This window comes from Colius striatus, chromosome 3 (assembly GCF_028858725.1).
Source record: "Colius striatus isolate bColStr4 chromosome 3, bColStr4.1.hap1, whole genome shotgun sequence".
In the NCBI taxonomy this organism is placed as follows: domain Eukaryota; kingdom Metazoa; phylum Chordata; class Aves; order Coliiformes; family Coliidae; genus Colius; species Colius striatus.
The window spans coordinates 20221569-20480460 of record NC_084761.1 but is presented as its reverse complement, the minus strand read 5'-3'; the positions used below and the strand labels follow the sequence as shown (position 1 = coordinate 20480460).

The following is a 258892-nucleotide window of genomic DNA, read 5'->3' as shown; positions in this document are numbered from 1 at the left end:
TTCATGAGGTTTCTTTCATAGATGCACTTTTTGATGCCTTTAAATCTGCCTGCAGGCAGTGACTTGGGACAGGCTGTACTGTATTACTAGCTCCATACATTTTGAAAGGTTTTTTTCAATTTTCAACCATATGCAGTGAAGAGAAAAAAGTAGATAAACTGAAAAAGCAAGTTGTGATGCAAGTGAGATGCAAAAGGAAGAGGAGAGGAGACACTCATTTAGGGAGTCAAAAAGTCCCCTTGGACATTTTTGATGTTCATCTGCTCACACAAATTATCTCAATTCCATTAAAACAATAAGTCTACAAAAATTTACAAGATCAAGGGATCTGACTCCATCCCCCTGTTTCTGAGTTGCAAACATGTACAATATACCATACCCATAATAGTTTTTTTTGACTTAAAGACTTGATCTGCTTTTCTGTAGAACTATTCCAACAGTATTAATCCCCAAACTGACTTTGTCATATGCCTCTTAATTGCTACCATTTTTCAGAAGACATGGGTGAGTCAAACTGGAGTTCTAAAAATCTCATCTTCACATTGAGTTAAATTCCAAGCAGAAAGGAAAAAAGAAATATATCCAGTAAAATCTTCCTTCCAAGGTAACTCATACCATTGGCAGAACTAGACACCATTTCAATGCAGATGGTTGGAGCAGGGAGGAAGCTGGGTTTCGCTCATCAAACACCAAATTTGGCATAGCTCTGTCAAATTAAATGCTTTTTTTTTCTGTCCTGAAAGAGTGACGGGAAAGAAAACTAAGATTACATACAGAGTGGAAGTCAGAGGATGCTGGTTTTTACACTTTTGTTCTGATGTCTCACTATAGTTTTTTTTTCCATAAAATGTTAGAGATCACAGCCAAATAAAATATAGAAATGCCCTATTTCAACATTTTTATTTCTACCTTTCAGGCATAAAAAGTATGCTGTATTTCATCACTGTATTTTAGTCTAATTTTAATAGAACAATTTTCATTATATACCCAACCTTGATAGTTATTCAATCCTTTGCCATTTTACTTCAAAGTAACAGCTATTTAGTACTTAGCTATTTTACTATTTAGCCACTTATGGAGCACCAGAAATGCCTAATGAGAACTGAACTAGAAACAAACAGAAACAAGAGCATCTCCCACACACTGCAATCATCTAAGACAGAATCAACAAGCAAAATATGAGTAAAAAATTCTTCCTCTCATAAGACACGATTCAGGTCCTTTTGAACTCTGTCTGGTTGGTGACAGAGACAGGCTACAAGAAGCACAGTCCAAGCAGTTTTCCTTCCTTCTGCAGAGACTATTAAATCAGGGAGTTTCCACATCATATTGAAGCAAGGGAACGAAAGCACTTTTCTCAGTGAAACTGATGATGAAACATCTCTTCACAAGCAACTCAATTCAATAAATAACCTCGACTTTTGTGTTTGAGCCTTTTCTGTCTGAACCACTCAAGAACACGAGTCTGAGAAAGAAAATACGAGCAACCCTCTATGACGGAATGCACCAACATATATTATAGGAAAAAGTCATGAAGAGAAATACCTCAACAGCACAACAAAGAAAGGTTTCAATGTGCTTCAGAAAACAGAAATATGCTCCTAACTTGCCAATCCACACCAGTTCTGTTCTGCCAAATACATCTGATGGGTGCAGATAAGGCAAATGTTCATTTATACAGCTTCCTGCAGTATAAGTGCTGTATAACCACATGGATGCCATTCCTGGACAGCCCCTTAAAGTACTATTAAAATGCAAAATTATAATAACCTTTCCTGATAGAAAATTAGAGTTTCACATTTAGCTTTTCAGAAATCTTGGACAAATTTAACAACATCACTTTCATCTAGCAGCCACGGGCTACATGTGTCTATACAGACCAGCTGATAACAAGGAGGATAACTGAAGGAAATGCATCTAAACATGGCTAGTTATTTGCATTGATTTCCTAAAGATTTCTCTACAGTGGAATGCTCTTCACACTTTTCTCCTTGTTGGTTGGTTCACTACCGGATTGTGATTAAATTACCTGTCACACTGAAGTAGTTCTTTGCTTCTCTCAAAAGAGAATGGCATTAAGGCCTGTGAACAAAGGAGAAAATGATTAATTAAAACAAGGACAGTGATCATTTGAGATTATTCAACATCGTATGTTTTCAAAGTTCACATAATTAATGGAACTGGACAAGAAACACATTCATGCTTTCCTCTCATACCAACATAGAGCAATCTGGAAAAAAACAACACCTATTCATTATCATTCTCTAACTCTCTCCTCATATCTCACCTAATATTACGCATAATGTGCTAAGGCACTCTATCTGACTTGCTGTTACATTTTTGCCTCACCACCTGTTTCCCATCTTGTGCTGGTTGCATCTAATAACATAAAGGACTGAGATTTTTAGCAGAGACCCTTGGAAGCTACCACAGCTTTCTTTTAGAGAAAAAAAAAAAACCACAACCAAACAACTAGCTACACTCCTGTCTCCAGAATCAGTTGAAGCACAGCACAGAGAGAAAGATAAAAGCTGTGAACACACGGTGAGCAGTTTCGGAGGTCAGTGAGAACGTGAAACAAGATTATTTGCTTTGCTGATTCATAATTAAGCCTTAAATGTAAATATCAAATTAAAAAACAGCAACAAAAGGAACAACTGTGGGAAGAGGAAGCAGTTGGTAAGCAGAACACTTTCATCCTTACCTGCTCACCTTCAGTGTTTAAGGAGTTGTCCCAGTTCCAGCCTCCTGTACAGCACTGAGGAGACACATGAACCAGGCCTAAAGCACCCTTTCTGACAGCTTTTGTTCACTGAAATTTGCAGGAGCACAGTTTCTCTCCACACACAGAAAAATAGTCATGTTTAATCATTGTTAAGTTCTCACTTATTTATAACACTCTCACTATTTCTTTTAATCTGCTGCTTCTTGTGAAGTATGTCAACTACAGACTCATTTGTCAAGTTGCAGGCTAGTCAAGTGAAACAGTCATTTCTTCTCTTTTTCTTCTTACTAGAGGCCATCATCTGGTACTTTGCCAGTTAGTCACCTAAAAAATGCCTCACTCTACACCTAAATGCCTTAGTGCTTTACAAAAGCAGCAGCTTCTTCCTGTCGTATTCAACAGAACTGATGTTACAGTAAATGTACAGTTATGTAATGGAAATCTTACACAGATCCCCTCTGTGCATACATTAATCTTCCAGTAACTAGGAAGGGCTGTTTAATCCCATTTTTTTTACCAGAACAAAATAAATGGAAAGCAGAGTTGGCAAAGGAATTGTTTGGAGTAATTGACATAGTCGGGAAGCAGATAATTTTATTACCTACAAAAATCATCACACAAATGACTGAAATTGACATTATTGGGCTGCAAGACAAACATGTCCACAGCAGGACATTGCAAGAGTTGAACATAGGACTTTAGAAATAGCTTCTGGAACTTGGAAGAGTGAAATCTTATTAGGTTATGGAGGCATGTGACATGATTTTGGAACAAGGCTTTGCTGACTGGAGAGGATTCGTGCATCAGCTAACAAGTCCTGCTCAGGCAGCAAGTGAATTTGTTTATCAATAGCAGAAGTGGGATTTTCCACCTCTAAATATTAGAGGACTGAAGTTTAAGTTAACCACTGAGGTCCTGCATTGACACCACCCTGTGGCCTCCATCCACCAGTGAAGATTCTCTACCCAACCTTTTATCAAATCTGACAGATGCCCACCTGCCTACCACTGAAGAACGAGACACCAGCAGTAGCAAAGAGCAGACAGTACTGGACAAGTGCTCTGGAAACAAAATCCAAGCAGCAAGCACTCTGTTTGGCATAGGTATACTTGTATCTTAGTCAAGGCTATTTTCTTGATTTGCCTTCTTGGAGTCAAACTTTTCTGGTAAGGGAATTGGTAAAAAAGTACACAGAACAGGAAAACAACATTTGGAACAGATCCTCCAAAGGAATTAAAACTATAGAAAACCTTACTTCCACACTTAGAAAACATAAGGTTTTCTTCCACATAAGGAAGGACCTGGAAGATGCGTTATGTGTGATTATTTGGAGTCACAAGCAACTGAGGTTAAGACTGTAAACAAAAGGCAGTAAAGAGCTTCAGTTGCTTGTCATGCTGGCCACTGTGGCAAGTGGTGCTTTCCTGGAATTTCAGATCAAGTATGGCTCTTTCAAACTAAACAGGTGAACGAACAAGTATGTAGTTCAAGATAGATTTTCTTTGTACTTCAAATAGAACAGACTCAATGGTATGAATTGGAATTAAAGAGTAGATGTAAAAACTGTCTTCCTGCCTGCTGCTTTCTGCACATTGTCCTTCACACAGGATGCATGTACTCTTCACCAGAGCTGGGAAAGCTGCCTCACAATTCATTACAAAACCTATGTTGAGACAAGGAAACCAGGGTCTAGCAGCAATTGATCTTGTTTGTGTTTACATGTGTTTTATTACTTTGTTTTGCAGGTTCTTTTATGCCAGGCTTCTTTCTATTTTTTTTTTTTAAACTTGAAAAAAACATTCTAGCAAAGCTGAGTTTGTGTTAACCATAACCCATATCTAAAGAAACAGAAATGATCCTAAACCATTCCGTGTTTAACACAAATTAGGTCTGATCTGTGGAAAAGCCTAAACGGGGTAACTTCAATAAGACTTGCAGTTTGCAACAGGACTTTCATGTCAGAGGTGTTAAATAAAATATTTGCTAACATTTTAAGTGTGACTCATGAAAGCAAAGCTGCTTCTCAAGTTGAGGGGAAAGAAGTTAGCTCCTCAGTAATTTGTTCAGAAAGAACAATATGACTCCATTACAAAGTTGACTGTTGATCCACACAGGGTCTGCAGAAGAATATGAAGGCTAAGCAACTTCAAAACAAACAGAAAACATTTTGACCACCAAAAGGTCAGTCTGCTTCCCTTGTTTCATTTCAGACTACAGAGTTCCTCAACAAGCTCTCAGAAATGAAGCGTGAAAAGAATGTAAGAAATCATACCATGCCAACCAACTAAAACAGTCCAGATTTGTTTCTCACCTCTGAAAGATGTAGAGTTCACAGGCAAGGGGGAAGTAGCAGTGACCAGCAGTCAGACCATACTTGTAGAGATGAAGAGCAAACATTTTGTTCATCTCAAGTGTAGCCAACAGGTAACTGAAACCAGCATAAGAGATGCTAAGAGTTGGAGACACTGCAGACTCCCCTAAGGCCTCAGGGGGGCCACAAAGTACCAGAAGAATACACAGGCAGGTAGGAATGAACAAACTTCTGAGCCATCCATGGAGTGACAGCAACCCAGGAATCCCATAACCACTGAGGAGTAGACTGGACGAGCAAGGATATAATCTGAAAATCCTGTTTCAGCCTGTGCTCCTTATGAGGTTCACTATACATGGTTACTAACGTTAACTTGAAAAGCTGCCTTGCTTTATAGGATGGACTCTGGTTCACATTTTAAGTCCTAACATTAAAGGAATATAGAATCACTTTAACCAACAGGGCAAAAAAACAGGCAATAGTGCCATTTATTCAGATGTACATGCCCACATTTTGGGATGACAATTGTTTCAAAGATCAAGAATTTCTGATTGTCTGGTGCTTCTGAAGTTACTGGTTAATACCAAATTACTCCTCTGAAGCCAAAGCTCATGTACCATTTATTAGTAAACAGCTGTTATAAACATTGATATTCTGCACATTGAGCCCCAGAGCCATCCTGACTTGATAACTGTGGAGGACAGGAGATGTGCTTAGTTATAAGCATGTGCTGGATGCAAAACTTAATTAAAATTCAACAATCTGAGAGGCAAGGAAGGCTTTTCAACACTGCTTAGCAATGACAGTAATTTATTTTATGCAATATGAGGTAGAGTCAGAGGATGTGTTTGAAAGCACACTTCATCTAGCAGCTATACTCTCAGAACATTAGGTTACATACCTACCTATTTCACCTGTCTCCACAGTGGTTGAAATAGCACCAGGTATGTCAAAACTCAACACTTAAACTCTCCAGAAAAGTTTTCTCCCTGAATTCATTTTTTTAAGTTATTCCTTCCTCCTCCAAACATCCAGTACAAGCCCATGGGAACTGTCACTGCCTCTGTCACAAGCTGACCCAGGCTGGGAGTTATACTCATTTGGTGATGAGAGGAGGAGTTGAAACAGCAGGCATAGCACTGCAGCAGAAGCTCTGTATAGCTCCAGGCCTTCAGTCAGCTTGACTCAGCCAGCAAGCTTGAGCTAGCCTGTGCCTGTTGAATTTGCATGGTTGTACAACTCAGACTAGGCCTTCTGCTAGAGAAGTGGCTGTACTCCCTGGGTCAGCCAGTAAGTTCACAAGAACATTGTTTCTGTTCTTGTCCTTATTCTATCATCTTTGCTTCTTCCCATGCCTCTCCATGTCAGGAGAAAAGCTTTCTTCATGTTAATGCCTGCAACATTTCCTCTCAGCCAAGCCTAACTATAGTTGCATCTTTTTATACTGCTGTATATCAGACTGTCATTCAGCAAGTACTAATGCTGAAGATTTCACTCCACTGGTGCCTCTGAAAGGATAAAGCATCTAATGGGAAAGGAACAAGCTCTTACCCTTATCCAAATGAGATGAAGTCATCCTGTAAATATTAAGCCCCCTTAAATGTAAATATTAACATTTCCAAGAAAACAGCCTTGTACCAGCAACTTGCACAGCATGACTGTGACTAGGAAAACAGCACACAGCTATCAACTGCTTGTTCAGGGCAGTGTTTATGCTGGTCACCAGAGTGTCACCAGGATTACCCTGCGATACTAGTGAGCCTGGGCAAGCCAGGGATCCCACACATTAGGTACCTGCAGTGCAAGCTGCCAACTTTATCCCTAATCCAAACAAATCCTGGGACAACTAAATAAATAGTTATACAGAAGTTACTTCCCACTCTTTTATTCACCATTAAGTTTATCCTTCAACTAGTCCTCTGGATTCTGGTGTCTTTGACTGGGAAACACGTTATCTGAAGTTATCAGTCTTCTTTGCCAAAAATGTAGGTAACATCTTCTCTCAGTGCACTTTGGGCTATCTGCATCTATTTACACCATGGCTTGCTCCCCAATTAGCTTCCAGCCCACAATATGCAAAAACACATAGTGAAGTGTGACAGGTTTGATGTTTTTTTCCTGGTTCTTTTTAAAACCCCTGAAGTTGTTCTGCCCAGCTCCCAGACTTTCATTTCCTTGACCTAGAGTTGTTTAGAACCCCAGGGATTCTAATGTTACCCTGTGCCCCTTCCTTTATCAGCTTCCCCTCTGCCCTAAGCCATTGTAGGCTAGAGAGGCAGGTTGCCACCTGCCTAAACCTTTAACACTAATATCAACTTTTTCTACCCATCACACACATCTACCCACAGCAAGGACATCCTGAACTAAAGGAACATTTTTCCTACTCTCCAGACAATAAGACTCCCTCACTTCAGCATCCAGTTCAGCTAATACAGACTTAGTTCTGGCCTATGAAACAAAAGACAGACAAGAAACACCTGCAAACTATCACTGTCTCAGACGTGTTCAGCCCCAGGAGAAAGCACTTGCCTCTGCTTCCATTTTTTCACAGGTTCATCTCAAGCAGCATTTCATTTCTGTCCAGTACAGACATCTAGTGGTCATGCTGGCTATGGCAACTGAAAAACAGTAGTGCTGTCATGGAAGACATCACCGGTAGTGCTCAGTGCCCACTTGAACAATAGCTAGTGCAGTTTGTCAGCTTATCTCAGCAGCGATGCAAAGTCTGTTCCCCTCTCAGTGGCACCCAGCACTATAAGACGATGAGGCAACAGATAATTACTGCCAAAAGCTTTCCCACACTACCTCACTTCCTCTCCTCCTCAAACTTCAGGGACTTGCTTCATTCAGTAGATTAAAAGTTGAGTGGGTGGCATAATCAGACTGAGTTCATCCTTTAAATGCACATCAAACCCAGGAAAAAAGAGGCTGGGATTTTATCTGTATAACAAACAGCACATGGTCAAGCAACATAAGCTTCCTAGATACTCTGTGTTGCAATTAACAGCCTTAGTCAATCCTGCATGGTAAAGTGGGAATTTTTTTCCCCTTTCTTCTATGAGAGGAAAATGAACTGACACCAAGTAGTGTTTCCAGCTGACCTAGCCTTCATGGACAGCTGCAGTTCTTAAAAGGGTAACATATAATTCTGTACTCTATTACTGCAAGCTACTACAAGCCCTATGGTACTAGGATTTAAGAACTACATTCAGGTCAGCAAAAAGGTCTCTATCTGGTACAGTTCACTGAATGAACTGATAGATCCTGATAGATGTTTCCAAGCACATAGAAACTTTCAGTGGCCCATAACACTTCTAGTGTATACAGCAATCACCTGATGTCTCATGAAACAGTCTACTGGGTGACATCTAGTTAACAACCTACTGCACACAGACAAGCACAGAAAGCTCTAACACCCTGGCATTGCATTTGCATTAACCTTAGTATTTAAGGACATAACTAAGGGAATATAGATAGCAGAAAAACATACAAAATCACACCATTTATCTTGCTAAGTGGTTTTTGAGTGGTACATAAAGAACTTCATTGTAATCTTGAAAGCTTCACAGAAAAGAACTGTTACACTACCAATAAAGCTGTCACTTTTACTGCACTTCTGCTACCTCTCAAGCAGGTTTTCTGTGGAACTCTTAAATACTGGTGCATTTCAGAAACCACACACTTCCAAAATGGTCACTTAGGGAGATGGAACTTATGATATGCATTGGTCTGTTGACTCGTACTTTCAAGCCATTGTACAAGATTTGAAAGTGAAAGGTTACTTGGTAAGAGAGCAATGTTATATCAGGAACACCAAAACAACCTCCAGAAAACATTCACTAGGGGCTACTCATCCCCATCACACTACCACCTGTGGCATCCTTAAGATACTGACTTTTGTATCAAGGATTTCCATCTGAACATGTGCTGTTCCTTTGCTGTTACGAGAAGCAAATCACCAAGTTGATTTCTACAACCTTCAGGTAGGTCAGACCTACAAAGGACAGCTGCTTTAATAGGACAAAAAAAATTAATAGCATTATCAGACATTTTCATTGGCAAACTTCTTCTGCAACTTCTGGAGGCCACTGCGACTTGTAAATGCCATGAAGCTGGCAGGCTGCTAGACAGCCCCACTTAGACAGTTAAGCCATCTTGTCCTAAGATAAGGCCTGTTCCCTAAAAATCACCCTACCTCATTTCATCACAGCATTACACCTCATAGGTACTTGTAGTGCTTTTGCCTGGGACAGGTTTTTTGGTAGCAGGGGGAACTACAGGGGTGGCTTCTTTAAACAAAGAACTGCCATAAGCTTCTCCTGTAGCTGATAGGGCTAATTCCAGTCAATTCTAATTGGCCTGGCCAATTAGTGATAGAGGTAACGCCTCTGTGAATAATGTATTGGAGAAGGGGAAGAAATTGCTGGGCAGTTGCTAAACTGCAGCAGCAACAGGGAGTGAGAATGTGAAAGCATCTCCCCTGACACCAAGGTCAGTGGTGAAGGAGGGGGAGGAGGTGCTTAGGCCCTGGATGAAAGATTGCTCTGTGATCTGTGGTGGGACCACGGTGAGGCAGTTGTCCCTGCAGCCCATGGAGGCCACTGAGGAGCAGAGGCCCACTCGCAGCCCATGGAGGACCCCTAAAGGATCAGGGGAGGATGACTGAAGGAGGCTGTGACTCTGTGGGAAGCTCACCCTGGAGCAAGTTCCTGGCAGGATCTGGGAACCTGTAGAGAGAGAGGAGTCCCCACCAGAGAGCAGATTTGCTGTCAGGACGTGTGATCCTGTGAGGGACTCAGGCTGGAGCAGGCAGTGCCTGAAGGGCTCTTCTCCTGGTGGGTGACCCACATTGGGGCAGGGCATGAGGAGCTGCCCCCATGGGAAGCCCCATGCTGGAGCAGTTCATGAGGAACTGTAGCCCATGGGAAGGACCCACACTGGAGAAGTTCATGAGGGACTGTCTCCCATGGGGAGGGACCCCACAGTGTAGCAGTGGGAAGTGTGAGGAGGCCTCCCCCATGAGAAGAAGCAGCACCAAAGTCCATCTGCAATTAACTGACTGCAACCCCCAACCCCCATCCCCTGCGCCACTTGGGGGGAGGGAAGGAGGGTCCCAGGAAGAGGGAAGGGTGGGGAAGATGTTTTAAGATTTGGTTTTATTTCTCATCTCCGTGTTCTTATTGTTCCTTTAATAAATCAAACCTTTTTCTCCCCAAGCTGAGTCTGTTTTGCCTGTGATGCTAATGGCTAGGTGATCTCCCTGTCCCTATCTCAACTCACAACCCTCTCGTATTTCTCTCTCTCTCATCCAGTTTAGGAGGGGGAGTGATTTTATGAGTTGGTGGACACCTGGTTAAACCACCACAGTACTGCACAACCTGCACCAGGGAATTAAACAAGAAGTGTTTTGGAAACACTCTGCCCTGAAAATGGTTCCAAAGAATCTTCATTGTTACGCAGCTCACTTTAAAAAAAGTTCACAGATACACTTCGCAGAAGGGTGATCACATTTCTTAAGACAGCATATTTTCCAACATTTATATCTTCTGTATTTTTGTAAATTAACATTTGAACAGCTTTAACACAAGGCAAAAATTGTGCTTCCCTGTTGTGCTACCAAACCTAAAGAACAGCTTGGATATTATCATCGTTGGTAAGACATCTCCCATTTATATAATCATTACTATAGATGAACAAAGATAAATAGTGGCTGGAATTAACACAAGATAATCTCACTGCCTCCCCCTAACTACTAAAAACACCCTAATTCTTTATCCTAAGGAGGAGTCCTGCTTTTAAGAATGAAAGCTTGAGAACTCAGTCTGATCACAGTTTACATTAAAGTTATCAAGAAAATTCTTCCCCCTCACAACAGCAACTACATTCAGCATACAGGCATACCAGAAAAAATACTACAAATAACACCAGATGTTTGAAACACCACACAAAACCTCCTATGCCTAACTATGACTATATACTGACACGAGGAAAAAGGCCTTAATTAACCCCTAAAAAATGCAAAAAAAAGAAAAAAGATAATACAGTCTTGACTTCACAAGCCTGTCTACTGAAATCCTGTCAGCTAAAAAGGGAAATCCTTCCCAGTGAAGAAGCCCAGAGAGCAAACCTCCCCCTCAGCCCAGACGCAGCTTCACCCAGCATTACCTGGTACCTGGCACATTATTCATTTTAATGCAATAATCACTAACCTTTTTTTTAAAACTACATTAAAACTATTATTATCCTTCAAAAACTCAAGAGCTTCAGAGGGGTGGGGCAGGGGGAATCACTTCCCCTGCACTGCTTGAGGCCACAAGGCTGAGACCAGAACTCCTGCAGCAGTTCTTCAGGTTGCCTGAACTAGAACAGCCCTTCTGCAGGAGTCCTGATGAGATGAAGGGTATAATTAAATCCTTTTTTGTTTCCTTTCAGTTAGTGCAGTTTATGAGCTGATGTGTTTAAGCAGCTGTTTAGCAGAGCCCTGTGTGTGCTTGCTAGCCACGGGTTACAGGTGAGATGTAAATGTTAAAATTTAAGGTTAAAACCTTTGCCTTGGCCTAGCAGTCATGTATTTGCGTGTTAACTTTTCAGCACACTTTTCTTCCACAGAAAAGGGAGTGTTTTACTGCCCTCATCCCTCACAGAGCCTGTCCCTTCAGTCCCTCGGGTTTTGTCCAGCAGCCCATGAGTGGCCAGAGTCAGTGCTGTTTGGTGGGTGTGCTGTTTCCTGGCTGCAGGAGATGTGAGGCTCTGCTGCGTGGCTGCCTAAGGGCCACTTGCTTGCAGAGCAGCCATGGCCCAAGGCAGCCACGGCACAGGGGGCTCTGCTGATGCTGCAGCTGCTCCCACCACTGGCCAGCGGGAACTGTGGTGGATGCCAGGCGGTGACTTGGCTTGGGGTGTGGAGCTGCTGGGGGGTCTGGGGCTACTGCAGATCACTCAGCCAACGTCCCAGAAACTGATAGCTTTCCATGACAATGACATCTGTCAGAATTTATCATAATAACTTTGTTGCTCTGTAGTTTCCATCCACAGTGCTGTGTGATACAGTGGTGGAGTTGTACAGGAGATGGGGTAGCGCTCACATGGAGGTGAAAGGAACTAAGGGCCCCGAGTGGGCTCATTGAAACTGCTCATCTTGGCTCAACAGCTTGTCTCCAGCTGATCTGCTGTCTTGATTTAGCTGTAACTACAGCTCATTTTCATCTCCACTTCCTTGAAACCCTGGAGAAGCTAGAGCCATCTTTCCCTCTACCCACAATCCAACGCCCTCATGACACCCCCCAACCCTGCAGCAGCTGCTGCCAACATGGCCCCGGGCTTTGACCCCAGAAACATCCAAGCGGGTCTCTGCTTCTGAACCCAATGGTGCAGGACTCAGCCTCTGCTCTGGCTCCGGGAGCCCCTTTCCCGGCCCCAGAAAAAGCCACGGGGCTCCACTCTCACGCCTGGGGAAGGCCCGTCTCGGGCCGTGCTGCTGAGCCCAAAACCAGCCCTAGGCTTCCAGTCCCCCAAGCACACGCTGAGCCCCAGCCCCGCGTGTGGTGTCGGGCCGGGCCTGGGAGCCCCGACGGTGTCGGCAACGAGTGGCCGCGGGTGGCTCGGGAGCGGACGGTGGGCGGCAGGCTCCAGCCTTCTGGGCTTTCTACCCCGCGGCGCCTGGAGCCCAGCGGCCGCGCCGGCTCCTCGGCACTAGCCCTCGCCACTGGCCCGCCCACCCCGGGCCTCGCCCAGGAACGTTGCCGCCCGGCCTGGCCCGGGAAGGGGAATGCCGCCGGAGGGGCCAGTGGCGGCTGCCGGGGCTCAAATGGCCTCGGCCCCGCGCCCCGCGGCTCCCGTTCCGCCGGCAGAAGCGCGCCGCAGTACCTGAGCAAACGGCGCTGCAGGGTTCGGGTTGCAACGGTGCAGCATCTGTGCGGCTCGGGGACTTCCCCAGAATCTGGGCCCAGGCGAGTCGTCCCCAGGCCGGTTCCCAGAGCCCACTCTGAGCCTCGACGCAGCTGCAGGGCATTGAATGACTGAAGGGTGCCTGGCCCAGGTCATGCCCCAGGTGGTGCTGCCCCAGGTGAAGGGGCTGGTCTGACACAAACGAGGCTGGCGGTGAAACCAGGGCAGTGAGCACAGGCAGCACAGCTGATGATGGAATGTGTGGGAAGTGGGACAGCCCCTGCCCCCCTCCGGCACACGGGGTCTTGGCATCCGGGAAAGATGCCGTTCATATTAAAAATACCAACTTAACCCTACCCCAGGCAGTTCAGCTGCAGCAGGGCAGAGAATGTGGCTGTGGAGAAAAGCACACTAGTGTACCTGGCCTGCCTGGTCCCTGCCCCCCAGCTACCCCTATCCCAGGGGAGAAGCCAGGTCATGATGGATCTGGCTGCAGCCCTGGGATCCAGGCAGGTCCCGGGATCTCCACTTGAGTGGAGAGGATGCAGGGGGACAGTGAGGTTGTTGGGACACACAGCCAGTGATGAAGGTACAGGTGGTACTGATGCTGAGGCTTCATCCTCCAGAGACCCACCAGGCCCCAGGGATGACCCAGGATGAGTTCCCAAACCAGGGGACTGGGCTGTCCCAGCCATCAGTGTCCTGCTCCCAGAGCTGTGTGCCCCTGGGGCAAGGGTTTGGGGCCTAGCACCACACTCATGGGCACACAAGAATATTTGTTATAGTCCAAGACACTTCCTGTACAATGTATTCTGCATCCCACTTGCCACTTGCTGCCTGGGGATGAATGTGTATAAATGCTCTTTGGAGCAGAGCAGAAGCCCAAGGTGTAGAGGATGTGGCATCTCCAGGGAACGGGCTGTGAGTCCCGCTAGCCTTGTGGCAGGCTGTCCCCCCAGGGGCATGAGCCTGTGTCTAACCGCTGCCACCACTACCTGCTGCTGCCTGGAACACCTGCAGGAAGGATCTAGTCTCTAATCAAAGGAATCAAAGTACAGAAAGAGAGTGAGGTGGAAGAAAAAACAGTCTTCACCCTCATTCATCCTTATTCTGTGTTCAGATTCCAGAAGGAAGCAGTTTTCACACCTTTGTGTCCTTCCACATCTCCTCAAATCAAGAGCAGCTATTGCAGCAGTGTCAGTCACACACATTCTGGAGGAACTGTCCAAGTCCTTGAAGTTGGAGGAAGGTCATAGGAAGATATTGAGACATAGCTGTACATATTTTTTTTCAGCAACTCAAAAGACTGAGACTCCTGTAAAGATGCTTTTGGCCTTTCATGGATACTTCTTAGTTCAGGTGAGAGAGAGCTCCGCATTTGTGTTTGCCTGTGGAGTTCTGGTTGACCTACCTAGGTGTTTCTCATAAGGGAATTTGAATAACTGCTTTTAGCTGCTCTGCACTGATGACTCATTCACCTTGCCAAGCATGTCAAGGCACTTTGGAAACACCTGAGTGATTCTAGTCCCCTGCAAATGGCATGGGAGATTAAGCAAGCCACTCAATACTTTCCACATGCATTTACTGAGGCTCAGAAAGCACTCTGTAGTTTTAAACAGATTTCCCATGCTATTGTCAGAGATTTATTGTAGTACCTCTTTGCCAAATTGCAGGAACTTGGAAGCATATTAAATGTAAGTAGTTGCCAGAGAAGGATGGGGTGAAAGCAGTTGCTTTTCCTCAGAAGCATAAACCTGGCACTGAAATACCTGAAGCTGCCTGTGTTGATGTGAAATCTGAGTATGAGATGTAAAACCACCAAGGAAAGAACTTTGGTTCTGCATTTTCAGACTTGTTAATTCTAACTAATCAGAACTTTTGTGAAGAAGGTTCCCAGCGAACAGGCAGCCATCCTGTGCGTGCCCTGCCCAGATACTCTTTCTTAAATTGTCCACTACTGACTACAGGCAGAAAGGGGATCCATGGTTGGTGTGTTCCAGGCATACCTGTCCCTGTGTGCAAGGTTTCCTAGGAAATAAAAGGACAACTTTGAGTTGCCACTTCAGGTTTTTTTCTTTATTAAAATGTGTTGGTTGGAGTTTCTGTGTGAAGAGTCTGGCCTCCCAGAGCAGCTCTCACAGAGAGGTGTGTGCTCTCCCATCTCTTGCAGCAGCATAGCAATGGCTGGGGAATACTTGAGCATAGGAAGGACTCTATGTCATTTGCCTTAGGTTCTGTAGAGGTAATTTGGGATGGCTACTAGAATCTGAGAGATTCTCATGCACCCTATGGAGGGTGATCATAGTGTATGAGATTTGGTATTTGGGTCCAGCACCTGCATACCATAAACACATAACACATTTAAATGTAGTGTTACAATTTTGATTTCATGAACACACATGCAGTCTGCATGTTCATCTGTGACTCTTCCCTACACGTGTTCCTTTACACGTGATTGCTCAGTCTTTGAGTTTCAAAGGGGTTTTGCACCTTTCTTTCAATGTAGAACAAGGATAAAAGGAACAGGCTAAAACATTATGCAATGTACCCAAAAGAAATGGCATAACCTCCTGTAAAATTAATACCAAGTGGCAAACTGGAAAGGCTTTCCCTGGTCTGGAACTCCTGCATCTGACCGTGGATGCTCCCCTCCATGGGGTGCCAGGTGTGTGCTGGCAGGGAACACCCAAGGCTCCTGCTCTGCTCAGCCTTTCCTCCCTTGGCTGTGCTTGCTCAGGGAGGGGACAGCAGGAATGCAACAGACAAGACTACTCAACTTGGGGAAGAAAACAAAAATTAATTAAATCTACCACCAAACATAAACATAACAAACAAAAAATATCCAACTGAAACAATACAGAATAGGGTGAATGATGACAAGTACAACCAGCTGCTTTTAAGATCTCCTTCCCCCTACCCCTCCCCTCTTCCTGGCCTCAAGCACCTGATCCTGATGTTTTTATCTCCTCCCCCAGTGAGTGGTGCAGGACAAGGAATGGGGTTTCAGTCAGTCCTATTCTGATGGCTCCTGCCACTTGTCTGGCCTCCAAGGAGGAAGACTCCTTGCCAGCCCTCCCTGTTCCAGTGCAGGGTCCCTCACATGCCAGGCAGCTCCAATGTATGTTTCTACTGGGGGCTGCAGCTCCTCTCCACTTCCTTTGGGTTGGGGTCCAAAACACTCATTGCCTCTGGCACAGGGTCCTGTCAGAGCTGCTGGCAATTTATTCTGCCATTGCCCTTTGTGGGTCACAGGGGAACAGCTGCTCTCTTGCCACGGGCTGATAGGGCATCTGTGGTCTGGCGCTGCTCCTCCTCCCTTCCTCCTTCTCTGACTGCAGGGTCTGCATGGTCACCTCCATCTTGCCCGACCCTTCCATCTCCTCCTGTGCACTACAAATTTCCCTTCTTAAAGAGTGATGGCAGAGTTACCAGACTGACCCAGCCAGGCTGGAGGTGAGTCCAAACTCAGCTCCAGGAGAAGTTTGGGGAACTGTTTATGGGGGCAGCACTGCAGCCTCCTTCCCCTGTTACTGAGAGCAGCTCCACACAAACCCATTACAACTCTGAAGGACTCGGTCCTTGCAGGATCCTGAGAATCCCCACCCTGGGGGTTGCACAGCATCTGTGTGGGATGAAAACAAAAAAAAAAAGACAAAAAATAACAGGCTTATTGCCTTCCCTTTTATTTAAGAAAGTTTTATCTATTCTGTAAGTAAAAGGAAAGAAATCTCTTTCAGAGCAGCCTGGAAATCTTCCATCTATACAAAAGAAAAGAACGTGCTCCATGAATAGGGATAGGGATTTCTCTTCCACAATATCAGTTACCTAAAGTGAAATCATTCTGACACAGACTCAATGCCTGCAGACTGAAACACAATAAATAAAGAAGAAGAGTTGTTTCTGTGGGTTGGCAGATGGTGATTTATTTGTCTGAATAATAAAATGTGGTTTTCCTGATTGATCCTTGTAAAGCACTCTCTTCCCGTGCAGAGTCTCTCACCCACCTCTGATTTCCCACTCATGAAAACCTGAGATTGCTCCTCTCTCTGTCTGGCTGTGAGAGCTGCCACTTCACAGGCTGCTGCTCCAAAACCAAACAGGGCCCGTGGGTTCCAGTGCTGCTTTTAGCATTCTCTTGTCCTAATGGTTTTGAATTGTGATCCTTTCATTGCTGTGTATGTGCTGGATCATAAACGCTGGCATCTGTTTCCTCCCTGTTCATACTTGTCCTGTGCCTACATACAGCCATTGGATCTCTCATTCAGCCTTTCTTCTGCTGCGTTAAAACAAAGTTTCTCCAGACTCAGTTAAAATCCCAAAGTTTATCTAGACTTCACCTCTGAAATTAACACCTCCTTGTTTTCCTACCAGATGAGCTTTTCTCTGTAAGTTCCAGTCTGGATCCACTGTTCTTAAGAACAGGCAACCAGAATTGCAGAATTCTCTGCTTTTTGAAGCACTGCCTCAGCAGTGGCACTGGCTACTTTCTCCCCTGAAGTGTCCGTGGGGCTCGGGGGTCTGTGTGCCTGCCCACACATACACCTGCCCATCACGTCTCCCTCTTTGATTCCATGTCTTGTGTGACAGGGAAGGTGTCTGTGATGGACTTCAGCTAAACACCAGCAACAGCCACTACTGGCCTGTATTTGTCAAATGAGAAACCTCACCGTTACATCACAGGATGCATTTCAGAGGGGATAGACTCAAAACTTACCAAAGACAGACCAGGCAGCCAAAACACATACTGGTACTAAAATGACATAGGTGAGGTGTGGTATTTTATTTTTAGTGTCCAATGCAGACCTGAAGTCTTCTCATCACCTCAGAAAACATTTCTAGGTGAAGGAGAAGAAAACAGCTGCCTCCTGTTTGACCAGCACAGAATCCCTTAGGTACCCTTTCTCAAAAAACCAAGCCCCAGATGTTACATACCCTTGATAAAGGGCTGGAGCTGCTACCTGGATGCTTCCATGTATACCTGGGAGTCTCTGGGTCCCTGGAAATGCACTCCTGCCCTTTCCTTAATTTCCCTGCTAAGGTAAAAGGCAGGACCTCTAGTTTTAAAAAACAGGTTCAGTACTTAATTTAAAAGAAATTTTTTCCCAACATGGTAAAGGTCACACTTGGGATGTACGTGGCCCTTAAAAAGATAAAAACCAGGCCCTTCAACACCAATCAAAGCAGATAAAGGCTTCTTATGTTGAAGATTTTATTGTTACGTGCTCCCCAATACAACAAACAGTATCAGTAGTGTACACTTTACAGAAAGAGAAATTAGCTTGGTAGAAAATAAACCAAAAAGGTACAAGGATTATCTACACCCACATTGTGTATGTGTAAAAGAGAGAGAGAAAAGAGAATTTGACTTTTGGGGAATTTGAAAGAAACAAACACACCCTATTTGTCTGTTTGAGGCTCAGGGATTGTCTGTTCCATCTGTTTAATGCTAATTTCTTGGACCTTCAAAAGCCCTGCAGAAAGGTAGCAGCAATTCTTTAGAGGTGTCAATGCTTGAGTGGGCTGGATTACAGACATGGTGATGCAGGATGCATCTTGCATAGTGTGACCCTCTTCTTCCCTCAGCAGGATGAACCTACCTTCATTCTCTTTTACTTTAAAACAAGAATTTGCATCCTTATTTCTTCCTAGTGATTCCTCATAGTCACTACAGATGTTCTGAGAGTCGAATGTTTGGGGCTCTAATCTACTTTACAGCATTTTAGAGGTACATAGTCATTGCTCTTTATAATGGGGCCATCATGAGGACTTTTCACAGGGAAGCAAAAATTGCACATGAGACTTTAATAATCTATTTAGAAATTAAAAAGCTGTCATAAGACTTTTTCTTCTGAAGAATAAGATCAACAATTTCTCTACAGTAGTTTAGTTAGCTTAAATTTCTGTTCTATCCATATGACATAGCAACATAGCATGTACAGGTATCTAATTACATCTCTCTATTTTATCTTGGCAAAAAGAATAGTCAACTGCCCTTAGTGTAAATACTTAGTACATAAAATACTATCAAGAAATCAACTTTTAATAAATATCTTTAGTTCTCAATCCTATATACAAGTACTTTACAGCAACACACTGGAGAGAGTGCGATTGGGTGGAGTGTGAACAAGATGGTCATTGACATAAATTACTCATACATTATTGCAGTCAGATGCATTGTGGTTGTGGAGATTTAGAGGTGAACCATGCTGAAAAATAAATATCTCTCTCACCTTTAAAAATCATTGCTTCCAGTAGGAAAAAAACCCTCAAACCTATTTTAAGTCTTGCCACAGCTACATCTTGTGAGTGCCTACCCTACCTCGGTGATGCTTTTCCAGCTTCAGGAATAACCAAGAGTCCATCTGGAAGCCAGGCCTCCTTTTTGCTTGGTGAACATTGCAGTACTTACGCTGTCTATGGGAGTTTCCACGCTGGGCCCACCGCTGCAGCAAGGAGACTGAAGGGTCAGCACTGCTCCTCCTGAGCGGCAGCTGTGCCTGCCCAGTGTGGGCTGCAGCCAGCATCTCTGGGCAGGTAGGAACCTCATGAGGTTCCACAAGGGCAGGTGCAGAGTCCTGCACCTGGGGAGGAACAACCCCATGCACTAATACAGACCGGGGCTGACCGTCTCTGAGGAGAGGAACCTGGGAGTCCCGGTGGACAGCAAACTAAACATGAGCCAGCAATATGCCCTTGTGGCCAAGGCTGATGGCGTTCTCAGGTGCATCAAGAAGAGTGTGGCCAGCAGGTTGAGGGAGGTTCTCCTCCCACTCTGCTCTGCCCAAGTAAGGCCTTATCTGGAGTACTGTGTCCAGTTCTGGGCTTCTTGGAAGCTCAAGAGAGACAGGGAACTACTGGAGACAGTCCAATGAGGGCTACCAAGATGATGACAGGACTGGAACATCTCTCTTATAAGGAAAGGCTGTGGTACCTGGGGCTGTTTAGCCTGGGGAAGAGAAGGTTGAGAGAGGACCTTATCAATGCTCATAAATACTTAAAGGATGGGTGTTGAGAGGATAGGGCTGGTCTTTTTTCTGGGGTTGCCAGTGACAGGACGAGGGTAATGGGCACAAATTGGAACACAGGGAGTTCCACTTGAACATGAGGAGAAATGTCTTTGCTGTTCAAATGAGAGAGCCCTGGCACAGGCTGCCCAGAGAGGGTGTAGAGTCTCCCTCTCTGGAGGTTTCCAAATCTGCCTAGACATGTTCCTGTGCAACCTGATTGAGGTGAACCTGCTTTAGCAGGGGGCTGGACTGGATGATCTGTAGAGGTCCCTTCCAACCTCCACCATTCTGGGATTCTGTTATTTCACAGGCAGGGAAAACCATTTTGCACCTGTGACTGGAATTACACTCACCTTTCTTTAAACCTGCTGTTAACAGGCGGGTGGCTCTACGTAGACTTATACCTTCAGGTTGACACCTTTTTTTCCTCTGTTTCAGAAGACAGCATCATGTTGGTGATACTCAAATAAACCCCTTCTTTCCTAGTGTCAGCAAATGTAATTGATATTAAAACAGAACTCCTCCTTTTATGATAATGCTGCTTTAAAAATGAACTCTTGGAATGTCAGTAAGGCAGTACTCAGCGGCAGGCACCTAGCAATTGTCCGGAATGCAACATAGGTAAACAGTCATCTGACAGCACAGAACTCTTAAAAATAATACTGGTTTTCTGCAATATACAGTATTTACACAACAGCTGCAAATTTGCTCATACAATATCTGTTTACATAGATAAATTAGCAAAACAAGTCTTACGGATTCAGTTGTTCCATTGCAAAAGTATTTTGTGTAGTGTAAACATTTGGTTACCTCTTGTAGTGGGGCATTTTCTACATACAGGTGTTTAAAAACAAAAATCACAAGGTGAGTGCTGAGGTCACGGCCACTTTTCTGTACTGGAGCTTGACTGATGCCCTCAGCGACTTCTGCTCACTGTCGGGAATATTCTTTGGTTCTTTCCTCCAACATATTTAAGCTAGCCAGGTAACGTGGTACGGGAGGAGGACGGGAGCAACTAGAAAGTGAACCAGCACTTCTTGTTCTTCGTATTTACAAGGAAAATAAGTTGATGACCTGCAGTGTCCTGCTTTTGTGGGAAGCAGCATGCACCATAGCATCCAGAAGCCAGGACATTAGACCCAAAGTGTCAAAGCCTCTTTCGATGGCTGTCCTCGAGGCACTCACACTCATCTCTCCACAGCGGAGGACCTTGAAGGCCATCTCTTCTCGATGTGCTTCCCACTCTTCCTTGAGATTCTGGATGAAGAAGGAGCACCGGCTGCGGTGTTATCAGCTGGCACTGCAGGGACAGCCGCTGCTGGCGCAGGGCTGCGACGAAGAGCGAGGCTGCTGCTGTTGGCAGGTGACTGGTGCAGCAGAGCAAACAACCTAGAAGTCTTCCTTGCCTGAGGAGTTCTCCACTGTGGAAATTCAGCACCTTCGGGCTTGGTGTTTGACAGGGAGACGTCAGTATCTGCGTCCTCTTCTGCCCAAGAGAGACCACCCAGAGTACTTCTCCCAGGCAGGAACTGTGCGTGGTGGGGCACTGCAGGTGTTGGCATCGTCAGAGCCCGAGGCAGGTCGCTCTGACCAAACATCACCTCCTCCTCAGCCTGAGCAGCCTCGGTAAGGAGTGGCGGCGGGAGGGTGCTGCTGCGCTTGCTGCAGGACTCGCAGCACAGCTTGTTGTAGCCAGGGATGGAACAGTAACGGGCAAGCACTTCCATCTGACAGAAGATGGATTTGTCTCCCATACAGGGCTCATCTGCAAAACAAATGCAACGTTGACTGTAAACTGAGTGATGAGCACTGACATGCCTGGGAGGCATTTAGATGGGTACTGATAAAGTTCTGCCTATGTTTCATAAACGATGGGCTACTCTGAATGGGCAACCTGAGATGCTTCATCCTCTGACAGAACCCATTGACACCCTAAAAAAGAGCCCGAGCTGGGAACCAAGGACATTGGGAGTCAATCACTTTGCACTTCTGCGCACACCAGGAGTGGGGGGTTGTGGAAAGGCTTGTTATGTTTGTGGGGTGCCACAGACAGCCATGTCCATTGCTGGCTTACAAGACCTCCCACACACCAGGCCAAGATGCAGGTCCACTCTCCCCAGACAACCGTCACTTCTAGCCTGAGGATACTATCTACCAACAGCATCAAAAGCAATGAAGTCTTCCATTAAAGAAACTACATCCCAAGCAATACTTCTCAAAGACACCTTTTAAGTAGTGTCTTGAAAGAAAATGTTATAGTTGGATAAAGTTTTCTTTGGATAAGGTCTTTTTCAGTGACCTCATAACTGGAGAACCAGTGGAAAGCTTTTAACAGATGGGTCAGACGTAAGATGCGTTGAAGGGAAGTGTATAGCATTCCTTTCAGTCAGGGAAAAGATCTTGAAGAGGTCAAAGAGAGATCCAAAAAATGTCAGTGTTTCTTTGAGCATTTGCTGGATGTTTGTTCCATAAATAGAGATGCAGTGGTCACGTTGGACAAAATGGGGAGAAGAAAGCAGTACTGCAAGAAGTCAGAAGAAAAACAAGGTTTGGGTATTGAGCTAAGAGCACACTGGTACTGAGGCTCCTTTAGACTATCAGATGAGCTCAAATGTAAAGCCCTTGGTTTTACTGCTACCAGGACTGGGACAAACACTGACAGTTCACACTGTTCTTATGTGGGTTGAGAGTCCTGTTCCTCATCTTGCAGTCTGTTGTAGTGACTGCATCAAGGTATCAGCTTCCTGGTAGTTTGGTATTTTAATGTGAGTTTAAATTAAAACTTTACACTTCACGGAAGTTGTCCAATGCTCAGCATCTGAGCAGAGCTGTGTAAAGACACAGAAGAGGGGATGTTTGCTCCAGGCATTTGAACTGAGCTGCACTATATTCAGATTTTAAAATGAGATTTATTACTTGCTTATTGTTCTCCTCCCTGTCTCTAACATCCTACTCATCTAACTCATCCTCACTCATCATATATACTGTGACTTATCCGTCCAACTTGGAATATCACATGCCTTGACAGCATGAATACCCAACAGAGTAAAGCAAGGTCAAGGTTCTTCATAAGAGCATCTTGCTATTTTATCTGCATCTGTAAGTAGAGAGGGATAATTACCCCCCCCTGCAGACATCTACAGAGACCCTCAGAACAATTTGTGCATTTCAGTGGTGTGTTTCAGCCAAACAGATCTCTCTCTGGGCTTGGCAGTGTTAGGTTAGCGGTTGGACCTGATGATCATAGAATCATGGAATGGTAGAGGTTGGAAGGGACCTTTAGAGATCATCTAGTTCAAACCCCCTGCAGAAGCAGGGTCACCTAGATCAGATCTTAAAGTTCTTTTCTAACCAAAATGTTCCTATGATTCTTCCACGGAGGACTTGGCCTAATGACAGGGACTCTTGAGAAACATGGGCCATCTGTGTCTCCTCTCAGCCTCCTAAATTGGGTGCCAAGGCTCTGGCAGCACTCCTAACTCAGACCAGGAACCTACAAACACCTAACACCTCACAGGATGTAAAACCAGCAATGGGGACAAATGAGTAGCTTGGTGCATCCAGGAACTATTTAAACACTGTGGGGAGAAAGTTTCCATTAGCAGATTTTTCCTAAGATATCACAGCTGGCTTCAAGGAGTATTGATGAGGCTTACTTGAAATAGCAGTAAGCAAAATTATAACATGAAAAGCCAAAAGTTAACCCTGGCTACTGAGATCTGTTCCATGTCTAGTCCAGCATTCAGTTAGGAATTACGTAGTCAACACTTTAATGAGCAACAGATGGCATCTGACACCACTTATTAAGCTCTGACATTAAATGAGCTTTCTGTGCCGTGGTATTTTTTCACCTGTGTACAGATGCTGCTTCACCACATGTCAACAGTATGTGAGGCAACCAAGTCTTCCTATTTTAAAATATTAACAGTAGCCCAACCTCTTCATCAGTGTAGATCAGCCCAATTCCACTCAACTCAGTAAAATTACACACATGTACATCAGTGGGGTTGTGGGCTGTTGTTTATAAATAGCAAATTATATGACTGTGGTGTGCAATATAAGAATTTTCCTTGCTCCTAATCCTAACAAAATAATTGTTTGTTAGCTCATGAAAAGCCTACCATTAAATTTGCAGCTCTGTATGGGTATAACCATACCCCATGATGGCACCAGGAGACTATTTTCAGCAGGAATTTAGCACAGGAGATTCAAGGGCTGTACTTATAATTCATCTAAACTGGAAAAGCTAATATTGAACTACAAATCTTTGCACCATATATAGAACAACCTTTACGCTTCTATGTCAGGAGGCACCTGATCTGGAAAATTATGGCCCTCATTAACACACTGTGTTTTATGTCAGTGTAGAAGTCAAAACAAATAGTTAACACCTAAAGTGACCAACTGAAAAACAAAGTACTCAGCAATTATTTTTGCCTTTCCACAGTGACAACGTATCTCATTTCTCTCATGCTTCATCTTTGTGATTGTTTTAAATTTCGTGCCTCAGCTGCTGGTGCAAAAATTTGGTTTTGTACTTCACTACTTTCAGTAGAGTCCCTAAGGACGACCTTGGAGCTGTTTACTCACATAGTGCCTGTTTTAAAATTTCTTTAAGGTTAATTCTGCACAACCTAGTCAACCATTTTCTATTCAGTGTGTAAGTGCTTGTATCCTTCTGCTGATGAAGGATGAGTTCTGAGACTCAGCTCCAATAAGGCATATTGTGGGAGAGCTGGTGGCCCTTCTTTTTTCATGAAATGGAAGAGAAATGCTAATATGCCATGTGGCACAAGAGAAACCATACTAACTGCAGCAAATGTTTGTGACAACTCCATCAAGATTCAGCTCTCAGCAATCCTGCGTGTAGGTAGGAAAACATTTGTCAAAACCACCTGATATAGGTTAATGTTTTGCTAAGTCTGAAGCCCTGAAAATCAAAATAGTAATAAAGGCTACACAGACTTAAAAGTAAAGGAATGCCATGCATAAAGAGTTTACCTGCATCAATATTACAGAATACTGTTGATATTTTAGCTGTATTCCCCCAAAACACAGAGTGCAGTAGAAACTACATCAGAAAATGTTGCAAAAAAGAGAGTGATGTTTGGCCTGAAAGAATAGTGTCGGCTATTTACTGCTTGGTGAAAGTTATGGCCTAAATCCCTGAGCAGAATAGTGACAGTTGAGCTCAAAGAAAGATGGTGGGTAGAGTGTGGCTGAGAAGCAGAAGGGCTCTGAATTTTAAAAGGCAGGAACAGTGGCTATTCAGTAAAATCCCAACTGATGCTTAAATTTTCTTTAAGGTGATGCTTAAAGCACAACATGAAAACTATCGAAACAGTTTGGCAAAGATGTGGCCCTTAATTCTTTTCAGTTCTGGAAATATTTTTATCACCAGGGAAAAAACAGGATTTTAAATCTTGTACTTGTTTGTAGAGTCACAGACAATGATTTGCTCCCACCTGGTGGATACTGAGTTTTCTAAGTTTGCATTGCTCCCAGAATTGGTTTCTGCTCTGAGGTCTTTCACTGGCCCAAGACAAGTACGAGCAAAAGCAGACACTTTTCCCAGACCTGTGGGAAGCAGTCAGATTCCCTCTGTGGGAAAACACACTTTGCCTTCCAAGAACTCTTAATTTTCCTGTTGGCTAGTGATCGGTGTTAGGACTACAATGAAGGACTTAAAAAACAAAGAAACCTCAAATCTTATAGAGTCAGGAACCCAAAGGAAGAAAGGCTTTTGTTGTCATAAAAACCTTCAAAATGGGTTTGAAACGTGTGATGAGAACAACATAATGAAATTCCCGGGAACCTTATTAATGCTTCATGGCTTCATTTTTATCTACACATTTTTAATAATTGCCTCAATTGTCAGGCTTGTAAAATTTATCCTGGGATTTAGAGGTTGAGCAGGATTGACTGTAGCACAAAGTTTTGCCAATGCAACTTAGGCTAACATGTTCAAACTCCCTATTTCATCACGTTTCCAAGAGAGAGCCTAGCAGGCAAGAAGCACTGACCACCTGGAGCTGTGCCATCAGTAACCTGCTGGACTGTACAACAGGGCCCTTTCTCTGTGAAAAGGGGGAGAATCTCCAGGGAAGGGTGTATTTTCCAGCATGCAAGTTCTAGCAATGGTGTTGTGTGGTTGTCACCTGACAATCTAATATCTTTAAAACAGAATATGGGACAAGTTTGGTGTGCATACTCCCTGCTTACAAGCATAGGCTCTGCCTTGTCTTAGAAACCGGCACATCTTAGTACAGGAAGTTTATCTTTTCTTTACACCTAAATATAAACCTTTTATTTTTCACTAGAGTTCAGTTGTGGATGAAATCTGTCTGACACTTCTGCTCAGTGCTGTGCTGTCTAGACAGGCTGCACCGAGACAGGAATTGTTACCCTCATCTACTGCAGTTGTCTTGGGATGTTCTCTTACCATTACAGGGAGGGAGCTTACACACCCTCACTGATTCTGGCTTTTCTCCATCACACCGGTCACCAGCACGGCACGAGATCTGCCGGGTCTCTGTTCCCTCCCCGCAGGTCACAGAGCACTGAGGATCAGACACAGGACAATTCAGGACATGCAGCTTTCACATCAATGCACAACAATTCAGGTGTTTACAATAGCCTCAGGATGGCTTTCAAGCCAGGCTGCATATTCCAGCAATTGGTTTTGAAAGTAGACTGTAGTGTTCTGGAGGAATATGCAGAAGAGGAGGATGGTATTTCCTTGGTCTATGCTTTCGGTTATGTTAAGCTTATTATTAGAGCATATTATAAACTTTGCTACTTACTATTCCTGTAGCTGATACCTGATCTTGACAACGTAACATAAAGAGAATGCAAAGGGCAGAGAAAACTTAGCTGTAGGGTTCAGCAGGTTGTTCTAAGTCATTATAACCATATCAGCACTTGCAGAAACTCTGTGATTCCAAAAGAGCCCAGGTTGGAAAAAGATGTTATGCTACCCTTCAGAAGCGAGGACGGGAGAAGTTGGAAACTTGGAGAAAAACAAGCAAAACTTCAACAGGATTATTGCAGGATTATGTGTCTGATACTGTATTTTCCTTGCTGGTTTCTGGAGAAGCCTAGAGAGCTACAAATGCTGGAAGGCGTTACCTGCTGCAGGACTTTGGGGTTTGGAAACTTCTGTTGGGTGCAGTCCTGAGCTTTCATCACAGATGTGCCTTCCAGGCATGAGATGTTAGCAAGGGTACACAGCTCACGCCGGCTGCTTGCCTACCTCAGACCAGGGCCCAGCCTTCCACTGCGCAGGGCAGGGCACGCGGTTGCAGGGCCGGCGGCTCTCGGGGCGATCACCACTGCAGTACTTGAAATGGACGGAGCGGTTGGCCCCGTTGTGGAGGGGCTGGATGCAGCGCACGGTACGGAGCTGGTAGCCTGAATTCCCACAGGTTTTTGTGCAGTATTCCCACTCATCTGCTGCCCAGCTGGGAAGTAAAAAGGAATAATATACCATCATAACTATTACCTATTATCCATACTGCTATCCGGTCAGGCAGCCCTTAGCATACAATGTTTTTGTGATGAAGCCACTCGGTTTCAGATTAGTAACCATTCATGTACAGGCATAAAAAACCATCCATAACACAGGAACTCAGAATCACAAAATCCCAGAACAGTGGGGGTTGGAAGAGCCCTCCAGATATCATCCAGTCCAACTCCCTGCTAAAGCAGGTTCACCTAGAGACAGGTTGCACAGGAACACATCAAGGCAGGTTTGGAAACCTCCAGAGAAGGTGACTCCACAACCTCCCTGGGCAGCCTGTGCCAGGACTCACCCTCAGCAAAGAGGTTTCTTCTCATGTTCAGGTGGAACTTCCTGTGTTCCAGCTTTTGCCCATTACCCCTCATCCTGTCTCTGGCCACCACAAAAAAAAGACTGGTCCCATCTTTTTGGCACCCACCCTTTAGGTGTTTATAAGCATTGATAAGGTCCTCTCTCAGCCTTCTCCAGGCTGAACAGTCCCAGATCATCTTTTCCTCATAAGGAAGATGCTCCTGTCCCCTGATCATCTTGGTGGCCCCATGCTGGACTCTCTCTAGAAGTTCCCCGTTTCTCTTGAACTGGGGAGCCCAGAACTAGACACAGGACTCCAGATGAGGTCTCACCAGTGCAGCGTAGAGGGGGAGGGAAAAAGAACCTCCCTTGACCTGCTGGCCACACTCTTTGTGATGCATCCCAGAATGCCATTGGCCTTCTTGGCCACAAGAGCACTCCAGTCTGGAAAGCTGTCAGCATCCCACAAAGTCAGGCTTGGGTCAATTCCCACACCTGCCATGGGGAGCAATCACTTCTGTCCTTCTCCAAGACGTACTTACAGAGGCTGTGTGCATTCCTGAAGATTGCACATCCTGCGAATGGGCTTTGGCTTTTTGTTGGCTTCACAGAAGCTGCGGTGAACCATTTTGTTGTCACTTTTCCTGCGGCATCCGTATTTGGTGTACTGGAACCCTGGAAAATGTTGCAGAAAAATCAGAACAATTAGTGTTAGAATTTTTGGTTGAAGTATAACTTTTGTGGCCTATTACATGGTTACATGACAGATATTTCTAAAGTATGTAAACATGCTCTCAATTTGTTCAGTTGCCAGGCCTAAGATTGGTGGATGCTACTCGTAACATGACACTGCAACAGGTTTTTAAGGTCAGAAGGGACAGTTATGACTCCTTAGTCTAATCTCTGCATTACACACAAGTCACGGCACAGAGAAGGGAGAAGTGATCTCCTTGACAGCAAGCAGCAGGTCACCAGCTAACCTGGGAATGAACCTAAGTCTCCTTTTAGCATTTTTGCCACCAGAACACATCACCTGCTCAACTGTACATAAGAGTTAAGGTTATTTTGACATTTGCATTCCCCACTCCTTGCCTAAGAGTAATGTACATACCGTAAGTGAAGTGAATATTCAGTAGCATAAATATCTGACTCTCTACTCCTAAAGTGGCTTTGGGTACTGAATTTAAACACCTATAAAATATATTTTCTTTCTAGGCTGGAAGTGTAACACTTTTGAGTAATCAGGTGCTTAAGTTATTTTAAGCTTGGACTCCCAAAATAACAAACTGCTTTTAAAAAACAAGGAGGCCTGGATTTCTAAAGCATTCACTTCCCCCAGCTTTTACTTTTCCACTTTTGGTAATTTGTCATTCATTACTAGAAGGTGCTACATCATCTGCTTACCTCCACCACAGGGTTTGGAGCACTGCGACCAACTCTTCAATGCCCACTCAAAAGTATCTATTTCTTCCTGGAGGACGTTGTTGCTGTTGATGGTTGGCACCGAATCCTCATGAATGATGTACTTGTAAGTCAGGCTAGATCTTGTGTCATTCTCCCGAGGAATGATCTATTAATAATCAAATGTCAACTGTGCTACAAAACCAGAGCAAGGTAAAGAAACCATGGCCTGGCTTTTAGGGGAAACACAGAAATTGCTAGTTAACCCACTGGGGACAAAATGGGGAAAACTAACAATCTTCACAGTTAGAACTAACAAGAGTAAGATCAACACAGAGCCATTTAAAATGAGAGAGATTTCTAGGCTAGCATTTGAAGCTAGCCAAGTAGGACACCGTCATCTAGGATGAAAGGATGGTGTAGCCCCATCATTTACTTGGCTAAAGAGTAGGGCTGGTCTTAGACACGGTTTGACACTCAATGCCTCTTTTTGGTCCACTGAAAGTGTCCCATTGATGCCCAGCAATGCAATACTGGGCTTCTGAATGACATCCCACTACTGCATGAGCAGGTAGCAGTTTGCAAGAGAGCACAACAGACGACAACAAGAGGGCTTGAGGCCACCAGCCACCTCATCTGCACATGTCTTCAAGAGTGTTGTACTTCAGCACAAGCTCTGTGCTGGCCATGTACTTCTTAGAAAGGGACAAAGTCACTGTATTCCCACCACTCAACACGTAACCTACCAGTACAACCACTGCATCGTGCAGGGGCCCGTCAGTGTGCAGAGTTTCTATGTCGTCTTCTATGTTGTACTCCCACTCCACACCCAGGTCGATGAAAGATCGGGATCTGGCTTCCTCCCCCTTCCCGTTCAGAATGTAGTGTCCCGTAGCTTGGTTCTTAATGGCTAAAAGGATTGAGAGCAGTGAGAGTTGTGCCTCCTGTCACAGTGCCAGCAATCATGGTGGCTTATGTGAAACTGGACTGGAGATATATATTTGCCAAGAAACCCATCACTCTGGCTCAGCAAAAGGCCCCCGAAGCCATTTCATGCAGCCTCCCAATTCCAGTTTGATGACAGTTGCATTTGCTTCAATTTTGTACCACCTCATCCACATGAATTAGACAGGGATACAGAACCAGAAACAGCCTGAAACACCACTCCTGTAATGTGCGCATTTGCCATAGTAGCTTAGCTCCCAAGAAGCATGGGCAGCAGCAAGGAACTCAGGCCATGTCTTTGGAAGAACCCATCTTCCTTATTTCCATACGACCCAAATTAGTGTTACTGGGAATGCCTGTGAGTACAACAGACACCTCCACAGGCTTGAAGTGCACTCATTATTTTCCTCAGATTGTGGAAATGACAAGTTTTAAATCATATTGTAGGGTTTTTTTGGTATACTTAATGCAGTAGATGCTAAAATCAGTAAGCAAAGAGCTGAGGCATTTGAATCTCTGGGAAACTACTTGGGTTTGAGTTCCTGCACCACACTTTAAAACTCACATAGTGTGGGGGTTGTTTTTATGATGCTTCAAGTAGAAGCAAATACATTAGAAATCTGAAGGACGTACTCTCGGGTGTTTTTCCTTTGGACAATTTTTTCCAATGCACCATAAAACATTACAAAAAGCCCAATGCAGAAAACTTACAAGTTCCTATGATTACAGTGATCCAAATGCAGAAACTGTGCAGTACTGAGCCAGTACCTCCAGGAAGCCACTTGCTGCCAAAACAAAGCTATGCTGCTTTGAAAGTTACTATCAGGCTATGCTTGGTCCAAAATGAGGCTCTTGAACCTCAAAAGCCAAGATTCCCCCTTGGACATTATCACAGTTGAAACACTTTCTTCCTTTTTTCTTTCCCTTACTTCTTTTTAGTAACTAATCCAGCTCTACCTGAAGGGTTTACTGCCCTAGCACATGAGGAGCTGATTAAAAGGCCATTAAAATCTATGGAAGATCTCACCCCTTACCCCTGGGCTAAAAAATCCCTTAAACATTAGAAAATGGTAATCAGTAAGATATAAATTGATTGACAACAGTATGAACTGTGAGAAAAATCTGAAATTAAATGGACTGCAAATACATTGCAAGTTCCCCAAATGTCTTTCCATTAAAACAGCTATTGCTTACAGTCTGCAGCAAATAAGAATAATTAAAGATCCTGCATTTGATTCACATACTAGAACATAGTTTTTACCCTTGCAGTAGCCATTTCAATGTGAGTGATGACCACCTTTTGTTAGTAAACATGCAAACCAGGATCAATTTAATATTTTGAGGAATTCAAATGAGAAGTAAACCTTTGTCTGCTGATTTTATGCCATAGACCTCAGTCTTTAACATGCGATTTTGAGCGCACAGATTTACCCAAACGCTTTAGTTGGTTTATCTCATTTCTCGGGTTCTCCTACATGACTGCACCGTGCTTCTCATCGGGCCTCAAAGCCAAACCTGAGGAGAGAAACACTTACCAAGAAAGTGAGGGGAAGCCTCGTCTTCTTGGATAAACACATGTCGAGCACCAGGAGGGATATCAAACATCTTAAGGTACCCTTTGGCATGTGTAGTAGTCAATGGAGAAAGCAGAGATGGAAAGAAAAAGTAATAGCTATGGTTAGGAAGGCACTACACGATACAGCTTCTGCTTGCAGAAGAGGGCATCCATCATCAACTGAGCAGCAGTGTCAGAAAGAATCTGAGCAAGTAGCTTTGTAACATGTTTGACAGCACCTCCTTCTGTCCTTCCCCTTTCAGAGAGAGGAGAGCAACCAGTTACAAATCTATTTGTCACTTGGCTAGCTACACTGCTGTAGGCCATATCGATTAACAATTCAGGCAAGAAGATGTTTCCTATGTTCCTCAGTGCACAAAGGGAAAAACACAGGTCTTCCCAATTCTGCTTGCCAAATCACTCACCAGCCCAGCTGTCAGATTTGAGTTTACTTACTGTCATGTTAGGTGTTAATGTCTTAAGTGACTACTTACTTCTGAGTAAGACTCATGAAAGACTGGAAAAGCTGGGCATTGTACAGGGTGGGCTGTTGTTATATATAAGAAAAGGCTTGTCTGTATGAAAGTTAAGCCAAACTACTTATAACTGTGAATGTAAAACACATCCATTAATTTGCTACTGCTGAAGCAAAAGGACTGAATTCAACGCTCTACAGCTAACAGTAAAAAGCTGTTCTCAAAAAAATGGTTCTTGTTTTATCTTTCTATTATTTATCAGTCCAAATCCCAGGTAATTAGTGTAACATTAAGTAAGTATTGTCATTAGGAATACTAAAATTCCCTTCTAGAGACCTGTTACTAGGCACTGCAATATACAGTTTTAATCAAGAGCATCATAAGTACTCAGAGTGCACAGTATTTTCCCGTTTCTTTTATTTTCTCTTTAACACCTGCAGAACTAACCATGAGACATCTCTGCAAATCTCTCCTTTTAAGATCCGAGTAAGCTCCTCTCTGTTTTGGACTCTGATCTGTGATCTTCCTGAGTAATCCAGTCCTGATATAAAGCAGTGTCAATGTGACAAGACTTTGATTGCTTGTGCATTGCAAACACAAGACGTAACATTTAAGTAATCTGGTTTCATCCTGGTAATTCTAGGACTAACAAATGTGGTTTGTCATGCACCTGACATATTACAGCTCCTTGGGAAACCTAAGTGAAGGAAAAGAAGAGCTGGGAATGTGGGAAAGCACAGTCTTGGCTGATGAGCAACCGCACAAACATCATTTGCCAGTCTTTTCATTGATGGCCTTTTGAGCATAGGAAACATAAAGACTTTGCCTGATTTGGCATTATCTATCAAGGTCTGAGCAGAGATGAGAACTGCAGCAAGTGCTCTCGAGTTGCCATGGATGGCCCTCTTCCTACAAGCCCTTCAAACTTACCCAGCGTATTTTTAGACTCCTTTGTTTCAGAAAGGGAAATATTGCGAGCTCCTTTGGGCAACATAAACGCTCCTCTTGTCTTCCCTTAAACAGAACACCTGTGGTTAGTGCTATGGGAGCCCAGTACTGTTGTTTCATTGACTACATCTGTCAGCCAGATGGTCTATGCGCGTGTAAAGTACAAATTACGTGGCGCGTTCAATTGCTTTTACAGCCGGGTTAGACGCATCTAGCAAATGTGAATAGTCAATGAAAGCCAGACCAGTCAAAATTCAGGTAGGTGATTTTAAGCGGGATACTTGCAGATTTCATTTTCCAGAAACTTGAATTCTTTTTGGCACCTCTTGCTTAAATGTTTTCCTGTTGGAAGAGGTCAATTAGTCTTTTTAACGACTAGTTTGCCAAAGTTACAGTAAAACAATAAACATTTCAAAAACACTTCTATCACTTTCATAAACATTTGCTACTAAGTAGCTTGTTAACAGTGGTCTGCCTGGAACTATCTCTTAGCACTGTCTGTCCTTTGTGTTGTCCGCTTTCCAGGCGCAGAAAATACTGCGCACCCCACCAGATGATGCAGTGGTTCTTGGTGGCCCACAGGCAGAAACGCCAAGCCAGAACATAGTGGGGCTAGTAGCTGGCCTCTTGTTTGGCCTCTTTGAATCCCAGGGAGCCAACCAAACCACAGGGTCAGGCAGTGAGCTCTGAGCTGCAAACCATTGGTACAGACAACAGAAACCAGAGTCTTTAGAGAGCTCTCACCGGGCTGGATCCAAAGTTGTGACATGAATATCCTCCTTGCCCTCAAATTCCAATTGTTTTCTCAGTTTTGTTTTTTATCAGAAATACTCTTAGAAGACCAAGCACTGATTTCTGATGATGACTTTTTTCTTTTTTAAAGAAAAGTGCAGTAGCTGCCAGCTGCAGAATTACACAGCCCTACATACGAGGCTCAAGTTACAGTTTTAAATCCATTCCTCCCAAATTTTGAATGATTCTTGTGTTATTCCATGTCCAAACCATTGCCCTCCAGGGAACCATCCCTTTCAGAAAGGCTCTCTACTGTAATTTGATAATTACAATCAGGAAACTTTTCCAATTGGTTTGTAATAAGTATTTTTCAGGAGAATATTTTATGTGTTTTATTTCCAGCTGCACATTAACTTATCTTTGACCAAGTTTAGTTTGGCTGCTCACTGTCCATTAATTTAATTATTAACGCTGCACTAAAGCTTGCATCATGGCAGCAATTACAAGCCTCTGAACTGTTAAAGCAGATATTCACATGATCTGGCCCTTAGCTTATCACACTTAGTTCTATCAGACAGATATTCCTGATATAACTGCTCCCAGTCACTCAGGAGATGCACTTCCCTGAGCAGCTTCCCACATGAGTAAAAGAACAACAACTCAAGCAATACAGGAAAGCCTTTAAATACAAAACAGTCACAGCTAAATGTACAAGGTAATACTGCCCCAGCTTAACAAAAATGTGAAATACAGATTTATGAGGAAGTCCAAGAAGACCTTGAATTACTGCTTCTGTTGATATGAAATGTGTTGCAAAATACCCCAGAGTGGAGTCTGAAAATTGTCACCAGGTCATTCATAGTTCTGAGAGACCACAATGCTATCATTGGATCTCAGCCACCCGAGTTAAAGGGTATGAGAAATAAGGATTCCTGACAAAACATTTTTATATTTGATATGGAATTCAGCTGAATTTATTTTTCATTTGTTTATTTGACCAAAGGGTTGTAATTTGTGGGAAAGCATCACAAAAAGCCCATTTGACATGTGGATATTTATGCTCATTTCGTATGCACAAAAATTCAGACTTCCATTTAAAAGTCTTGAGTTTAGATTTGAGAGGAAAAAACTTGTCAAAAGCTTAATTTTTAACAGGAGAAAAAATGTTTCCTTCAGTCCTCCTACAGACAGAGAGATGCTACACCAGTGTCAAGCAAAGTATCTTGATTTCTCCTGCACTTTACTGTGAGAACAGTTTGGTTCTGTTTAGCAAAATTCTGTGTCTCCCCCCTGATCACAAACATCGTCTGTCTGGGCTTCGGCATTCACAAAGTAGAACTATACATGCTCTGCAGGGTCAATATTTCTCCATACACTTGACTGGTCAAGCTTTCTTCTAACAGGTCCTTCAAAGGATGGAAACAGCTCACTGCTTTAAAGATGTAATTTCTTTATCAGGAACGAAACTGGTTTTGCAGATCAACTTACAGCTTGTGTTTCACAGCCTTACAGTAGGCTGCATTTCTGAGTGGTCTGCAAAAGCAGTGAGAACGACAGAAACACTAGAGACAAGAAAAACTATATGCAGAGGCATGAAGATGCTATTCCTACCGAGCTTTTTGGGAGTGCGGGTAAAGGTTCCCTTCACAGTTCGGCAATGAGAGTTATCCCCGCCGCAGACACCACACTTGTCTTCGACCTTATTGGAGCCAATTTCCTTGTCACAACCCACTTTCTGCAGAAAGAGAAGCAAGTAAAATAAAAAATCAAAAGAGGGTTGGTCATTGGTTTTCAGTTTTAGTTCCAGTGAGTTGTCAGTTAGTGATCTATTTTATCCAAACACAAATTTCTTGCACATCTGGTGCTAGACAACAGTTGTCATGCAAAAATTAAGACGTGAAGCTTTATAGTCACTATGCTTGAAGACTAAGAAAGACAGGAAAGACAGAAAAATAGACAGAATTCTTTTCATATATGAAACTAACTGTAAAAAAGGCAAATGAAATGATCCATTGAGGAGAAATTGAGTGTTTCCATGGAACAGGTCTGTGCCATTGCTCTCAAGTTATTTAAATCTCAAGGAATGTTGAGGAATATGATATGGCAAATATTTAATGTAGAAAGATCTGCAAGGTCTTATCTCTGCCCCATGGCTCTGATCTATCGTAACCAGAGCTCCTCTGTTACACAGAGCAACCCAAACACAACAACGGCCTTGGGCAGTTGTCACTCACCACACATTCTCCACGGACACAGATGCTGTAGGGATCCTTATAGGAACAGCGAGTCCCATCGTGTGCCAGTTGTTTCATATAAGCAACATCTCCTGTTTCTTTGGATTGGCAATACAGGTGACATCTCTTATGAGCTGGGTAGCAAGGAAAGAGAAGCAACTGTATAAATTACAGCAATCCAGATGTGCTTCAGAAAAATATCCCACTAAAGGAGTGAAGAGATAGAGAGAACCTGTAACAAATGGCTGTGGAGAAAAAAACCCAACTTATTTGCTTTTCTGTGCAATAGAAGCCTATCACTTTGAGATATATTCTCTCAGAAATCAGTTCCCTTCTCAAAAGGCTCCTAGGACTGGGTTTTTGACTGTTCTGAAACCAGCTTTCAGTCTCCTTCTGAGTTTACAAACAGAGTTTATAAAACGATTTTACAAGGCTGAGTTTACAAAATCACTGGGATGCAGAAAAATGACAGCAGAAAAACAAGCCAGGTGAAAAATGCAGAGAATTTGGATGTCTAACCTTCTTTATCCTTTTTTGAAAATACCAGCTGAACACCTGTTTCCTGCCTGAATCTAACTCCTCAGTTACCCATGCAAAGGTATCTTAGAGGTATCTGTGGAAGAAATGCCAGCAACTCGACAACACCTTTCAGTGAACTAGGAATCTGGCTTTGTACTTGAAGCTGCCCTTGTCACTTTAGGTTATTACTGGGTTAGGTTAATGTTAGTAGTGAAGACTGATGGAATTAGGCCAAGACGGATGGATCTATGAAAGAGTGGGAAATACCAAGAGGGATCCCTCAAGCAGTGCCAGTAGAAAAAAACTGCTAACACTTTCAGCAGCTGTGGTCAAACGTTGACCCTCTGCTTCCAGGTAGATGAAGAGCTGTACAAGAGAGAGTTACTCACCAACCAAGCATCAGCTTTGCACACTTTGCCCCAAGAGCTGGGAGCCAGGGCTCAGCAGTGCGGTGCATTAAATGCCATGAGCACCCACCAACTATTCCAGTAGCTGAGAGCCTCAAGCCTCTCATGACATCATATTCTCAGCAAGAGGAGGACAGAAGCAGGGCAAGCTAGCTGGCTTCAGGTTGGGGAAATGACAATGGTCTCACGTGGCTCCTGCTCTTTCCTTATGAGGTCATCTTTTTTTCCTGCTTTTTAGTCTCACCTACATTCACTGATTATTTCTGGTCTCTGCATAGTTGATGGATAAGACCCCCAGGAGCTCAGGGAGGTTCCTGGATTGACCTGTAATAAAGGCAAATAACAGAGCTTACAGTCAGGGTGTTCATAAGGCAGCCAGTGGTGCTTGCTGTTCTGATACTCAAAGTGGGAATTGCGTTGCTGACATTGCTGTGCTCTGAAGTCCTCAAAGTGCTTCGGGCACTCCTCTGTATTGCACAGTTGAAACTCAAAATTGACACCAGCACAGTCTTCACCTCCATTAATGGGCCTGTAGGAATAAAACATTCAAGAGATTTTAAAATAGCCTGGACATAAGCTCTGGGGGATTTTTCTCTGTCTTAGGTGAAATTTCACACTATTTCAAGAGACAGTTGTGCAAAAAAGGCATGTGAAGTGATAGAAGTGGAAGCAGAGCAGTTAGACTGGAGAGATACACACTTGCAGTACAACCCCAGTGCTTGCCTGTGCATCCCCAAGGCACATGCCAAAATGCAGAAGTAAAACATGTGCACACATATGCTGCCAACAATCGAGTAGAGATGATCTAAGTTTACCCTGCAGCTTGCTGAGCTCACATGTTCTGTGCTCTTCACTCTCTTACACATCAGCTAAATCCTTGGAATGGTTTTACACAGGCTTTCCTCTGGAAATTCTTGGATTCTCAAAAAATTACTCTGGCTCCAGCCATATTTCAAGGGGCTTGAACCGAATGTGAATTTTGCCAGACTCCATTCAAAGCATAAACACTGTTTAAAACTGACACCTAGACTGACTCCTGGTCGCCTGGAACTACCACCTAGCCAGGAGACCTACATTGGATTGTTGCACTGGCGTGTTCGAAAGCGAACTCCAGTTCCACAGGTCCGTGAGCAGGAGCCAAATTTTGTCCAGGGTCCCCAGTTGCCATCCTGTTTCAGCTGGTTAGCATTCTTCCACATGCAGTGACCTTTGTAGCACCACTGGGGGAAAGCAGGCAAGGAAAACAGGTGAGAATAGAAACAAAACCCAACCAAATAAATGTATAATGGCAGCAAAATGAAGAGCCTGAGCTCACAGAGGTGAGCTCAGGCCCACCGAATGGGCATCTCAGAGAACAGACTGGAAGCAGAGACTTCCCTGGGGACGAAGGAGGTGAGGGTCTACATACTGTGGGCCCAAGAGTAGTTGATCCTCCTCCCTGAAGGCTGTCTGGTCCTGAATGCTCAGGAAGCACTGCCAAACCTGAGCCTCAACCTCTCCGTGGGCAGACACTTGGAGCTCAACACGTTCCACCCTCCACTTCAAGTCTTTGTTTCATTTGAGTCCTAGCCACTGACACCTTTTTGAAGGAGTTTTTGATGTTCTGAATAGTAGCCTGATAGAGTTTTTGCCAAGGATTAGTAATTTTTTTCTTTTTTTCCCCCCTCACACTGGCCAAATGTCCCACTTGTGCTAACAGGCTGGAACAGAGGGCTAGTCACTGGGCAGGGTGGTGTTTTGCTGCTGGCTAAGGCATACTCAGATGGTATAAGGAGCCCTCCTGTATCTCAAAATACATGGCATTTGCTAAACAAACATTTATTTGAGTATAATTTTATAATTAAAAATGAATTAGCAGCAGGACACCCACTAATGAGGATATTAAAAAGGGAGCTAATCCTAAGCCTACACAAACATTTAGTCACAGGATGTCTGGACCACAAGCACTAAGAAGCAGCATTATCTGCTACCATGGATTCCTAAAGACACTTTATGGACACTTAGCATATGAGCAAGAACCCAAAAAAGCATTAACAAAAAGGCCACAGAAGAGGTTGAGAATGAGTTACACCTCAACTGGGGTTTCTACGTCTAAAATTTACTCCATACTATGGCAAACCCTGTACAGTTCACAGAATATCTCTTTGGGAGAGCACAGCCTCTCTTTTCCCTTCCTCTGGCTCCAGGGGATGCTGGGCAATTCCCTGTTTTCCTCTGTGCCGTTCAGCCCAAAGGAATGCAACCGCTGGGTGGTTTTTTTTCAATATAAACACAGCAAAAACACAATCCTCACTTTTCCAGGGGCACATTCTGTGCCGTCGAGTGGAGGTCCTTTCTTAGTCTTACAGAAATACGGGTTATCTGGATGGCTGCACCACAACTGCTTGCACGGGTCAAAGGTCCGGAACTGAAACACAGAACATTTATGAGACGAAACTCAACATTAGATTAGGATAACGATTTGAATATGGATTCAATCCACCCAGTGAATTCACCTCACACACATGGTTACCAATAGGTACCTTTAGAGAGAAAGGGTCATGCTTATTCCCTGCATCTCCTAGTCCTAAGCCGGTAAGAGAAGAAAATGAGGAGACACTCAGAAATGGGAAGAAAAGGAGAGTTCTTTTTCTATTCATCCTTGGGATCACTACCACACGTCTGTGTCATGTGGACTGTGCTGCCATTCACTTGACCATTAAACCGGATGACTGTGTTTCTGTCTCTCCTCTTTATAGATCTGCTTAATGACTCTTCAATTATGAGAAAAGGTGTGTACTGCAGCTCTTGAAAGAGCCCAGACACCAAACTGCTGAATGAAGGTTTGCTTCGAACATACCGCTGTGCACATTTTATAGCCAACACCAAAATCAAAGCGGCACTGTTCGTCCATGGAATAATTGATGCCTGGCAGTTCAGGAAGCTTGGGCCAGTCATGCTCAAAGGGGTCATCAAGAAGACAGTCATAAGAGCTGTGGAAAGATATGCAGAAAAAAAATATATTGAGAAGACGCAATGATTTGGGTTTTTTGATCAGCAAGATGAATAGATACATACACAGAGGGAGACTGCAGCCCACAGGGTAGAGAACTGTTTTGTCTCCAGACATGCTCACACATGCTGCTTTCTCTCTCCCACAGCTTTTGCTAGTTCTCTCTCTGAGTTTAGAGCTTCATCCTGACAGTTTCATGGCATAACTTTCACAGCATAACTCCTAGAGAAATTGAAACTCTGCTTCCCCAGAGTATCAATCACAGAATCATAGAATGGTAGGGGCTGGAAGGGACCTCTAGAGATCATTCAGCCCAACCCTCCTATTTAAGGCAGGTCTACCTTGATCAGGTTGCACAGGAACATGTCCAGCTGAGTTTGGAAATCTCCAGAGGAGGATACTCCACACCCTCTCTGGGCAGCCTGTGTCAGGGCTCCCTCACCCTCACAGGAAAGAAGTTTCTTCTTGTTTTCAAGTAGAACTTTCTGTATTCCAGCTTGTGCCCATTACCCCTTGTCCTGTCACTGGCCACCATAGAAAAAAGACTGGCCCCATCTTCTTGACATCCACCCTTTAGGTATTTTTAAGTGTTGATGAGATTGATGAGATTGGCCTTCTCCAGGCTAAACAACCCTTACAGCCTTTCCTCATAAGGGATGTTTCAGTCCCCTCATCATATCTGTAGCCTTCTGCAATGGGAAGACACATGCAATGGGGTCTGAGTAGAGTACAGTTTTACATGAGAAAGCATTGCTCCTGCTTTGAAGCTATTCTAATACAGCTTTGAAGGAAAAAAAAAAAATAATGGCAAACAGATGACCAGAAAACCACTCCAATGGAGGAAGCCAGAAGTGGAGATGGTGGTGTCTCACCACTGAAGCACAGAGAAGCCTACTTGTGACTGCTCCTTTATGCTGGCATTGCCTCTCCTCTTTGCTGCCTGGCAGAGGCCAGCAAACTGGCCCTACATCCCAGGGACTGCCAAGATTTCTGTTTCCTTTAGTAAAATAACCATAACTGAGTGCTGACAGGTCCTTACTGTATATATCTTTTGAGCTCTTGGCCGCTGCATCTGGACCAGTGGTAACGATGAAAGGCAGCCTGCACCAAGGGAGCCATGACACTCCCCATCGCTGTCTCATCCCCACATCTGTTCCCTTGCCCATCATGCTCCATTCCCAGCCTGTAACACAGAATTGGTATCGGTCTGAGCAGTTTCTGTGCTTTAATTGTTAAAACAACACGAAAGAAAACCGTTTCTCATGCAGCTATAATCATACCTAACAGAATTGGTCTTTGCTTTCTACAAGTATCACCTGCATTTCAAACTGATCTTCTCTGATGCCAAAACACAAGGACTCTCTGAATACTCTTTCATTTATACTTTGTTTCATTTGCTAATACCAGGAATGACTTAAGTAGATGATGACAACTTCTTATAATTTGGATAAAGGAAAACAACAATTCTGCTTGTTAGGGGGCAGTTCATTCAGACACTGAATTCTTCATATTGGTATACTCATTCAACAAAAGCACCTGTTTAAACACTGAGCTAATGCAGTTATTTGCATCTCCAAGGACCTAGCATAATTAGCATGTTACATCCCTAAGTGTGGACCTCATACAGTTTAATACACAAGTAACCTGGTCACCTGCACTTGGGCTAGCCTCCTCTCAGTGAGCTGGATGAGTAGCCTGCACTACCCAAGGATGACCAAGATCAGATTCTCAGCATCGGACATGAACTCACCCAGACAGCTAACAGATATTTTTGCTTAATCAGTTACTCCCAATCTAAGATTTTATGATTCTTGAGGAGGTGTCCAATCTAACAAATCAACACCTTCAGTCAATGAGAAGAAAGAAGTTAAGGACGTTTGACAAGTGACTGTCTCCACAGCCTGGGCCTTCCAGGTTTCTTACTGATCTCTTCCTCATTCCAGGGAAAATAAGTTCCTTCTCTTTTCCCCTTCCTTTCTTCCCCTGCTTGTCTTTTCATTGCTTAAGCCACTGATACATTCCAAGGAGATGGAAATAAAATTAGGATAGCTTTCATATAGCCATCAAGATTAAACCATTTGAAGCAAGTGGGAGATGCAGTACCATGCTTTGTCGGCAATCTAATGGTAAAAGTTGGACTTACACGTGACCCGTTTCATGAGCAACAACAAAAGCTGATGAAAATCCATCCTCGTGGTTGAGAGTACAGCTTCGCACTGGGTGGCACATGCCAGTAACAGGAGCATATCCTATTGAGAGAAATCATATCTCATTCTTTTGCCCATTACATTTATTTTAAAGGAGACCCCCAATAAACTTACTACCTGAGAAGAATCTAGGGATGTTTTCTTTTGGTTGTTCCTTTTTCCTATGTCTTTGCAATTGCTGTCAGAGCAAATGGCTCAGACTAACTGGGCCTGATTCCACAGATATCTGTGTTATTTCACAGAATCACAGAATCTTAAGGGTTGGAAGTGACCTCAAAAGATCACTTAGTCCAATCCCCCTGCCAGACCAGGACCACCTACAGTAGGTCACACAGGAACTTGTCCAGGGGGGTTTTGAATGTCTCCAGAGAAGCAGACTCCACAACCAATCTGGGTACTTTCATCGCCACAAATGCACAAGATTCCTGTTTAATTAAAAGGCAGAGCAATAGGCTGAGATTTTTCCTGTGTGTTCATATTAGTACCCTCACCTACATACTGTCTGGTGCATACTGCATGCCGTTTCCTCAGTAACAGCTAAATTCTGATGAAGCATGCTTAACATATCAATCTAACCAGTTTCACTCCAGGCATGCCAGCCCAGACCTGAAGGAGAACTCAGACCCTTATCTCTCCCTGAAACGTGAAGGGAGCATGGAGGTACTGCACACAAACCTTGAAGGTGTACACCTCCAGTTGCACAGCCAAAACATGGTCTCACACAGATTACTATTTATCTGCACTGACATAAACTATAGGTTTGAAATTTACTTCCCATTATCATTACTTCCTAGAGTCATAATGATTTATGCAAGTATCAAAGCAGCTGGGATGCTATCTAGAAAAAGAAATCTACAGTGAATGACACAATACAATAAAAATAAAGTCGAAAGCAAAGTGCACTGAGTGTTCCCAGTGATCCCTCTGGACACACATTCCCACCACTCCCCTGGTATTTACTTACATCTCTCAAGTAAGAAACTTAACCTGCTATGGTTAGGTGTAAATGGCAAGGGCTACCCTGGCAAGGGCTACTTGCTTTTTAAAAGGTATGTAAAAAGAATGGAAGTACTTTCACTCCACAACAGAGTAACAAGTGCACACTCGGGCTGTACACATGGGCCTTTTTTAATGCCAGAACAGGGAACAGAAAGTTACGACAGGTTTATGTGCCTTCCCCAACAGAACCAGCTTTCAATGCATCTTTAAAATCAAATGCTTCCTTAAGTTTTGCTGATTAAGGGCCTAGATTTCTTATTTTCTCAGGATGGCATAAGAGTGCAATTTTCAAATTCTCCTCTTTTCTGGCAGGTGCTACTCATGAAACACCAAGTCCAGACAGTTTTGCTCCAGGTCAGCTGCATTACCTTGCATACCAGCAGGCCCAAAATCTTGCCTGGTTAAGAAGATGGCATGATCGTGGTGCTCAGAGTGGTTGGGGTCCGACTTCTGCTGCTGATACGCCCAGCGGCAAACATTCTCCAGGCTTCTCGAGGGATTCCCCCTTTCAATCAAGCTAATGGACTGAAAGAGCAACACATTAGACCTGGGAGCTCCTGAACGTCAGAAATCCAGAAATTTTGTGGAACACCAACCAGGTCCCTATTTCTCTCTTCCCCATTCCCTATCACTCTAAGTCATGACAACCTTCTTTCCTATGAGAAGAGAAAGCGTGTATGTTAGAAGTGACCACACATGCGTAACGGGACATCTTCAGAGGTTTTGTGAAGACATTTTGTGAAGCAGCTATTATGAAAATAACTGGCTTTCTGTGTACAACCTACGACCTGCAGGAGGAACACACAGCTTGATGCTAGGCTTGAATATGGCCATTTTAATTTCTTTTGCTGGAATTTGCTTATGTTCTGAACTGCTAGAAGACAATGTAGCTCAGTTGAGCTGAATGAGCACATGGTGGCACACACAGCCTGTATGGAGGAAATTAGTCATGTAGGCACAGGGGGCAATGCCTGACTGCTACAAAACTCTATAGTGCCAGCAAATGTGTATTGATAACACAGATTAAACATCTGGGTCTTTCAGACTTGTGCCTACAAGCTTGGTAATTTTTTTTACAAGACAAACATCCAACTGGTCTTTCAAGTCCCTCAAATTCAGTGTCTGAATAAAATGGAAGAGATATGATCTCTTGTAAAACCCTAAAGTCCATCAGTGTTTTTCTCCCACCCTGAACAATTTAACAAGCATTTTGTCTCTGGGTATATTTTACCAGCAAAATCAATGTACTGTTACAAGCAGTGTCCAGAGTATAAAGTGGAGGAATATGCTGTGACACACTAACAGGGGCATAGGCAAAACAAAGACAGGAGATGTTTACACCAACCGATTGATGCAGAGGGTGTACCAGCAAGCTCTGCTGCTCAACCAAGACAACTGCTTCTACTAAACAGATGTAATTCAGGAAGGACCCACAAGAGTTGGTCCTGCACCTGTGTCACAAATGGGACATTCATGGTCAGCCTCAGGAAGGAGGGCACACACACATTTAGCACATGCCAAGCAGGGAGAGTGGAAACTAGCTGTCTGGTAGACTTCTGTTTCCACAGCCCTTCATGTCATTCACATGGACTATAGCTACAAAGATGAAGGCAGAGAACTGGTTCAGAGGCTTGCTTACCTTTGCATACCCCAACATAATCATTCGGACCAGCACAACATTTATGTGGACACCCAGAGATTCATCATGGTAAATTTCATTCACCTGAGGAAAAAAACAAGGAAAAATGAAAAAGAGGGCTTCCAAGGCCACATATATGTTATCTCAAGTGCTTATACCATTGCAGTCCTCTCAAAAGAGTATTTAAGTCTCAAATCACTCCCATGTGGTGGGAAATGTCGTCTACGCTTCCCGTCATCGCATACCGCCTCACACAGAACATTCTGAAGCACGTGTCAAGACGCCTCTCAAGTTTAATGGCCTTTGGATCAGGGCCAATAGAAAAGGTGACTGGGAAAAAAAAAGACTTCAAGTTCAAACCCTGCAAATACTCATCTGAATGCTTCATTTCACTGCTTTGATAAACATGATGAAGGAAATGAGGTTATTCCTAAAAGCAAGGTTATAGCAGTGCGCTCAAGTTCACTGAGGGATTTAAACCAGATAGAGTTTGCTTTAACAACAGATTAACTCGTCACCATCCATCCCACGTGGCCACCTCTGCTATGCCATCTGGCCACTCTAGTGTGGATGAATTCCAGACTTGGTTCTTATTTGCTTCATCAACCATTTGTTTCCTTTCAGTCAGCTGAAACACATGAGGATGAGTATTTTAGTGTGGAGAATGAGCAAGCATATTTGTGTTCATTTTGTACAAGATTCTGCTGCCAGTTGCTCCTGCTCAAGGAAACGTGCCGTTGCCTTCAGCACAGGTTTGTCCTCAAGAAAGTATTGAGGATTCGACTTAAAGCCTCTTTTGCATTCTGAAGCTCCAGGTGGGGAAGGAGGAATATTTAGACACCAACAAGAAGGATCCATTTCTGCACACATGTAGGCATGTGTTTAGCTTTGAAGATGCAAAGAGTATTCTACGTTCAAAATTCATCTTAAAATCAATGGGTAAAGTGTTTCAAAATCCTAGAAATGCTTTGGAAATTTTCATATGAAAGTTTTAAAGTCAACAGCATTGCCAGAGTAGGATACCTTATGGGATAGTGATACCTTCAAATATATTTGATTTCTGCAAGTCAACATGTTAAAAAACTTAACCAGCTGCAGGAAAGCCTGTAACCTTTATGGGATCTGGAAAAACTTCCTACATGAAAAACAATGGCTGGCCTGAGAACATATCCATCTGTACTACAACTCCATGAGACCTCAACACTCCATCCCTCAAGAACAGCAGAAAATATAGAGGAAAGAGCAAACTTCAAGACCCACAGCGAGTCCTCATCAAACAGTCCATGACTTTGTACCTTTGCAGAGGTCTCCAATGATATCTCCTCACATCATTTAAAGGCTGAATTTTGATTTGAGGGGTTTTAGTCTCATTCTTAAAGGAAATAAAGATCAGTTGGTCACTCTTTGTCTTAGTTCTAATACCCTGATAAATTTTGGCCCCATTTACCACTTTCCAGCAACACTTGAAAAATAATAAAGACCTCAAAGAAATTAAGGATCTGGGAGTTTCGTGAAAATAAGCAAGTGATTAGAAATCAGTCACATTACTGCTCCCAAGGAAGGAAAGCTTGCATATCCTTTATCTCACACACATCCTGCAGCTCGGGAACAGCTTATGTCCCATTAGAGAGCCCAGCCACAGGACAGAAATCCAGAGGTAACATTGCAGTTCCACTGCTTGCTCACTCAACAACTGAAACATTTCATGTTGGGTTCTGTTTTGAAGATTTTTTTTTAGAAGCAACTAATACTGCTGCCCTACTTTTGAGAGACAAATTAGAATTATGTGGTCTCTCTTGCACTAAAAAGAGTATTTGTGGAAGCGAAGTTAAAACCTGAAAATTATGCAGATGGGTCAAAAATTCTCCTTCTTGAGGTCCTTCCTCATGTCTGGGAAGGTGAGAAACGTCCTGTCACCACAGTATAAATTAGGGGACATAAACATCTGCAGATCATCAGTGATGTTACTCATACTCCCAAAAACAAAATTAATATGACATTATAAGCAATTGGTGAAAAATAAATACCGCTGTTCAGAGGCTGCTATATTTGAGCAGCATTTAGAGGGTTTTTTTTTCAGTCAGGCTAAACAGAATTCAGAATTTCCCCCTTCCCCTGAAGGAAAAAGGTCATTCTGAGTTGTTTAGACTGTGGGACCTGGCACAATGATTTTAGCCCATGGTTTTGAAAAATGCAATCCTTTTTAGGACCAGCTGAGAACACACTTATCAGCAGGGCAGCTTTACAAGGAATGAGCACGTAACTCAGACTGTCTGTCTTGTGACGCAATTATTCCGAAGTTCAATGATTCATCTCATATTTTCTCCCCATTAATGCACCAGCATTGTTCCCATAAACGTTTGTGAGAGAAAAAGTGTTCACAACTTCCCCCATGCTAAGAAATAACATGTTCTCCAGGACTGACTTTCTTAGAGACAAAAAAGAATCCTGGAACAGGCCTGAAGATTCAAGTCTGCTTCAAGATTTCACCAAAACATCTTTTTTGAACCCATTCTCTGTGGGTTGCTTTGGAGGGTTCCACTACAACACTCCCAAGAGGAGCAAGCTCATATATACTCTTGTGACCAAAGCACAGGAAATTTTAGAAACCTGTAACCTCACCAGAAGGACACAAATCTCAAAAAAGTCCTGAGAAAGCCAGTGTAGACCGCAGCACTTTCAGACTGCTGTAATTGCATCTACACTGAGGTTACAATGGCAAAAGAAAGGACATTCCAAGACAGTGGTATAAATGGCATACAGAAATCACACCCCAGGAAGCTGGACTTGTCCAATCTGGACTTGTCAAATAACTCACAGATGGCCAACTGCCTGTATAGCCTCTGTTGCAGTATTTAAAAGCAAAATGGAGTCAGGCTAAATTCACGGAATCACAGAATGGTAGGGGTTGGAAGACACCTTTAGAGGCCATCTAGCCCAACCCTCCTGCTAAAGTAGGTCCACCCAGATGAAGTAGCACAGGCACACATCCAGGCAGAGTTTTGAAAACCTCCAGAGAAGGAGACTCCACACCCTCTCTGGGTAGCCTGTGCCAGGGCTCCATCATCCTCACAGGAAAGATTTCCTTAAGTTTAAGTAGAACTTTCTGTGTTCCAGCTTCATGCTTCATGCCTTGTCCTATCACTGAACACTACAGAAAAAATGTTGCCCCATCCTCTTGACATACAACTTTAAAAAACTTTTAAATATTAATGAGGTCCCCCCTCAGTCTCCTCTTCTCCAGGCTGAACAGCGCCAGATCCAGCAGCCTTTCCTCATAAGGAAGATGCTTCAGTCCCTTGATCATCTTGGTGGCCCTGCAATGGACTAACTCTAAAATTTCCCTGTCCCTCTTGAGCTGAAGAGCCCAGAACTGGACACAGGACTCCAGATGAGGCTTCACCAGGGCAGAGTAGAGTTGGAAGAGAACCTCCCTCGATCTGCAGGCCACACTCTTCTTGGTGAATCCCAAGGATTCCATTGGCCTTCTTGGCCATGAGGGCACATTGCTGGCTCATGGTTAGTTTGTTATCAACCAGGACTCCCAGGTCTCTCTCTGCAGAGCTGCTCTCAGGCAGGTCAATCCCCAGTCTGTACTGGTGCATGGGGTTGTTCCTTCCAAGATGCAGGACTCTGCACTTGTCCTTGTTGAACCTCATGAGGTTCCTCTCTGCCCAACTCTCAAGCCAGTTGAGATCCTGCTGAATGGCAGCACAGCCTGCTGGGGAATCAGCCAGTCCTCCCAGTTTGGTGTCATCAGGAAACTTCAAGTCTTTGATGAAAATGTTGAATAAGACTGGGCCCAGAACCGACCCCTGTGGAATCCCACTGACCACAGGTCTCCAACTTGACTCAGCTCTGTTGATCACCACCCTCTGGGCTCTGTCATTCAATTCAACAGCAATGTGCACAAGAAGTCAGTCAGCACTCTCCCTGGGAGAGGGATGACAACTGTGAGACTCCACGGGCAAAGCTGGGAAATATCAGTTTACTGAATGGATAAAAAATTGTTCAGACAGAATAAATGCACCCAGTGAATGAAGTGTAAGGCTGCAGTGAGGAGCTCTGGAAGGAGAGACAACTACTAGCCACAGCACTCAGTGCTCTGTGGAAACTTCCCCGTGTTCGTGCAGTATGAATGTTATGGGTGATTCCACATTCCCAAACTGATGTATTCCCAAGGCAACTACAGACAAATCAAAGGCACTCCCTTGCTAGACCTCCTCCCTGAATGAAAAGTGGCTGGACTCTTACCTGCCACAGAAATTGCTGTCTCTTAACCCACAGCCAATCACACATCCCAGAAGTTATCTTGGGTGGTTATTCTGAACACCTTTTGCAGTATGAGCTCTTGGGAACTAGCCTTCCAAATTTGGGACAGACAGCAGGCTGCAGACACATAGCTGGTTTTATGCAGCTACCGTGTAATTCTCTGTCAGGTTGCCCACCAGCACCTGCTGACTCTACCTCCACGGTGCCCAAGTAGGGGCTGCAGAATAATCCATGGCCATCTGCAGCTAAGACAAAGGCCAAAAGTCTCAAATGACTATTTGCTCAGCAAAGTGTCACTCATCATCACAGTCTCACCAGACCAGCTCCCAGGTCTGCCAGCATAGGTAGTCTCTTCTGGTTTTCAGCCACACGAGGACAAGGAGGGATTGCTGCTGCTGGGTTGAGGTACCGAAAGCCATGGGAAACCTGGACTTTTTTCTGGGAGACTCAGACTGAGTTTGCTCTCCTGTTCAGGTCCTGCCTATAGTGACCTATTTTGATAACTTTGATGAAAAGCTCTGTATGACAACAGTATTGCCTTGATTATCAGCTCTTCAGTTCCTTCTCTTAGAATCTATGGTGTCTTTGATCACTTTTTAACACTACCAAGATATTTCAACAGCAATAATTTAAGTAACTACTGAAGTGACTGAGGACAGCTACAGAAGTTTCTCTGCTGACATTTCCTGGCCTCTGCCCACACAGAGCAATTTCCTCTCCACTTACATCAAATGCCTCAGTTGACTCTCCTTGGCTTTTGGAGACCATATAACCTCAATGACCTTCTGCCCTGATGAAGCTACTCACACTCCCATGTGTGACTTGCACGGGGGAAAGTGCAGTTGCTTAATTAGTATTCTAGAGTGAAGGAATGCTGAGTAATTCAGAATTTAATGATTAATGCTATCAGCTGCTCTACTCTCCACATCACTGGAAATGAAACAGCTTTGAAAAAAATAGTCAACTACTGGTCTAATGACCATCCACAGGTATAAATCACTACATTTAATGGCAAAGAGTGAATTGTGTTCTTTTGATGACCCCTTCACGTGCCATTAGTCTTTACCACAGGTTGAAGGCAATATTAGGTTAAAGTTCGTGTAAACTGATACATGGGAAGAGCGAGTGTATGGTGACTGTATACCATAGAAACAGCTACCTCACTAGGAATCTTGACAGACAACAAGGTAAGTTATAAGCCTGGCAAAATCAAACATCATGGCTGAAGAAGGTGGCTTTGAAGGAGAAAGAGATGCCACAGCCTCAGAAGACGGGGGGTCTGGGCCATTCTCAAAGCCCCACAATTTGGCTCTGCAGCATAGTGCACCAGCTGGATGAAGGGCAAGAAGGCTGATTCCTAAACTCATAAGAAAGTCACCACCTACAGAACAGGCTATTTGCCCATAAAGAACATCCCTCAGTGCTCATTGTGATGTGGAAATGTGAGGACAGAGATGTTCTTCTGAATTGTGCATTAATCACATGTGACTTGAGAGAATTTTTAAGAGCTCAAAACTTTTATGCCACCTCTCCCTGCATTTATTTTGCATTATACCGTCTTCTCATTTCCTGTTTTACATGCATCTTGTTTAGAAAGTCACATAAAAATGACCACCACTGTTGACAGAAGTGACTAGACTGTTACAAACCATTCCTTCTACAAGAGATAACCTGTCTTTACTGTGGTGGCCCTACAGCTTCCCAGGGAAGTGATGTTCAGTTTGCCCTGGCTCTGCACTGGCATCTCCTCCCAGCAGGTGGGGCCGCAGGCATTCAAGAAAAGATGGAAGAGCTTTGGGAGCATCTATCAGCTCTGCTGTGTACAAAGTTACACGATTTTAAAACTAAAGAGACAACAATTTGAAGTCATCCTTAATGACGATCTATTGCTGACGTTTCATAAGGTATGTGGTAAAAAGCAAAATGACTCCCTGCAAGTACTGTATTGAGAGCATTTTGTTACTGACATGAATAATAATTTTTAGTCTCAATCCTCCTGATATGATGATGGTGCCACATTCCCATAAAACATTAACCAAAGTGTGGTGAATAAGGATTCTCCTCTTGCAAGAAATGACCTCAGGTCTTGTATGGCACACCACTGTGTGAGAGCCAGGACCCACTCCTGACAAGCCTACAGTCACCTGTGGGCTGCTTGGGCCCTGGGGCATAATCCAGGGCAGAATAACAGAGGGAGGGGAGGGAGGAGTGGGGCTAGACTTGCTCAATCCTACTTCAGAAGCTACAGCTTCTTTGGTGCTCCTGGTATAGGTAAGATCGGGAAAATGTTGATTCTGTCACTCCAACAAATTTAGAGGAAACTGCCCAGTAACAGAAAAGCCACCAAACTACTCAAAACAACTCCCAGGGAATGATGTTCTCCCCAACAGGAGGTTCTAGCCTTCAGCCCTCCTGGAAGGGTGGCTCTCAGGGACTCTGGCAGTCATACCGTGAGATAATAATGGTAAAGCTCCGCCTAAAAGCTAAGGACTACACTAGATTTTATTGCTCTTAACTAGATGAGCCTGTTTGGGCTCCTACCTTCCAATGCTGACCCCTGACAGCTATTTCCAATGCACAGCTGATACTGGCTTTTCCGGCCTGCTTCTTAAGCCAAGTGTACGTACTAACGTTAAGTATGAGGAAACATCTCAGGCACTTCTTTAGCTGAAACTGAACCTCCAGGCCTGGAATTACCAATGGTATGGCAAGGCCTTGCAGTGCTTGGCTCTCAGCGAGCCAGCCCTGGCACTGAGAGCAGTACAGTTGTGTCAGAATGGCACAGTGCCCAGGATAACCAGTCTTGGCACAAGGCTGAATGAATGTGATCTTATACTACTTTTGTGCTCTCTAGCAAAATAGTGTTGCTCAGGATGCCTGTACGTACCTGCTCTTTGAAAGGTACTCTGGAGCTATCTTGTACCTGCTTGCATTACACGTGGCTAATCTGCCCCTAACTTCCCTGCCTGGGGAAGGCAAGTCTCAGTGAGTTACCATCAGCCTTGCAAAAATCCCCAGGAATGCCCCTAACATACATCACAAATTCTTTCTCACCTAGAGCCTCTCATTTTCAGGAAAAGTTTAGAGTTTTAGAGTTTAGATATGCAAGGTTTGGTTCTTGGACCTTCACACCAGTAGATTCAAACATAAACCTGAACCAAAGACAAGTTCGTGTCTGTCAGGCCAATCCAGCTGTGTTGAACTGTGTCTGCTGCTGTTCAGGGTGGGTGGGACTGCAATAGCTGTGGTCCCAGCGGCTGGGGATCCTCTAGAAAAAAGCAAAGACTTGCTTTCTAGACCTGCTTTCTAATTCACTCAAGTCTAAAAAAGAAGCTTCTACTAGCAACAAAGATGTACAGTCATAAGGCATACATTCATGGCCATGAAAGTCCTGCTGTCAATTCACTCAGAGGTGATCCACAGAGCAGCCCAGGTTCAGTGGCCTGTTTCTCCTTAAAGATCTTCACTCCCAGACTCCTAACATGCCACAGTCAAAGGCTTTCTGTGTGGGTGTCAGAGGAGGGGAGGAAGTTACGATTAAATGCTCCAAAACCAAATGCACGGACATTACTCAACTTAACAGTCCCTTTTCATTGAACCAAGATTTGACAGCATCCACTCGCTTACTGTTAGAGAGCAACTCCCCTGGCATGCTGGAAGACCAAAGTGACCTGAAACACATAAGCTCACAATTACAGAAACAGTAGGAAAGACATGAGACTGAACAAAGCTTCAGGTTGTAAATCTAGCAGACTAAATTCTGGTTTTCAGTTACAACATGTGTCTATGTCTGGAGTTTCTTATTCTAGATTTATAGCACAGTATAATTCTACACAGAGTTATGCTGGAAAAGATATTAGGTTTTCAAAATTCATATAAATTTGGTTTTCCTCTCAAATTCTATTGTTAAAATATTTAAACTGACGGTCCTCATTTGAGGAGCTAGAACAAGTGGGGCAGATTTTCAAAGATGCTCAGCCTGTTTATGCAGTTGGAAAACTGAAATGAGATTGTGACAGGCAAAAGCTGTCACAGCTGAGGTGTTTGGGTTTTCTTTTTTTAAAAGACCTGGTTTTAAACATCTAAAAGGTAACTGGGTCTTACAACAAGGACACCATACCCATGAGTATACTTTGGTACTGGCTCTGACATTTAAGCTTGAGCAATTCTAGCATTCATAGCCGGTATAGTACATGACTTTTAATGCACAGTATGAACTGTGCTCTTCTGTAGAATGTGTTATTCTGTAGAATGTGATGATGTAGTTCAAGATCCTAAATATAGTTTCTTGCCATTGATTTTACAGCCAGAGAGTTACATGTAGACAAAAAACATACTTACCAACCCCATGAGACACAATACGATTAAGTAGTTCTATAAGTCTTCGTACCTTTGCAATTTCTATACAGATACGAATATTGCCACATGAATTAAGGGACAGACATTACTAGATTTTCTTTATTTTAAAGAGTTGTTAGGTGTGTAGAACACTTTTTTTGCTCTGCATGTTTATTCTTTATTTCTTTAAGGTTTCCTTCAGAATTGTGTTGCAGGAGAAGTCAGGAATTATGAGAAATTTATCAAGTTCACTTTTTTCCCACTGTTTTTCAACAATTCACAAAATCATGGAACTACACTAGAAAAGTACTTCAAAAAAGATAAAGGAACATCTTGAAAAGAGAGAACCATGCCCATCAACAGAGAAAATGATTGTGTTAATATTTTTATCAAGCAATGTCCTGCAAGAGTTTACAAGAGCCTTTTGCCCTCCCAAACAAGCAATGCAGCACTATGGAAGATACTCACTATGTTCATGAGGGTGAGGAGGTAGTTCTGAACGTGTTCCTTGCCATGGAATCGGACGACAGAGTCATCCACTCCTAGCAGCACCTCAATGTTGTAGTCGTCGTCTCCTGCGTGTCGGCGTCGCCGCAGGGTTTCATTCAGCTGCTGCTCTACACTGCTGTACAGAGAACTCAGCTCTCCAAGGCCACTGAGAGGAGATTCTACAAGAAATAGGAAGATGACAACATCTACTCCAACTCCATGTCAGAAATGTTCTCCGCACAACCTCCCCACCTGGAGAGTTAGCACTTCTTTGCTGAATCAGAAACTCTGGAGAGATTATTGTAGTGGTGTAGGAGTAGGTGAAATCACCAGGTACCTAATGAAAAAAATAATTCAACCACGTGGCTCTGTAATTTATCACATGGTTTTTATTTCAAACATAGAATTCATCCCTTAGGAGATTTAAGGCAAATATTTCACTTCATAACCCAGAACGTCCCCCCTTTTTTTTATTTTGCACCACATCAGGCATGTGTTACACAGTGCCACAGATAAGGAATGCCTTAGGATTCACTAGGGGTGCTGCACAACGCTTCACTTGTGGCTTTAGTGCTGCAAAACAATGTGGTCAGCCCTGATTTATGTTGAAAAGATCTCAAATAGCAGTGTTGCATGTTTTCCCCTCATATTCCATCACTGGAACAGCTAACCTAGAATTTCTGAGGTGACTTAGTATTTTTGTAATTCTTTGTTTAGAAAGTACCACTGAAATATCCTCTCCTGTGAATATCCCATCATCCTAGAAAGACCCCTTGAAGACAAATGTCAAGGGGCAGAGTTCAAATGAACCATTCTGAGTTGGCCTTTAAAATGATGTTTCAATAGCTTGTATCTGGAATAACTTAAAAGATATTTCTTCCACTTAGGACAGTAGGCCAAAACATCACTATGGATTTTTGACAGGGAAAAAGTCATAGCTATAGGCTACTTAGTTCTTCCTAAATCTAAGCCAGCACACCAATAGGCTTTAAGCAATAATCAACAGCAGAGAGGCCTCTTTGGAATATCTTACAACGTAAACCACCTGCTATGTATTGCAGTCCTCACTAGGAACAGGGCTGTGCTTGTGTCCCTTGGCTCTATGACAGAATCAGGGAGCATTCCCATTCCCCTGCTCTTGTCTTTAGAAGAAAGAGATGATACAGTCCTTAAACACCCAGCTACCTTCCTGCTCTCTGAAAGCAAAAGCAATCAGTGACCGATAGATGGAAAGGGGAGGACGGTCCTGCCTTCCACTTATGTTGAATCATATCATAACAGACATTTCCCTGAATGACGGCACAGCTTTCAAGCACTTTGTCTCTAGGCTGGAGTTGATCAAAGCCGAGGTCATGAGAACACAAACTGGCCTTTTACAAGTTTCCAGGCAAGACTCCCAGTAAAGAAGATGCAAATTTTGCTTGTGGAAGGACAGTAGGACCAGGGCCAATGTGGCAAAACATGTTGGATGGCCACGCTGTAATTCATCTTGAATAGACTGAACTACTGGCTGACTTAGCTGGGAAGCCTCTCCCTCCACAGTATCACAGTGGTTCACAGCAATGCATAAATAACTCTCCCCAAACCCCACATCAAATGGCAAGGTTGTCCTCAGTTGTTTTCAGAAGCTTAACCCGCCACAGTGGGTGAGAGACCAGGTCTGCAAACAGCTTTACAATCCAACCGCAAGTCCTCTTGCTCTCAAGAATGCCAACCCTGTGATAGCACACAAGTGGGAAATTCACAGACAAGCTCCAAGTCTAAAAATTGCTGCAGCTGGCAAAGCTGCCGAGCGCAACGTCCAACGGAAACGTACCAGTAATGTCATGGCAGCGCGGCGCCCGCCGTGTGAACGGAGCAGCTTCAGGCGGCTTTAGACAGAACCAACATCTGTGCTGGGCTGCACCTCAGGTTTGGCCATCACTGCCCTTCTTAAATAGGTGGTTTTGTGGTTCAAGTGAAGAAGAGAATCTCTTTTTTGTCTGCATGTGAGCAGGTGGAGCAAGGCAGAACGGATTCGTTTTTCTTCACCCCGCTCTAATGTGGAGCCTCTTTCTGCACACAGAGGGTATTCTCAATGTGCTGATGTTTTCCATACAGGCACCCACAGAATATTTTTCAAGTGTGCAATCCCAACAAAGCCAAAAAAAAAAAAAAAAAAGAAAAAGCAACCTCACTCTAGAAAGAAAAGTAATGACCATTTGTGGCCAAGATTTGCAAAACCGAGAAAGGAGTACTGGAAACACTTTCAGGCATTGAGGCTCCCAGCTCCTGAAATGCAGCTCTCATACTTAGCTCACACAAACCCCAAACCCCAAACCTCCCCTTGGCTGGGCTCAGTGGTGAAAACCCAACAATTTCACTCAGCCTGGCATGCAGCATATTCCCTGAACTGTACCAGGACTTCCAGGGATATTAAGCAGTACCTACTTTTTTCCTTGGGCTGACTGTCTTTTAATTTCTTGTCTGCTATTCTTGGCAATACTTAAGGACGTTACTCCTTAACAAAAACTATAACATCAGAAAACTTTTGACCTTAAAGCTGATCTGAGCTACTTATCACCTAGTAATTTCTTCGCAAGCCTCATTCTGTGTGTGTTGCTTTTCCCCATCCCTTGCTGGGAAGTGAAGCTGTGGAGTCCTCTCCCCAAACCCACCCCCTGTAAATTGCTATGCCTTGTCCAAAACACTCAGGGTAACACAAGTTTATCTGTTCTCTTGTTTGTCTGTTTTCCAGAATCCAGCGCTTAAGTGACTTTGGGGTCAAACAATCAGAACCAAACACAGGTTTGTACTAATGATAGCTCTGTCTGCAAATACTGCAATATGCATCCACTGCCACACACTTCACAGACCTAAGGGCAAGGGGTGATGGTGTGACACATGAGAGCAGCAGCACAAAGGGAGAAGACGTCTACACTCCTATAGCCTAGCCACTAAATCTCTTTCTTCTGTTTCTCATGATTCAGATGAGTATTAGGGCACTAGTGGAAATTTTAGAAGAGCTCAGTCAATGAACCTTGTCACAGCAATAAAGCCTGTCCCATCAACCTCAAGTTATTTTCCATAACTGATCATCATTAATTTTGTCTAGTTTAAGAAAGTTTGGTACATGCTCACAGGCTTCAGCCAAAGCACAGGGAAGGGGAATCACCAAGAATCCTTTCTGAGAAGCACAGAAAGCGTCCTCAGATGTGCTCTATTTAGGAGATGGCATTGTTATTCTTACAAATACAAAATAGAAGTGTGCAATTCAGAACCTCCCAGGCAGGTAGACACAGAGACAAATCCATTAGGTATTTTTACAGAAAGCTATATAAGTTTGGATCTTTTCTATGCATACCATTGCTCCAAACAAGACTAATTGCAAAGACAAGCCCCCTATGTTTACTGGGAAGTTGCACTGCAAACTGTCTTTTATCTCTTTTCTGTGCTGAGAAGTTCCCAGCTATGGAAAAGTGAGCTTTTTGTAACACCCCAGACCCTACAACTCAGCGTTCTTGCAAAAATTTATGGATGCTGCAGGAGGAGACATTATGGAAAAATCTTAGTGGAGAGCTAAGTGAACTCAGGACATAAACCACAGCTCAGTCTCTAGAGGTTGTGAGGCAATCGTTAAGAAATGCATGTGCTGTGACATGCCCCGTGTATGATTGCAGGCTTTGCATGCAATGGACTAGAAAGAAAACTGGCATTCAAAGAAAAATGCATCATAATCTTTGCATGTTAATCCAGGGTTTAGGAAAAACTGAGGTGAAGTTTTTCCTGAACTGAAGTTGGTATAACTCTACTGAGCAGGCAACACATCATCTGTAAATCCAGGAGTGGTTTCAGCACTGGGATGAGCAGTTTTAGATGTAGATAGTCCTGCAGATTTGCAAGCTGAAAGCCACAGGAGTGTCTTTGGACACCCTCTTACCTGCATGTTCGAACTGCTATCACTAGGCAATGGAGAAATCAATCCTTCTTTACAGTGCTCTCCTCTAGAGCACAGCAAAAAGTCATTCAGACATTAGGAGAGGCTGGAGAAATGATCACTGCCTTAGGAGTGGGAAGAGATCACAGCAATGCTTACTGAAGTGAATTACTTAAATTAATTGTTTGAAGACAAAGGTTCTTTGGAAGTTAATCTATCAAGCCTGCCCAGCAGCTTTGAGTGCATTGTCTAACACAGTTAAGAGAGATGGCTGTCTCTGAACAGTAATGTTCTCCCTTACGGACAGAGGCAACTAGTCTGTTTGTTGGTGGATTTGTGCTAGACAGACTAATCCTTCCTAATCTCATTCTGGAATTAGCTGGTTCGTTATCTCTTCCTTTTTTATTTTGCTAGTCACCTACATCTTCTACATTGCAATCTCATCTGTCAGACAAAGATTAGTCCATGCTCTTTCACCAAGTGAAATGGTTATGCAAACACTTGGATAGGAAGCAAAAACATGCAGCATTGTATGTACATGTGCAGGTGTGCAGGGTTTTCTCTTTTTTCACAGCACATATCACGGCCTGTCCACCATCTATCACTCAGAAAAAGTGAGGAGGGCAAAGAATGACACCTTCCTCCAGTCCGTCTGGGGTTCCTTAGCCAAGACAGGGCAGGAAGAACTTTGTGACTGTAGCAAATGAAATAACAGAAATAGAACAGAGACATACCAGAACAAAATCTCGCCCACATGCCCTGTCATTGTATTTTGTTGAAAACCATGGCTACTACTTGCCTTATGCCACCTCTAGAGACTTGGAACCACACTGCTGGAATCAGACAGTAGGTTTCTGTCAATCACAAATATATCTACAGAGCCTCTCTGTGAACCCAGGTGTGCATATTCTAGAAGCCATAACCCCTCTGCAGACCAATAAAGTCTGCCTCTCCTCTAGATCCTTTTTCAGAAACACTGAACTTTTAACATAAACACCTACATCAAAAAATGGGCATGACTGTATCCCTCTTAAATGCTTTCCTATATTTTATGACAAAGATATTGTGGGTTACAGCATGTATCTCTCCTAGAGTGTAACTTTAAAAGAATGAAACTGTAGCTCTTCTCCTACTATTAAATAAATCTGTTATCTGTTGAATCCCAATGTAATGAATGGTGTCATCAGTCAATCTCTGCATACCTAAAGAGAACCTTAAGAATTCCGTATATGGAAGATTTGTACAACCTTTATATTATAAAATATGTGGCCTGAGTTCTATGATACACCACCATTCATATTGGCAGCATTCCTTGCATATATTTATGTATATATTCTCATAGGTGCTTACTTGCTTAAGGAATAGCGTGGTAGAGCTGCATGTTGCATCCTTCAGACATGTTTCACTCAGAGTAGCAGAGCTCAGCATGACATACAGACACTTCGCTCTTCCTGAGCTGACACTGGAGACCCCCTTGGAGACCTCAGCTAGCCACAGGCAAGCAAGGGAATGCAAGAATTGCTCAGGGTGATCTTCAGAATGAGATGGCTACAGCCTGATGCCTTGCTTAGCCCCTGACTGCTTCCCTCATGTCAAAGAAAGCTCAGCAAATAAAAGAACACACAGGCTTTGAGATTTGTAACTACAAGGCAGAGATTAGCACAGTGTAACTATAAATCTGCCCATGGCCAAAGTACTCATCTACTCCAAGTCACACCATGCACTGGAGAACAAGGTGAGGCCTCTCCAGGACACTAGATTGACAGACAAGAGATCTGCCTTCATCTCAGCCTGCCGAATCGGTACAACAGCTGCTGCCTAAAGAATAATGCCTTTTCTCCTATCTCTTTTGGAAGCACTTCTCTCACCTCAACAGATGTCTGAGCAAGCAAACAAGTGGTTCAAATTCATTAGTGCACAAAAAGGAAAATGTCTTGAAACCGCAGCAGAGCAACATCTGACTCACACTCCTCTCCCAAATGCTGCCCAGTGCCTGGAGACCAGCCTGGCTCACCTTACTCCTGCAGTCACACACTTGCATCTGCAGAGCTGGAAAGCAACAGATGCTGTGGGCAGGGCTGTCTTGACTTACAGTGACATATCATGCCATTTCAGCATAGGTTTAGTGCCTAGTATTATTGTGCTGGGGTAATGGTTCATCTCCATCTTGAAAGATCTTTTCCAATCTAAACAATTCTGTGATTCTATGATTAATAGCACAACTCTTAATTGGAACTGTGTGGTACTGTCTCCTGAGAAAGAGAACAAATGGAGAAGAAGGAATTGCATTTCAGCATTCTAAGAATGAAATCTGACCACCAGAGATCAGACTCATGGAGAGAAAGGAAGCATGAGGAAGACAGAAAGGAGATGGTGTGGGGCAGGGGGGGCGGGGGGGGCTGCAAGCATGCATGTGAGATCCCTCTGAGCCAGGTGAAGACCTGGCAGTGGTGTTGGAGAAGGACACTGGGGAGAGCTGGTAAAACTGCTTATGAGGCCAGAGGCAGGAGCTGCAGCTGTGAGAGCTACAGCCTCATCCCTGTGCTGAGCCACTGCTGCACAGCAGGTATGCAGGCCACACATTCAGGCTCTCCAGAAGCAGGATGATGTCACCCAGGCAGACACGAGCTGGAGTTTCTTTTTGGCAACAGATTATGACCCGTGGACAAATTTAGGAGAAGCAAGCATTCAAGTGCCTAATTTAGCCTTTTCCTGAAAACATAGCTGGCACCAGCGTCTAGGGAGGCTCAACAACTTGACTAATTCGAAATGAAAATTATGAAAAATCATTTTGGAACAAATTGAGATCAATGTATATCTGTTCTTAACGAGTGTGTTAATATATAAAATGCCCCCAAGGACCACTCTATTCTGCAGCAACTAAAATATTCCATTATGCTATTTTCAAAGAAAGGAAACTAGGCCAACTCGTCATGTCACTTCTGCACTTGCACTAAGTAGCCGTTGCACATTTTTCTACTTGTTAACCACTGGATGAATGTTTCCATGATTGTTTTCTCTCCTAGTTATCATTTCCTGAAGGTCTGTATCTTCAGCTCTCAAAACCTATGTTACCAGCGTGGAGATAGGCATTCTCACTAAGTTTTTCTCTGACCTTTTCCCCGGTCTTAACACTCTGATCTTTTAGGCTGCTGTAGAGTTTAGTCTATTTTTTTTTTTTTTGCTGAACTTCTGTGTATCTGTATCCAGGACAGTAACAAGAGAAATTACTGGACGTAAAAAGTGATCTGTTAGCTTCTCTTCTGATCAAATGCAAAAAAGGTGTGGAGAAAAGGACAGGTCACTTAGGAAAGGCAGCTGATAATACCAGGGGCCCTATTAAACCCTAAAGATGTTTAAAACTCTTGAAGGCAGCCTTGCTCAAGTACAAGATGAAAACGTGAAGCCACTTCCTGAAGTAAACAGTGAAGGTACTCCTTCTGCTTTTAAAGAGATTTTTCTTTGTAATACAGAATTTTCTACAGAAACCACATCTGGAATAAACTGCATAGAGCTAACTAGTGCAACAGGCTGATTTTGGTATTTAGCAGGTCATCTATCTAGGCCCTGTGTTGGGGGCCAGCTTGGGTGAGGACATCTCACACTCTTTTCAGAGAAGTAAGCCACTTAAGAGTTTCCAGCTGATCCTGAGGGAAGACCATTAGCATTTTGGACCAACAAGTCATAAAGACTGAATAACAGCAGAAATAGGGCTTGCTAATTGAACAAACTAGCTGAAAGTGGCCTTCCCCCAACTTGCTCTTGGAATGAGAGTCACTGATAGAAGCAATGGGTTTGGAAGGGTCCTCTGGAGGCTATTCAAAGCAGGCTCAAAGTCAAAGTTACAGCAGGCTGCCCGGAGATTCATCCTGGCTGCTGGGAACCTTGCAGTGGATGAAGGTTACAGCACCTCTCTGGGCTGCAATCTGGAGGAACCACCTTCCCAGTGAACCATTTTTTCCTAGCATCTGCTCTTATTTCCCCTGTTCCAAGATGTGACTTGTTGCTTCTTCTTGTCTTCTTGAACATTACTGAGACTCCTCTGTATTCCCTTTTCTAATGTTATCACCAAATACTCGCACATTACTTGTCTCACTCTTCCCAGAGGTCTGTATAGCACTCATCAGCATGACCAAAGATGGTCATCTGACAATTGAATTGCCGTTTACAGCTGTGGTAATGCAGCAAAGACAGAACAGGAGAAGCCTGGGAGGAAACACCACCAGAATAGAAGAAGGACCTCCCAGCCTACAGCAGGACTGCCTGCATTTGCAAGGTAATGAATAAACGGCCTGACGAAATATTCTGTGAAATAAAAATAGGAGCCATTAGGTTCAGACACAAGTTCACCTTCCCAGTAGCTTAGCCACACTCAGGAATTAAGAAAAGATGGAAAATAAAGTTCTTGTGACTTCCCATACAGTCTGGATATCTTTCACTCTCCTGAGATGATTAAGCGAATTACAGCCTGGAACATTAGCTCTGTTTATATTCTCTTCGGTGGGAACCTTAGAGTGACAGTGACTGGTAGGATTACAAACAAACAGGGATTAAAGGAAGGTTTGAACTTCTAGGTTGCAGGATTATCCATTAAATGCATGAACTCACTGGGCCACAAACACAAACATTATCTTATTTTGTTGTTAGACTTAAAAAAGAAAAGAAAATATTTTGAAGTGCTGACTGCTTCCATAAACTATTTGCTTCTCTGGTACCTTAGCAATTCCAGTAGCAGAATAATTCTGGGAAGGATGGAAGATTTCTTGCACTACATTCCTCCTTGGCTCCATGGAGCCAGCTTTGCTCTGATGTAACAGGAAAGACTCTTCCCTTCCATATATCATCAGCGAAAACGGTTCTTAGCACTGAATTCCATGACAGACTGATGCCTGCAGCACACTTAGGAAGCCACGTAGAACCACCAAAGGCACAATTCTGTACGTATTTAAAACTGTTTAGAGCCAACTCGGGATAAACTTTTCCAGTGGAAAGGGCTAGAATTTTACCCCATCATTTTCTTGTCATCACTTCCCTACCTGGCACGAGGGTCTTCTATAACTGTAAGTTATCCTTACCTGGCAGCAAACATACACAAAACAAAGCCAGAACTGAGACGTGATTAAGGAAACTATAATTAAATATGTCTGAATCTGGGCCAACAATTAACTGTTCTTTTTGCATCCCATGACCAGAATAAAAAAACTACAAAACAGCAAAAGAGGAACTTCAGCCAGTTCCTGAGTTCTCGCCACTGGAGAACATGAGCTTGCTGGTGGAAGCTTACGCTTGACAAACTAACAGAATAGTCAGTTCCCATTGCCATAGTTCTGCATTCACTCGATTGATGGTGAAAGCACTTTTATATTTTTCTATGAACTTGTCATGCTCCAGGTCTTAGAAAGCATGTGAGAAACATCGCTGGAAGTAGAGCTGTCACTGTGAGATTCTAACACATACAATCACACAATCACAGTAAGATAAAAAGCATCTAGAAAATACCCTTTGGGTGAGCGGTGTTGGCAGGCACAGCACCATCGTAAATAACTGGATATCAAAGTTGAATAACTAAGTAACTCTATAGCCTGTAACCTCCAGAGCCAGAGTGAGTCTGGTTAATGTAAAGCAAGCAGGAGACATACATCTGAGGCACGCCAGCTTTAAAAGACAAGGGCTGTTTTTAGAAAAGAATGAAGGCCACAGCACGTGCCAGATCTACACCAAAGAATGCCTATGAGATCATTTTGCTTAAGACTTTCCTTCCATAGTCTTGACATCATATAAACTGGTTTGGTATTTACACATGCTGGAAACTCCTTCAATACATTTTATAGCTTTAAGTAAAACCAGCTGTCACCACTGCTGTAACAAACCCTGCGAAGACTCGCACAAGGCACTTGTCAGGTTCTTGGGCTCACAGAAACTGACACAGGTGCTGGGAGATGAATACCACAAGGCATCTCAGAGAGCCCATGTTTAATGTGTGGCTGTCAAAAAGATGATGACTAAGTCTCGGGATCAAACGTAGCTTGTTTGGAACATGCTGTGACCAAGCACTATTGCTTCTACTCTGACAATCAGGAGCTTAAGAACATAGGGAGGATGCTCTCCACTGTAGCAAAGAGAAATAACGGAGAGTAATAATTCACAGACTACTTTCCGTCTAGTCCCATGGCCCAAGAAACTCATGAACACCTTGCTTTCTCACCTGTAATAAGAGATCACAGCTCTGCACTAGCTTAGCACAGGCCTCAGGACTTGTCTGGCCTTGCCCTGGCTCATCTGCTCTATTATTTTTATTATTTTACCTGGCTCTATTATTTGTAGCTTGGTGTTAGCTGTAACAAGGGATTGGCCATGGGCAAGTGACTACTGCCTGGCTTCTCTAACCAAAACAACCAAGGTAGCCAAAAGTCTGCTGATTACTGTGTCCCTTGTTTTAGCTGTAGCTTACCTTTGACACTACTCTCACAAGGAGTTATGCTATATATAGCTAACAACTCTAAGTGATCATGGTAGAACACTATCTGCAGCCCTGTAAGAAAGGAAAGTTAGAAATAGCCTGCTTAAAAACCTGTATCAATAACTCTGAGCAGACTCAAGACTAGCAAGGAAGGAAACACTGTCAGGAGCAGAATCATAGAATTGTTTAGGTTGGAAAAGACCTCTAAGATAATCGAGCTCTGCTGTTACTAGAAGTCTCCCAGTGAGGAACTTGGGCAGTGACAACCCACTGCCACAGCAGTGAAGAAAGGGGTAAATATTTGCAAGTTCCTGCACACCAGTTTCACTTGCATTTTAAAAATAATTAGATAATATGAATTATACGTGTTAGTACATTTGCTGCTGTAGTAGAAATAACTCCTGTGTTTTGATCAGGTTGATAAAATGTTAATTAGACTAACGATATGTTTTGATTGTTTTGTATCCTCCAAGAAGGTATTTTCCTCTGCCTGCCTGCCTGCAGTGATCACCTGTGGTGCCTGCACATAGGAGCTCAGAAGCTACAGAACAGACTGCCTATGGAGAAAGGCTCTCTCATCTTCCTAAAGTGAAAGCAGTATTCTCCCAGCACCTCATATCAACTAGCACAGCTGGGAGCTTGCATATTTACCTTGCACACATAATTTGAGAACCAGAGTTGGAAGTGGCAAGAAGGAGCTGCAGAGAGAACAATCTTTGCACAGTCAGAAGGTTGTTACTATGAGCTGGGATGTTGCTAATAAACCGATAAGTGGCAAACATATATTTTTGGTTTTTTTCCCCTCCGGATCAGTGGAGTAAGTCACATTTACACCCCTAGCCAGCAACAAAAAAAAGTTTCTGCACTTTCACACTATGAGAACATTCTGTCTGGTAAGAGCCATTATTTATTTGTACACATGAAGAAGACTTGAGCATTTGGGTCTGTTTCTTTAAAAGAACTGACAGATACCTTATGCTGGTGGTTACACACAAATATAAATGCAGGTCATCTACTAGATATTCACAAAGCAAGCACATTCAATTCCTTCTTTACACAATATTAAGTTCTTCAAATAAATGTTAGTATATTAGCATGACAGCTCATATCATAATTGCAGACAAACAACGTGGCTTCATGTCCAAACAAGTCCAAGATCAGAACTCTGTGTTTATGCATTATGTTAAAATCACACATGAAGCAAGTCCTTTAAACACAACTGTAATACAAGATGAAAAATAACAAGGAAAGCAGTCATAGTCTGCTAAATGATGACATGTATAAATATCTAAAAGTATGGAAAAAGCATTTTCAGAGGCTTTGGCATCACTTTGCAAGTAAGAAAAAAGTCAGCGAAAGACTGGTCCTCTGCTGAAATGCACACCTCTGCTGGAACTGAGGATACCATATTTAGATATGTGAGGACTTTTCAGTTTTTAAAGCTAAGCGCAGCCAGGCCTTCATTTCCAATGTTTCCAAATAGTAAGGGCACAGAAGGCATAATTTTAAAAGGAACATCAAAGAGGTCCGCATTAACAATCCTAAAGGTACTCATGTCTTCGTGTATCCCTACATGAATCTAAAAATCAATTTTGTTTCACAAAGGAGCACACTCAAAGAGCCCTTCAAATTCATAATTTGAATAATGCATTACAAAAGGTCGGGGCAATTCCATTCGTAATTTACTCATTTACTCAGAACTTACTTGACTTGGGTTGTCTGCATTTTGGGCAGCTTCCCTGAGATCCCTAAAGGCTTCAGAAGGGTTCCAGGGCCTAAATTCTTTTAACAGATATTTTAAATAACAGATCACTATTGCAAATTTTCAGTACTTGAGGAAAGGGCTTTATGGGAGATGTAGTCCCCCAGGGCTCATTAACTAAGTCATTATAATAAAGTTTCAAAAGAATTTCAGTTATAAGCCAGTCTAGAAGTTTACATGTTACTAGAAGCAGAAGCACACCTATCCCACAGCTGGCTGTTGGCCACAGCTGGTCTTTAAAGGACGGCTGAAAAAAAACCCCATCACTAAAATATGAAAGCCCAGGGTTGGGGAAGGTGGACAGTAGAGGAACAGGCCTCATAAACTATCAGTAAAACCAGGAATAACTGCAGCAAAAAATATAGCTCAAAGAAAGATAAATCCAGTCACACAAGTCCCTGTACAGATAAACACATTGAACACCACAGAACGTATGCTAAAAGCTTGTCTTTTCCAGCTCCAGAAATATCCCTAGGATCATTTCACATTTAAAATGGATTACATCATCTGCTTTCCCATTCTTGGACAGAAGTGTGCCACAAATGACCCTCTTAGAACACATTTTTCATTAGAGAAGAAAGGTTCTGCTCACCTTCAGTTCACTGCCTGCCACTCTTCAACAAAAAAGGTAAATTAGTTTCCAAAGCATGGTAAAAAGACATCTCCCCAAGGGAGGAAGAGAGTTCCTCGGATCCATTCTAATGAGTATTTATCAGTATTTAGCTTTTTTGGTTAATTTGTCATAAGGAACCCTATTGTCTAGGATGTTTACGGTTACCAAAGGGCCTTTCTGGATGGACTGCCATCTCCCTGTAGCAGTGATAGCTGGCTATTGATTGTTTGATGCTAAGTTAGTCAAAATTACATTTATTCTGTTTGATTTCAATTCAGCAACATTGAACTTTCTTGTAAACTTCCTAAGCAAATCCAAGAGCACATTCATGAAAGAACTTCTGCTGGTCTCAGAGTACATATTCACAGTGGGAGCTCTAAATCTCTGGGGTGACCAATGTCAGCAACAAGATAAAATTTGTAAGTAGACAATGGCTTTATAACCGAATGAGCGTAGATTTACATGAGAAATTAGGAAGTTCTTGTCCATGGGGGTGGTGAAGCAATGGGACAGGTTACCCAGAGGCTGTGGCTGCCTTATCCCTGGAAGTGTTCAAGGGCAGGCTGGATGAGGCTTGGAGCAACCTGGTGTAGTGGAAGGTGTCCCTGCCCATGGCAGGAGGTTGGAATGAGGTGAGCTTTAAGGTACCTTCCAACCCAAACCAGTATAGGATTCTACAATATACTTCAGGTAGCATGGAAAAGATGAAAAGCAAAAATCAGAACATGTGCAGGCTCTTAATGATACAAGTTTAACTAAAATTATTCTTAGAATAGATGTTCTTCACTATTTTCCCCTATATACCGTTTTCCCTCAGCAAAGCGGCTCTTTCATCTTCTGTTTTGTTGGACACCTAGGTTGTTCATTTCACTTAGAGGAATGATATGTTTACATACAGCTGCTCAGTTTTAAATGCTGTGAAAATAATTTGTTTCTAAACACATGGAACCTGTTATTGCCACAGTAAACCTGTAACAGGAGGCCTGGGCTCCTCTCTCCTCCCAGACCTTTACTGAGCAGCTCACGGTCTACTGTCAACAGCAATTACACTCTAACCATTGCATTATCTGCCTTAAGCCTCTGAAAGTCTACAAAGCCTACTACACTGTCCAGACAGAACAGCAAGACATCACAACAGAAAGCAGTTCCATTTGCCACAGGATTATTTTGAGCAGGAAGGCGTGCCTTGCTAAATGCAGAACAGAAGTAAATAGATGAATGACTCTCCCTAGCTCTTCTTGATGAACAGTGTGGAGCTTGGTTAACTGGTGAGGAAGGATTTCTCTATGCCACCAACATGCAATTGAATGGATCACTCAAAAAGAAATATCTTAAAACTTGTGCTAAGGGCCAGCTCCACAAATGACATAAAATCCCTGTAGTAGAGGCCTGTCAGTTTGATCCGCATGAAGGGAAAGCTGTCTCATCGGCTCAGGGAAAAGTCTTTGCCCTTTTTCAGGACAGCTTTTGTACTCTCTCACCTCCAGAGAAGCAGAAGGAGCAACTCCCTTACTAAAGGGCTTCAAGCTGAAGGGCTATGCATTGCTAATGCAGCCTGAGCCAAAATTGCCATCCAGCTGGATAAGGGAGCTGTGAAAAGCTGAAGCTGATGCAGCTAAGCTTTTCCATTAATGTAATTACCAACAGTGAAAACACATCATAAAAATCCAAGGAAAAAATGTCAGTTGTGAAGAGGTGGGGCATGGTAACCTGCTACTTGAAAAATGCTACAGTACAAGAACATTTTGATTGCAACACACAGCAAAACCCAAAAAGGTACTTTATTTTTGTAAAAGGACACAAATGCACTTTCCCAGTGCTGACTTGTACTGCTCTGAGTTGTCTTGAACATCCAAGACTTTGAGCAGACCACAAACAAGTGTAATGACCAGTCAATGCTGAGAGTTCTCTGCTGCTTTAGCAGCCTTCCTCTGACGTCTTGCTGACTGTACAGATGGAGCTCAAAAATCTGGACAATACAGCTGGAGGACATTGGCCAGAGTAGACATTTGGCCTGATGTAACAGAATGCCTGAAGTCTAAAAGGACAAAGGAGAAATGGAGGAGAGAAGAGAGGAAGCTCTGATAAAATGCCAAAGCTAGAAGCTTTGCACATAAAGAAATCAATGATTTTTTAATTTATTTGGACTGAAATAATTTCTTTCTATTTCTCACACCTTCACATCTGTCCACAGTAGAGGTGTAACAGAAGGCAAAGCTGCACCTGTTCCCCTTTTAAACTGAATAAAACTCTTGACAGGTATAAAGGCAAAGTTATTCTTCAGTATTTTCAGTCTCTCTTGTAATGTGGTTACAACAGACACAGGGCAGAGTTTGGTGGTTTTTTAGTATGTCCAGGTACCAGTTGTTCCTGACCTGGTTGTACAGACATGACACTTGCCTTCTTTTTGTCTAGGAAGGTTGATGTGTCTGCAAAGGAATAGCTTTGGTAGATAAGGTCATATATATAAGTAAGGCATTGGTCACAATAAATGTCTCTGCATTATTAAACACTATATTTTGTTTCACAAGAGATATTTAATGTTGGCATTTTGACAAAACACTACTTATAGAGTGAATGAGATGAATGATGTGTTATCTGTAAGGACACCCTACCACAGCTATCCAGCAGCTGTAGGAGCACTCATAGCCCAACATAGGTGAGGAAAAAATATTGTGCTCGACCAAGATTTTCTCTCTTTCATCACAGTTGAGATTTAGACTGAATTTTAGTGTTAGTGAATTTAATGAAAATAATTGAGCTTCATTTCTAAGGGAAGTAAGAAAGAGAAAACAATACAGTTGAGTTGTTAGGGTGAAAGGAGAAACTAGTTAACCTAAGCCCTGAAAAAGATGTTCCCATGAAGTATGCTAATAGGGACAAGAGCAAGCAGCGGGGCTTGGCTAATGCCTGAATGTGTTTAAATTTTAAAAGAGAACTTGAGCATCCCTCAGCATTACCTCAGTGTACTCAGAGAAACATTTCTGATTACCTTTTCAAGCGCATCACTTGGGTCATCGCGAGCGAGAAATTGTCATTGTAAGAGTGATACATAGTGAAGCACTCGACTGAGGAGATCTCCTCTCTGACAAAGCTAAAGTGTTGGAGCTTTACTACTACAGGTACAAACCGCTAATTACACTATGTCATTACTTCATCAAAAAGACAGAAAAGACTAGAGAAAGACATAACATCCCCCTGGCAGAGCTACAAAATTATGAAAGGAAAGTGCGTTAAAGCTTTCCATTAAACATTTGTCTTGTCCAAAATTTGCTGCTTCTTCCATGCTTTTCGATTAATTCTATTAATAACTGTGAGTACAGGAATAATTGCCATACAGTAACTTTGCTGGGAGACTCCTGGCCAGAGACTAGTGCTTCCTGCCTTGTGAGCAAACTCCATTTCCCGAAGCTCAATGCGCTGCTGTTTTACCGATTGCAAACCCACCTCAGAAAACATTTTTCCAGAGGAGGTTTCAGGGAATGGTACTTACTCCATGACTCCAAACGTGCTTTCCTCACATGGCCATCAGTGCACAGTAAAGCCAAGGTGGTGAACATAAAGGGCAGACTCAGCTGTTTGATGGTGTATGCAAAGATAAACATTTAAAGGTGACAGAAGAATGGGCTCAGTCACATAAAAGGAATAACTAAGTGTGTAAAACTGGAAAAAAAATGTGGGAAAATATTTATGCAGTCCATATCACCAAAACAAAGAGAACTTCAAACGCCCTTCCAATGATGCCATGAGTCACAAATTATGTGTTCAACAATGGGTGACTTCCTTCCAATGTCTTACTAGGAGTTACTTGTTAATGTAGCTGAAAGCATAATTGTCCTTAATTGTTCAGTTGTCACTAAGTGGATTCCAACCTTCTGACATTACAAAGCCCGACAGCTGTTTTTTGGAGACTGGCCTTTGGATGAGCCCATGCACCTGCAGCGATAGCGACCCAAGTCCAGGGCAGAGCTCGTCCACGGCTAGCGACCAACTGCCAGGCAGCGTCAGGAGCTGGGGCTGGATAACAGTCTGTATGCATGACAGGCTGCTGAAGGATGCAAAGCTCCCAGCTCTCAGCCTGTGCCCTGACAGATGGCAACTAATGATGATCCTGGCAAAGTTTTCTTGGCAGCTGAAAAATAGTTCCTCAGATGCTTAATCCAGACTGGGGTAATTTCTATCTGAAAGTCCCCAGCAAGTTCTGATTCAGGCAAACGTGTAAGACTGTGGATCTAATCTATAGCCTGGGGACTTCAATGCAAAGACTTTTGCTGTGTTTGGGTCACGGATTATCTAAGAGATATTGAGTGATGCGTTTCAACATCCAAACCATTAACATCTCATCTTCTAGTAAACACTGTGCATTATTACTGCACTGTAAGAAGGAAACTAGGGATACACCACATTGTCTTTCCTAAAGTACAGCGTCCAATATATATATACACACATACACACATATATATGTACACATGCTATGTTTAGAAAGGTTAGATTACGATTCTATGATTATAATGTTTAGGTATTAAGGTGTATAAAACTGAAGTTTTGAACACTGTTTCATTTGGCTGACAACCAAGCTGAAAAAGTTAACTTTTCAATTAACTTGTGCACAAGAACTGGCTGAAATAATGAAGACGGAATATGGGGTTTTTTAAATTTAGAAAAATATTTTTTGATAAAACCAACTTTGAAGTGAGGGATTATAAAGATTGTTGTGGGTTGACAAATTCTGATTCTCCATTACAAGATAACACTTCATGTCATACACACACTATACTGTAGATTTTGTGAATCACAGAAAGTCAGTCAAAGCTTCTCCTAGTCATACATTTTCTGTAAAAGAGAATTTTAAAACTGGATGGGCTAAAACAGACAGGGAGCAGCCCTGAACTGAAAGATAGTTCTCACATCTCGTAATGCCTTATGAAGCAGAATGTCTCCTACTCACAGCTCTGCTTATAATTGTCTAGAATATGACCCAAGTGTGATATAAAAAACAAGTGGTCTGACATTACAGACATACTGATGTCACAGTATCTTTAGTGAAAAAACAAGAAAATATGTTGCTTCCGAGTTTTCCCTGTCATACCATAAAACTGGTTTACAAACAGGAGAGAATTCCATTTTAGCTTTTTTGTCTGCTTTCAGGGAGGGGAAAAATGTCTTCTGCAAGGTCCCAAACACCATGCCCTCAGTAACTGCAACAGAAGCCATTCTTTGATACTTTCCTTTTTCATATAGACTCTTATACAAAGAAGCACTTTTTTTTCCTTTCCATCTCACCAAATTCCTATTAGTGAGCCAACCTCGACTGCACCTCGCACAGATGTGTTATGAATATAACTCAACAGTGTTTCCACACAGGATATTTTGATCATTCCCCTCTCCTTCTCCCCATCCCAAACCCATCCAAAATAGCACAGAGTCATAAATTCTCCCACTCTGACCTCCATCTCTTTCTGGCCTAAAAGATGGTGTCATTGATGTTTGCTTGAAAATGTGGTAACTAAGGAGAAGGGAGGTTTTTTTCAGAGAGGTTCATTTCTGCTCTGCCTGTGCTGTCTGACATGGGAGGTGAAGTCTGTTGGAAACACCTTCTCCAGGAGATTACTACACACACCATTAACTTCTTTATGTCCAGAACTGATCTTCTCCCTCCTGACACTCACAGTTTGATCTCAAGACCATTCAGATAAAACTGAAAATTCATTTGAATACAATACTTGAACTTCATTGATAGAACCTGATCATCACGTGTGAATATCCAAAATGACATTTAATTGCAGAAAGGCATTCCAAGCAGCATTTCATGCCCTGTATGCTTCTCCAATAGCACACTCTCTCTATGAAGCTGCTCCCTGAAGCCAAGTAATTTCCCTGTTAGAGAAGAGTTGCCAACTTTCCCTATTTGGCGAGCAGGGTCCCATTCTTGCGCCTCTCCATTTCCTGTACAGTACGCTTTAATGAGCCCTCCAGTCTGGTGGAAAGCTCACGGAGACGGAGAAAAAATAATAATAATAAAAAGAAGAATAACCTGAGATGGGAGAAGATTTAGGAAGAATTTTCCATGGAATATACAGTGGCCTGACTATAAATATGACAAAAAGAGACAGTCCTCCTCAAAAGGCAGACTTGAATGCTAGAAATAAAACAGCCCTAGCATGCACACTGTTGTGGGGCTGGCAAAGGTGAAGTAGGGGGAGAAAGGTGGCCAGAATAAGCCAAGAACTGTTTTAAAGTGTACATAAGTGACCTCTGGACATGAGTATACAGCAGTCTTCATTTTATCAGGGAACAATCCTGTACTGAATGAGGATGGTTAAGATGTCCAAATAATACCAAGTTCAAACTCCTGAGGATTATCTCTGACTTTAAGAAACTTGAGGTCCGGATTGGACAGCATTTTATGGTCAAATTTGCTGCTGAGTTTTCAATCTGCTCTTTCACAGTTTTAGACACATATAAGGATCTCTTAAGCTAACACTAGCCAGTAAATGTAATGACTCTTAAACAAAATTGCAAAGAAAAAATGTGTATATTTGTGTCGCAGGAGAAGAGAAATACCGTAGGAAGAGCAGTTAGACAATCCAAGGCACCAAAAGAAATGAAGAGTATGGTTTACGGAAAGCTGAAGCAAGTGTTAGAAGGTCAGTAGAGGATAATTTCTTTTTGTACAGGCAAGTATCTTGATAGCTTGTGCAACAGAGCTATGTCAGTGGACACAGTTATCAACATAATAGATACAGTCCTCATATATTTTGTGATCAGCAAAGCAGTGGCACATAAGACTAGCTGAAGAACCTGTAGAGGCATCTTGCCACATGGATTGATTAGGAGACACTGGCAGCTGAAATTCACTGCTGATCAGCACTAAGTACCTCACAGTCTACAACACAACAAAGCATATGCATGTGGACAGCACTGAGCTGCACACGGGAAGAAAGAAGCCTGGGCGCACCACTAAAACTGTAGATGTGGGACTCTCACCACTAGCTATTGTGCTCTGCAGCTCCTCTCATCCAGCAGCACTGCAAAGACAGCCTCTTTCAATTCACAAGTGAATTTGGGGACCTGATTCATCTAAACATGAGAGTTGCCTCTTTCATCCCTCCTTCAGCACTTCCCTCTGCCCTCTGACCATGACAAGGCTGTGCCATGTTGCCTTTTCAGGCTCTGGGCAGCCCGGGATAGCATCCCCCACCATATGCGCAGTGCAAGTACTGCTCTCTACCCCCAAATCCTGGGTCTGGCCTTCAGCTCCTGCAGCATTGCCCATGGTAAGTGACAATGAGTACTTAGTCTCTCTCCAAGATGGAGTCCTGTGCAGCAGCTCAGAAAAGGGGAAAAAAATGTTCCTAAAAGCTTTGGTGTCCTCGCAGTCCTCACTCTCTCCACAGGTTAGCTCAGCTCAGAGACTTGGCTGCAGTGACAAGAGTTGCACTACTGGAGTTTCCTTCTCTGGAGATCTTCAAAACCACCTGGACACATTCCTGTGTGACCTGATCTAGGTGGACCTGCTTTGGCAGCAGGGTTGGACTAGATGGTCTTTAAAGGTTCCTTCCAATCCCTACCATTCTATGATTCTATGAAATGCCCACTGCAGTAAGAACATCTTTCTTCTGCTGTTGAAATGTTTCCAGCATCACACTGTATCAGAGTACAATTTCTCTCCCAGCTTCAAGATGGTGATGGGCTGCCTTTCTGCCTTCGGCAGACAGAGGGACCACTGCAAAAGCAAGACTTGCACTTTGTCCCAAGTAATAAGGACCTACACTGTCACTTCCATCAATCACAGCACAAGCTGTCCAGCAGCATCCCTAATGGAGATAAAACAAAAGAAGAAAAAGCATAGTTTTGGCTCTCCTAGCAGATGTAACAGTGCTGTTGACAGCCACTTTTTCAGAAAGGCTTGGAGACTCCAGAAAGAGAAAAACTTGAATTTCAGCACAGTTATATTCTCTTTTGGGAATCTTTCTGGGAAGGTTAACCAAACTGTTATCCTCAGTTAGATTTTAAGGTATACTGATAAATGGCAAAAGTTCTGTATTTCCAGTCTGTAGTATGTCAACATAGATACAAAGGACTTTCAAAAAGCATACAAAAATAAGGGCAGCTGGCATCTGAGGAGTAATGCTAGAACTAAAAGTGAACTGATTTTCAAAGCTACAGGAAAACAATTTTTCTTTTCTGACTTAAAAGTGACTTTAAAAAGTGCGAGTACTTGATCTTAAAAAATGAACAGGTTCATATGGTATTTCTGCTCTTTGTTCTAGAAAGGTTTCACATAATTTCTGTACTGTCACCCAAAAATGCAGACTTCAGCTTGGATTCAATTACTAAGACAAAGGCTAACTTATCCTTACTCTGATTCAGGTTGGATAGTGTGGTTGCACTGGCTAGATCCCCAAAAGATGATGGCAGTGGGAGCAACAATCAAAGCCAGAGGAAAGTCTGTTTAAAATGATGAGGCAACAGAAGCAACCAATACAACAGAAACGTAGAAGTGGCACAATAACAAATAATACCCATTTTAAAAGATGCATCAAAGCGCCAGTCACAGATAATAAGCCTCTCTTTCTTGCTGCATGGAATTTCAGCCATTTTTCAAAATTCCACTGGCATAAACATAAAGGAAAAGCTCCAACTATAAACTATCACTAAATGCTGTTGAACTCAAGTTCCTGCTTTTTTTTCCGTGAATGCACTGCAAGTCAGCATTCCAAGACCAACAAATGTCTCCAAATCCAAGCTATTTCCAAACAGCACATGTACCACGATATCGTCCAAGGTAATGGCAAAAATATGTATGAACCTACTCGCCTCTAACACCACACAAACAGCACAAGGGGGGACACGGCAAAGCCTGCTGATCTGTACAAATGAGGTCTTGGGTTTAAACACGTAAGACAACAAAAAGCTTCAATAAGACAACTAGAGCAAAAAGATTGTTCTATTTCTGAACTGAAAAACAAACACTATCCCAGTCAGCTCTCAGTTACGCCAGACGAAATTCAAAGTAGCTGTCAGTGACACAAAGTACTTACTGCCTTGGATGGGGGAAGTTTAGATTTGGTTTTCAGTTTTGCCACTGACTGTGGAGCACTCTTTTCCTAACCCTGAGTGTCAGCTTACCCACATCTAGTTGGGGTGATCATTTGTAGTCTCTTTGAAAATCCCCCACAAACTGCAAATATAAACATCCCAAATAAATCTTCATAGAAGGTGCTAAATGCAGCTTATTATGTCTCCAGTAACTGAAAGGTTTCATGGGGGCTTTTGTTGTCCAACTCTTCCAAGGAAAAATGAAAAATGGAGTTTCCTTTCATTAAGAAAAGAGACCAAGTACAGAACAGGGAAGACTTGATAAGAGGAAAACGACTGAAGTCTTTGCCTTCCTGAGTGACCTCCCTGCCCAGCAAAACAGTTGTCTTTCCTCCTTGGAACTGAGCTCTTTCTGCTTTGGAAAGCCAGCAGCTGCCTCAGTTTCCCTGGCATTAGAGACAGAATCCTGTCTTTCACCTTTGCAACAGTTTAAAACAGGTCAGGAAACTGTTTGCTTACTTTAGGTAGAAAAAGGAAAAGAAAGCAGACACCCATCTCCCTAGGAAGAGGCAAATGCTTTTGGCTCAATGACAGTGTGCCCAAAACATCAGTGCTGTTTAGAAGATGAGAACTCTCAGTCACCTCTCAGGTGGCTTCCTCTAGAAAACAGACTCAGCAAAATCATCCCTCTCCCATCCTCTCTCAATTCACCTGGGCATGAGCAAGCGCCTAGGATTTTCCCAAGTCCCACAGTATATAAATGCACAAGCCTTTCCATTCCTACTGTCGCTAAGCTGCTGATAAAGCTAACAGTATCAACAGTGCCTGGGGTGGGATGCTATGGTTTGTTAAATGCTGACACAAGAAACTTGAGGTTCCCAAGGTCCCTGTTATTTACACCAAATGAGTAAAATCTCATAGTCTTCTCATCTAAGGTGTGAATACATTCATGAACTTTACAGGGCATTCTGTGTGTAAAGGGCACCTTCAGGCCTTGGGGCAAACAGAGCAGGAGAGGTGCAAGCTTTTGGGACGTGCTACTGACTACAGGAGCATCACAGAAACAGTATGATGCCCACAAGGTATTGCAAGAAACAAAGAGAGTTAGAAAAGCTCTACTGGTGATGTTTTCCATCTTTTAGTATTTCTTTTGGTTTGAGACAGATGCAGGTATGTAATTTGAAATGCTTGTGTTAAAATAGTTTTTAAAAAAATTTCAGTGTCACATAAATGTGCTTTCAAAGTAATTCCATGCTTTCCAAGTCACCCAAAACTGTTTCTAGAGTCAGAACATTGCCTGTTCAGATGATATAGAAGGAATTGTTAAAATTGGACAAAATGGGAAAAGTATAATCGAGTGCTAACTGACAGGGTATTTGAACGTGAAACAAAAAAAATACATAAGAATTTAAACATCATGGTTTTACAAACATGATATAAACAGATTGGTTTTGCTTTGCTTCACATTCCATGTTACCTCCTTTAAGTTAAAGGCAGACACAGTGAGAGTTTTTGAGACAGAAGTTGGACCACGTGGCAGGCTCCTGATAGAGAAAGACTTGCTGATATCACTGCTATCACTAAAGGTGTTGCAAATAGAGTTAAACAGAAGCACTCTTTGGTCAAACAGACTTCCATTTTGAAATTTTAATCTATGAGCCTTCTGAACTAACTTAATTTTTAATATAATTGTGTATTAATCTTCCCTCTTTGGGGAAAATCCCAAACCAAACATCCAGCAAATTCACGATTGACCTTCAAGGAATGAACTAATTCCACAAATCAATAGGTCGTTTCTCTTAGCATGGCTAATAAAGGAAGTAATATCAAAATAAGGCAAAAGCTAACATCAAGCAGCAGAGATTTGAAAACTTCATCCAACATCAAGCAACAGCCTGAGTGAGCCTTCTCCACAGCAGTTCATCTTCAGTCTTTAGAATATGACACATTTCTCCATGACCATAACAAGAAGAGCTTTCAACAGCAAGGAGGAATATACTATGTTATTCATTCCCAATGCCAGACAGTAAGGAATCATAGTTCAGCAATTTATTTTTACTAATTATCCTCAGGCCTCAATTTGTTCCTGCTCTGATTCTAAGTCTGATAATTGCTATCAACATTCCGTAAGTCTTTTTTTGGGAAGCTGCTCCCCATTCAGCTGGTGCAGCCCTTACTGGTGCTGGGGCCTGTCCCAGTCCAAGGGTGGGCTTTGCCTTTAGCCTCTGCTGCGCTTCACAAGATTCCTGTCAGCCCAATTCTCCAGCAGCCCTTCTCTGCACTGGATTTACTGATAACCTGAGTCTGGTGTGTGCTACAAACTTAATGAGGCTTTTACTGGTCAGTACAACACACTGCTCAGTAGAGTGCTCACCAGTGCGACACACTCCATCATATCAGTCATTTATTCCTCTAGTCAGTGGACATCAAGATTACTGTGGTATACATTTACCAAATCCCAAAAGAAATGGAAATAAATAGTCTCTTTTTGGCAGAGCTGAGACAAGATGAGGAGCTACTTGGGAAAAATCCCTACAAGTAAACTTCCTTTTATGCCTATTTTATCTCCAAACGAGCTAATTCTCCCATTTAGGAGCTCAGTACTTGTGATATATTTAAGCCCATAATTTACTTGAGATGCACTACTTTTGATACTACATATTTTTACCAGCATTATTATTCACTGCTGTAATGCTACCTTCCCTTCCCGCATTTCAAACACTTCAAATTCACACTCATGTATTGCATCTTACCAGTTGCATCACATCAACCTCTCTATCCCATCTAAACACAATGCAATTTTATAAAAACAGCACATGGCTACTTTAGCTTCCTATAGAACGAATAAAATGAGGTCATTCATGCCCTTGTGGCCAAGAAGGACAATGGCATCCTGGGATGCATCAAGAAGAGTGAGGCCGGCGGGCTGAGGGAGGTTCTGCTCCCCCTCTACTCTGCCCTGGTGAGGCCTCATCTGGAGTCCTGTGGCCAGTTCTGGGCTCCTCAACTCAAGAGAGACAGGGAACTTCTCCAGCGCAAGGCCATCAGGATAATCAGGGGACTAGAATATCTTCCTTATGAGGAAAGGCTGTGGGAACTGGGGCTGTTCAGCCCGGAGAAAACTAAGGGATGATCTCGTGAATACTTACAAGTTTTTAAAAGGTGTGTGTAAAGAGGATGGGGCAACACTATTTTCTGTAGTGTCCAGTGATAGAACAAGGGGTAATGGACAAAAGCTGGAATACAACAAGTTCCACTTAAACTTAAGGAAAAACTTATTTACTATAAGGGTGAGTGACTATAAGGCAAAGGCTGCACAGGGATGGTGTGGAATCTCCTTCTCTGGAGGTTTTCAAAACCCTCCTGGACATGCTCCCGTGTGATCTGATTTAGGCAGACTTGCTTAAGCATGCGGGTTGGACTAGATGACTTTTATAGGTCCCTTCCAGCCCTCACCATTCTATGATTCTAGGCCAAAGGGACACCAGTCACAAACCACACTACCTATATTCTGCATCAAAGCTTCTATTTTTTTTTAAGCAAATGAATGATTTGGTATTTTTAAGTCCAGTTATTCTTTCCCTGTTTCTAATGTAAGTGCTTGCGTGTTAACATGAAGTGACAAACCCGTCTGCAGTGCCCATGGCAGACCTGCCCCCTGTAAAAGGCAGAGCTGCCCTGCAGATGCATGGCATTGCAGTGGATGTGGTTGCACCCTGTCGGCTGCCAGGCGTCCCAGTTGGGCTAGCTGGCTTCACATCAGTTTACGTGTGCACAGGCTGTAAACACAGTGTACACGTTCTCAAGGTATTGCCAAAAAAGCTACCCTATGATCGAGTAGCAGGCTCACTGTCAAGCGTGCACTAGGAAACCCTCCTAGAAAGAAAAGGCTTCTAAGAGAAACCATGTATAAGCCAATTGTCTATTCATAAAAGAATTCCCTAAGAAGTAGAAAGTTTGAAGGTAACACTCATGTCATTAATACATATCCAGCATGGATTGTGCTCCTTGGTGGGAAGAATAAGTCTATTTTGAAATATCCTAAATAACACCTAAGAAGGCTGGAGACTATAAATGGAGGTATGTAGAGTGCTAAGAGCTCAGAGACGAATCAAGTTCCTCTCTTCTGAATGTGAGTTGAATCAGAATAACTCAAACAAAGATTTTACCATCATCCAACTATCTTTTAATACTTAACCTAAAATATTTACCTCAATTGCCTTCCAAGGGCATTCCCATCGCAAGGCATGGGTTTCCAGTCACTCGTTTGAGGTCTATCTTTCACCAAAAGTGTCAGAGAGAAATATGCTCTCTGAGCTTAATTCTGCTCACCTTAAAGGTAATAATGGTTTGTCCATCTCCCCTTTCCCTGAGCAACATGAGTTATGCATTTTGTTCATCAGATGCAGTGTAAAGAACCATACAAACCTATACTAGAAGCTGTGCTACTCTAGATACTCACTAGTTATCTGGAAATGCCAATACACACCAAGGTAATAAAGTTTCTAATTACTAAAGCAGAGATACCTACAGGTAAAGGAAGAACTTGTACATGGATTGCAGACTACTGAGTTACTGGAGATACTGGCAGATGAAAACTAAGACATGGGAAAAAGCACAGCAAAACATGTATGTATGCACAGTGTCATTACCTGTCATCACTTGAAAAGGATACCAAAGTCCATGAAGAGAGTATTCTGAAAACAACTGTGTTCAACTGATAAGCCAAAAAGGCACCAATTGTTATAAAAGGCACAGATGCACAAGATACCACTGGACAAACCTCCAACATGTCTGCTCCCCAGGCACTGTGCACAGCCATCGGTACTGCCTTCACCAGAGGGACAGGGACAGAAGGCTGTGGAGAGGGTGTCAGGAGTGGCCACAAATGAGGAACTGCTTACAGAATAAAGTATTTCCATCAGAACTGGAAATCAGACCATGAGGAAGGACAGGCAAGATCTATATAAAACCTAAAAAAACAAGGAAAAGGATATTGTCCTAACACAGGAGATAAGAGTCAATCAAATAAAAGGGGCAGGTAACAGCGTAAAAAAGAGCACGTCCTCCATGGTACTAATGGAATTATGTAAGCCATTGCTATAAGAAAAGTAGAGAGCACTAAATATATGGAGGTAGGAGAGATCCAGGAGTGGCTGGTCAATGGTGTGCAGTGGGAGCTCCATGGATGTGTGAGGATGGGCTGGAGGCAGGAGGGGAGAACTGCTCCTCCACATTTTCCTCCTGCCAGCTCCTGTCCAGTGTCAGAGACAGGCTACTACCCTGAGCACCTCTTTATTAGAGCTCAGTAAGGACAATTGTCTGCTCCTGTACCTGTGTGACTTGATGTATATAGCCCATACCACAGCTAAAGCCAGGATTCATCAAATAATGTTTTCCAGTGGTAGCCACTACAATTCAGTAGCTCTCCTGTATTAAGCAAGAAAAGAGAGATTGAGGGTTTTTTTAAATTATTATTGCAAATTTCTTTAAGCTTTAAAAATGAAGACAGGGCAGCTTGAAACAGAAGACTTTGGGTTTACAAGGTGCATTACAACTGATGCATAGCTATACATCAACCCACATGGCAAAGGTTCAAGAACACAAGTTCTTGGCTTTTTAAATCCTATAGGTACAGACAACGAATAACCAAACATTAAGGTGTCCCCAATATTAAATAGCCCAGTTAAGAAACATATATTTGCATTGAAGTGCCTATCAAAATTCTTTCACTACCAGCAATTGTAAATCAGACTGGAGACAGAAAGAGAATGCATCTGCTCACTGCAGGGCTAGTAAGAAGTTCCTAATAACGAGGCATAGGTTTCCAAATAGAAAGTGGATGGGATGCCCAGATGTCTTTCATTGTCATATTTTTCCAAGCAGCCTGACAAACTTCAGATGTAAAAAAATAGATATGAATTATGAGTCTGTCTTGCCAGTAAAAATAAAAGGCATGTTTGACAAAACAGCAAACGAAGCAGATCTGCAGAGGTCAGAACTTCATCGGCCTCTGTCCAATTAAGTCAGCATAGAATCAGCCACCAAAACATTGTGTGGCATTATGCGAACTGAACTGCTGCCCACTCAAATACCAGATTATTTTAACTGATTTATATCACCTTGTGTTCCCTATTAAGGAGCAACTATTAACTAAAGGAAGACTTCTTTACGCTTCTAGTAGTAAATGTTCTAGGCATCAGAAACTTGGAACCTTGGAAGTGTTGGAAGTAATGAAAATATATTGTTACTTGTTCTTGGCAGGGAAAACTCTGAACACTGATTAAGAAAAAGTACTTGAAATAAATCAAGAATCAACCCGGTGAAAGCAAATTGAGAAATACCAGTAAAATACCCAAGAACAGACTCAAATGCATCTGTTTGCAAATTCACTTGTCATTAGTGATAAAAATCCTGTTCAGCTGGCTGTGGAAGAACCTGAGAAGACCCCAGTTAGACAGTAGTGCACTTCCAAGGACTGTAAAGACAAGCTATTTACAATACCTATCAAAATGAATTCTCTGGTTCCTGTGTACTCACAGTGTGTTGTTAAAACTGAGCATTTTTTAAAAATATAGGCAATAAATTATTTTTTAAACTGTTTTTCTGTAGCTATCACAGACCTAACACCCCCTCCTGCCAAGGCCTTGCAATGAAAATCAATATAATCTCTGGTGCTACTAGTGATATAATCTGTGATGGTATTAATTATATTTTATTCATAAGCCACAGAGCATGAGTTGCCCTTTCACTCTAAGATATTTTTAAGGGATTTTCAAAACAGTTTTTGCCACAGATGAAATTAAAGCAACAGATATACATAAAATTATTCTCAACCTAGAAGCACTAGACAAATTTTCCAGAAATAAGGCAAACCGAACTTTGGTGAATAATAAAGGAAGCCTAAACCAGGTAACCTATCAAAAGAAAACAACATGTGAGAATGGAATAGCCTAAGGAAAATTAAGAAGCATGCTATATCTGACACTTGGAATCTGGCACAGCTGAGTAACACTGCTCCCACATGAAAGGAGTCATCCGTGTAAAATTGCGTAACAGAGACTTTTTTACAATCTGGAGAAAATCAAGTGAATGACATTTGACTCCTGAAAGTACATGGGTGCAAAGGACCAAGTGTCTTGGACTTAAAACATCCGGAAATGTTTAGCAATGTGATTTTTAAGTTAAGCTTGAGATACTCACTCTGTGTTGAGAGAAAACCTGGAAGATCATTACGCAGCCTCACTTAACCCAAAAACTGTCCTGCATTTTTCAGTATTGCTTATTCTTCCTCAGAGGGTGCTGCCCAGCTCTGGTTGCTCAGGTATTGCTGTCAGAGGCAGCAGCATCCAGCTCTGCCCTGGTCGGTACTGGTGAACACAGACCATGTGCCCTGCGGCTTGGCCAGCTAGTACATGCTGTTTTCAGGGAGGCTGTGGTACACATATCACAGTTTGTACACACAGTTTAGGAAATAAAAAGGTCCAGTTTTACTTCAGGATTGCTTCCCTCAAGAACTGATCTTGCAGAAAAAAAAAAAAAGAAGCAAAAAAGCTAAAGGACTTCCTTTATACCCTATCAAGTGAAAACCGACACAAAGAATCCTTATCATCAAACCACACAAACGCAAAAACGCCAGTTGACAACCTACATCCAAAAATAGAAGAAGAAAAGACTCTCATTTCTAGCTGGACTCTGTTAGGAAGTCCAAGACTTAAATGAAAAGTAAACAAAGAAAGACAAAAAGCATCAAGCACTAAATGCATTCTGTATTATAAGAAAGGAAAGGTGGATGTGATTTGAAAGAGATATTTATGTTGTGTTTTTGACTGTCCTCAGCTGTGAAAATCACAAGTTCCAAAGTTCTCAATAAAATTAAATTGTTACCTTCACTTTTTTTTTTTTCAGCAGTTCAAAAACCTTTGGACAAAATCATGCCTTAATGACTTAAAACCATTTTAATAAAGCTGTGACAATGTCATTTATTCCAGCTCCTTCTGCAAAGAGGCTTCTCTGGGACTGCTCCCTGACTTGTTCCTGATGAGCTTTTCAGCCTAACTCCCCTCACATTAAACCAGGGCAGTCCATGTCCTGGGCACCCTGTCGCTAAGCCAAATACAGTGGTGAGAAGGTAGCAGCTTTAGGCAGCAGGGCAAAGAATCCATCCATCCCTGATGGGAATGAACCTGGAAATCCAATTACCTGTTACTGCTATGAAAAAATAGCGAAGACTCATCCTCTATTCAGCTCTCTTTAAAACAAGTGCTGGAGAAACGGAAAGGCAAGCTTTCCTGCTGTCAGGATGGTTTGTTGGTTGAGCGTTTTTTTTTCCTTTTAAGGGGCACCCCACCTCAAAACCACAGCCTCCTCAGGGCCAGCTTGGAAATCCTTCTTTATTTTACATAAACCTCTTTCAGAAACCAGCAAGGACTGTGATATTTGGCAGAGAAGCCTGCAATCATCCCCAGTGGTTCTGCTCAAGCTGCTTTCAGAGCTCTCAAGGAACATCCTTAACAGCTCCTTCTCTTCCCCAGAGTCCTCTCTAATCTACGGTGTTCAGTACCTCCTTCCCCAGGCAGCGCGGCTGGGAGAGGCGAGCAAGAAGTGACACAAGTCGGCACGCCATCACTTGTGACGATGCTGGAGCAGCAATCCTTGGACTCTGAGAGAATTCCCTGCCAGCACTCATATAGCCAAGGTGTCAGCCAGGACCACAGGCACGCACCGAGCAGCAGCCCGGCTGGGGAGCCACAGGCAGGGGGCAGGGAGGGCCTCCTGCATGTCTGCTCCACACTGGGCCCTGGAGCCTTCTCTCAGTTCATCAGCTCGTTCCCTCTCGGACCACCAGGAGAAACGGCAAACTGTGGAAATCAGCATACCAAAAGCTACGTGGTTTTAAGTAGCTGGTGGTGTGGGTCTTCTCAAATATAGGCACACTACTTTGCAGCACATGTGATTTATGTTCAAGAAGAGACTGAACATAAGGGAACAAAGTATATACGAAACTGGTAAAATCACAGAATTGTGGAGGTCGGAAGTGACCTCTAGGGATCACCTAGTCTGACCCCCTGTTAAAGCAGGTTCACTTTCACATTAAAGGGAGGAAACAAGCCCAAAAACTTCAGGCCTGTAAGATTAATGAGATGCTCTCAAGCAGGAAACAGCCACAAAACTGTGACCACCTGCCACACCTTGACATTTGTAAATAATTAACAGTTACTACTACCTGTTAATTTCATATTGTTAACCGACTTATTGCTGAGGAGAGAAAAAACATGACTACAGTTTATCTCAGAATGTGATAATTTTTTAATGTTTTCTTCTACCTCAAGGTCACAGGCCATCAAGGTTGTACTGATGTTTCCAACATGCTTTTTAACATACAGGTGACACTAATTTAGACCACTGCATTTCATTCTATAAGGCAATTTCATTAACATAGGACAGTGGCAAGTTGTAACCCTTTTTAGCTTAGCCACTTCATGACTCACATTCTCCTGGCAGCCTGTACAAACGCATGAGCAGAATATTTTCTGCTGTCAGATAGAACAAAAGCAGCAAACAGCCTCAAAGCTTAATTCAGAGAAAATTCTCCAATTCTGTTCTGTTCCTGCAGCCACTAAAAAATTACGTCAGTGCCTTTCAAGTCCACCAGTGGGTCTGTGGAGCTGCTGTAGGTGCAGAAGCAGGGACATCACTTTGCCCTCAGGTAACTGGTCTTGAATACACAGCATGGTTTCTGCAAAGTTTCTTGTAAAAGAAGTTGGGTACAAGAAAACCCTGCAAAAGTATGCCAAAGGTCTGGTTTAGATTAAGATATTTTTAAGATCGAACCAAGATCTTTTTGGCAATGTGTCTATCCCAGCATAGACCTGAGACAATAGTGCATCAGCACAGAAGCACATCTGAGTTATTACATATCCCTCTGCTCTCAGATCAGAGCTAATATTCAGATGGATCAGCAGTATATTATCCATTGCTCATTCTGGCCCAGCTATCTCAGCTCTGACTCTACAAGCAATTATTTGAGTATGAGAAAGGCCTCTGAACTACAGTGTCTGCTAAACCCCACAGTCAGCCCTTACTTACAGAGAGGCAGAGAAGAAAGGTAATGACAGAAAAGGGCATGTCAACTCTACCTCTGTTAAGTCTTATGGGTCATTTAGCTACTCCAGTTTGGTGAGGTCAGATGAGACTTTGAGCAAGCAAAGGGTCCCTACTCATGGTGGGAGGGGAGGGGAGGGGAGGGGAGGGGAGGGGAGGGGAGGGGAGAGTTGGAACTAGATCATCATTCAGGTCTCTTCCAACTCAAACCTTTCTGTAATTCTATGATAAACCTGGTCTCTGGCACCCATGTCAGTAACTTTTCCAGTGAAGCAGTCTGCCTGTAATCTGGATGGAGTGTTAAGGCTCCAAAGGACACACTAGAGAGGCACCCAAGTTGTTAGTTGTATCTCTCCTCCAGAAACACCCTCAGACTTTTCCAGAGAATGTTTAAAAAAAGGCACTGCCAGTCACTCTGCAAGAGAAGACACACGAACTAAAAGATTTCCTTGGCTGCTCGTAAAGGTACAAGTCAAAAAAACTCTTCAACACTTTCTGGGTTTTCTTCCCAAACCACACAGCATTTGACAGTCTAACCCAGCTTTCCCACAGGTCAGGCTCTCCCCGTTGCTACGGCAGGAGCAGCCAGCTTCCCTTCGATACCAACCAGCTCTTTTCCAACTCAAACTGCAGACTCAGACTTGCGTGTCTTTTAATAACCTCCAGAATCCTAACTATCTCAATGATCTTATCCCATGTTATTAGAATACTCGAAAGAATTATTAGGAAAGGCATTCTGGCAGAAAAAATCCCAATGTTTTCATAGCAAACAACAGCTGGGTCATGCTGCTACTCTGCAGCATTTTACTATTGAGCTTGGGAAAGATTTACACACTTCTGTAACCCAGAAATGGATCTGAAGAAACTCAGTCCACTGGGAGCAAAATTAACTGCAAGGATGATGTTCTCATGTTAGTCATTTCCATACACATTCCTATCAGCTTCAGTCGCCCATGACTGTGTCATCCCACATAAGACACGTAGGACAAGTTTCCTCTTATCATCTATAGAGCACTTTAGAGAGACAAAAGGAAGTGTGCAGTGAGCTCTTGGGGACATCTTGGTGCGATACACGCAGCAGGGCAAGGGATACTACACATGAACCCGTGGCCCTTGTAGAGGAAACATGCAACCAGAAGAGCATGGCCTGCCAGCTAGTTACTGTGTAACATTAAAACCAGGTGTTTCACAATGCCCCAGCATTCCCAAACTGCAGAAAATTCACAAACAGAAAATCCAGCAACGGTCCTATGGTATGAAAATTACCATTTAATATTACAGTACAAACTGCTACATTTTAATTCATTTTCCCATCAAAAACATCAGTTTAAAAAGTCAACTGTAGAATGCAGACTGATTAAAAACGGAGCCTTCCTTTCAGTGAAAGACTGTCTCTTGGTGCTTTCATGTTATCCCGTTTCAGTATTAAATTTGTATGATGCTCATGTAAAACACATAAACAAGTTTCAGCCCCCGCAAGCAGTGGGAGGATTGATTTCCTCATGTTCCTGACCTCTAATTCGCAAAAATTAATCTTGATAAGGCAGTACTTCTGCTTCCAATTAGTGCGTTTTCTCAGAGGAGGACTGTCCTGGTCTGTACTCCATTTTACAGATGCAGGTGAGAGGTACTGAGGACTTCTGACAAGTCTTTTGACCTATATTAGAAAAAATGTGACCAGCAGGACCCAGGCAGTGACCATCCATCCCTCTGTATTACTGGGCTGCATCTCGAGTACTGTGTTCAGTGTTGGGCCCCTCACTACAGGAGGGACACTGAGTGGCTGGAGTGTATCCAGAGACAGGCATCAGAGCTAGGGAAGAGTCTGGACCACAGGTCTGATGAGGAGGAGGCTGAAGGGAGACATGATCACTCCTTGCAACTACCTAAAAGGAGGCTGTAGTGAAGTGGGAGTCAGTCTCTTCTCTCAAATAATGAATGACAGGACAAGAGGAAACAGTCTTAAGTTGCATAAGGGGAGGTTTAGATTGGAGAGGAGGAAAAACTTTTTCACTGGTAGGGTTGTTAGACACTGGCACAGGCTGCCCAGGGAGGTCGTGGAGTCCTCATCCCTGGAGATATTTAAAAGAGGTGTAGATGAGGTGCGGAGGGACATGGTTTAGTGGTGGGCTCACCAATGTGAGGTTAGAGATTGCATTTGATAAACTTAAAGGTCTTTTTCAACAAAAATGATTCTATGATCCTTCCCTTCAAAGTGTGTCCTCACCTCCCACCTCAAACCATTGGAATGAAACTAGCAGCAGAGAGGCAATCTCAGCAAGAGATGCTTACTCTATGTGTTTAGCTAACACTATGAATCTTATTTTGGGAATCAGGTTGCTCTGAAAAGCAGCCTCTTCAGTTAGTTAACTTCTCCAAACTGACACACATATTATTACAAAACCAGCTCTGGTGAGTGCTGTGCTGGAGAGCAGATATGGAGTGCTGGCTGGTGCTCACCATCACAGATGTGCAGGGTTAAGCATCTCCTTACCCATCTATCCTGACATGACCCTGAACTTGTCCATTATGCTGGACACATGCTGAAATGGCAAAAAGGGTGGTCCTCTCCGCTAGCCTGTCTTTGTCTCTTGAGGGATTACTTTAAGGATACCAATTGTAAACGAAAAAGGCTCCCTTCACATGGGAACTGCTGCTTACAGAGTATTTTAAAATATCTGCTGTCTGTTGTCATCACTGTTCATTAAAAGTTTTTGTTTTCCTATGAAATCTAGGGGTAAAGAGAGTTTTTATAGGGGAATCGTATAAGCTTTGGAATGGCCACAAGTTGCATGTACTGATCTTTCACCATTTTTTCAATTTTCCCTTCATACAGATTTCTGTGTGTTTTACCAGTCTGGCTTTGGGTGCCTGCAATTGGAATCAAGCCTTTACCCTTAGTTTTATTTAAGAATAATTTTCCTTTGTTATTGCCAAGAAGTGAAGATGACTTTAACAGATGGATGTCCCTATTCCCCTCATCAGGAGGTAGGTGCAACCTCCCTGACACAGATCGAGTGTATAAGTCACTTTTCTAGCCCTTTTTGATCCATTCCTCCTCAAGCTTTTCTTTCTTAAGAAAAAATGATAAGCTTTTTTTCGGCCACAAAATCTGAGTTTTTCTTTACTCATGCACATTTCAGAGCAAACACTATAAAGCCTGCAAAGCAGAGACTACGGTAATGTAAATGTAAACCTTACATTTATGTTTGTTTTTAACTGTAATTACAAACTCTTCCCCCAAGCACTGCATCACTCTGAGTCTTTGCTTCACTACTACAGCCTCACTGACAAGCAATGCAGCTGGTCTAGAGCAGTGCACCTGATGAACATCTTCTCTTGGATGTACCTTGAGTATAATTTCAATTCCTCTTACTAATTCATACAAGTCTTTCAGAAATGAGGGATGAGTACTTGTAGTAAACACTTCTGTTCCTGGATTTGCCACAGACCTCCTGTTTGATCACAACAGATTATGTTCTCCACTTGCTGACCCTTTTCAGTCCTGTGGTCTAACTTGTCCAGTTATAAGTCATGCAAATGGTTTTTTGTATGTAACTCAACCTTTAATGAAGAGCAATTATTAAATCAATTGTGAAAAGACAAGTGAAAAGCCAGTGAATCCATCAGGAACCCCCCAGATACCTTATTGCTTACTGAATTTCTGAACTCAGTGATCATTACTGTTACAAGAAGTTCTTACTGGATGAAAGGTAACAGACATTACTTGGAACAAGGAAAATTCCAGCTAGAAACGAGGAGTAAAAATGATGTTGCAACAAGGGTAATCAAACATTGGAACAAGGGCCCAAAAAGGTTGTGGGACCTCCATCCTTGGAAATACTGAGAACACAACCACTAAGTTCCCGTGCTATGATTCTGTGAAATGTTGAGCCATAGAGGCCAAACAGACTGGTGCAGAAAGGTAACTGAGAGATGTCCCAGAAGACAGTATGTAATTCACAGTCTACAGACAAGCACTTGAATTTTTATTCACTCATGCCACGAGTTGTGGATGCTCATCTAAGGGAAGAATTTGACTATTTTTATTTTTTGAAGCTGGAGGTAAATAACCACAGGCAGGAAGACATGAGCATTCATCGGTGAGCTCTGGCGATTAATTGCTGAAATTTGCCATCCAGCACATTAGTGGAAATACATGACATAGAGTTGACCTGACATAGAGTTGATTTGAACTGGGAGGAAAACCACCTCACTGAGAAAACTCCATACTCAACTGTCCACTCTCTTTGTATATCTCTGGTGACAGACATCATTAAGAACGAGAGGAGAGACAGGAAATACTAAAACATGGGACACTTTCCAGGTACAAGATTAATGCCACATTTCACCTGAGAACAAGGGAGCCAAGCTTTTAAACTCTGGGAGCAAAGAAAGCAGATCTGAAACCTAATCATGGGCTAGCCCTCAGTACAGAAGCACACAGGAGACATGCATCCTGGGCTAGGTTCACCAGGAGGCATTTGGGATTGAGATCAAAGCAACAGTGGCTCTGTAGAACCCAGTGACACATGTAGCTCCTTGGTTATATTTTGCAGTAATCAGTTGACTCCACAGTTGTACTGCCTGACACTAACATCTACACAAGAGAGGGTAAATCTAGTTCAGGTTTTGCCTAACCTGTCTCAGCATACAATTCTGCCTGCAGTGCACACATGCTCAAACCCTTGGAGAAGACTGTAATTCCATTGCACTCTAAGATATTACTCATCCACTTCCATTTCTAAAAGTGCTTGATGGTTTTCTCATTATTTTTCCTCCCACTTCTCCTCCTTTGATCCCTTCTCTTTTTTCCCCATGTATTGTAAACACATTCATCACCAACACTCCTTTTCCTTTGTACCACGCGGTGCTGTTCCTGTTTGAAAAGTACTTTTTTTGATTACCTTTCCTTTCATTAAGCAAACTTACCAGAAAGGAAAAAAAAATGGAAAAAACCTAATGCTACAAACCAATACTCAATGAAGAACTTCAATGAAATCTATAAAGTTTCAATTTCACAGAAGGCAGTTGATTTAAAAGCAAAAGCTGAAACAGCTGTGGATAAAGAGGCTCATTTTTACTCATCTTTAGATGAGTACATACACAGGTTATTGCCACCAATAGAACTTCTACAAGAATATCCATATTGTAACAGAGCATGTTACAAAATGTACTGTACTAAGTCTCCACAGTTCCATCTTTCTCATCATTAACTGACACATAAACTTGTGTGGTGCACTGTGTAGTACCTAAAATATCCTCCACCAGAACACAGGTCATGAGAAATTATGCTGAGAAAGAGTTCAGACACCTTCTGGCATGGCGACGTCTCTAAGAAACACTAATGTGCCTGGGGAAGTGCTGAGGGAGGTTTCCAAAGAGGCAATAGTCTTCCCATTCTTCTACCTTCTATTCCAGGGTTTCATTCCCAGGCAACCATGAGTAATTCCCAAATCATTTCTTCCTCCTACGTGTTTCCCACCTGGGACAAAGACACTCAAACCCAGTGCCATGACAACCCCATCAGCTACACAATCACTTTGGCTCTTTGGGGAAAATGAAAATTCTGAAAGGAAGCTGGGAGAGAAAGGCTCCTATTCCTTGTTTCCCACTGTTAGGCAGTAATTACAAAAATGCTTTAATCTGAAGTTCTCTCTGTGTGAATAGGTTGTCACTTTAAAAAAATCTCAACTATGATGTGAAGAGGAAGATCAAATTGAAAAATTTGGAGTAATTAACATGCTGTACAACCTGCAAGTGTAGGGTTGGTTGTCATCATTATACTATATGAAAAGAAAGTGTATGGAAAAAAATAATAAATGAACAAACAGGAGGAAAAATAAATCAAACTATTTGTGATTCGATCAAGCAGAATATGATCCAAAATCTGCCTCATCGGCCCACTTGTGTAAATCTGAGTCTTCTCAGCGACTCCAGCAGACTTGGATCAGGATTTTATGCTTCTCAGAAATACAATTTGGATTTTATTTTACTGTACTCCTGAGCCTGATTTGGCAGAACTTGCAAAGAAGGCCTTCTGGGTACAAATTTCATTCTAAACACTACAGTTCTTTATCTGTTTCTATTGCTTGAATGCTTTCAAGGAATAAGGTTAATGACCACACATCTTGGTGATGTTTGTCAGTTTATTAACAAAGCATCCTGTCCAGACAGAATGGTATCACCATTATACTTGCAAAACCTTCTAACTCAGCGTTGTCTGGAGAATATTTCTTTCCGTTCCTAACCAAAAAGCTATTTTGGTACTAAAAACCTAAGGATTTACTTAAATGATGTTTCAGCATGACAGCCTCATATCTTCTTCTATTTTTTTTCAGCTTTGTATGCATAGTTTGTTCACTCTCTGTCCCCCAGACCCTTTGCCCCATTATGGAGTTTTTTGATCATTGTTTCTTTTTGATGTAAGGAATAAGTATTGTTTCTTTAACAGACATTACTGGGGAGGAACACTCATGATATGAATGCTGATCATTGAGCATCTGTAGTACTCAACTAAAATGAGCAGCACAGATGTTCAGTATCTTTAGGATCATGACTTAAATTATTTGGGAAGTCACACTTACAAAATGTCATCTCAGGGCAATCTGATATGGAAAAGCTGTCACGAGACAATTGTGCCTATTTACATTCATGAAGAGCTCTAGAGATTGTCCTGACTATACCTAATCAGATACTCTTCCCAGATGTTTAAAAATAAACATCCCATGTCTTTAAAAAGAGAAAGTCTCAGAGCTGTACTACTCCCTCCTCACTGCACAGCACTGAGCATCCATGCTCACATGGCAAGCAGAGCATCTTTCGCTCCCCATGGGAGTGACCCTACAGAGCAGTAAAATGCTGTAACAGAGCATGTGCTTGGTGGCATCCTGAAAACTGCTGCCCCACAAGGTACGTCTGCACGAGCAAGGGATACCAAGACACAGAGCCTTCCATACGGCTTCTTCAATATAGCAACTCCCAAAATAGTTTTAGGAACAGCCTTGCGTAAATTGCCTTCATCAGACAGTACCAGACACGGATGATGCTGAAGTAGTAACACTTCAGAACAGAGTTATTCTCTAAGTAAGCTCACTCATTTCAGTCTAACGATAATCATTTGGTCATAGCTTCAACTAGGAGTTCTTCCCTTTTCATATGGCGAGATACATGGCTGGTCTGAGGCTGATGGCTGTGGAAATAACACCACTCCTCCTCCTGTGTAATCATCACCTTTTCTAAAGCTGAAAAGATTCATTAGGAGTGCTGGGCTGCTACGTCTCCATTGTCAACAAATGCATTTCTGGGTTGTGTCTCTCCTCTAGCATAAGTCAAACAAAAGCATGCTGCATGAATCAGGAATTTCTACAACATTCTCAGAGCCACCTATTCCTCTGTATTCCTACCAAGCCTAAGGAGAAGGTCCTCTGCAGTCTGAGCAGCCTGTCCCAATTTACTGTCACTTTCTGTAAGCATATACCTGTTCATCCATATTCTCCTACCAGGTTCGTAACATCTGATTCCACCTCATTTCTGATCACAACCAATTTTCCACCATTTTCTCAAATTCAGTACATGCATTCTGTAAATGTGGTATGAGTATTCTTGACCCAGGTCATGACAACATTAAACTTTATGAGCTGAGCAGTTTTCACATAGTTTTCTGTGTGACTCCTGTCTGACTCAGTTCTTCACAAGGAAGAATAATCAAGAGTATTTTCTATTCCCAGGAGAGAAATCCATTTGATGTTTGTTGATTCCGTGTCACATCCTACTGCGTTTAAGTGGTTTTCAATAGCTGGGACTTCCTGGGGGAGGTCTTGGCTACCATCCAGCAGAAGAGGAAGAGCTTCCTCTGTCCAGAAGAACTAACCCAGGTTCAGCACTTCAAACCAGAAAAGAGGCTTATCCTGTGCAATGGAAACCGCAGGTTCCAATTAGGTCTTTAGTTTTTAAATGATTTTAACATTAACTGGTCAGTACCTACTACTTCCTGTACGTCCCCACATTGCCTCCCATTAGCAGAAGAAAGATCAGGTTCCAAGAAACACAGTAAAACAAGATCCTTTGAATTAGCAGATTGATTATACGTGAAATACAAATAACCACTCCTGCCATAAATCTGTCAAAATATGGAAAATTATCTTAATTTCCCTGATATTAGAGAGTGAGGTAAGCACTGCACAAGCAAAAAAACCCTACCAAATATTCAGGGTCATTTATACACAAGAGATCATATTCAAACCAGAATAACTGAAAAGAGTGAGGTACAGAAAGGCAATAATTAATGAAGGAACCTAAATTAGGTGTGCACATACACAAAGAACAAACGCCTGCCAGTTCAAAGGTTATCTGTGCCATCTCTTTGAAGGCTCAGCCTCTGGTATATTTATCTCGCTCCTTAACTTGAGAGAGGGTGAAATTTAGAAAAAAAAAAAAAAATCCAGATAGAAAAAATAGAAGGAGGCAAAAAAAAAGGCAAGTGCTGTCTTATCATCTCCCTTTTCTTCCTGAAATACGAATTTTTTTCCCATCTTCTGGTAAGTGTTTTGAGGGGCTTTTTCCTATGTTTAATGAAAGAGGCAAAAAAATCCCAAACTTAACAAAACATTATGTAAGCATTTCAATGTGAAGATATAGAAGCTCCCCTGCACTCCTCCTACCGTAGCCATGCAGAGGGATGGAAAACCAGGATCTATTCACAAATGTTAACAGGTCTGTCCTACAGCATTTCTCAAATTAATGAGGCAGGATTTCCCATCTGATTTCTCGAGCATTTCATGTAACACATTTGTAAGGAACCAATCTCTACATAAAGCAAATAATGAAAACAACAGGGCAGTGCATGCCACACATCATTCCCTGAAGAGGCTACAGAGAGCCATAAAGACTGTAAACAGGAATCAGCACGGGGTGCTGCTTCAGGGATAGGGTTACGTCGCTGCACAAGTGGAAAGGCCAAACCCACACTACTCAGTAGCTTGAGGCATCTTAATATCTTCTGCAGAAACGCATTCTGGTTCCCACTTTTATAAGAAAGCTCACTGAAACCTCATCACAAATAACTGCAATAACAAAAATCAGGAAAGAGAAGTAGATAGATCTGTGTGCTTATTTCTAGAAGAACATATACAATTACAGAATTGTTGAGGTTGGAAAAGATCTTTAAGCTTCTCAAGTTCAATTGTTCCCCCAGCACTGCCATGGCCACCACCAAACCGTGTCCCTCAACCTCACAGCAACATGAATCTCTCCAGGGATGAAGAGTCCACAGCCCTGAGCAGCCCGTGCCAGTACGTTTTGCATGACACAGGTTGAAATATAGAGACATTTCATATAAATATGTGCATGATATATCAAAAAAAAGACCTACCATGGCATATCACAAACACGGTCTGCTGAATTGTACCAAAGAATCACAGAGTCATTGCGACTGGAAAAAGGTTTGTTCATTTTTGCTATGGTGGAACAGGATGGTGACCCAGGATCTGCTTCAGAGCACTCCTGGGAACACCACACTACATCTAGCTCTTCCAAGACAAGACTAGCAAGCCTTGTAATCAAGTGGGACCTCTCCTTTCTCATACCCTCCACCTCCATTTAAAATAAAAAGCTGTACCTTTCTTAGAGTTATATGAGACGCAGCAAGTTCTCTTTGTCCATGATCACATTCTGGTTCTTTTCGTGATGCTACTTTCTTAATGAATGCCCTCAAGTTATCTATAGCCACCTTTCTGGTTCTCAGTTCCGCTTTCCAAGATGACTTGTATTACATGCTGCACAGAATCATAGAAATGGATTTCCTCTGTCAAAGGATGGAATAAAGCCATCTACATGAAACAAGCCTTTTTGGTCTGAACTTCTTGATAAACAAAGAATCAGCTACAGACATATGGCTTTGACGCCAACTAAAAAGATGTATCAGCTAGAAAAAGGTAGTTGCTGTTCTTAAGTGCTCCCTCTGATAAAAAAAAAATAAAGAAGAAGATAGGAAGATGCTGAAGACATTAAAACCTTCAAAGGACTGATCAAATCCCAAAAAACATTCAAAGACTCTGAGGTAGGACTCATCATTTAGATTTTTAGTCTCACTAATCTGCAAATACTATGATGCAAAAAATCCTTTCTATTTAGAACTTTCTGAATGTTTTTCCTCAGCTACTGCATGCTCCTGATAACCCTTCCCAGGTCATAGCTACCTGAAATTTGCAAAGGCTTTCATGGAGTCAAAGCCTGTACAAATAATGTCTGTGAGCATGTGAAAAACTGTATTTACTGTGAAATCACTGAAGCAGGCCCAGAAGGTCCGTTGTCAAGTCCACGTTGCCTCTGAAACCCTAGCTGTCAATCACACCCCAGAGATGCAGGAGCTAGATCTGAGTGACTTTGTGGGGATACCAAAGGCAAAGTACCTTTGGCAGCACAGGTCTGAGAGACAGAGAAAAGCCAGGTAGATAAGCCTGCATGGTTTAGGTTGCTGCTGGTCCCCAAACCTGCTGTCATACTGCTGTGTCCTATTCCAGTCAGCAATCTTCTGGAAGACTAGTAAAAGCCTGTCAGGATTCTATGCAAAATGGGTGTCAATTCCCACATGCTTTGTCAGAGATCAAACTCCAAAATCACACCAAATAATTCAAGTCCATGAGGACTGCCAAGAAGGGACTGCTTGATTCTTCTCTGTTGAATATTTTTATCTAATTCTGGTTCTGTGTGTAATATGTAGCTGTTCTTGTTCCTTTCAAACCCTTTTAAGTTCCCAGAACATGTGAACACAAAGGATAAACAGGAATTTTAGAAGCTGAGAGATGTTGAAAAAAAGGCAGAGCACTGAAGGGGAATGAAGCTGCTCTTTCATCCTCAGCCCATAGTGTCAAAAACCTCAGTGTTCACTATGCAATGAATTAGCTTCCAAGCGTTTACATAATATTAAAAGCGGGGGGGGGTGGAATCCAGCAAATGGACTAAAGTACATAAGTATACAAGAATTATTCTCATTATACCAACCACATTATCTTCAAGACAGAAGGGAATCCTTGGATGTGTCAAAATACATCCAATCAAGACAACTGCCTTGAAACTGTATTACTGCAAAGGAGTAAAACAGTACCAGTCATTGGCACAATTTAGTTACTACTCAGAAAGAAATAGAACTCAAACTTTAAACAGAAGTTGTATGGACAGGCAAGCTTTAATAACAACTTCAAACATTAAAGTTGTATGAGTATTTCTAATAACATCTCATGTTCCACAATACCTTACCAGATTATGCAGAGCTCAGATTTGTTTCCACTTCAATCAATACAAACTTTGCCCTTGGTTTAAGGAAGGAAAAAGCAGGGATTTTACAACATTTCTGGATGAGAACACTTTGTGGCTGAGTTCTGTTCTCTTAGATGAAGGCATATGTGCGCTGCTTTTGGCAGAGAAACTCCCTGTATGTCTCTCATGGCTTACTTTGCAAAACATTGAAACACTTTCTTGTCAAACAGCTCAGTCAAAACTGCCTCTTTCAAAAGCTACCGTAGGCTAGACCTACTTGGAACAAATTTGTGAACAATCAGCACAGATGTACGGTACCTTCAGTATGGACATCAGGGAGTATATCGGTAGGATATTGCACTACAGCAGAACGTCTGTACACCATGTGGATTCTTCCCTTTTCTTCTTCCATTTGCTTTCCTCTTTCCAAAGGCTCAATGAAGTATTCATCCTTATCAGTTCTTATCATTCCAGCCTGGTGAAAAAGACAGAAAGCATATCAATATATCATGAGAGCCTAAAGACCTGGCTTGATGCTTCAAAAACAAACACTAAAAGGGGTAAAGCACAAAACATTCAGTGTATTACTGCTGAGTCTCAAATTACCACTGCATTTCCTTTGCACAGACTTCTTGCCACAGGAGACATTCCTTTGCACCCTGGTGATGTTCATGTGGCTGAGGCCACTCTTCAAAGGCATTAAGAGAAGACCTTGTATATGTATGAGATACACTACCCCTTCAAAAACACAACTAAGACCCAAGTCATATAGGAGTTGACCATTTTGACATTATGCACAGCTATTCTGTAGTCTAAGCGTGGCACATGGAGCATTGTGTACTGCTATGTTTTCCTAATCCTTAAGGCTGAATCCCTTACAGCTCAGGTCCTTCATTCTACTTTATTAAAATCAGCAGAAGCCATATGGTTTCCTACTTAAATGAAGACACACTGTTCCACCCTGGAACTATGTAGCTACTGACCGTTCTTCAAAAGGTTTTTCTTTATGTCTTCCGCTTATAACGCTGCAGGAGAGGTTTGCAGACAAGGCAGACTTACCCTTCTGATCACCACAGTACAACTCACTGAATTAAGTCAAACCTGCCTAAGTCCATTTTAAGGGAAGAAAGACTCATGCTCAGGGGGAAAAATTTATTTCCTGGCACTCAAATGTCAATCAATCAACCACAGCAAATAATGAAAGGAATTCTGACAATACACTCAAGGAACTTCAAAAAACCCTACTGATACTTCAAGGCAGCAAGAGTAAATCTCTTCCAGTAGTCAATGAAACAACATCATTTAGGGAAAAAATTGATACTAAATATTTCAAAATACTGGAAAACACCAATAGGATACATATCGGAGTATGTAGAGGAATCTACAAGACGGGAACATAAAACAAACATGAACATTTGTTTAAAGTATAGTAGAGCAGCTACTAACAAGCACCATCTTGACCTTTCTTTTATAAAATGTTCTCTTCTTCCTTGTAAATAAGCAATATGAGGATGGCTCCTGACGCAACTCCTCTGGCCCTTCAAACCCCAAAAACCCCCGTCTGTCTCCCTGCAACCCATGGAGGGCAATGGAGAGTGCTGATAGTCACCAGCAGCTCTGAGTGAGTGCGCCTGGATGGGCAGGAGACTGTGTGAGGAGGCGGCCATGGCAAAGGCCGTGCTGGGGAGCCTGTGGGCTGCAGAGACTCACACAGGAGGTGGGGAGGAGCTGCAGCCCTGGGGTTGAATGCATGTCAGAGCAGTCTGTGCAGAGACTCTGCCATTAGGAAAGGACTGACTGCACTCCCCACTCCCTGCACTGTTCAGGCAGGGAGAAGATAAAGACATCAGGATGAGGGCTCTGAGGCCGGGAATAGGGGAAGGGTGGGAGCAAGGCAGTCTGAAAGGGCTAGTTGTGCACTTTGTCATTGTGCCATTCTGTGTTGTTTTCTGTTTGTTATAGTTTTGGTTGGTGGTGGATTAAATTTATTTTTCTTTTCTTCCCCAAGTTGAGCAGTCTTACCTGTTTTGCCTGGGACCATAGTGGCAAATGAGCCCTCCCTGTCCTTAGGGAGTTCCAAAAGCACTTGGTACCTATGGTTGATTGTGGTCTTTTGTTCCTAAATGGGCCTAAACCACAACACTCAGGTACCATAACGCTGTAAGGTAGAAATTACAGTTATGGCTTTGACTGCAACCATAGACACTGTGGTGGTTTAGCCTTGGCTGGATGCCAGATGCACACCAATATGTTCTAGCACTCCCCTTCCTAAAATGGACAGGGGATAAATATAACGAGAGGTTTCTGAGTCAAGATAAGGACAGGGAGTTCACTCAGCAATTAGTGTCACAGGCAAAACAGACTCAACTTAGGGAGAAAATGTTTGATTTATTAAAGGAACAATCAAAACAAAACAGGGAGATGAGAAAATCTTAAAATACTTTCCCCCACCTCTCCTTCTTCCCAGCACTCTCCTTCCTTCCCCCCTCAGTGGCACAGGTGGATAGGAGTTGTGGTCACTTCATTACAGATGGACTTTGCCGCTGCTGCTTCTCAGGGAGAGGCCTCCTCACACTTCCCACTGCTACACTGTGGGGTCCCTCCCACGGGAGACAGTCCTCCACAAACTTTTCCAATGTGAGTCCTTCCCACGGGCTACAGTTCCTCACTAACTGCTCCAGCATGGGGCCTCTCACAGGGCGGCTCCTCACACCCTGCCCCAACATGGGTCATACACTGGGAGAAGAGTCCTTCAGGTACCAACTGCTCCAGCCTGAGGCCCTCACAGGATCCCAACTCCTGACAGCAAACCTACTCTCTGGTGTGGGCTCCTCTCATGTGTGTGAGCCATCCACAGGCTCCCAGGTCCTGCCAGGAACTTGCTCCAGCGTGAGCTTCCCAGAGAGTCACAGCCTCCTTCAGGCATCCACCCGCTCTGGCGTGGGGTCCTCCACAGGCTGTGAGTGGACCTCTGCTCCCCTGTGGACCTCCATGGACTGCAAGGGGACCACAGTTCACAGAGCAGTCTTTCTTCCAGGGCCTAAGCACCTCCTCCCCTCCTTCTTCAGTGACATTGGTGTATATGGAGATATTTTCACATTCTCACTCCCTGTTGCTGCTGCAGTTTAGCAACTGTGCAGCAACTTCTTATCCTTCACAAATACATTATTCACAGAGGCATTACCTCAGTCACTAATCGGCCAGGCCTTGGTCAGTTGCGACTTCCTCTTAGATTTGACTGGCCCTAGCCCTGTCAGTTACAGGGCAAGCTTATGGCAGATCTTTGTTTAAAGAAGCCAGCCCTGTAGCCCACTGCTACAAAAAACCTGGCCCAGGCAAAACCACTACAGACACATACAAAGCACAGACCAAAACCCAAAGAAGATGATCCTGACAGTTCTGTGAACTTCTCCAGAGCCTCTCTGGCCCTGTGGGAGGAAGTACAGCTCTACACCAGCTTTTAATGCCATCAAACTTATTTATGGCAATGCTATGCAGATTTATTTATTTTTTGCAACAAATGGAGATTATCGTAGTCTAATCATAGAGAATTGGTCAAATACAGAATTGTGAAGGTATTTGACAGAGTATAAAAATTACTATTTAAAAAAAGTATTCCAAGTGTCACAAACTGTACTTAGTCACAAGCTTTCCATGCTCTGTGTCTTCTTACATCTACCCTCCAGTTTTCAGTTACTGGATTTCTTCAAATACTGGCTACACTACATACATCTAAATGCTACATTCTCCCTTTGTTTTCATTAAGTTTGCAGCAGTATATAAGTGAGACTCTTCAATGGAATAACTCAGGTTAGTGGCACAGGTCTCTTTTTCACGTGGTATATAATGAGACTGGGCATTAACAAGTTCCCTTTGCATTTTAGTGACTTTTTGCTTGCCATTTTTCTGGCCAAAACTAAGCTTTGTACCTACAGTTACTATGTTACTGGTGTAGACCTTGCCTTGGCATAAAGATTTTTTTGTAAATAACCCATTTCCCATGAAGCTGTTGCCTCTGAGTTGAAAGCACTTCAATCCAAAAGCAGTGTTCAGCACAAAACCAAAGCTTGGCTTTGCTTTCCAGCTTCAACGTGTATGCTTTTTCTTGTCTGGGTTAAATCTACAAAGAGCGAGCCACAATTATATTTTTGAGAATGGGTGTGCCTTGCTGTAAAAGGAATATAAGAATAATCTGCGAGCATCAAGTTCAGTTTCCATTCTCCCAGCTCTCCATAAAACACTTTGACAGACTTAACACATTCCACCCCCCTTAAGCCACAACTCATTGTCTGCTCCTCAAAAGCCTCCTGACTTCACAGATGCTGGTAACTGAGCCCTATTAATGAGACAGAAGCAGTTGCTATTTTAAATGCCCATTTGCTCATTAAGAGGAACAGTAGCCAAAGCGAACATCTCATTCCACCTAATCATGCTCAACTGATCACGTGGTTCACAGAAAAAATATCATAAAATATGCAAATTTACAGAGCATAAGCATTAAGTCCAAAGGTGCTGGTTCAGGGTGCCCTCAGTCTGCAAATCCCGCTGGCAGAGCAGAGCGGCACCCAAATGCACTGAGCACCCAGCTCGCTGTTATCCTGCAGTTCCTACATCCCCACCAGCTTTTCAGTGCAAGATGCACAGCAGTTGCTGCCCTGGCACACACCTGGAATCACACACAGGATCAGGTCCTTTCCCCTTTACAAACCAGCTCCATACCCTCCTTTTTTCCCCTTTTAAAACAGCTTTACTGGATGATTATTTATACACACATAAGGTGTATCTCCACCTTTTGTTCAACTCCATGGCAGTGGGTAACTCCACTGATTTTAGTGGATTTGAACTGTGTTGAGGGGATTTGTGTCTACAATCATGAACAAACATGATACAATTTCTTGACCGAATTTGCGAATGAAGTGCAATGGCTGGATTTCCAGCCACTGGTCACCAACATAGGCTTCCTAGGAAGCCCCATCTCCTGCAGGCCAAGTGTAAGAGCAATGACCTGACCTCCACACAACTCATAACCCTCCCTGCCAAGGCAGAGAAATTAATTAAAAATACACTGAGTCCAAGGGCTCACAAGGGCAGAAGGTTGCACACATTTACCACCTGCAGTGAGGTGCTTTTGGGAAGAACAGCATTTCCTGTGGTCTCAAGAGAGAAAGGAAGAATTCCAGTGGAGACCAGGCAGTTACAGTTTCAGAACCAAACCTGAAGGACCAAGGAAGGAAAAATCCCTCCCACATCTTTTAGCCTTGACTTTTTGCTTCATTAAAGGGTATGATTTTGTACCACTTGTGTAGAAGTTGAATACTTTTCACCGACTTTTGGATAATTAATTTGCCCATGCTTTTGAGATACCTTTGCTTTGCTTTACTGCTACAGTGAATAGGTCAAATATTAACATGCTCTGCTTGACACTTAAGACATAAGTTAAAATAACTATAGTGCTATTATCTTACAAAGTATGTTGTAAATGACAGCAGATATTTTTTTTAACTATTTCCCCCCCACCTTTAATTGGAAAATGAGGTTTTGAATCATCAGGGACAGTTTTACATTTTCACAGCCCACAGGTAAGCACCAATGTAGAATCCAGCTTGCCTTTTATTCTGACTTCCTCTCTGCCCCCTCCATCTCATCAACAAAAAGAACCTGGAATTTTCCAAACAAATAGAGAAAGAGGGGCATAAGCAAGTACTGCATTTTCACGTGAATCTTCACTGTAAACTCTACTATCAGTCCGGCGTTTTCCTGCCCACCAGCCGGAGGGGAAAAGCACACAGGTGTTTAGAACACATATTTTTCAAAGCTCACCTGGAGAAAAGACTACAGTGGATTTTCAAGAAAGAAGTATGTTGTGGAATATTTTTTTCTGCAAAAAAGCACATTTATGGTGAAACATAGGAAAGCATAGTCTGAAATCTTAGAATGCTATTAGTTTTACTATTTACAAATTAATAATGTTCAAAATTTCCACCAACTGAAGGATGCAGTTTGAAACCAGCACTTCTGTGAAGTTTATCTAGAACTGTCCTCATTATCTGCGACCTGATCTAGGTGAACCTGCTTCTGCAGGGGGGTTGGACTAGATGATCTCTAAAGGTCCCTTCCAACCCCTACCATTCTATGATTCTTCTTAAAATGCGAATCGGAACACAACAAAACTACCAAAACAAAAAAGAAGCCTTTGTGCCACAGTGTCTGGAAATAAACTCGTGTGTTCCCAGCACTGTTTTAACCTTGACTGAGAGTCAGGGAGACTGGATTAACTTCTCAGCTTTCCTACAGACTCACATCTCCCACTTTGCAAAGGGCAGTGAATTCTCCCTGAGGAGTGTCACAGAGGAAGCCTACAGGAGGTTTGTTGAGCACCTTGTGTGCACCCACCTTGCTGCCTAACATATAGTTGTCTTGCAATGACTCACAACCACTAACGCACATCACTCCTGCAGCTCTTTTTGTCGTCCTCAAGCCAGAAGTAATGGTGCATAGCAAAGCAAGGGAAAACCTTTCCGTGGAATTAAAGTGATGCAGAAGCCAGTCCTGCCCGAGCTCCTAATAAAAGGTAACTGGGAGAAAGGCCAAATCTCATCTGGCACAGGCAGCCCACCTTGGAGGACTTCCCAGAGGACAGCAAACGATGCATTCTTTACTGGACATTCCACTGATAAAGCAAAACCTGGAAGAGCACACATATACTTTTTTTTAAATACTTAAAGGTGCAGACATTAATAAGAGAATTAGAAACAATATAAAGCCTTGAGAACATAACCTACAAGGGCAGGTTAAACTAAGGAATCGCTTACTGAGCCAAAATCAACAGTATTTAAGGGGGAACATGATTCCGTATAAATATGCATGGAGTATTAGCTTCAAGAGAGGAAAGAACCATTCATTCAGACAGCACAACAGAGAACTGTGGAGTGACCACTAAGAATGGACACATTTAACTTTAGTACTATAGTAAACATCATGGGTGGGATTTTCAGAAGTATTTTAGGATGTTAAATGCCCCATTTCTAGCTGTTTGCAGTAAAGGCAAGCCATTTACTTCTCAGGTGTGTTTTGAAAAGCCCACCCTCAAATGTCAGAAAGTATGAGAGTTTGTTTAGCAAGGCAGCAGGGTCACACTATCAGCCAGTATCAAGTCCAGCACTGGGAACACTTGCCACCAACTGTTACTGGAGGATAGGAAATGCTTTGGGTGGTTAATGTCTACAGCGCATTTATTTGACTAAATAAACCTATGACAGAATATCCCCATCCCACCTATCATCTCATGTTCCATGCAACAAGGTCAGTCAATGCACTCGTTTTTTATGGCATTCTCCATTGCCCACCTTTATCCCAAGTTCTATTTTGGTGGGTTTTTTCCTTGACTGTTCTGTGATAGACTAGACCTTGTACCTCCAAACATGAAAGCTTTTTCTCACACAACTCGCTCTATAAACCACTCATTTGCCTGACTGCCTATGAAAAAAACCCTGACAAAAGTGAGGTTTCTCAAGTGCTGAGGCCTCTGTCTCCTGTACTCATAAATCCTGTCCTGTCTGTACCTGCTCCCTCATGACCCTCACTAAACTCTGTAAGGTCTTCACAGCAGAATCTGTCTTCACAACCTGTGTCTGCCCAGTATCTAGCATGGCAGGACACTTCATGTGTCAGTAGATATGGCTATAAACCAAATATATTTCAGGCATGTTGTCAATTGAAACCAAGTACTTCAGGTATCTGTGTTGCTAGAGAAATGCTACAAACGAATACTGAACAGTCATAGAGGTGTGCCCAAAAAGATTCAAGGGGTCCACATTCAGAATAGATGCAAGCACACGTTCTATAGTACCAGCAACCATGGGATCCTCTAGCACCATCAGAGCATACTGGCTTGATGCTAAAGGAATTGCAAATCCAGAGTCTTTGACACACTGAGAATGCGAATAAAGCAACGTCTGTATGAGGGGTCAGGCTTCAGACAACTGAGCACTGATTCACAGACTTTTCTGCCATACAGCAGTGGCCAATGCAGGCTCTCAGGAAAAGAGCAGAGAAGGCAAGAGTGTTGTGATGTTTCCCCTGGGTGCTTTCTGGGGCTCCAGTTGAGGAGCTTTCTCTTCAGAAAGGGAGGCTGGTGCAATACCAGGCAGAGTAGTGGGTGAACAACTCCCTGGGGCCATTGAGGCCAGCACACCCAGCCATCCAGTGCTTAGACAGCTGACTCCTGACAGATACAGACCAGCAAGGTTTAGGTGTCAATCAGAAGAGGTTAAAGTTGGTGGTAGGGAAACATAGGGGATCTTAACCAGTAGAACTACTCCATTATTTCAGCTTGGCCAGGATTCAGGATGCATGCCACTGATGCTATTTGAAAATGATGTGCAAGGAGTTGGAACTACCACCGGTGAGGCAGAGATCTCTTTTTGCCCCAGGACCAAGGATGACACCAGCACCACCATCATGCAGAGCTTTACATATCCTCATCTATTAAGGTTTCTGTGTTGCCCATTTTCATATCACTAAAAGTTAGACATTTAAGTAGAATGACACTGAATTATAGCTAAGTACTAACCAGTTCAACTATTCTCCATTGGCTTAAAGGCAGTGAGTGCACCATACTAGAATTATTTTCATTGAATCCAAATCTTTTTAGGGCTTTGCTATTATTTTAATCTATGTACGCACTTGTCTTCACAATATTATATTTCAGCTTGTATCTGTATTTTGGAAACCTTGCATTTTTCTTAGATATAATGAATCTACCACAGAGAAGGTAATAACACAAATTATGATCTTACACTACAAAGAAACAGTTTTTAAAGCACTGACATGATATTCTGAGGAACTGTGGTCTTAATTAGCAGCTATTTCCCCTAAGCCAGCTTTAAACAGTGAGAAAATTATCATGTAAGGCTGCTTTAAGCAAATCAGAAATAGAATACTGAAACGCTAATTGTGACATGGCCACTCTCAGACCAACATGGCATACAAGTGAGTAAAGACTAAGAGCAGTTCTGTTGCCAAGCTGGTTTTGGAGGCTGCTCTCCCTCCTCTTGTGTGTTGAGATTTTTAAGAAATATCTTCTTTTTTTGTTAGGTGAGAAAGAAATGAGATCGGATTCTCCAATGTCTCTTGCAAGGATAAAATGTATCTCTCACCATACCTGGTCTCTGTGCTCTATCCATGTTTTACTAACCAATTCCTTTGTCTCCAGACTTGTTCCAGACTTTAAAACTCTGTCTTTTTTGTTAATTTTTTCTTAATTTATTTTGTCCTCCCCTCTCAGCTGACAACTAGAAGCAATGTGTAAATACTTCTCTTTCAGTTAACTGTATTTAATTGCTGTCTTTCACAACTTGAGGACAAACGGCACTGTTCCGAGTTAGGTACACTAGGCCCTAAGTGATTGGAGCCAGCTCTGAAGATGCTCTTGGTGCTTAATGTGGCTCTTCAGAGGACAAACATCAAACGCTGTGCTCTGCTCACAGCACTCAGTGCCCAGGTACATGATGTGCCATGCTGACTAGCTCTGTATTCCTCTGTAAGAGTTCACCACTCTGAGATCAAATGCTATTCACCCACTTTCCATGGCCTTGATGAAGACACAGAGCCTTTGTGCTACCCTGAATGCAATGAACAAAGAGTTCAAGGCCTTCAAGTCCTTTCACTATAAAGTGAAATGTCTACCTATTTGACATACCTTTCTTGGAACTAACCATTCTACAGGCTTTTAGCAAACTGGTAACTGCTCTAGCTGAACACACAACAGACCTGCTTTTTCTGTACCCAAGGCATAAAACCTGATGATCTAAAAAAAGTCAGTCATCCAACATGAAACAGATTACACTGGACTGTGAAGGATATGTGATCTATACAACTTCATTGCATGAAGGATGTGGAGCTGTTGAGTAGGTCCAGAGGAGGCCACAGAAGACAATCAGAGGGCTGTAGCACCTCTGCTGTAAGGAAAGGCTGAGAGAGTTGGGGTTGTTCAGTCTGGAGAAGAGAAGGCTCTGAGGAGACCTTAGAACAGCTGCTAGTCCCTAAAGGGGCCAAGAAGAAAGTTGGAGAGAGCCTTTTTACAAGGACCTGGAGTGAAAGGAAAAGGAGTCATGGCTTCAAACTGAAAGTAGGAAGATGTAGACGAGAGACTGGGAAGAAGTTCTTCCTTGTGCAGGTGGTGAGGCACAGCAGCAGGTTGCCCAGAGAGGTTGTGGCTGCCCCATCCCTGGAAGCGTTCAAGGTCAGGTTGGATGGGGCTTTGAGCAGTGCAGGCTAGTGGAAGCTGTCTCTGCCCATGGCAGAGGTTCGACTACATGATCTTTAAGGTTCCTTCCAATCCAAATCATTCAATGGATCCATGAATCCCCTGCATGAGAACGTCCATTTGTATTACAGACACTTTTTAACTGGCTTAGGATTTCTTGTAATACAAAGTAATTTGTAAATACCATGTATTGTATCTTCACTGAGAAGATTTAAAATAGGCAAGATTTAAAGCCTAAAAATTTAAATTTAACATCACGCTCAAGGCTCTGTATTCATCTCTGCATGGAGTAGGTTGTCGGTAACATGAGAAGCAGGTTAATAAGCAGGTCAGAGTTTGCTCAGCAGCAGGAGGCTGCCTGTATGAAGTCAGCCTGCAGTTACAGTCCTTGATAAGAAATAAGCAAGCTACACAAAGAAAAAAAAAAATCACCAAAAACTCTTTTTATCTAAGGATGCAAAAATCACCTTCCCTCTAGAACAAAGTTCCAACTTCGGACCCTTCAGTAGCACACAGGTACACATATGGAGTAATAAAAAGGGGCTATATAGCTGAACTCTACATAGGAGAGAAGTAGAAATGAGAAGAGATAATAGCTCTCACCAGAGCACGTGGAAGCAGACATGTATGGAAGAGCCAGACTTTCCAGCCCAAGGACAGCTAAGAATTCAGTGGGAAAAGGGAAAACTGTCACCCCTGGTTTAGTGGAGTGACTATGCCTGGGAGGATGAAAAGAACAGTAAGATCTAAACCTGCTGACTGCAACCAACATGGGAAAACACAGTGGTAAGTTTTGTCTGCAAGATGTACAGTCAGACTCCCAGAGCTCACAACTGTTCAGGTCAATTGTCACTTAAGTGCGAGCAAAGAGGCTGTGACTACCCAAGGTCAGGAGAGTAGAGCCCAAGTACACTTAGGTCTGTGAAATTACATACTTCATCATTCTGTGTGTATGACAGTTCTAAAGGATTTCAGCTTCTGTTCAAAGAGGAAACGAGCCTGCCTCATCTTGATGTCTGTCCTTAAAAACAGAGAAGGAAACTCTTTTTCTTGTGCCAAAAGACATGGCCTCTCAGTCTACATATGGGTCAATGATAGGCATCGTCCCTCTCGCCTCACTTGGTGAAACTGGCATCTTCTCCAAGCCCAAGACATTTCTTCAAGTGGATGAGTGTAGGTAACAGAGCCCATAGACACACTCTTTCTCAAGGAAAGGAAGAGAAGTAGGATACTGGCAGTAGCAAGTCAGAGAAAGAATCAAAACAAATACTGATTTATTGTCCAAGCTTGCAAAAATGCAAAGGAATTACTCCCCTCCTCCTGGAGATTTCTCCAAATTTCTTTTTTTTTTCTTTTTTCCTTCCATTCTCCAAAGCACATGGTGTGGGAAGAAGAGGGCTTTATTTGACTACAAGAAGCTGAGCATCTTTCTCATGAAGATCAACAGAGGTGCTAGGTAACAAAGAGGGACATTGCATATGCCAAGTCCAGTTTCACCTTTCACCAGCTTCTGCAAAGAGTACCCAAGATGGACACCCAACACTCTGGTTTCCTGTACAGTAACTAAATGAATCAATCAGTATACATCTTCAAAATGATATCACAGAATCTTAAGGGTTGGAAGGGACCTTGAAAGATCATCTGCACAGCATCTGTGTCAGAATTAGGATATTTGATCCTATTCCCATTTAAGGGCACAAATTGCTCATTCGGCTTATAACAAAATCTCTTACAAGGTTTTCCACGTGTGATAAGTGAAAATAACCAAGTTGCTTGCGCTGCCCCACATGGTTTCAGATAACATCATCATTAATTTCACCTACCAGCAACACTGACCAAGCCAGAAAGGCAAAAGGATTCAAGGAGTCAAACCAATACAAAGCTGCTGCCTCCCAGAAAATGCTTCCTTCTGACCATTCTACGGATGAAATTGGAAAATGTTTCCAGGGCTCTCGCTACACCCCTCTTATTTCTCCCTTTTTCCCTGTTGGACAATCACAGGTGGCTGACAGCTCTATCCTGCCGCTAACTAAATAGAAGCCCCATTGAAAAGCATCAAGAGCTCTGTGTTCCCTCAATTTAATATCCCAGCACCAGCCAAGCAGACACTGCATCCTGCCAAGACAAACATATGGAACTTGGTGAAAGGGGAGGGGGGCAGCTTCTGGAGACAGCACTCCAGTCTAAACTTCTTAAGGAGTCGATATAAACATGCTTTTATAAAAAAGGTGCTGCCTCGTCTAAAAACACAGATTCAGCACAAAAACACTACTACCTTTCACCCTCTCTGTTAGTTTAAGGTGTGTTCAGCTCAATGACTGTGCAAAACCTGCGTCACAGATACCTGCTGCTCACTTTTTTAATCCAAAGACGAAAACTTTTTGGAGTCGTGCTGAACACTGGTTGATTTATTGGAAGAAAAATAAAAGCAAAGAAGGATGCTTTGCCGGCAGCACATTTCCCTTTGCCTGCCTCCACCAAAACTGCTTTGGTGGGTAGACATTATTTCTCATGCCCCATGGGATCCATATTTTGTCAAGAATCAACTGATTCTCTGGGTTTCTTCTTCAAAAATATTCTAGAAACTTCTGAAGTTGTAGAGTTTGCCCCTTGATGCCCCTTTTCAGTTCGTGACTATCACCCAGAGTGCTATTCTCAGTGATTTCTTCATGTGCCAAGCAAGCACTGCTCTATTTAGGTACAAGCAGACACCAAAATGCCTCCCACAGCATTATCTCTCCTGCTAACTCAGCATTACAGACTGTCACCTTGCAGTATGTGGACAGGGTCTTCTTTCATCATCTGATTTGAAGAATCAGGCAGTTGGCTCTGAGCCTGAACACGGCAGCACTCTGCGTGAACCCCTTGCTCCACGTCAGGGACTCAGACACCACAGCATGGAGACAGGTCATAACCTGTCAGGATAATTCACCTAGTTAGTGAATTCACTCCCTCCTCCAGCTTTTGTATTTTTACTGAGTATGAGTGCTGACTCCTACAAGATAGCATGAATTGGGCTGGGATTTTGACAAAGCATTCTGGTAGATCCAGCACAAAAAGCTAGCTGTAGCCTTCTTGCCAGGGGCCTTTCTGCCTGCCCCATCAGACCACAGACAACACAGGCACCAGTGAACATGTAGAAAGGCTGACCAAAGTGAAGTCCAAGAGCAAGTTGCATTAGATGTTGCTGTACCAGCAGCCCATCCCCCATGCCCCTTTGTGCCAGGGCAACTTGGAGGGGTGATCTGCTTGAGCACATGCATCGTGTAAAGCATGCACAGCAACTACCATGGCTGTTACATAAATGCAGCTGGGCAAGATATTATCTTGCTGGAATAGCGGTGTATCACTGGCCTACTCAGCCAACTCCTGACACCCATAGGAAACAGGGCTGAAAATTTAGCAAAGAATATATTGCATGAAAAAGACAGTAACAGTAATAATAAAGGACTATCAGAATGCAGTGTATCACTAAACAAAATTGGCAAGTAGAAGCACACCTGCATTTTCCCATGTCTTCATTTATTAAGCTAGCACTGATCTACATGGATCACTCTCATACTAAAGCATCATCTGCTGGGGTTATTGTCTGTGACAAAATGCCTATAGATACCTTTCTCACAGCAGACACACTTCCCTGCTAGATAAAAGGTTTAGTTGATAAAGAGTTTCCATTTTAGCTTCCCAAAGCATCACTGGTAGTCAGCATCCACAATTTTAGCGCTCAGTACCACACAAGAATGTTTAGCTCAGTCATTTGCACAATACCCTCACGGCATAGGTCATAAATCTCAGTTCAGTGAGATTTCTGTGGACAGATGGAGTTGAGTAACTTCATATGTATTGATGAGTCCTATCACTGGCATACAAAACACATCTGGTAGGACAGGGAAGAGTTCCCCTCCTGGCCATAATGCTATTGAGATATCTGTAACGCTTACCTACTTTTTTATCTTTTCTCATTACTTCTAAGCAATCAGATATCACACATTTTCTTCTATTTATGACACTTCCAAGTAGCTTAGACCCATTGATCTGTATTATTTTATCACAATGCTATGTACAACATACAGTACTGATCTAAATGGCTACAGATAATTTAAAAGTTGTGTAAAGTATGAAGAAGATATATCAATATATAAAGCTTACCAAAGCAATCACAAAGAGCAAACATTTCAAATCCCAAGCAATTATGCAAAATTACCTGTCTCTCCTATGGAGAGAGAATAAGAGGTTGTTTCTCAGAAGAGAAGGCTCGAGAGAGACCTTAGAGCAGCCTTGCAGTCCCTAAAAGGACTGACAAGAAAGCTGGAGAGGGGCTTTTTACAAGGGCCTGAGCGAGGTGACAGCTGCAAACTGAAAGAGTTGGTTGCCCAGAATGGCTGTGGCTGCTTCATCCCTGGAAGTGCTTAAGGCCAAGTTGGATGGGGCTTGGAGCAATCTGGTCTAGTGAAAGGCGTCTTTGCCCATGGCAGGGGGTTTGGAACAAGATGAGCTTTAAGGTCCCTTCAAATTCAAACCAGCCTGTGATTCTATGATTTGCTCATGCAGCTCAAAGCATGACATACCAAGATTTTGACAATACTGATCTAAACACGTTGCCACCGCATGAAGTTAGGAGCAAACCAAGGCACACACTTAATAAAGCCATCCTGAAAGGAATGTGCAAATCCAGGAGACGGCACTACAAGCCAAGGAGAGTTTCCAAGGCCTGTGATGACAGGGGCTGTCCTCAGGGACCCAGAGGGGGCAGCACATCACCTTGAGCCTGCCACTGGCACCTGTGGCAGAGTCTGCAAAGCCACCACCTGAGGGGATCCAGGCCCCTGCCGCGGCTCTTCTCACGGGGCTGGCAGGAAAGGGGAAAAGCCGTCCAAAAGGACATACTTCTCTCACTGCACATCTTCTGCATGTTAAAGTATTTATGGCCTCGACATACTTGGCATATAAAAAAATACTACACATTACTTTTTTCCAGCATTCTTTTAATATGGCAGCACATTTTGAGAAGCAGATGTTATTGATACAGTTTCTGGGTGCCTACAGAGGGAAAGAGAAGGTTTGCACACAAAACTCCTTCTCCATTATGGATGAGCCTCTAGCCTTCATGGACACTCACAGGTTTCTGGGTCTCTGAGGCAAAACATCTGTGCTTGCCTGCTCCTTCAGCACAGGCACCCTTGGAGTTATTGCTCATATAGCAAGCAGGAATTCAAAAGTTCGCTTTGCCTCTTTGGAAGATCAAGGGGATATAAAATCAATGTCACATCACACATTTTATCTGTTGCAGAACTGCTGGCAATTCATTTCAGAACTAAAGCAAGAGTTCCCCAATCATTTTAGCCTCAATTCTTGAAGGCTATTGAACACAAATGACATAGAACAGTGTTAAGGTTTTTCTCATTAAATGGTGCTAATCTTGAGATCACATTTACTTAAAAACATTAAAACCAATTCTGAATCAAATGCAATATTCAAACAGCATACATTACTCTGGTTTCATAGTCAGTTGAGTTATTCACACAGCAGAAGTTTGTGACTAATCACCCCAGACCAGATTTTTAAAACAACAACAAAAACACTCTGCAGCTCCAAAGAAAAGTATTATCTCTTCAACTGAATACCAGGATGAAGATTCAGAAACAGGATGACAACACAGAAATGTTTAATATCCTCTTCCAAACTACAGACACAATTTAGGAATAAGAAGCTAAGACATACTCACACTAAAACATGGAATGTCAAGTTGACCAGAAACAATGCACTCATTTCCTTAATTAAGGAGAGCTTTTCCTGTAGGTAACAAATTTGTTTTAACTAGCAACATGTTCTTCATTTTAAACATATCTAGCACACTAAGTGTAATCTGAATAATAAAAACGTTGCTATGAGATGATTTAATCTAATTTCAAACTATGCTGTGAAAAGTCATCTAGTCAAAAGCTACCTGCACAAAGGACCATTCTCCACTGTAGCAGAAAAGTAAGAACTAAGAAGACCAGGAAAGGATCAGGATGTCTAATGGTCCATCAATACAGTAAAGGATTAAATAAATATAAAGAGATAAGAGAGAATTAATCTATATGAATTCACCACAGAAATATGCAGTGTCTTTCATGCCTCTTTCCAAAAATGAGGATTCTAATGAGTGATCAGTGCCACGATGAACCTAAACCATAGCAGAAACAGGAGGCTCGAAGTGAGACAGATATCTCTCCAAATCCTACAGCCTGGTGCAATCAAGGCCTCCTCAGGTGGTGGAGAAAAACTGTGAAGCCCATGAACTACAATAAACAAGATACCAGGCTGGATAATAAAAATGGAATAATGTTCCCATAGGAATCTACAACCACATTTAAAACGTACGGTACTTAAAGTTTCAACTATTCCTAGTTTCAACTATTCCTCACGTGAACGCAGAATGCCCTTCCCACAATTTCTGCGCACTCTCCCAAGGAACAAAGTCCTCTCATTACACTGAGGCATTGATTTAAGGAGCAGAAGAGATTTAGAAGAGCCACCAAACTAACCAATATTCTGTTGAACTTCCACAAGAAGAAAGGAAATGTTGACGTATTACTGGGTCATTGTGCAGAACTGAAAGGCAGCTTTTTTAGCCTACTCCATAAACTTATAAAAGAAAATTCCTTTATGCTGAAATTTCTCATGCTTGGTTTTCATCCAACTGTTGGGTTTGTATTTTCCTCTTTCAAAAAATCTAAGAAAAATCAATGGAACCCCTTAAGAGTTATACGAAAGCACAAAGTAAAAAAAACCCAAACTTTGATTTTATGTGGAAAAATGTGTCTCTATTTTTTGTTCTTGGAAAACCCACACAGATTCATTTTAACGGTGAAAAACTGGCACGTAAAATGCGTTGTCCTTAAAGAAGGAATTGTGGGTTTAAAATATCAGTTATTAAAGCCTGAAAAGTGCATGGAACATGCTTAGTGCAGTCAAGTATCTCCCTGAGCCCAGCATATCTCTGTAGAAACATTTACTGAATACAAGTTTTGCCTTTGTGGCAGTTACAGAAGCTCTGTGCTAGTAACTCATTTGTGGCGAAATGATGTGGCAGACCTCACTTCTGCCAAAAGTGTCTGCAGTGAGTGCATGATAAGAGGCACTCAGGCCCTTTGTCACAGACAAATTTTATATGCCCAGGGTTGCTAGTTTTTGCAGTAAACCCAGTGTTTTCACAGCTCCTGGAGTCATGGGATTATGTGAGAGTCATAGCTTCCTCTAAAATGTGGAAAGGAAAATGAAAAGCAAGGACACCTTCAAGGAAGGACGAATAAGAACTTCAGATCAGTGCTGAACTCTCCAAAGCTACACAGCAAATAAAATAATCCCAAAATACGAAGCTCTTATGATCAGGAAGATGGAAAAGGGGACACTTGAGGTCAGTAGCAATATGCCTACTGTGGCACAAAAGCAGTATTTATTTACCTGCTGCCTGTACACAGCAGTCATGAATGACACCACAGCACTCTCACCAGTGACAGATGCTCCAGATGCTGGCTGAGGAACAGTGGCTGCAGCGGTACCTGCGTGCCATGCTTTGCCCCATGGCATGTGAGCTGTCTGACAGCTCCCAGACTGCCAGGGCCCCCTTACCCATGCACTTCTCACCACAGAATATTCTGTGCTGTGACAGACTGAGACACCTGAATGGCTCAACATGACACCAACTCTGCCTGTCTTACAGGTGGCAGGTATCTCATGTTCGAATGTACAGCTGGTGCCAATCACAAGGCAGGTACCTCTCACCTACTACCCATCAGAAATGCCTGCAGAAACGTACTACGGGTGACCTTTGAGACTCTTCCTGACTCCACCGTATTTATCAAGTACACATTCACCATTTTTTGTAACATTTACACTGAGTTTGGAGGCAAGCAAGCTCATATGGGGACTGAACTGTGGGCTGCTGCACTCACGGTTGGCTGTAGGTTCTTTCCCCATGGAAATTCTTCTGTAGGTCATTTTCACAAATGTTATAGAAGACTACAGCTCTATACAGGCTATAGAAGATACAACTCTAGATGATCAAGTGTGGTAACTCACATGCTACTGAGAAACAATAAGACACTGAGATGCTTGGCTCAACCTTACTAAAGTGTATTTCCACAAGAATGGATTTTTAGGTTTGCTAAACTATGTTTTGAAGAGCAGATAGATCAGATTTGCAAAGCACATGGCCTTTTATCATAGATGAAAGGGCTGTGCTCACCAGTCCTTTGCTACACAGGACTTAAGGCTATTGGCAAGCTACCAATGTAGGTAACAAAGATGTCTCTATTTAAAGGGTCTTCCAAGATAATAGAAAATTCAGTCAAAACTAAGGGTGAAAAACAGTCACCTCCTCAGACACAAGTCAGAGAAAAAAGAGAAAAATGATCTATTTTATCCTGAATGGAAATATGTTCTTGATCAAAAGCTAGGAGACACCGTTTCAAGTAATGACATTCCAAAGCTAGTAATACTTATATGAAACTCATGATTTTAAATTGGTTCTGCATCTTTGTGCAAAGAAAATCCAACATGGTAAAATCTCTCAAAGGAAAAATACTTTTACACATGAGTGATTTAGGTGTACAACAGGAAAGCCAAATGACAGTGTGATTTGCACAAGGTTAGAAAGTTAATTTACTGTTGCATGTCTGCTGCTTATAGAAAAGAAAGTTAGAGTAATTTATTGGAGTTATCAACCAAGTCACAGTAGCAGTCTATGAAGACCAAGTATCAGTTTAAAATGGAAATTAAAGCAAATACTTCACCCCGTTAACAGGAACAATAGTGATGCAGCTTTATCCACCATTTCAAGAAACTCCTGGTAGAACACAGTTAGCAGGTTAAACTAACTAAATTTCACTTCCATAAGCCTTCTAGAGCCAGAATTGGAGAGTGATGATTAGAGCTGCAGTGTGCCCCTCTGAAAATAGTGAGTACTAGTGTGCAGATGGTGTGTTTCTACAGCAGGAAAAACTATCTTGTCTGCCTTCTGTGTTTCTCTTTTTCCCCAATAACCCAGCACAGTATTTTCTGCCCAGTCTTGCTTCTTGCCCCCTTTGCAAACCTCAGACCTCAGCAGCTCTGAGGTCACATTCCAGATACAAGGAAGTCCAGTGCTGAATAAACAAGGGACATCAAAAAAGGCATTACTGAATATGGCTTCTGTATCTCTGCCCTACAAAATGCTGTTTCCAACTCCATACCAACTCTACTGTCAATAAGAACCTTGAGCAAGGTTACAAGGATTAAGTTTTGAGAACATTGACTATTTCAGTATCTATTTACTTCCTCTTACTGAGACACATACTTGACCACATGTGATACGTGAAGGCAGAATGTGAATGAGAGCCCAATTCATGTGCACTATGTGTGCTATCAAGGGTCCACAGAAAGTTGTACAATCTGGTTTTCATTACTAAAACTATAAAAAAGGGTTGTACTTAGTAATTTTAATAAGTTTGGGCTATTTTATAAACTGTTAGCTGTGAGCCTCCAGGAATAAATAAAAAAAAATGCATACACTAGTTTGGTAACAAAAAGCAAAAATCCAGAAAGGGAATTATTTGTCCAACTGCCTTAAAAAGCACTCTTTTATGAAAATGCATAGCCAAGGCTACAAGATGTGATTCAACAACAGCTACAAAACAGACACCCAGAGCAGCACCCAGTCACCAGGGATTGGTTTTAGCCCTTTTTTTTTAGCCATCCACACTGAGGACAGTACCACTTCACTGAGCTGAGATGCAACCACCAATAGCTTTCAACCTCTCCAAGTGTGGGCTTATCTTCAACATGCCAAACAGGGAAGCAGAACTAGATTGCATCCTCCTTGAAAGAGAGTAGGTCTTCACATGTGAAATAGAAGATGCCACTAAAGCAGCAATAAGTAGAGCAGAGAAGCTGCAAACAGGAACAACACATAAATCCGCAGTTTTCACCTTCACAGCCCACTTCTGCTCTTAGTTGTGTGAAGGAGAGTTGAGGAGAGCTATACTGACCTGTAAATCGCAGTCCGAGAACCTAAATATACTGCGTAAAAGGTATGAATTGCACACAAACCCATGCTCTGTCATCAAGAATAATTTTTCAAAACCAGAAATAAAGTATAAAGCCTAGAAGTTGTGGCAACTAAAGCTGAGACATTTCAGTTTTATAAAGAGTCAGAGATTTTTCATGCAGACTTTCTGCAAATGCCTGTTCCTACATCCCTTTCTAGAGAGGATGACCTGATTAAAACACCTCCATATTCAGCATTAGCATAACCAGTGCAGTTTAAGATTCAAACTGTCTGTTCTTCTCACCTCCGTGTAATTCACAACATACTGTGAAGAGTCTTAATTAACCTTCAAATATACTTTCCAATCGAGAAAGATGGAAAAAAAAAAGATAATAGTGATGGCATTAGTTAGACTTTTCCACTTGCGGCTACTTAACACAAGCATATTTTGGCCAACCTGGGGAAGTTCTTAAGTTCACAAATCAAGCATTTTGGACTATTCCTGTTGGATATTCAGAGAGCCACCAGGAAATCCCCAAAGCAAAGTCTTCCTCTTTAGAAGAGTCCATGGGCAACATGGATTTCATCACTCAAGGTCAGTCAGATGCCAGCCTGAACTGACTTAATCTTCTCTGCTGCTCCCTGCCCCACAATATTCCACCTGAAGCAAGCAGCCTCCTCCTTGGGCCTGTACCTCCTGGCTTCCCAACAAACCAGCAGTGCTTGGCCCACCCTTGGGCGTTAACGCTTCTGAAAATCCAGCTGCTGGGGTAACAGCTACATGATCTGGAGCAACAACAGCTCTTCCAGCCCTTTGTTTCTGGTGGGCTCCTCATTCAGGCAAAAAGCAACATTTTAACTTTCTACCATCAGATGAAATACTACACAAAGCCAACTAAACAATTAGGCCTTTCTGCGAATTTCAGTTAAGGCTGGTTATTTTGGTTCCAACCTGCTTTCTTTTGTATTATACATGCGATATTTTCTTCAAAGGTTCACTTTCAGGCAGGATGTCACCTTCTGGTGCTGCTACAGCAAAAGACACGCAGACAAGCTAGGAAAAAATCAATACTAGTGAAGTGTTGCCTAGCAGGCACAGCAGTTTTGGTTTACTGCTGCAGACAGGTCATTTGCCTGCTCCCTCACTGAGCAGGGCCACGAGTCCCTCTAAGACCGACTCTCTGTCTTGGCAAGGAGAAGAAAGTGGTATGGCTTAGACAAGGGAAGACTATTGAAGAATGCATCCTACAACACCCTTTGTGATTGCTTTTGCCATGAGGTGACTGCAAATTACTGTTGAGGAGGCCAAAAGGCTGTTTGGGATGCTACAGCAAGCCGTGGCTAAATCCTGAAAGCTTAACAGAACTTCCTCCAGCAAGGGGAAGCAACTCAAGTCTCCCATCAACCTCATTTTTCAGCCACATGCTACCTAAGCACAAATGCCAGCAGAAGTTTTTTTACTATACAGTGATACTTATGGAATAAACATTGATAGAACGAGTACTGAGTTGCACTGGGTTGTTATTAATGAAACAGATTACTTAAAAAACATGCCAGGAGGAGGACACTCAATATTGGGGAGTTTTTGATCGAGATAGCAGTGTGACACCATAGCCAGCACTAGTAACGCCAACCCCGTCACACCCGCTGCTGCCTCTGACAGGGGCTGTGAAGGGCCCAGCACCTGCTCCTGCTCACCCTGGGCTTTGCTCAGTCTGTGAAAATCTGGACTCAAGAGCTGGCTCAGTGGTATTCTGAGGTTGAAATTAAGGGAGAATGGTTTTGTTGGATTACACAGAAAGAGGGCAAGTTACTTTTTTCTCCTCTGCAGAGCACCCATACCCCAAAAATGCTAGTATAGATGTACTCTACATACAAGGGCAAAGGAGCAGCTTAGCAAAATTTATTTTAAGATTAGCGTAAGAAGGGCTGTAAACCCACAACTGTTCTGTAGGGACACACTGTTGGAATATAAACTGAAACCTGTCCACGCAAGAGATGTTTATTTTCACATATTCATAGCCATAAACAAGCATTCCTTTCATAGCTTGACCACTTTCTCGCCTGTGTAAGCTCCTCCATCAGTGAGATGAAGAGTAAGCAAAGAAAGATAAGAACACAGTCAGTCTGCTTTTTAAGATGCAACACCTCCAATTGCGGATGTGTGGACTTAAAATATACTACTTTACACAGACCTCCTTTCCTTCAACTATGCCACATTAGAAAGATTTTAAAATAAACTAAAAAACTAATAAATGCTATTTTCAAGTTTAACTGCTATGCTACCCTTGAGAAGGGATAGGTTTCTCTTTATGTAACATATTCATACATGTGTGTGCCCACACAATCACTCTCAGACACTCAAGCGGGAAAGCTGGAATTGAGCTGACACCACGGGCTTTCCTGGAATAGGGTGGGAGGACCGAGGGGGGCAATTATAATATAAGAAAAAATATTGCTCTAGAGGTTTGTACATTCAATGCCTTCTTTTCTGACAAAGCAAAGGATGTAAAGTTATCTCCTGCAATGGAGGTCCAGGAAATGTGTTTGTGGCAATGTGACGCTTGAGTTAAAATGTGCAAAATGCAACCAGTCCCAGGACCTTCACATCAGATACAGTGATCTCAGTAACACCAGGCTGGGACAGTCCTCTAGTGTTAAGTCAGAGACATACGTAACTACTACCTAGTAGGTTTACACACAGTTCAAACCTGTGATATTTTGAATTTGTTTGTGCTGTTAAATGGACTGTTCTGAAGTCAAATGCACATAAAGTATTAAGTGATATGTTCAGACATATTTTACCTGTCTAATACTGTGGAATAATTCATAAATACACTACTCTTGAATAGACTTGCTGTTAAGTAAGAAAACTGTCATTTCTCAATCAAAAAATGAGAAACACTATTAAACCAGACATTTTTTTAAAGTTAGCTGTTACTAAGCAAGAAGAAAAGGGTTTTTTCCTCCTCTTCTTTTCTGCTCAGGCATCACTTGTGGCATGGCAGAAATTAAGAAGGAACTTAAGGCATTTAGTCTTTGAACAGATTATACAGGAGACTGTCAAGCTCCTTGAAAAAACACTTTCAAAAAATTCTGCAGTGTCACATAGAGACACCCCGACTAATTCCAAAGTCCATATGACAGCAGCATTGCACACAAGCCCTGGCTGGGGCCCTGGAGGAACCACCTAGGCTCCAGCAGTCCCCTGTTCTGTAAGGAATCACGAGTCCCAGTTTTAAGCAAGGAATTACTGCCATGAAAGCGATGAGGGAGAAAACTGAGTTACTTCAAAGGCAGGCTTCAAATATGTTGCTGAAGACTGCTTACAGTCACAGTTCTGGCTCTTTCCTTCTGCTCCTAAAAAATCATGCTTGGGGAGAGAGAGGAGGAGGAAAAAAAAAAAATCACCTCAAATTTGTCCATGATCTCTTTTCTCTGATGGGATTTTCTTGGTCCTGATCCATACTCAAAGGCCGGAGAGGTCTATAATCCCTCTGCTGATGTTCTCCAGCAGACCTTTCATGTTTGCCAAGGCAGGAGTTGGTCTCTTCCTTGTATTATCACTCAGACAGGGCCCATGGTGTGAGGATGCACAATGTACTTAATCTATTTTAGTTATTTAACTGGATCAAGCCACATTCCCAGTTATTCCTTGCCGTGAATCCTCTCAGCACCTTTTGCAGAAGGCTGCAGCAGCAACAGACAGGCCTGAGCACATCCCTCTCCGTGCAAGAGAACAGCTCTTGCAGGAAGGATTTCTTCAGGTCAGTGAAACTATCAGGCCTTTTGCTTTTTTGCTCCATTTCAAAATTACATGACAAGTTTTTCCATTTGGAAAACCTATTACCCAAACAGATCACATATTTTAGTGCTATGAAGGATATTTCATCTCCTTATATTTTGGCCCAATTTGATCTACATTAGGTCCATAGCAGTACTACTGTATATCTATTCAGTTTTTCCTATGACCACACAATCCTTGGAACAAAGGGAGGAGCTGCAGCTCATAGGAAAATTATCATTTCAGAGAAGGACTTAACAATTCAATCGGCCTTAAAAACATAAAGCATAGAACTAAGTGGAAACTCTGAGCTTAACCCTTTTTACTACTTCCTAGTTTGTACATTAAGTACAAAACACAGAGGTTTCTCCCATTCGCCATCCTTGAGCAGGCAGCCAGAAGTTGGTACAACCAACAGACTTCTAAAACTATCTGCTGAAGACAAGTGATTCTCTCTGCACTTCTAACAAAAAGTGTTCTTTTCAATTGGGTTGAATCTTACTCTGGTCATGGGCTGATGTTCCCAAAGGACATGTCAGAAGGCAGAGAGGCAAGAGCTGAGCTTGGACTTGGATGGCCTCAGACCATCTCCCTGCTCATATCATCTTTTGCAAATCCCCTCCAAGAGACGAATGGATCTACCTACAGCACCTGTCTTGCAGATACAATTTTTTTGCATTTTACTGTGACAGAGAAACGAGTTCTGATTAGAGCTTTGGCAGACAAGGGAGGTTTTATGTGTGAAAGGACAATTTGTTCCAAGTGAGAACAGGACAAATGCAAGGCAGGAGAGAAGGAGAGGCAAGGGCTAAGAAGTGAGGCAAATCATCATTGTCTCAAATCCAAAAACATTAGAAAAACTTACCAAAAAAACCCAAGAAAAAAATAATTGCAGTGTGTAAGCAACCATCTATGAAAACTTTGACTTCTCCACAAAAGTAAGGATGAAGTACCTGCTTATTTAAGTGACAACTTCAAGGAGAAGCAAACTAGACACATAAAAGAATTTGTGTATTATCTTACACCATATTGACATTTTACTTCAATCACCATTACATCCCTTCTCAGTACTCCCTCCCTCCATGTTTTATGCAAGAAGCCTGAAGTCCTGAGTAAGCAATATGATGGCACTGCATTTTTCCAAGTTTCTGGAGATTCTGAACTTTGAGAAATCTTCTTTACTATGCATTACTACATTTGAAAAGTCTTTATTAGCCTCTAGGAAGTGCTCTGTACTGGAGAGGTGACAGCAAAGAAGTCCAAGCCCAGCCTGACCGTGACCACAGGCTGCTCAGTCCAATGGGGAGGGCAGGCTGAGGTTACCAGATGGGGTCTGTCTATCCAAAGAGGCAGCTGCAGCCCATCAAGTCCAGTTCCTAAGTGTGCAGGGCTGCCAAGTACAGCAAAAGGCAAGTGGTAAGAACAGGTATGGCAGGTTACAGGGATTCACTGTGAGGATGTAATCACAGTGGGAAGCATGCAGCAGGGCAGCACAGCACACTAGAAGGTTCCATCACTCTCAGACCCTGCTGTCTACTGCACAGAGCAATGTGCGGGCCAGACATATTTCTATCTCCATTTATTCTGTTTCCCAGTTTCCTGCTCCCAAGAGGTACTGGATTACTAGATGTCCCCTCGACCACAGGCCAGGCAGTGGAAGGGCGCAACTTCCCATGGTGCCCCCACAGTTCCCAGCTGAACTGGGAGGACCTCCATGGCCAAGAGGATACTCCCATTTTGAGCCTTGATGCATAACCCAGCCCCTGAGCTTTCCCTCCTGTGCCCCGCAACGTGCTCACTGCCATCGCATCGCCAAGTGGAGATGATCCCACTACCTTCCCACAGCAGTCCTGCTCAACAGTGAGTCCCTAATAATATTCTTCTTTAGGATGCTGGAATTATGCTCATCAAGAGCTTCCCATGTGCTATAAGCAGATGCTCAGTGGCAGCTGAAGTGTTTGTTGCCACTGAGATAAAATATTACCAGCTCCTAAAAAGCTGTTTCTCCATTTAGTAACACCACCTGGCCAGCTTAGCAGAAATGATGTTGAAATAATGCATTAGTACCAACATATGAACAAGAAATAAGGCTTAATACTTCAGTCTTTATGGAACAACAGTAATAAAAATAATTTGAAACAAATCAAAAAGCTCTGAAACTGTTTAGGTCCCAGCAGGCACTTAACCATGTACCCAAACTTAAGCATATTTTTAAGGCTTTTCCTGAATCAAGGCTGAAGTCTTTGTGCAAGTACCTCTAGTCTGAGATATCCAGCCTCTATTTCAAACATGTTAGCCAAATAACTGCACATCTCTGTACATCCTTCCATTCAGACACTCCAAATAACTCTATCAAGTTAAAAGTTGGCATTTAAGAAGACCCTGCTTTTAAGAGATCTGGTCCAGGGGATTGTCATGTCAGATAACCAAAACCAAACCTTGAGGATATGGTAACACTCCCAAAGTACTGATGGCTGCACATTGCTTGTGGGAAAGCTCTGATGGCAAAGACACACAAAAGATTCTTCACATCTTGATGTACTTAGGAAAGAGGGATAACAATAAGTAAATGAGGACTAATCAGTCACATGTGATAGATCCAAGTAGGTTCGGCCTCTTTTATTCTTGACAGTTGGTCGGCGTTCAAGGATTTCCTTGGTTTGAGAGTTGAACAATAAAAGGCAGGGAGACTACTGAAGATCTTTCATTTGCAAGCAGTCTTCGTTTCAAGCAACTGTATGCAGCCCTGGGCTTAAAGGCCATGGGCTTCCAATAAACAAAACAAGTCACATTTTACTTGGTACTTGATGAGATTAAAGATTTCATCACATTGAGTCTGGCCTCTCATTTAAAACAAGTATGGTTAATGCTCTGGAAGAAATGGAAGATGACATTCACACTTGGCATTAGATATCTGTGAACACAAACCAGATCACAACTCAAACAAGGAGGCACATCTCTATAAAAATGTAGTTCAAAATGTACGTACAGTCATTTCAAAGGCATTGCACAGCAACAATTGCTTGGGTCTTGTTACAAAAGACAGAAAGCTATCTTAGAAACGGAATTAATTTCCTCTGCAAACAAAAGGTTGAATTCAAACTTTACTTGATTATTTCTAAGGGCTAAGTTTGCAGTGTTATCTTTATTTATAATGAAAAACATCTGCAGTGGTTTTTGAGGCTGGTGATTTTCTGCACCCTCCACAGTAGGCACAGCATTGCACCAGGCAGAAGCCACCTCTGAAAGCTGCCACCTGCCAAATCTGCTTTGAACTTAGTTCCACTTCCTGCAACATCTTGCCATTATTTTCCTACTTTTCTAAACCATATGCTCCTCCACATGCATACCATTTCTTTCTTAGCCACAAACTACATGGTCAGATAAATTTGAGTAACTTTTGAACAGTTAAGCCATGAAACCTCCTGCAGTGTCGTGGCACCTTAGAACAGGAAGCCTACCACAAGAATGGGACAAAAACGTACCGACCAATATATGTTCACCTGGAAGTGGATTTACCTTTTTTAGGAATCTACGTTGGATTAAACATTTAATTTAGTGCAGAAACACGTAGAACACATTATCCAGAAGAGAAGGCACCGTGAACACAATCTCACAGGTTGAATCAAACATCAAATTAAGCTCTTCACAACTGTTTCAACAATCCCATCTTCATATGAAGGACCAAAAGGAAGATGCTGTGCAGATGTAAATAGAAAGAGGCTGGGCAACTCATCCAGGAAGGCTTGCCATAAACTTTAATAATACCTACTCCCCCTTAGTAAATCTAAGCCTAATGAAATGGACAGCAGAAGAGTATTAAGGTGAGACGTTACTGTACAGGCACTACATGGAAAGAAAAACAGGAACGAGGCAGAAGGAGACACAGGAACACAAGAATGTAAGGACTACAAATAGAGAAGAGGAGCATATGTACCCCACCAGTGCTGTCTGGGTAAGTGAAGCCTTCTGCCTGGCTTCAACATGCCCTCACAACAGCACGTCCTTCCCCTCTTACAACATACTCCGCCTCTGAATATTTATGAAACTCAGGTCAAATAAACAGAAGGCAGGGAGATCAATGAGTGCACAAAAATTTCGGCTGCTGTCTGTGAACTACAATTTCACCATCTGCAATTCAAAGTCGTTAAGAGTTTTTCTCCTTTTATGCTTCTCTGGTAGGAGATCATAGGTTTCCATTTCTCAAGCCCACAGAACCCAAGGATGCTGTTACTTCCAGCTGATGAATGTCAGTATGACACTCAGTCATAGGTTTTGCTGCAACTCTGGCAAGTACTTGATAATCTCCATAAATACCACAACAATAAACATCACTATTTTGACCAAAACAACAGCAGAAATATGCAAGAGAAGCTTGCAGAAGCAGTTTGTTCTGGTTTAGCAAGGAGCAGCTTTTGGCTTAGTAACAGGGGGAGCGGGTTGCAGTGAAGACCCGGTAAAGAGTTTGCGGACTCTCCCCCGGCTCCTGGGTTCAGACCCACCTCCGGCCCGGCTGGGCCAATCTGGTGCCTCTGCCATCACTATTTAGGGGACAGGAATTCGGAATGCGAGTCAGGAGGTGTAAGAGTGATACAAGATGGAGGTGACCACACGGACCCTTCAGCCAGAGGAGGAGGAAGGAAGGAGAAGCAATAGACCAGAGACCCCTCTGCAAGCCGTGGCGAGAATGCAGCTGTGCCCCTGCAACCCATGGAGATCCATGGCAGGACCGAGAGTTACCAGCAGCTCCATGTGAGTGAGCCCGGACGGGCGAGGGACTGTGTGGGGAGACGGCCATGGCCCAGGCCGTGTTGGAGAGCCTGTGGGCCGCAGAGCAGCCCCACACGAGAGGCAGAGACGAGCTGCAGCCTTTGGAATAAGTGCACGTCAGAGCAGCCCGTGCAGGGCCGCCATGCGTGTGAGTTACCCCACGGACTCGCAGGGAGGACTGGTGTGGAGTTCACCCGTCCTGAGGAGGGACAAATGGCAGAAGCTATCGGGAACAGACTAACTGAAACCCCCACTGCCTGCCCCCCGAACCGTTCGGGGGGTGGGGGGCACGGTAAAACCACCGGGATCAGGGCTCTGAGCCCGGGAAGAGGGGAGGGGTGGCAAGAAGGTGTTCTTAAAACGGCTGGTTGGACTCTTCATTGATGTATTACTCTGTGTTGTTTCATTTTGGTTATGTTTTGGGTTTTTGGGGTATGTTTTAGTTGATGTTGCATTAAATTATTTTCTGTTTTCTTCCCTAAACCGAGTGGCCTGGTCTGTTTTGTCCTGAACCTTAAGCAGCAATTAAGCCCTCCCTGCCCTTGAGCAATTCTCAGCCTCATCGGTACTCGAGGCTAATTGTGGTCTTTGTTCCCTGATGGGCCTAAACCAAGACACAGTGGCTTTCTGAAACACAGTAAGAAAACCAACAGGCAGCTTCTGCCTGACTAATTGAGTGTTACTCTGCCATAAACAGGGGTCCTTTCCAGGGATGTTAGGCAGATGTAAAGATAGGAATTTGCAGAAGTGATGGTATGCAGATGACTTGCACTGCAAAAGTCTGTATGTAAACTATTTCAAAACAAAAGTGTTCAAACATTTTGGGTTTAAAATGTAAGCTTAGATTCAGGAAGAGATCATGGGCAAAATCTTGCTGTACTAGTGCCAATGTCCATTATTCCACATTTTAACAATCAAGTAACCAAATCTTAGCACTCTTATGTTCCTCATAACCATACACCTACTGCTGAGAGCAAACACTAAACAATACGAAATTCAGCAATGTCTGTGAAGTGCATGTTAGCACTATACACAATTTTGCTCCACTATCAGCAGGTGTCCTATCAGTCTTGATTAAAATCTCCTTGGGCACAAAATAGAATTTGCAGGATCTTTTGCTAACTGGTGGCAAGCCAAGTGCTCTTTCTCTGTTACTTATGATATCAAACTTCTTTTATAAGCTATACATTGAGTGAATTGCCGTCACAGTGATTCCCTTTGCTTTTCCCTCAGAGCTATACTGGAGAGTGTCTAAATTCCTTTGAAGTCAAAAGTAAATCTTTCCAAGAGACACAGGGCCCTTGAATTTCTCACTCGTGTTCCAGGTTCTGTCAAGCTATATCATTTCACTCTTCACGTCTTTAGGATATACTGAGGATCAAAGCCTGGTTAAGAGGCACAGAACAGCAACAGAAAAGCCAGGAACACTAACTTCAACTTACTTCTGCTAATCTTGGAGCTGGCGGGAGGATAAAAAAACCCATTTGAAATCCCATCCATCTTCAGGTTTATTTATTTATTTCATACTCACTTGCTTAGAGCTCCAAAAGACTTTTAAAACAGCTAGGTGGAGTAAGCAAGCAAAAGCACTCAAAAGCATTCATGTTTTTCCACTGCTAGGTGCAGTGAGGCCACTGCAGCAGCTTTCTACTAGCCAGGACAGCTCTGTGCAGGAAGTAAAATGCAACGTGACAGCAAGAGCTGCAGCTGAGGTCAGGCCCTGGCAAGGTGGAGCAAAAGCAGCATGGGCAGGGAACAGAGCCAAGGCAGCTTCACACCACAGCTGCGCTCCACTGTTGGCATCCAACCCTGTCACAGATGGTTCAGGGGCTTGAAGAAGCCACTCAAAGACTCCACGAGACAGCCTCAGTTGAGAGGAACAAAGACATTTACCCACCTTTCTCTCTTTTTCAAACAAAATTTTCTCCCAGTCCAGTCCCTAAAGCCATGGCAGACACATGAAGAGCTTCTCCAGGGTGATACAGGGATTATTAAGGTGTTACTTAGGTCACCCTTGGTATCTGTTGTCTTCTTACACAGATGGAGGCTTGTGAAGACAGCAACTACCTCATTTCAGTTAACAGAAAATACAACACTAGCAGCTTGTCAGCCACATGGCTACCTCCACTGAAGCTGCTGTACTCCTTAATCTAATTCCATTTAATCCAATTTACTGTCTTATCGTGCTGTCTCACTTAACACAAGAATTTCATTCAAGATTACTGCTAAAATACAGCTCTCAACCCAAAGGTCTCATTCATTGTAAGAACTACATCCGAAGCTACATCTATCCTGTCAGGTGTCCACATAGCCTTTGTAAACACAGCACACTGCCAATGGATTCTCCAACAAAACACACCAAACTGACATTATCACCTTGGATGTAAACACCACCAGTATGTCCTTCCTTTAAGGAAAGGCAAGGAGTTTTGGTTGTTCATAGCCCTAATCTCTGCATCAGGAGCTCAAGCCACTCACACCATTACCCATGCAGTGGCTGTGGCTCACAGCAGAGGCAGTGGAGGAGGATTGCTAGCCAGTACTTAGAGCAAAATGGAATCAAATCACTAACACGTGGCATGCAATGGGAAGAGGGAAACCTGTTTCCAAGAAGGGATACTTATTGCAGACTTGTTCATATGATTCCTCTCCCCAATAGCAGTAGAGTAACCACTACATTAATCTTCCTGGATGTTGCAGTCCTGTTCCACCACTGCTCCTGGTACTTAAAGAGTACAAGGTAAGTATTGTTAGCTTTCTTTACCGCATGAATGAATTAATGAACGGTATGTGTACTAAATATATGCCCAGTCTTTCAATATGGGATTTGTGTACCAAGCCAGTCACTGCATCTGCTGAAGCCACAATGAAATACCACGTGTCTCCAGCTGACACAGCCATCACGGCTTTGAGAATAAATCCTTTATAGATATGAACCACTCAGTTCTCGTATGATACTTTCTGATGAAACAAAACTGCACGTAAGAAAACAAAAAGCATGCTTATTTTATAAATAAACCCTTTACAACTCAAATCTGCTGCTATTCTTGGACTACAGAGCAGCCCACAATTTTGTTACTTGAGAATTAGGCAGTGGCAATTCAGATGCCAAATTCTACATTCACTCAACCAAAAGGTCATCTTTTAAGCCTTAAAATTATTTCATTATTAATTTTCCCATTTGTAATACCTTGTAAAAGTGAAAAGGAAAACCTACAAAACTTAAGTTTGCTTTCTCTCACATCGGTGACATTAAAGACTTTGCTCACCAAACTCAGAGAAATTACCCCAGAATAAAGCAGTACGACCACATACATCAGTATATACCGAAGCATTTTTAAAAGGATTTAAGAAACGAAGTTCTTTTAATGATATCATTAGCAAAGTGTAGTTAAAAGCTGTGTACCAAGTGAGAAAATGCCAGACATGAATGCCATTAAACAAGCCTTACCAGACCATCACAATTGCTAACAGCAACAGAAGCTCCAGGGATGTCGGTGATGTCTCCCACGTATGCACAGTTGGTCCACAGGGGCTCTCTTTTCCATAATCTCTCTGCAGCAGCTCTAGTCTGACTTGTGTTACCAGCATCGTTTCCAGTTTCCACAGAGTCTTCGTACCACTCCACTACAGCCTCAGGAGCCACTAAACGAGTGTTTGGTTTCAGCCGAAGATGGAATTCCCTTCCAAATGCAGTGACATTAAAATACAGCTGTTTGGGGCTTTGGGATACCTCCCGCGTTGATCTTCTTTGGTGACTTGCAGAGAGGATATTGGAGATGTAGCTTCCGTCTGCATTAGTACTAACTGGAATCACTAACCCGTATGGTCTCGGTCTGCTTTTTCGTAATTCTGCCAAGAGAAATACCCAAAACCAAGCTAAAATTAGAACAAGAGCATGGAACGAGCCTGAAGACCGAAGGCCAGATGTGCAGCTACAAGAAGTGCATGTCACCGGAACGAAGGGTAAATGGAAGGATGTGACAGTCCGCTGCCTTGACCCATACAGGCTATGCTCATTCAGAGCGCCCTCAGTTGCAGCTCATTCACTATACAACACATTCCAACTACTGCATGCTCCAGCCTAATGTCCAACACCACGTGCGTAGGACCCCTCTGCCTCACATCTCCCCTTTCAAAATTCCCCATTTAGGATTCCTGTTAGGGTTACTCTACATCACTCTATTCTTCCCATGAAGAATGATAAAAACTTGTGTCATTTTTAAAAGGACAAAGGACAGTGCCACTTACTACAACAGTGTGTATTAAAGCTTCTACTAGCTAACTTGTCTGGATATATGCACTTCAACTAATGTTGGAAAACATAAGGTATGTGCCACTGCTCTCCTCAGCTGGAACACTCCAGCTTATAAATCCTTGCTTGGGTACCCTCCAGCAAGGCCTTGAATACTCTTTGCACTATCGCTATCATAAAAACGCTTCATACTACTTTTACATGGACACTCACATGACATGCAAGAAAGAAGAAAAGCGTTTGGCACTTCACCATGTTAATCAAAGTATAAGAAACCAGAGATAATGTGAGAGGCAGGCCGTTATGACTCCAGGGAAAGCACATGGATCACATCATGACAGTCAAACACAAGTTATGCACCTCAAGCAAATATAGGCCACAGATGCTGGGCTACACACTAAGGAAAACATCCTCCACATGCCAAAATTTTCAAGAGTGGGTCTTTTGTGACTCTATTTTCATAAAACTTATAGACAAAACCCTGAAATATTCACGTACATGTATCTGGGGAGTTTACTGGGGTTTAGGGTTGCTTAATAGCCAGGAAAGAAGCAGTAAGAGTTTTGGATTCACAGAATCCCAGAATGGTGAGGGCCCTCTAGAAAGCATCCAGTCCAACACCCTGCTAAAGCAGGTTCACCTCAATCAGGGTGCACAAGGAATACACCCAGGTGGGTTTGGAAACCTTCAGAGAAGGAGACTCCACAACTTCCCTGGGCAGCCTGTGCCAGGGCTTCCTCACTTGAACAGCAAAGAAGTTTCTCCTCACATTCAAGTGGAACTTGCTGTGTTCAATCTTGTGTCTCTTACCCCTTGTCCTGTCACTGGTCACCGCACAAAAAAGACCAGACCCATCCTCTCAACACTCACCCTTCAGGGATTTATCAACATTGGTAAGGTCCTCTCTCAGCCTTCACTTGCTCCAGGGTCAAGACCCCCATTAAGATTTTGAAGATGAAGCACTATGTTTGGTTATAACTGCAATTTGCATATGTGTTTCTGCAGTCTTAGAATTGCTATAGGGAAAAGAATCCAGTGGGTATCACACACAACTGATAAATTAATCAATGTCCGCAGTGATATAAGCAGTGACTTTTCTCTCTACAGATCTCTAACAAATCTCCTTAGCCAGCAACTTGATAATGTCCTTCCTTGTCAAGTAACTTGAGTAACAGAGTTTGAAAACAACAGAGAAGCTAATTATTACAAAAGCCCGCATCACAGAACTTTACAAGATTGTACCGGAGCCTTTCACTTTACTGCAAGACACAGGAGCTACAAACCCAGCAAAACCATGCTCTGTGGACAGCACTAAAGAAATCCTGAGGTAAAAGTACAGCAGCTTAATGGCATGACCCTTAGCTAAGGCCATGTCTGCTCAACACATGATGAGCTTCCAAGAAGTCACCACTACAATGCCTCTAATCAGTACTGGCACATCCCTGGAGACCCGAATGGTGTGGCCAGAGGTGGCTGTGGGAAACTAGCTACTAGCAGAAGTTATCCCAAGGCTAACCTGCTTTAGCAGAGGCATTGCTCAAGCAAGCAAGGCCACGGTAGAAAAAAGGTAACAGCAATGAAAGCCTGGCATTTTTTTGTGGTTCCCACCAGTCAGCTGAGGATTCTTGTCTAATTAGCAGCAACATTAGCTGTCTGGAAACCTTCCAATTGGGTTCTGAATTTGTCTAAGTGAATACAATACCCTCTGCCCCCAAAAAACCCTCCTTCTGTGTAGTCCCTTACCTGTATCCTGAAAATAGAATTATTATCCTAAGAGAAGAAATTCTCCTTTTCCTCTCTCTTCTATTCTTTGGCACTGATGAGAAAAGGAAGAGAATCTTCTCTTTTGCTCAGAGAAAGACCTCCTGTTATCGCTTACCACATTTACAGCCCTGCATTGGGACATGCACATGTGTTTCCCGTTGCCTTAAAGTAATTTCACACTATTGTAAAGCAAGTCCATCAAATGAGTTTCTCTTCTCTGTGAGACCTTGGTAATCTGGAAGTAATCAGGATATGCAGTGTCCCATTTTTATCTTGTAAAAGGAGGAGAGACATTCCCTGGGCCAGGTCAAGCTGTGGGTTAACTGCTGCCAAGAACTGGACCAAAGCCTAAGTCTTACTGCCTGTATATTAAGACTACATGACAGTTAAAAAGACACTTAGCCCAGAAATAATTATTCCCTAGCTCTTCTCTTCCTGAGAGAACTGGCTAAAGCAATACTAGAGTAATATTCCTGACACTTTTTTCCTAAAACACTCTATGCCTGGGTAGCTCAGATGCTACCGCTAAGTGCCACTGGGAATTCCTCAAATAAATATACGCAATTAAATAAGCTGTATTTTACCCACTCCCAGTGTGAATCACACTTGAACTGAGAATTAATAGAGAAGAAGCTCAGTAGCTAGTTCCCCTCTCCTGGTAGCAGTGGCTGCTTATTTTAAGAGACTCATGCATTGAAAGCATAACTGTAGTAGGAAAAATATTCTTGATGGCTTCAACGCAGCTGTTTTTTCTCAAATTTTCTTTTATGCCAGTTACTGAGGGATTTGACACAAAAACAACATATGGTACTAGTAGGATGTATATGGACATTTCAATTCTTTCACTATTAATATCTTTCCATAATACACAAACACTCTATCCTAGACAAGTTCCTTATCCTGTTAAAGGGGGTTGTTGGGAAAGGGTGCTCCACATCCTACAACCAAGTAGTCACAACGTGTTTCCTGGTAGCAGCCAACTCCACCTATTTTGCCCCATACCTACAAGATCAGCTTCGAAAACTGCTACCCTAATTAGGACATTATCCTTAGGATAATTCCCATACGAAACTCTGGGAATACTGAGTCAGGATTGCTTATCTCTCTCCTTAGAGAGGAAACCAAACTAAAACTCTAAACTAATTTTTATTAATTAGACACCAGGCCATGAACAGGAGCTAGAGCTGCTGGGGTTTATACCCTAACTTGGTCAAAGCTAAAACCTAGGTCCTCACACTCCCAGCACTTGAGCAGTGAGATTTCAGTCACGGTCTGACATGCCTCCTTTTACCTCACTGAGATTCTGCCTGGGTTGGTTTTTTTTTAAGCAGGATGCTCAGTGCCAGAGCCCACAGTCTGCTGATCAAATTCTGTGTTCACTGCACCACTGAGAAAACACTTTGCACCTCTTGCAGCAGCATTCCCAGATTTTTACTTGTAGGGTGGGAAAAGGTTATTTTGCTAATAACAAGAACAGCCAGCTAGCCGTAAGAAGGTAGGAACAAAGGGTGGAAAATAAGAACTGTCAAGTTTTTGAGTCAGCAAAAGCCTTTTCCAGAGTCTCCAAATGCTGAGCTAGAAGAGGAAATGCCTTTTGTTCAAAGGCAATTAAAATTAGATGTGACATGACTGAATGCTGAAGACATTTAAACTCCTCCACTGGCTTATATTACCCTTTTTCCATAGACTGTATGGCCTTAGGAAATGCTATTCCAGCTGTAGGTGTTCCCTTTCCTATGCTAAAATTTCAGAGTTGATCTGTTCTGCTAATTCAAAGCTTACAGTAGTAATCAGAGAAGAAATACAGAGCAATACAAAAAGCACTTTACTTCATACTTTCTTAATTTTTTTTTAATCTGGCTTTAAACTGCTGCTGCTTCACTTGCACAATGTTTAAGTTGAAAGGAAGCACTTCAGAAGGAACATCACATTCTTTCATTGTGTGCCAAAACATCATTAGCTAGAGAATGCCTCTGAAGAGGGCTGCCCGAACTTTTTTCCCCTCAAACACAGATGAAACTGAGGAATTTACACCACTGGCTCACAGCAGTTGTCTGCGCTGTACAACAACCACTGACAATGGGGCTTCAAAAGACCCCAATTCTTTTTTGTTGTTGTTGTTACCACCTGCATTTGGAAGAGCACATTTGTTGTTATCACCTGCATTTGTCTTTTTAAGACAAAAGATTTTGGGAAATGAGTTAATAAAGAATTGTTCATATGGTTGTTCACAGCAGAATTCCAAACGCACAAACATCCATTTAAGAAAGAAGGTTTCAAAACCACAGTCTAAATTGAAATCAGTGGAATCAGTGGAAAAGGAGGAATTTCTGAAAGTTCAGACAAAGTATTTGATGCTCAAACCAATTTACCCAAGTTTGAAGATGTAACCTTTTTTTTTCTTTAAGAAAGTATTTAAACTTCATTTAGTGTTCATTATCCTGATGATTTTTTTTTTGTTCACACTGCAAGTAAACACATTCTGATAACAGGGCTCTACTTTTTTGAGGACTAAGTTTTGCAAGCAGATGAATTTTTCGATAAGAGGAGCTCCTTCGCCTCTCACAGTGACTTGTGCAATTATGTCCATTAAATGAAAGTGTTGACAGCATCATTTCCCCCCCTATATTTGTGAGCCATGGCAATGAAATGTAGATGAATTACTACATGCAGTAACTACAGCTGCCTCTCTATATTGTTAGCAGTTACTTCAATGTAGAAATCTGTGAAAATCATACGAAAAGCACAACTGTTTGGACAGAGACACTGGGCACTGCACTAGGAAACAACTGCACAGGAACTCCTGATAACAACCCATCCATGTTGCCCCAGCACTGGCTGTATTGCCAAGTCCCAGACTGTCCCATACTGACATGATGGGATGACCAGAGAGCTACCATCAGCCTCAGAGCTCCCTCGTCTCTCATGGAAGACGGGTCTGAAGGTAGCTTGTAGGGTCAGGAAGCTCAGCTACCTCGGCAGGAGGACTGGATCTAACGTAATGCCTCCAGCAGATGTGCCTGCATCTTCTGAGTGGAACTCACAAGCTGTGATGCAACCAGATCAAGGGATGGCAGACATGCAGCTGTGCAGTGGAAGCACTAGAGAAGAAAATAATTAATTACCTGCTGCTATAGGAATTAACAGCATTTCAGTAAAAGGCCTGCCTCATGTTCTGAGAGATTACCCTTCCTTCCACAGATAAGCACAACGGGATGAGCACTGAGCTGCCCCAGTCACTCAGCAAAGTACTGCTTATTAACAAGGAAAGACGGTGCAGTGACAATGAGATGACCCTAGCAGAGGTTTTGGCGTCACGGTTTTCTGCCTTCGTTGTCGGTTGGTGGTTTTTGGAAATAAATAAGTGGTTTTGGTTCCTCTCAGCAATTTTCCATCAACTTCAGAACTACCATTCACTCTGTATTTCACTGCCTTTAGGTGGCAGAAATGCCCAGAGAGAAAGCCAAGTTAGAAAAGGGGGATGGACTTCTTGAGAATTCTCACACAACTCTGTGCCTGAACGGGGATGAGGCCAGGCAGTATACTTCTGTGCTATCCATTGCAAGTGGGATGAATAAAGGTAAGGGACTGCAAAAGAGAGGCCCACATGGTGCACCTCTCTTCAGTGTCCTTGTTCCTTTACTTCACTGTCAACTTGTCCCAGGCATATAGACACCTCAGGAAATCCTTTGTAGTATTTTCTCAGCATCTGCTGAACTTTGCAGGTGAAGGTGCCAGATCCAGGCAGGGGGGCTGCCTGTTTTGCAGGGTGGCCATCTGGGTTTTCTTCCAGAGGTAGCACTGAGCAGCAATGGAGCTCTGCTCTGTGGGAGGCTGAGGCAGGGGGAGTGAAGATGTAGCACCAGCCCCAGTGCCAGCACCTTCGGGCTTACACTAGTAGCAACAGTATCATTTCCTCCTGACAGTTTCCAGCCATTTGCAGTACATTACACACTAATGCAGTTAATTAAGCTTGGGTAACTCCCTATCTCTGGAATACATTCCTTACTCATATTTAAAAAAAAAAAAAATTAAAAGTCCTGTATGCTTTAATTTGTCCTAAGTGACTTTCCAGGCTACAAGAAAAGATTAGCTGCTGACAGCAGCCAGTCCTGGGCCAAATCAAAATATACAACACTGATGAAAAATGACACTTAATAGAGACTTAAAAGTAGGCCAGCCCGTTTGGAGGCAATCCTAATACAGGTTTTACTGTTGACATTAGAACTCCACAGTAAGCTGTACTTTTTTAATCAGGATCAAGCTTTGCTTTAAACATTAACAGCTTAAAAACATCAAGCGTAGGACAAATGACAATGAGTGTAAGTGTTAACTAGCTATTTCTGCTTTCAACACACAGATTTCCCCTCAACAAAATGCCATCAATCCCTGTAAGCTAGAGCTACTCACAGTCTGCCCTCAGTAAGCCACCAGCCTCTCAGTCCTGCCAACCTGAAGCAAAAGCCACCAAGATGCCATGCGGTTGTGCCATGCCAAGAAGATACAGACAGGCCAGCAGCTCACTCTTGCTGGGCACCAACTGACACCAAGTCTCATCCCAAGAGGGTCCTGCACTGCACAACTAGGCGTCTGGAATCTGTGAACCATTAGACCCACTAGCCAACATTCTCTTCCTCTCTACTTGTTCCTTCCCAGGTAGGGGAAGGTGAGTTGACTTCTGCTGCAAAAGCTCCCGAGGTGCCAGGAACGACAGGTGGAGAGCCTGTACTACACTGAGCACACAGACTGGGCACTCTGGGCTTGGTGTGAACTGCCTGATTCACTCGCTGCCTTGCAAGACCACCTCTCTTGCTCCTCCTGTGTGCCTCAAATGCTCCCAACTACAGCGGCGCAGGGACTGTGACAGAAAGGAAAAGGTTAAAGTACAGAAGTTATTTTCCAGATTAAAAAAATTTCTCTGATGTACTGTATAATTTAAAAGATGTATTCCTGTATAACTTATGGTTTCTGAAATTCAAATACAATCCATTTCTCATGGAAACGACTAGAAATGGTATGCTGACAGGATCAGCATACCACTGGAAAAAAAGTCTGTTTGCCAGTTAGATTTAAAGGTACCTAACCATCTCAGTTCCGTTATTCACTGATCACAGTGGAAATCAACCTAAGCCCAGAAGAAAGCAGTGCCAGAAGTGAAACGGAGACAAGATCTCCAGAATTTAGAGAAATACTTGAAATTCTTTTCTGAACAAAACCTGAACCAAAACCTCAGCACTGAAGATCTAATGGCAACAGGAAATAGAATTTCCTGGGGTCCCTTCCCAACTGCTCCCACTCCTCTGTTGAAAAGCTCCAGGGCATGCTCCAGTGTGCAGACACTCGCACTCAATGGCAAACTTTTGCCAGGCTGATTCCCCACAGGACAGGCAAAGGAGCAGGTCAAATGGCAGACCCTCGCACCAACACCCCAGCAGAGAGAATAACAGCTTCTGCATCTTCCCACAGCCTCCTCCATCCCACAGAGCATGTTATCCGTTAGCTTACATGAACACAGAGCTTCTGAAACTAAACTGCATGTGCATGCTCCTCATGGTACGAAGCTTCCTGACTTTAGAAAAAGTCTGAGAGGCTTAAGTTTCAGTCTGACATGCCCCGTAGGCACTAATGAGCACTTTTCACTTCAGTAACCACCTTCCCCACAGATGTCAACTTGCTGCACTACACTTTCTTACCTAAGTGTATCAGTTGACAGTGTAAGAGTGAACAGCTACCGTTAGGCATGCAGCAGGCACACTGGGCCAGCAGCAGAATTTGAAGAGGCCTCAGCATTAGGCAATTTTTGTCCAGCTAAAACAAAAGGTTGAATGCTTCCAATACGGAAGAAAAATTGGTATTAAGAGATGGTTCGCCGTAGCCAAATGGAGTAGGCGTTTCCTCCTTGATTCAGAAATGAAGACAAGGTGCTTGACCCAGAGCTGATTTGATGCAGTACTCAGTGGGCTAGTTTAAGCACACTGCAATTTCTAACTTTTGCTGGTTTATATTTGAACAGGGAAGCACAGATGTATCAGGATGCAAAAACACATAATGAGAGGACATGCAAATTCAAGTCATGCCACACCACTGTGAAACTACAAATGCTCCTGGGTGGCAATGGCATGGGGGTATATAAGGGAATGCACGCCTGAATACAGATTCTTTTCCCAGAAAATAAACTAGTGCCTTGAGCTTCCTTCTTTTATTTCCCTTTTGATAGAAGCAGTGTTAAAAAGACTTACCTATTTGGATCTGTTGTTCTTTACCAGCCTGCAAAAAGAAACACATGCACGAAGTCGTTAGTGCAATTATGATGCAACGTGTGACAGCAGAGAGTTCTGAGAAGGCTGAAAAAGGACTTGGGTCTATATTGCACCATTTTTTACATTTTTGTTTTTGGTTTCCCAGGGTGGGATTTTCCCCTAACTGAATAAACAGCTGTTCCCACCAATACACTAACAGAGTCCATAGTAAGCTTAACACAAATAGAGCTGCTAAAAAATCCCGATTCTGAATGACCCATTCTATATTTCGTGACACCGTGCCAAAAAGTAAGTTCAGTGGCCAAAGAATTCCTTCAGGTCCACGAAAGCGGCGAGTTCTGGGCAGCGCGGGTGCCAGGGCGGTAACCAGGCAGGCGTGCTGACAGTTCTCCTCCCTCTCCGTGCCAGAGAAGGGGGAAGTCAACCGGACCTCCCGCGTGGGACAGAAGCTCTGTACCCGGCAGGGACAGAGCCAGCAGCCCGATGCCACTGCCAGCTCACCGCCGCGGTACCCCAGCCCTGGCCCGGGACCGGCACGGGGCGGGAGAACCTTCTCGGGGATGCCGCGCGCCCGGGCGAGGGCTGCCCAGGGCTCGGCGGGGAGGGTCGGCTGCAGCAGCAGGGGAAGCGGCGGCGGGGCCGGCGCACGCTCGGGACAGGAGCAAGGCGGCAGGACGCGCTCCCGAACCGACCTGTCAAAGCCCATCCGCGGCGCCTCGTCCCCGGGACGCCGGCGGAACGGCTGGCCGGTCCCAGCCCCGAGAGCCGCGCTCCAGCCGGACAGCGAGGGAAGGAGGGGCGCGGCGGCGGCAGCTTCCCGGGGCCGCTGGCAGAGGGACCCCGCGGGCAGGGCAGAGGCCCGCAGGAAGGAGCGGAGGGGAAGGGAGGGGAGCGGCGGCCCCCGGCCCCCCGCCAGCCCCGCCGCCACTCACCTGCCGCCCGGCCGCAGCGCGGAGCCCCAGGAGCGCGGCGGCCGCGACCCACAGGGGCAGGAGCACCATCCCGAGCCGGCCGCCCGCCCGGGGCCCGCCGGCCGGCCCCACCGCACGCTCCGGCCCCGGCCGCGCTCCTCCTGCCGTTCGCCGCCTCTTCTCCCCTTCGGCGGCTGCGGCGGTGGATCCACCCTCCCCCCCCCCCCCCGCCCCGGGGCCGTCCCTGGGGTGCCCGGGCTGCTGGCCGGTAGCGCCGGCGCCCCGGGGCCGGCTGGGCGCGGGCGGCGAGTGACCCCGCGGCTCCTGTTGCTCGCTGCGCCCTGCCTGCGCCGCGCACCGCGACCTGCCGCGCTAATAAAGCCGCACCGGCCCCCGGCCGCGGCCCCGCCTTCGGCACGGCCCGGCACACCGACGTCAGGGGCCGCCGCCGCCACCCTCGGCTCGGCTCGGCACGGCACGGCACGGCCGGCGGGTCACACACCGCCGGGGGCAGCTCCCGCAGCAGCGACGGTAAGCGCATGCAAACTTCATGGCTTCACGCGCAGAGAAAGGGCTTCACTTCCTGACCTGTCACCGCGCGCCTCGCTACATCTTCGAGACTCCCTGACCCTTCCTCGGCGTGCCCGAAATCCACAGGCTAGCTGCAAACGCAAAGCTCGCCCGCTCACAGTCCTGACAGCCATCAGCTGCCTTGGCCGGGATGCTGGTTTCACACTCTGCTCCCCAGCCCGTGACGACACCCCTGTGTTTCTGCCACCCCTACATTTCTGTATTTCCTATCGACCCAGGGCAGTGCAGCGAAAGCGACAGTCCCCAAGCCTCTCACCAGCCTAGAGACCCGCGACTTCTCTTGCACCCCGCTGGGAGCTTGGCACACAACTAGATCTCCACTGAACAAAAGGAAACATTGCCTGGCCTGAACAGAAACTAAAATCCCTTCATATAGGGCCTTCAGCAGACAAAAATCTCCAAGAAGCCACTGTGAACATTCATGGTCCCTTCCATTTGCCCAGCAGATGTTTTGTGGTTAGGCTGTGCAATGACAAGCTGGTAATAGGGAGTTATCCCCAAAAGGGGTGGGGGGAAAGCCTTCATGGCACTCTTTAGGAGATAGAAATAAAACACTCCTGCCTCCTTGTACTTCAGCAATGTTCAAAGTGAGGACCAAATTCTGTCAGGGTCAGGGCTATCTAGTGTTATGAGAGATGGCCAATATGGGAACATCTACATCCCCATTCAAAATCCCACTATTCTGTTGTACCTTTTGTATTACTACTCATGCAATATGCAATATGACCAACTGGCCACCATCTAACACAAACCAGCAGATTGCCGCTACTCAAGTTTTTCAGCATAAGCATGCAAAAACTTGACTGTAATAACCTCTGAAGTTCAACTGCCTGCCAGAAACCCTCGTATCAACATAAAAAACCACTGGTTCTACTAAACTCAAGTTGCCTCACAGTAACATTTCAGAGGAGGAGACCTCCAGCCTTGATTGTCAGGAGATATCCTGAATATTTAAACTACACCAGCCTGTGGAGCAGCCTTGCTCTTTCTGAGAAGACAGGCCCTGAACCACATTATATGCTCTCACAAGGCAAAAAAAAAAAAAAAGAAAGAAGTGGGAATGCCTGGGTATGTCTCTGTGATTGCAAGTGTAAGATCATTTCTGTACATCAAATACAAGAAGCAGCCCGTTACATGCAGCACACTGTAACAGTAGCAGTTGCATGCTGCTTAAGAGCCACTTTCTGGAAAGACCAGAACCAGAAAGGGTCAGATCATGTAAATTGCTAGCTGTGTAATTATACATTCAAAGGTAAGGTGAGGAGAGCAAGTTTGCAAAGCCACAGAGTCAGAATTGTTAATTCAGAATTGCCAAACTCAGGACGCCAGCCTAACCTTGCTTTTGTCTGTGTATGAATTAAGACCTTGACTGGCATTACTTGATAACACATCTCTTGTCCCAGAGGACTCTTCCCTCATCCAGTGAACAAAACAGTACCACTCACTTAATTTGCAGCTGTTCCACATTTTACTTCCCTCACTGATGTTCATTATGTGACCTCAGACCTTACTTATTGCACATTGAGTCCAGAAAACAACGTTGATTTCATTGTGGGTTTTTCCATAATACAACACGCCTGAGTGCTTTGCAAACCATCCCTATTCCGAAATGCTGGACCAGTACATCCTCTGGTGCTAACCATAAGAGCAATTCATTACTTGATCTCGTCGTCTTCCACTTTGTCTAGCAAATCTCTATTCTGTGGTCTTTGAGAGCAAAGAACCAAGGTCTGACAACCGTAAGAGAGTGAAACCGAGGTGTTAGAATTAGACGCCTCATCAGCTATTTCCAAAGAGAAACAAGACTGAGTACCATATTGCTAACAAACATCAATCAAGGCAGCATTTGAGAGTTCAATTAAAGACATTTCTCATCCCTAACAGCCAAGTTTGGACATGCTATTATCAGGGAATCATAGAATCAGGAAATCACAGACTTTCTTTCTGTATGCATTTCAAGTTTGATATATGTGTATCTGTATTTACATATGCATGTACATATATATGGCTCTTAAAAATCTGTTAAGTATTTGCAATTCTAAAATTATTCTTGCTAACACTACATCAGACAGGCTTTCTGCATCTGTGCAGTTTCTGTTGATGCACGAGACTGACAGCTACAAATATTTTATGAACCTGAGGTTAGGCCCTGAAGCAAAGAGGCACTGAAGTCTAAAGGGTTTTGCAGAGGCACAGATTTGGGAGTATGGCAACTGCAGCAGTATTTGCATGGCAAGAATAATGCTTATAGGAAAAGGCACTCAATGGTGTGAGGAAAATGTAGCATGACCTGATGATAAAGGCTCTGGAACATGGTCTCTATAAAATCTCACATTCTCTCACAGCAGAAGTGCCTGCAACACAAAACAATTTCAAAGCGAGTTTTAATTGGAACAAGAATTCAAACTGAGAAACTTTAAAAAAGAATATTCCCTCTAAGGAGCCAGAGAAATTATGTTAACAGGAGCTTTTGCAATGCTATTTAATACAAACTTTCAAATACTTTTCTTGTTTTGGTTTTTTTTTTTCTGAGATGAACCACTAGTAAACCACTAGTAACTATAACATCTAGGAATAATGTACATGGTCTAGACAAAGTCCAGTCTTCACTGATCAGGTACACACACACGGTTCAATATTCACTTTTGCAGTGACATTTCTTGATTTAGGAATTGTTAGAATTTACTGAGTTTCTGATGTAGTGTTCTTTGCCAGTCTGCATTTGATGGCCTTTCTTAATAGTGGCCAGTTGGGAGAGCATTAATTCTGCTCTTTCCAAAACAGACATCACTAAAAATTACTCAAGGCTAAGACAAGCTGCCTGTTTAAGGTGGCAGTAACCCTCTTTGAGTGCCTGGTTTAGAAAACTGAAAATATTTCCAAAATGTCGTGTAGATGGTTGCCCACTTTCACAGGAACTGCTGTTGCAGTGGACCACAGAGGACATCTTTCTTTAAGAAAAGATGATGCAGACTGGCTCAGAAAAAGGTACAATGGCAGTCCAGGTAGGGTAGTTCCAGATCACTTTACTTTCTTTGCCACCTCCACAAACTGAAGAACACATCTCTTATACAATGCTTGGGCTTTTTTTTTTCCCCTTCTCTTTTAATCTTTACCATTAGAATCGCACTTTGCTATTTACTTCCAGATCCCAGCTTGGCTGTAATTTGGCTTTGGTGTCAAAGCCTACTTTCCCTGAAGGACAGATACACGGGGCCTCAGGTTCTCCCTCTCACTGAGGCATGCATTGATCTCAGTATAGCCCAAGGGCATGATCTCCCATGAGGCAGAGAGGCTGGAAACCCAGATCTTGTTCCTGTGCAACCAGAGCACGTGTCCACAACCTGCTCAGCTTTCCAGCCTACTAACTGTTGCCTTAATGAAAAGTAGAAATATTTTTCCTCAAGTAATTAGAGACGCAGGAGGCCTACAGCACGATCATTAAACCCGAGGCAATATAAATCAGTTTCTTAGCACAGGGTACATCTGAAAAGAAGGCCTGCGCCTCATTTTTAAAATTCATTACTATTTGCATTTCAGGAATGCCCGAGGTGCCATTCATGGACTGGAGCCCCATTGTAGTCAGCATTGTGAGTGCACACAATAAAAAGGCCACGCACAAAGACCTTTCAGTTGAAGGGCTGCAGTCATACAACTGCAAAAAAGCCCAAACCCCAAGAGCCAAATCTTTATGTTGTTAAATGGAAACTCATCCCTTGTCACATGCCTGTATGGTCAGTTGTACAACAGTCCTCTGGCAGCAGAGCTTCAACTGCAGCTTGAGCATCTGCTGCTCCCTGAGGACTTGGTCAGTGGTGCAGGAGATGCAGGTGCCACAAGCGGCTCCAGACCTCGTCACTACCGTCCTGCAGGTGTACACATATTGCCACTGCAATTTAAAAGACTACCTCCTCTCTGTCTCCGCTGTACAACAGCTCCAGTCAGGCACTCCAAAGCTGCAAAAGCTTCTTCTGCTGTATTTAAAACTGTAGCCTTTACTTGTCATCCAGAGACTTCCATCATTTGATTTCCAAAACAATGCAAGAAGCTTTCTGTGATATTACCCTTCTTGCGTGTGTACCATGCAGTGTAAGAAAGGGATTTCCATACCAAGGTGTCAGACAAGAGTTGCCAGACAGCACGTGAAATGCAAACACTCTATACAATAAAAATGGCCATTGTTTCTCCTTCATGGCGCCCTAAAACTGGGAATATTAAACCATACAACCATATTTAATTGTTTTAAAGACACTATTAATCTAGCAGATTGTTAAATGAAGAAATATAGTAGACCTGTTATTTTTAACAAAGCACTGTAAGATTTATGGTCAAGATTTAACCACAGGACATAGGAAACTGAAGAGAAAAATGTGAGACATGAAAATTACAGTTGTAAAATATGTTATGAAAAATAAAAAGTAATGGAAAGGGGCAGTGCTTGTGATGATTTCGTACAATAGATACACTCCATAAAATTGTTGCTATTTTAAGGTAGTTAATTTGGAAACTATGTGTGCCAAATAAAATGCAATTAGAACCACCACGAATCCTCAAAAGGAAGGAGTGAATAAATATCCATAAATCACTCTAAAAATAGGATCCAGTAAGACCAAGCTTTTAATGGCCTGCGGTTCCGATACAGAAATCAGTGGTATTTGTGTTGTAAGAGGTTCCTGGCACTGCTGCAGCAGAACCCCAACGCACCGTACAGATTCTGAAGGCATTGAAGGCCCATTTAATTGCTAGCGCTTACCTTAAGGTCTCAGAAGAAAATGAAGATGGGAGACATCTTTCTCATCCTGCACAGTCAGTGCATGGTATGCATGTGCTCTGCCTTAACATTCTAGAGAATTGCCTCTCTATCTGTGGGACAGGCTTGGGTGAATGCCTGCTGTCTGCTGGAGGCATGGGAACTGCTGTGGGCTACGCACACTTGTTTTTGCTACTGCTTTTCTAGTTGTAAAAACTCCCACCTTACACTTTTATATGTATGCCCTTCTGGACAGTGGGGAGCCATGCCGTCTCCTTGTATATTTAGTTAGACAGATGACTGACACCTATAGATAACAGGTGAGGCTGAGCACTTCCTGAGTGCACAGAAATGGCTGCTCACACACTCTCAAATATTCTTCCACTGATAAGAGAAAGAGCAATTATTGCCTTCTGGGAAACCTGCATCCAGAGGTCTCAGACAGGGGTTGTATTTGCCAGGGATTTATTTACTTTCATTTTCCCTTTTATACCCCATTGACAGGGCAGAACAGTACTTTCCACTAGGAAGCACTCAGACTGAGGACTTAAGGAGTGCAGAAAATGCTGCCCAGTCCTCTCTTTGAAATGGAAATCTCCTCCCGCTTCTGCAAAATGGGAGACAGGCTATAACTATTGTGGCCACAGAGTGGCTGTTCTTCCTACAGCATTTATTGTAAGCTCAAGTGTGATGGCACATTTGAACTTCTGCGATGGTCAAAGTAAATCTTTCTGTCAGGGCAGCCAACCAGGCCTGGGGAACTGGATTGCAGCAACGTTTAATTCCCAGGACTTCATAACCAATGAAGGGCAGAAGTAATGGAAGTATGACAAATGTCACAGCGCTGCTAACATCTTAAGCGAACACTTTAGGCACAGGCATTTATTACTTCAGTAGCCAACAAGGCATTTGTGAATATGCTAGAACACTAGAATTCTAGCAAAGGTGATCAGTCGCACTTTACAAACGTAGCACATAAAAAAATTACTGGGAAGAACTGGGAATGAATTTTCAGCATATTAGCAGGTAGTGTTAAACTTGTCATAAGGAGAGAGAGGACAGAGAAGAGGAAGATATCAGAAGGATTGAAGTTCCCTGCAAGAATTCTTGTATGAAAAGCAGTGCCATGCATGTTAGCTTACTCTGGAGGAAAATTACACTGAGAGACGTTGGGGTTTTAGTGTAATGGCCACCCTGTCACAGAATGGAGGTACACCACATAATTTAAAGTCTCCTTCTGGTCAGGAGATTTACAGACAAACCCTTTAAATATCTATTTCTTTGAAGAAGTTTGTGGTTGGCCAAAACAACCATGCTGAATGCATGGGTGACCCTCCCCTGGCGACTACCAATCAACACCAGGCTTGGTCCCTGTGGAGACCCTGTGGAGAAGAGAGATATTCCCATTCCACAGTGACAGCTGACTGCCTGCAGCTCCTTATTTGCTACAGCTTTTAATTCATCATTTGTACACATCAGCATCCTGCCTGCCTTGAATCCATCTATTCCAAAGCGCAATTTAACCCAAGATAGCCTAGAGAAGCTGTTGATTGACAACAAAGATACTGTAAAGCCTTCTCATAAAGGTCATGCCCTCCACAAAGCAGCCTGATTGATGAGGAATCCTATAAAACTATAAGATTAGACAAATCACAGTACGAACCAGATCAGCATCTTACCCTACTGCTACGTACACGTCACCTTGATTTCACCAGCTTGACACTTTTCCTTAGTAACTTGTTAACGTGTGCTTTTGGTTTAGTCTCATTCCTACAGAAATATTTGGGGAGGGGGATGACTGCAGAGAGAGGATGTGAGTATTTTTTCAGTACTCTGATTCCTTTTCTGCCATTGATTCGGGCAAAACCCATGTTTCCATAAGGAGGGAGGGAGGTTGCATACTTCAGCATTCCCTTACCTTTCGAACATAATGAAAATCAGGTATCCTGGCCTGACTCCCTAAAACCAGAAAAGACAAAAGCTGCACCACAGACATGAAAAATGAAATGTAAAAATCAATAATATCCCATTGAAAGGCTGTTCCTTAAGCAAGCTAATGGCAATGTCCGATCCAGCTCCAGTTTGAAGCTGCCTGTTCCAAAGGGTTATGCTATTTACCCCACAAAATACTTCAAGTCAGTCACGTCAATAGTTTCTGTTACTTCTACTTCCTTGATTCTATTACAAAAGGTCATTCCATGTCACAAGAATAAAAACAGTAACTTGAGGGTGGTTGCCAGTAGTCCCTTCTGTAGGCATTTTAATAATGACTGCGGTTGGAACCCAAGAGACACTACTGTTCACATAAACTGTCAATGGCTCAAAGGGCTCAAAGGTCCATTAACCAGAATCATGTGAAGTTGCAGGCTATATCCCACCTCCTGTACATCAGCTTTGCATTATGTTATATCAGTGGCTATAAGGAAACAAACAGAGGCAAATAGATTATGCTGCTATCTTTGCATTAAGTGCATCTTGCATTACGGCTGAAACTGAGCAAGTTTGAGTGGATGCTCGGCCTCAAGCACATGCAGCCTTATTTCCATTATTTTCTTGAGCTGAAAGATGTAAAACCAGTCAAGTGAAAGCTGGGCCATCTAATAGTTGTCCTCTCCCAAGATTAAATAAGACTAGAGTAAGTTAAGCTCAAAGTCAGTTTTAACTCTCATCTATTAAGTCTCCTCCGAGTTAGGATGGGTAACTCCCCACCCTTAACTGCCACGCAGACTCAGCACACAAATGGCTGGCCAAGGGCAAGTGCAGAGTGTGTGCAGCGCTGGGAGGGCTGCTGGAGCTGGGGTGGGTGAGCACAACCCGTGTTCCACAACTCACACGCTGGTGCACTCCCTCCATGGTGGTGGTGTCATGTAGTGGACACCTGGATCAGTGTCCAAGTCCATAAATCTATACTTAAGACCAAGTCAGCTTTCTCCTTAGTGATTTGAATGCTTTAGGTTATTTGCTGTTACAGGGTCACCCAGTTTCTCCTTGCATGCAATACATGGGAGCTATGCTGCTGCAGATTCATCCACTGTGGTCAGATGCAAATTCTTCTTACCTGGTACATATATTTGAAGTGAGATTCTTCCAAAGAAATTATTAAGAAAATAAGGAATTAAGATTCCCTACAGTCCAATATCACAGAGCAAGTACTTACATACGTCATTATCAAACTGAAGTCAACACCAAGGGAAAACAGCTGAACTGGGATTTTGTGATGAAGGGTATGCCACACAAAGGAGCCGTGACTATGAATGCAAAGGCAGGACGACCCCAAATCTGGATGAAAGCAGGGAAGTTACCTGTTGCAAATCAACATACCAGAACCCCAGTACAAAGTATTTTCAGTATGGATACTGACCCCTTTGATAGCTTTCACATAAGAGAACACAGCCTGGTTGAAAATAAAACCAAGAAGGAAGTTTCCAGAGCTGCTAGCTAGTAATATGACCACTCTTAGTTCACTTACCTAGACATTAATTAAAAATATCAGATTAAACTACTTAGGAAAATATGGATGACATATGGTACAAGAAGCTTCAGTAATTTTATAGGTAGATGCAACCAGAAAGTGGAAATGCTAATATTCTCTTAGGATATGCTTGTATTGGCCACTTCCTCCTTAACTCTTTTAATTGACAGAAGACATTATTAAGGCTTCATTTTCAGTATGCAGTATATGTGACTAAACTGGAAATAGGTATTTTTCTATTTAGAAAGCCTCACATGCAGGCAATCATGCTGCTCGGATTTTTTAGATGCTGTTACTACAGATACTTGGATAAAACTGCTCAAGTTCAGTCAAGTTAGATGTCAGAGAGTTTTTTTTTTCAACTGGAGGTGGGGACAGCTCTTTCTGAAATGTATTCTTTTGGAATCATTGTTATTTTGGTATGGAATGAGAGTTCATATCTACCGTCCCCAGAAACCTTAATCCATTTGTAGTAATATCAGGCCTTAAGGCAGAAGTACTGGCTATACTGTTGGTTGAATTTTGGGATTCGCCTGCCTGCCCCCCACCCCTTCCACCCACCTCCAAATATAGATGGGTTTGTAATAGAGAAAGGAATTGCTACTTGTGGATTTTTGCATCATTGTTGTTTTCATGCCATTGCATCAGTCCTTGGACCAGATAGTGAAGTCACAGTCTAACTGCAGCACTAATAGTTGTATTTTATCTAAATAATTTTATGATCAAACCTCCAATTCCCTCTGGTACAGATTCTGCCTTGCACACTGGCCTAAATGCACATGGAAGGCTAGCACAGGCAGGATTTCCAAAGAAGCTGAAAGACGTTTGACCTAAGGTTCATTGAAGCGTTCAGGCCATCAGGACAGAGACACACAGCTTGCTTACATCCTTCTGAAAGCCCTAGCCATGAGCTTTGATCTCCTACACTGTGTGTAGAGGTCATTCAAATGCCCACACTTCATGGGAAAATGCATAGGCCAGCCAGTATTACCACTTTGACTTGAATTTGCTGGGACAGTTCCAAATCACTTCCATTTCCAGAAAGAATTAAAAAAAGGTTCTTTGTCTCTGCAAAGTAGCTTAAGCTAAAATCCTGATACCACTTGCTGCTCTCAGATGGGGTCATGGTCATGAAATATTTCATCCAAAACAACAATAAGTTGAGATGAGAAAGTAGCAGTGTTTAGCAGATCAAGCTCTGCCTCTTTGGACTCCTCCACTCTCTCCGTGAAGATCCGTCTGCTTTAAGAAATCAACATAACCACAAGGGACATCTCCAAATACTGCTTAAAAAAACAGAAGCTTAAATGAAAATGAGAACTGATCTTCTGACCTTACCTAGGGTCGTCTTACCACGTCAAGACTGGGGTTATTTCCAGGGCAGCATGTGAGAGCTTTCACTGCAGCTGCTTGAATACTATTTTGCCTGTGGATTAATGGATGACTTTGGCTTCTCATTCTTACCAGCCTTTACAATTCAGGAGAACACACAGAGGATTTCTTCTGAAACAGCTGAAGTAAAAAGACAAAAGTAAGCTAACCTCCTGACCTGCAGAATAACCTTGCAGAGAAATCCATTCAATATGGTTGCTCAGTTTCTGGGAAAAGGAAAAGAAGGGTTTTACAAGAGAACACAATAACTTGTGTACTGTTTAAGAGGGGAAACTACCACAATCTGTTTCTGATGGATTTACAAGAAGAAAGCAAATCCAACCAGGACCAAGCAGTGATAAAGTGTGTCATAGGCAAGGACTGAACAGATTTAAAGCAAAGGACTTCCCCTGTTCTCACTGGCACTAAAAGCAAAGAAACACTCCAGTGAGGTGAGGAAACTGCTTTTTAGAAGACAATCTCTTCATTCATCATTGGCCTTTTGCTTTCAAACCTTTATCCAATTAATTTTTCAGTCCAGGAGTTCTGAGCAAATACCAAGCTCAAAGGAAAGTGAGAGTTCCTAGGAAAAGCACAGCTCATGTCTGTCGAGAGATGTCATGAAAAAGAAACAGCAAATCCTATTCTCTGACAAGGTGATGGCGATATGATTCAACAAGCAGTCAGACACAGAAAACAGCAATAAGGTTATGGCAACATGGGAACGGCTGAAGGCATCAGCCCAAACACCCATCCAACCCAGGATCTTGCCTCTGTGAGGGGCCAGTAGTCAAGGAAGACTTAAACAACAGAGCAAGTATGTATTGAGAATGTCTTCCTAGCTGCCAGGCTGAGGGAAGGCTGAAGAGTGGGAAACAGAGTGCAAGCTGGAAACAGCCTTTGCACTGCCACAGCAGCTCACAAGTCCACCTGCAGGAACACCTGCTCTCTGGTGGGAGTGTCATGCTGGGACATGGGCAGAGGCAAGCAATACCTCATGTGCAAAGCATGTTTCCTAGCTTAGAAGCCAATATTTTCACTTGACTTTCTAGGCAGCTGTCCTTGCTTTGTGTGGCTAGGTTTTGGTAGTGGCGGGCTACAGGAATGGCTTCTTTAAACTAAGAGCTGTCAGAAGCTTCCCATGTAGCTGATAGGGCTAGTGTCAGTCAGTTCTAAGATGGACCCGTTGCTGCCCAAGGCCAAGTCAATTAGTGACTGAGGTAATGCCTCTGTGATTAACATATTTGAGAACAGGAAGAAGTTGCTGTGCAGTTGCTAAACGACAGCAGCAGCAATAGGGAGTGAGAATGTAAGAACAATGTCTCCACAGACACCAAGGTCAATGGAGAAGAAGGGGGAGGAGGTGGCCAGGCCCTGGAAAAAAGATTCCCCTATGAACTGTGGTGAAGACCATGGTGAAGCAGCTGCCCCCTTGCAGCCCACGAAGGTCCATGGTGGAGCAGAGATCTACTCACAGTCCAGGGAGGACCCCACACCAGAGCAGGTAGATGCCTGAAGGAGTCTGTGACTCAGTGGGAAGCTCACCCTGGAGCAAGTTCCTGGCAGGAGCTGGGAGTCCGTGGAGAGAGTAGCACATGACAGATTAGGTTTACTAGCAGGACTTGTAACCCTCTGAGGAATCCACCCTGGAGCACTGTTACTGAAAGACTGTTTCCCCATGGATGACCCATGTTGAGACAGTTCATGAAGGGCTGCACCCTGTGGAAAGGATCCACATTGGGGAAGTTTGTGAAAGACTATCTCCCATGGGAGGGACCCCACATTGTAGCAGTGGAAAGTGTGAGGAGGTCTCCCCCTGAGAATAAGCAGCGGCAAAGTCCATCTGTAACTGGCAGTAATCCTCATCCCCCATCCCCCTGTGCCACTGGGAGGGGAGAAAGAAGAGTCCTGGGAAGGAGAGGTGAAGGAGATGTTTTAAGATTCTTTTTTTATTTCTCATTTTCCCTACGCCGTTGTGATTGTTCCTCAATTAATCAAACCAAGTTGAATCTGTTTTGCCTGTAACGCTAACGGCTGAGTAATCTCACTGTCCAGTTTAGGAGAGGGAGTGATAGAACGAATTGGTGGGCACCTGATACCCAGCCAGGGCTACAGCACCACAACACTTCTTAGCAGAACTAGAAGTAGCAGCAACTTCCAGTTCCATGCTCTACAGAAGAGGGAAGGAAGGGGACACCGCCAGCTGATGGGACTGCAATATGAATGCACGTGTTCAGCTTCAACTGTATAAATCCCAGGGAATGTACAAGAGGCTACTCTGCAAGGCCTAGTTCAAATGTGTGACAGTTTCTCATCACCTCAGCTTTCTCTAATGCACTGCAACACCAGTATTTCCTCCCTCTGATGCTTGCCCAGAAATCCCCAGGATAGCATGGGATAGCTGAATGTTCTTATCTGCATTTAAAAAAGGATTAAAACACGAAATAGATATTCTTTTAGGGCCGTTCTAGATTGATTTAACTTACATTCCAGTCTGTTTGCAACAAATTGCAGGATAATATCTGAAAATTCACCTCAAGTAAGTACTGTAGTTACAGACAGGTATATATATATATATTTACACGTGAAAATATATGAGAAAATACATATAAACAGAGACTCTCTTCATTGCTTATTGGGCTTTTTTCCTGTCTGTTAGTTAAGCTCATCAGTGTTTATGACACAGAGACTCTCTTCATTGCTTATTGTTTCTTTCCTGTTTGTTAGTCAAGCTGATCAGTGTTTACGACATACACCACAATGGATATGCACACATGCATACAACATTGTTTCAAACAGGAATTTCCAAGGTGAAAAGTTAGCCTCTATTAAAATTCCTAACTGCAAAAGCAGTGAACTGTATTCATACTAGGGAGACATTCAGCTCAGAGTCATCTCAAGGGAGAAAGCAGTCTCTTGTTGTATCTCCTCCACCTATCCTTTTTTTTCTGTAAAGTTTATTTTCCACTGCAGCCAGTTTGGAAGTGCAACCAGTAGGTTTTCCAGCACAGCTGGAATGCTTTATCTGCTTTTCTTCCTAGTGGTTTCTCTTGAGTTCTGTTTAAATTCAGAGAGCTACTACAGTAACTAGTAACAAAGGACCTCATTTTTAAACGTAGCTATAGTCTTGTAAGCTTGTTGTTTTCTAATGTTCTTATTTCACCCTTCTGCTGAGGGAGCCTAAGTAAAGCAGGAGAGAAGAAAGGGAAGAAACACAGTTGCCCAAGCACTGGAACTACTCAAGCCGGATTTCTTATAGGTTCCTATCACATGGTTGCTTGTGAGTGCCGACCTGAGCTTCTCCTTTGGTTGGAATGGCTCTTTCTCACGTCTCAAGTTGTGTGCAACACTGTGCAAAGTCACACAGTGAGTGTCACCTGTAGGAAGTCTGATAATTTGTGTCCATTTCTCAGATCCATCTGAGTTCAGTCAATGAATTCCAAAGTTGTGGATGAACAACCATGAGCTCGTGGGGGCCAAAGCACTCTGCTGTTTTAAATGGGCTTTCTGTAGTAACCAAGCAAGTATGATGAAAACATATTCCTTACCTTACCGTTTCCAACTTGAGTTTGAAATCTTAGCTTTCCCGGTATCTTTCTTCAGCCTCCCCTTCAGTGGAGCAGGTTTTAACTTCAGGCTAAGTTACAGAAGGAGGTCGAAAACTCAAGTGTAGCATTCAGCCTTACATGGGTAAGTTCACCATTTAAGGAAATTCAAGACTAATTAAAAAGACCAGGAACTGCTACCACCCACTTGTTTCACTCACTGCCATCATCCTTCATCTGCCTTTTCCTTGTCAGATCCTGAGTACAATGCCCTTTATTAAAATACTCAAACAATTAGAAACTGTAAACTGGGATTCTTATTAGCAAAGGAATGTATCTTAAAGAAAAAGATATCTTTAAAATCTCAAAAGAAGAAAAGGGCTTAGCTAATCACTATAAAATGCCTTAGGAGAGCTGTCAAATAATGATTCTCCTAGAGTGCATGTAGCATGAATTGTGATCCTTTCTCTCTGCTATTAATTTGCTCTTTGCTCCTTTGCTGCTTTGTTGGAAGAGACATTTAATATCATGGTCTTTTCACAGGTTTCAGTCTACACTCAACCAGAACTTTGAATTCAGCCCAGGAGAAAGGGGCAATTCAAGACAGTGGGCAAAGGAAAAGTGCCAGCTTACAGCTCACCGTTCCACATGCACAACAGAACAAACGCTGCCACGGGGAGCTAACAAACACTTAAGGTCTCACAAAAATTTCTTAATTTTGAGGAATAGTTTTTCTTTTTCCTGTGTTTCCATTAGTTCAAACAGAGATAAAACTAACTCATAAACATTGGGGGGGGGGGGGGGGGGTCATTAACAAAACACACACAGGTTGCAGACCTATGGGCAGTCATTGGCACAAAAATATAATAAATCATGTTTCAGTGTTCTCTCAGCTGTTCTAGCTAGATATGGGAAATACTCCTTAATTCTACCAGCACCAGGACATCAGCTGATCCTTTTCATTTATTACTTACACAAACCACTGATGAGGATACATCGGTCAGATAGCTGAGCCCTTCCCTCTTGTTCTCCCAGTGTAACAGTGTCAGAGCCAACTCTGTTAACAAAATGGCCCAGCTCGAGTTGCTGGAGTAGGTTCAAGACTTGCCAAGCAGGGGCACTACAAAGAAAAACAAGAGGTAATGGAAGACCGGAGCAACGAGATAAGGGGTTACAGCCAATTGGGTACCCAAAGAAGCAAGCATAAGACAGATAAATGTTTCACTTCACCTAGTAGGAGACAAGGAGAAGCAAGAGGAGTCACTGCAGCTGAGTGACAGAGGACTGCTACCTGATGCATCCTTTTCATTCTGCATCAGAGCAGAGATCTCAATTGGAAATATGACAGGAGTAGTTACTGTAAACCTTCCTTGATGTGTACCAAATAGCAAATCTAGTGCCCTTCAGTCATCTTCAGCATTGGCAAGTCTCACAGGACATGGTGCTTCTAATTGCTCCAGATGAAATACAGGCACACAAACTTCCAACTTTCCTTAAATAATAATGTGAAAACTTTCTGAACTTCAAGCTCACGCGTTACAGTTTGAGTATTTAAACCCCACAGGGGGAAAAGCCTAAAAAGCAAACACATAGAATACTAAAAACATGACTGGAAATCTTAGTACTTTTTGGTCATTCTCAGTAATTTTTTCACTTGCTTCTTGAACTCTTTGGGCTCTGGTAACTCCTCTTTTATCTTTTGCAGCACATTGACTCCTTGTCTTTCACAAACAGTGTATTATTGTTTTTAAGCATCCCAAGAACCCTTCCTCAACCAAGACGATGCACAGGAAAGAGTGTCAGGCAACACTGCATCCAAAGGAACTTCATGTTTACTCAGTTTTAGCTACAGCAACATAGACTAGATAAATGCCCTTCAGGTGAGGTTCTGTGATGCCCAGACTGCTCACAGCATCACAGTTATCCAGCTCAAAACTAGCTTGGGATTTTTTGTGATACCTAGCAGACAATTCTGTGACCACAGCATAGGCATTGCCTTTTAGCCATACCAGGAATTTCTTCTTACAGCAGTTCAGGGAAACAGAAGTCTTAACCAGCTCCTCGTGTCTTACAGATTGCTACAGTGTGCAGAAGTCACACAAAAAGGAGTTTTGGTGGTGATCCACACAAATTGGCATGCTCCAAGTTTTATCTGAATCTCAGGTTTTACCAAATCTGAAAACTAAAAGACAAATATAATAAAAAGTGCAGGAGTTTATCTATTTTTCTTTACAACTATGTAAGGCTATGCATTTCATATAATTTAAACAGCAAAACCACTCATCAGCTCAGGTAATTTAAAAGGTTTCCAAATATTACACCAAGTTTATGGAAAAGGCTTCCTAAGTTGAGAGTACAATGAAATCTGAACAAAATACACACAGTCTGTGGTTTAATTGGGACTATTTTGTGCAGTTCTAGTTACTACCAACAAGTGGTGTGGGATAACATTTCATCAGCTATGACAAGGCATGTGGGGATGATTTAAAAGTTACCTTCCTTGCTTGTCTTTGCCAGGAGCGAGCTGTCCCTCTCTGGTCAGGGGCAGTGCAGAATACAATAAACAGCAGCTGCCTTAAAATCACCCCAGCAGGAGCTGTTAAAGGTCAGGAATCACAGCCCTGTTACTACTGCAGCCCTTCAGTTACTATCCAGTGTTATATGTATGAGCTGATTTTGTGCTCTGTTTTGCATACCAAGTCACCTTTCTATATTTAACACATTACTGTATAAAACACTTCGGTATACCTCAAAAATGAGAGGTTCCATGTAAAATTAAACTCTACTTTCAATCTTCATGGAAAAGCACTTCACTCCCTCACTTGTTAAGGTTTTTGTGTCTGTGCTTGAATCTTCCAGTAGGTAAATAGGTTGGAATGGCTCAGAAGAGAGTCCCATGGCACCTTCCTTGCTACTGAGGATTGACTGTGCTGCTGACTTTGACATGTTCAGTCTCCATCTGCATTTCACATAGTTACTCTATTCAGCTGCAGCAAATTACTTGCCTACCAGTCCAAACCCCAAAGAAACAAAGTTATGGTTTGGCATGAAGATAAATGGGGAACATAACCTCTCCCATGACAGTGTGCAGAAATGCTATCCTTTTACCAGCTACAGTGAAAATAAGAAACCAGCATTGAAAATATCCTGAAATATTCTGGACTGACAATCACATCTGTGGAGTAAAATATTTGTCTTTTTGCCCAAAATAGCCTCTAAAAGAGCTGAAGGGCAAGAGCTGCCTTTATATCTAGGCATTGGGAGCAAAACTGAGTCCGCTTGGTGGGTGCAGCACAAAGATCATAGCAGGCAACAGGAGGCTGCTAACTTCTCTGGACTTTGACTTAGCTCTCTTGATGGCTTTCAAGTGCTGACAGCGCAGTGACATTTTATTCTCATTTTTATTTGTTCTATAATATCATTCACAGTCCTTTTCTTATCCCAGCTCAGCATCCTTGCATTTTTTTCATCCAAGCTTTCACCAATGTTATCCATCTGCACTTGAGTCTGCATCCAGCTGGCCTGTGATATCTAACTGCCCACCCCATGTGAGTCAGCAACTCATCAGTTACACACTGCTCTGCTGCAGATTACTTTTCCAACTATCAGTAGTAGTTATTTAGATTAATTTCACTGTACCTATACCAAAGCATTGACATTTTTTGTACCATAACATAAGAGGAGGACAAGTCCTCAGTTGGTATAAACTAGTGTGGTTCCTTAGAAAACAATGGGGTGCTACCAGAGGACTTTGTCTGAGCTCATCAAGGGGTCAGTCCATCCAAGGGGTAACAGGTCTTCAGCACCCTTGCAGAAAGATTAATAAAGAATGTTGTTGCAGCAAGAGTTAACAAAAGGAAAAGAGGCAGCAAGTGAAAAGAAATATGGTAGGAATGAAGACCTCTCCTTAGACAGTTATAAAAGACAGAGCCCAAGGTAAAACATCTGGAAAACCTTCAGCTGATCAGTGCAAGTCCTTAATTAAAGGACCCTTGGCTGTCTCTGTCTTGCTGATAAGATGAGCAACATTTCACTTCTTATTTAAAAGGACCTCCTTTTACAGTAAGCAGCTTTCCTGCCAGTTAGAATACAACCCAAGGTGTATTTTTCTGAAACTAGTCTAGCAGAGCCTGGGCTGCTCCGATTCTCGCAGATTCACGTTTTGTCTGCCATCTGCCATTAATAGAAAAAAGACCTTTGTTTGTTTGGCTTTTTTAAATAAAAACACAGACTTGCTAGAGTCTTCTAAAATGAATACTTGGTCTAGAAATATATTTTACAACAAGGACAATATTAATATCTAGGAAAATATTTTTCCAATATCTCTCAGTGACTGGAAAACTTCAAAACATGTGTACTCAAGCCCCAGAGCTCCAGCATTTGCCTAAGTTAATGATTTTTTGCCTTAAACATCTTGTAAGGGGGAAGCTCACTTTTCTTCATTATTCTGAGTTGGAGAGGTCTCTGTCTCACATCGAGGGTGGCTGTTATTGCATTCCTATTAGTCTCTTTCCATACACCACTGCCAACATTAATTCTTCATTTCTTTTCTCAGTCTTCTTTTCTACTCTATTTCACATTCATTTGGGCTCTTCTATGGGCATTAAACTTGGGCAAAAGACAGATGACAAAATTATTTTCTAGATTTTTTTTTCCTTCTTTTTAATTGGAATTATTAGGGTGGACTTGCATCACGCAGAAGCAGCTTGGAGCTAGCTAGCAGAGATCACTCAGACATCTCAAACTCCTATGTGCAAGTAGAGTTCAGGAGTGGGCAGAGGCTTCCGCGCACCATGAAAAACTAGAAAACCCTGCACTGTAAGGGGGAAGGTGACTTCAAAAGGGAAGCAGCAGGCCTGTTCACATTTTAGTTTCCAAAGGAATGCATGGGGAGGGAAACAGGAGAACAAAATGGTCATGGAGTTGAGGAATTTAAGGGATTAGAAGAGGGATTAGAAGTGAGGTCTTGTTCTGCCTGACTGTCCGTTTTGTGGGGTGGGCTGAGGTGGGGAGCAGAGTGTTCAACAGGAGTGGATCCAAGACCGCTGTGTTTTAAGAACTCAGCAGTGCAACAAGCTATTTGTTTCCTTCTCTGTTGAGTCAGCAGGAAAAGATCTTTGGTCTTACTCTCTCAACAGATTTAACTGCACACATTTTTGTCTAAGAACCAAGGCAGTAAAGATCTGTCAATATGGGCTGGATTAGAAGTCCTTCATCTTCACAACTGCCACCAGTTCTTAGAAATCAACACACAGGCTACTAAGACCTCTTGAAAGTTGATTAAATGGAAGCTAAATTATTAAGAAGTGTAAACTGTTTTTTTCCTGCTAATTTACAACAGAAAGAAGACTTTTCCTTTCGCTATACATAAATGCTTCTTTACTAAGTTTTGGTCTCACTGTCCTGTTTTTAAAAACAAAGTAGCAAATGGGTGAGGATCTCCAAGATAACTGGGCTCCTGCAAATTTTGCAATATAGCCAGTAAGGTAAAGGACTGTCAAGTGTCCTAAAAGAAAAGCTGAAACATCAGCCTCATGGAGAAAGAAGCCCTAAAAATGCCTTATATATAGGAAAAGATTCAGTTGAAGTACTATCTTAGCCTTCAAAGTCAATCCTTAGTGAGACACAAATCTCTCAGAAAACTCAGCTTGCAGTACTCACAGAACTATGCATTTAATGATAAATTCATGGGCAGCACAACTGGTGAGCCAAATTTTCCTATGGTGGTGATTTGTGTGCTTATCTTCCAGCACATGGCTGCATCTCGCTGATAAGGAGTATGCTTCAAGGCAAACACCATGCTGAAATCTCACTGCAGCCCTATTTTTTACATATACATAAATCTCCCGTTTTCATATTTCCTTACAGATTTAGTTATAACCTCTTCTCTGAGCCAGAGAACAACCTCCTTTAAAGAAAGGAAATTGCTGAACTAAAAATGGTGTGGTTGCTTAAGGGAGATCCAGGTGCAGATTTTAGAAACCCTCTAACTGGGTTCAGCGGCACACTGGTGATTTTAAACATATTTCAGTATTTACTGATTACATCCCTCTCTCACTGTATGCCCTGCCTGTAGAGTGTGGTTTATAATGGGCCTTTACAGAACCACAATCCTGGTTTTCTAGATAAAATTGATTTATCTTCCTCGAAAAGAATTCGAACCAGCAGTCTGCCTTTTTGTCAAAACTATCAAGAAAACAGCTGAATTAGCGATCCCCTCTAAAGAAATGTAACACTCAGATTCTTGCTTTCAGATGCTTAATGGAAAAGCTTCAACAAGAAGAGGAGTGTCTGGTGCCTAGTGAGACATTTGTCTACTTTTCTCTTGGACAATTGTGTTTTGTCTACATAGCTAAACAATAAGAGAAATCACTGTCCCTTAATTTAGCCCCTCACAGCTAAGGGAGAAGGCTGATGAGTAGGAACAACTCTACCGATTTGCCTCTCACACTCCACAAGTGTCTCCACAGAACAATGCCCATGAATTTGCATTCCTGCACATTTCTTCTGTATTTATCATCTAGCAAAAAAGTTCTCCCCTTGACTATGATTTTCACAAAACCTGCGCTTAGATTCTGTTGCTAAAAGTCAGGCCCAATTATTTCCATGCACCGTGTGCCTGGCTTTGGGGTCTTTTTGCATTCCCACAGCACAAAGCTTGCTTATGAAAAAGACAATAGCCATAAACAATTCAAGCCCTGGAGTCAAATGCTTAAAGAAGTTGGTAAACTAGAAGAATCTATACTGTTCTTAGCAGGTAAACTGGAAATGTAGTTAATCTCACTTGAAAAACCACCCAAATCAACAAACAGATGAAAAGGCCCAGTGGAGGCTTTCTAACTGAATACTGCTATAAAGATTTCTTTTTTCCCTTCTAATCTAAAATCTTGATTTGAGTTACTTCGACTGTAGAGAGCATGGCCAAGACACATTCTGCTCTGTCAGCTCCAAAGTGTCCAATATGCTTGCTTTTCCATGGGACAAATCTACACCTTTTAAGTGATGCAATGATTGGATTTTTGTATTTCTTCAACACACACATGCACAACCCATCCATAACCTTAGCAACAGAAGATGCTCCCTCGCATGCACTACCTTCATGAACTTCTATTCTCACTTCTCCAACCACCTCTGGATTTCAGGGCAATAGCCTGAATCTGTCCAAGAACTGAATTTAGGATCCAAGGCTGAGGTTTCTGTAGCTATTTAAAGGAAGTAAAATATATATGTTTTTGAGCCACAGTGTGCTTGCCCATTCTTTCTCCACACAGACACATAAATGATACCTACTTTGAGATATTGAAGAGGAGAAGAAAAATCTCCTTCAGTCACTGAACTAGTGGTCCACACGAGGTACCAGTTAGGTTTGCCCATTAAGGTTTTTCTTCGCTCCCAGGCATATGCCATCTCAGCAGGCCACCACAGACTAGACAGGAACATGAACTCTTTACTATCATGCTGTTGATGTTGGCTGTCAGGCTACCACGAAACCAGCTCCACAGGAAAGTCTAATATTTGAACTTTTCACTCTTATTTCATTTTATTAGACAGCAGTGAAGGTTAGCTTTGTAAAAAGAGACTGAGCTAAAACCGTGGAATGCTGGCAGTCAGAAAGCAGCATTTTCACCCTGCTCCTTGTTAGGAGATGGCCTTTCCAAACAGATTTATCTTTTTTTTAAGTGATCATTTCTGATGGACAATTCAAAACTTACTGGCTACAAAGGTGAAGAGGTTGAGATTTTTTTAGAGTGAAGCCATAAGCGTACAGTGTCCACACGGGACAGATCAGCAGATTTTCCTGGACTTTCATGACTGAAAGGGCAGAGTTGGCATTGTTTTGAAGCCTCACACAATAATAAGAATTTAACTCCACTCTTCAGAATACTGGCTTGAAGAATCTAATCTGAGGTTCCAACAATGACAGGATAATGGGTTCAGAGTGGAATGTGTACAGCTGCCCAGAAGGAAGGTCTCCTTTCTGGAGTGATAAAGTAAAATGAATATTCCTAACTACACTTTGGCACAATCAAAAGAAAGGTTAAAACCAAGCTCTTGACCACACTGTATGTCAAAGCAGACATCTAAAATCAGAAGCTACTTTTGATAATCTTGGAAGACATGCTTAACACCTGTATGAATAGCTAAGTACTTAACATTTTATAGAAGCAATGTCATCACATGCAGAAGAACAGTTCTTGAATGAAAACTACAAAGATTTAGTTTTAACTACACAGGTACACATTGAATAATAATTGAATAATAATTGAATAATAATCTGGAAGTAGTCATTGTCAAGTAGACAAATCAAATTACTTCTAAAATATTTGTCAGAAGTTTTCCTTGGGACTCTGTTAAGTCCTCTGCTACAGGAAAAAAAAAAATAGGCACATGAAGAACCTGAGATAGACATAATCCCATATAAGTGCTCTTATTTTTTTAGCTGCTTGAGTGATTTCCAGGGGTAGACCTAATCTAGTTTGTGTACGAATCATTTGAATTCAATGTGTAAATGCAGGAAGTGAGAAAAATTAATGCTGCCTTAAAGATATAATATTGTTTTTCAGATCAGATAAAACAAACAGAATTCCAGATTTGTGCCTAGCCGCTGACACGTGCAAGATCTGAAAGAATAGATCCTGGTTTTGGCAGTATTGTCTGCAGGATCCACAAGATCATGAAGTGATGGTTATAGACCAGAAACTCAACATTTCAGCACAGGATGAAGATGACTCTGTATAAAAGCAATAGCTTTGCTGTCCTTCCTTTAACAAATGATGCCTGTGCACAAGTCTAGAGAGTCACCTGTAACTTCGAGTACCTGACAGTCATTTATGACTTAGTAAATCTCCGTTGGTTCTCATTTTCTCACACCACAGGCTTTTAAACATTTTTTCTCCATTTTTTAATACCCTGTCATTAACTTGTTAATGGTTCATTAACAAATCCAGCTCCTGACCCACTTTCATGATTACCACAAGACTGGAGAATAAAAGACAGAATTTTCAACTACCCTGTGCTCCCCTGAGGTGGGTGTATGTAATAGGCAGCAGGAGGAGTCCAGGAGGGGACTGGGTCTGGGGAAACATGGAAAGGCTTTGCTACGCCCTTGGGTAGGTGTTTTGGGACTGATCTACCCATATGGAAAGGAAATAGTGTTCCTCCCTCAGCTTCAGAAAGCAAGATGAGTGCTATTAACAACTTTTTTTTTTTTTATTCATTTTTAACTAGGAATTATCCCAAGAGCAACAATAAGGAAAAAATACCCAATGAAGTCTTAGTGATCTTGCTTCTTGTCCTAGAGATTTCCTAATTAAACTGGGACTCCAAATTGATCAGATGGCTTTTTAAAAGGAGTTGGATATTTTTGTCAGTTTCAATACTGGTTAAAATTCTTTCTTATAATTAAATTCTAATTTAGGCTTACTATCTAGAAAGAAGGAGATGAGACAAGAATGCAAATATAAGCCAGTGTATCCAGGCATGATACTTTTTAATATTCTACTGCCGAAAGATTCAAGAAAATTTACTGCTGCCTTTCCAGGAAATTATCACTGTTTTCATCACTTCAGTGCTAAGCTGTTTTGCTGTTTCTTCACATATATGCACTACAATGCTCTTTAAAACAGAATGTATCAGATACTCTAGGTATAATCACCATGTTGAGTATAGTCCAATCTATGAAATGAAGTTTATGTGACGCCAAGACCGATTTACAAAAATCCTGAGTCAAAAACATTGCAGTTTTTTAAAGTAGCTAATGGTAGTGGCAGCTGAATGAGGGAGCCTTGGTAGGGGCTTCTTTTTGGAGATGAACGTTCCCGGTTCACACTGCTGTCACACCAAGACCCTTGTGCTGACTCAAGGCAAGCATCTGACACAGGAGGATCTGATACCAGACATAGAGCTTATGATGGGATATATGCAAACTTACAAGGACAAACGTTGACTTATGCAAAGCAGAGGTCCATGCATAGAGCAGACATCAAGCATAAGGGTGGTTTGCTAGTGCTATGCACCTTACAGTTTACACAGAAAGATATTGGGCTAGTACTGTCTTTAAAAAAAACCCCATAATCTAAACATTAGAGTCTAACTTATTTATCTAAAGGAGCTAAGTATTCTTTACTTTTCACCAAACTAAAGATGACTTCAAGCATGTAATTTCAAATGGGGAGTTGATGCAGCTGCATCTGCAAATCATAGCCATACAGGCACTCAATTATCAGGGTGTACATAGGCATTGACAGGATGTAACAAGCAGGTAGGGCCAAGTACAGCAGAAAGTAGTGGCTGGAATTAATTTGGTCAAGATGGGGATAGTTGCTTAAAACTGGAAGAAGTCAAGAGAGAACAAAAAACTACCTCATTATAATTCTGCATGAAAAATTGCCAAGTGTGTTAAAAAGCTTGTACTTCAGGTTACACATTTCTGTGAAGAAGGCAGAAAAACCTTGAAGACAGATGCCCGACTCCCTTTTTACTGCTCCGGTTCCAAATCAATAACTCTGTCTCTCTCTGCTCCTCACTCACACCTTCTCTACTTTGTTCAGCAGCCAAAATATTCCAACGATAACCTGCTGAAGTGCTCCTGTGCACCACAGACGGGAAAACCACCAAGTGTCTGGACAGACTAATGAGACACTGAGATGCTTACCTGCTGACTTAGGCCCTTCTATGTGTGTCCTTCCTGCTGTGGTTTGTTCCAGTGCTGCACCGGCAGAGCTGCTGCATTGCCATTCAGCACACCAGAAGCCATTCCTGTTGCTGTGGGAGTCACTGCTTGGCAGCACCTCTGTATCTCTTGACTTATGTGATGCTTTTGACTCATTTTACATCCTTTCTTCGAGCTACAGAGAAAAGAAACAAATCTTTAATGGGGAAAACACCTGTAAAAAATGTCACTCAGCAATATAAGCTGTGACTTCTGTTTTCTAGGAAGAGCAAACGTGCATGATTCCAGACATAAAGGCTATGTTCAATACTATATAGCAGTTTTATGTGACTCTACTGCAACTGATGGTCACAATTCCACAGGGACAAGGGGAATGCCATGATAAACCAGATCTAAACGGAAATTCTCAAACAATGCCTGTCTTTTATCATCTATGTGACTCCCAAACATATAAAAGCTCTAATACATACAGCACAAGAGAGGAAATGAACCCATGTTAATCAGAAATCTACTTTAACATCTCAAAAATACAGGAAATGGCATTTAACCACATCTGAGGAAAGTAATATGTGATGTTCATCCTCTTTAGCTGTGGCTACATCTGCTAGCCAAGACTATGCCTCTGTTGTGCAAGGTACTGTGTGTAAACATGAGACAAGAGACAATCCTGCAAAATTCACAGGTAAAATATAAGAAAGGGAAAAAAATGTAACTAGAGGTGTATGGAATTCAAGTATGTGATCCAGTGCCAGGTGGTTTCCCTAGCAGCCTGAACCTTATGCCATGTCTGTCTGGTTTTCCAATTCCTCTTCCTCCAGAAAGGTGTCTTGCCAGTAAGGAAAATGATCTCTTGATGGTTTTAATTGTTTGGATTTTTTTTTTCTGGAAGGAAACAAGTCATTGGAAGCTCATGTATGCAGGCTGCTGAATAAAGCAAGTGACATCCAGTTCAAGTTACATTTCCAGAAACACGTAGGCAGTTCATTCTCTGTGAATGCTGACAACAGACTGACAATGCAGGTCTCGGGTATCACTGAGGGTATCAACAATAAAGGAAGCACTGGGTGCCATTTCAGCAATATGCAGCCTCATACCATCTGAAGGCAAGCGACCCTTAAGACATCACATTGGTTGTGTAAATTATTTAATGCCCACAGAAACTCACAGTGACGCATTTGTGTTCCTTCTGAAAGCAGAGCTCCAAATTGCCAGCAATGACAAGAGGAATAATGATATGGGAGCCCAGCACTGTAAAGCTCTGGAGAGGAAAATGTCTCATCTTGCCCATTGACATGACTTGAGGAAATTGTTTTAAAACTTCTACATATTTCAGAGGACATAAAAAATATTTTGTTTGAAGAAGTGGTCTTCAAATGAGATGTGGGCTCACATGGACAAGGCTGACATTATCCACCATTTCATGAAGCATGCCTAATGTAACAATAAGACAACTGCACAGGGCTTCTTCAGGATGCTGGTTATGATGTGGAGATAACTGCATTGGCAAAGGTCCTTTTTAAAACCTCAACAGATTTCAGCTCATACTATCCTGCTTTGCCTGGGCATCCCATCATGTACACAGGGGGACCAAAATACCAAACATAGAGAAAATTCTGCTCTAATAGCAACACTTCAGCATACTTTGACTGCTCATACTAACAAATCCAAATGCTACTCTCAGATTTGATCCTTGCTGTGTACATCATCTTTCTGATAACTGCTTTAACTGTGGTTTACTACTTGGAACTGGAACCCTGAAGAATAAAGTCTTAAATGAAGACTCTGCATTTTAAGTGGGTGCTTCTGTTTGGAAAGCAAAGCTTCAGCAAATAAGGCGAGTCACATAATGGAGAAGCACTTATCAAATGGCTACATTGATTAGACTGCAGCAGGAAAGAGCATCACAGCTGAAAACCGCCAAAACACAGAGTATGAAACCTCTTTGGACTGTCTGACATTGCGGTCTGGTCCTGGAGCCAGTTAATAAACCCATGGGCTGGGAATGCATAATACAAACTCTGACCCCAGCTAAATATAATTATTTGAACAATACCAATTTGAAAGAAATTTAATCTAAAATGGTTTCGTATGAGACAAAGAGAGATCCGTAGTTCATAAAGTATTTACTCTATAATGAATGGACTTTGCTTTCTCAACAACACTGTAATTATCAGCTTCCAGCAGCTTTTTCACTGAGAGATGATGCTATTTAAAATACTTGGCAGCATGTTACATTCAAACATAGTAATCTAAAGATATTACTACATTTATTTGCACCTTTGTTCCTTCCAGTATTTCTGTACATGATGATATGATTCCATCTCTTTAAGGGATACCTCTTTTTTTAGGACAGTATTTCCAGCAGTAAATGTAATTGAAGAAATCCCTCCAGTAACTCATTATGGTTTCTGTATTAAACAGTATTTACAGAAAATGCAACAAACATGTTTTTCTAGCTAGCATTAATGAGTCAAAATTCTGACATGCAATGGCACAGCAAAAATGCACTTGCTTAAAGACTTTTAGATAACTCCTTAAAATACACTCAATTTGAAATGTTTAAAACTGCATTCTGATCTCACAAACATAATTTCACACAACTTGAACCCCATTAAATTCAGGGCAGTTAATCCGTCGGTATGAAGAGATTGTGCCTACCTTCTTACCCAGTTTGAGTAGCAAGTTCCAGGCTCTGGCTGGTTCATTCCTGAAACCAAGTCGTCTTGGAAAGAGGTGGAATCCCAGTGTGAGCAGAAAGCAATTAATAGGGTGGGCATCCAGCCTGCAAAATTACATGTGCAACTGTCTCAGTTCCCCTAGAACAGACAGAAGACAGAGTTAGGAGAAAAGCTATGAGACCATCTGTAGCTGCACCTCTTTCCCATGGTAGTGTCTAAACCACCTACACGATACACATTGAAACCATCCCTGACAGGTACCTGACCGACAGTTCAGAAAACCTGCAGTGCTTCTCCTCTCTTACAGTCTTCTGTTTTCCACTTTACTATTAATGTTGCAGTGTGACAGTCCTGCATCAAAATCAGGTCTGCTCACACAGAGAAGCCCTAACAGTCATTTCACAATTCCATGACATGCTCTTTCAGTCACAATAGAGATATCCTTTAAAAACAGTGCCTCTGAGTGTTTAAAAAAATCTCTTCAAGTCTATGATACCAGAGATAATGACAGATGTATGGCAATGCTAGTCTCAGAGGGGGAAATTACATATTTACTGTAACACTACTGTGCAGAAATAATATTGTTTTTTGCTAAAAATTGTGCAAGGACAGAAACGTAACTAAAGGAGTGTCCTACAAAAAGGGTCTTCCACCTGATCCAAGATACAGGCAAAATAACATCTGGCTAACATACAGAAAGTTTTATGTGGTTGACATTTTATTACTACATCAAGTCACAGTGAAACACAAATGAGTAACATTTTCAGAGTAGAAGACCAGCACAATGTCACAAAGAAATAAACTATAGTAAGATGCAATGATACAGATTAAATCTTCCACAGTAAAAGGAGCTCATCGGTCCAATCTGCAATGAGAACATCCCTAGTTCCACCAAAAAATATATACCCTCAATACTCCAGCCTCTTTGATAGGTTGGTTGAGTAAACCTCACGATGGATTTAAGCACTCAGTTGTTTGATTTTGTACGTATAAGTATCTACTGATACTAAACACAGGTTTTAAGTCTGGAGACACACTGACTTCACGCTAATACTCAATACCTCTCCTAGAAATCAGAAGCAGCAGTTTTCCCTTTTATTTTGCCCGCTTGCCTGCTGACACCAATGGTTCTGAAGACAGGGAAACATTTAAATACTCATTAACACGCATTGTGCAATCAGCTTTGACAAGAGAGCACAGGCTGATACAGTCGTAATAATTGCTACATTTTCCCACTGCAAGAAACTGATTATTCATGTTTTAAACGTTTGGGTTTGTTTCCCTGTTGGTCAAAACACAATATTTCAGGCTGACACACATGATCAACACGAGCAATCTTTGGGTTTTTGTGCACTTGTCTGCTAATAAAGTACAAGCTGAATCTTTCAGCCTCTCTTGTTGGTCATTTAAACATTTGCTCTTTCCAGGAAACAAACTGGGAGGGTAGTCTGAATTTAATACTTCCAACTCTATAGATACTGTTTGCCACAGGAAGGACCAAGTATCCAAATATCCTCAGCTGGCATAAATGGGGCTGAATGTGTAGCATTCAAGAGAATAGCTGCATTGACTTATACCTTATGAACGGTTACATGTCCTCTGAAGGCTCCAGTAACTCAGAAGTCAAAATAAGTTGGGTTTCAAGGTGAGCACTTTGCAAATTGCTACTCGAGAGAAAACAAAAAGAAGCAGCAAGAGACACATAAGTCCTGCACAGAATGAGCAAATCAGGCTTAGCAAGAAGTAAAGACAATTCCCTTATTCAGAAAAGATGAAATGTAGCTTCCTTATTCAAGTGAAAACTTGCTCTATCCAACAAACCTGTGTGGAAAGTTACTTGAATTTGCAAGTGGGTGCCTGGTTTCAAAAAGATTAGTTACCTTTACAGCTTTTATATTCATCTCTTTACTGGTCTCAGAATCATAGTAAATCAACAGATGGATGTCATCAACATATGCAGTATGTAAAACATCATAAAACAGAGAAGAAAAAAATCTAGCTAATTTTGTAAGGCAGGAGGTGCCAGAAGACAAATACATATGGCCAGGGCCATAGTTCCGGTACATCAGCAATCACCTCCAGGGCATCATTCCAGGCCCTTCCAACTCCAAAGGAGTGCTGTGCAATACCAGTAACACATCACCACTTCAAATTGCTTATTGGGGCCTGAAAAACTGAGAAAGAACTGGCAATGAAGTTTACATAGCCTCTTGTAACAATACCGTTGAATTTTGAGGGGGAAGCAATAGCAAAGAGCATTTGAGAACTGTAGCTTTTAGGATTATGAAGGAAGGGACTGGTTTGATTTACAACTCTAAGACTTATTGCCACATCTGGCAATATAAGGCTGGGTAACTTTATGGGGAAGGAAATGCCACTTGATGCTTTTATAATTAAAGCAGACAATATATAAAAATAGTTTACACAAAGCAACTATTTTCTTTGGGAACATTTACCTAAAAGCTTGTGCCAGGAACAGTGGGGAGACTACATTCAAAATTACAATACAGATTGCTTTGGACTTTCATTTTTGTGCTTTTCATTGTCCAGAATGGTTTACAGCAGAGACTATTCTATGATTTTAAATTCCCACTGCTCACCTGTATGAAATTATTACAGGAAGAAAAATGGTTTGGGTTTTTTTTTCAGGACTAACAAGACAAAAGTTTTCTGAGAGTATGTGCCCACAGAGGCTGATTTAGTGAAGGAATATGAAATGTTTAACATATCTGATAATTGCATCTTATAGCTGGAGGAAGCCAGTAACACAGGGAGGGCCACACCTCCAGGGGAAGCCAGAAAATCCAAGCAGCTGGTGGAAGCTGCTTTGCATACGGTGCCTTAAAAACTCTGGTGCCAACAGTTGTTGTCGAGTCCTTCGAATTGTAGCCACGAGTTCTTCAGAAATCCATCTGAAAGTGCCAGAAACCCACACTCCACTGTTTAGGCCAGTGACATAGTTGATTTTGCTGCCATCCATGCACAAAATGTACTTTATCTCTTACCATCCAAGGTTAAAATGAAATTTATCTCTTTTACTCTCTCCTCCTGAGGGAACAAAATTAAACAAACATTTTCTGGTCATTGCTAATCTAACTAGCCATTTGTTTGTAGGTTTACAAACTGCTTACTCACACAGGGTAGTTTCTCCTGTAGAAAGCAGACTGGGATTACTGTGAAAAGTAACACAATTATGACAAGATAAGCATTTAATGCACTTAATTTGGCTTCTCTTTATTCCTTTGAGTACGTAATTACCTTTTTTTCTAAAAGTGATGTTACATTCTCCTGGAGAATTCCCTTAAAAAGGAGTCACCCAAAAGAACATATCACATAAGATTTGCCTTTATAGGAGGGGAGCCCATGAACTCCCTTTCATCCTTGGAAAGCTAAGCAGGTATTTTCTGTAAGCAATGATAATGAGAATTCAAGTCACTGCTTCAGACATCCATAACTCAAACATCATATGTATGCTCAGCAAAGCCAACAGAGTTTCTGCTCTTACCTAAGCATTTTGTTTGTTAATCTGGACATACAGGTAATGGAGACAGCACTGCCCTCCCTTTGCTGCCCTCTGTCCTGGTTAGACTGCACATGGAAGCCAGGCAGGGAATTCTTGTCTTGCATATGTAGAGGACTGACAACAGAAGAGTTTGCTCCAGAGGACACTTCTGCAACAGCAGTTCCACTAGGGAAAGACACTGGCATAATTAGAATAACTCTAAATCCGTGTCTACCGTTACTCCCCTACAGAAGCCTAAGGAGGGTTGGATCAACCTGATGGTGCTGCTTCTGCTGCTAGCAGAGGTGCTGTGCACTCTCAAGAACCCAAAACCAGAGTATTTATTAACTGTGTCAATTGTTTAGCCAAGACTGTGTTTTATCTTGACACAATGGTCTTTAAATTCCTGCAGGTCTGGGGGGAAGTTTCAGACCAATTGAAGCAGCTTCAGCTCTTACAATTCAGACTTTTAATTACTATAATTCACTATAATGGGCCACTGAAGGCTTTCTATTTTTTGCCAAGTTCTTTTAATGAGATTTTAGTTGGATCTGTAGTTCTGACATCTTAAAACTATTTTAAATAAACACATTATACAGAAATCTTATAACTCATTAGAAGAACTGAGCATTTGTTAGAACAACATCATTTGCTGGGTGCAAAAGTAGATCACCACAAAATCACAGCATAACCAAGGCTGGAAGTAGCCTCTGGAGATCTCTAGTCTCACTCAGAGCACAGTCAACTAGTCTGTTGCTCAGTACTTTGTCCAGTTCAGTTATGACTAGATTAATGAAACAATATAAGACCAAATTCCACTGTTCTTATGTTGAATAACTGCTAACCCTGTGATCACCACAGAAAAGAAATGCAACTGCTCTCATACAAAAGATTTCAGCAGCTTCAAGAAAACAAGGGAAATCTGCAAGATTAAGAGCTGAGACTATCCTAAAAATCATTCTAATATTAACACCTGAATTTTGGTACTTCTTGGAAGGGAGTAGAGAACAGCAAAGATACATAAAATTGAAACAGAGAGTGAAACATGAAAAAGTAGAGATACATACTTAGAAGGCAGGAATCTAAATGTGAAGGTGGAAGAATAGTTCATATAAAACTAAAAGTTAGGACAGAGAAAGTTGATATTTCCCAAAGTACTTACACTGAAAACATTAAAAGTGTATATATTCAAAATGCCTTAACAGCCTCTACAGCACTATCTGTGATTCTTGGACAGGTTTTTCTTAAGTCTTCAACATTTAACTTGGTTCATATTCCACCAAATGACAGACATTGCCTCAACCACTCCAAACCAAAAGAAGTTAGAGAATGAAGAATCAATCTGGGTGCTCCTGTACCATGATAGCTGAAGACTCTAAATTACAGGATACGTTTCTCGGAGTCTGCTACTGGCAATATTAGACTACTCAAGAACTGGTCTATAAATGGCAATAGTAGACTTCCTTCATTATCATTAAACTGGAAAAGACGTACTGGCTCCTAGGGATATATTATATTGTGCTTAGCTGCAACTTAATCTAGAGTGAATGGAACATTTAATGAAAAGTCCATGCCATTCAAATTGGACATCATTAAAAAAAAAATCACAGTACTGTCACAATTTGCACCAACTAAACATCTCTGAACTTTCAGGAATAAAAAGGTTGTATATGCAAAATGGTACGAAATCTCAAGACATTTTGAGGCTCTTATACAGCAGCAAAAGGAGGTTGGCAATGGTGTTGCTGTTTTTGGCCATACTTTTCTGATGATTCGCCCTCCTAACTACCTGAAAGTACCTCTTCCACAAGTTCACCTGCCATCACACACAAACACTCAGAGCTATATGTTAATGCAATAAATGGCTCAGATAAGAAACAGATATTTCTTTCCATTTTGATTTTACACCATCAAACAATGGATTCCAGTCTGTTCCCACTGCACATCATGGTTTTGGGGTCTCCCCCGGATTGAGATCATTACTTCAGCAATCCTTGCATTGGCTCTGCAGAATATATCAGATGTTGCTCATCAAAATTCAAGAGAAGAGCATTTTGAGGAATTCCCACCCCCTTTTTCCCCACTCAAACACTCCTATTTTCTGACACGCACTAGGAGTTGAATCTGGTGGTCTCAATCCAGTACTCTTCAGTAAGTTCTGATTTTTTTTTTCAAATGGGCTGCCCTCCTGCATACCCACTGAGGCAAATTTTACTACATGTGCACTGATAAATTAGTATTCATATTACCATAAACCAAAGAAGACAGCCCTAGCCACTCACAAGACAGAGATACCACAATCAATACAACACTCCACTGCAGGCTAATATCAGGTAGAGCTGCAGAGGCAGTTTTCTGTTCCTGCCTCCTTCCTTTACATAAGGCATAGTCATTGATTTTTCTCTCATTTCTGTGACCAGCAATGGTTTATTTTCTTTTAAATGAATAACCTTAGAGAAGTCCCAAGTCAGAAGAAAGGGAAGCAGTGACAGTCCCACAGAATGTGCTCTTTCCATAAGAAAAGCACAAATCAGAACATGGACTGCTATGCTGAGGAAGGATGCAAGATGACTCCCTCCACACTGAGCCCAGGATGATGCAAATAGTAGTCTCCCTTTGCAAGATTGGGTTGAAGCTTGAGGATTAAAAAGGGATGAAGATTAACGTGCTCTCACTGTCCCTCACATGGCATAAATATTCTGCAATGTAACATGCAAAGGACTTTCTGCTCAAGGTAACGCATCTCTCTGCCTCTCCTACAGCAGCTGTATTCAAAATCATATATCCTACCCATAACTCCCATCCCACTAATAACAGAAAAACGCTTACATTGTACAATTTGTATCCTGATTAACACAAACTCAGAAGTTGCCAAGCTGAATAACATAATTTATTTCCCTAGTGTTCTCCTAGAGTTGGCTGCTGTTAAAATTGAGCACTATGTACTCCAGACAAAGAAGGCAACCACCCCTCAACCCACATACCGCAGAAGTCGCTTAGGCATTCCCTAAAGCTGAGACTGAACTGCCCTCTGCATCACAGTGCTACAGACATGGTTAGTAATCATCAAAATATGTGGCCCCTTAGAAAACCTAACCTCAGCATTTCCTTTTATTATATGATGCTCAGCTCCTAATTATCCCACAGATGTTTAGTCAGCATCTGTTCAAAGCACATTGCTCTTTTACTGTATCAGATATGTCTTTGTTCTTGTCACCTATGAAAGAACAAAAAAAGTAGGGATTGATCTCTTTACACACAATCATTTGTATCCCATCTGGTATTTCTCCTTTCTGGACTGGGTAGGTAAACTCTAGGTTTATCCTCTCCTTCATCCACTCTCCCTCAGTATTTGAATCCTGTCCTCCTGGCTGCATCCCAAGAATACAAAACAGCAGTAGCTTCTGCAGGTTTCATCGGGTCTTTGACTTGTAACACTTTCTGACACTCATGCTCCTTTTGGCCATGATCTGGAACTGAATGTAGACTTCAGCTGCAGCAATCAGCTCAGAGCCTGGGTGGTCTAAGTATCAAAAGACAGTCAGGGACACAGCTGGGCAAGAAGACAGGAAAACATTATTTCTCTATTAATACATCAATGGCTCTGGCCTGATTGCTATTAGTACCAAAGAATTTCACTCCAAGTCTGATAGGCATATCAGAACTGACATCTCTGGTTTTCCACCATAATTATCCTATCATCGGCCTGAAATTTTGACTGCTCTTGAAATGAGCAGTGCTCTGTAAAAAATGAAGTGCACTGCTGCTGCTGTTATCTGTTCCTTATCAATCGGTTTCTGAAAAAATAGAATGCTATCTATAAATACATCTAAAAAGGAGTTTTTTTAAGGTTTCCCTTCAGAATCAATTTAATAAAGTCACAGGCAGGAAAGATGAAAAAAAGCCCTTGGGGAGCATATCAGCTGTGACAGAGCCAAGAATTTCATTTCAGCAGTTTAAAATGAGAATTTTCCAACTTAAAGGAAGGCTTTCTGATATTCTGAAATTTAGCATTCCGTACTGAATCCCTTTCCCAAAAGGCTAAAGCCTGTCTGTTACTCTTTTTTAATATCACTGCTTTATTCTGGCAGGTAGAACTCTGAAGAATTTCAAACCTGAGGACACAGACAAAATAAGAAATATCAATAAACAACTAATGTGCTAAACATTAAAAAAAAAAAGAGATTGCTCTCTCTGATTTATTCTGAGGTAAGAGATTAAGCTTGTTGGAAGATTCTTCACCATACTGCCTTTCAAAAAAAAAGCACAGGAAGGAAGGAAGGAGGGCTTAACTCAAGAAAAGCCTGTGACAATTATCAAATGGTTTGGGTTGGAAGGGACCTTCAAGCTCATCTTGTTCCAATCCCCTGCCGTGGACAGGGACACCTTGCACTAGACCAGGTTGCTACAAGACCCATCCAATCTGCCCTTGAACACTTCCAGGGATGCCAAAACCACTCTGGGGAACCTGCCCCAGAGCCTCACCACTCTCACAGGGAAGAACTTTGTCCCGTTATCTCATCTGTATCTCCCCTCTTTTAGTTTGCAGCCATTACTCCTTGTTCTGTCACTACATGGCCTTTTGAAAAACTCCCTCTCTGGTCTTCTTGTTAGTCTCTTTAGGGACTAGAAGGCTGCTCTAAGGTCTGCCCAGAGACTTTTCTAGGCTAAACAATCCAAAGTCTCTCAGTCTGTCTTTATAGGAGAGGTGCTCCAGCCCTCTGATCATCTAATAAGAAAGAGAAGTACCACAATATAAGGGATTATATATAAGCATCAGTTCCAGAACTTTTACTATTGTTAAGTTGCTATTTCCCCATCGATGCTTCTCCCTTCTCACTTCTTTGTTGCAGCCTCTGGTTATGCTTGTGTTTCATCTGTTGTCTCCTACGCTCTTCCCTTTGTACTCTGTCCATACTTTTCTAGGCTTGCTAATTCTTCTCCCTGCCTAACTTCTTTTGCCATCTTCTCCCATTGGACTATTCCCTTCCCAATCTCAGTCCCTATAGTTGTAAGTAAAATATAATACTCTATCTGAACTGAAAATCCATCTTCCAAATGCATGGTATTTAGATGACTTGGAAGCCAGGCAGCAACACCTTCACATTTAGACAGCTCAGGGGAAGCATGAGTATTTTGTCCAGATAAAGCAGCACTTTCAGCAGTGTCTGCTTGCTTCGTGTTTGGGGTTTTTTTTCCAGATTATCTAAATTGAAACATACAGGAGGGAAGTGTCAGCAGATGGAAATGATGTATACGTTGGCAAGATGTTACAGGAGATTACCAAAAAGAAAAGAAGGGAATGTTGGCTTCTGATTTAAGAGGAACAACAGCTGATATTCTCACACCACTGTTTCAACAGGAAAAATCAGTTCCTGGGATAGCAAGGTAGAAGGGAACATGGGCAAAAACGGAAAACATCCAAGTAAAATAGAAGATTAATTCAGTGCTTGTACAAATAAAACTATCCTGCTGCACACAAACCCTGTAACAGAGAAGATAAAGGAAATCCAAGGCAACAAACAGAAAATCCAAAGCTAGAGCTGACCCAAACTAGCAACTGCCAACTGCAGCATCCAATTTGATCACAGGCCCCCAAGCACAAGAGCTCCCTGCTTGGCCCAGGGAATGAGGGGCAGAACCATGGAAATTGCATCTGCATGACTCTTACCTGTTTCTGAAGAGATCTACTAGTAGAGGTATTGTGAGCTTGTCTACCACAGTGGATCATCATCTTCCCTCTCAAATCCCTCTCTGCCCTTCCCACCGGCACGAACGTCGTCGTGAAATCCCATGGTGGAAGATTTGGTGCCCGATTCCATCTAGTTTGAGTCCTTCTATTTCCACCTACAGAAAATAAAAGCTGGTCCATATATTAGAACCCACACAATTTTTTAACATTAACATCTCAGAGGCTTTGTGATTAAATCCTTCTCCATGGACTGAGGTGAAGATATACCCCAAATGTCTGACTCTGGCCCTTCGGAGTATTTGTTTAAGTCAAGAAACTACTTGGCAGTTGTTTAGTAAAATGAAAAAACAACCTTTACAATTTCTCCACCTCATTCATATACCTGGCAATTCTACTTTTAACTTCATTCCTATATCCTTCCACTGCCTGTCCCACCACCTCACAGCAAGAGTACTGCTCATAAAGTGGCTGCTGGAACTTTCAAGCATCTGTTTACTATAAGTGAGGAAAATGTATTGAATTTCATGTTTGGTTTGGGAAATCTGTTTTTTTGTTTTAACCAATCACAAAATTTTCTCCAACAAAAATACCTACTTGCATGTTTTCTATTATAATTAGTTGTATACTCCTCCAAAGCAAAATGTAATGAAGTTGGTCAGAAGTATGAAATAACGAATAGTCTCCAGCATGTTGGTCTTTTGCCTTTACAGGATTAGTTGAAATAACTATAGTTATTGATTCCTTAAAACCTCTTTCTAATGAATGGACTAATTCTGTTACAATGCATTTCAGTTTTTATTACGATGATGTAAAATGTCTTCTTTTTCCATTTTGGAAGAATTAAGAATAGGCAATGTGCTTAAGTAAATCAAAAATCAAGAAGAATGTTAACAGAAACAACAAAACAGGACATCCAGCTGTTTTCTTGCCAATTTCTGGAGGGTAATTCTATTAAAACTAGTAACCAATCACACTCTGTATATGCTGGTTTTTAACGAAGTTAAGTGCATTTTACCACAAATGCTGTGGTCTCTAGTGACATACTGGTATACTAATCAAACCTATGGTTGCTGACTGTGGGTCAGGTAAATTCAAACCATGTGACAAGGCCTCTTCCACATTTTATTGCTTCTTTTTTTACCCCAGGCTTATTTAAGAAAAAAAATTTTGCACATTTCCCAAGTACACCTTACCTTACTATGAGATGTGGGTTTTTTGCCAGCATGATTCACTAAAAATGTCATCTTCATGTTAAGAATTATTTTATTATAATATATAATACATAATATAAAACATATATCATATATCTTATGTATTATATATTATATATGTCTTTTGTTATATATTATACATTATATATTATACGTTATATAGTATATATTACATATTACATTTAATTTTATGAACTATGGTTAATGGTACATTTATGATTAATTGAGGAACTGCAATTACACATATGAGTTAACATGAGTAAAGAGTTCAACATTATTGGATTTTTGACAGCCCTCTCTCCCTAAAACAGTACAATAGTAAGCACAACTGTAATTGGTACATCTGTTAAGACACTCAACTGGCCTAAATGAAGATAAATTAATTGACATTAATGGACTGATGTAATGCTATATATTAAAATTATATATAATTGTATATAATTATATATAATACATAGGATACAAGATATAACACATATATATTATATCATATATATCTCAGATATCATACTACATTATATATTAGATAATATACTATATATTATACAACAATATAAATATATATTATTGTGTATGGTTTTTATGTATTATATTTTTTATATATATATATATATACATATACATATATATACACACATTAAAGATATAACCAATATATATTGTTTGGGCTATTCTTTCTCCTAACTGAGAAGAAATAACTGTTGGGTTATTCGTTTGGGTCTTTTATATCCTCATTTTTACAGTAATTGAAGAATACAGTATTTTTCACCCTGGCATTATGTATTTTAATGCAGCACTTCTCCAGCATTTTCCACTTTGCTAAAAAGGACATGACTGAAATAACACAATAAAGTTATTTATGACTGCTAAAATACACCTTGACTTCAGTACATGCATCAATGCTTAGAAGAATCACTCATGGCAGCTTCTGTAAAGTTTGGTGCTGTTTCCAACACCTCAAACCCCCAGCTTCCATTACAACAGTAGTCTTTTAGTCTTCATCTGCTGTAGGGTGAAAAGCCAGGTACTCCTCTTCAGAAAAGTAAATGGTCAGATTTTATGCTACACAAAACTTTTGTGTCATCCTAGTCCCAGAGAAAGAGCGTTGCAACCACCTGCGAGACAATTGTGTAATCCCTTTCCTAGGCAGCAATAAAGGCCTGACAGTGTAACAGCACTTTCCACAGCCTTGTGCTGAAGGCCTTCATTGAACATCATCATGTTTTCTATGGACCTGCTGACCTACAGGGTTGACATCAGATGGACATGGAAAGGACATAGGATATTGTAGAGGCAGAGAAAGACAAATGAAATGACTGAGAGAATCTTGCAGGAAAGACTCAACTGTTTGCTAGCACTTCCATGCTCAGTGCAGGAGTTTGAAATCTATCCACAAACTCAAGTCAAAACACCACAAGACTGAGACATGCTGACTCAAGAGGAACTGCTGTCTGGACTGACAGATAATAGTCTAGAAAGTGCAATCACCGTTTCTTTTCAAAAAAATCCTCATTGTATCTCACTTCTTCTTTGTGAATACTTATATTAAACAACTTCCCCCATGTATAGGAAGAACATCAAGGACTGACATTCCTACAGGAAGACCCACAAGAAAGAAGACAAGTTGTTAAGCATTGTAAATACACTTAGTATTACAATTTAAAGTTCACTGTTGGAGGCTTAGCAAAGAAACTGAACAAATTGGTTGGAAAAAAATAAATTTCATGAAACTCAGCACTTAAAGACCTTGCAGGAGACAGAGCAAGTAACCATCACAACTGTCTGAGGACTCACTGAAAGCAATTAGCCCAGCTCATTGAAAAATATGATTCCTGCCAGATCCCACAGCCTTTTGACACATCATGTAGTCAGCATTGCTGAAGAGTGCTAAAACAATCCAGTAGTTCTCTCGTCTTCATCCACCTCTTCTAAAATCATACCCAAAAAACCAACTAGCTGATGGTTACAGAACTGGAGGATGGCTGATTCTGTTACAGTCAGTCAGCTGCTGCTTTCCCAGAAGTCTCTCCAAGAAATGAGAGGTCACAGACAAGGCATAAGCAAGCAGAGATATTACTCTCCAGGAGAAGATTTCTCTGCAAGACTCGGACTGACCAAAAGACTCCTGCAGAAGCCTCTACAGGAGATTTGAAATAAGACTAGTGGATTTCAAGATCTCTGGAGGCTCTAACAACAACAAGATGAATACAGGCTCTTTGTGATTTCTATTCTTGCTACAACTCCTCCTAAACACTTGACTACAATTAATACAAAGCCTATTGAAATTTCTCCAAAAGCAGTGAGCACCTTCCTCTGAAACTGACTGGAAGTGACAGAGAACTGGTCTGTAGATCCAACTGCAGAAGACAAGAATCCAGCACAAAAACCTGAACAAAGAAACATTCTTAATAGCAAAGCTGACCAGATTGATGACAAAATCCTTGCCAGTGCTACCTCGAGTTCTCCTTGCTACTTCCCTAGTGCTCTAAGGGACTGCAAGAAGGAAACTTGCTGCAGTGTCCCCGTCAGAAGGTCAAATGAATCAAGGATGAAGCTGTATGACAGCTGTAACACAACAGGAGCCAGAACTGACTCATGACAAAATAAGCCTTACCATAGAAATTATAAAACCATAATTGAGAAGAACTTTCCTTGAAGTCTGCATTTCTTCCCATTCAGCCAGACAGTTGAGCTATGACTTTCAGAAACAGTATTAACATGAACTTCACCACATACAGAGAAGACAATAGTTATCTGATTCTTACAGTAAATATATGCAGTAGTGATTATTAGCTCTTCCAGCTCCAAGCCCTTAAACTTTTACCAGCTTCAATTGGATTTTTGAAACAAGAGAGAGAGATACATATATTGAGAAATCCGACTTGTCGTTTCAAAGAAAAACTATTCAGACTTAAAATAACAACACTGGACTTTGTCAGATGCAAGGGCTACTGTAGTTCCAAATACTATAGCACACTGAGCCACCAATTCTTTTTACTAAGAGCAAGTGATTTCGTGTTAACTTTAATACTGTTGCTAGGCAAACACCTGATCACACAGCAACTTTTAATCTCATCCCAATCAAAGCAAGGTTACCTTATGCTCATAAATGCCATCTCTTGAGGCTGCAGCCCAAACACCTTTACGCCATAAGCAGTCTTCCTTTGAAAAGTTTTTGTTTTTCACATTTACCACTTCTGTAGCTCTCTTACTGATATTTCTGGGTACGGTTTTGATTTGTTTGATTGGCCACAGTTAAAATATCTTCCCTTAAAGTTTCTTCTTATAGTTTTGCTGACAAGGTTGAAGACAGGATGAAGAGAGAAGATGTTTTGAATCTCCTCATTACATTTGACAGAAACTTTGTAATAATTCCTAAAATTCATCATAGTACTCTCCATATTGCCCCTCTTTTGTTCACACCATCAAAGTAATACATGCTGAAAACTCAGTATGAAGGAAAAGTGTTCAACAGCGATCCATGCAGAGAGTATTATAAAAAATGAATGACCAAACACAGACTGTGTGAGCAAGAATGGAATTTCCAACAGGCCCAGAGTCAGTCTAACAGTGTTCCCAATGACTTAGACAAGAGAAACGTTAGGTCAAGGGTGAGTGCTTTGGCAATCCCACCCATGTGGCTCTACCATGGCATGAAAATGTTGTGGGAGAAATATGTAACGAACACCTATCAAAACAAGAATGGAGGAATACATTCCATATGGTAAGGCCTGAAGGAAAGAGCTTTTTAAGTCTGAAAGGAAAGGAATAGAAAGTAATTTTGGTTCACCGAATGGGAACGAGGAGTGGGTTTTGTTTGTTTGCAATCGGCATCATTTTAAAATGAGGGAATCTGGAGTATATTAACATTTATACCTGAATCTATGCTGGGAGTATTTTTATGATTTTTGAGCCAAAACTATTCTCCTGCCAAAATCTGTTAAATGCTTTTAAAAAAAGGGGGGGGGGGAAGCACCTTCCTAATGGAATTCACAATTCTCATGGGTAGGTGATCATCAGCTCCAATTAGACCCTGGCAGAGGAGTCTGAGCAAGAGTGATAGACTCAGTGCATCCAAAAATGTTTGGTCTAGACTAAACCACGCTGGAATTCTCCACAGACTAGACTAGACCTCAGTCCCGTGGATCCCGGACAGACATCTATATTGGCTGCAAACAATAACACAGCCTGGATCCTATTCTGGGCTTTACTCCCACCTCTCCTTATCTAGTTCCATTGCTACTCCCTAGGTTCTCAGGGCAACACATTACAAAGCTGTTGACTGTTACAAGCATTTTAAGCCTGGTTAATAAATGCAGGTAATTCTAGCCCCTAATCATCTGTATAGTAAGCATGTGAGCCAAGCACAAAATAATAAAACCAGAAAAACATGTTCATCTGCTAGGCAGCAGCCAAAACTGATGGTTGCCAAAAAGAAAAGAGTCTGGAGCTGCTCTTTATAAAATTTTGTCAGCACAATTAATTCTGAAATATGCTCTGAAAATGTGGAATACAGCCCATATGTCACGGCTCCACTTGTGTATTTAATGTTTTATTGAGAGGGTCTGAAATCAACCCAGTCCTTTCATCTAAAAACCTAGACTTCTAGTGCAAAGGATTCAGCCAGTAGTTAAGAATTTCCTCCTTTCTCAAATCCCTTCCTAAGCAGAGTCTCGTCACCAGAAAAGATGGTCGCTAACTGAAGAACTCTGTCACCGTCCCTGCGGCAATGCCCTTCTCAAGGCTGCCAGTGCAGCTCTGCAAGAATCCTTTCGTCTCAGCGAGACCAGACAGACCCTTTTAAACCTACAGCTTAGAGCCACTGGACCTAGACTAAAGCCAAGTTAAACTCTTGGACCTCTCAGAGCAATCTGCCATCTTTACTTTCCCCTTCTTAGTATTTCAGTGAAAGATTTTGCACTTAACCCGATCTCTACCTGCAGCAACAGTGAAGTAATGCTGGAGTATTATTTTTCTTTCTTAATAGTAAAAATGGGCCACTGACATTTGCAGAGATCATCTGGCACAAACAGTGTAGTTCCACTGAAGGCAGAGAGCTACACCCATTCATCCCGCAAAAAAAAATCCAGTGACTATCAAATGTGAAGTCGTGGTAGCCTTTGTTTACATGTATTCCTTGAATTGCACCTCTTCTTTGGGAGAATTCAGGCATAGCTCCAAGTTTTCCAGCATATTTTCTCATGATTCCAAGCTCAGTTTCATGATCTGGATAAGTTCAGTTTGATTCAGGTTCAGACCTAAAATCCATGGCAAAAGCCCATCACTAACACACTTTTGCAAAAGAAACATCTACAATTATTTACTCCTCTCAATTTTTTTTGCCACCAGGCATGTAAATATAAGGAATGGAAGCAAGAGAAACATAATTACTTAGATTATGTTGTCATCCAGTCATGCACTTTTGTTATTGGAAGGCCATTCTGTCTGACTCCTGAAAAGCATTCAACATAACCTGAGGGGAGAGCAGAGAAAGGGCATCTAGAAAGAAGAAAGGAAGAGTTTCTTCAAAATCTAGCTTTTAGTAAAGTTTCTATTAAAAATGTGTAAGAAATGCAAAGAAGGAACGTTTCCCTGTGCTGGTCATGCCAGAACACTTCCCAGACAGCTCTTCAGGGTGCTCTGTCCCATGGAAGCACAGGAATGACATCCAGTGGAAGCTATGGAGCAAGGTGACTTCTGGAAAGTCAGCTATCTCCACTGAAATGCCAACCTGCTGGGAGACTAACAAGTCCTCTCTGACCAATCCCAATGCAACAGCAGGAATAAAAACTCACTTTTTCATTTCTACTGAGACCAACAAGGCTAGTAAAAAAGAACAGACATTTAGATCAAGTGGGAGATTACGATATGTGATTAGCTCCAAATAAATAACCTGGGCATAGTCAAGGGGTCTGAGACCCAGAGATGCCTGCCCAGAGATGAGCTGCTATATCTATCTCTCATCTACAATTATTCACAACTCAAAAAATTATTTTTCCTCTAGATTCTAAGAGCAGTTCAGTCTGCTAAATAAGGCTGGTGTTTTACACATCAGCAAGATCATGCAATTCACAAAATGCAGTGGTCAGAACCTTCTTGGAAAAGATGTACCAAAGGTGTAATACGCAAGGTCACGCAATTTTAAGACAAGAACTATCACTCAAAGGTATGGCAAACAGGTTGGCAACTTTTGTAAAGTAGTATTAGATCAGTACTAAATACCTTGGATTTTTATCCCTCATGAGGCATTTAAAATCATTTTTGCTGTATGCATATAATCCATTGCTCTTGCACCAAACCATGGACTTAATCCTTGATGATCTGCCAAGTTCTTACACAAAAGTCAGATGTTACAACATAAATTAAGGTAACAGTAGGCCCTCAACAGTCTGTATTTTTAAAAATAGCACAAAAAATAGCTCTTATAAATACAAGTTCTACGTTTTCAGAAATAGACTCAATTGTTCTAAGCACCAAAATAGCACGGTTTGAAGCAGATAGATTCTTTTAAGCAACACAAAACAGAAACATCCCTTCTGTGTTCCCAAACAGTATTATGGTCCAATCCTAGGGCAAATGTATCTTTCTTTTTCTGCAGAGCTCCAGCAAGCTAGCTGTGTGACTGAACCAGGGAAAGTGCCTTGAACAGAGATGAACCAATTGTGGTGACAGGAGCATAATGCTGCACGTCATTCTTGACCTGCTCTCTTTCAGCTCATTTAACTCTCCTGAAATGCACTGGATGGAATCACATTGGGTAGAAATCATTCTTATTTGCTCAGAGGTGGAATCTATTTATAAGCCCACAGAGCTTTTGGGTAAGACACTTTACATCTTTCTGATAGAATTATGTCTTTAAAAATAAAAAAAGTATAAAAAAATCTTAGCACAGGGTATGAGCAACAGTAGCTTCTAACCTGAAAAACCTTTTTGGAAACAAATCAGATAAATTTTCTGAAAGAAAAACATTTCTAACACTGTTGCTCTGATATATCATTTTGACTGGAAGTAGTGAAGAACATTAGGCATAGCCCAACAATAAAACGTATCACAGTGTTTGCACAGATGAGAACGTTACTTGCCATTTTTAGCTGCTGAGATTGAATAACACAGAGTTTGTGAAATCTTCTGGTTAGTGTTTTGCTGTTAGGTATTTCTCTGGAAAATTCCAAGAGGTGAATTGTGAAAATATCTATCAAATTCCCATTCTTGGTTACAATTGTGTGGTCACCAGTAATAACTTCAAGGAGCATTTTGGATCTACTGTGGTCAAGTAGACTAGACTGGTATTGTGTGGTTTGATGTACATTTTACCTTTCTTAGTATATAAAGGTGTCTAAAATAAAAATCACAGATTTAACACACATTGTCTTAAAGTCTGTGTTTGCACCCTGAATGTGACTGTTTGGGGAAGTTCAGTATTTGCATGCCTGTTCTAAGCTTTTGATGTGAGACTTTGGTGAATTATAAAATTTGCTGGAAAAACCAAGCCAGGAATCCCCTTTCAGAATGTTGAATGGAAGCATTATTTTGCTTATGGGATGCGTTTAACTGCTCACATTAAAAAGCTGTCACTGGGTGGATGCAGGAATTAAGGCTAAGCAAGCAGCCATCTCTAATTGCAGTGTCTCAGCAGTCTGCCATCGCTATCTCGAGAGAAGCCAGAACAGATGTTTAAGGTGAGTCTCCTGGGATTTAAGAGTCCTTGCGAGGAAACAAAACCCAACAACATCTTGAAGCAATCAGGCAAAGGATTGTAACTCTAATTTAAAGATAAGCACTGGCAAGTTAGGTATATTTGTTAAGCAAACCTTCCTAAGGAAACAATACCTAATTTTCTTAGGCTTACACACTTACCCACTTGCCGTGAGCCAGAACAGACCACTTCCATAGTCCAGCTCTTCTCATATTTTTAGGATAGACTCTGCCTTGTCTTCTGTACTAGTACTGAGCCCTGGCCTCTGGCTCATACCTACTCCCTCATTCACATGGCCTGTCCATAGCTTCTAAAACATCAGTAAAGGCTTCTGACAGCACTTTCTCTGCCAGTCAGCTTTGCCTGACTTCCCATGTTATGCGCCATGAGGAAAATATCACACTTCACGTGGCTGCCTGAGAAGAGAGGACTTTCAAGACAGAGACAGAAAAGCATGGAAGAGGAGAGTGAGGGCCAGCTGGAATTTCCCTGGAGCTCCCCAGCAGCATGCTTTCTCTGTAATCTCTTCCCCCTCTGTCCAGGGAAGCTCCCCACTACTCCCTTCCTTAGCAGTTTCAGAAATGGACACAGAGACACACTCAAAATGTGAGCGCAAATTAGTGTGTACATCAGAAATGATATTAGCATCTGCAGCACAATACTGAAGCTGCAGATAAGATACACATTTCTAAGTGTGTTTTTCATCCCCAAGTTCTTCCTGGGCAAAAATGCCCAATATATTGCTACAATGACAACAAAGCTGTCTCGTGATAATCTGGTACTAGAATATCTTGGACAGCATAGCCCTAGAAGTGACACAAGTTACAGATAATCTTGCTGAATCAAGACTCCATTCAGCAACATAATTAGTCTTGTGGCTGCTGCAAAGGGTGCAGTGGCTGACTCAGGGATCTTGGGCAGGTCATTAAACCTATGCACCTCCTACACACAGAAACTGCCACCAAGGGACCTTATGAAACTCCTACATAAACAAGGAATTGAGCATTACTCCTATGGGAACTGAAAGGACAAAAGAGGACTAATTTGAATAGAAATCCTCCAACTTCTCTAAGACAGAACTCTGGGAATGTACAACAAAACTCAAATAAATGAAGAACTGGAGTTTGTGCCAGACTGAAAAGCCAGACCAAAATGACAAAGAGCTCTTTTGAAGTCTGAAGGAATTTAGGAAAGCAGAAAGGCTACTCCTGCTATGCTTCCAACCCTGTCAAAACCACGAGTTGTTAGAAATGTTCACCAGCAGTTTCCAGCATGATTCCTCACTGAATACATGTGTGTAAACTTAATCCTGAGTCAATTCTGAAATTAACTAAAAGATTAGCTAAAACTGGCCACATATTCTTTAGTTAGGCTTTGTGATTTGCTGGATGTATGCAGGAATGACAAAACAGTTATATTACCAAAACCCAGAGCCGTGCAGGAGAATTTTCTGTTTTAACATGCATACACACATACAGACATACATAATAACAACTTCATTGGGTTTATTCACTACATCAGTGAATAAACAACGGTGACATAATTTCTCTCACATTTTGGACCATTACTTCCTCCCCTTCCCTTCAGCTGCTCGTATGACAGCATCAACCTCCTTTCTGCAGGTCTGAGAAGAGCCTTATTAGTTTCCATTTGAATTTATGATGTCCATGAGTTTAACTTTCTCATCTTTCACTACAGTAACTTTGCATGGCTTCCTTAATAATATTCAGCATGGTCTAGGCCTAGCACATACTCTAGTGATGACCTGGGAATATCATTTCCATTATCAGTGTCTTGACAGCAAGACAAGGCTGCCAGAATGGTGGAGTGGAAAGACCAGCATAGCATATTGACTAGTATCTGGTATTTTTACACCTTTCTTTTTCTTCATACAGCAAAAAAAACCACATGCAACCACTCTTTCATCAAAATAGACATACTAAAAATCATGGAAATAACAGTTCCTTTTTCATGCCTACTGTGGACCTTTAAACATGAAAGAGAAGGAAGCATAGTTTTTCTCTATAGTCCTGGCACAGCTGTTGTGTGCACATGATCCAGCTCAGAATCAGACTGACCACAGCCACAGTTTACCTACTCTCAGACATCAACAGTAACAAATTACTATCACATTCAAATAACACTTCCAAACATACAAATAAGAGTAGACAAAGAGCCTGACTTACTACCTCTCTTTATCAAGTACAGAAGCATTGCTGCTGTGAGGTTCAGTTAAAGGCCAATTTTTTTAGACTTAACACAAAGAAAAACAAAAGAAACCCTATTATCTGACTATAAATGTAGGAACATATTGAATGCTAAACATTTTGAAGATGTGCATCTTAATAGCAATAGCATCTGCTCTTTATAAAGTGATATTTTTGTGCCAACAATGCAAAAAATAAGTACTACATTATGGCAGTGCTACTAGTTTCAAGTTGATCATGGAGAGCCTCACAAAGTCCTAAATTCTCCAATGAAACCAACAGAATCCTAGAATCATCAAATGGTAGGGGTTGGAAGGGACCTTTAGAGATCATCTACTCCAATCCCCCTGCCAAAGCAGGTCCACCTAGATCAGGTCACACAGGAACATGTTTTATTTTCCACTTCAAGCAGCCTGACTTTTAAGGAAAGAACAGTGACTTTGAGACATACACTTTTAACGATCCATATTTTCACCTTCCTGGAATCTAAGTCAGCTACTGAAAACTCTTCTCTGAATTTCCAAATCTAACTGCTATGACTGCTTCTTCCCAGAGCATCACATCTCACTTAGTATTGTAGTCTAGTTCTGATGCAAAACTCATTCACAACTGACACAAGGGTGTTGTATCTGTGGAAAGATTAATGGGACTGACTGGTAGAAAGCAACAGTTGGTCAGAATTTCTTCTATGTTCATTATGCTGTATCTGTAGTATGTATCTAAACTGTAGCATACCTCCTCCTTTGATAATCTGTTCCAAGAGGTATCACAACAGAACGGCAGGCACAGTGAACACCCCATTTATAAGAAACTGCAGGATTGAAGACTCCGTTCTCTAACAAGCTATTTCATTATTCCATGTAGAAACCCAACAGAAGTGGGATGTATAACCTGTGCTCTGTGCCAGGGTTTTATGTTTCCTTTGAATGCTATGGACCTGCCCAGCTCCTGGGTAGCCAATTGCCAAATGCCTAATTCACACCACCAAAACACAAAGCTCCCTCCTGTCAGCAAACCATCTGCCATTCACGTGGAAACCTGACACAATGCCTCTGAAAACAAGCAATGTTGCCCAGACTCCATGTCATAAACACTTCCAAAGGCAGAAGCTTCAGATGATGTGATGAGAAATGGGAAGCAAACAAAGACGCTCATGGAGGTCTCTTCACAGACAAAAGAGCCTTGAACTCTATAGCGCACACCACTACAGTGAGGCAACCAAAAACCAGCTTTAACTCTGTGCTTATTGCTTGTGTTGGTCAACACAAGGCTAACTGCTCATTCCAGGTCTGCCAGTGGAAAATCCTGATAGCATATTCTTAACCTTATTTGCACTATGAACTATAAATGTCAGTTCACTTGATATAAATTGGTTGATGTTAAAAAATGAAATTTATGAGTGTCACATAAACAGTTGTCATGGAGTTGTTTTTTTTTCAGTAAGAAAGCATAACTTTGTTTCTTCTGTTTGATTCTTTTCTGTGTTTATAGGGTTCTTCAGCAAGTAAAAGGTCAGAAAAAAATAAGATTTCATTCAGGGAATTGGTTCCTCTGTACAGAGCACTTTACAGAATGGGGCAGGAAAAGATTGAAATGATTCTTCCCAGTGGATAGTGATGTAATAATTCTTGCAATCACTGATGAGTATCTCAAGAATCTAACCCTTGGGATGAAATAATATTTTTTTTCTGACTAAACTTAAGTGGTTACTCTGTTGAGGGCTATAACATTCATCACTCAAAATAACATTTTTTCCCTGCCTTTTTTTTTTTCTTTTAAAGCAAAGAATGTAAAATAAATATTAATTGCTGTTGGACTAAATAACCTCTTTATTTACAGGATTTCCCATGTTCCCCAGCAGGCTTCATAGCCCATATCTATCACTTAATATTACCCTTTGCAAAAGAGATAACCCACTTTGCTCACATGACTTTGCTTGATTTCTGAATACAGTGTCTGATTACTCTCTAAGGGAGCAAGAATTAAACTACCATGCTTTATTTCCTTAGAATTCAATCTTACTTCACTCAGGGTGAACTTACAATATGATTCCCTATAGAAGGAGGATTTAATTTACAACAAGCCAGTGAGGATGAAAACAGGATTCTCTATATTCCTTTGTTGCAAGAAGTGTGCAAAAGGCATCCCTGTAGGATGCATTCTGGGCTCAAAAATCATCCCTGCGGACCAGCCTCTTACTTCTCACAATAAGGCACCCCTAAATTCTCCTGTGTTCCAGCAAAGGGTCCCAGGTCGACTGGCAGTGCTTAACCTCTGCTCTTTCAACAGCAGTTCTTCCCTAGTCACAAAAGAGCTCAATCGCATGTTTAATTTCCAAGACATTTTTCCCTCCAAACAGGAGACTCTCAATCACACATTATTTCTAGTCTTCTTTTCAAATGAAAGGACACTTGTGGATCAAGGGCTCCCACCCCTAAATGGCAAGATCCGCAATGACTATGCTCCAAAACGCCTTTGTCTCTTTTAATGAAACAGCAGATAAGATTATCATAACATTGCCTTTTAGCCTCTTTTACTAAAAATGGAAAAAATCTTGGATATTTCTTATGAATGTTAGTCACTGTTGAGAAGAAAAAAAGTCATTTCCTCTCTGACAACCTGCACCTAGTGTGATTACTGTAGCTCTGCAGCTCTCCACTGCCCTTGAAAAATGGACACTTCAGTACTTCCTGGTAGAACACCTTTCCTTGCAGTTTGATAGGAGGATACTAAAATTTAGGAAAAATGAACCAGTTTCATATTTTTAAATATAGTTCCAGGATTTCTGAATTTTCTACAAAAAATCTTAACTGATTGCTGTTAAATTAATGTACAGAGACTGTTTAGATCACTGTAATTTCTCTGTCCAAACAATAGGAAAAAAAAATTAGATCAATTCTTAAGTGAAAAAATCCTGATGACTTCAAAACATATGAAGTGCTTTATAAACAACTTTGTGGGTCGGGTGCTTTTTTGTTACAGATCCATGTATACATATTACAAACAATCCCAAAATAAGAGCCTTTTCAACGTCAGTTGATTTAAAGTTCTACCAGTTTAAGATGAATGAGCCATGTGTCCTAGATATTAAAAATGTCATTTTAATAAAGATGAAGGAAACAAAACCCAGAAATGCACTCTTAATATTTTTTTTTCTCCAGTCTTACAAATATTTGTTGTATACATTTATGAATTTATACATATGGACAATCCACTTAGTTCAAGCGATCATTCCCTGCAGGAGCCAGGAACTGCTCCACTCAACTGAAAATGATCATTAAAATACATCTTTGGGTCACTTAATATTGTGGAAGTGCACCTTTGTGAATTGTGTAACATGCAGGAGTCACGACCAAACAGTGCAAACTCCAAGTCTGACTGTTAACAAGGGAGAACTGTCTGTGGTGTGAGTGCGTCTCTGCACATTAGATTCAGCTGTAAGAAATACATGGAGTTTAGTTGCTTATCTTCGATGGTCCAGACTTTAAAGGCCTCAAAATACTCAAAGCAGTTCTGCAAGATCAACTCTTTCAAATGAAAATTCCAGCAGCGGTTGTGTTTCAACCTGGCTGGAAATCTTTCCGGCACAGATTCTTTTATACTGTTTTAATAGTTTGAATTTCAGCTGAAATCTGGAATTTTAAAAGCATATGCAGACTTTTAAAAATTCTTCTTTAAAATCATAAAGCATGTGGATTTGGGTGAGATTTGAGCAGTGACAAAAACATAGAGAACTCAACCACTTACCAGTACTTCTCTGTCACTGTCACTTGGCTTCCAAGCAATGCTTCAGGACCGAAGCGTTGATCTTAACACTGTAATGCCATTTCCCACCATAAATACTTTCAACAAGCTGAAAATATATCAGATCCCTGATAAAAATTGACAGTCCTTGATGCAAAACCTCCTTAAGCATCCGTATTAATTATTTTAATTCTTATTAGTAACTGTACTTTAAATATTTAATTCATTATTTCCCCCTGCCCCCATCCCCAATAAAACAGAATTCTAATGGGTCAGAAATACTGGAAATTATATGCTATCCAATCAAAATATTTAATTCCAGTAATATACTTATTGTATATTGTCTGTGAATTATAAATTGGCCAATCATAAAGCCCTGCTTCCCTTACCTTTTGTTTAGATGCAAAGTTTCTCATGAAGTGATTTCTAGTCAACAGAAGCTCTGTTGTATACAAACCAAAGCAAGAAATGTGATGAACTAAGGGAGCCATTTACATACATGTTTCTTTCTGTACAGAATGAGGTTCACTGTGAAACTGGCTTGGCTGCTCCCTTGCATTTTGTGTAGGAATAACATTAAGGATTTGGGGATTTTGATGGTCATTCATTTCAATAAAACATTCTTGCATAGGACGTGGCTGCTACCTAGCTCTTCATTTTGAAACCCGAGCAGACAACAATTAAGAACAAAGATTTCCCGTCACTAATCAGAGAGGAGTAGGAGAGAAAAAGGCAGCTGAGGCAAGACTAAAGCTGCTGGGAAAACTGGTGAATAAACTGGTATTAGAAAACACAAATGCAGCAGAAGTGTGGCAGCCAGGCACGTGCTGAAGGCACAGGAGGGAGGCACAATGTGGGCCAGTGGTGGGCACCAGTGTGCAGGAACAACCGTGATCACAATAATTACAGTGTCCTCACACTACAAAATCTTCACAGCAAAGGCTGTTGATGTCTCTGAATATATTGCCCAGGCTAAAATAGAAATTATCAAAGAAACTAATGACCTCTGAAAAAAGAAATGTTTTTTTCCAACAGCTTTGACTTGAAGCTGATTTTGTTAAAGGGGTGATACAGGTTTATGAAAGTAGGGATATTCAGATGATGAAAAAATATTATTGGTTGAGCCACAAGAGGTTCTTTAGTAACAACAAATGCTTGGCAGAAAATAGCAAGGCACCATCCCAGAGATCAGAATTTAGCTGTTAGCACTCACATTTGGGAGCTATTACCATTTCATTTTAAACAGACAGCTTTAAAGACATTGCTGTTGCTTTCTTTTTGAGACATAACGACCTGCCTTTAGAGTGTAGTACTTGCAACTGTCCCCAAAGTGCTCAAGCCTTACTTAGAATCCTCATGACATGTAAAGGTTTTCAAGAGCTTTGGTTTCAAGATGTTGCAATGAGCAGGGCACAGGAAGATAAGGGCCACGATTCATTTCTAAATGAATCTTGAAGCTTATTATCTGAAGCTTATTTAGCTGTCCTACTTAAGCCAATTTGAAAATCCTGGAACAAACTATGGATGCCTAAAGCTCTTAAAAATACCACTTCGCAATGCTGGTTTGGCAAAGCTGCAGATGGATTATCTGAATTCAGGTCCTTCCCCAAGCCTGATAAGAAACATGGGGCATTAAAGCATGGAATTTATTATTTTTTTCATCTGTCCTACAGAAATTTGGACATGCTTATCTGAAGACAGAATTGCTGAAAGGCCAGCAAACTCCATCGTTTGCTCTCACACTTGGAGCTATCACAGACAGCCCTAGCAATAAAGACGGGGCAGCACAGTCTTTGTTGCTGTGCCTCCAGCACTTCCATCTCACTTCTGCTCACAGCATGGATGTATTCCAGGAATAGTGACCTTGTAGTATATAACTCAAAATCTTCTGGGAGTTGACCACATTGTCTGCTCTAGCAAATTGCTTGAAGGGCCAAGTTTGACTCCTCAGCCAACTGACATCTAGAAAGATGTCCAAGAACTGGCATGAGGAAGCGATACAGAAAAATCAGTGCTTTTTTCCCCTCTTCCTTTCATTTGAGTTCTACTAATGCTGCCATTTAAGCAATGGAATCAGTATCTAGATTTATTCAGATTTGCAGCCTATTTACATTTTATTAAAACTAGCATCTCTAATGTTTCAATTGGGTGTTAGAACTGCAAAGTTCTGCATGTCCTCTGCAGCATTTCTGGAGCTGTCCCCATTAAAACCTCGGTTTCAGTGCACATAGAAATAATCTCTTCAGAAGGCAAAAATTTCCTGCTCACAGCTAAACCTCAGCTAAATCTTAGGTTGCATACCGCATTTGATTGCTCCCCTTTCTAGTAACTAATAACTTCATTTTTTTGTTGTTTATAAAGAAAATCACTGCTAATGCTAAGAAAGGAAGAATAAACTTGCTGACATTGATCTATTCTTACGCTTGTTCTTTACTACTCTCAGATACATTTGTCAAAAGATAAGGAACCTTCCAACGTCAGAGCTTATGCACAGCTAACTCCGTCCGTCCCTCTGTCTGCTGCCAGAAGGGTGCCAGGCTTTGAACAGGGCTGGGATTTAAAACAGCACATTCAGAGAAAAATCCTAGTACTTCCCAAACAGAAAGCACAGGCTTCAAGAAGGCCATTTTCTCTAAATCTGTGAAAATGAAGATCTAGTTAAGTATCACGAATCACATGGGCAGAGTTCTAGGATTTTTAATCTGTAACTTGATTTTGGCTTTCTTTTAATTTTTGTAACACTTTAAGGCCACAACATGAAAGGAATATTAGAATATTTACCAGGAAATATTTTTAAGTAGCTGAATTTAGAAGGAAAGACATTTAAGGTCTATTATTCTTAATGATACACTCCTTACTTTCAGAATTAGGTAATTACTGAAAAGAACTTCTCTTGCCTCAGTTAAACTGTGTCAGCAGAAAAGATGTCTACAAAAAAGCTTTAAAAGAAGAGAAACAATTGACCTTGCTTTTAGAATTACACAGATAACTCAACAGACAAAAAAACAGATGCAAAAGATTGATTTTGGGGTCAAATGCATGGAGCACTGCTGGTATCAGAACTGGCTTACCTGTCCACATCTGAAACAGGTAGGTTAGCACATGTTTTATGCCTAATCAGTACCAGTAAGAAACAGTGTTAACTGTCTGAGCAATTTCTTTCTGCTCTTCCCAGGTAAGTAAGTATTTGACTTGCTGGAATCGAAAACATTGAAATAACCATGGGAAAGTAGGAGATTTTAAAAAAACCAAACCCATACATTTCAGTATATAAAATTAAAAGAAGAGAGTTTTAAAGTCTTGCACATTTTTGAACACACTTTCCACCAGTATTCCTGTTGGCTAACGTTAACAATGCCAGAGCAGAACAGCCTCAGATCTTTATAAGCAGTGATAAATTCCTGTGTAGAGAATAATCATTTATTGATTTGGGGATGGTCCATAACAGTTTCTTACTTGGAAAATTTTATTTACTAGGCAAATTTTCTTTATTCTCTGCCCATGCTCTTACTAGCATATCTTAAAAACCTAGCATGCCTACTCTTTGCTTAAGCCACATCCAGTAGACTACATTCAAATTCAGCTGAAGTTTTCTGCAACACACCTCCCTCCTCAGGGCAGCACAAGATCAAGCAGCAAGACCAACAAATTATTAGAGGTGACACTCTACTGCATAGGAATGTGACACTATATCATCTCCGAAACTGATACCACAGAGAAATTACTCCCAGCGCACTTCTCCCCGCTCTTTATTTCCCTCACCTACTCAAGACAGCGAGCTTTGGGAGTGAGTTCACCACCGAGCATTACAGTAATATGAAGAGGTCAGAGTGCAGCGGGAGAGCCACTGGTGTGACACAGTAACACTCAGGCTTCTGCAGAATGCTCATCTTAACAACGGCACTTCCAACTCTATTCAGGCTCCAGAGGTGACACAACATTGAGAGAGCATTGTGTTATTTTTCTTTTATAACTCCAGTTGCCCAAAAGCAACCATCTGAGCAGTCTCATGTCCTGAAAAATTTGTCAGTTTCACTAGTCCACAAACAAATTTTGGACAAACATATCCACCCAAGCTCTTCAGTGCATGCTTATATACAAACAGAATCCCAGACCATGGCTTTTTACACAATTCATTAAAAAGTGGTCAAAATGAAAAGAGTTAATTTTTTTACTTAGGCTTCTCCAAAACTCAGCAGCTAGTAAAGGTGTCTGGCAACAAAGAATCCAAGTACTGTCTTTGCTGCAAAAATGTGAATTAGAAGCCTTTACTGACCAGGCACAATGGTGCATTTCAACACAACAGCTAAAATCTTAGTGTATCTTCGGAAAAAAACCTGTTTCAGTTCCACAGAGTTACTGGCCAGCTCCTTTCATTTCTGACTCAGAAGGCACAATTCCACTATGTGGCACTTTCCAGAAAAAACTGTAGAAGCAATAAATCAATCCATCAGGGTTCCAGGAAAATTTACTCAGTATATAGTACCTTTTGCAAGCTTCCTTTTCAAGTTGTACTCTTTGCAGAGCCATAGCACATACAAGTTATGCATGCATCCACCAGGAGAAACGTTTGGAGGCACTGGACAAATTGCAGTAGAAAATATGGCTGACACAATTACTGAGCAAAGCCACCTTGAAACAATCTTTGCAGCATAATGAGTAGAATACGTCCAGTGTCTTCTCTGTATGTAATCCTTCCGCCTGCTTCTCATCTGTCAGGGACTCTGTATATTTGACAACAAAGGAAAAAAAGAATAGGAGCAGACACAGGCCTTGTTTTCAGGCAACTTGGCAATCACAGTAAAAACCCAGGCCCTCAAGATGTGTTCCTTTGTTGCAACTTGAGGACCACTATCAATCTGTAAAGCATAAGAAGATGGACTGCAGAACAATGACAGAATGTTTTTAAAATCTGTTCCTGCATATGTGAGCATCAAACAAAGCAGCAACAAAGAATAAATCGTCATTTAATGTTTCAGACTAGCAAATAATTTCACCAGGCTTTGTTCTACTGTCATTGAAAATTTCCTGTCAGCCAGGTTTAAAATGTTCTGTTTGAGACTGTAAGGCCCTGGCAAAAGCTCAGACTGCTTGGGACCAATGGGAAGAAGGGCAACAAAGTTCATGCTGATATAAAGGACTGTTAATTAGGTTTTGTTAAGTCTTTCCTAAATATTCCTATAGGCTGGCTTTTATTATGTTTAAAATGATACTGTACCATTAGGATCTATTATTTGTCAATACAGATTTCAGCTAGGCTAGGAATTGTATAAAGAACTCATGACTGAAAAAACTCTCCTCTGCTCAGGACCACTACAGAGATCCATCCCTTGTACTTCAGGGAAGATCTGCCCCAAGGCTCTCAGCTCATGAGAGGAGACTTTAACTGCCACCTGATTTCACAGCTTTAAACAATAATATCATCAGCACCAATTCGACTGACTAGTAAAATAAAGTCTCTGTTAAGCTACGGGGCCCTTTAGACCAACTGGTTAGTCCATCTGTCCGCCCAGGAGCAAGCGCTCAGCTAGCACCGTAGGTGCAATTTTCCACAGAACACAGATACTGCTTGCTCATGGCAGTGAAAGGAGGCTAATGCACATCTTACGTGGTGCCTGGCAGCTGCTAGAAAGCACACAAGTATCAACTCTCCCTGATGCAAATAGTTAGAGAACACAGAAGGAAATGTAAATAAACCATCCTTGAAAAGCTACCCTAACTGCAGCAAAAAAAAATTAATTTTTTTAATGCATAAGCTGGTGCCAATCCACAAGAGTTCCCCTTTCAGCAGTTGCCAGGATAAATTTCCCCTTTGGGCAGACGGTCCGAAACCTGAGCCCATCATGAATGAGAATGTGTAGTTTTACTTGAGCGCACATTGAAAAAGAAAATCCCTAGAATTCTGTCCAGGGAAATTAATCATTCTCAGCACCTTTGCAGATACAGTCTATCCCTTTAGCACTGACCTACATACTGCACGGACTCTGTTTCAGAACAATCTGACATTTAAATTAAAACTGCCCAACTTCTCAGTCCCTCCCTTCATTCCCAGGGCAAGAACAACTGATTGACCAGTTGCCCTTAGAATAATGTTCCTTAGTGGTGCTCCAGGACACTCACAGCCTCTGAATGTTTTTGCACAGTGGTTTAGGTCTGTCCTAAACTGGAGATTGTAGCTCCCATCCAGCGCTGGGCTTTAGCTACACACCAGCTATGTTTAAAAGCCCAGGGAAGGTGGTGGGCGACGCTGTTTTTTCTCAACAGAGAGTGTTTTAAAATAATGCAGTTACAGTCTGCACTGTTGGTTTGGAATTCAGAGTCAGGCTTCTCCAACTGTGATTCTCCAAACAGCTTGTGGAAAATGAGGCAGCTAAATGCCAGTGACCAACACCAGAGCTGGAGGCTTACGAGCCCTCTCCGCAATTTTGGAGACTTTTAAATCAGCTGCTACATAACAAGTACGCTCTATCACGCCTTGGCTCGCATCCCACATCAGCAAAGCATGATCAGCTGGACTGAGCTACAGTCACTGCTTTACACCACCATCACCTAAACTTTTCAGTGAAGCACTCCCATCTCCAACAAGCACCTCAGTTCCTTGCAGCTGCCGCCACCGCTGCCCGTCCCAGGTGGGGCTGCACTTGGGGGAGCTAGCACTGTGAGCACTGCTCCTTTCCTTTAGCAGACTTGGTCCTCACCCTCTGCAGAGGCACCAGGTGAGGAGGTTCTACAGACCTGCTCAGCTCCAGAAATGTGTCTTGCATGTCTCCTTCAGCAGCACAATGACAGTGATGAGGTCATGCTAGGAGATGAAATGCCTCAGCCCGAGGGGCTCAGGATGAGGCACTGTCAACCTAGAGCTCTGCAAACATCAGCAATGAAACTGACCCTGACGAACCCCTATGTTACTGAAATGCTCCTTCACAGCAGAGCTGGCCAGAACTGGAATCCTTGCATATTTGGAAAGCCTAGACACATGTTTTAGTGTCTGAGTTCTTCCTTACCTTTTAGCCAAATCTTGCACTCAGTATATATTAAAAAACTATTGAGACTTTTACATGTTTGTCGTTGGAACCCCAAATACTGTCTTGACTTTGCTGAGAGCATGCATGCCTGGCTCACATTCAGCTCATTGTTCTCTAGGACATCCATATTGCCAGTTGTCATGGAGATAGATAAAAGTTATGAAGCAGGCTCTAATAAAATGCCTTCTGTTTATTTTCTCATGTAATTTATCAGTGTGAATTTTAATAGGCCAAATTTTTAGGTGCATCATGTCCCTATTTCAGCTGGGGAAACACTATGAAATGCCTGAAACCTTCAGGGTAACTCCAAAACAGAATCTCAAAGATCTAAAAATTAGCTGCTGGTCCTAAAAAAATGTGATTACAGTATGTTTGCGTTGCAGCAGCCCAGCAGGCAGACTCATCAGAAGTGCAAAACAAGCTTCAGAGAGAGGAAGCAAGACAGCAAGGAGAGTTTCCATCATTTTTCTCAAAATCATTTTAGGTATATAAAATAATAACCATGGAGTATACATTAAGGAAGAAAAGGTCAACCTGGTTACGTTTTCACCAGAGGAAAACTGCACAAGACCAAGACAAATGCTTCTGGAGAAGAGAAGGCTCCAGACAGACCTTATTGCAGCCTTTCAGTACTTAAAATGAGGTTATAAATGGGGATAGACTTTTTAGTAGGATGTGTAGTGCTAGGACAAAGGGTAATGGTTTTAAACTAGAAAAGCGTAGATGCAGTCTAGATATAAAGTAGATTGGTTTTTTATGATGAAGATGGTAGAACACTGGTAGAGGTTGCCCAGAGAAAGGGTTTTCCATGCCCAGAAACATCCCTGGAAACATGCAAGATAAAGTTGGACAGGGCTCTGAGTAACCTGATCTAGTTCAAGATGTCCCTGCGCAATGTAGTAGGGCTGGACTTGATGACCTTTACAAGTGTCTTCCAATCCAAACTGTTCTATGATTCTAATCCTGGTACCCTGGAATAACTGCAACTTCTGTAGCTTGTGCCTTTAGATGCCTGTTGCAAATAAAGTACTGTAACTGTATAGAACTTACTCAAAACACTGGACTCTCTCAGTTGTGAATGTACAGTGGTAGCATGAATAGAGTCCCAATGTTGGTTTGCTATGATTGTGCTATTCTGGTGAAAGCTGTCCAAGAGACCTCTAACAACCTACCCTTCAGTACCTATGCAGTCCCTGGGGAGGTATACTGCAGTAGTTATTTCACTCACACCTCAGACAGACTTCTCCTCCTCCCCTTCTGCTTACAGCTTCACATTTGGGCCTGACAAGGGAAAAGGGCATGAGTCCATAGCCACGTACCACTCACCACCCAGACACTTTTACTTGCAGAGCAGCCACTGCATAAACAAGTCTCCTCTTCCGGTGTCTGGGGGTTCTGGGAACAAAGCCACCCTCGCACCACATCTGCCACCAGCGTGGATGTGCTAAGGAAGAAGCATCCCATACCTCTGCCTCTCTTACTTGGCACTATCCCTCAGGTAATCTTAATGTACCTAACTGAAAGCTACGAATGTCATACCCCATGCGTCAGCGGCTCCTGTCAGGAGAATCCATTTCCATCGGTGTCTTCAACCGGCGGACTCCAGCTAACGCCCATAGCAGTAGTGTTGCACCCAACTGCTTTTATGGAGCTTCTTTCAGAAAAGGTGTTTCTCAGAGAACTTCACCACTCAGACAGATCTACTGCAAGAAAAGAACAAAAGTTCCGCTTAAGCCAAAGCAATTGTGATGAAGGAACTTTTAAGGATAAATTTAAGGAACTTTTTAAGGATAAATAGAACATAATGGGCACAGGCCAAAGTTAATTCAGTTATCAGAAAGGTTGCAAGTTATTTCAAAGAATGACAAGTATCAGCTTTTTTCTTTCTTTTTTGTAGCCTTTCAAACTAACACATAAAAGTTATTAATCTAAAAAGCAAATACCATGCCTTGAGCATTTTTGAACACTAACAGCAAGGCACAACATCACTCTCAGTAATTTGTATTCCAAACCAACAAGTAACAGTACTTATAGCTATTGTTATACCGACAGAGATGGAAGATTTATCACAACAGAGTCTTTTTTTTTTTTTCTCGTGGTCTCTTATGAACAATAAGACAGTAAAACTTTATACATTTACGTTTTCCAATATGCCCCCTTGCAATATGAAACAAATATAATCCCAGCAACAAGAAAAGCACAGAGTTAGTGGGGAGAAAAGCATAGTCCTGGTAAATCACTTCTTTCTCCTTTCAAACAGTTAACTGCAAAATGCATAAAACCGAAGCACATAAAAATGGCATGAAGCAAACAGTAAAACATAATGGAAGTTTAACTGTTAAATGAATACTAACTCCAGCCAATGTGGCTATGATTTCATGCTTTTCCACTGTAAAAAAAAAAAAAGAAAGAAAAAAAAAGAGGAGTCCGTCTACGTTTCATAACTCCAGAGGGAACGAGTTCCACATTTTTAGGATTGCCCACAGTCATAAGCAAGTCACCCCTTGCTGGAGGCACTCATCACTGCAAGGAAAAGCTGCAGAGTGCCACAGCTGCAGAGTCTACCAGACTGCTTAGACAGTGGCACTTGGGGAAAAGGAAAAAATCCTTCCATGCCACAATCCTAGGAGTAATGAAGAACATCTTTCAGATGGCTTGTGCAGAAGCTGGATCCAGCACTGCACAGCATGGCATAACGAGTGGCTCCGCTTTGTCTTCCAGAAGCCCCAGATTAAGCAACCCCCATTACTATTTCTCAGATCTTCTCTTTCTGCAGCCTTTTCACAGCATCAATCCAGCTACTGGGCGACCTCAAGTCAAACCTGATCAAGGAGTTCTTGTGAGAAGATGTGTGGAGACTGCAGGGACAGGAACAAGCAGACACAGTGATGCCAACACCTGCTTACAAGCAATGCTCCCAAATATTTCCATGGTCATAGTGGTGTCAAAGCTTGCCCAGAACAAATGGATCAATGTCATTTTCAGCTGTGGATGTTAATAGCTGTATCAGCATGTGCTGCAGTGAACTGGATGTCCCCTATCCATGCCCACCTTTCTGCTTTTATAACACTTTTATATCACAGAAACACACGTCTGTGCACTAGAAGGGGGCAACAGTCAAATCCTCACATCCTACTGAGTAGGGCAGAAAGGTGTACTGATGAAAATAAGCTTTGGGAGGGCTTGTGCTTCAGTACAGCTTAGCATCCTCGCAGTTCCTCTCACATGAATGCACAGGAAGGAAAAGTTTCGGTCCAGTCGATCTACCAAGAGAAAGAAGATAACCCAAGAATATGGAACCTCTGTCGAATGCTCTGATCATTCAACTCTCTCCCTCTTGGTTATAATTTTATTGTCCATCTTTTTATCACACTACTGCTTTTGGATTTGTTATAACACCTATTCCTTTACCATTAACTCTCTCAGGTAAATGCCAATGGGCAAAATTTACTCCACCTAAGGAGACTGTTTCCTTTCTTTCCCACACCCTTCATCCACAAAGGCAAGCATTAACTGAAGCCCTAGAAGTCAGACCAAAACCAATGTTTTGGAAAACTATTTTGTTCCTTTTGTTAACTACTTAAAAAAAATGTGTGGCACATTCCATCTGCAGCCCCCCAAGAAGCTGTTTTACTTGTTACCTTCCCCCAACTTTTGTACAACGGAGAACATTGCTGTGAAAGTGCAGTCTTTTCCTGACGCAGGGAGGGTGAAAACACGTGGTTGTGCAGATCTAGCGCATATTGCAGATTCCTGAGGCACAGAGTGAACGTTTCAGAGGGCTGCATCACCGACCCTGACAATGGAATTGCCTGCGAAAAACTGCTGTTAATCAGACAAACAGCAACCTTGAAGATAAAGCCTGAAAAGCCTACGACATCCTATGTGTAACGTCTTCTATTAAATACCTTAGGATGAAGGCCTAATAAAATGAAAATTCTATAAAACTTTATGAATTTAATAGTTTCAGTTACTAAGCTCAGTTTTCTGGAGACTTGGCAGGCCTTCCTGGAACAGACTGTGATATCTGAAACCTCTTTTGTTCCTTTTTCTTTTTTTTTTTTAAACACAGCTATTTGCAACCGTCAATGAATAGTGGCAAAATATGACATTTGGAATTAACCCTGAAACCCTGGAACCGTCAAATGATCAAAAAACCAAAGCAGAATGTCTCAGTGTTCAAGCCAGAGTATCTTTAATCCTGGTTTAATAACTGGATTTCCCTGTGTTAATATATTATATCGACCCACTGACTCCTAACACACTCCAACAGCACAACAGAAGGGATTTCTACTGCAGTATTTCACAAGAGTTTTGTATGGGCTGGAGAGTGTTCTGGTGCCATCTACATCGCAACATTTGGGTTGGTGTTTTCATTCTCCTGGTATCTGCATTAATGTCTTTCATGAATTACAAATTATCTGCTCAGGCCAGGGAGTCCAAATGCTTTAGACCCACAAAATCCAGAGCATTTTTATGAAAAAGAAAAATAATTACAATTGCACCGTACCCCTGTTTTGTTTTTTTCCAGCAGTTCAGATGTCTGGACTGATTGCACATTCTAACACTTTTGAAAGGAGATTCTGCCTCATGTAATAGCTAAAGGAACGTTCCACTGTCGCTGCTGGGGAGGATGGAGATGGCTGTAATGCATTTTAAAAAATCAACTTGAGAAACCTGTCCCTGCATGGTTTTTCATGGAGCCACCTAAAACCCTCGTGTTTTCTGTGTAGGTTTTAATCTCCAGACAATACAGTCTTGTTGTACCCAAGCTACTTACAGCAAAACTTTCCCAGAAGCAAAAGGGGCCAAATATTGGATGGACTGACACAAACCATTATAAATCCATTACATTTCTTGCTAAAACCTCATCTTCTCAATTTTTTTCTGGGCCGTTCCTTGGTCAGCAACATAAAACCTGCAGGCTAAAAACGCATAAACAGCTCAGCAGAGTGGTCAGTAGCTTGTCACAACCTCAGCGAAGGCAGGCTCTTAGGCATTTTAATTCACCCTGTGCTGCTCATGAAAGCAAACTGCAGGGAACTGAGTCCAAACCCAGACTCAACCCATGTGTTTTTAAGTTTGCCCATCACCAAAACATTTCAACATAATGGGACAGAAAGTCTGCCCACACTCATCTGACATGAGATATGTCTGGTCTATCTAGTACAGCTGATGAGTAAAAGAAACCATGCATGTAACTAGGACAGAAAAACAGAAGTAGCTTTTTCTGCTAAGAGAGTTGAAGGAATGACTAAGAACACGCTGCTGCTGCTGCTGCTCATATACCTGTTGACAGAGGATGTAACAATGACTTCCAAAAGTTACTGAAGGGGACACACGATTTCAGAAGGCTAAAGCTGGTTCCTGCTTGCTTGCCCTGCGAGGCTCACTTGGAGACTTGTTCATTTTCTGTGGTAGCAGAAAGTTCAGAGGCAGCATGTTGCCCACAAGCCACAAGCCAAACCCCTGGTTTTCACTCATGCATTGCAGTATTCTGGCTGAACTCGGTCACTGTGCTCTATGGGATCCATCTCAGAGGCAGTTGCATTCAGGAATCTCATAAAGATACTCCTTTTGACATGTACTTCACCATAACTTAGGGAGATATTAGAACTGGGCTTTCTTTTTCCAGTACTAAAGGGTGGAGGAATCTTGGATTTGTGTTTCGCAGCTTTTCACAAATGTGCTTACAGACGCTTAATGAAGTTGTTCCAGCTATTTCTCACAATTATTTATAAACAACCTTTTATTGAAACATGCTTCTCATTAATAGAAAAATGTAGAAATGAAAAACGATGCAAAAATCAGACTAAAAATGTGTGAGAAGCTGTTACTTAAGCTGTGAAACACCCACAAATTCTGGTTTTGTCATATTCTGTTGCCTTTAAATGCCAACATCAATGTAAATTTTCTGTTAGGTACAGCAGTCCTAACAGATCAATTAACTTTATCATTATGCACAACAGGAAAAAAGACCATGTAGTAGACTCATGTAGTCTAACAGGAATGAAAGGAAGATTTTGTTAATGAAATTATAAAACCTTGACAAAGTCAATAATAAGTTTGTGCCAGGTTTGAATATCATTCCACAAAATCTTATCCTACTGATATCATATCCTAATAAATTTGCTCTAGTGATGACCATATACAGGAAAAGCTACCAATCTCTCAGAATGCTAAAAGCCTTCAAATGGGGATCCATAAGGAAAGACCCTGTAAACTGACATAATGATATTTTTGGGGAGGATTATATTGTAACCTTGCTTTAAAAACTCCTTGATTTAAGACTAAATAAAATGAGACAGCTATCAAGGTACTTCACAGACAGTTACAGGAGCAAGAGCATCAACCAATGAGATATGAAAAGGAAACAAGACCAGCCTACCTTCCCTATCTGCTGCATCACCTGTCCCTGGCCTCTGCCATGACTACACCAAAAGGCTCAAAATCCTCTCTGACATTCTTTCTTCACTACTGTTTTCTGTGAACATGTCTATTTTGATGATCTCATGCAACAAGGATAATCTCCAAAGGACAGCTCAAAGGACATGTAGTCTACTGTAAGCAACAGAAAATGCTTTTAAACATCCCACAAAAAAAACCCAAACAGAAAAAGGCCAAAAGCTGTAACTGTAATGTTCCACAGAAGAACACTTTAAAGGTAGTTACTACCTGCTTCACAGCTCACAAAACAGCAATCACAACAAAATAGACAAGAATATTACAATCTTTTCCCTGCAGAATTTTCCAAATCATGCCTTTGCTTCTTCAACACCATATAGGACATGTGATAGCTATGTTTCAGAGAGCATCTTTGTAAAATATTCTAAGGCTGTGAGGAGGTATCAGGTCTGAGAACAACAGACAGGAGTAGACAACACATTTGTCCATTCATGATTTGTGATTCGAGATCTTAGTTCTCTTGAACCAATAGGAAAAGTGTCAGAAAAGCAGGATTGCTGGCAGCTCACACATTTACAATACTTTTGATAAAAAAGGCCTTTTAGGGAGTAGCTGGGGATGTGGTTTTTAGCAAAGACAAGCAACATGTTTGTAGATGCTGGAAGCTAACATGTCTCTCTGTTTCTCCATACTGAGAAGCAAGCCTCCTTCCAGCTACCCAGTCCAAATAAAATACAAATAAAGAGACTGCTGTGTAGAAGTATCTCCCAAGTGTAGCAAAATCACCTAAGACTTTGGTTATAGGGAGAGGAGATGGAAACTGTCCTAAGTATATGCTTCATACACCAGCAAGACAGTAACAACATCATTATGGGTTGAAGCTTCCTGCTGGTGTGGGACTTGCTGTGCAACCCTGTCCACTGGTACCCATCTGTTGGAGGCACAAAGCCTTGCTTCACACAAAACTCCCACCACCTCTGGGACTTCACTCTGTGTAAGGAACATGAACATGCAAAGTCTCTAAATGTCACACTGTGGCTTTATGGGAATTATTAATTCAGCATGTGAATAAGCACACTGGATTTCTAAACTAGTAGAGAAACAAAATACTTGTATTGACTGGTACATACACCCCATTACTCCCTTAAGCATATAATCACAGAATCTTAAGGGTTGGAAGGGACCTTTAGAGATCATCTAGTCCAATCCTCCTGCCAGAGCAGGACCACCTAGAGTAGGTCACACAGGAACTCATCCAGGTGGGTTTTGAATGTCCCTAGAGAAGGAGACTCCACAACCCATCTGGGCAGCCTGTGCCAGTGCTCCCTCACCTGAACAGTGAGGAAATTCTTCTTTATGTTTCTTTGAAACCTCTTCCATTCCAGCTTGTACCCATTGTGCCTTGTCCTATCATTGGGCATCACTGGGAACAGACTGGCTCCATCCTCCTGACACCCACCCTTTACATATCTGTAAACATTAATGAGACCACCCCTCAGTTTCCTCTCCTCCAAGCTAGAGACTCACTCCCTTAATTACCTTTGTGGCCCTGTGCTGAACTCTCTCCAGTAGCTCCCTATCCTCTTGAACTGAGGGGCCCAGAACTGGACGCAATGTTCCAGATGTGGTCTCATGAAGGCACAGTAGAGAGGAAGGAGAACCTCTCTTGACATATTAACCACAACTACACTCCTTCTAATATACCTCAAGATGCCACTGGCCTTCTTGGCCATGAAGGCACATTGCTGGGTCATGGCCATCCTGCTGCCCATCAGCACCCCCATGTCCCTTTCCCCTACACTATTCTCTAGGAGTTCATTCCCCAACCTGTACTGGTACATGGGGTGATTCTTTCCCAGATGCAAAACTCTACACTTGCCCTTGTTGAATTTCATTAGATTTCTCCCTGCCCAACTCTCCAGCCTGTACAGGTCTCTTTGGATGGCAGAACAGCCTTCTGGTGTGTCAGCCACTCCCCACAGTTTAGTATCCTCAGCAAACTTGCTGACAGTGCCCTCTGTTCCCTCATCAAGGTGATAAATGAGTATACTGAACAGTACCAGACCCAGCACCAACCCTTGAGGGACAATATAATGTGATCATGGTTGTTAAAAAGTGACCCTTTGGTGTCAAAATATCTTTAAAGATTCTCACCAGTTAGCAGCTCCATTCTAGCTTCATCATTGATCACAAATGAAAGGCGCTCTCTGAACCAGTGCTGGTATGTGTGGATAGACTATAGACATACCAGTAGAGCTGCAATCAGCTCTGCCCTGATTTTCCTCCCATTTCCAGCAGCGAGCTCAGGCTCTGTGCAATTTGGCAATGTGTGCTTCTGGGCACTGTGCATGAAAACATGGTGCCACCTGGGCTGGTCCAGTTCTGTGTTATGAAAATATCATTACCATATTTTCCAGCTTTACTATATCTGATTCTAAGAGCAGCTAAGTTTCCACTGATGGTACTTTTTCTTCGTATGCTGCCAGTCCCTGCAAATCGTACAACTGAGAGCACAAGTGTTAAGCGATAGAGAGTCATTCATCTAAGCCTAAGAAGGAGAAAGACATGATTTGTTGTAAACCTTTTAATGTTTTACCTCACGTTGGTGTCAGTCTCAGGACAAACAGATGCATCAATCTGCCCAAATATACAAGTAGTTTGGATGAAAGGAGCTTACATTTTTGTTGTAGTTGAAGGCTGACACAGAAATCACTACTTATAAAATGACATCAGGTATTTTTCCTGTATACATGAGAAAAATCAATATGAAGAAATGAAGACAAGCACCTAGACCAAAAATAAGATATGTATGTATAATCTTTGTCAGTTTGTCTCTCTAGCTGACTTTCAGAACTTATTCCATATGCTCAAGTCAAGTGAATATGCTGAGAAATACCAGCGAATAGAATGGATATATGGCCTCAAAGGGGAAAAGGGAACAAAGCTTCCTATCACATCCATATCTGAGGATTATTTGTTTAAAAAAACCAATCTCAAAACAATAAAAAATTCAACAAAAAAACAAACAACAAAACCCCAAACTCTTTTCCTATGTCCTAGCCTGGCCATATCTGTAAAGGTTTCACAAAGCATTACATATTCTAAGAAGGTTGCCTTGAGTTTTCACGAGGGCAAACTTCCAACCACACAAATAACATAAAATAACAACCCTGAAGTCACTTGATCCGATATTAACTTTACAGTGACCTGCAGTGCTAAATACTGCTATTCAGAGGCAGCACACTTTGGTTTTGCAAACCAGACAAATGTTCCCTGAACATTAAGTTCGTGCACAGGCTCCGCAGCCTGTAGGTGGGATCACGAGCAGTCACGGTCGGAAGAAGGCACATTGTAAAGTGTGGGTCTGCTCACTGAAAGGAGAATGGCTTATTGCTTTACAGCTGACTCTCCAAAGGTCACATTCCCAACAAACCTTGAACTTCTGGTTGAGGACACTTTTTGGAGTTTTTTATTTTAAACAGTCCTCAAAACAGCCATACATCCTATTAAAAAGAGAGACAGAAGATTGCTGACCTAGGGTGAGATAAACCAGCAGTTTCTGTCGTGTTTAATTGCTGAAGAACATCTTGCACTTATCAAATGGAGAGGGGAGGGAGAGGTTATCCTCAGACTTCCCTGACTTTATTTCAGAAGATTTCTCCTTCCTCTCCCGAAGTGCTGTGCAGTCCCACTGCCCTGCTGTGCTCCAGCCCTAACAATGGCAGCAAAGCAGCCGCTGCTGAGCTTGGGCAGCACAGCTGAAAGTACCACCAGCCACATCCCAACCGCTGTGCCCATGAGGATGTGACCCAGTACATACAGTCAGGAACCTTTCAGAGTGAAAGCTGCTACACAAAAGCACGCTACCATGGCCAGTGTTTGATTTCAAATGGAACATATTTTTCTAAGAAATAACTGAATCGCTGGGGAATGCTGGAATTAAGTCAGAACATGAGATTCCTGCAGTGGTTGCCAATCCTAGTAGCAACTGGAGTGAGGGCCAGGTTTGGCATAGAAAAGGATTGTTTTTCAGTCCGATAATAGCAGTGAAAATGAAAATTGGTCCATCAAGTCAAAATCTGGCAGTGGCTACCATGGCCCTGGTAGAACACAGGCTTCTTCACAGTCTGTGAATGCAATGCATGCTGGAAAAAGGCAAATGAGTTTACATTTTATCTCATCTCCAGTTCTGACGCAGAAGATTAAAAGGCCTCCCATGTTGTTCTTATTGGAAAAGATAGAAGGGAAAGCAAAGGGGGGGAAAAAAACTTGTTACAAACAACACTGAGCCCTATTTTGAGTTTAATGGATTTAGAAATTAAGCACTTTGCAGAAACAAAAAGCCTGTGACTAGGTTACCTACTGCTTACTTTGATGTCATTTCACTGGCATGATACTGGCAGTGAATGAAGTAGCCACACAGTTTGTTACCAGCATGCAGCAGAGCAGGTGAAATGATCAAGGAAAAAGTGCTCCATGCTCCTCATCTAGGTGACTGCACGCAGTGTGACAGATGTCTCCATACAGCCATGGAACTAATGCACCATGGATCTAAGAGTTCCTGGTTTCATCAGAGGCACCCAAAGAAAAGAACATGATATGGACCTGCTACAGTTTGAATCAGGCTTTTGGGACTCAATTCGTGACATATGAAAGTGAACTACAGAAAATGAAAAATAGGTGAAATGGAAATGTTTTGTTTTTTTTTTTCCATCAGAAAGCTAACCAATGCCTGTCAGAAGAGTTTGTCAAGGTTCTCAGGAATTAAAGTCCGTTTGCAATTATTCATGAGCAAGAAATGGCTTATAATTCCAAACCACGTATGTAATGTGCTGACACAAGTCTGGAGGGATACTGCATGTGTACAAAGAAATTTATGAGGACATCCTAGGAAGCTACTGCCTGCAGGTGAGACACGATAACCATCAATATGGACATTCTTCTTTCTTTACAAATGTCAACTTAAAAAAAAAAATCCTAAAAGTAAACTAGAAGCCATCCTGAGTTTCAGTCTCTTCATTATCTAGAGCATGGTTTAAGCAAACACATTTTACTTGTCACTTACCATGAGCTAGGAGGGTGCATGCTGTGAGTTATGGCATTTCATTCTTCTCCACATTTCTTCTGTCTCTGAATTAACATGAGTGCTCCCCATGAGCTTCCTGCAGCCAGATACCTAGACAGTAAAACATGTCACACAAAGCAGTTCCTTTCCAAGCATGTTTGTAGCCTCACTACATTAAACCAAATACTTCTAAGGCACAGGGGTGTCCCATGGCTGCCTCACACATATTGCAGCCACACTGTTTCTGTTGGGTTGAGTTTTTGGGATGTGAGCAGCCAAGGTTCTCTCTGGCATCTTTGATCTCCTTTAGAAAGCTGGAACCTGCTTGTCAAGTGTAATGACACTTAAGATAGGGTTGTCACTGACAGTTTTTTCTCTTCATCTTGGAGGTCTAAGGCAAGATTGAAGTGGGTGCTGCCAATGTGACAAAACAGCATTTTTGTTTGTTTTTCTCTTGCACAGCCACGGCGATGCTAGATTCCAATGGCATGCAGCCTTGTCCAACCCTACATTCCCTGGGAGATAAGGAAGGCATTGACTTTGGCTTTCCCAGTATGCAGATGGAACTGCCCAACTGCTTCAGCCAAAAGCACTGTGAGGAAGAAAGTACAAATGTGATAGAATTAACGTGTTTGTTCATTCACATCCTAGCACAAGAACAATCCCTATCCAGACATACTGCCTATTAATCTGTAATAGACAACGGTGATCAGAATGTCCCTTCAGTATTCAAACCCGGATACAGCACAAATGATTTACAAAATGAGCTTAATGAAGATGCACATTTGGTCACAGCTGTTGTTAAGGCTAAACTGGAAGGAATCCAAAAAACAGGACGAAGAGAGAGCATTAGTAAATTAGAAGGGGAGACCAGGAGCTTGCTTCTGTAAAGAAATCCCAGCCTTGAAATCCAAAACATTTAATCCCAACTACCAATGACTCTTCTAGACCAAGGGAAGTCTCCTATTAAAAAATACCCTGAGTCTTTGAAGATCACAACTTACTGTGCCTTTGTTGATGTGAGTCACCAAATAAAAGTGCTTGCACTCACAGTGGCTGCTCACATCATCAACAAAAATGTCAGTAATTTTTTATACAGCTGGGTGCACTCAGAAAATTAGAAACTTTTCAGAGTCGTACTTACTGAAATTTGTACAGATGGAGTGCTGCATGTCATGTGTGGGAGGATTGGGGTCAATCTTGTTAGACATAATAGGACTTTATTCATTATGGATGAAAAGATTCAGATCTTACAGTTATGGGAGAGAATCGGTTCGGCTGATGGTTTAAGCAAATCTACAGGACTTACAGAAGAGCAAATTACTGAAACAAACTAGTTCCCAAATTTCAAAAAGCTGGTGGCACACTTCTAAGGTTCCACCTTCTTTGGTTTATGCCTGCAAAATAGCAATAAAATTTCGGCTATGAAAAGGGATAAATATCAACTGCTGATAGCTTAGATAAGAATTATTGGGGCTATCAATCCTTATCATCAGGGCACAAGCTGATCACCAGCTGGGATCAGAAAGAAATCCCCTCTGCTCCAACCCCACCATGGCTGTAGTGTTAGATAATTAACAGTATATTAAGCAAAGGAAGATTAACACTTTGCTTTAAAACATCCAGAACTGAGCTATCAGGCCAGAAGGGCAATTATCTGTTCTACTAATGGAACTCTTTCCCTCTTAAAAAATAGATCATTGCTCAACAGAAATTCCAAATTATTACTGGGTTTGGTGCCATATGAATCACTAACCACTATAACCACTGCCATTTAAGTGGTTTTACTATATTCTGCAGCTCCTGGGACATCTCAAAGCCAGGATCTCTTCTGCCACCCTCACTAATCGCCACGGCCTAACTAGGGAAAAGACGTCTCCATTTGCCATGGCGAAGCAGTAAAAAGATTTCTGACCCGCAGGAATGAATAGCCTTGGTCTGAAGCCTTCAGAAATCTCTCTGGATTACAGCACATTACAGTTGCTGCCATGATGCTCCAAATAAAGAGCCTGAATTGTCTAACAGATAAAAGTCTCCTTTTGAGACGAGATGCTCATGTCCAAAAAATTAAAGAGAATGAGAGCAACTATTCAGCCCACATTAAATTATTTTGGCAATGAAACTGACAAAGAAAAACACAATAAAATGCTGCAAAGAACTTTTCCAAATGTTTCTTTGAAAGAATTTGTACACAGCCAAAAAATGCTGGTTCCACACCAGACTTCTATGCCAATCTTTTCTTTCTTTTCTTCTTATTTTCTAAAGATTTTATTAGTACCTTTAAATTAAATAAGACACGGAGTACACCTTGACTATCACTTCTCTTCTGCAACTTCTGCAACTGTTTATTTTCAGTGCTTTACCGTTATTTTCAAGTATAATTACCTTAAGGTTGCAAGATCTTTGGACTTTGCAAAACTTATCAGTTGCAAGACTCTACTAAACGACTGATACAGCAGTGAAACTGTTAACAGTTGAATTTTCTACAGAGACTGTGAGGGGAAAGTCACCCCGATAGAAATGGGAAACATCTATCCAACAGTTTCATGACTGCTTGTGTGCAATAACCACAGCTCTTACTTCCTAAAAAAATAATAGAAATGTTTAAAATATTTCAATGCCACAGGTTTAAGCTAGGAAAAGCTCTGACAAGGTGGACTCTTTTAAGCATCATATCCCTGAAGTTACTGCTGATTGTCACCTATTTCCTTCATGTTCCAAGAATTTAAAAAAACTTAAAGAAGCAACTAGAAGTTTCAAAAAGAGAAAACTAAAGCCAAGCACTAAAACTTTCAGTTTGCTTTTAAGCTGCTTGAACTCTTGTTGGACATTAGGTCGCAATAAGAATTACGTATGATGTGTTCATTGAACTGTACTAAAACTACGGTTCATTAAGGCTTTGCTTGGATTTTGTCCGAATAATGTTTGCCTTTAATTTTGCATTTAAACAGGACAAGAGTTTTCAAAGTATAATTGCTTCTGGGAAAACTATTTTCTTATACTTTGCACAAAATAAACATCTGTTTACTTCTATTTTGCTAGAAAAAATGCTTACAAAAATGTTTGGTAAATACTCAAATAACATCCTGTAATCCAAAACTTTACTAGGATCACAGAATCGAATCATACAATGGTAGGGGTTGGAAGGGACCTTTAGAGATCATCTAGTCCAACCCCCCTGCAGAAGCAGGGTCACCTAGATCAGGTCACACAGGAACATGTCCAGGTGGGTCTTGAAGACCTCCAAGGAAGGAGACTCCACACCTTCCCTGGGCAGCCTGTGCCAGGGCTCCCTCACCTGAACACTGAAATAGTTTTTTCTTATGTTTAAGTGGAACTTTTTGTGTTCCAGCTTCATCCCATTACCCCTTGTCCTGTTACTATCTACTATAGAAAAAAAGGGATGTCCCAACCTCCTGACACCCACCCTTTAGATATTTGTAAATGTTAATAAGTTCTCCCCTCAGTCTCCTCTTCTCCAGACTAAACAGCCCCAGTTCCTGCAGCCTTTCCTCCTATGAAAGATGTTACATACCCCTGATCATCTTGCTGGCCCTGTGCTGGTCTCTCTCCAGAAGTTCCCTGTCCCTCTTGAGCTGAGGAGCCCAGAACTGGACACAGGACTCCAGATGAGGCCTCACCAGAGTAGAGAGGGAGAAGAACCTCCCTTGACCTGCTGGTCACACTCTTCTTGATGCATCCCAGGATGCCATTGGCCTTCTTGGCCACGAGGGCACATTGCTGGCTCATATTTAGTTTATTATCAATCAGGACTCCCAGGTCTCTCTCTGCAGAGCTGCTCTCCAGCAGTTCGACCCCCAGCCTGTATTGGTGCAGGGGGTTGTTCCCAGACACCCTAGTACATTTGCAAAGCTCCAATCACCTATGGTTTGCATGGTCTATAGTACACTATGAAGCATATAGAATACTGGAGAAGACAGTCATGTTAACCAGATGAGTGCATAAGCAGAAGCTCCTTTCAGAAGCTGAGATGAAGCCTCACTACACGTCATATGCACTGAACTTCATGAACACAAATCAGTGCCACTAGGTTTTAGCTAAACATCAAGTTCCTAAATGGGGCTGCCTGCTAGTCTCACAACTCATTTTACGAGTGGCATGGAGAAAGCAGCCCTCAGGTAGTCAGGAATGTCTTGGTACCAACACCGAGCCACTTGTGAAAACTCCTTTGGGGTCTTGTATTTACCATTCAGTAAAGCTGTCCCAAACAACTGTTTGCCACGGCTGAAACAGTTAGCCGTCCTGCTTCACAGGACAAAAGACAAAAGTGCACATGTTCCCTTGAGTCTGGACTCCAAGCAGTGGAATTCTCCTCCCTCCTCATTAATCTCTGAAGTACAACAAATGACATCTTTCACGGTTAGGAAAAATGGTTTTTACCAAACAAATCCTATTGTTTGTTTGATTCTTGTGGTTTCATAAGGCTGGCTGGAGTTTGTGGACAGTAATAATGACACAGGCTCTAAATCAGCAAGTTGGCTGGTTTTGAGGCTGCTCTTGCGAGGACACTGAGAGGCCTCCAATTGCATATGCCTTGCAAATAAAGATGGTTATTGCAAAGCAGAAACTCTTTTACGAAAGGAAATACCTCAAAAAAACCAAGAATGTCTTCATTAACACCACGTGTGTCACACTGAATTCAGACTCTCTCTAGGAGTACCAGTGCAATTCTGTAGTGAATGCTGGAAAGGCCTCCAGAAGCCTCCCTGTTGCAAGTTAATGCAGTAATTCTGTAAATTCAACAAATCTAACTCCAAACTTTTAATTATTCAATACTACAAAATGCAGAAACATTGCATAAAACTTGCCATTTACATTCTTCAGGCAAAACCACCTAAGTCTCTAAACAAACTGATGCTTTTTCAACGGCCCTGGGTTTTTAAATACATTTGTGTTTCAGGCAATCTACTTGTTAGTTCTGCACAGTTTATAAAACACAGAAAAGGCCAGTAAGTATAAGAAGCAGAGAAAAGCTCCTAAGCAATAGCCTAGCTATTATCTGCTTGGATGTGAAGTGGAAGTAGCACACACTTTTTCAAGCCTCATGTCCATTGCTTCTTGGGCTTTTATTAGACTTATCCAAAAGGAAAACATTCTGGTTTTGGGGAAGCAAAACAGCCACTTCAATTCTATTATTTGCATTTCCTTCTAAGTTGCTGCTTCAGCACACATGCATAATGAATCAATAAAAGAGTAAAAATAAAAGAATCTAGTAAGATCAAGTTTGCTGGCTCTGGATCTGCTACTAGAACACTGGAAGAGTCACTACCTGAACATCAGGATCTCCAATAGCATCTTCTGGGATAGGAGTGGGGCCAGCCTTTGCCAACACTGAGCTGACATAAGCACGTGTTCTGAAGCATGATTTTTTTAATGGACTAGAAGGCCATATTAAAAAAACATTTTCAAAAAACTCTAAACCCATACAGAAGAAGATGGTATATGATTTATAATTAGAGTCAGTACAATGAATACTGATAAAATTAATAGTGGTCACGTTACACAAGCATCAGACTAATGCAAAACTCAAGTCTGCTACTCCCCAGAACACAGTTATTTTTCTAAAGAATTGTTAGTTTTGGAAGCATTTACCATGTCTGTTGTATTTTTGTGAAAGAGAACAACATTTACTCTATCCTTTATTGGATGAGACATAAAATAACAATCCTAAATAGGTGTGGCCATTAAAAATCCTCTGCTGTCTTTGGCAAAAGCATGGAGAGCTAGCTCCAGCAATCAAACCAGGTCCCCAGTGTGGAAAGAATTCTCTCTGTTATCCACGTTCCCTGTTATTTCAGATACTGAGCTGAGTTCTAGGCTGATGTTAATTTATGTCATTCAACTCATGACACAGCCACGCTGCTGGACATCATCTTTGGTTCTCTCTCACCTTAAAGAACAGCTTCAATGACTGGCTGAACTAAGTGCAGACAGGAGTGGTTTCAAAGAACACTACTTTATGTCGCCTTCCCAAATAATTCTGCTTAGCAGCATCTGACAAACATAACTTTCCAAAAAGCTTCTAAACTCACAGTTCACTGATCAATATCACTATTTTACGAGCACAGAGGCAAAAATTAAAACTCAAGGACTTATTGATTATTTTATCTCGTTTCACAGTGACTTAGAGAATCAACACCATTCTGAACACATTCTTTCCCTGATCTGCCAAAACACAAGACTATCTCTGAGTCATGATACTTTACTAAAAGAGCAAGTTTTCCCTCTGATCATTACATCCATTTGGACACTTACACTAGTCCTTTCAAAAATGTAATTTCATCACCTCACTTTTGCAGAGATAATTTGTTTCAGTCATTTTGATTACAGAGAGCACAACCACTGTGGCCATCAGGAACGTGCTGTGCTGGCCAATATACAGTAAGCTGACCTGTGTAGTCTGTTCTTGTACACATGGCATCACAAGCTTCACTCAAATTTACTTTTCTTGGTTTCTCATCTTTAAATGCATTCTTTAATGGATTTAGATAATCCCAAATAAGTTATTACTGTGGTATTGAAGTATAGGTTTTGATAGGGAACATTTTCAGTACAAAGGGTCTTATTTCTCAGAAACTGTAAATTTTTTTGGAGGGGTGGTAGGGGGGCAAGATAGAGACTACAGAATTGAACTTAAAGGCTTAAGATTGAGGGCTCAAAAATGTTTCTGAAAACAAGTAAACTACAGTAAGCTTTGAAGCTTTCTCCTTCAAGCTGCAATCAAATTCATATGCTCATGTGTGGCCATGGTTAAGTAACCATCTTGAATTAAATTTGTGTGTGCGATTGTCCGAGGGAACAAATGGCCAAACTTTTCAGAAGTAGGTTTCCCACCACAACTTCAAGATTTAACAAAGAACCACCCAGATCAGGAAAAAACTCAAGAAAGTCATGGAATAAAAGCCTTAACCTAGGACCAGGTAGCTAATTGATATGCTAGAAGACATATCCTTTTAAACAGAAGACTCAGAGAAAGAGTCATACAGTAAAATATGAGGAAAAGTCATCCAAGAAATTCCTCCCTGTTGCAGCTATTTTGGAAAAGTATCTTCCAGACGAAAGATTAACAAGACATCAGCAGCTCCCCTTGAATAGATACCAGCTCAAGCCTGATGATAAGCAGTATTCAGTCTTCTGGCCCCTGGAAATTGTCCTACAGGTAAAATTACAGATGTGCTCACCTACAGACACTGAAAGTATGTTCTAAGGGTGTATTTCTATTTCAAGCTGGCAGGGCCTAAGGCATCTCCAGTTCCAGCTTTAATATCAGTGTCTTTGCCCTTCAGAGAAAGTCTTGATGCTCAGATTAAGGCAGGCAGATCTAGTATGTAACTGCACTTGATTACACCTGTATCTTTGTAGCCAAATTTTCTCTTCGCTACATAGTATCTCTCCTTCCATAGCAAGGAGAAACTTTCGACTATTCTTTGACATCTGGCACTCACTTGTAATCTACAGGCACGTGTAATGGTAGATCTTAAGAATTAGATGATTTAATACTATAGAAAATTACCATGATTAAAAAACAAAACATCCCCCTGAAATCTTCACTTGAATACAGGTTTACACCAGCTATTGCCTACCAGACAATACTTTGCTAAATTATTTCTGATGAAAGCTGAATGAAAGTCTGGAATAAATACTGATTTTTTTTTAGTGATAATTTTAAGTCTTAAGCTGCACTCTATATCATTTTGAGATGTGTAAATGTTTTAAGCTTTTTTTTTCCCCCCCAATAGTTTTGAAACTGTTGTTCTTTATTTCCAACTTTTATCATCTCTCCTCTTTTCTTCCTCTCCTCTGGCCACAGATTTTTTTTCATACAATCTGCAAGTCTAATCCTCAGTCAGATTCTTTGTCCTCCTGAATTGAAGTCAGAGAAATATACTGACTAAAAGGTACTCTTCCAAGTTTATTTTTCATTATTAAGTGACATTGTAAAACAAATTAATAACTTGGGGAGAAAACTAAGACCTGTGAATTACAGTGCTTCAAAGAGTTCCCTTCACATTAAAGCATCAGTGCTTGAAATAATTGTTACTGAGGAAACATTGGTTAGACAAAAACGTAAAACTTTGGCTGTCTGTTCGACCAGGATAGTTTTGCCTCCTCACAACAAGATTTAGTTGCTGTGTTCCTTCTGGAGAGTGGTAAAAACACTATGGTGTGGAAGGATGAAAATATCTTTTCTGGCCGAGCTAACTGCTTCTGTAGACTACATTTGCTAAATGTTCTAGCAGAGCTTAGAAAATTGTTTGGAATGGCTTGGAAACTTCAGTCTACATTAGAGACATTGGGTCAAGAAAACAATTTCATGATATTCAGAAAAATGTTTATACCCTTAATACATAGAATCATAGAACGGTAGGGTTGGGAGTGACCTTTAGAGATCATCTAGTCCAACCTCCCTGAAACATTGTTAGGAAATAATGCCCACCATTTAAAACTGACTGACACTTAGATTTACTCACATGACTGTAAGAGACAGTGTATTTGTACTGCATCCTTCATAGCCACGTATGGCTCATGAAGCAATAAATTCACCTACATCCAGTAACACAGACAAATCATTAAAGCAGCACTTAAGTGGCATGGATATTTCTGTACTCCTGAAACTGGGAGTAAGATGATTCTGAAACATCTGAAAACCAAGGCAATAGAGAGGAAACAAACACCAACCAATGTTATCTTATCCCCTTTTTACTGATATCACGATGCTGTCTCTCTGGTAGCACATTATCCTGTTCTCTGCCTTCATAGTCTGGGCTCAAACAGGACAGAGAGATGATGACAGTCACGAAGTTGAATCCAATTCTTCCTTATGCTCACAAATCTTGCATTTACCTGAGCTGTACTAAATAGGATCTTCTTGCCCTAGCTGTGTAGCCAAAGATAAATTGTTCACCCTGGGAGGAATTTCCATTCTCCAAAAGCATATTCCCCAACTGCTCTAGTATGGGCTGCCATTTAAATGCCACTCTCCCTATGCTAAGGCTAAATCCAGCAAATGATGCTTCATATTCATCCTCCCTACTAGAAATCAACCTGGCAGAAACTCTCCCACACACCAATCAACGGTGTACTGGGCAGAGTAAATTCAGTACTGAATTAGGGCTACAGCTCCACTAAGATTTAAGTCTCTCCTTCTTCAGACCAGAATACAAAATATATCCATTTTAGAACCACACAATTAATACTGTTAAAAATAAATTCTTAATTAAGAGTTTTTAATTACTCTTTTAATAAAGTATGTTGACACTCTGCAAAACCTTAAAACATAAAAAAGCTGAACACATACACACAGACAAGACCTCTTAACTATGTTTTACAATGGAAAATGACTGATTTACTAAAAGCATGGTCTGTAATCAAAGAATTGAACATTTTTTCACTGGTACATCACAGCTTGGTTTTATTCCTACAGTCAAAGCTCCCTCTCCTCTACTTGGTTTCCCTCAGCTGTGTTTTGGATTAAAGTGAATGAATAGAATAAATCAAGTGAAGGAAACACTCTCTTCTGCTCCTGCAAAGGAGATTCACGTCATCCAAAAACTAGTACCCCACTAGGCAAATACCAAGTGTGGACGATTAGCCAGAGACCTGCACCAATTCAGCACTTGGACTTTCTTGAAAACTAGGTGGCAAACACAGGCTATTCAAATATTATCTCTACTCAGATTACATTGTTAGAGCACACCAAGGTACGTAAGGTCTCGATGGAAGTAGCTCATTTAATCTTTAATTCTAAATTCATTTCTTAAAACAAACAAAAAAAACCCATTAACCAAACCCGGATCTCATTGAAAGAAATCCCACCCCTCTTTGAAAAATAATTGCTTTTTATCCTGCTCTAATGTTAATCAGGTACATAATTTCTGGTCACTTGCGACATGACAAAGGAAACCTACTTCGAAGGTCTTGCTTGGGAAAAGCACCTCTGTGCTCCTTGGGCAGGGGTGCCCTCTTCTGGGCACAGACTCTGCACTTCTCACCCAAGCTCTTCTCTACTACAAAACCTCCCAAAACTGTTTCAGGAAAAACATGGCCAATCATGCAGCTGGCTCAGGAAAGTACACTAACCACTAAAAGGCACTTCATCAGTGTTTTTGAGAAAAGGTGCATGGGGGCACCACAAGATATTTGGAAAGCTGCATGTTTCAGTTTGAAAAATACTAGAAGTCTGACAGGTCTCCACAGATGCACTCACGCGGCAGAGGTAGTGGGCAGCTCTGCCTGTTGCCATACCTGTGCTAGTTCAGCCCACCCAGAGCAGATAAAAGCAGCAGTGGAAACTGAGCAGCAGCAATTTTAATGTGCTGAGACAGCCAGGATCTCTAGTAAGTTTATAGACTTTATTTAGTCTAAAAAGATGTAGCTTTCGGGGTTTTTTTCTTCAAGAATCCAAATTCCCTCTCTATCACTGTAAGAAAATCAGAACTGACACACTCAGAAAAATGGAAACATCCGTTTCCTCATGGAGCTGTTGAAATACACAGAAGTGGATTGTCCACAGCAAGCCCACAGAGGCAAATTCCTCTTTTCTCCTCCATCATTTCCTCACCCCTGAACTTTGGAAGAAGTTAGGGCAAATCTGTTTTGGTAACTGACTACAAATATTAAATCTAATCCAAATCACATAGAGGTCCTGTGAGGGTATATATTGAGCTATCATGTTCTCTCCTTTTCTTTTTTTTTATTTTTAAGTTTACACTGAAAAAACTTTCCTAGCTGGTATTAGTTTTTAATTAGAAGGTTTAACAGAAAAAGGTGCAAGACATTAATTTTAGAGAAATATTATTAATGAGGATATTTATTCAAACTCATTCCAAAACTCCTGGACCATACAAGACACTTTGAATTATTTCATTAATAATTTCTCTACTTCAATAATAATCTTAAGAGATCAACTAATGACCATCTGGGAAAAAACTTTAAGTACAATGAGTACCTTCCTCCCTCCTATTATCTCGAGTCCCATCACTAACCAAAATTCATTTCCCAGGCTGGTTTCAATTTCAGCAAGGAACTACTTGAAATTCATAGATCAAGATTTGTCTAGAAACAAAGTTTAAGGCTTTTATTAGAGCATTATATTAGGGCCTAAAATCAAATAGGACTGCATTTTTTCAATACACTAGCAGTCTGGAAAATCTTTAAAAAGAAATAATCAGTAATGCTTTTTGACTATTCAAAATCTAGATCTGTCAGTCACATACCCAAAAGCTACTGGTCTCACTGGCCTACACCTAGGGCAAGACTGTTGAATGTAAACCCAGTAGAGTTGCACTGTCATTTTCTTTGAGTACAATGGGCAAACTTCTTTCGTCTATACCAACATCAATTTGGAATAAGTCATTTAATCAAATAAACATTTACAGCATCCGGCAAAATGGTGTGGAATTACAGGAAAGTGATTTATCATCAGCCTCTGTTACCACAGTGTGTTTCTGTTGCATTCACTAACCAAGTAAAAATCTATCTTAGCAGAACAGTGAACTCAGTAACTGAAAGGTCAACTCAGTAAAAGAAAGATGCACTGTAAGTCTCTTAGTTAAGTCATGGAAAAAATCTGGTGGGAGATGTAGTTGGCAGGTATTCTGGTAGTCAATGTTTACTGCTAAACTTCTACAGAATAAAGCTCAATTTGCAGATAAACGCCCAATGTGATATCAAGATGAGTTTTGCCTATAGTACAATTAAAAATTATAATTTTTCCTTTTACAGACAGGAAATCACTTCCAGATCAGCAGCAAACCCACAGATTTTCTTAAAGCTAGCACATATATAGGACAAGCAAACAGAGCCTCTTCTTCATAATAAACAACACATTTAATGACATTCCTTCAGATAACAGAGGGGAAGAATCCAGCAGTTTATTGCCTTCTGTATATCCTGTGTATAAAACACTTCAATGTGGGCTCTTTTTCATATTTAAATGCCTTTTATTCTCCCTCCTCTCCTGTCAAGGGCACTTAATGCTCTAATAATATGTACATTGGGATCAACTGGAGTTCTTTTAACAGGTGACTGGGATGCCATTCACATATACCAGATAGGGATTTCAGTGTCCCTCTGAATATCCATTTCTTTGGAAATATCATGAAGCTCAGGTAGAGGATGTAGATGACAAAAAGAATAAATGGGTATAAACTAGCCAGGAACAAAATTCACTCTGAAAATCAGAATAAAGCCTCTCTATGTAAGAGAAGTGAGGCTGGGACTCATGTCCCAGCAGGAGCAGTGAGGGCAAACATTGGTTTAACACCAATGCACTCACTGTTCTCATACCAGGCCTTCGTAGCTCCAGTGCCCTGCTCCCCACACCCCTAACTCCACCCAGCACGTACACGATGCACAGCAAGAAGATGCAGGAAGAAGCACTCACATTGAAGGCAGTTCATCCAATTCATCCTACCTCAAGGGCTGCACTGGCAGGTTTGGATGACCATGACAATCACGTTGACATGTTTTATAGATATGAACCTGCAAAGCACTGTCAAATACTTGCCAACCATCAGTTTGTACAAAGTGTTTGTGTTCCTACAGCAACGTGTAGCTGCAGCATGAGGCAGCGCCGTTCTCCAAAATGGAAATGCTCGAGTGTTACAGAACACACTGAAAGAGGACTCATGGCCATTTTTGTGTGTAACAGACATAAACATGAATCACAAGCAGTCATCAGTAGGTCTGGAAACAAGTAGCTGTGAACAAGCATTCTCGAGAATTCCAAAAGGAGGTAGACAGCAAAGGAAACCATAGACAGAGGTGCAGGTACATATTTAGTTACTAGAATATATTTAGTATACTAGTGCTTTTAAACTAAATTTAAAGTCAAAACACATCTTTCTCAGCAGTGAATCAATTTAGCCACCCCCCTGGGATGTACTATTAAAAATGGTGACACCTCCTTGCATAATAAATGTCAGAACATTCACCTGACTCAACAATGCATTTGCCTGAGCAGTCAGATGTAGCTAATGAAGAGATTATTCACTCTAGGTAAAACCACAGGAACTCTAATAAAAAAAGCCAAATATGCTTCAAGGTCAACATAGATTTTTTTCAGAGCTTCACAAACAACTTTTTCCACCATTCACAGCTTCTCTCAAACAAAAAAGCAGCACCTGCCATCTTCCTTCTTTCTTTCTCTCTCTCTTTTTTTCTTTTACCCCTCAAACAGGTACAGGAAAATGACAAAGCAGCAAGTAAAAAGAGGGAGCAAAGCTAGGATAAAGGACTGCCAAGCACCACTAGGAATAACAAAGCAAAGGAGTCTTGGAGAGCTTGTCAGAAGAGATTTCACAGAAGATTCACTGCAAGCTTGTGAATTGTTAGCCTGACCCAGATGAGTGAGATCCTAACATGGACTTGATAAGAATTGCAAGTCAGAGGGCTCTGTGGCAACACTGTCTCTGCAACTCTTTGCTCCAGAGCACAGATGGCTGTGGCTGCACAAGTGCAATTTCAGGAGGCTTTTCCTTGGACTCACCTTCTGCCTCCAGTATGAATGCTCAGTCCGAATTCATGATTACAGTTCCTTTGTGTTTGCCACTTGCACATATCATCATTGGTTTGGAAAAGCAACAGTAAGAGACAGGAACAATCAGCTAAAGCTCTGCCTCATAAGGGAAATCCTGAGTTGACTTTGAGTATCCACAGCAAAAACCTATACTGAGACACTAAGCCTCTGCCCTAAGAAAGGAAAGGCAACTTCTTCTCCGTGGGTTAAAAGTACTTCTCCTGAGAAGCAGCAGCAGAATGACAGAGCTGACCAAAGAGTCATTTAGAGTATTGCTCCAGAACCAGTCTCTTCAACCCAGTCACTTCTTTTTTCTTCCTTTTTTTTTTTTTAAACAAAAAAAAAATCATTTTCCTAACTCCTCTTACTTTGGCTTCCAACTCAAGAATATGAGACTGCTCAAGTGGTCTCTCTGAGAGGACTAGCCACACAGTGTTTGTGACCCTTGGCAAGAAAACAAAGGCAGTGGCATCCTGATTCTTTCTCACTCCTCAGCACAAATTTTGCACATATCAGCTACGAGTCTACTGAATAACAACCCAGCATGATTCTAGGAAACCTCTCCTAACAAGGCAGTTTTGATGCAACCATTCTCTTCGGGGAAAAAGACTGCTTACAAACTACATGATGCAACCTAAGTTCTGACATGTAGCCTTGGAGTGCCAGAGCAGTATCTGGCAGTAAGAGAAGGTGGTAAGTTTTCTGTCAGTATCTGCCACACAAGGTGGGTGTTTTAAGTAGGTATTTGCATATAGGGACTGCATTAATATTGTGTAAATCTCAGGGTCAATAAAAATGAGCAAACCTTCCATAATGAAACATACCTTTGGTTTTTTTCAAACCACGGTTCATACTTGCTGAGTACAGGATCTGTCAAGACAATGGGATAATAATCAATGTAACTCCTGTCCCAAGGGAAATGGGAAAACAGAGGAAAGGGAAATTAGGAATAGCTTTCCTTCAAGTGTTTCTATGATTCCTAAACTCCTTCTGGTAACAAATAGCTAATGAGTAGGCTGGGGATCTCATCCTGCTTCTCAGCAATGCAAGACAAATTTTCCTCCTCTTTCAGCTTTACATAAAGCAAACATGAATTCCACGGATGCAATATGGAATAACTGCACACAACAGTGGGAGGAAGAGCATTTAATGTACAAGAAGACTCTGTGGAGAGACATTTGCTTTTTCTACTACTTGAAGTCACATGAGGCAGCCCAGGTAAATCGCTCTTCAACCTAATTCGCTGCAAACAACAGACAAATGTGTCTGTGGAAAAAAATCAGTTCAAGCGTTTCCTAATTTGATGCTTCTAATCTGGAGTTTAGCAAAGAGTGGGGCCTTTTTATGGACTGAAGAGGAAGCAAATGCTTCCTCTTTGAGCATTTGTACAGATGGCAAATGTGACAGAAATATAGAAAATACCAAAATACTACAGATTCTTGAATGAAAAGAAGCAGTTAGACACATAGAATATGGGGCCTTCCCTCACATCTGCTATCTCCAGGATGTTTGGATATGAGAAAAACTGTTAAGAGTGGATAGCTGCACATACCTTTGTATACCATTACAATTTTGCAAACTCTTAAGATAGTGTGCTGGGGTTTGGGTTAACCCCATTAATAGGGAGGTAGGGAAAAAAAACCATCAGTGGAAACTAATTCATAATGCACGTGTCTCTGCCTTTACATGATGTTGTCTTCAGATTTGAAAAGCAATTTCACCATTTGGTTGGAAGTCAAAAGGATCCATGCAAAAATTCAATACTCTAAAGTGGAGAAAAAATTGGCTCTGTACTTTTTCAACTTGCCAAGCTAAAGGAATGTTATTGAAGACTCTCTTACATAAATGTTCCTTGACCCTTGAATGAACCAACAGGTCTTAAAAACTGCATTAGCCAAAGCAAATTCCCATAGCAAATAAAACATTTAGCCGAGTGCATCAGATTTTTCTATACACAGCACAAAGAAAACTCTGAGACTAAAAAATGGCAAGTTAGCATTTCCTGTTTGAGTCTAAAATAGTCCAGTAAACTTGTGGTGAGCAGTTGCAGTATCTAGATAGAACTGGAATATACCATACTGACTCCTCCCAAGTTCTCTCACAGCTGGCCAACACGACGTCCCACTATTTAGCCTAGCAATACAGATCCAAAGGTCCTTCTTCCTCATGACCAGGATCTCACCATACATTGTAGCCTAATGGACTCTGAATACAGTTTGAAAAGGCTCTAGAATGTTGTCCAAAACAAGAGCAGGGATGCCACCTCCAACCAGGCCTTGCAGATGCAATACAAGCATCAGCAACAGGTACCAGGGAAGACAGATATACTTGAGGTAAGGGAGCATTATATTTATCCAAATACTACAATTTCACTGATACATATGATCCAAAACCAGCATGTAAATGCTATGACCTCCACAAATTTGAGTCCATATTTAAAGGACAAGCCCTATGTAAGACATAGCTGATGGTGGGAGTAATGTAAGACAAGTACGGAATGCAGCCCAGATTACTGCTAAATGACCTATCACTTCTCAAGTGACTCAGAGAGTATTTGAAAATCTGAACAGAGCATGCATGGATGCTGCTGCTACCTTCCATGCTTCTATAGCTTGCCTATTATTAGAGGTTTTCTGTTCATACAAAGCAATAACATTACATAATAAAGTAACATATACATACACATAAAGAGCACAGGAACAGAGGAGAGAACAGACACTATCTTCATCAGCATGAAAGAATTCACTGCACATTTTAGACAGCCTTTTGAATATATGTATATACTATACTTCTTCCTCTGCAGAAGTCCTATAATACGTGTTATTAGGGTGCTGTGGAGATATGTTCAATCTTCCTAGAGAAATTCCTGTATTATCTTCTGAACTGCCCACATCAAAAATACCCACACACCCATCCTTTCTGTTCTGTAGCTTCCTGACCTACTCACGACGTTTATTTCAACTTCATTCACTATAGCAAGTCCAAGAGCTTTATGCAGCTCATAAACCCCTGAATATCAATTATCCCGTGCACCGAGGCAGTGCTGCCAAGAATAAAACAGCCTGTGGTTAATTAACACTGCATCGTAACATAGACTATACACAGGGATGAAGAAAACTGCATAGACAACTTTGGTTCTGTAATTTAAGCACTCAGCTCTGCAAACCAAGGTGCTTTTAATGGGTTTTGGCAGATATATGTGTACCCTTAGGTCACATTTTCTCTTCAGGTCTCAAGTAAGATTATATATCAACACATAGTCTATTATTAAAAAAATAAAGTAAAAATCCAAGTATTTGTAGGTATAATGTATATTGTGATTTGAAGACCACTTCTTCCACTCCTTTAAATAGTACAGTGGTAGAAAAAACAGCACAGGTTCATGCCGAGAAAGGGATTTTTATGTGAACAGAATCACTGAAGTTTCTTTTATGACATGCCAGAGTGAGAGCCTCAGACACAGAAGTTTCACCATTTATCCTCCACATTACTATTTTATCAGCAAACCTGCAGTCAGCCAGAATGAAGATAGAGTGGAGATGATATAATACTGACCTTTTGACAAAATACCTTGAACAGTTCTGGAAACAGGAACAAGCTGTATCAATCTAAGGAAGCTTTATACCAACTAGCATTGGCTCCAGTGAATACTATTACTTTCACTTAACAAAAAAACCCCAAACCTAAATCACCAGAATTGCTTGCTCTCTCTGATCCATTTCTGACCAGAAAAGATCATAGTCAGAGATACTGTCTTGTGGGCCTAAGGAAGGTTAAAGATGAGTGTTATTAAGACACTTCTTTCTGCTTTGAGAGAACACTCTCATTAAAATGTCCATAAGGCACAAACCCTTAGACATTCCTTCAAATATTTTCCTTTGACCAAGAAACAGAGCAGCATACAAGCCAGATCATCTTTAGATCGGGAAGATGATGTTTTAACTGGAGGAAGAAGTGTATGAACTAAACATGTGATAAGGAAGACACCACATGTTTTGCCTACCGGCTGTTCCAGTCCTGTATTCATAAATTCATTGTTCTATTAAGACCAGAATCCAAAATAATTAAATATAGGGACATCATGTTGGCAGGCATATGTAATCTCACTGACATTTCATTTGATACCTTTAGAAGGTTTTATAAGCCAGGGAAATAATTTATGGGAGTAGGTGAGAAGTGCTTTACTTATAGTTTAAGTAATTTGTGTAGCATTGCTTTAAGTCTCATTTTTACACGTATTTTTACTAAGACAGTTGAAATTGAAATTATTGTGGCAGTATTCTTCCATTTCTATGGTGGGTTCTCTTACTTTGGTATAAATCACTTTTTCATTGCAACTTTTGGAAGAACTTTAACCTTCAGTCATGAAAAAAAGCCACCTTTCTGATTGGATGTCGAGTGTTTTGCAGAAGTGCATCACACAAGTGTGGATGGGCACAGCCCTAGCACTAATTGCCAATGCTACCCAATTACCAAGTGTACTTGATGCATTCCAACGTTGGCATTTTTAGTACACAAAGTACCATAACCTGGATCAAACTGGGGGTATATCCCATCTGAAACTATATTTCAGACAGATGTGACAGAGAAAGGAAGCTTCACGTCAGCAGTGATTTCAACCAGCTTTGTGGTTTAACTTCAGACAGCAATTGAGTGCCACGCAGGCACTGGCTCACTCCCCCTCAAGTGGGATGGGGAGGAGAATTGGGAAAAAACAGGTAAAACTCACGAGTTAAGAGTACTTTACTAATTACAATGGAATACAATATTATTTCAGTGTGAGAAGCAGAAAAGGCCTTGATGCTACACAACCACTGCTCAGCAATAACCAAAACATTCCTGCCTTATCAACCTGTTTTTAGCGCAAATCCCAAAACATAGCCTTGTTCTGGCTACCAGCAAGAAAATTAACTCTATCCCAGCCAAAACCAGAACAGTGATGCAAGTTTAAATGTTTGCTTCAGTCTAGTGAACATGACTCACTGGCATGAAATCCAGTTTCTGTCCCTTAAGTTAACCTCTTGTGGCAAGATTAAGAAACACGCATTAATGTTATAAAATCATTTTGCAATCATGTACATGCACCAATCCAGGGTGCTAGTTATATGTCTCAGGAGGAGAATTCATGTCACATATAACATTAACAAAGTTCTCTGACTAAATTCCTTATAGCAAAATTGTCTTCTGTACTTCAGAAACCAGCTCTTTGGAGACAGGTTCTGTTCCCAGGGCTCAGTAGACTCCTATGACCTGCAACAGAAAAACCTTGCTTTATGGTTGTACTCACAGGGTGAAGGAGAAAAAACTCCACAGAAATGAAACTTGCATTTCAAAATTCCTTAATCAGTTTTTATCACACTCCCTATTCCAAAGCTTTTATGGCATCAGAATCAGGCCTTGGACATAGGCTTTTTAATAGTAAACGCCAGAGTCAATTTATTGGTGGTTTGTTGTAATTCCTTTGAACAGCTACCTTAACAGTGTCAGTAGTATACCAGAATGTTGGGAGAAAGGGTTAAGCAGCTATGTTACATACATTCAGATAAATGGAGGGATGAAAGAATTGAACATGTGCAGCCAATTTGAAGGCTTATGTTAGAAAACAGTAACAAGGATAAATTAGTCAGGCAGCTCCCACTAGGAAGTCTTTAGCATACTTTGTTGCAGCAACACGAATTGCAAGTCAAATATTACTCCAGAAATATTCTAAGGGAAATGCAGGCTATACACACCTAACTACTGTGGCACAGCACATGTTTCTTGCCAAAAGAACACAAGTCATATCACACTCTGACTTGTAAGTTAGAAAACCTAAACTGTTTTTGTTTTGAAGAACTGTAAGAGCAGGACAAAGCAGAACGAAGGAAGGAAAGTGAAACTCCTGATTTGCTAGCTTATATTGAGCAAATACACTTTTATTTATTTTTATTTACTGCTTGTATAAAGCTGTCTTAGGGTTATGTTCTAGAGGTATTCACACCTGGAAAATAAAGTATTTCAAGCTGTATTAAAATCCCACTGTGAGTAATAAACTGTAAATGCAGACTTTAGTTAGGAAACTTTGCAACTGAAGCGGGCCAGGGAAAAGGCCAAGGAAGAAAGAAGATACTTAAAATTGTGACTATGGAACTGAGGGAAGTGATGGCTGAAGGTCCCACAGCAGCAGACCAGAAACACAGTGAAGGTCTCACAACTGTTAAGTCTACATAGAAACACTTTCCCTACCTCCTCCACTCTTGTTCAATACAGGTACCAATGCATAAATTTGTATTTAATTCACACATTATATCAAACAATCTTACACATCAGAAATTTACAACTTTGCTTTCCTATCACTTAAGGAATCACTAATAAAGATCCTTGCTTGAAATTTCTGTTTAAAAATACCACAGAGATATAAATATGAATCTTTATAAATATGACAACTTTTCAGCCACACATTTAATTTAAACAAACCTACAGTTAGTCCAAAACCCACTAAAAGCTAACATACAGTCTATGAAATTGATTTCCTGATGGGGGGTGTGTGCTGTCAGAGAGATCCCTACACCCAATAAGAAATGCAGGTTGAGGCTCCAAGGCTGGGGGTTGTGGATGAGAGGGGATTTCCAGTGCTTCACTATCACAGAATGGTAGGGGTTGGAAGGGAACTTTAGAGATCATCCAGTCCAGACCCCCTGCTCAAATAGGTCCACCTAGGTCAGGTCACACAGGAATATGTCCAGGAGGCTCTTGAAAATCTCCAGAGGAGACTCCATATTCTCCTTGGGCAGCCTGTGCCAGGGCTCTTTCACCCTTATTACTCCTCATCCTGTCGCTGGATACAACAAAAAAAAAGTGATGCCTCAACAACCTGACACCCACCATTTAGATATTTATAAATATTAATGAGATTCTCCCTCAGTCTCCTCTTCTCTAGATTAAACAGCCCCAGTTCCTGCAGCCTTTCCTCATTCATAAGGAAGATGCTCCAGTCCCCTGATCCTCTTGGTGGCCCTGTGCTGGACTCTCTCCAGAAGTTCCCTGTCCCTCTTGAGCTGAGGAGCCCACAACTGGACACAGTACTCCAGATGAGGCCTCACCAGGGCAGAGTAGAGAATGAACAGAACCTCCCTTGACCTGCTGGCTATACTCTTCTTGATGCACTCCAGGATGTCATTGGCCCTCTTGGCTACATGGGCACGTTGCTGGCTCTTGGTTAGTTGATTATCAACCAGCACTCCCAGATTTCTCCCGGCAGAGCTTCCTCCAGTAGTTCAACCCCCAGCCTGTACTGGTATATAGGATTGTTCCTTCCCAGATGCAGGACTCTGCACTTGTTTTTGTTGAATCATGAGGTTCCTCCCTGCCCACCTCTCAAGCCAGTCGAGATCTCACTGACTGGCAGCACAGCCTTCTGGGGAATCAGCCAGTCCTCCCAGTTTGGTGTCATCAGCAAACTTGCTGAGGGTACACTCTGTCCCCTCATCCAGGTCATTGGTGAAGATGTTGAATAAGAGTGGCCCCAGAACCGATCCCTGTGGAAAAAGTACCCTGGATGCAGATATCCCCTCCTTGAGCTTGAAGTGTTTTGGGGATGGGAATCCCAGACTGAGGGCTGAAGTCTCTCTCTTGCCAGGATTCTCCCATATGACAACTCTGTAACACAAGGCATGGATGTCAGAGTGGAAATTAGTACCTGGATACTCAAATTAGTACTTGGATACCTACAGAAGCTACCCATATACTGTTAGTCAATGAGGTCTCTTTACTTACAGCTGGGTTTCTTTAATTAAACTCTGTTTATTAACAGCATTTTCTTATGGCTTTAAACTAACAAAAATTTAACCTGATTTCACACCATCTTGAGTAAAAGACTCCAACAGAGGGGATAACTATAGGTGACTGTAGAGAGCAATGCAGGAGCCAGCTGGTAGTTACTACTAACAATACCATGTTACCACTATCCAATTTTTGTTACAGTTAAAAGCTCATCTCTTCTCTAAGTCATCTGCTGAATTTAGTCTTGCTCAGCCTTCAGTGGCTCTGCAAATGTCAGCATACTAGAAAAGAGCCCTGGGATGCCTATACCCCCCCAAATATCCCCAAAACTACGACAATTTTCCATCTCACATAATAAAAGAAAAAGAAAGAATCTATGTTTTCATTATTCCAGGTGTATTATCACCCAGGACTTTTGATATTTGCATTTTACTTGGCAGTCTCTCGTGATAACACTGAATAAAGATGTTTCCATGTGTATGGACACATACACATACACTTTTACACAGACTGGTAGTATACTAACATATATGTAGTTTCACATTAGGAAACAGTCTTACTTCTGGGAAAGCAGTATATTTTCCCACTTCTCCTGTTCATAGGTTAGCTTATCCTAAGAAGATATGGAGCATCTGAACATCATATTTCAGCAATAAAAGATAACTCAGGTTGCGAGTTTGGAACATCAATTAAGTTTAAGCAGAAAAACTGTTGCAGACCGGCAACTTCTGTAGCAAGCACAACAGTATCTCCAGATAGGCTTGCAACAGATGGCCATTTGACCTCAACATGAACATTTCCCACAATCCATGATTCTGTAGAGTGCATCTGAAGAATAGAGGCTCCCAAAACAAAGCAAAAAGCCTTCCTAAAACAAGCTATGGCGTTTTAATCTGTGATAAACTTCAGAGAAAGCTTACATAGTTGACCTCTCAGAGTGCTTCTTTTGCAACTTGAAGGATATTCTAAACTTTGAGAAATAGCTATGATGATGAGCAGTTTATTTGCTCAACTTCCTTCCATAAAACAGAAATATTTAGATAGAAACAGAAAGAATTCTACCAAGAATGCTCAGTCATAAACCTTACATTATGGAGGAAAACAAGTGTTTGTTGCTAAATCATTTCAATAATTTTGGCAGTTGTTATACAGATACAACATGAGAGACGTTTATTTTTTATATACTCTTCCAAAGCATAGCACAATCAAAAGCTTGAAAAAAAGAAACAAACTTGGTGTCATTCAAGAGCTTCAGATGCTGTAATCATCCTATTTGCCAAGTATTAGTTGAGTTTCCACACAGAGTACCAATAAATATTAAAATTCAAAGGTGCATTAGTAAAGGCAATGCTTACTGCCAAAGAAAACAATTCCTGTTAGCAGCGCGCTGGCTCTTCACCACTACTAGAATTTCAATTATCAGTCTTCTGCCCTAGACACTGCTCCCCAGATAATCCCTTCCTTTTACATTCAACTGTGTTACCCTGTCCAGTGGTTAGGATGTTATGCATATTCATGTTATTATGCATATTCATGTTATTATCATCACCTCTGGAGATCTAAAGCTTAAAGAATGACAAGAAGAAAGAAGGGCTTAATTTCTTACAAGTTTCTCTGATAAACCAAAAGAGTCAATTACAACCATAGTATACATTAGAAAAACAAAAACCTACATGATCATCTTGCATTTTCTGCAGCCTAGGAGTTCTGTATCACAGGGCATGCAGTAAGTCAGTCAGTCAGTAAGGCTGCATGATCATTTGGGCAGCATGTCTTCATTTGTTCAGGTCAGAAAATGAGTGCATAATAATAATTTTTAAAAGACAGTAATTTCTTGAGAGAGGATCATAAAACTTTCACAGCAAGGACTGGGAAATGCTGTTTAAGCCCGTAACAGGTCATAGTGGTACTCACCCAAACGAGTAAAGTCAAAAACCATTACAAACCCAGGGATGCTAACAGCCCAGTAACCCAATGGCTTCTCTGCTCAGGCCTGCACCATAGATCTGTGTTTTGCAGTATTTAACACCATAAAAACATCATCTCACCCCACAGAATTGGAGGAGAAATATTATAAAAGCCCAAAGCTCCAAAGAAATTTCAGTTGGCTAGACTATCAGAATTAGTTTTCCCTATTTTTAGGATTTATAAAAGACTATATTGTGGTCAAATCCTCACTTCTGCATTTCAGCACCTCCCAGACTGAAGTCTGATTTTCCACAGAGATCTTCAATCCAAACTTCAAATTGCCACAAGAGCAAATAGCTTGTGACAGCAAATGACATGATATATACTTATTCCCAAGCCAGACTGTTCTTATTTCAGTTCCATTCCTTAAGAGGGGTGGCTGCATTGGAAAAGTAAACATGCCAAAGCTCCAAGTTCTTGCAGTCCGTCAATGACATTCTCTTCCTTTTGACATGTTCAGGTCAATATCGCCATGCTGCAGCAAGTTGAAACAGAAGTACCTTCAGGACTATCAACTGATAGGCAGATATGCTTCATTAAAGCCTTTTAAAGCATTGCTGCTCCAATTTTTTCTTGATTTCTACAATTAGTTCACTCTAGATAATCTGCATCTGAAGGCAAAAAGGTCACCCTGTATTTTTTTTTAATTGAGGTTGTGCACATTCTGTGGGGGCTTATTGCTGAAATCATTATTCTAAATATCTCCAAACAAAGCTTATCTCTCAGACTTACAGTAACAGCATATAAAGAGGAGAAAATGAAAACACAGTAAAGCTTTTATTTTCCAGTTAGTTTGAGGTTGTTAACTTTGCAAAATAAAAGAGAATTATTAGAAGCATTAATTGAGGTAAGCACTTACACAGGCAGTAACTAAATAAAAAACATGATCCATGCAGCAAATATGGACAAAAATCAGTGGTTATGTGCAAAGGGTATCCCTTGGAATAAGTGGGACTGGTACCAGGCCCTCATTGTTTTCCTTCTGAAAAAGCTGAATCTTCTCTATTTACAAAAGCTGATAAGGACCCAGTAACTCAACTGTAATTCTGGAAATGTGTTACAGAAATTCCTAGAACTAAGTACAACAGATGCACACAACCTCCCTAACATAAACTGGCAGGAGCTTGGTACAGGCTCCAAAGGAGCTTAAGCCATCTGAATACGAGCCAATCACTTTATGCCATAAATATGGCAGCCTCAGTGAGTCTCCTTTGAGCTCTCCCTGCACAGCAGTGTGGCTGCATGGCAATCTTCTCCCCTGGAGCAATGAGATCTTTCATCAACAAGAGATTGTGGAATGAGCCCAGTTTGACTTCCCCCTGGATGGCAACTGAACTGATGACCATGTCTGGGACTGGGTCTGGATCCAGCCATCCCTGGCCTCCTCTCTGTAGAGTTTAGAAAGCGAGGGAGTCCATTCTGAACTCAGTGACTCAAGAGGAGGGTCTCCCTTACCTTTTTGCATCTCCCATCTCCATGCAAATCCTTCTAATTTGTTCCTAACTCAATTTTCCTTTGTATCTTTCCTCCACATGGTAAGTAAAAGAGTGAGGCTTGCCACTGAGCTCTAGTAAATCACTTTTGCTCTTTACCTTTGATGGTATTTCTTTAAATGATCAGAACAGTCACCAGGATCCTAAACCACAATCTGCAACTAAGTGGCAGTTGGCAGTATGGCATGTAATATCACTGATTATTTATGGAGGCGTGCAGTGAGTCTGAGTCCTAGACTCTCAGAAGAATGGGCTCATGCTAATTGGCATGATTGGGGGTTGGACTACATGATCTTTCGAGGTCCCTTCCAACCCTTAAGATTCTGTGACAGGTGTGGAACACCTAAAGGTGGCCAGGTACCATATCAAGGAAGGAAAAGGAAAAGGAATTATTTGTAAGATGTTAGGCACCTGCCTAGAAGCTGCTTGTCAGGAGAGAAAAGCTCTAATTAGAGAAAAAAAAGTCCCAAACATCTGAGAGAGGAAACAGAAGGCAGAAAGGTAGCTAGATTACTGCTGTCCTCAAAAACTGAGCAGCTGCAGAAACAGTTACAGGAAGAAAAGAAAAATAAAAAGTTGAAGGAAAAGTTTGAAATTATGCTTATATAGAATCATAGAATGGTAGGGGTTGGAAGGGACCTTTAGAGATCATCTAGTCCAACCCCCCTGCAGAAGCAGGGTCACCTAGATCAGCTCACATAGGAACATGTCCAGGTGGATCTTGAAGACCTCCAAGGAAGGAGCCTCCACGATTCCTCTGGGCAGCCTGTTACATATGGGCTTCTCATTCCCCTCATATCTTACAGATCAGGAAATCAACTGCATTCCCTAGAGAATGGGATGGAAATATATGGGGTGGCCCTGACGATAAAGAAATGGGGGAGGATAATTGTCTGTTTCTTTTGAATTTGCCTGAACATAACGATAAACCCACCATGGAAAAAGAACCCTCTGAAGAATCTCAGGGTGGTGCTACATGATATACTTTGTGAATCCCTCTCTGGGATCTGTTACAATTCTCAAATTTACAAGAAAAATATGGCAGAAAGCCAAGGGAAACTGATACAGACTATTTGTGGCAATTCTGCCTAATTGGTAGTGACCAAATAACGGTGAGTGCAGCTGAAGCAAACAGCTTTTGGTGTCCAGGAGTTTTCTTAAATTTAGGACCCATCCCAGAAGCTATGCCCCACTCTGTCACTACCCAAGTGGCTTATTTGGCTAGAGGAATAGATGCTATGCCTTCATAATCCCCATAAGATCTCTTAATGAGCTCTCTGCAGCCATCACAAAAGTTGCCTGCAGATAAGCCATGCATAAAAAGAGAAACTCATGATGTCCCAATATCTACCACAATTGATTATACAATGCTATAACCACTACTTACAGGAGCCCCGGCAGTTATTAAACTCTACTTAGTTACAAAACTGGATGAAATTAAAAGAGACATAGAACACAATGAGAAATTAGGCAAAAATAATCCTTGCTCCAACTCCCTACCCGGACAGACTTAAAGCACAATATTGTAAACCATGTCTGTGAAATGAAGAGGGACCCAAGACCCTGAAAAGGAAATCACTTAACAGGGAGGACTGGCTGATTCCCCAGAAGGCTGTGCTGCCATTCAGTGGGATCTCAACCAGCTTGAGAGTTAGGCAGAGAAGAACCTCATGAGGTTCAACAAGGGCAAGTGCAGAGTCCCACATCTGGGGAACAGCTCTGCAGAGAGAGATCTGGGAGTCCTGGTTGATAATAAGCTAAACATGAGCCAGCAATGTGCCCTCGTGGCCAAGAAGGCCAATGGCAGCCTGGGATGCATCAAGAAGACTGTGGCCAGCAGGTCGAGGGAGGTTCTTGTCCCCCTCTGCTCTGCCCTGGTGAGGCCTCATCTGGAGTCCTGTGTCCAGTTCTGGGCTCCTCAGCTCAAGAGGGACAGGGAATTTCATGAGAGTCCAGTACAGGGCCATCAAGATCATCAGGGGACTGAAGCATCTTTCTTATGAGGAAAGGCTGTGGAAACTAGGGCTGCTGAGCCTGGTGGATACTGAGGGGGGATCTCATTAGTACTTACAAGTATTTAAAAAGTGTACGTCAAGAGGAGGGGGCAACACTTTTTTCTGTTGTATCCAGTTATAGGACAAGTGGTAATGGACAAAAGCTGCAATACAAAAAGTTCCATTTAAACTTAAGGAAATCTTTGCTGTGAGGGTGAGGGAGCCCTGGCACAGGCTGCCCAGGGAGGGTGTGGTTTCCCTCTCTGGAGGTTTTCAAAACCCGCCTGGATGTGTTTCTGTGTGACCTGATCTAAGCGGACCTGCTTTGGCAGAGGGGTTGGACTAGATGATCTCTATAGGTCCCTTCCAACACTCCCACAGGGAACAGGAACTATATCAAGGGAGAATACATTTAAAGACCCAGAGGCAGATTCTTGGGAATGGAAAAATGAGCAGTGGAAGAACTCATTGGCACTTGGCATGTCCAGAGCTATGGCTCAGCGTCAGTCTACCAGCACTATCCTAAGTCTATTGCAAGCACTCCAGAAACATAAGAGTGAAAGGAAGGGGTGTATTTTAACTCTGCTGAAACCAGTCCCTAGAGAGAAAGACAACCATTTTATCCCCCATAGGGAGGAATTGCAAGGCATGAGGCCAAAAAACAAGTAACGTCTGGAAGGCAACTGGGTCTGCCTGTCCAGAAAGGGGAGGTTTTATCTGTGGATAACTGACAACGACCCATATATTTTAATTTAAGTAGATTCTCCACAATCACTGGTGAAATTCCAAATAGATACAAGAGTACAAATTACAGTTATTAACACAACATGATGCCAAGAAGCCGGGTATCCAATCCAGACTGCAAAGAGTTAAAATAACCCAAGTCAATGGATTAAATGTTAAGCATACATCACTGACTTGCTTTGTAATTAAAGATCATCCTGGAAATACCTCAAGTTTTGCTGTTTGAAATGGACAAACCTGGTGCCTGCTGGATGGCAGTGCGTGGTCCCGGGGTTCACATGCTGACCCTAATCTCAATCACAATTAGGAGGCTACTGGGTGTGTATTCTGCACAGCCCCTGCAATCCTGATTCAGGGATTACTCATGTACCACAGTATCTCCTGATTCCTCCTGCAGCACAAAATGGCATTTCTGAGGTAGCAGCAGACTTGGAAAAAAACGACATGTCACCTCCAGAAGCCACTCCCCATACCGTTCACTAGCATGGCCAGTTTGGAAACCAGATGGGAGGTGGCATTTAACGATTGATTATCGGTGCCTGAGTGCTGATACAGTCCCACTAACAGCTGCTGTACCCAACACTGCAAACTGAACAGCTACTGTGAATGCAGTTGCACACCCAGGGATGACAGTGCTGGATGCAAAGAGTGTTCTTTACCATTCCCATGAAGGAAGAAGATAAAGAGAAACTCACTTTCCCTTGGGAGGGAGGACAATAATCCTTTATCAGGCTCCCACAGGGGTACAAACATTCACCCACAACTGCTCACACCACACTTGCTGAACTTCTACAGTGTCACTGCCTCAAGAGGTGAAGCTGTACCAACACAAGGATGACGTTCTAATTGGAGGACCTTCCCCTGAAAAGATGAGGCGAGTGGCAGCAGCAGTGTGGCAAGCCTTACAGGAAGAAAAAGTTGAGACCCCACCTGAGAACTGTCAGGGCCCAAGTAGAAAAGTAAAATTTTGAGGTAGCTGGCAGAGTGCAGGTAGTGTTAACAACTCAACTGCAGACCCTAAATAACACCAAACACTTGCAAATGCCTCAATCTAGGAAAGAGTGACAATAGCTAATGGTAACTTCAGGATATGGAGAAAATATGTCCCTGGATTTTCTATCATTGCTTGTCCACTTACTCTCATGGAAAGGCAAACCCTGCAAATGGAAACTAGAACATAAAGAGGCAGTCAAAACACTGAGGAATTACAAGCAGTCAGTCACTTAGACCGGTACACCTTCATGACCTTATTACAAGTGAATGGGGTTTTGATGAATATGGTACTCATTGTAACCTATTCCAAATTGGCCCTGACAAACTAGAGGAATCTTTATTATTCAGCTCAATTGCATTTAAAGAAACAGAACAGAGCTACCTGGACTTTCATCTTCAGTCTGAGCAGTTAAACAAGTTGAAAAGTAACACCAGGAACAGCCTGCACAAACCAGGGGACCATATAATTTACGAGAAGCAATCCTAATGAGGTCTGCTCCCTCAGATGGAGCTGCTCAAACACTATCAGAAAATGCCCACTCGAACCTTAAGTCACATGAGTCTCAACTTTCCCAAGTACTCCATCAATTTAATAATCAGCATGGGCCCACTAGGAGCCCTGGGAGCTAAGCATTCTTTGCAGAAGCTGAGTCCAATGCTCCACCTTCTGATGAAAGAAAATACTCGACAGCATTACAGCCAGGATGACCTGTCCTGGTGAACTTACTTCAAATCAGAACTGAAGCTATGACTCTAAAACTTGTGGCCCACTAGCCTGGGAAGCTACTGAGAGAAATGGTGCAAGATACAGAATTAGTGCACCATAGATTCCTTCTTCTTTTTAATGGGGTAATCTGTTCAGACTCTCCCTGCCTAAACAAGTCTATTTTCTCTTACAGCACCCTGCAGGACGGCAAACCAAAATGCTGTGTTCACGTATAAAATGAGCAACAAGCACTTATTTTTGAAGTAATATCATTAATGGTCAAGACATCTGTGTTGACATTGAATAAAATGGATGTCACTTCATAATACATCCTGATGCAACCCGAGACTGGAGCTGTTTGCAGGAGAACCCTTTGTGATTTTATATTGGTAGGTCACATTACTGCAGAGACATATAATCACTCAAATATCTGTACTTGGGCCTTAATCAAAACTGTGGGGTATGACTTTTAACTATTCAGCTCCTGTCACATCTACCAATTGCTATAATCAAACTAGACATATCAAGACTTACAACCTACCTCCATTGCAAGCTTAATTTTACATTGGTAAAAACTGTTGCAACACAACGACCTGACCCAAATGCTAAAGTGTATCCGAAACAGACAACACCCCCTATCTACCAACCATCACTATGCAGAGAAGATACATCGTGTCTTAGAAAGAGTGAAAAGGGATGGAAAATATCATTGGTGATGATACCTTAATTCAGATGGTCACTGACAGATCAGAAACTTTAAATCTAATTTTGTTAACTCTAACAGTATTGTGCTTATTAGTTGCGATAATTCTGAATGTAAAGGTCTGGTATATAACTAAGCAAACACTCCTTTGTTCATCAAAAGGAATCCTCTGATAATGTAATTAATAGTAATATTTTGTAGTACTAAAAGCTATTTAGTACCATAAATCTGCAAGCATGCTAATGTACTATATCAATAATATTACTTTGGCACTTAAATAAAACAGTTTCTCAAATAACTGGACTCATACCACTGATCTGCACTACACCACATATTTATGACATAAAGGCAAGAGGCATCTGTACTACTACTCTATGAGTTGATAAAAGTGGACTGACTCTAGTCACAGAATGGAGTGTGATGGATGCACTCGATCCCTCTAAACAAACTGGCAGGAGCTTGGTACAAGCTTCAAAGGAGGTAAAATCCTGAGCTAGAATCAGGCCAAGAACTGCTTTACAGAAATCACAGAGGAGCAAAGCACAGTGAACATCAGTATGGAGAGTTACATGGGTACAAGGAGCCTCATGCATACCTCTCTCATCATATGCCATCTGACTACAAGCCAAGTAGTCACCTTATGCCATAAATATGGCAGCCTCAGTGAGCCTCCTTTGAGCTCTCCCTGCACAGCAGTGTGGCTGCATGGCAATCTTCTCCCCTGGAGCAATGAAATCTTTCATCAACAAGAGATTGTGGAATGAGCCCAGTTTGACTTCCTCCTGGATGGCAACTGGACTTGTACACCACACAATTCTCCCTCGAGCAGAGATGGCTCTCAAGGCCAAGACACAGTAGTTGGTTTACTTTAAATAAGTAAGTTTTAAATAGAATTAATCACTTCAGAGCTACAACACTGTGTGACCTAGCATGCTGTTTGCTTAGCATTACTTAGCAGAACCACCCAGATTTGCTAAAGCCTTAGGCAACAAGTTGTAAACTTTCACTGAAATTCACTGAACATGTACCTACTGGGCAAAACAAGGCCTCCAGAAAGCAAAACATGGCCTTCAGACCTTGCCTGAACCCGGAGATAAGGAGGCTACAACCGTCAACAGCTGCTGCAGATGAATAGGAGACTGGCTTGCCTACAGACACAGGAAGGATCCAATGAGGAACAAGAAGACTTCAGACCCAAAAGGGACCAAACTGTCACATGAGGAGCAGGTAAAGATTCTGTAGGGGTATAATTGCTCAGGGACTTCTTGGTTCAGTTGGTCCCTCCCTGGAGGCACCTGGCTCCAGCTGATCCTGCTGCTCTAGTATTAAATCACTTTTAAATTACTTGTTTCTTTGCACTTTGATGCCCAATACTCTGCGTTGGGAAGTCCAGCGTTCAAACCTGGGGGCGAACACAGGGCACAGAGGCAGAGGGACCTTTCTTGCACCAGATACTTGGTCAGTGAACTGGGAATAAGCACGCTGAAACTCTGCAATCTGGGCTAAATGACAGACAGGATCAAGTGTACACAGAGAATCCTGTAGCTGTGAAGCACTGACCAAGTCTGGATCCAGCTGCCCCTGGCCTCCTCTCTTCAGGAGTTTTGAAAGCAAGAGGGTCCATTCTGAACCCTGTGACTCAACAGGAGGGTCTCCCTTACCTTTCTGCATCTCCCATCTCCATGCAAATCCTTCTAATTTTTTCCTAACTCAATTTTCCTTTGTATCTTTCCTCCATGTGGTAAGTAGTAGAGTGAACCTTGTCATTAAGCTCTATTAAATCACTTTTGCTCTTTACCTTTGATGGTATTTCTTTAAATGATCAAAAGAGTTATCAGGATCCTAAATCTGGATCTGTAACAATAAGGAATAGGAATATTTTCTAACAGCTAATGTATGTAATATTTTCATCAGTAAATAACTTGTATGAAATGGAAATCTAGAGAAAAGGTAGAAAGCCCGATTCCTGGCTTGAATATTGAATAGCAAGACACATACATTTTAAAAACCAAAATTTCCACAAATGTAAAAAAAGCAAAAAGTGTTGAATCAAGGCTGGCTTTCTGCAAAAAAACCAGACACAACAGTATGATGTGGAACTCATGGTATGGTGTTGTAGGCAAATTTATTTGGAATTTGACTCAGGAATATATCTGATGTTTGAATAATAGTGTCATGTTTAGGTATAAACTAAAACATTTTCAGAAGTTGTCTCAAGTTTTAAGTTCCTCTGCTTCACAGAACTTTAACAAAAAAAAAAAAAACCCTTGTTTCCTTTGCCTGGACAGCTAAATCTTAATAAAATTCACAAATAGCACCAAGTGCTAAACAAGGCAAAACACTTTAGTTGTACCCACAAGGTATCAGACAAAGTTTAGGCTCTAAAAACTTCTTCACCAACTTTCAATTTTGAACTTTTTCCTTATGGCAGAAATTACGTGCCTGAAGTGTACTGCCACTACTAAGATTTTATTAGATCCATTTCTAAGCAACCGACTTCCCTCATTAGAAGACTTTATCATTGAACTATTTTCTAGATGAAAAGGCTTCAAGTTCTTGTCCATTAAGAGCATTCAAATTCCACACTTCTTTTTCCCTTCCTAGCCTAACAGCTCAGAAATTCATGTAGAGGAGAATTTTATCTGCCTGCAGCAGCTCTCATTGAAGTACACTATTAGTTGCCTGAAGACAGACCACACATTTTTACAGTGCAGTCCCTCTGACTCTCACTTCCTCAAGAAAGTTAGGTTTCCCGACTTACATAAATCTGCAGTTATACTCAATATGATTTCCATCTGTGTTATGTCAAGCATGTGAAACAAAAAAAGCCTCAGTTTTGAGCCTTTAAGGGTAATTATGTTCATCATCCAAAACTGAATTCCTGCATCTTAACTCTCTTCCAACCAGGATCACTTTGGAATACAGCTGATCTGTTTTGGGCCACTAGCATTTTCCACGGGTGCTGAGTACGAGGACCCAGGAGCTGGCAAGTAGTCTTCTACTTTCTCCTGAACAGCAGGCTGGAAGGAATACCTTAGCATCTCTCTTCCTAGGGCAAGCAGAGACATGTCAGTTTCTGAAGCTCATTAATCCCAACCTATAGACAGAGAATTTATTTTAAATATAAAGAACCCCCAAAACCAAAAAATAAACAAATTATTTCTTGTAACAATGAGATGTTCTGTCAAGTACCTACAAACCAATCCTGCTATCAAAGAGTTGACTCATAGCTGCCAGCTCTGCCATGAGTTGCTGCTAGAAATACAAAATGCAGGATTATCTGATCCACATCAACTCAAGCACAAAAATAGCATCCATCACCCCAGACCATTTGTAACACTCCTGTCACATTGGCTCAATTCAAGCTGCTTCAGCCTCTTTCATTCCAGTACACCTAACTAGGTAAACTGTTAGAGACTCATGCCATGCAGCTCCTTTACTCTGTTACACTACTCAGTTCACTGCTTCTGATATGTGATGGAGGGCAAATAACTGCACTCTGCCTGAGGTACTAGCTGTAGACTAAGGAGGAAAAAATCAGACTACAACCACTTGATAGGCAGCAGTTCCACAAAGATTTGGAGAAACACTCTCACTTCTTTAAGAAGCAATATTTTATGCCATGCTGAACTATGTATTCACCAAGACACAGTGTGTCGTGAAAGCAACTACACAAACAGTACAGTTTGGGAAATTTTCCAAATTGCACATGAAACTATAACAGCGTTTTTCCCTTCTGCTCTCTCTCTCCCACACATCCCTCAATTTAACAGTATATTTGTGACACAGCTATCTTTGCAAGGACATTTTGGAACTAATTAGCTTGCCTATCAATATTTCCAGATTTATCAAAGTACGAATCTGATAATCACCTGCAAGATGTAAGACATTATTTCATACAGGGACTAATGACAGTAAAAAAACCTTGGAGGATCAAACCATGGAGGCTGATCTTTTGGTTCACAAAAGTGTCATATGATACACTACTGAGTACAGAAGAAAGGCTCGGGTCAGCTCAGCTATTTAAAAACTAGGTCTGGATATCTGCAAATCTCAATTCTGCTTGAAAAATTTCTTTACTTGGTTTGTGCAGCATTTAAGCAGAATTTGTGCTTTCTAGGTATCACTTAACACCTGGCTACTTTTTTAAGGAAAAGGAAAATACAAAGTAGTATGAACAATATGGATGTGCATCACACAAAAAACATTGTTTGGATTTTGTTAGAATTCAAGCACAGAAGAGTGAGTTTTCACTCACAGCTCTGCTACAGACTTTGAGGCCTCTTAAGCAATTAAAATCAGCATGCATATTCCCCTTTCTGATGGGCAACAAAATCACAGAATGGTGTAGGGGTTGGAAGGGACTTCTAAAGATCACCCAGTCCAACTCCCCTGCTCAAGCAAATCTGCCTAGATCAGGTCACACAGGAACAGGAATAGGAGCAGGAGGGTTTTGAAAATCTCCAGAGAAGGAGACTCCACAACTTCCCTGGGCAGCCTGTGCCAGGGCTCCCTCACCCTCACAATGAAGAACTTTTTCCTTAAGTGGAACTTTTTGTGTTCCAGCTTTTGTCTATTACTGCTTGTCCTATCACTGGACACCATAGAAAAAAAGTGTTGTCCCATCCTGTTGATATACACCTTTTAAACAGTTTTAAGCATTAAGGGAGTGCCTCCTCAATCTCCTCTACTCCAGGACAAACAGCCCTAGTTCCTGCAGCCTTTCTTCATAAGAAAGATGCTCCAGTCCCCTGATCCTCTTAGTGGACACATTCTTCTTGATGTGTGAAAGGAAAATGGCTGGAGTGTCTTGATTCATACATAAGACCTCTAAACTTCTAGAAGCTATGCATTTCCACCCAAGAGTACAGAACAACTGCCTCCTGCAGAGCTGATAAAGAGCATCTCAACTACGTGAACAAAACACATCTGTACAGCAATGACATTACTTACAATTCTGCGAGAAACAAGACAGGTAGAGTAGGCAGGGTACACGTGCTTATCACTTTCAACTAGCAAACTAGCTATGTACTCCAACAACGAAAAGATGTCATCATGTTCACACCATGCCACACTACAAGCATGGAACCTACATAAATCTACTGTGTAAATTAGTAGCTGTACAAAGTGTGCTGCACAGGTAGTACAAAAGGCATGAAAAAACCCTGGAACGCCAGAACATCCACCCTCAGAGACATAAATGTCCCCATGGCAGAGCCTCGTACTGTGCTCAGAACACTGACTCCCTATGGCTTTGGCAATCATTCTTTTGTCCTTGTGAGTGGTACCAGATCAGTCAAGGTCTAGAAAAGGCATGGTCCTTTCAGGGGAACTGTGCTCCTGACTCATTTGTCTTGCTAAGTTCTAGACAACATTTCTTACTTTCAGGATGCCCACCAGTGATGTGAAACATGACCAAAACGTGGGGATCCTCTCTGAGAAGCTTCACTGACAAATTCCTTTCCCTGTAATTAACAATGTTCACTATAAATTAATTGGCAAACAAGAAATAACTTACCAAATAACCACTTGGAGCTCAAAAAATACCTTTATGACTATTTTTTCCTCTGTGGCAGCTGTATTAACCAAGAATGTGAGGAAAGGCTCTCCTCATGGAAAGGCTTTTCAGCAACAGTGCTGAAACTAAAACTGTGCAAAGAATTTGAATAGAGAAAAAATGATCTCTGAATTCTTCTAACAGTCTGCTTAAATTAACCTATCCTGCAAACACAGTTTTGAATAATGTTTCTTTCAGACTCTTCAAGAGTCTCTTGTACTTCCACACATTAGTCATCATGTTTGAAAAACCTCTATCAGTCACTTGTCTGTTCCAATTCAGGTGCTGAAAGAAAATCATTATAGACTTAAAAGTCTCAACTAGACCTCTCAAATCCAGTTCAGCCTTTCAAAAACTTAAAGTCAAATCTATATTTAAAATGTCCTATCAGGAAAAGTTTATAGTTCATTGTTTTTCTAAAACACCTTTCTAAAGCAGAAAATACACAATGACAAACAGACATCCACCACAGTCCTCAAACAGAACAATGCCTAAAGGCAGTCAGGTGTTCTCCGCTGTTCAAGTACTTCAAAAGGTACTATGTCTTTGCCTGATGATTCCTAGCCCATCTCAGTGAAAATAAAACTGATCACCTTAAAAGACGAGTCTGCAAAAGCAACTTTTTGGCTTGCTGTAATCTAGTTGCAAGAATACATTTTAACTACAATCCAGAGATATCTCTCACCTTCTTGCATTCCCAAGGACCAATCATTTACCACAGTTTTGCATTCTATCTACTCTGGAACAACTGCATACCACTTTTCATCAGCACTGAGAAACAATCTGCAGACAAACTCAAAATAAATGTAATAAGGGCCTAACTCCTGAATCTGATGGGCTCTTTTCTGCAAAACTGGCTGAGGCTGAAGGCTGGCATCTGTTTCTAATTAACAACATCGTTCCCTTTAAAACATGTGTGGTGCCCATCAACATTCTGAAAGGCTTTTCAAGCTTTCTGGCCCCTCCATTCAACACATTTGAGCCTTGGACTCATAAACCCACAGAAGCCTGTAACAGTGTCACAAGTTCTTAGTTGTATTCTAGTAACAAGTACCAAAACCATCTGTGGATCCAAAAGTGGGATTTCTTTCCTTGAAGGAAGGCAAGATAAATGTGTTTGCCTTCCCTATGTCTCTCCAGACCTAAAAAGGTCTGGTATTATTAAGCTTCAGGGCATACAGCACAATACCCCATTTTTTCATGAGGAAATTGAGTACCAGGGTTCTGGGAGCTGCAAGTTTTCACTGCTTCTACACTTGCCATGGTAAAGATTTTGCTCTCTGCAGGAACATACTTGTATTCAACTATCTGCTGTCAGTACGAGATGAACACTCAGAGCTTGAGGAACACAGGATAAAAGCCTTGCTTCAGTCTCGGAAAAAACAAGTAACTGAGACTTTTGCCTGCACCGTAATCGTTCCGTGAAGTCAGATCATGAGATTCCAAGTGATGTCTGGTCAGTAAACTTCAGTAATACTAAAATTCAGTAAGAATTGAAAAAAAAACAAATGATGAAACTATTCTGGGCAATGTCATAAATGCAGCACCATATAAAAGCTACCTCCAGAATTTAAATGCCTTCTAGGTTTTATCTGCAGAACTCTAGACTGCAAACATCTGCTGTGTGGAAACTGCTGTGGCATCCCAGAGTGGGAGATGGAAGGATGTGAGTGGCTGAACTGAGGGGACAGGCTTCTAGGAAAAGTGAAGCATGACAGCTCCCACACAAGATCTTCCATCCTGAAGGATGGCATGAGGACTATCATCCTTGCTTTTCCCCTTCCTTAGCTTTTAGGAATGGCAGTGATAGATGGTTCCTTTCCAGGCCAGTCAGGATTATTTGTTATATGTTAAGTCCTCCCTCTGGAATCTGCAAGAAACGGGCGAATTCTTCACTGCTAACTTGGTTAGTCTGTCTTTACACTCTAGTCATTGTAATTTCTGAAGACTATAATGACAGGGCAGTTTTCAGAGCAGAAGAGATGATCTGGTTAAGTGCCAGATCATCTCCAGCACAAACAATCTGGATAACTTCCAAATATGCTGTTTAACTGAAACCAGCTCCTCAGCATTTAATATTCCATCACTTGCATACCAGTTTGCTCCAGGAGTACAGAACTACATTTGTTACTTGTCTTGGTGAAAATGTTTTCCAATACCCCAAAGCAAGCTGGCTTTTTGTAAAACCATTAATTCTCCACCCAAAAACTTATTATTTGTCTCCTATTTTCAAGGGGCTTCCAATAACATTTATTTAATTGATGCAGGACAAGCTATCTTTTGTACAAGTGATTACTCACATACCCTGCAAACAAGCTAAAAGGTATACAAACAAGTAATAATATAACGTACTTCAGTGTTACAAAGGAAAAAAAAGAATCAGGAAACAAATACTGGGGATTAGTTTTAAGGAAAAAATAAGCTTAAAAAATGGCTCAAATCAGAATGCTTAGAATTCAGAGAAAAAGGTTTGGCAAATTCTAGTAGTTCCTTTAAATTTACACCACTCATTAGTACTGTCTCCCCATTAGTATTGTGTGGAACAGATTTTATCTGCTTCAGAGAGATGATGATGGTCTTAATTCACCAGTCTAAATAGGAAATTAGATGGAAATCATAGGCTTAAATTCCAGTTCTTATTGACTGCACTTGACAATACTGCAGACTTTGCTATTTTCTACCATGAAACTGAGGAAAAGCAGACATCATTTTTATTACCATTTCATCAATGAAGAATTTGCCCAAGTTTTCAGGTGGGAGGAATAGTCAGGGAGAGCATGCTTACCAAGTTTAAGTATCTCATCCCTCACATGGCAGCAAATTCTTCTTGCTCACCTTGCAAGAAGACCCTGAGAGGTATCTTTCCCCCTGCCAGAGAGGACCCTCATTTCCCCAGACAAGGGAAACAGTAGGCAAAAAAAGAGTCATCTGAGCCCTGCAGCTACCATTAGAGAATCACAGAATCTTAAGGGTTAGAAGGGACCTTGAAAGATCATCCAGTCCAACCCCCATGCCAGAGCAGGCCACCTATAGTAGGTCACACAGGAACTCGTCCAGATGGGTTTTGAATGTCTCCAGAGAAGGAGACTCAACAACCCATCTGGGCAGCCTGTTCCAGTGCTCCCTCACCTGAACAGTTAAGAAGTTTTTCCTTACGTTTCTCTGGAACCTCTTATGTTCCAGCTTGTAACTGTTGTCCCTTGTCCTATCATTGGCCATCACTGAGACCAGCCTGGCTCCATCCTCCTGAAAGCAGCAATAATCTCTCCTGAAGGACTCATCTTTTTTTCTTTGAAACTAGAGGATTACATTACATAAAGAAGGTTAAAGATGTTATCAACTGCTACTTCAATTGCAAAGTTAATACAAGAACTCAAATTATGAACTGACACTTAGACAAATGAGTCTCAACTTTTTATTTAAAGGAATATATGGATGTGTGTGCTTAGCTTAATCCATGCTAGTCACCCAGCCTAGACAGTATTCCTACCCAAACCAAAATCCTTACCCAATCCAAAAGCCCACAGCACCACAGGCTAATTGTGTACAGCAAAAAATGACCACAACCATTACGGTGACATTCATGAAAAGCCACTGATAACTCACTTTGCCAATATGTATGTGTTCAAAAGGTTTGGCCAGTTAAGTTTGTAGCTTCAGGCTTGGAGCACGTAGTGTCTCTCTGTGACTAACTTTTCACTAGATCTAGGACCAGTCTTGCCCCCACAGCTGGCATGAAAAAGCCTCTATGTCAGCATAAACTCCCTACTTATGTCCTCTAATTTGACACAAACGCAATTGCATAGTCCATGTTTGTGTTGCTGACAGATCCAGCAATGTCTAGCTGTAATATGAAATCATGGCCTAAATCAAGAAAATAAAGGGGAAAAGAAAGAAAAAAGGGATTAAGCAAATTCTGACAGTTTTTATGTGGTGCACATTCCCCACTGGCCTGTTCCTCTGTCTTTTAAGATGATATTAACTTCTGATCCTCCAAACTCTAAAAACAGAGCAACAACCCTCACTTAAGAGAATGGCAGTTTCTGTTGCTCTCAGTGCTATGCTGAGCTTCAAAGGAAGGAGTATTTTATTTACCATTAGAAATAAGTTAGATCAATTAAATACAGGTAATCCAACAATAACAAGTGAAACAAGAAAAAGGAGTCCTCCTGGCAGCTGGCCACATAGCTGCATAAACGATGGCTTTGCAAAGACAACTAGGCGCTAAGAGGGATTGTCCCAACACCTGACAATTTCCATTTGGCATCCTCAGCCCTAAAGAGGGAGCAGCTAGCAAGATCTTGTCATTACTTCCAAGATTTAGCAGTGTTTAACATTGGGTTACTTCAAAGGGACATAGCAGTGAGGTGGAAATGCAGTGTACACTACAAAGGGACGGGCTGATTAAGTCCTGAAATGGCATCAAGATGAAAGACGGAGGAAAAACATTTTGCCCGACTGCTGTCCCAGACTTTAGAACCCTGACAGTCCAACAGCTAACAAGAAGCAGCATAGCTGTTACGCATACCCTTCCCATGGCAAAGATCTGTCAGCTCTGCATCATCATCTGCATATAGGAATCGGTATTATGAAAGCAGATGGTGCACATTTATCTATGTATCTGTGTGTAGCTCTGTGAGATATGTTGTTTCTCTTTATCTACATGCCACATATTGCTTGCTCCAGCAGAAACATGATACCAAAGACAAAAAAGGCACCACACCCTAGGGCAACTCAAGCCTTTGAAAGCAGCAGATTTTCAAGTACACCAAACAGAGTGGGAAATTTAACAACCCACATACTAAACACTAGGGTGTCCTGGCAGATCTGTGCGAGGTATGTCTCAGCAATCAGGCTCAAGGCTCTCTTCATGCTTCCCAAGAAATCCCATGTTACTTTTTTACTAGAAAAAAGATGAATCAGGTTGAAGGTCCTGCTCAGAAGCTTCAGGATGCCCTGTTCCCAGGCTGGAAACGTGAACCCTCCGACATGAATCCCACTAAGGACTGCTCTTCTTGAGCTGCGCAGTGCACCAGCTCCCCCTACTGTCACCTTACCAGTCAAAAATTCACACCACCTTCGCCCTCACTTTCTCCAATACCCTCAACTGAAACCAAATGTCACAATATTCACGAAGATCTCTAAAACCCTCTACAAACTTAGAAACAATTTCCTACATCTAATGCAACCCTGAAAAGGGCTTTATCACATCAATTGTGACCTCACATCTTGACCTCCTTACCTGTGGTTTTTGAGTTGTTAGATATCAGATAAGATGCTTTTTGCTGCCTTAACTCCCAGGTTCACACACAGAAAGGTTTTTCTGACACAAGACTATCTGTATGTATAGCATACAGATGTAGCTATATTATTGGTGTTCCAAGATTGATAATCACATGGCAAAAACATCTCCACACATAAACCAGTCAAACCTGTGCACAAGCACAGCACTATTAGTGCTATGATATCTACACTTTTTCTCCAGAATTGCTGTTCTCAGACAGAAACCATATCTCATCCCTATCTGTAAAGTTACAGTTGTATGAGCATATAGTAGGCAGAAAGTTACACCGTATTGTTAATGCTACCAAGTAAGTGTTAACCAATCAATTAAGAGGTATCAAGTTAAAATTCTGTGCTTTTAAAGACTAAGGAAAAACACAGAATTTCTGCCTCTTCTTCCCCCACTCAGATATACCGACACTGAAGTGTGACAAAAGCTAAAAACTTTACTCTGAATGCAGCTAAAATCTGCTAAGACACAATTTTACCACCTGGGTATGTGGAACAGCCAAAACAAAACACATGGTACAGTTTGTTTGCTCCTGGGAAACTTAACCCTCAGATTATCAAAACTCAAAGCCCTATCGAAGTTATCACTGAGTGAAATTAACTACCAAGTTGGGGTTTTTCTTCTTTTCAGTTTTAGTCTGAATAGTTGGGATTTCATTGATTTCGTATCCTTTTAACTAATTCATTTTTATTTTCCAACAGAAACAATAGAAGGCTCCAGAGCAACTTTTGGACTCTTTTCCAGAGAGGAAGAATAATCACGTCACCACCATAAAACAGCTTCAGTCTTCCTGGACCTGTACCACAGAGACGGGAAATCAAGGATGCATAAGTGAGACAAAACAAAATTTCTGTGCCACCCTCATATCTCAGTCTTCCCTACTTATCAGAGTAAGAAGCAAGGACAAAAAAAAACCCAGTCTGTCAATATTTTCCAAACTCACAAACTCAGCCCAACAAATACAATTATTTTAAAAATGTGACTAGGTGTTCTTGGCAAATCAACTGAGGGAACAAATGAGACCGTCTCTAACAGCACCCAGAAACACATACTTCATACAAAAGTGCAGGAAACAAAACAGAAGCATGGAGTAACTCACCTTCTGAGCACTTTCCTTTTAGTCTTAACAGTATGAGATCCAGAAGCTTTCTAAACATTTCTTACCCTTATGTTAACTCTAAATACATTTCTCTGTGGCCAGTTCCCGTTAAATCTATCACCTAACAGTCCTTCTCTACATGCTTTTGAGTTTCCATCAACTTTGGTTATTCTGTGGTGTATTTATCAACTGCTAAGCCTAGCATCTGAACTCTCAGAAAAACAAAATATCACCACCTACCTCACTAAATCCTTGCTATGTTATTTGAGATGACAAAAAATATGAAGTCACTCTTTCTAAAATTCTGTAGGCTGCATCAAGAGTACTGTTATCTTCCCAAGCTCCATGGCCTCATGTCTCCATGCAGCCACACTGGTACAAAACTGTGAAGCAAGTAATTCTGCAACATTAAAGATAAAACATAGGTTTGCTATTAGGTTATTTTCAGTTCTGCTCAACTGAGGAGGATTGCTGCCAAACCTTGATAAGTTCCTTCAACCCCATCTTTTACCCAGGGGTGAAGGTGACAGGAAATAAACAGAAGAAATAAAACAAAAGACTACAGATTCTTTCCACCACTATGAAGGCTTTTGTGACCATTGTCTACATCTTCCTGGTACCTCATCTGCTTCTCTCTTTCCCAGTGACAAATAGTTTTCCCTAATGACAAAAAATTCCCAGTTACTTTAAAAATCAATTCCTATTACCGAAGGTTAACGAGCACTAACTTTAACAACTAAAACATGAATCACCCTGACTCTGCACTATGGCAACCATCTGAGAGCAAAGAATACAAGTAATGCTTTGCCCTCTATTCAGATTTCTGCTTCTACAAGAATAAAAGACAACCTTTTAGGAGACCAGGCTTGCCAGCCTTCTGTGCAAAGGGACATTCACGTGCAGCTTCACAACAACGTATGTCTGCTGATCTAAGACGTGTGCAGAGCAAACTGAATACCCTTACAGGAAAGGCCTACATGCAATAATACTGATGCTGACATGAAAAAATCTTGCATGCATGTCCTGTAAGGTATAAAATATTTGCATTTTACCTTTATGACCTAGATTAAAAAAGATATTTTATATACAGTTGAAGTATTTGGTTTCTTATCATCATTCATTCTTTTTCAAAGTGTTGTCTCATTTTAGTATAGCCTGCTAGCAGGTGTTATTCTGTATTTCATTAACAGAAAGAGATCAAGAAGACACAGAGTGCTGTCACTCAATACGTGATCACCAGAAACAATACAAAAAACACGTCCTCCTAACGCCAAATCTAACATGCAGGAGACTGACAATGATCCAGCTTACTTTGCAGTTAGGGGAAACAAGACTATCATGTGAATCTGCTACACATTAAATGACTATACCCAATTACACTAATCACTCTGTACCAGTATCTTCATTACATAAACCATTAATTACACTGTCAGCACAGCTAGCCTTTTCTCTCACCTTAAAACTTGTTTGCTAGCCCAAAGCTCAAATCAGCTTCAGTACAAGAATGCAGTCTAGATGAGGCACAGTTTTATGTTCATCTTCACAGTTCATTATAATAATTACGGATACAAATTTGTACTACTGCACTATTCTAAGTGTAAAACAACTATCCTTGAGACAAAACTTCCCAAAGAACACCCACTTGTGCCAAACAAGTATTCTTCACAGCCCACCAATACTTTATTTGGAAAATAAATATAGTTCCAGCTGCAACATTTTACAGTAAATAAGTACATCTCAATAAAGTAGCACTGCCCAATCACCCCTGCAACATTTGTGTGACAGCTCTTCCAACAGTTCAAATGACATCATTTCTTAAAACTGTATTTGGTAGTCAAGGCAGACATAACATCCCTGTATGGTGTAGCCGAGTCAGACTTGGTCCTGGGTATGCAACAGAGTCGCCGGAAGGTGGGAGACCGCAGCAGCAGGTTGTGCGAGAGCCCCAGGAAGCTGGAGGACAGCCAGTACAGCGCCATGGACTGCAACGAGACAGACACCCAGCTCAGCCTCCTCCCCAGATTAATTGAAACACCACGATTTCAGGCAGCTCTGCATGAACCATAACCTCTGGTTACTTCCAGTTTTAGGTGAGTAAATAACTCACCTAAAACTACTCTTCTCAATAACAGTAATGGCTTCCATCTCAAATGTATTTTGCACTCCTCCTCAACTCTTCTGGGAAAAAAAAGTCATCTATGCTATACTGAAGTGCCATAACTGCTAATCATGAATTGATATTAAGCTTGCTTAAATGTCTATATTTCAGATTATAAGTTGATGAGCCAAAGAACTAGATACTTTGGCTTTGCTAACCACTGCAAAAATATTCACAAGTACAACAACTGGTAAAAATCAGAAGTAGGAAATGTCACAACCTAAGAACTATGCTCTTTTCCTCTTAGAGAGAGCAAACATTTAGTGCACCTGTGTCTATATGTCCTCATGTAAAGTTTTCCCCTCATTTTTGAGATCATAAAAACAATGCTGACCTGCTCTGAATATCCTTCCAAGACCCAGCTTGTAAAAATTATGTTTAGAAAGAGAGTTTGCATTTCTTTCCTCTTGGACAAAAATATTTCCAACATGTTAAGAACATATATGTAGACAAAACATCTTATTTGTTTTGGAGTGCACTGTAATAGAGAGCACAGTCTATTAAACACACCAGGCACTGGGATTGCTCTTTAAGCAGCAGGAACATATCAGAACTACACATTAATGGATGCACTGCTAAGGCTTTGTACTTACAGAGGGGACTGTTGCAGCAATAGGGATCATTACGACTGACACCACTCGAAAGAAGTTCGTAGCAAGCCTCTGGAACCTGGAAACATTCATTTTTTGCGAAGCAAAGATCTGAAAGGGGAGAAATCCACAGTTATAAACTAGTTATGTTTGAAAGGATTCAAATGAGAAAAAAGGCAATAGTGGGGTTTCCTGTAACCCAGCACTCTCATTCATCTATCACTTCCATTTTACATCCTTCATTACAACTAACACACGACTACAACCTTTCATTAAACTTGCCCTATGTTTTACATGTTTAGTCCTTTGTAAAAAATCCTGTACCAGCCTAGCAGAGCAACTAATGAATATTTCAAGGTGTAGTATCTATACACAGTCAGTTTTGCACATCTAAAGGCCCAGCCTAAAGCGCACGCCTCTGAGAAAAGGCTGCCAGCACCAAACAGACCCAAAGCACTGACAGACAATGGAATGAGAACAGAAACATGTCTTTTTCTCTAAGATGCATCAGTCCATGTGATATATAAGAAAAGAGAGTAAGGATCAATTCCAGATGATTAGAAGTTGTTGAGAACACCTAACAGGAAAAGAATAAGAATCTTATTACCATCAAATTACCTCAAAACATGGGAAAGGAATATTTTTTTCTATTTTTCCTAATCTTCCCAGCAATTTTTAAAAGTTCTTGATTTTTTTTCAGTTTACTAAGAACACATAATACTCTGAGTTTTAACCACAAGGCAGTAACAAATAATTGGAAGGGTGAAGGAGTAAAACACCCCCTCCTTTTGCTTTTGGATGTTTAGCACCTAGGAAGCTCACCAGATGTCATTCTAAGAGAATCATCAGTCAAGACTGGATTTTACTGAAGCTCAAGTAAAGCCAATAAAGTATCTGAGACTTCATGTCAGAAATTGTCCTCCCTAAACAAAGCACACATTCAAATGTGCAGATGAAGTTATTTTTAAGTTCTGTCCACGGTATTTGAAGCAGCAACAATCTGAAACTATCCTTACGTTACCATGGTTTATAACTGTGTCATATTGTTTTACAGTTCTATGAGAAGAATTATCCTCTTGCAATCATCTTATTTATTCCAGTAACGTACCTCCACTATCAGCAAATTCACAAGCCCAAGCAAAACTGGCAAAATCCACGTAGAATCTGGTGCTGTCAGGTCTGTAAACCACAACGCTCCACCTGCCGAAAACTCTTCTTGAACTGGAAGAAGAGTTCAAAGGAAACACAGACTTAAGTATCACCTGCTACTTCGAGTTAGACAGAACAATACCATGTCTTACTATCAAACCACCCAAGTTTCTAGGGACATTTTACCTACACAATAACCACTGTTAAAGGAGACATCTTTGGTTTAACAGATCACATGTAAAGGCAGTCTGCAGCAGTGCAAGTAAAAAATGGTGGGAGATACAAGCCCAGACCCAACTTAGCTGGTGACAGACACTGATTCAGGTAAACCTGTGGTAAAAATCAGCTTCATCTCAACAACCATTTTACAAGCCAGTGAGGAAAATACACAATGCAGTAACCTACAATGACTATTTATTTTGTGGTTTTGAAATAATTATGTTTTCCTTAACTATGTATCTTGTTACATTTTTATTTACAAGAACAACCTCTCCTAAGAAGTCAAAATATCAGTATTTTTATTTAAGAAAACCCCAGACATTCAGTTTGTCTATACTACTTTAGATGAAATTTCACACAGATCGTTACTGAATGTGCTGTGGTATAGGTAATATTACTTGCTAAATGTGCTTGTCTTGTGAACCAGAAAAATCCCAAGACGATGTTTTTTCACTAGTAACCCTGTCTTCATAAAACCACAAAATAATGAAATGCTCATATGGCCTAACAAAATGTCTCAGATTTTCCCAGAGCTCAGACTCTTGATGCTGCTTTTAAAAATCACACACCATGATGAAAGACCACTAGAGTGCACAAGCAGAGATGAGCAACAGTCTGGATGCTGCAAACACCTGCTGGAAGAGTTCTAACGAAAGAAAATTATAGGTGTGGTCCAGACACCAGTTCTTTGGCTCTGTGAGCTGTGGTTTAATCTAGTACAATATGTACAATCTACTCAAACAAAAGCCTTTGAAACTATTTTTTTAAGTCAGATATTTATCTATGCTTAAACCATATGAAGTTTAAAAACTTAGTTGGGGTGTAGTTTTTGTATCAGCTTATGCATCAAACTCATGAGATTCTTTAACCAATAAAATAGAGGTAAAAACAATAATTGAATAAAAATGGCTGTTAAGAGGGTGTCTCTTCAGATTAATCACCTTCTGAGCCTGTAGCACCAACACTGCAGTTGCGCAAGGCAAGGGACACAGAAACCCACATGGGAATCTGTACCCACACCAGTAAAGTAGCTTTGAAGGGATGGCAGTTGTCTCGGACATACAGTTCTGTAATAATTCTCCGTAGGTTTTTCTTGAAGTGGAACCTTTCAGACAGAAAAAAAGAGTTCTCACACAATACCAGATACAGAGTAGCTTCTCAATTTCTGACATAATGGTTTTGCAGGCTGTACATTTCCTATTGGCATATTTACGTGCAACTCTGGAAAACCTGAAAGCCACTCCTGTTCAAACGTGTCTCAGCTTTGTGCCAGCTCCCTCTCCTCACGGCTTTTAGCCCCACTGCTATAAGCTGCTTTTCACAACCAAATTTCACATTGTCATTGCTAGCTACCAGTAACTTGCCTGATATTTCATGGTGCTTTTTGTCTGAACTAGGGTATAACTTTTTGAATCCTCAGTATACTACCCCAGATACACTGCCACTGCACAGAGTGCAGAGCAGCACTAACACACTAACAGGACCACAGCCAGGCCAGCCTCAGGTTATTGGAGTATTTGGATACCCTAATAGCTACAAAAACTTTAGTTGTAACTTAGGACCACAAGGCCAGCCCTGGATTGGGCCCTGTATTCATAAGCCTGTGACAAGTTCAAAGCTTTAAAATGGATATACTCTGAAGGATGATATAACAAGCACAACTAAATTGTAGAAGCGGTAAGGAAATCTAAGCTTTAGGCAATGGCAGAATCTTTCTGAAAACTAGTCGTTTGTAGGACTTCCTCCTGCTACCCCCTCAATCTGAACAGATTGGTAAAGCAGATACAATTACCATCTTACCTGGCTGCCTTTTCAGACCAACCCACTTGCTTTGCACGAACAGATACTTCATAGCGAAGACGTTCTGCTAAGTTTTTAATCTCAGGTTGCAAGTTTTCCAACTAGCTAAAGAAAAGGAAAAATGTTTATGCACAGTTACACATAACAACTCCTTCTCATCTCCTGATATCATACGGATACTAAAAGAAACTGTGAAGGACAAGGCACACATTTATGAACATCTTTTATCTTTACACAAAATGAACACATGAAAGTACTACTGAAAAATATTTACAGTAACAAAGAGACTGTCTTACTACTAAATAAAATAAACATAGCTCATTTTTTCTTCTTAATAAACATAGTTTTTGTCTTCCTTCAGGAATTATGACCAGCTACTCAACAAAAAAACCTCTTTAATTCCACTTCAAAAAGACTTAAATGCCAGCAGAACACACAGTTTTGCAGTCATCGAAATCACTATCCTGAGGAATAAGAGCCTCTATTATATACACAAGAGTAAAATATCACATTCACTTTTGCAAACACGAAAAAAGGAAAAATGAAGTCACTACTGTAAAAATCAAATCAAACAGAAAAAGATCCACATCATAAAAACCACTCCCATACCAAAAACATTGCGATAAAAGAATTATGCTGCTCCTGCAATAACACTCTTTGAATGATGGACACGGGAGAGCCCTGTCCAAGAAACACACCTGCATTTACCAGCCAGACCTTTAGACTGGTGAAGAACAAAGATCCAACTGATTCCCAATCAAACTGGAGCTCTGGCAGCTGTGAAGCACCACCCTTAAATCTTCTTGAGGTGGTAAAGAGCACAGAAAAGGATAAACATCCTACTTTGTACCATCACACTGCAAAGGCTCTTTTACAAGCACAAGCACAGCATGTAAAGTCTTCAGTTACTTCAATCACTGTCCCTACTTCTGAGAAAAAGCAGGTATTTAAGACCTGCTCAAGGCTAGCTTGCCTCACGTTTTTTTAATGGTGCAGCTTTAGCAAGAGCTTCGCTAACACAGAAACTAGAGAGTACCTTGCACACGCTAGCTGACTCTCATGCAGAAACAACTCAGTCTCCATAAAGAGGCATATTCCTGTTTTCCAGTTTTATTTAGACTCTGGTGACCAGAGAAAGACCAACGCAAGTTTATAATCACAGGAAAACCTTTGCTGAGCAGTGGTGCCCTCTGCCACACAAGACCAAAAGGCTACACAAGCGGACCACTGGTCCAAGAAGGAACTGCGGCCACGACTACACAACAATGGCTTTATGGAATGGTTTCAGCATGGCCACGAATGCGTTGCCCCTACTTTTATCGCAAAATGCACCCCCCCCGAGAACGCGCGTCCCGCCGCCGCACGGCCCACACCAAAGCCGGCCCAGGGCGCCCTGAGGGGGGCTGGCCGTACCCTCGGGCCCTGCCCTGCCACAGCCGTTGCCCTCAGCACCCACCTTGGCCAGGAGGCGGCTCTGGTGGGCGGCGAGCGGCGAGCGGCAGGGTGACGGCGGTGCGGAGCAGGGCGGCGCCGCAGACGATGGCGGCCCACCACGGCAGACCCGCGGTCGCCTGCAGGGCCACCAACCCGTCCTGCGCCCAGTGCACGGGCGGCGACTGGGCTGCCCATTCGTACCAGGCGCCGGGCCCGCCGCTCGCGGCCGCCGCCGTCAGCCGCGCGGGAGGGGCGGCTGTGGCGGCCGCCCGCGCCGCCGGCCGCACGAGTCGCCACATGGCTCGCGTCTCGCCCCGGGACGGCGCCTGCCCGCGCATGCGCCGGCCGCGCAGGCACCCGCGTCCTACCGGCGCCGCGCCGGCCATGCTGACGCAGGGCGGCGGGAAGGGCACGGGAGAAGCGCGCGAGTAGGGGCGAGTAACAGTGCCTCGTCAGCGGCTGGGCTCCCGGGACCAGGACCTTGGCAACAGCTTCCACCGCAAGCAGCTGGCAACGCTTCCAGGGCAAGGAGAGGTGAAGAAACTCGTGACATGGCAGTGGCAAGTAGTGTGGGGCTGCACCACCTTTGCTGCTTCAGCAGGCAGAATCCGCAGTAGCCACAGCACCCAGCCCTACACGTGACTTTGTTCCTTTGTCTTAAATAAAGAAGTCCTGCCAGGTCCCACAAGAGTATGTGCCTTGTTTTATTGGTCAAATAAAAAGGATTACAGTTAAAGTATAAAAAAAAAATGAGGAAAAAAAAAAGTGTTCCTCATACAGCCTTCCAAACCCTCCCAGGATTTCAATGAACAAGCCCGCTCCCACAGAAGTAGCACCACACCTGCACTCCTCTGGCCAGTTTGGTTTTCTCAAGTCAAGAAAATACAGATAAGAAACTGCAACCTCGGACACGCTATTCTTTTGACCCACCGACTTCAGAGTGGTAATAAACACTGAGTAGTATTTCTCAGTAGTATTATTTCAGAGTGAGAA

At 41.9% G+C, this 258892-nt stretch overlaps 2 protein-coding genes across 2 annotated transcripts; both read right to left on the bottom strand.

Annotated features, from left to right (window-relative positions):
* Positions 1–18128: 18128 nt before the first annotated feature.
* Positions 18129–139176, bottom strand: ADAMTS3 (ADAM metallopeptidase with thrombospondin type 1 motif 3). The gene is made up of 22 exons (XM_061993785.1): positions 139094–139176; positions 138141–138168; positions 129334–129734; positions 97368–97524; positions 53873–54072; positions 44795–44878; positions 43524–43680; positions 42093–42198; positions 40989–41132; positions 39797–39929; positions 39251–39364; positions 38032–38177; positions 37311–37486; positions 36032–36165; positions 35409–35532; positions 31622–31702; positions 29888–30051; positions 29145–29310; positions 28283–28415; positions 27183–27390; positions 26373–26490; positions 18129–21695 (listed from the first exon to the last, which is right to left on the bottom strand). Exons 1-22 carry the CDS (start codon positions 139160–139162, stop codon positions 21118–21120), a joined length of 3621 nt encoding a protein of 1206 aa, XP_061849769.1. The 5' UTR covers positions 139163–139176; the 3' UTR covers positions 18129–21117.
* A 113048-nt stretch (positions 139177–252224) lies between these two features.
* On the bottom strand, positions 252225–258285 carry LOC104553606 (cytochrome c oxidase assembly protein COX18, mitochondrial). Its single transcript, XM_061993156.1, is given in 7 exon segments — positions 252225–252531; positions 253301–253408; positions 254406–254518; positions 255607–255770; positions 256466–256566; positions 257922–257963; positions 257965–258285. Coding segments are annotated over 7 exon segments (1023 nt in total). The 3' UTR covers positions 252225–252357.
* Positions 258286–258892: the final 607 nt, after the last annotated feature.

Coding starts and splice junctions, on each gene's coding strand:
- ADAMTS3 (XM_061993785.1), bottom strand. CDS start 139,162: ATGGTGCTCCTGCCCCTGTGGGTCGCGGCCGCCGCGCTCCTGGGGCTC. Junction 41,133..42,092: donor GCTCATGAAACGGGTCACGT/GTAAGTCCAACT, acceptor TCTGTGTTACAG/GCTGGGAATGGAGCATGATG. Junction 39,930..40,988: donor GAGCTCAAAAGATATATACA/GTAAGGACCTGT, acceptor ATCTTTCCACAG/CTCTTATGACTGTCTTCTTG.